The sequence below is a fragment of the Cyprinodon tularosa genome, unplaced genomic scaffold, assembly GCF_016077235.1.
Source record: "Cyprinodon tularosa strain WSP-4 unplaced genomic scaffold, ASM1607723v1 ctg325, whole genome shotgun sequence".
In the NCBI taxonomy this organism is placed as follows: Eukaryota; Metazoa; Chordata; class Actinopteri; order Cyprinodontiformes; family Cyprinodontidae; genus Cyprinodon; species Cyprinodon tularosa.
Window position 1 is genome coordinate 677,474 of NW_024039036.1, and position 288,358 is coordinate 965,831.

The 288,358-nt window shown below is 38.8% G+C and overlaps 4 protein-coding genes and 1 long non-coding RNA gene across 6 annotated transcripts; 3 read left to right on the top strand and 2 right to left on the bottom strand.

Moving 5' to 3' along the window:
- Positions 1 to 8,406: 8,406 nt before the first annotated feature.
- On the top strand, positions 8,407 to 9,279 carry LOC119788766. Its single transcript, XR_005281508.1, has 2 exons — positions 8,407 to 8,498; positions 9,122 to 9,279. It is a non-coding gene; the product is annotated as an uncharacterized LOC119788766 (long non-coding RNA).
- A 56,828-nt stretch (positions 9,280 to 66,107) lies between these two features.
- Positions 66,108 to 91,926, bottom strand: tmem229b (transmembrane protein 229B). Of its 2 annotated transcripts, none has more exons than XM_038293392.1 (2): positions 91,620 to 91,926; positions 66,108 to 70,873 (listed from the first exon to the last, which is right to left on the bottom strand). In XM_038293392.1, the coding sequence occupies exon 2, from the start codon at positions 70,843 to 70,845 to the stop codon at positions 70,228 to 70,230; it is 618 nt and encodes a 205-aa protein (XP_038149320.1). In that variant the 5' UTR covers positions 70,846 to 70,873; positions 91,620 to 91,926; the 3' UTR covers positions 66,108 to 70,227. The 2 variants fall into 2 exon arrangements, with proteins under 2 accessions (XP_038149320.1, XP_038149321.1); XM_038293393.1 differs by lacking the exon at positions 91,620 to 91,926 and adding an exon at positions 83,402 to 83,620.
- Positions 91,927 to 104,019: 12,093 nt separating this feature from the next.
- mta1 (metastasis associated 1) lies at positions 104,020 to 170,467 on the bottom strand. The gene is given in 19 exon segments (XM_038293387.1): positions 104,020 to 104,912; positions 107,748 to 107,897; positions 112,038 to 112,193; positions 112,625 to 112,714; positions 112,790 to 112,979; positions 115,233 to 115,384; positions 115,580 to 115,716; positions 119,163 to 119,221; positions 119,355 to 119,429; positions 120,026 to 120,214; positions 120,301 to 120,400; positions 122,407 to 122,459; positions 122,461 to 122,510; positions 123,452 to 123,569; positions 126,550 to 126,613; positions 131,007 to 131,133; positions 144,088 to 144,181; positions 146,594 to 146,661; positions 170,314 to 170,467. Coding segments are annotated over 18 exon segments (1,860 nt in total). The 5' UTR covers positions 170,342 to 170,467; the 3' UTR covers positions 104,020 to 104,912; positions 107,748 to 107,787.
- Positions 170,468 to 190,929: 20,462 nt separating this feature from the next.
- On the top strand, positions 190,930 to 225,828 carry crip2 (cysteine-rich protein 2). The gene is made up of 8 exons (XM_038293389.1): positions 190,930 to 191,084; positions 212,912 to 213,006; positions 220,651 to 220,708; positions 220,936 to 221,067; positions 222,808 to 222,876; positions 222,973 to 223,067; positions 224,880 to 224,937; positions 225,149 to 225,828. Exons 1-8 carry the CDS (start codon positions 191,042 to 191,044, stop codon positions 225,214 to 225,216), a joined length of 618 nt encoding a protein of 205 aa, XP_038149317.1. The 5' UTR covers positions 190,930 to 191,041; the 3' UTR covers positions 225,217 to 225,828.
- Positions 225,829 to 269,170: 43,342 nt separating this feature from the next.
- crip1 (cysteine-rich protein 1) lies at positions 269,171 to 279,635 on the top strand. The gene is made up of 5 exons (XM_038293361.1): positions 269,171 to 269,329; positions 277,840 to 277,934; positions 278,484 to 278,541; positions 278,760 to 278,804; positions 278,910 to 279,635. Exons 1-4 carry the CDS (start codon positions 269,290 to 269,292, stop codon positions 278,798 to 278,800), a joined length of 234 nt encoding a protein of 77 aa, XP_038149289.1. The 5' UTR covers positions 269,171 to 269,289; the 3' UTR covers positions 278,801 to 278,804; positions 278,910 to 279,635.
- The last annotated feature ends 8,723 nt before the right edge of the window (positions 279,636 to 288,358 follow it).

The window sequence follows — 288,358 nt, forward strand, 5'->3', positions numbered from 1 at the left end:
CATCCATGGTTTTTGTAACAAAACCACTTGAAGGGTTTGGTTTTGCTAACATCTTCAATGTTAGCTGGAGTGTAGCTGGTTTCTAAAAATGTTAACTCGTTTTTACTTATGACTACCAGGGGGTGCCGATAAAAGATTAACTCATACAGAAAAAGCTAGTAAACATATGTTATTTAGAAGATGAAATATTGTTGTGAAATACTGGGAGAAATGGGACCTAGATAATGAGATATACATTTTTTTTCAAACCCTTTTGGTTTTAAGTTTCTACATTTGCTTTTAATAAAAATGTCGAAGCAAATCATTTGAACAATGCACTGAAACTACTCCCACATGCTTTCACCTTATTGAAGTTTTGTCCCTGTTCTATTTCTCAGTTTCATACAGAGATATTTTCAGAGGCTGATAAAAATATAACACTACAGCTACATGAACTGTATAAAATACAACATGACCAACAGAGTTTACTAAAAATCTTTTATAAGATCATTAAACAGATATGAGGTTAGTATTTTTTAGGTTATTTAGGGCTTACCATAGACATGCAAAACCACACAGCTAATTTTGAAAAGTGAAAGTGAATTACAAACAAATAAAGGGAAAAAACCCATCAAACTAAAGCAACATGAGTTTCACCCTCCAGCAAACTATAATCAGTTCTTCACTACTGGAAGCAGTCTGTGAGCTCTGATCAATCATGAAAAAAGGTTTACACTTTGTGATTTAAATTAGGATTAAATTAGTTGAAAGATAAGTACGCCGCCATGCCTGGCTTTGCACCATCATAGCTTAACAAGCCCCTATTACCACCAGTACCATCATCATCCTCCCTTCTTTTTCCTTCCCCCGTCTCTGCTTACCCCTCGACCCCTCCCTTGCATCACTCACGGGTCATCAGTAAGAAGAAAGAAGGATTTAACGGCTAACTTGGCTCAGGGAAGACCCATGGAGGTGGGGGCCTTGCACGTCTCAGAGAATTCAAATCTTCGGCTGACTCTCTCCCCCCCCTGCTTCCCTCCCACTGCGCTTTTCTTTTCCCACAAAAGAACGGAGAGAAAACATCGGTCCTCACTTTTTTGGGTTGATTATTAGGGCTGGAGAGCACGTCTGTCAGGAATTCAATGATGAGGAACAGAGACACCCGCTCCCACAACGCACCATCTTGTAGAGGCATGGTGAATGATCTATGGAGGAAAAATAGCTTTGAGGCATTTCCATGCTTATTCACTTTCCTGCTGAGCAATAAAAAAAGAGATTATACCATGCATGAACCTGTAAGGTTAGTGGGTACAGAAACTGGAGGGAACAGCTTGTTAGCTTAGCATTATTCTCAGAAATAGAAATGGCAAAACAAGTCGTAACTTTTTCACTTTGCAACAGGAACCTTGTTATCCATCCATCCACCCATCCATCCATCCATCCATCCATCCATCCATCCTACTACTGGTGGTACCATTAAAAAACCCTTGAGGAGTGTTTCTACATCTTTCACCCTTGTATTCTGCTCATGTATTCCTAACTATGCATATTAAAAAAAGACTCTCTCCCTCCAAGACAGCAGGTGACTTAACAAGCCTCGTGGGTAAAATGAGAGTTTGGGAAGTAAAATTATGTTTTGTTATCTAAGAAAGGGACTTAAAGATTAAAGGATCAGGCAGGAAATCACAAAAGCAATCCCATCTTTTTTTCCAAAAGAGCCTCATATGTGCCTTCCTGGAGTCCTCAACTCACTGATTCACTTCTGAAGCAGTGCAAGCCAAGTTGGAAAGGAGGTGGTGTGATTTTGCCTCTGGGAGGGGAGTAACCAAGTGAGGGACACGTTGAATTCCTCTAGTTTGATCAATAACCCTATTAAAGACTAATGAATTTGGTGGAGGCAGACTCAATTTGATTGTGAAGCTTTATTTGAACATGGCAGGAAGCAGGAGCAGCAGAAAAACATCAAAGAAAGGCTTTGTAAGGAGAGGACCAGATTAGGGACTCTGACGCAAAGATGGACCGGGCCAAGAGAAGGCAATGAATACACGCACACACACACATAACCATGCTCACATCAAGAGAAAGGGCTTCAGCACACAAGACAACACACTGCAAAGGCATTCAATCTAATTCCACATTTTCCATTCACTTTCATTGGCTGTCTACACGCACTGCTACCCAGAGCCATATGCGTACAAATCCAGTCACATAAAAGCACATAATGCTCAACACGATATATCTTAGCTGTGAGAGAATAGAATAGAGAATTCCATGATAGACACGGAAGCCCAGGATAGACTAAATCAGTTATAAATCTCCATTAACAGAAGGAATGGATAAACAACCTAATTCATTAGCAAATATCCATAATTTTCTTTCAAAGGCCATAGCCCACATATCAAGTAGGTCATCCCATGTCCAACTTGAACATATTCAAATATTGTGTTGTGTAAAAGCATCTAGGACTAATACATAATTTAACTAATGTAATCAAAATGTGAAGAGTTACTCTGTGAAAAGGAGAAGGTTGCTACATTCAGCTTATTCTTCTCAGCTAATCTTTATTTCAAAGTTCAAACAATCTAAATGGAAAATGAAATTTTTTTTGCTGTTATTTGAAGTGATTAGAGGATATGATGAGACCTATTGGTCTTGCTCTTTTCAACGGAAGGTTGTTGTGGGCCCCTCCTCTGTTCGTGTAACAGTCCCCCTGCAGCTGCAGTCAGAAGGTACATTTCCATCAGCTTTTTTTAATGCTCATTTTGAAGTATTACAAATAAACTCCCTGACATTCTCAAAAAAGATTTTTTGGCTCGCTGGTTTTTGGCTTTTCTGAAACAGGATTAATGCACATTTCGGTACGGAGAAATTATTTTTTGCATTAGCTCTGACGTAGCAAACTTTTACCTCAAATTATTGATCAGCTTTTTCCGCTGTCTGTGTCTTATCGTATTATGCATGTTAACATACGTTGCTTGAAGCAACATCGTCATTACGAACTGACATTTTAACATAAGAACAACTTGCATAATAGGAACACATTGATTAAAAATTTCCTCCATCACTGATCTGTGGTCGGTGCTAGATTGCTGCCTTTACTTCCTCTTCATTACAGGATGACGACATATGAGGACATAAAGCCTTACGGTGCTTTGGTAATCTCTTTAAACAAAAAGGAAACCCGACAGACTTGCATTTTAACCCTATAATGTCAAATGTATCATATTTGATACCTTTTGCATAATTTAATGGTAAAAACTTTGCTCAAAATCCTATCGTACACAATCAGATAAACCTGATAACAGAGGGCAGAAGACTACACAAAAAATAATCTTGACTTATCGCATAGTGATACATTATTAATATCAAAAATGTATTTCTGTTTTTTCTTTTTACATATTTTGTTAAAAGGGCAAATAAGGAATTCGAACCAAAAAAAAGTAATTTTCTATTTTGTTTTTTTCTTGAATCGGGCTTTAAAGGGTTAAAAGCTTGCCCAAAATTCGCATTTCAGTTGGATGGAAACATGGTTATCGATGCTCCCTCCAAATTAGCAGTGTTAATGAATCTTCTAAATGTAACATAAAATCCCAATATTGCCTCTATGTAAGCGAGTCTGGGATAAATTACTGCAATATGATTGTCTCTTTTGTATCTTTCTAGATTTTCAGTGTGTTTTGTTTTTAAAAAAGTGAAAAGGAATGTTATATTTATTTTAGCTGTTTTTTTAAGCTGGTGGTTTACTTACTTTGCGTTTCTTCTCAAACATGATTTGTTTTTCCTTCTATATTCGTCACAACTCCATGCAAAAAGTCTGCTATGCAAATTGGGTGATTGTGTTATTTAGCGATTTTATGACTTACCACAAATGGTTTCCATACTCAGACAGCTTTGGGTTCTGGAAATGATATGTTCTGCTGACAGAGTGAATGGGTTTAATGACCAGGACTGCTTGGTTGGATTGCTAGGAACACTTGTTTTAAAGAAATTTTAAAATGCTTTATTCTTTAAAGCTTTTCTCTTTAAGTATGTGGAGTTCTCAGCTGCTGAAAAGGCCTTCTATTAATAATGATATGTATGGTTTTATTTTACTTTACTTTTAACCAGTCTTTTGAAATAAATCCTCGCTGGTTCAAAATGCTAAATATGTGGGATGTTAAAAGCAATTATAAACACGCAATTCTACATAACTCTTTTAGATTTGTAGGGTATGGAAACACATAACGTTTCAAATTAGAATAAAACAAAGCAAAGTTTGGACTAATACTGTGTTCACACTTATTGCTCTCTTGTCGGTAAAACCTTCAACACTAGAGACTTGATATATTATGGTACGAATGTTTAAACATAAAGCATTTTTTAGTCTAGTGACCATGAGAAATTTCAAGTTCACTGCTTTTTCATCCACTAGACATTCGGACACTCATCTAAAATGGTGTAACCACTATATAGTGCCCCAGATAGTGGTTAGGGCGGACATTCGGACACAGCCTGGGAAATTGGCTAGCCAATGTGGGGGATATACTCACTGAAACGGATAGAGATAATGGCAAAAATACTTTGAATATTCATCAAGTGAGTATATTTCAACGGATCATAAAAAGAATCCAGTCGATGAACAGATCCTTTAACTGTTAAAGCCTGACGTCCCGTCAGACGAGGAACATTTTTAGTCTTTTTAAGGCCATTCAAAGACCTCACTACCTTCTCGGGAGTAATGCATTACACATTTCTACGGTGGCCCTGAAGTGCAAACTGCAACTACAAATCTAAAAGCGCAACTACATTAAGAAAAACAAAACTACATAAAGCAAAGAGCAACTACATTAAGAAAAACAAAACAGCGCAACTACATTAAGAAAAACAAAAATACATAAAGCAAAGCGCAACTACATTAAGAAAAACAGAACAGTGCAACTACATTAAGAAAAACACAATTACATTAACCTATTGGAAAAGGTAGGTACCAGTGGGAAACATGAGACATCGCTGATTGGACGACGGGGCCGTTTGACCCTTGAACAGGAAGTCATTCTGCCTGCTGCGGCTTGTGAAAACATGGATATTGTCGGCGCCCCAAACATAGCTGCCGTTATCCAGGAATATTTTGAATCAGGACATACGTACGAGGTGATACTGGATATGCTCAAGACTAACCACGAAATTTCAGTTAGTTTGCGCACACAGAAGACACACTTAAAAGAAGCTGGACTGTTCAGACGACGCAACTTCTGGTTCAAGGGTCAAACGGCGCCGTCGTCCAATCAACGATGTCTCATGTTTCCCACTGGTACCTACCTTTTCCGGTAGGTTAATGTAATTGTGTTTTTCTTAATGTAGTTGCGCTTTGCTTTATGTAGTTTTGTTTTTCTTAATGTAGTTGCACTTTGCTTTATGTAGTTGCAATTTCATTAATGTAGTTGCGCTTTTAGATTTGTAGTTGCAGTTTGCACTTCAGGGCCACCGTACATTTCCCATTATTGCAAATAACAGCAAAAAGTTCTCGATCTGAATGAAAACAAAATCTCTTTAGCTCCTGTCAATTCAAAAGCCAATCACCAGATGTGACGTAACAAACTTAGTTAGTTTTGTGACTGAAAATAATAACCATCCATTCCTCACTGTGAACAAATTAAAGCTCCATTCCTTTGATAACTAACATTTTATCCAATTTTTAGATCAATGTATATTCTTAGATCAGCCCAGCACAGTGTGGGTGTGGTTACTGAGGCTGCGTGGATCAACAAATGATTTTGACAGTGCAGCGGTCTCTGCATCAAGCTATTGTTCACAAGCCAAACAGTCAGGGTGAATTTCAAAATAAAATCACCCCAACCACTTACACTTACTTGACTAGCAAAAAACAACAACAACAAAAAAAACAGGAACTTCTTTGAGGCGCTGTGGTAGTATAAAACCTAGCTTAACAAATCACCAGCCAAGTCCAAGTCCTAGGGCTTACATTTAAAGTCATTAACATTATAATGAGCTAACTCTTAAATGAGGAGTAAAAACTTGATCCTCAAGTCAAAATCAAGTCATCAGTCCTAGACAACAACCAAATCAAGTCCTGATCAAATCTCTGACTCTGCTCCAGTCAAAGTCCACAGTCCTGAATTTTTAGTCCTGTAATCTCACAGGCTCACTGTGTATAGCACGATTAATGCAATTTGAAAGGCAGCTGACACTTGAATATTTTAAAATGTAACCTTTGTTACAAGTTTTTCCATATGAATACCAGTGTGTTCAACACCCCCCAACCCCCCAAATCCCCCCTCCTGCTACACCCCTCCTAAACAACCCCCTCCCTGCTCCTACTTTAACGATGCCCTGCTTCCTAATAAACTTTTGTGGTGTTTGGAATCCATTAGGAGCAATATCCCAGTTTTCAAAACGTCCCGGCGCATTTTGGGGTGTGTGTGTGTGTCTGTGGGCGGGGGGGCTTATATTTCCATTTCAATTGAAGGCAGGTTAAGGACATTTGAGTATGGAGAGCAGGAATGGAGAGTCTCATATGATGAAGAGATAGAATACCATAAGAAATGATCTCATGGTGTCAGAGGAGAAACACCGCAGGGGAGATGCTATCTTTTACAGTTTTTGAGTAAACTCATGACACTACTTTCTGACCAGCTTGTTGCAAAGATAGAAACTTGGTTTACATCATCACCTCTGTGTGAAAAGTTGCTCGCAGTTAAGAACCCAAGATCACACCATCAGGAGCCAAATGGAACAATGGAACGTTCCTTAAATAAAACAAATGAACCGTGTAGGTGCTGAATTACTCCTTCAGATGTTCATCATAAATCTGTTTGGGGGTAGAAAGCTGAAACTTTGATTGTGTTTCTTGGTAAGTATATAAATTCCTTCCTCTGAACAAACACGGACCACTACTGTGACTCATTGGCTGCTTTTTAAAATACTAACATGCATGGCTAAACAAAGTTTTACTTCCCTTTTTTCCTCTACAATCCAATATTCCTTGAAACATGCAGGTACTGTGAGGTCCTTAAAGAAGCCTCTCTTATACCCAGAATCCTTCCCACCATACCAGTTCTACTGGGTGTTTTTTAGCTCCAAACAAACCTTTAATCCAATACAGATATCAGGCACTCAAGTGTCGCAACAATTGTTCCCTCTGTGTGAAAGTAAGCCGCTATCTTAAAACACAAGAGCTGCAAGACAAATGTGTGACAGAGTGCCAGCAGTGGGAGGCACAGGAGTGACTGGCCTGAGATTACAGGCAAAACAAGAGTAAACAGTGCTTTCAGAGAAAAAAAAAGAAAAGAAAACATGCTGGTGTACTTTTAACAATAGTTGTTTCCTGGCAGGGAGCAACAACAAAGCGCCTTCCTGTATGCTGACATGTTTCTTAGGCCCCGTTTTTTGTTTTTGCTTTTCCCTTTTAGGAAGAGTTGAGCAAAAAAATATTGTAAAGTGAAATCGATTTACCTTTTACAAAAATGAAAACAAGATGAGGCCTACCTAAGAAACACACCCCAAGCAAACCCACTGCACCCAACACAACTAACATAACCAAACTACAAAACCAGATGCAGTGTTTAGCTGTTATCTTCATCCAATATGCAGGTAACAGCTCATTGTAACATTGCTGTTCAATACAACATAGAAAAATTAAAACAGTATATGTATTTATAGTGTATTTGTTTAAACTATAGTGAAACATGGTAGTGGCAGGGTGATTTTATGGGAATTCTCTCTTTCGGCAGGAACAAGGAAGCCGGGCAGAGTTGAGTGGAAGATTGATTTAGTAATTCATTAAAAAAAAAGTTTAAGGCTGCAAAATAATCAAATTTGAACACCTCATTAAACCCTAATGAAACTGATTTCTGGGTGTCTTTAGAAAAATAAATAAATATTCCATCAGTAACCTAAACTGTAACTGTTGGATCAGTACAGCTGTCTTTCAGACATAAATATAAATAGGGCTAGAAACTATTCACAATAAAAGGTATTAAGAATATACTTAAGTAAACTCCATTTCCGTCAATTGATATTGCAACAGCCATAGAAACTAAATTGACACAAGTTGTGCTCATTCCTGCTCTGGTTTATTGAATCCTGCTTGACTCAGCTCCCTTCAAAGCAACACAAACATCCCAAGAGGCATACAGCTATCTCAAGAAGGAGTAACAGATCAGAATGGATAAGAGCTTCATCATGTTTGTCTTGTTTTCAACAGTTCTGGCAACACACTTTCAGCTAAACAAAAAAAGAAAAAAACACATTTGTGCATGGCATGTCTCTGCAGACCCTCGAAAGCCTTTTTTCCTTCTAAATCATGACCATAAATGACTCCTGTGTTCTGGCTGCTTTTATGATTCGTACTGAGATGGAGAGGGGGTGGGTGGGTCTGGGGATCATAAAAAGAAAAGAGAAAAGGAGAACACAGGACTTGTGGGTAATTGTGGCTCAGAGTGGTGGGAGAGGGAGCGTATGGGAAAGACTCTGAGGCCAGATGTGTGAGGAATGTTCTGGCTGCTGCAGCACAGAGAGAGGTGGGTGGATGGATTGGTGGATGGATGGATAGATGGGATAGGGGGGTAGTTTGGAGGGGGCTTTTTTGTGTGGGTGTGTGTGTGTTGGGTTTCACAGCCTGCAGATTGTTAAAGAGCTGTCAGGCCTCCAGAGTTCTACTGTGTGTTTCACATCATCTCCAGAGCAGCTTAAGCTTCTCCTTTCAGTGGAAAGAGGTTTGTTTGGTGCTGCTCTGAAATACAGTTTTAATCCACTATTAGTTCTTATGCAGTAAACAGTAAAAGTAAGGAGACCGCTAGTTTTTCTAAAACAAGATTAAAAACATTTTATTTCAGAGTTGCCTTTGACTGTTCTATTTAAAATGTTTATCTAGATCTTCTTTACCATGCCACTGTAATTTACTGTTCTTTCAATATACTTGTTTTGTCCATGTACAAAACTTTAAAATGTCTATTTATATAAATACGCTTGCCTTTGCTTTCATTGTTCTATTTACTTATCACAAATCTGGTCAAAAAGGGATACAAACACTGACATTTGACATTTGGAAAGATTTGGACTTTTCACGTGAGTAATGAGTAGGAACCTTGCAATATGTATGAAACCGCAGGACCAAACTTTTAATGTTAATCCACAACCACAGAAACCTGGGCATATACTCAAAGAGGCTTCCCACAATGCACCTGGAGAGCTCAACCTGCGTCACAGGCAGATAGCAAAGCAAAGAAGAAGCAAAAAAAAAAAAAAAAAAGGAAAAAAAAGAAAGAAAACACCCTCCATCTGCTTCCCATCATCTTCATCCATCTCCCCCACCCCTGTCAACCAGACTCTTTCTCCCTCTCTGTTTCAAGCTCTGCCTCGCCAACTCATCCAGCCCGCCACCACCACAACCACTGGAGGTGTAGCATGGATAAATAGTCCCCAACAGCTGGGTCTGACTCCTGACCAGGACCACCCTTCCAGACTGGACCAACAACAGTGCCTTTTCTTTCCCACCACAACCACTACCACCACCACCTTCTCTCTGAGTGTGTGTCCTGTGCTTCAAAGCCCAAGCCTAGACAAGTCAAAGTCTTTGTTTATGTTATGATTTATTTGAGCTTGTACATTATGGTTCTGTTCATTCAGATTCATTTCTCTAGCATTTCATAAATGGCCTGCTCAGTCTGACCTTGGAGAAGGTTTGTTTGCAGTTCCATACTTGTAAAAAAGAAGGAAAAATACTTTTTTGTGGTTTGAACGTTCCACAAAAAACAATTTTCCATGTTTCTCTTCAAGTGTTTCAAGGGCATACACAAATATACCCGAACAGTACATGGTTCCAATAAATTCTTGATTGCGCCTTTAAGTTGAGAGCCTGTTGTTTGTTCAGCTGCTAGAGGGCCTCGGAGAGAAACCCGGGGAGGCCGTAGAGAATTCATACCTTCTATTCATCACAGAGGAAGGGGAGGAGGGAGGAGCTTTAGGATGAAGAAAGAGCGAGGAAATGAAAAGACAAGAGCCTATTCCCCCCCCCCCCCCCCCCCTTCTCTGCTGAGTAAGGAAAGAGGTAGGCTCAGCTTTCTGACAGCTGGGCTGAGAAACGTCTGCTCAAATGATCAACAACTCATGCCTCATTTGTGTAACCATTAAGTTGCTTCACATTTGCACCAATCAATAATGCCGGTTCCACATTAAAAAGACACAAGCAGTGTTTTTATACAAAAAATTAGGTCATAGTTGTGCACTTGTTACAAAAAGTTAAGCATTCTGTAACTTCAGATGTAAAGTGGAATGTACTGCATGTTGAACAGAGCGGGAAAAAAACACTGTTACAACACAGAAGAATCATTCAATTTTATCTTATTGCACTACCTTCTAGGACCTTAAAGAAACAGATTTTTCTCATGGGTTGTAAATCTTCTTATTTAAAGGTACAAAACTAAATTATAGATAAGGTTAAAATACACAATTGAGCAAATCCCACTTTACTTCTAATAAACAAATTCATATTAACCTTGTTAAAAAAATGTTTATACTCCAATAAAAGAACAATAGGTTGTTCTAGACAGGGAGCAGCAGCTAAATTAGACTTCATCAGCCATTTATAAGGAAGTATTTTACTCAACACATTGCTAAACTTATAGAAGAGACATTATGTAATTACATTATTATGTTTTACTGACACAATCTTTAAAGCAGCCTTTTTATTTGACCCTATATGATTAAAACATTGTTTAAGAAGCAGACTGACACCTCGGCAGCTCAGTGCTGATTCATCTAAAAGCCTTTAGCATCCATCCATCCATCCATCCATCCATCCATCCATCCATTTTCTGACACGCTTAATCCCAATTGGCGTGGCGAGAGGCGGAGTACACCCTAAACAGCTCGCCAGTCCATCGCAGGGCAAGCCTTTAGCATATTTTACTGAATTTACTTTGCTTTGGATGTTCCTGCAATTACATTATTGTGAACATGAGCTACAAGAAAGAGCAGACGAGTGCTGCAGTTCCCTGTTTTGGCCAAAGGTGGCAGGATCATTAGAAAATTCTGCAATGCCTCTTTAATTTGAACATGCATCCCTCTACTGAGGATCTTTAATGAGGGTTAACTAAGTTGCAGGGCTAAGGGTTTTACCAAGTAGTGAAAATCGGTAAGGTTAGTTAAGCACAAGCGGAAGTGTGTCAGCAGTAACGATGATTAGGATTATTTTTATTGAGAATAAATAATTTATATTTAAAAATTTTACCACTTATTAGTCATAAGATAACAACAGACGCTTCACAAAAGCACAAAACAAGAAGAGTCAGAGGCTATTAAATGTAAGGCATTTTTATTAAACAAGGTTTTTATTTAATAAATTAAAGTTTGTCAGAAAGGGATATTTTTACCCACATTTTTTTAACACATTTTTAAAATTTGGTATAAGGTTTTAAGTCATTAATCCAGTGGGTCACGCTCAGTTTATATTGGAAGAAATGGCATTTGTGTAAATAAAGTTTGGCATAAAATGCTGTCAGTCAGGAAGGAACTAGGAAAAGGAAGCAGGATGCTTCCTATGGCCTACTCAGTTAGGATAGGGACCTCTTGTCCTTCCTGTCAGCTGCAAGGGAGCTATATGGTTTCCCACAATCTTTTGTGTGATAGCACATATAGCCCCAGCCCAAATAGTAGCTTAAAAAAATACAACAGTTCTTTTTGTGTACTCTTTATGACACACGATAATGTCCACACTTTTAAATGTTTTGGGTTTATAAAAGAGAGCTTCAGCCATTTTGCTATATATTTTTTTCCTTTTCTGAAAGGCTGTAGTTCAAATTCACCATCATGGTGTTGCATAATGAGATCCATAAGGCTGAAAACTGTCTGGATTCAACACAGCAGTCGAGAGCTCCTTTTCTACCGGGCTTATGTTCTTATTTTTGACCCCATTAAAGACAAAGGGACAGGAGCTAGGATCTAAATCTGAGTCCAACACATATAACATATGATTATACATGTATAACTCTTCCCTGTGTGACGCTGAATTTTGGGGGCCAGCAGTCTGCACAGGTGGCACATGCTGCTCTCAGAAAAACAGTAACACTCATGCAGGTAAACAGTTTAAAGTTTGGTATGCCAATGTAAAGGAAGCTGCTTTTATAATCATATCCCTCAATATGGCAATAGTCTATTAGAGGCCAACACCCATCTTTATAAACACAAACAAACAGTAAGAATGTCCACATAGAAAGTAATACAGTTAATAATGGTATATATATACATATATATATATATGTATGTATATATATATATAATCTTAAAATAATTAGAGTGCATGACTGTATAACAATATACATTCACGGTTTTTAATGCAGGCTGAAAAAAAATACCAAAACAAAAAGAAAAGAAAAAGGAATCAATCACAAAATCCAATGGTTTTTGGTCAGTGTGACGCTGCACTGCAAAAATGATCTCAAAATGAGTAAAAATGTGTTAAATTAAGGGTATTTACCCTTAATTTGAGCAGGTAAATAAGATGATTTGCCAATGGAAGTAGTGTTTTTACTCTTGAAATAAGGTATCTAGATAAAATGCACTTGAAATAAGACAATGCAATTGTTTTTTCTTATTTTAAGTGTAAATTGTCTTGTTCCATTGGCAAAGTGTCTCACTTAAATCCTTAATTCAAGAAAAAATGCATTTAATTTAAGAAGAAATTACTTATTTAGATTTCATTTTTTGCAGTGTGACTGAATTGATTAATAAGCCTGACCATTAGCCTGGTCAGTCTGCATTGCCTGGTTAAAGCAGCACTAATATGTTTTGAAAATTTGTTTACCTTATCCAGCATAAGAAACCTAACTGAATCACAAAAAAGGTTTTGTATGTTTTATTTTAATAATAGCGCTCCAGACAACGACACGCAGTAAATGTTTACATCAGAACAATTGTGCTTTTTTGTACACAAGCTTGCTCTATATCTGGTAAACCTACTGTTATATTTGGAGGTCTAGCTAATATGCAGTAGGAGTTAATATGGTCAATGGGGTACTGGTTTTGAAAGTTTTTTGTAAATGTTGTTTTAAAAAGTTCTTCTTTTGCGCATATTTCGTATTTTTAACAACATTATATGTTTGCTTTTATTATTTTATCATAGTCCTTAAAATATCCGAATTTGAACATAACTTTACATTTTTGTATGTCTTAGTACTTCAGGAGCCATTTTACCAAATATGTTTTTACTCTTACTATAGTAATATACTGGATGGATAATTTTGACTCTATTTTTGAGGAATCTACCCACATCTGGTCTTAAATTATGATTAACTGGATTTGAAGTTGAGTCACTATGGAGATGAAAAGTTCCCTTTACCAAAATTACTGGTGTAAGGAATATGTAAGGTTGACTAACAGTATTTGCTCCAGCTGCAGTTAGGAATTTACTAAAGAAATGAGAAATAAGGCCTAAAATTACAAAAACAGAAGTGGGCAGGAGGAGCAGTTAAAAATTATCACTGAACAAATAAAAATCTGGAAATGTAAGAAAAACAAAATATAAAACAAATCAAACCAAGTGGGGCTCATATCCCCACTTGGTTTGAAAGTAACTAGACCCTGCTTTGTAAGACGGACCTTAAATTGACCAACTGTTTTAAGGACTAACTGGCCCCTGTCCATGGTGTAGACAGTGGATTTAAATCTTGGTGAGTTGATTTAGATCCTGGATAGCTCAGTAGCTACAGCATCAGACTTTTAATTTGAGGTTCCAGAGTTCAAGTCCCTGTTCAGTTTATTGTTTCTTTATTAGCTCGGGTGTTCCGTAAAAGTTTAAAAAAACAACCCACTGGCATTGGTTTCCAAGGTTTGAAGACGTTTCGTTTCCCATCTAGGAAGCTTTCTCAATTCAGCACAAGTGGTAAGTCACTCGTCCTGCAAACAGGAGGCCTGTGTTTGTATCACAGCTGGGGAATGAGCTGCCAGTATGGGTCCTTACGCAAGACCCTTTATGCTAATGCATGCTTTGGGTTAGGGCATTGCGCTAGGAATCCTGAGGTTTTGAGTCCAAACCTCACTCCCACGGACTACCTCTCCGCAGGAGTGAGCTTGACGCAGAGACTTTTGACTTATGCTCAAGTTTGAGCGTGGCTTGCGCTATACGCTGTGGGTCTACATACGGCCGAGGCGGTGAGGAAGTGGGGGCAAGTTTGTGGACAACGGAGGGACATGAGGGCCAAAAAAGAGCGGGAATCCAGGTTGAAAAACGGTCCTAGCGTTCTCACGCACCTCGCTCTTCTGGCTTGTCAATCTTCACGAGTTGTTTTCCGCAATTGCGGTCATAAAAACAAAACAAGCCGGCCTCCTGTCCGCGGCACTGTCTGCGGACGGAGGCGGGGACGTCTTTTTGTTCACTGCGACACCTACGCAGACAACCTAGTTTCAAAGTATAAATCAGCCTTGAGTCCCTAAGTAAACACCATTTTAACCCCAACCCGGGCACCGCACAATGGCAGCCCACTGCTCTCCAAGGGGATGGGTTAAATGCAGAGAGCTAATCATCAAGTCAACAGTTGGTTAAATCTACTGCTACAAGATTAAGCTAATGTTAACATGTTAACTTGAAATAGTTGTTTTTTTTCTGTAAACGTGATTCAACATGAGCTTCTATTTTATCTCTACTTCCTCTGTAATGCCTCGCTTCATCTCGTCGTTACTCATTTTAATTGCAACAGGGTTGCTTCACAATACTCCTATCAGCACTTCTCACTTCCTTAAAACTCTTTAGTGATTAAAAAAACACTGCAACGTGATTTTAGTCAAGATTAGGAAGAAACCATCCAATGTGGTCACCTAATAATCCCAACCATGTGAACCATTCTTTGTCTGGAGCAGCTTTTAGCTCTGCTGATTCAGCCAATTACAAACTAGTTTTTCACCAGATCATTTGACTATATTTGGAATGAAAGATCTTTTCAAAATCAGACTCTGCTGACACAAGGTTTAGAAATTGGGACAGGAAAAATAAGAAAAGGGCGGGAAAGAAAAACACTAGGAGAGGCTGTTTTGCGAGCTCCAATGGTTTATTACCCTCGATTTTGAGAGGCTGAAATTTCAGCCTCACTTTGAGGAGAAACTCAAACCGGTGGTCCAGCTGTCCACAGCTTGCCAGAGTTGAGAAAACCTCCACCGCGAACATTCTCCCAAACCTAGTCTATTTTTCTCCTCCCTCTCTGCACCAGGTAATCAATAGGAAACTCACACCCAAACACAGCATGGCTGCCAGAGGAATTGGGATGAGCTGTTGTGACATGAAGGTCCCACAAACAAATCTGTCACCATGTTCTCAGTTGTATGTTTTACATCCGCTACCCTATTCTAACTGTGCGGGGAAAAATAACATAATCAGGAAGAAAAACATGTAAACTTTATTCTTCACAAGAGAAAAAAATTACATTTAAAATGCAACTATTAGCAATATGTAAAAGGGAAAAAATGTATTGCTGCTTTGAAGGGTTGGAACAAATATTTATTGCATCAGTTTATGCAGTAAATAAATGCATATTTCTTGTCCAAGACAGGTTTATCTTGAGAAGTGTTTTACCATAGCTGTCAGAATGTCTTTATTGGCTAAAGTAAAGGAAGATCTCTCAGAATGGGCCCTCGATATGAAGCTGTGTGAATTAAACTCTTATTTTGAAAGAAGAAAGCAAACAGTTCTTGAGTTAAACTTTTACTTTAAGATAGTCAACCAATAAAAGACTAAATAGATTTTGAAGCAGCAACATAGAAACGACAGACAATGAGTGATACATAAACACAAAAATATTAGGACTGATTAGCAGTTGCCCCTAATTTGCATGTTTGGTAATGCTTTGATTTAGTCTGTAGGAAAGAGGAATATAAAAAAAAATGTATTAATATAACTTCTATAAAATAACAACACTACAGTATTTCCCCTGTACCAAAACTGCATAAATCAGGGTTGTTTTTATCAAATTCATCTACAAGGTATTTAGCAGAGCCATAAACAGTGGATGAGGCTGTTTATGAATAAAGAAAGATAAATAACAATTTTAGTGCAACTTTAAAAAAAAATATCTCATTAAATATTATGCTTACATCCCACTTTTTAATCTGGGACATTCACATGTGTCTACATGTATTTCTAATTGGGAAACAGGTGAACCGCTTTTCTCTCTGACTGTAAGGCAACAGCACTCGTTGCTTGCTGAAGAAGTGAACTCGTAATGACCTGTGCTTTCACGTTTTCACCAGTCTTCAACAACACAAAAACATGCCGCTAGATTTGCTGCTGGAGTGCTCGGAAAAGTCGCTAAATATAACAATAACTCAGATGTTTGCAGAAAGGGTCTACTGTGGAAGGGTCTGCTTTGCAGAAATTAAAGTCTTCACATCAGATGCTTTTATTTGTGAGACTGAGCAATATTTGTGATATAGTTCATGTTTTCAGGCAAAAGCTGACAGCAAAGAACTTCTGGGAGAAACCCATCACATGGTACCTGGTGTCACTGCCACTCCCTGAGCCACGTTCATAGGTGTATGCAACATACTGTTTTCTTTTCCTAATTGTTATGCGGTAAAATTATATTTCCTTCTCATCCTATGACACCATGGCAGAAGGGATTTTTCATGAGAAATATAGGAAAGAGGTGTGCTCTCAAATGTCTTTCTATAGACAAGGCATTGAGGCCATGTGCCTCACAGGCGGCATACAGTATACCCAACTGTCTGGGACTCTCAAAGTTAGCGTTTTTGTTCTTTTAATACAGGTTTTTTTTTAATGTATTTTGAGAATATGGAAACAGATTCCCATCCACTCCTCTAACTGTAAAAATCAGATCTAGCAAAATCTTGCATTGTCTCTTTCTGTTGCATCAGATACTGATGCAACAGAAAGAGACCTAATCATCTAATCAGTTGCATGCATCTTTAGATCTCTACTGTTTATGGGATTATCAATGGCAAGGTGATCATTTGGAATTTGTTATAGGCTGAAAAAAATAACAATATGAAGTTTTAAAGTGAGTAGTTTGGATGAAACCTGTTTCTCTTTTATGGGTAATTATATCTTTCAAATAAGAATTCATGTTTGCTTATTTCTGTGTCTACCACAGAGCAGTGAACGGTGACTCCTGTCACATAGTGACTCATTACCAGGCCTGGGTCACAGGCAGGGAATTAGTGACCTTGGCTTCTTGACAATGGGGAGTTGTCTAAACTGCTTGTCTTATTACTATCTGGAAAAAGTATCAACAGGACTTTTCTGGCTTGACTCTCCTACAGTCTCCGCCTTTCTTCGGCTCAGACTCAAGGAGAGATATTATCACAAAAACATTAGGGAGTTTAACTTTCATCATTTTAAACTTGTTGTAATCAAACCAGCTAACATATACACTTTTCTAACAAAATATAGTTTTCCACTCAGTGTCTTTTTTATTCTAAAAGTTATTTTTGGGTGAAAAAACTGGAATGAAATTCAAAATAAATACGGTTAAAAAACATATGTTCAACAACATGATTGGGGGAGTGTTGGCCTAGAGTTTAGAGCGGTGCAATTATGTTCCTATGAGAAGGTGTTCAATCCCCACAGCCTGTACTCTGGGTCCTTAAGCAAGACCCTTCGCCCCACACTGCTCCTCGGGCGCCGCACAATGGAAGCCCACTGCTCCCCAAGGACATGGTTTAAATGCAGAGGTAAATTTCTCCAGTATGAGATCAATAAAGTTCAATTCAATTATTTATTATGATTATCCTAACAATGATCCTAACAGTTACATTTTTTATCTGTAGGAGGAGAAACCCATTGTACCTGGAGAGGACCCACACATCCCACAAAACCAGGACCTTCTTGCTACAATGCAACAGTCCTACAAACCGCACAATGGTATTTTAATCACTGCCAGAATTTTCTTATACAAACATTGTAACATTTTCTGTTCTTACGATGTTTCACCCAGGAAGACAATTGGTGGTGCACTGCCTCCAACCGGATTTACCAGTTTGAATAGTCCCTGACTTTTTTGTCAATTATTGCTGTGTTTCAATCCGGCGGCGGCGTCCTCCGAAGGCCAAATTTGTTGCCGATGCAAGTTTAAGCAAGCAATTATATGAATAAATTTGCCTTAAATTAATTCAATTGGTTATTGAGTCAGATACTTTGAGGGTAATGTTTGGTTTATTGAAAGGTTTCATCTGACCAATTATCCATGCAAATGGGTTTGGCCGACATTTAAGGTCCAATTTCAATATATCTGCATAGTGGGAATAACAAATGTGATATCTGCAATGGTACTGCTGCTAAATCTCCTCAGAAATTAAATTAGCACATAGAACAGTAGTGAGAAGTTTGGCATCCACTCTTTGCCTGCACTGTGAGTCAACTGTCAAGGTCGCTGGGCAACAGAGCTAGCGACGAGCAAGGGGTGGTGACAGCTGGGGAAGGCTAGATCTGGCCCCCTAATTTTCACGGCCTTCGAAGGACCAAGCCAACCTGGACCGGGTCCTCCGGGGGACGCAGCTGCCGCAATCGAAAGCAACCCATGTCTAATGCAAACTCAATCCCCTCTAACATTCAAGTTCAAAATTTTTGAAAGTGCATTCGGATTAGGCGTGTTTTTCCAGATTAAAAGTACATTTTAGAATGAATTACCTTTTAGCTGGTAGTAAAGATATAGTAGTTCTAATGAAGCCCACATGTCTGCATGGAAAAATGTTTCCTGTTCATCTGATGTAATATTGTACTACTAAATAGGGTGTTTACCTAATCTGTAGTCATAGAAATATAAGAAGTAGTACAAAATAAAAGCTTGAAAGCAGACTTTTTACAATTGACATAAATAATTTATTCCAGTTAATGAAGTGAGTGACTGATGAAAATAAGATTTTCTCTGATATTTAAATGTAGTTAAAGGCCTCACTACAAGTTTCAAAATTGCTTTGAATAGATTATTTAGTTGAATAGTTATTTTATTGAAAATAAGTGTTTAACTGAGCCTTTTTTGGCATAGCCTTGAGCATCAAGCCTCCTTGTTTTTTATTTTATTTTTTTTACTAAACAAAGAAGAATTATAATGCAAGAGAGTTATCTACTTTTGGAGAAATGTTGACAGCTCTTAGGGTTTCAGCAAAACCAGTTTCTGAGTTTAACAACTGTAAAGGCCACTAGAAAAACCTCTGTTGGTTAACATTGACCAAAACAGCTTTAATCTAGATGTATAACCAGAGAATATATTACAAGCTGCGATCGAGTTTCTTATATATAAAACATCAGCTTTATCAGTTACTGACTAAAATGTGACTGCTATACAAATGTATTTTTATTATGTAACACTAAATGCGGAAAAAATGAACTAAAAAAGAATGAAATATAAAATAAAATTGAAAATCTAAACAATACTTAATTTTACTCTTTAATATCTAAGGAGACAGCCAAATGTATGCACTAATTTTTGTTGGAAATTGCTTTGCAGTCTTGCCACATCAAGTAAAACAAAATTTACAAGGCATCTGTCAGGTTGTGCAACAGTGTAGTCATCAAAGCTGTAGAGGAAACGGTTGCTGCCAAATGTTTACGTTCCCTAGTTATTGCAAAAGACATGTCCATCATTTGTTTTAGAGGATGTGGGAAATATATGACTGGAAGACAACTTCTGCTGCTGCCTGCTCTTACACAACTCAACAAGTTTTCCAGAAAGAAAAAAACATGAAAAAAAAAATGAATAAGACTGCTGGCTCATGTAGATGATATAAATCTTACAATATTACACAAAGAAAAGAGAAAAGGCTGTAAAGTCAATGAAGCATAAAAAATTCTGTAAGCTACTCAGCACACATTTTACAGGCATGCAACGTTAACAAGCCTGCAACTCAGTTCCTCCATACAGTGATGGGATTCAATGTCTAATTCATTTCTTTACAGGGCACCGTAATGCTGGGTAGTGAATAAGTTTGAGGTGAAATGAATTATTTTGGTTTTCAGTTTTTTATGGCCATAAACTTTTTTTAAGAATCATGGCTGGGATATATTTTCAACACCCACTTGTAGATTGTAATTTTACTATAGCTGTACATCTAGGCTAAAAGTATTTCTGTTTTTTAGTAAAACAATTGAAACTCATTCTGATTGTCAGCAACATGAGTTTTGCAGCAACTTTGTATTTAATAGGTCTGGACTAGTACATTGTTACTCATTTTAGTTATAAACTGTTTAATTGCAGCTTAAGGGTTGTTTCAGAAATTGTTTACACTGACATTATATATCACTATTTTGGTGACTTTTTGGGGATTTTATGTAGTGGTTCCAGGGTGCAGGGATGAATGCAAATGCAAGCTGTACATTTCTATTTATGAAATGAAAAAAAAAGCTTCTTTTTTTTTTTACTTCCTCCTATCCACTTGTGTAGGTTTGTGAAATAAAAACATACATTGATGCTGGTCTTAATTTTTGACAACTCTATAAAGCTTCTATAAGAATGATCCACAATGAGAAAATGCTTTGTTGGGCTGTTTTGTCTGTGTATTCAGGGTGTCATTTAGAACAAGTTTCTAGAGTCAAAACAATCAACAAATGAGTGAAATGGAAGGGAGAATAGTAGTAATACTGAGGAAGAAGAGGGTTCATTGGCCAGCAGATGTTTTAGTTTTTTTGGTTTTGGCTAGAAAAGAGCAATTAAGGACTCCCCCTTAATGAGGCTGGCAGCCACCCTATAAAGTGTCTGGTTGAGTGAAAGAGTTGCTCATTAAGTAAAACTGTCCCCCACCCTCCTGTATGTCTACCTTTACTGGTACAGGAAGTGATGGATCAGACTTTTGAAAAATTGTATGTCATCTTCAGACAAAGTTACTCTGTGTTACGGCTGGCTTTGCTCAAACTAGCATGTGCCGAAATGTTTGTTCGGCATACACGCCTGGCCCTCTGTGGGGAAGTGATGCACATTTTCCATGAGGCAGCTAACTATGCACCTCAAGCAATAAAGGCCACAACAGAACATTACAGATGAGAATGCTGAGAGAGATTAAAATACCAAACAACCCAAATAGGGGCCAGATCCTGTTTTCCCACCCTCCGTTCCTGTTCACCATAAACTTCTAATTTAGCTAATAAAGACCAAGCACCAGAATAAGAACCATGGAAAGCTGGTTTGCAGCTGCTTGTAAGAGAGCCGTACACAGACAACCTCTTATTTCCAAATCAGGACCCCACTGATTAAAATAATGCTCAAGAACCACAGCCTGATACTTGAGTACTTTATACAGCGGTTGGCAGAATATGTTATAGATACAGGTTTCTAAAGTTTGTGATCATATATTATGGATTCTTTCAGCTCAAGCTACACAATATGGCTCAAATTATGTTTCTCTACAACTGGGATTTGTTGGGTTCATTATAAATATATCCAGGAATTTCCATTGGAATGGTATTTATATGTCATATGTTTAGATTTTATTGGGTGAAAACCACAAACTTTAATGTATCTGACATTGGTTTTATTTTACATTAACACAAAGCAATGCAAACGTGTGCATTGAAAATAAAATATCCTAGTTTTACAAATATCTGCAAAAGAAAATTAGGAAAGTGAGAAAAGCATTAGCTCTTCTTTGTCAGGCTCAAAACAAGATGACCCAGTATTTTAGGCAGAGAAACAGTTAGGTTTAACAAAATGTTTATTTAAGAAAAAACTTCAGGGAACAGCGAGGGTGTCTAAGGCAGGGGGAGAATACAGGTTAGTGACTGCATCTATCTGGTGGAGGATTATAATGAACATGTGAGTCACTAACCTGGTCTCAAAGTTCAGTCCGTGCCCAGAGGACGAGGTTGCCGAGAGGATCAGGCAATCATAAACGCTCAGGAAAGCTAGAGAACTCTCACCAAAGGATCGAGGAATCTGGCACTGACCAGTAGAAGCCATGTTAAATAGAGGCTGAAGCAGGTGGATCAGATGAACGGTAATGAGAAATGCAGGAGATAGGCATGTGAATGAAATGAATAATCAGACCAGTCATCAGCGCCAAGAACACTCGTATGCTGACGAACCTAAAAATATACAAATTTACTCTCAAGTCTTAAGTTTTATTCATTCTTTGATAATTTTCTTTCCAGGTATTCAGCTCCATTCATCTTTCTACCTACTTTAAGTAGCTTGTCTGTGTTTGCTGACGGAAATTATCCCCACAGCATGATCCTCCAACCAATAGCGAATGATACTTATCACCTCTGAACCAATGCCAGTGCCCGGTACCGAAGAATCATGCTTCTACATAACATTGCCTATTTTTAGCACCATGCCAATTTCAACTTTAACATCTGGCTTATTTACCTGGAGCAGATAAAGATGATGATGCAGCTGCTTCAATTGCATTGTCATTGTTCCTCTTGTATCAAACCAGTTGCTTCTTTAGATTAGAAGCATTCCTTTCCCTGGCCTTGCCATTTATGTCACACTCTCGTCAAATGCATTGCATTTGTAAAAGTGAAAACTCAATCTGAAGTGTCTTTTCTTACTTTGTTTAGCGTAGCAGCAGTTTCTGATGTCATCAAGCTCTTTCATTCCTGGCATTTAAATAGTGCCCACTCTCGTACCAGCAGAACTATGTTGACGTTAATGAGTATATGTAAAAACAAAACTATTGACATAAATATACCTAATTCAGTATGCATACCTACCCACCACTTCCTGTCAAAATGGTTGATTCAGCCTGATGTGATACATTAGACTACCTCCACAGATCTAGTGTGAAGCACGTCACCCAAAAAGTCCAGTTTTCGTCTAATTTGATTGGAGTATGTTCTTTCATACATTAGCATACATTTACTTGTAGTAAACCAAATTCGGGGAATTCTTATGGAATTATAGGGAGATGAGAATTCTTGGGGAAAATGTATTTCTCAGTCACAAGATACTCCCACCTGAGCTATGGATCTCTGCAGCTCCTCCAAAGTTGTTTTGGGCCTCTTTGAACCTTCTTTGAAACGAATGGTTGTCAGTTTAGGTGGACGACAGCGTTTTTGCAGTTTGATTATATTTTTAGACGATAAGTGGGTCGGTTCTTTTTGAAATGTTGTTGCCTGAGTTGTTTTGAAGTTTAGTCCAACTTCAGAAATCTTACCCTTGACTAGTAGGATTGTCCTCAGGCCTCTTTTTTCTTTAATATTTTCTTAGGCCTCCACAGAAAGGCTATATTTACACTGAAATTAAATAACACTCAGACTATGTTTGCGGATAGCCTTTTGGTTGAAATTGGATTTTACTTTTGAGATTCAAAGTAAAGAGACCCAATGCATGCAACACTAGTCAGCTGTTTTATTTTTGGAAAAAAAAAAAGTTCACCTGACAATTATTCTCTACTTTATCCTGGTTTATTGCATAAAATCCCAATTTATGAAATTCTACAAAACATAATTTGACAAAATATAAAAATGAGGTTTAAATTCATTTTTAGGGGGCTGGTTAAAAATTAAAAACCTTCTGGGTTTTCTATCTGGTACTGACACAAACCAAACCAAAGGATTAACTGATTACCAGAAAAAATAAACACCCAATCAATCTCCCTATAATAACAAGGGACAGCCCACTCTCTCACAGTATCTGGCAGGGCCTTTTCCCTGGACCTGTCTGGCATCAGGAGGACTTGGCACAAGGTGTCCCATTGAGTCGGGACAAAAACTAGGTCATCTGGAAACCTCCTGCAGGACACGCGCAGAAAAAAGAAAATAAACCTGCAGAAGAAGAGCACTGGACAGAAGGTGGCTGAGCTTCCTGTGAGGGTCACAGAGGGATGCTGAGAGCAAGGTTAAGATAATGCAAAGCTGTGATAATGCATTGCAGTTTTTGTTACTCGCTGCAGTTATGGGGCTTGCCTTCAATCTCATCTCTGAGTCTTCCTTTCATTGTTCCAGGCATGCCGTGTGATGTGGCTGTCCAAGTTTCCTCCTGCTGAGTTCAACGATATTTATCCCATCTTCTAAATCATGCAGGAATTCCAAATCGCTTTCATAATACACCCTTTTACCATCACACTCATTGCTAACAGGCCCCGGCTAGCACCCGATAGCAATTATAACTCAGAGAAATTGATGAACTAAGTTATGTCCCATGACATAACCTATTGTTCACATCCCTCTGAAGTCTGCTGCAACTGTGCGGCACACATGATGTTGTCATCACCACTAGGATATGCCTGCTCAAAATATCTGGTGAAAACCAGTCGCACGGGAAGCACTCTCTTAGATGAGAGACGGGAAATCAGGTGACTGGAGTAGTAATTGTTTTTCCCCTTCTAGTGTTACAGCAGAAACACACTCGTTAGAGCTAAACACAACTGCACAAAATGTGCAAATTTACATCTGAAAAGAGCCATTTCCCCCCTCCCTCTGTGAAAATCCTGAAGTTCTCCATCAACAGTCCGTGGAGTTATGGAATTGATCCCTACCCCCACATCCTCCCTTCACCATACAGCTTAAAGCGTATGTCTGCCAGATGTCCGAAGCAAAGAAAAGGCAGTATGAAAGAGCAGAAGACTGCCAGAGGTGTATTTTATGGAAGGAGCTAGTGTCTTGATGATATAACATAACACATGCCATCAGTAACCTGAGGACCAACAACTCACTCTTCAACCTAGAATGTCTTTTTTTCTTCTTTTTACATCTATAGACTTTTTTTTTTTTGCATTTGGCAAAGTGAAAGGTAAAAAAGAAAAGTAAGAAAAAACTTTAAGTTAAAACAGTCCATTCTCAAGTAAAACTAGTTTAACTCCTTTGTTGAGCTTTTGTATGTTTTTGTAAACTATATACATGTGGGGGGGGAAACTCGAGCCCGTGATTTGACTTGAGTTATACCGTGTAGCACGCATTGTATACAGACCCTGCTAGATGGATATCTACCCCTAAGCCCCTGGAGTATTTCAGTGAATAGAAGAGGAGGAGGGTAGACAGTACCTGACATTTACTCAGTACTGCAGGATAGACAGGCCATTGTCTTTGTTGAAATGAGAAACTCAGCCACAGAAGGGCAACTGGGGGAGAAACAGGGCAATGTAAGACAACCTGATTTCAATCTAATGAAATAATAGCAAGTGGTCCAATGTGGATATCTTGACTTTTTACCCAAATGACAAACCTGGTCTTAACCTGGGGAACGAGCTAGACATAAGATGGAGGAACTCAAAAACACAAACTGTCTTTCGCTGTACCAAAAGAAGATACATTAAAAAATAAGTCAGAAAGTTACGTAAACTCATCAGGGGAAGAGTAGCCATTTCAGTATGTGGCTTGTAATGGGACATTTAAGTTGCTAAGACATACACAACCAGCTTAAATTTATTTAAGCTGAACTTTAAGACCAAGTTAGTGACTCACATGTTCAAAACTCACTCTCTGCATTTAACCCATCCCCTTGTTGAGCAGTGGGCTGCCATTGTGCGGTGCCCGGGGATTAGTGTGGGGATAAGGGTCTTGCTCAGGGAGCCAGTTTGGCAGTGTGTGGGAGTAGGGCTTGAACTCAGAACAGACATGGGCAATGTGGAGTCAACAAGTCATCTCCATGTCATGTATTTGTTCTACCCAGCCACTGAAGCAGGTGAGTCCAATCTTCACCGTGAATTAACCTGTGCAGATTGGACTCACCTGGTTAATTGGCTGGGTAGATTAAATACATGACATGGAGATGACTTGTTGACTCCACATTGCCCATGTCTGACTCAGAACCTCTGGGACCAAGCACAATGCTCTAACCACTAGGCCCCACTCCCTTTAGCATGTTGCATAAAAATAACATGCTTCTGTAGACACCAAAAAAACACCTTGCAAAGACAAACTGGCTGATTGACAAAAAGAGGTTGTAGAGTTGGTTTAAAACAGTTGCTTAAGTTCTATAGACGGCACTTAAAGCAGGCTACATTTTAGGGTTGGGATTTGTTTGGGATAACTTCACTGTCATCATATTGCATTCAAGTTTTCAAGGAAAGTTAAAGAATTTGGAGGTAAAGTTCCTGCCTCATTGTTTCCTCCACATGATGATGGTAGTTCCCAGGGTAGTCATACAGACCCTTTGCATGATTCTTCCACCACTATGCTTGCCAAGCGATGACATCTCTTTCACTTTCAAGCAGTCTGTTGTTGTGGCCAAATTCCCCATTCTTTGTGTCATCTAACATAAATATTTTCTTCAAAGGGTATTAAGGGTCTCCGCTATTGGAGCTTCAAAATTTATTTCCGCTGTGCAATAAAACTTGCTTTTTTTTTAACAATGACACTGGTGTTTTTTTGTTTTTTTTTATTAACAATCACGCATGGCAGCAGTAGCATCACTCTTCAATGAGAGAGAATATTGATTATTCTATCAAACAAATTATTGTCTAATTGTGTCATGTGATGTAGGCTATACAAGACTATAAATGCTAGCCAACTGGTGCTATTTACCTCATTATCTTCCCTAGCGTTAAAGTTGCATGGAAAATGAAATTAATTTAAAAAAGGATTTCTTTGGTCCAATGCCAGTAAAAGGTAAGGAAACTGCAGCTGCTGTCACTTTACAAAACATTGTACCAAAACCTTGGGAAGCTTCAGAGGTAAAGTTTGCTTCCTTACTTAACTAGCATGCCGCTGGAACAGGCACCAACAGCCTTGCAGGTATTGCGGCTGCCAATGTACACTAAACACTCCCTAGACACTTAAGGTTGAATTTTTTGTCAAACAGTTTTTATTTTAACAATCACAAGTGGGAATAGATCAGGTGTATGTGCTTAAACAACAACAAAAAATGTAAAATCAGAAGCTGACTTTTATTGTAAAGCCTATAGGAGCTGCATTTGTGCTCAGGAACAACAGACTATGGTGAAGCAATAGATTCTAGGGTTTTAAAACCGTTTAGTATGCATCCTGAGATGCATACAGCTGTGTGATCAAAGAAATGCAGCTGTTTAATTTGTAACAGTTAATTGTATTGCGAGTATTGATCCAACCAACTTCAAATATGTCCCACAATCAATGTCTCAAAGCACCAATAGAGGTTATATCATTTCAGAAAGGTCACAATACTATGATTCCAGAAACACATCAGAACTGGATAAAAAAGGTTAACATTAGGAGGTTAGAATAATTTCTAATTCAGTAGATTGGAAATTTCTGGAGTATGCTAAAAGGCTGAGTCTGTACCTACAAACCGTCCAATTTAAATGAAAGCTAACAATTCAGCCAAGAGGAGTGTTCAAAATATGCAAAGAGAAATATGCCAGTACCTTGGAACTGGCTGTAACGAGGATGTGGTTTAGTAACCTGCTTAGAGATATTTATCTAAAATATTAGTTTGGCTGTATACACCTAGGATTTTGGAAAATGAACAACAAATGCACACTTGAAACCCATTGGAGTTTCTTGCTGTATACAGAATAGTTCAAGTACAGCCTTACAGGCTCATATGACATTGTGCTGAATACAAGTAATTCTGAACCCCTGACTGACAGTGTAAACAAAATTTCTACGGAGCCTGCTGCAAAGATTAGTGACCAAGACACTTTCTTGGCTGGAAAATGACTCTTCCATGTGTTCTGCTGTTATGGTCGTCTCTTGACTATTAGAGAAATAAACACTCATGAAGTGACAAACAGCGCATATGGCAGGCAGGGACAAACAATTAAGTTAAAGTCCGAGCCAGCAACCAGAGACGAGGTCTTATCTGTGTCCGTGAACCAACAAGCTTCCACAGCCACAGCACGCACCACTCAGCATCCAGAGAAAAAGAGGAAGAGAAAGAAGAAGTCAAGAACTGGTGAAAGGAAGTGAGACTGAGGCCAGAGAAACATCTGCTCCAGATCCTTTTTAGTGCACAGTGTTCTCTTCTTGCAGACTGATTTGTTTGTCCATAAGTGAGGAACACAGGCCAAACAGAGAGAGAGAGACATTCAGAGATATGTGTAAACAGAGGGAGAAGTTAGTAAGTCAATAGGACACGGCTCAATATCTTATTGGGCCTTGTTTTAGTGGCTAGTCCAGGAGAATAATAAACAGGACAGACACAAATCAGTGTTATCTTTTCACTCAGCGGGGTCAAAGGAGTGGGTAACAGAGCCAAAAAGAACAAAAAAGAATAGAGGAACAAAAAGAAAGAGAAAAAAAGGAGTGGTTGGCAGGGGTGGGGAGTAAAGGAGAATGAAAAGCCCCCTTCTGACTCGCTCTGACCCACATACATTCGCCCAGCTTTTCTGAGGCTCGCTCTGTCTTGGCAACCAGAAGCCTCTGTGAAAGAATCCCAGCGTTCAGCCAAAGGCAAAGCCCATGTGAGAGGAGGGGAGGGGAGAATGGCAGAGGGAGAGCGACAGAAAAGGAGAACTGGATGAGTGGACCTTAGACTCCTCCTTTTCCCTCTTCCACCTCCTCACTAGCCTTGTTGCCACTGACGACCAGCTCTCAATGGATTCCTGCATATTCAGGAGGATGAGTGTGCATGGACTTAAGTAAAAAACCATGTGGGGATCCTCCATTATGAATAATCTTTTTCAAAGCCCTGAGCTACCCCAATAACCAAAAACATACAGTGAAGTTAAAGCTGCACCTTAATTCAACTAAACTGACATAGATTTATATATATGACAACTCTGTTTAAAACTATTTTTACCTCTAAAAACTTTTCTGGGTTTTTTTCACCATGAAAGTAAGTGTTTTGTGGCAACTTCAACAATCCAATAGACCAGAGGACTTCAACAGGGGGTCCACAACCCCTAGGGGGTCCATGGAAGCACTGCAAGGGGGTCACATAAGTTTTGGTTGATTAGACTTTTTTAAATAATCCTCCCTGCAATTTTCCACTAATTGAAATGTCTTTAAATACACATTAGCATGAATTCAACACACTGAAATATATAAATGGAGGCAGAAGATGTCTTTCAGTCATCAATGCTCACATTCAGCCACACACAGGACCTCTTTCAAGCTGGGCACCGTTTCATTCACAACACCTGTCCCATCAACCAGGAATCAGAAATACTTTAATAATCCCAGGGAGAAATTACTTTCGTTACATGACTCCGTATGTAGTAGAGTGACTATAGGAACAGTTTGATATAACACAATTTCATACAATATATTTAGTTTATATAATTCCATCTCGCCATCAGTTTGGAGGTCCTTGGCCTGGAAAACCTTGAATATCTATCTTGCAGCAAGAAGGTTCTGGGTTTGATTCCTGGCCAGGGTCTTTCTGCATGTAGTTTAGATGTTCTCCCTGAGCATGCGCGTGGGTTCTCTCCGGGTACTCCGGCTTCCTCCCTCAGTCCAAAAACATGGCTGTTAGGTTGATTGGCTTCTCTAAAGTCCCCTTAGGCGTGAGCGTGTGTGTGAATGGTTGTTTGTCCTGTTTGTCTCTGTGTTGCCCTGTGATGGACTGGCAACCTGTCCAGGGTGTACCCTGCCTCTCGCCCATTGACATCTGGAGATAGGCACCAGCACGCCTCGCGACCCCACTTGGGACTAGGGCCCCCGTCCACACGAAGTCAAAACGCTAATATTTTCCAGAACGTTTGTCGTAAAGACGGAGACGTAAAATAAATGTGATCGTCCACACGAATGCATGAAAACGCTGCAAAATGTATGCCAGGCCTATAAGTGGCGCTGTGGTGCCAAAGCAAAAATAGGCGACGAAATGTTGGGCATGCGCACTAATATTTATACATGGTTGCCCTGCGGGTCCATTTTCGTGGTTCAGTCAAATTCAGGGGCTGAACTATGTGGTCGATATTGCTCTGTTCTTCCTGGAGATATTCCAGAAGAATATCTACTCACCCTGCTGTAAGCCCGACAGCAGGGTGAGTAGCATGAGCAGCAACCATTCAACACAGTACGGCGCCATTGTTGTTGTGATACTGTGTCGCGCATGCGTGTTTAGAGGCGACGCTATGACGCATGCGTGTAAAAAAAAAAATGCGGTTAGAGCTTAAAGATGGAAACGCGAAAACGGCGTTTCAAAATCTTCCCACTCTGAAGGTTGAACAAAAAAAAAGATCTTTTACAGACCCCCGAAACGCCGGCTTCGTATGGATGAGAGGCTGGTTTGGTGAAAAATTTGTGCGTTTAGGCCAGGGTTTGACTTCATGTGGACGGGGCCTAAATGTGTTAGAAAATGGATGGATGGATGGACCATAACAATGTGGGAAACTCTTACAAATTGAAAGAAAGAAAAGGAAACGTTTTTTTTTGTTTGTTTGTTTTTTTCTTAAATGTCCCTTTGCATATAACACAGCTAAATAAAATCTGTGCAAATATTTCTATTTAGATTTTGAGTTAACTAGTAAAGTGAGTTATGCTAAGCCTTTCCTGGATGTGAATGTGATTGAATCTAAACCTCTCTTCTGTAGCTCGGCCTAAATGTTTAGGCTCTTGGTCCTCCACGTAGCTAAAGCCCAGTCTTATATACTTTGGGGCCTCTAGTCGGTTGTTTTTTTTTTTTAGGATTGTTCTGTATTTAGAAAGATTCATTTTCCATTGGCTCTGAACGGCTTCCAGGTCCCTGCTGGAGGAAAGCAGTCCCTCAGCATCATGCTGCCAACTCTATTTTGCTCCATCAGTAGTGGCGTTAAATGTGATGTTGGTTTTCTGCAACAAGGTGTTTTTCATGTTGTGCTATAACAAACATTTGAGTTCATAAACATGTTATTTATACAACAGCTGCATTTGAACTGGAATTAAATGGCACTGAGGGCATCAAATTCGTTTAAAGCATAATTTTTCTCCATTTCACAATTATAGTTAAAATTATCGATAAAATTCTCTGACATTTTTGTTTAATGACTTAATTTATATCTGGAATAAAAGCACATCCAAACGTCTGAGCTCTTGTAGAGTTTTAACTGTAGTGATGTCGTTTACTTCACCAACGTTGAAACTTTTTGTTTACTTACCTTGATTTGATCAAAAGAGCTGGACAAGACAAAAAAGAATTATTTTGGCAAACCGTATTTTTCGGCGCAGACCAGCAGCTGCGATCAGTTAGCAAAAAGAACAGAGACTCGTCGAAGCTTTTAATGTGGGGGTTTGATTGAGGTGACCAGACTTGTAGCCTAATGATGGATGAATGCAGAGCCTTCTAAGCATTAGTGACATAATCAGAGAGCTGTAGGTCAGCGAGTGACAGTTGGGTGCCTGTAGCCGAATGGGAGAAAGAGGCCTTTCAGCCCCAACGTTCACAGACACCGGTCCAAGTTCATTAGCAGTCAGATTGGCTACATGGCCTGCTGCAGGCTTCTCCCAGCGACACATGGCACACTCATACAAATGTATCAGCAAGTGCTGAAATGCTGAATGTCCCATAACAGGCAGCTTTGTCTTCTTAGAGCGAATCTGTTTCTGTCAGAAACCAATCCAACACTGTGATTTCACACACCCATGCTTGCCTTTTAATGGCTCTGGCACTGGGTTTTATCTATAAACAATAAAAGCTTAAAGATTTTTTCTCTGGTTTTGGCGTTTTTTCACCAGTAATCATCTATAGACTCTCCCTCCTTTTCCTGCCATTAAGCGATGATGAAGCCAAAGCCGCAGCTCAGCCAAAGAACCTGATAGTCGTGGAACCGATGCAGCCTAACCCCCCACCACCACCACACACACAGCCCCCACCTTGGAATGCATTTCTGCTGCGCTGCACTTTTCACCATACAGCAGGGAATGGACGCAACCCCACCAGCCCACTAAGAAAAAAAAAAAAAATCCCCACCTGCATCCTCCCACACAGGCACGAACACAACCCCACTTACTTTTTGAGCTATTGCCCCGAAAACCTCATGAGGCCTCTGCAAACGCTGAGACAGACGTAGAGAGAGGCTGAAAATGTATTGTTCAACTTTAAAACAGGTGTTAAGTGTTGGCCTCATAAAACAAGGAGGTATGTCAACTTTAAAGTGTAATTATTTAAATTTACATATAGACATACCCTGATACTTAAATTGCATCGACGGTTAAACTTCTTTCCAGACAAACAACTTGAGAGGGTTTGGTAAGAAAATAAGGATGAATAGTTGGAAAGTTTGGTGGGGGATCTGTCATGCTGGGGGCCAGTCAGACTTCTGGAGGCAAAGAGAACCTTTCTAGAGCATCATGAACTCTAAAAAAATGACTTTTTAAAGCAATCCAGGCTTGACATGATAGTTACAATATTCTTTTATCATCTGGAATATTATCAAACAAGCTTAACTGATGTAACTGAATCTGCTCTCTCAGTTCCCCTTTTTAAATATTGATTATGTAAAGTGATTTAGTCTCTTTTTCTTCATTGTGTAAAATCTTATTATAACAGATGTAGGTTGGTACCATTGAAAATGAGGATTCTCTTATCATATACTTTCCAAGGATTTCTTAAATGAATGAAAGCTGACACAACAGATAAAGTTGAAATGAGTCAATATTGGGTCTTTAAGCTAGATATTTCTTTAAAATGTTTAATTCTCACTCTATTGATAACCTCTCCTATCATCCTTTTTTATGATAAACATAATAAAATCCCTAAAATGTTACCAAAAGAGGAAAAGTACCCCTATATTTTTAACCTATATGTGTGTAAACTAGACTGCTTATTTCCCTTTCTGTCCGTCTCATATTTTCACATAAGCGGAGGATTTGTGTTCTTCTCCAAAATGTGTTTATTCCAAATATCAGAGGCTTAATGGCTCCATGTTTCACTTTAACTAGCTCACACAAAAACCCCACAAAGAGCCACAATCACACTCACACACCCTCATTCTCATAAATGACCACAACCAGACAGAGACAAATTCCACCACACATGCATTTCTCGGCCTCCCTAACCACGGCAGCAATCCTGGAGAAAACAACAGCCAGACGTTCCCGTTGATCTTTAAACTTCAGGATGTGAGCTTGTGTCCCTTTAAAATCCCCGGACAGATAAAGACTCTGGCTCCCACTAAATACTGCACATCCTCTTTGCACCTTACTGCCCCCCCCCCCCCCACTCTCTCTAGTTGAGTCATCCCTCCTACATGATGATCTCTTTATTTTTCCATTACAGCCCCCAAAATATGGCTTCATTTGAGTGGGCTCACAGACCTGTACAGTGGAAAGGTCTGCAGTGTAGGTGTTCAGGCTGTGCAGTCTATCTTTGGGTCAGGTCTGAAGATGTGGAAACAATATAAGTGACATTCATCCTAACAGTAGAGACCCCAAGGTCCTGTGGGAATCATTGCACTGCCCCCTAGTGGCAAAGAAGTCCATCTTTCTGTATATTTTACTTCCCTTTGTCATTACTGAACATAAACGTAATTAAATTAATTTTGTTATTAATTATACGGTAGTAAACATCTTCACAAAGAGGTTTAAATTAGAGGATCTACTGCATGCTCACTGGATAAATATTTTCCACACCCTGCTGTGTTATGTTATGCACATCCCTAAAGTGAAGCTAATTGTAACAAAACGTACTGTATAAGCATTGGGGACAAAGAAACAAAGACACCTGAGAAGTTTTCCACACCCTGTCATTTTGCATTGTGCCGTCGGTGTGTGACCTTCACAGATTAGTTTCTACAATATTGTATTTAGTTACTACGATTGTACTGATTGATGCACTTAATTTAAATATATGTTTCCTTAAACCGTCTGTAATGTTTAGTTGTAAATAACTTTAAAAGAATCTGCTTAATTTCTGAAACCAAATTGTTTACTTTATTATGAACCTTATGAGTTTGCCTTCTTATACCAAAGAGTAGATAGAACCGTGAATATAAAGTATATAACCTAACTGCATTAAGGATTTTTAAAGATCTTATAAAACAACACACCATACCCAGATCTAAATGGAAGAACAGATTAAAACTCTTTTTGCTACAGTTTATCCATTTACTGAGAAATTTTGCACTATAGTCTAATCTTGTTGTACAAATATATGAATTAGAAACCAGGCTTTGACTAGAGGAGCTGATTTTCTCCTGTCATTGTGTTTGGTTAGTTGTCTTTGGATGCCATCCCTTTGAAATCAGCTTAAAAGTTACAATTTGACAACGGTTCCTGCATGGAAATCATAAGATTCACCAGTTGATGCACTGATGCAATATGGAAAAATTGACCCTGTGGAACAAGTCTTAGGTCAGGGTTAGACATGTGAAAAATCCACCTTAGAGTAAGACGGCTGCTTTATATTTCTCGATTATCCATCTGGTTTAATATTGCAGAAAATGTTTTATTAGCCTTTTCAACCTTTTTTTTCACATTTAGTCAAATTAAAGTAACCAAAGTCAATGTATTTCATTTGGACCAATTAAAAAAATAACTTTTGATTTAATGAATTGAAAGACAACATTTCTTTTTATTATCATCATTTTGTAATCAAATCTAAAAAGCTGCAATGTGCAATTTCTAAGAACCCACTGAGTTAATACTGCAAAACCTCATAACATTTCTCTGTCCCTGTTGTAGAAAAGAATCCCCACAGCATGACACAGCCACTACCATGTAAAATCGTGGGTTGACTGCGATGTAAAGTGTTAGTTTTCAGCCTCAAATCTTTCTGAATGTGTGCCAGAATGCTGTACTGTATTTTCATCCCTCTTCTCAATTTGCTTTGACACCTAGAAGGAGTGGGGTTGCCCTTTAAAACGTCTGGGTTTGAGGAATGTGCAGATGACCGATTCTCATCTGAGCTTTAGGTCTCTGCAGCTCCTCCAAAGATCCCAAGGGATTGATTTAGATTAAGGTTGTAAAAAAATAACAAGATTAATGTTTGTAAGTGGGCTTGAGGCTTTTTTAAGCCTTTTTGGGGTCTCTCCAGGTCTGCAGTTCACTGCGTTATGAGCTCAGTCTGCCAAAGTCGAACTTTCCAAAAATTTAACACAACCTCTAACCTGCCTGTTTGCCAGCCAGCTTTGTAGGCAAAGTGCAGCATTAGCATTATTGTAAAAAGCCTTTTAAAACTGTTATTTAGCCATATTGTGTGCATGCGGTATGGTATGTAATGATGGGTACGGAATGAAGGCTGCTTTCACACATTACAACAATGCTTCCTTAAAATGCAACATAAAAGACCATTTGCTGACAGAGGTCATGAATCACATCTTTTCACAATTCTTCTTTTCCTGTTTTCTACTTCAGTTGGAGGCTTTCTGCTGATGTGCCTCAAAAAAAGATGGAGAAATCTCAGAAAGGCGCATATTTTTATTTTACATCCTGTGGCATGCTGACCGCAGCTTCATGTTTACCACCAAGTTGGTTAAGACCCGTTTTGCATCACTGGCAGCTGATATTTGTTCATCATAATAAAACTGATGTGTCCTTTGCAATTAAAAAGCTGCAGACTTTGTTCCTTTATGTTTTATTGTGTTTCACAACTCACTGACCTGCAAGTTACTTGCAAGTGACCACACTAAGAAAAGAAATGGCAAAACTGGTAAAATTGTTCATTTTCTATTTCATGTTTTTTGTCATTATTGTAAGCAGATCAAATATTGAAAATATCGGTGATAACCTAAAACTCATTTCAAGAGTCGAGCGTTTGATGTGATTAAGACCACATTAGAAAACATTCTTTGAAAACATAAACAGGGTTATTAATGTTTTCCAAGAATTGCTGTTCCTAGATTCACAAGGCTTACAGAATTAGTTTGTAAAGATCGCAAGAGTTTGGAAAAAGGGCAAAACAGACATTTTTAGGGTTTTTTCTTTTCAAAACTTCTACTAAATAAAGGAGGAACATCCTTTGACCTTGCATCCAATTAGTAGTATGAAAAAGGGCTGTTTTTTTTGGCCCTCTGAAGAATTTTGTGTGTTTCTTGACCATAGTTCAAGAATTGCTTAAAGTGGTTTGGCATCTTACACATTAAATGCGGATTTAAAAACATCAACAGAAAAGAAAAACATTATGGTGCAAAGTTTACTGATTGGAGGCTTTTTTGTAAATGTGCAGGCAAATTAAATCTTACTAAATTAAAAAAAATGTTTAACTATAACTATGTTTAACATTAAAAAGTACTAAAATTGTCCAGTGATTAAAGCAGACTTGAGTCCACCCACTCATTAAATCTTTTTTTTTTTTTCTTGTTTCCTGCTTTGCTAATATAGCTCTTGGAATCACTGTCCCAGAACTAGATGAGAGCCCAGCAGATTTGCCATGAGGTTATGCTTGGTACTTGTATAGGAAACTTTATTGAAAATGATTCAGGGAGTAAAATCACATACAAAGGACACAGAGACAGAAGAAGAGGTGAGAAAGAAAGAGTGAATGAGAAGGAGAGAGCGAGAGAAAGAGATAGAGACAGAAAAGACTGCATGAAAAGAGAGAAAATAAAACAAAACAGCAAAAATAGACAACCCAAAAGATCCACACCTGTTTGAGAAGAGATGGTAAGAAAACAGGAAACATAACAACAGCAAAAAGGAGACAACGGACATTTTTTAGGATTAGTGTGTATCCATGAACACCTGCAACCAAACTCCTGAGGTATGTATGCATGGGCATGCTCAGGTATAAAGGGTTTAGAGAGCTTCTTCCGAAGGAAAAATATGCTTAATAGCAGGTGTGTGCGGCCCTAGACTCACCCTACAGGGCCCAGGACCTCAATAGAGGTGATCCCAGCCCCAGATATCAAGAGGCAAGGAGGGCAGACTCAATGATGGCCGCATCAACCAGAGAAGGGCAGATGAAAGCATGTAAGCTCCACCCGAGACCTCCCATTGAATCTGTCGATATAAAGTAAGAGTGAGTCGTATTGTCATCTTGTTGATAAAGATTTATATCAACTAAGAATTTAAACATGTTTGTTTCATTTGGAAATTGTGTTTAATTTATTGCTTATCCAGTAGAAATAAAAAGAAAAAAAATGTAAGTTTATTTTTTCAAAAAACATTTAGACAATTTATAGTCTGTAATGAGCTGCAAGCCTTCAAAGTTGAAAGCTCCCCTTCCCATCACGCTATCATTGATCCTATCAGATTTAAGTCTGGATTCTGGCAGAGCTACTCCATAACAATAATGTTACTTCTTAGAAAAAAAAATACATGTTTGTATAGCCTTTCAGCCTAAATGTGTCAGGGCTTGGGACACTATTAAGTTTAAGTGCAAGACTCAAGTGTCATGTTTGACTGTTTTTTTATATTCATTGGAATAGACTTTCAATTCTCTCAAAAATTGTGCACCAAGACACCAAAATCTGAACTCATGCAATCATAACTTTTATCAGGCTAACAAAATGCAGAGGAATACCTGCAAGCCAAAATATCAGCTCTGGGAACAGACTGGTTCTCAAGCTATTGAGGCTATGTCAACACCTCCCAACAACATCCCATGTGCACTTAGAGCACCGACAGGTGTTGCATCATTTTCAAGATCCATTCAGGTTGTTGTGTCCTCTAAGCCTTCCTTCCTTCCTTTTCCCTTATCTGCTCAAACAAGCGCTTTACCTTTTATCTGCACCTTTAACAGCCCTTGACATTTCACATCTGCTCCAACAAACTCAATAAACATTATCCAATGCTTTCCATATCAAAGGCTGCCGTTAGTCTGAATAAACAGCCTGTAAAGACTTTGGCCTGAATGAGTAACGGTGAACTAAAGGTAATGTACTCCTAGTTTTCAAAGTACATTTAACTTTCTTGTTTCCTTTTGTTTGATTGTATCTTTGGATGCCTTGTATGAAACAAACACCTCACCTGAAATAAGGATGTGTGAGAAGGCTTGAGTTGCTGAATTCCAATGTAAAATTATACCGAAAGCATTTATTGATGTCATACCAGACAGCACATGTGTGCTCATGTGAATTTCTTTAGCTGATATTGAGACTTTGGAATTGACTTACAGAGGCTCTCAACTGTCCCCAATGACAAGGCCACACACTCAGAGCACACCACACACTAAACATGGAGACCGCAGCAGGCACGGTGGTTCCCAGGTTAAGAGCGGTCCAGATGGGCTTGGGGGGGGGATGCTCAGATGGACCACATTCTTGAGAAAATGTAAACCTATTTTATTTTCAGAATTGGGTGGTCTGCTTGAGTAACGTGAAGCAGGCGAGGAGCCATAAAGGCACCAACTGTCGGCGTGCCGCAACCAAGCGGGACATCAAAGGACGTGGGGCGTCCTGTGGAAAGTGACCCACATGGTCCGGTATGGCTCAGTCTGTCGCCCACAGTACGTCCCTGCTGCTAAGATCACAGCCACACTGTTAGAGATCTGCTTCACATGGTCCCAGAGGAGCTGCAGATGCACGTTCCAAGCATGCCGCTTTCTCTGTTAAGGTCATCGAAACACCTGCTATCCTAAAGGGACAAACATCGTTCAGTGACCATGAGAATATTGACATCTATATGTAAGTTGTTAGCATTGAGCAGACTCTATGTAGTTATGTTTGCTTTGTGTAAGTATTCAGCAAGTACCACAGAAACTAAATGATTGCTTCACCTTGCAAATGTTCAACTCTTGCTACAGATTCTCTTTGCCATTCTGACACATAAAGGTGCTTTGAAATAGGGAGGTCCTACCTCAAGAACCCTATGTTCTGCACGTGTTTGTCTTTCATTACGCCTGAAACAAATATTGGATCATTAGCAGGACCGGATTGCATGCCTTAAAGATAATTAACTCCTTTGTTTAGGTGTCAATGTAACATAAATCATGTTATAAATAACTTTTGCTTGGAACTTAGATGAAGCAATTTCTGCCACACATGCACATAACAATCCTGGGTTTGGTGGTGTGGAAATAGATTGGAAAAATGGGAGACCAGTTACCCCCAGACCATGACAGCCTCAAGTTCATTCATGAGACAGAGGGGACTTTCCCATAATCCCTCACATCATTTAGTTAATGAATGACTGCAAACATTGTTGTAACAGCTTTTAATTTAAGTTCAGAATCACAGAGATTAGTCATCAGTTTAACTGATACTTTAGTTGACCTGCAAAACAATCACAATGACACATCTAAACAGGCAAAAACAAAGGTGGTTATCCAAAGCCACAAACTTCACTGGAGGTTTGTTTTTCGCATAAACCCCCATGGATTGTCTTTGTCTTTGGATCCAAAACTGCTAAAGACAGAAAAGCAGATTTTCTGAGAGTCGGCGCTGCCATTTCGTTCAGCTGGTTTCAACAGTCATTGTCTAGACCTGATGATCCTGGCTCCGTGGAAACCTGGCGAAGTTTTTTTCCACTCAAAATGAAAGAATGAGGTCAGCGACAAATTCACGGAATGAGACTAACCTGTTTACTCATCCAGCCTTCGGACAGCCATTCACAGAACTCGACATTGTTGCATGTGAAAAAAAAGCACCAAACCTGCAATTCCAGTTTACACAACTTATTTTCCATCTCCACAAGCTGAGAAATCAGCGTGTTTGTATGTGTGTGTACGTGCCTGGATGTGTGTGTGATTGACAAGTCAGAACAGCCAAAGCAAACATTTAAGGATCCTTCTGAGTGCAAATGAAAGGTTGGAGGGTGTGCATATGAATGTTTACAGATGAAATCAATCACTAACTTAAAGCACTATGAGTCACAGAGGCCAAATGCAGCCCAGGAGAAACAAGAGCAAAGCCCTCAGGTAGAGTTCCCACTGTTACACTACAATAGATGCGGGTTTGCGGCACTGCCTGGCCACAGGCTCACTGCCAATTAGTGAGCTGTTTGGTGGGAGGGGCCTGTCAAAATGATGGATGACGATTAAAGACTATTAGGAACTGGCATTCGTTTAGGAAAAACAAAACATCAAAAAGGTCAGATCACGCCTCAGCTTAGAGATTTAGAGGCAATTTAGAATTCTCCACAGCAGTATCAAATTTAATGTCTGTATTATGAAAAATAAACTATAGGTAATGCTCTACACTCCTAGAAGAAAGGCTCTTTTAGTGGTTTACCTTCCAAGTCTTAAATGATTTACTAGTCAAGAGGAAAAGAGAGAGGCCTCCTTGTCTTTTATTGGGTCTTTGCTCTCACACAAGTGGTCCATTTAAAAAAGAAAACAGCCTGTCTGGTTATTTTTTAACTCAGCACAGGTTAAGGTATGGACTGGCTTACCCTGGGTTGATTTAGTCAGACAAACTTTTTTTTCATTGTTATCTAAAGTTCATTCTCTTTAGTTTTACCCTATAGGAGAAATTGAACACCAATGCTATATGAAAAGCCACTTTGGCATTGAAAGCACTGGGATTTGTATTGTCCAGATAATTGTAAACCTAGGGGATTAATCAGCATGCTAACATCATTACTTTGAAAACTCCAGGACATTCAGCCTGACAAAACCTGCAGCACCCCATCTGTCCAGCAGGTGGCAGTAATAAAAACATACAACAGGTTATACCTTTACTTAAAGGAATAGTACACCCAAAACATGATTAGCCTTCATTTTCTACTCACCCCCATGCTGAGCAACACTCTGGAGTACTTTTTTGATATCTCAAATGCATCTGGAGATCTGGGAGGCTTCTTGCTGTCTGCTGACATTCAAATAATGGAGGTCTATGGTGCCTGAGACAGAAAGGTCCATAAAAGTCCACCAAAAACGTGTCAATATTCCTCCATACTGCTCGTCCAATGCATTCCAAGTTTCCTGAGTGGGTAGCATCCAGAATTTACTCGAAACGAAGTCATTTAGAATGTTTTTAGAGCATAAACAGTAGTGTATAGGACTTCCTGAAAGCGCGCACATGCGCGTTCACGACACTACGGAAGCCGGCAGACCAAACCAGCGCATTCAGCTCGGCAAAGAACTCATGCTCTTCCTCAACACTGAAGTCCTCAGACATTTTTCTTTCGTTGTTTCTTTCTTTGCACAGGTAAACAGCACATTTCGTCTTCTACGCTTGCATTATTGGAAGAGCAGACGCTGAATGCGCACTTTCATCTGGTTTGGTCTGCCGGCTTCCGTAGCGTCGTGAACGCGCATGTGCACGCTTTCAGGAAATCCTATACACTACTGTTTATGCTCTAAAAACATTCTAAATGACTTCGTTTCGAGTAAATTCTGGATGCTACCCACTCAGGACACGTGGAATACATTGGAAGAGCAGTTTGAAGGAATATTGACACGTTTTTTGTGGAATTTTATGGACCTTTCTGTCTCGGGCATCATAGACCTCCATTATTTGAATGTCAGCAGACAGCAAGAAGCCTCCCAGATCTCCAGATGCATTTGAGATATCAAAAAAGTACTCCAGAGTGTTGTTCAGCATGGGGGTGAGTAGAAAATGAAGGCTAATCATGTTTTGGGTGTACTATTCCTTTAAGCTACCATGATTAATCATAACAGTGTTACTCCCTACAAAATAGGCTGTTTTGTTTGTGCTTTTGTTCCAACAGACAATTAATGAAACTTGACCAACTTTAAATTATTCAGTTGATTGATAATTTCCAATGTTCAAATAAAAAATATATCTCAGCATTAAAATGTTAATAATGATTTGACTTTTTTATCTTTATTTTTTTTATTTTTTATTTTTATCTTTCTGCAGTGGTCGTGGTGAGGATTCCAGAAAATGGGTGGAAATGGACGTTCTTCCTCATCTGAGCAAATTTTATCCAAACTGTTGTTTGTACATCTGCAACACCATCAGGATAAAACCACAAAAAATGCAAAAATACCTACGGTAGTTACATGAGAATGGATGAAGATGTTTAACTCCACTGAGTTATGTTCATGTGAAAAGACTGTATAACCCCTTGCTCACACTGGCTCCGGTGCGGTTACTGAGCCGACGGAGACCGCAACTCCCGCACACCCCCTCTCACACCGCCCTTTTGACTACGGTGCGGTGCGGCTCCGGCAACAGGTCCGGAGATTTAACTCGCGAGAACAGAAGTTCACTTGAGTTCACGTAACTTCACGCGATACCACGGCCCAAATAAGGATATTTGCGAGAGCTTGTTGCAGAGGGCTCCGGCACGCCGCAAGGATAGCTTTCTTGCTGAATTTTCTGCAGCGCCGGAGTGTCTCGGTAACCGCAGCCGGACAGCTCAGCAGCCGGTGAGAGAGGTTTACGTCTTTTTAATGACTTGGAATCACTGCGGCGCCGCACCCACCGCACCGCAACGGTAAGACCGGAGTCGGTGTGAGCCGGGGGTAAAGATCATGTATATGTGCAAGGCAAAAGAGTGCTTTGCTTGTTCATTATTCCATTAAAACCTTTTTCTTACCTTACTTCTGCAAAAAAGTAAAAACAATTATTACCTACATTCAATCCAATTTATTTATATATCCCCAGTTCCAAACACATGTCACCTCAAGGTACTTTACAGAGACGTTTCAACCAGATCATAGAGTCAAACTGATTCCATCTAAATCTAAAACGAGCCGATTGCACCGACTCATTGACTTGAAAGCAAACCCTCACACCAAGCATGCATGTAACGACAGTGGAAAGGAAAACATGAGAACTAGGCTCAGTGTGAACGGCCTTCTGCTGAGACCTAATGAGGTTCAAGCAGATATACAGATAAAAAAGGCACCATCCAGGAAACAGACAGCCAGCATGACGAGCGCTGAGCCAGCTCCCGTGTTAGAGGATGAAAGTGAAAAAGAGCACATACAGTTAGTCACAGTAAGAAAAATAGGGCTACACTAAAAAATATTAGATGTTATAATATGGTACTAGCAATCTTAACCCAATACCTAAAGCTTTATTTTCAGGTTCAGCCACTGCAAAAATGTTATTTTTTGTGTTATGAAGATTCTAATCAGGATTCCCACCGCCGATGTTGGCTTAGGTGGCCTCGCAGCAGCTTAGCCTGCTGCTCCTTAAAAAGCCTCATCAAAGGTAGGGTAATAATCCTGATCTATTGGCTGCACAAATTAAGTTTCGAGGTGTATTTTCTTGCCTAATAAGCATCTTTAAACTACTTTTTGTGACAAAAAAATTAATAGGAAATAACTGGCTGGCAATATGGCTGTGGTTAGAGGGGAAATCCAACTTATCATCCTGGCTGAGCAAGCAGCCAGAGAGGCCTGAGAGCATTGAGCTCTGCTGACTTAAAAGTGGGGTCATTTAAAAAAAAAAAAAACACACTACAAAGATCTTAAAGCTGACTTTTGTGACAAATTATAGGTATAAATATGACATTGTACCTTCTTGAGTTACAGCCTCCACAGTTGTATCAAAGCACTGTAGGGTATCTTGCTGAACACCCCGCCTGCCCCTTCAGCAAGCCCCAGCAATCTTCATTTGTCTCCATCTACAGTACTTCTCTTAAGAGACCAAAAATGACCCGAGTCAAAGTGTATGGAAAAATGTAATGGACATGGGGCTAACATTTGGTGAAAGCTACCGAACATCTGTCCAAAGACCTTAAACCTTGCCTGTTGTTTTTTAGCAACTTTATCGAGTTTATATCATAAAAACATTTAGAGGGTGGTGCTTAGGGGTACTGCTTTAAAAACCTTCCCAGGGCCTTCCTGGAGTTTCCACATTGTCTCTTCCCATGAGATTGTTTTCTCAGATTACTGCGTTTGTTGCTCTAGATAGGTACCTGCATCTTTAGGAGTGTGCAGTAGTCTTTCAGCTGAATGGTGCCCCGTTGAGAGCTTTTACAAGGACACCCAGGCTATGACCCAGGCCATTTGTCATAATTACACTCGCCATTGGAAACTTCACCTGTCACGCTGGAAAGAGCTCCAGTTCAGGAACTTTTTCAGCAGTCACCTGCGAGCAATCACTCATCCACCTTCTCCTGTTCCTTGAAAACCACACTCTAACACACGCTTTTAAGCATGCAGTGCCCACATCCTCGTGCACAGAGGGACCATTCTATCGCCAGATGCTGGCGTGCAAAGCTGCAGGCTGGGTCTATTTTCATAATGACAAGTCAGATTTGTAGAAAGAGAAGGGGCAGGGGGAGATGTTGTGGAGTGTAGACATGATGTAAAATAACTTAACTGCTTCATAAAATGCAGCAAGGGAGGTGGGAGTTAAGCTGGAGGGGAGAAAGAGGAAGGAGAATCTCCCACGAGGGAAACGGGCTGAGTAGAGGACCACAGTCGGACAACGCAAACCACACTCAGCCCTTTGCCAAAATCAACAAAAAGAGGCCCAGCAGATGCTGTTTTCTCTTTTTCTGCTGCCAAATTATGCTTTTTTTTAAATATTTGACCCTTTTTTATGGACAGATAAACATGTCTCTGAGTAAATCCCCCCGTCCTTTTTGAGCCTTTATTTTATACTTACTGGCAGAGATGTTCTGCTATTTTCTTCATGCTACTAATACATAAATCTAATCATTTTACTTGAGATTCAGAAAAAATCAGAGAAACATGTTTTATTTTAAACCCTACAGCGCCTTACAAATGGTTTTTTGACTTTGATATTTACACTCATTACAGCCAAAGACAAAAACATGTGTTTCATCAGGATTTCATCTAATAAGCAAACACAAAGTATTATTGTTGATGAAAATAAAACTTTTGTTTAACGGTATACTATGCAACCGGTGTTGATTTTCCAGCGAGGCTCCCCCCAGAGGGCGAAAGTAAAAGTGCACTGTCGTAAATATGCTCAGCTGTTCTCCTGGTTTCTCCGTCAAGCCAGGCGCGGTTGTTTTAAGCTTAGCAGACAGGCGAACGCAACGAATCACCATGTCTACTGCGGTAAGTGACAATTTTGTTCCAGTTTTCAAGTTTGAAAATTTAGCATGTTTTCATACATTATTTGTTATGCATGTGTCTAAATAACAAAGATTGTAGTTAGCCAAGTTCTCGCCGTAAAGCAAGACCGACTCTCGCGATGCACAAGACTTGTGAGCCTGTGGGTGCGGGCCGAGGGCTCCTGCAATTGCAAGTAAGGTATTTCCCCTACAGACCACCAGGGCGGCCATGAAAACCTTTGTTCGACCTGAAATGACTCATTGTTATGGAAAACATTAACTGAAAAATGTTGCATAGTATGCCTTCAAAAACTTTTTTTCCATTATTTTTTTTATTTTTTAGTCAGCTTTTTGATTGTAATACCAGCTTTCAACCACTAGTCTTTCTGGGGTAAATGTTCAATTTAACCTTTCAGGTTTTAGATTTCTCTATTCCTACCTGTATTTATAATAAACTATTTCCCTGTTCCTGAAAAAGTATCTCTGCAGCTGGTTGCATTCCCTGTTACATTTTACAGCGAGGATGGGATGTTTAAGGTGATGTGAAGAGTCAGTTTTCAGAAACACAATGTTTTGTATGTAAGCCAGAAAGCTCAGATATTTTATTTTATTTAACCAGAGCACATTTCTTGTGTTTATTATGTGGTTTATTATGAGGTTTGTTGCTTTACACCTGGTTCTTAGAGCTATTATTTGAAAATCACTTTCTAATTACCACTGATTGTAAAAAAACAAGACTAAAAGTTTGTTTATTGAAAGATTATTCCACCTGCAGTTCCTCCAGAGTTACCATAAATAGGAATACTTCTTTTAAGGAACTTTATGTCAATAAAATTACAAGATCCAAAGGTGAAAACCATACATTACAATATCACTTGTCTTAGGTGTGTAATTACATAAGTTCCTTGCAAAGTTCAAGTTGTCTATAACTAAGGAACATTAAAGCTGACAACTGTGTTCGGGCTTTGGGTCCAAAACAGTATTAGTTTCCTCAACATGTCTTCATTAGTACAAGAGGAGATGTATTGCCCACAGGTGGCATTCGGCAGATTTAAGAGGGTCAGCCCAAGAGCCCAGCGCACCTTGGAAACATCAGTTACCAGTCCCAGAATCAAAGCAGCTCTAAAAATAATCGCTGACTGTGTCCTTCTGCTGTCCAGCAGACTGCAGTGTGGGACACGGGAGGTAGAGGCAAGGTGGAGGCCCCCATTGCATACTTCTAAACCAGGCAGGAAATCACACCGTTTGCCTTTGCTCTGAATGGGCACGAGTCTGAAAAGCAACAGTGGTCAAAAACGTAGCTGCATATTTCATAATCAGACGTCATACAGCATCACACCTGTACAAACAACAGTTATACTTTAAACTCCTGCAGGGCTGCTCCCATGTTCATGATGGGGGGAAATAGCCCTCTGACATGAATGTAATTTACAGTGTATGCAATGGTTAATTTAGCTTATGAGTGTGCTGAATGAAAACAGAACAAACTGCTGATCTGGGGCTACAGTGGTCTTACACACAAGAGTGAGTTGTTAATATAAGTCTCCTAAATAGAACATGTTTGAGTCCCTTTTTTGATTTACAAGAGAAATCGACACGCTCATGAGAAATCTCTTAAAAAACACATAGTTCTGTTACAAAAACTTGATTTTACTCTTTGGCATGTTTTTTTGTTTGGAGATGAGAAAAAATATGTTTAGTGAATTAACCTTGTTAATGATAATCACTCTTCAGGATTAGGGATGGGGATCGAAACCCGGTTCTATCAAGGACCCGGTTCCAGTTTTTTCAAAACCCGAAAATCAATAACGTTTGGGCTTATCGATACCACTATCGAGTCTGGTCTTTTTTTTTTTTTTCCCGGAGGTCCTGTAACATAATTGTGTGTCCCTCGAGTCGCGTCACAGCATTTAAATCTAATCAATCCAATCACTGCAGCATGTCCACCAATGTTTTGGAATGAAATTGTAAGCAAACAGATATTAAAAGTAAAACAAGTGAAGTCTGGCAGTTAACTTTGCTCGCAACTCGAGAATGGCTGAACGGAAAAGACTCCTCCTCCTCCTGCTGCTGCCCCGCCGCACCACAGTCGGGCCCGTCTTCATCATCCACTCAGAGAACCACTGGTTAGCGCGCACACAGACTTTGTAGCTTGTCTGGTCACTTAAAAATGGTAATTGTGAAATCCGTGTTGTAATCGGCAGCATACAAGCTAGTTAGCTTAAAAAGTAAATAAAGTTTCAGACGTGCTGCGTGATGATGTGTTCAGGTTGGCTCAGTAAAACGACAATTAGGTTATCATGATGCGTTCAAGTGTAACGTAAAGAAAAGGGAAATTGAGTTTTTGGCGAGAAACATGAGTAATACAGTTGTATATTGCTGTAATTATTTTACAATATATAATTAAACTACTGATGCCAACATTTATTAAAAATTACATTTAATTTAAAATAAAATTATTTATTTGATAAATATTTTCCTAATCTCTAAAAACCTGATGAAAAGTGACAGACATGTTAATTTTTCTGCAAAAAAATACCTGTTAATTTATGGGCTGATATTTTATTTCCTTTTTTTCTGACACAGCATATTATTCATTTAATTTATATACATTATGACATTTTATTTTTCATTTGGTGCTGCTGATATATTCTAGTTAGTTTTATGTCATTTAGAAGTGGCCTATTACATTAGCCATGTTTACTGAAGGCTAGAAACTTTTTTGTTATGCTCACTTGTTAAGCAATAAAAGCAATACCAGTTCTGTTAAAAACATATTGTCGCATCGTCTTTCCACCAAATAACAGAAAAGTATCGATAGTGGTATCGATAAAGACTCGGATCGATAAGGAGTATCGATAAAGGTATCGATATCAATAAATATTAACGATCCCCATCCCTATTCAGGATGGGAGAAATGTGATTTCTAGGTTTTTATGATCAAATAAACTTGAGCCTTGAACTTTGTTCATGTTAAATGTCAAACACACTACGCTCAGTAAAAAGTTAAACATTTCCTTTTAAAATGTCTGCAAATAAATAGTAACATGACTCTATAATATTTATTGGGTGAATAAACACCGTAAACATAAGCTTAAAGTACACAGCAACCTTAAACATGTGCAGACTTTCTGATGTGTGTTTAAAGCTGTAGAGGCACAACAGTAACACCGTTTAGGATTTTACCAAACTTGCCAACTCTCCCAATTAAAAAAAAGAGACTCATAATTTTTAATGTTATCAGCCTACGACCTACAGATCAGTAATTTCTCCTGGTAATTTCAAGATTTTTCATTGAAGGAAAAAAGTAAACTTGTAGGGGATGAATGTGTCACAGAATCTGTTAACTCGATGACATATATCCCCTACAATCTTACTTTTCTGCACTGTCATGGTTGTATCTCTGCTGTTATCAAATTAAACAATTTGGAAAATTGAAATAAGTTTTCTTTTTTTTTTTTTCCATGAATCTGAAGTTAAAGTTCAGAGATTGAGGCCACTTTTCTTCATGGCAACAGCAAATTAATCCTTTCGATGGTGGCAGAAGGTTGTACACACTTTTTCATTTGATATTGATATATATGGGTTTTAGATATAATGTTCTTTGACAATCATACAAGTTTTGTATCACAAATGAAGCACTCTTATTACCTAGGCACTCTCATTATCTAAGTTTCTGTTTCCTTGAGAACATGATATCATTTGTTTTTGTACTCACAAGCTCTCGGTGCCATGCTCTGACCATGATGTAGTAATGTTTTTGGTTTCGGCTGTCCACGAGCCCTGGGTGGGTTCCGGGGGATGCCCGTTCCATATTTTGGTTTCTGTAATCATGCGCTCCATGTGTGAGAGGCAGCGAACACTTTTCCTGGTTGGGTGAAAGATTTTCCTTTGAAGTTTGACATAAATGACGGATGGCGGTTGGCACTGGCGGGGTCTGCTAGGGTTGCGTACGGACGCCTAGCTGCGCGGGTTGCTGCCCTGCCGGGATCGACCGGCCCTCCGATCCTTGTGTCACGGTAGGGGGACAATATAAATTGTATTTAGACAATATAATTTGTATTCAGCACCACGCCTTGATTGATGTGCTTGCTTTGCTGTTTTCTGTGGCGGAATAAAACGACACATTTTAATTCTAGCAGAAACAGTTTGTGTGTTTATCTTTATTGCCGATTCATCCCGATCCTGCCTAAATTTCATAATACAGATATGCAATACTGCATTGCTAAATGCATTGCAGTGTAACTTATTCTCATTTCAAGGATTAGAACAGTTGATTTTTTCATAGTCCTTAAAATTCATTAATTGTATCAGACCTTGATACTGCCGCAACGTGTTTGTGTCCAGGCCTGTTGACCTTTGTTACATATCTTCCCTCCTCTCAGTCAACCCAATTTCCCATCAGTTGATTTTTGAATAAAGGCCATTAGTGTCAAAAAATCTTTAATATATTGTTTTGTTAGTTTACTGATTTGTGTTTTAAAGATGAGCTGTCAGCTGTGTTACTTGGTCTTCATGATGCGGTGAACCTCTGAGACATAAGATACATTTGTACTGAGAGTTAATTTCACACCGGAGTACTTTTTTTTTTTTTACTGGTTAAGTGTTTTGTTTTTTTGAAGCAAAAATAATATAATCACCAAATTGTCTTACTGAAATGCCAATGAGTACATTTATAGGTCGGTAAAGCTGGTAAGAAATGTGTAGGAACGCAGGAATGTTAAAAGCAGTGTTTAAAGCAGAAATATACAGGTTCAAAGGCAACAAAAAAAAGGAAACACAGTGCTACACAGAGCCAAACTGAATGGACATCCTGGAGTTCCTCAAGTAAGCCAAAGCCACCACAGTGAGAGTATGGGAACATCCTCAGAGAATAAACACAAACGCTTCCCTTAAAGGGACGGTTCTTCTCCCACAATTGGAAAACATGACAGTGGTTCAAGACTCGTGCAAGCACTATGGGTCAGAAGCTGAGCTATGGGGGATGAAGGAAACTGTTAGATTCTTATCTTTACTTGTTTGAATGATAGGACATTGTCTGTTTGCAGAGGGCCACGTGGCTTCAACACTTCAGTTGTAATTAGAAACACCAGACAGGTGCTATGTGAGCGATGCAGGTAAATACAGTTAAGCCATAATTTTGGCATTACAGTTTGTTTACCCCTCAGGCTGACATGCTTTCATTGCCCCAAAAGAATGTTTTTAATCCAAAAAAAAAGAGAAGCCGTAATAGACTGTTTTAATGGCATGTTTCCATGTTGGTGAAATGAGTTTTAAAGAATAAATAATTTCATGAAAAAACAATCAAATGTAGTTTAAATCGAACGTAGTAATCCTTTCCAGTTGGGTCCCACCAAAACCACAACCAAACTAAGATGACGACAGAACGTGCCTAAGTGAAAGGATTTCCACTTCAAACGATGTCGGACTTGGACTCCAGTACAGCGTGGGGTCTGTTTGAAGTATAGCAAACCGTGTTGAGACACAACCCAGATCAGTGCTGTTAGGTCTGTTGGATTTGGTGAAGCTGGAATTGGTTATGCTAAAAAAATAAGACACTCAGATCAATGCCCAAAAGCCAAACTTTGAAATGGCTAAACGGGAAAAGAGCTGCATATAAGATTATAAAGGGTACACTGTAAGCAATTGCTGTAAATTTACAGCAAATTTTCAACACTAAAATACTGTTTTCTTGTTTAACAGTTCAGTACTGTAAAAGGCAATGCATTGTGGGCTTCTTAACTTGGAGCAACAGGACAGAGGCCGTAAACGGTATGCGGCTGTTTTAAATAACGGGATACTACAGTATTTTCTTAAAAAATTTCCAGAAGACGACTAGAGAACACACAACGTGCTACCATCTGTCTTCATCACAACGATTCCAGCCTTGCATCTAAAAAATGTAACGGTACGTAAATCAAAATCTTTTTTTCTTTGCCTCTGTGTTTCCTATTTTATTTATATTGCCAAGAATGTTTGATATAGGCTAACGCTCAGGAGTTTGTCTAGCTAGGCTATATGTAAGCTATCAGTGATGCTTAGATTTGAATAGGGTAGTCAATATTCTACTATATTCTACTCTACTTCTCTACTATTTTGTTTTTGTTAAATCTTGGTTAACTATAATATACAGTAGCCGGACGACAGCTTACACACAGGCATGCACACCCCCCCACACACACACGCACACACACAGGGTATTGGACCTCATTAGAATCCCATTTGCTGTCACTTTACTCCACTCTGATCTTAGACTATTTTTACGATTTTAGGCGCTTCATTGGTATAAATCCAGAGAGAAGGACAAAGGCCAAAAGGGGGAAGGTTGTCTCCAAGAAGAAAAGTGTGATCCTCCAGAAGAAGTTTTCCACAGTCAACACACAGGTCTCCTCCACACATGCTCCTGAAGAAACTCCTTGACTTCGAATAGGACTTCACATAGATCAGTGAGTTTTCCTTAATCTTGCTGTCTGTCCATGTGTTGTTTTGACAATCTGGCATTGCCACATTAAGCCACAACAATTTATTAGTTTTATAAGCATTAGCTTGGAGAGTATATTGCACATTCCTGATTGTATAATATTTGTTTGTTATTGTTTGACAGTGGCTCCACTAGAATAATACTGCAGAAGAACAGTGGCTAACAAACGGAAAATCTTTCCTGGATCCACAAGATTTGAATCAGGGTGGTTCACACCCACCCAGATTCCCGGGAATACTACTACCTCACAGGACTACTTTAAGAAGTAAAGTACAGTTTCTTCCCTAAATGTTCTCTTTTATCCATATTACTGTAATGATTTATAAATCCACATGTTCTAACTGTACTGTAATAGATTTGAAATGGCCTTGATGCACTTTTTCAAAATGTTCTTACGTTTGTTTTCCACATGTTGTCAATTCTGCATACAGTATTCTGCATTTTCACAGACATCAGAAAATACATTGCAGATTACATAATATACATCTTTTAAGTGGAGTTTAGAGGAAAATTGTAATCTATCTCACAGGGCTATTTTAAGAGGAAAAACACATGCTGGTTTGCTGAATGTTTTTACTCATGATAAAAAAGGTCTTAATGTTCCTACTTTGAAGTAGTCTTAATAATGTTTAAACTCTTATTTCCTCTGTATTTGTTGTGTTGGTGTGTAAAAGACAATGTTAAATAATATTGACATTGGCTCAAAGTCAGCTAGTCAGCTGTCTCTGTTTGCTACTCGAAATATCTTCTCAGCTTCACCCACCACGGTTTATTTTCTGGGGAGGTTTTTCTCAATTTTTTGAAAGTAGCAATATTCAGTATTATATTGCCTTTTGAAATAAATTATTTTGATTCTTTTTGATTTGATTGCTTATTTTGCACAATATTCATAATAATGCTTGAGCAACTGTCTGTTGAATAATGAAGCTCTTATATTGATTGCATGTATTCAAGGTTGATATTTTAGGAAACTGCTAAACTGAATTGTTGTATTGTGTATCTACTGTGCCTCTACAGTAAACTTAAACAGAATATTATTGTAATTTCCAAATAATATAAATATGATGCATTTATTTTTTTATGTATTAGACAGTGAAATCATTAAACAGTGAGAAAACAGACTACTACTGTAAAGTCAATTTACGGTATGAAAACCCTAAAATTACAGTATATCGCTGGTGTCCTAGCTGCCAGCTCTTTACCGTAACTCATAGAAATACAGAAATATACCGTATTTCTGGTTTACGGTCTACTACTGTAAAATCAATTTACGGATGAATACCTTAAAAATAACGGTATATTGCTGGCGTCTCTGCTGCCAGCTCTTTACTGTTATTTTACAGGACAATTACTTACAGTGTAGACATAAGCAAACAAAGTAAAAAGAAAACACCAAAGAACTTTGAGCGAAATAAGGGATGTATGTTAAATGTGCCTCCATATGTATCTGATACAGCTGCAGCTAAATCTTTAGACCACATGAGAAGCAGCGACTGCCTTCATTTCTCTAACTGCTCCTACTTTCCTCATTGCTGGCGGCCTTGAAAATAATTCAGGCTGTGAGGAGTGTTACAAGTATTCAGATTTTGAGTGGTTGGATCATAACCAGGGTGTAAGTCGAGCTCAGTAGCGCAAAAAAAAAAAAAGAAACAGAAGCCAGAGACAAGACAAAAACTGTTAAAGACATCTAAACTCCCACAGAGTGTTTATTATCTGATCAAAGCCTAAAGGCCACAGCCATAAAAAAACACGACACACCATAATGAACTGCTGCTATACCATTTGAAGACCCAGTGATAACCTCACAAACAAGGGCCCTCAGCTAACAGGGATACCTGTTGCATCATCTCCATATTTCCTTTACAACGAGAAGCTCCAATGCTTCTGATCATAAAGCATCCTCATCAGGAAGGCTATAAATTCAATGAATCAATCATACCGCTCAAATGTCTCCCTTAGATGGAAAGCATTTTGGCCTTTGCCACCAGGAGCCACATCTGGGCCTCATCTAGAACTTGCAGACTTTCTCCATTCTTGCTTAACCTCCCCAGAAAGACTGCCCATGGATCAGAAATGAACAACTTCTTTCAAATAAACTGAACCCTCCAGAACATCTATCACTTTGTCTACAAATCATTTGTGTGCAATTTTGCTGTACGTTTTGGTGGTAAATAAATCTGCCCCCAATATATAATTTTTTTGCAGACTGAGGTGGATAACTTTTTAACTTCTCTCTGTTTCTGCAGTTGTAGTTATTTTTTTCTTTACTTTTCTCTAATAGAGTTTCCACTGGAGAGGATCCCTGAAAATGGCTGTTTTTTTGTACGTTTGTCCTAATCTGAGCCACTAAAGATTTAGCTCTTTCAAAGTGGTACTGTGCCTTTAGCAAAGCCATACAACCTAGAAAAGCCATTCATGATAGATGTAACTAACCTTCCCAAAAGTTTGAAATCTTAATGCATTTATCTTGTGACTTATACTCTTTACGGGTTTTTCATTGAGATTCTTCTTTTGGTTTTTCTCAAAATCTAAATTGTATGCGCAAACAGTATTCCAATGACCTTCTTTACTGCAGTTGTGATACAGTTTGCATCAACCAGCTGGATCTCTCCTAAATTGGGTTAGTGTCTTTAAAGAGAGAGACTATTTATTCCAACACACATTTATGTAGGATTTTTTTTACAAAATGCAATTCCTCGCCTTGCAGCAGAAAGCCCTGTGTTCGAACACCATCCAGTGGTCTTTCTGTATGAAGTTTGCATGGTTTTCTTGAGCAATCATGGTTTCTTTCTGTGTACCCTGACTTCCTCACACAGATTAAAAACATTCTTGATCATCTTGCTGAAGTTCTTTGAGTCATCTACCCTAATCTTGTTACGTCAGCAGAGGGTTGACATATTGAGGATATGCAGCCAAGGCTGTGCAAGTAGCGTGCAAGGCCATGTGCCAACTTGAAATGAGTGAAGCTCTTTGATAACTAACTAACCTTCCCAAGAGTTTGAAATCTTAATGCATTTATCTTGTGACTTATACTCTTTACGGGTTTTTCATTGAGATTCTTCTTTTGGTTTTTCTCAAAATCTAAATTGTATGCACAAACAGTATTCCAATGACCTTCTTTACTGCAGTTGTGATACAGTTTGCATCAACCAGCTGGATCTCTCCTAAATTGGGTTAGTGTCTTTAAAGAGAGAGACTATTTATTCCAACACACATTTATGTAGGATTTTTTTTACAAAATGCAATTCCTCGCCTTGCAGCAGAAAGCCCTGTGTTCGAACACCATCCAGTGGTCTTTCTGTATGAAGTTTGCATGGTTTTCTTGAGCAATCATGGTTTCTTTCTGTGTACCCTGACTTCCTCAAACAGATTAAAAACATTCTTGATCATCTTGCTGAAGTTCTTTGAGTCATCTACCCTAATCTTGTTACCTCTGCAGAGGGATGACATATTGAGGATATGCAGCCAGGGCTGTGCAAGTAGCGTGCAAGGCCTTGTGCCAACTTGAAATGAGTGAAGCTCTTTGATAACTAACTAACCTTCCCAAAAGTTTGAAATCTTAATGCATTTATCTTGTGACTTATACTCTTTAGGGGTTTTAAATTGAGATTCTTCTTTTGGTTTTTCTCAAAATCTAAATTGTATGCACAAACAGTATTCCAATGACCTTCTTTTCTGCAGTTGTGACACAGTTTGCTTCAACCAGCTGGATCTCTCCTAAATTGGGTTAGTGTCTTTAAAGAGAGAGACTATTTATTCCAACACTCATTTATGTAGGATTTTTTACAAAATGCAATTCCTCGCCTTGCGGCAGAAAGCCCTGTGTTCGAACACCATCCAGTGGTCTTTCTGTATGAAGTTTGCATGGTTTTCTTGAGCAATCATGGTTTCTTTCTGTGTACCCTGACTTCCTCACACAGATTAAAAACATTCTTGATCATCTTGCTGAAGTTCTTTGAGTCATCTACCCTAATCTTGTTACGTCAGCAGAGGGTTGACATATTGAGGATATGCAGCCAAGGCTGTGCAAGTAGCGTGCAAGGCCATGTGCCAACTTGAAATGAGTGAAGCTCTTTGATAACTAACTAACCTTCCCAAGAGTTTGAAATCTTAATGCATTTATCTTGTGACTTATACTCTTTACGGGTTTTTCATTGAGATTCTTCTTTTGGTTTTTCTCAAAATCTAAATTGTATGCACAAACAGTATTCCAATGACCTTCTTTTCTGCAGTTGTGACACAGTTTGCTTCAACCAGCTGGATCTCTCCTAAATTGGGTTAGTGTCTTTAAAGAGAGAGACTATTTATTCCAACACTCATTTATGTAGGATTTTTTACAAAATGCAATTCCTCGCCTTGCGGCAGAAAGCCCTGTGTTCGAACACCATCCAGTGGTCTTTCTGTATGAAGTTTGCATGGTTTTCTTGAGCAATCATGGTTTCTTTCTGTGTACCCTGACTTCCTCACACAGATTAAAAACATTCTTGATCATCTTGCTGAAGTTCTTTGAGTCATCTACCCTAATCTTGTTACGTCAGCAGAGGGTTGACATATTGAGGATATGCAGCCAAGGCTGTGCAAGTAGCGTGCAAGGCCATGTGCCAACTTGAAATGAGTGAAGCTCTTTGATAACTAACTAACCTTCCCAAGAGTTTGAAATCTTAATGCATTTATCTTGTGACTTATACTCTTTACGGGTTTTTCATTGAGATTCTTCTTTTGGTTTTTCTCAAAATCTAAATTGTATGCACAAACAGTATTCCAATGACCTTCTTTTCTGCAGTTGTGACACAGTTTGCTTCAACCAGCTGGATCTCTCCTAAATTGGGTTAGTGTCTTTAAAGAGAGAGACTATTTATTCCAACACTCATTTATGTAGGATTTTTTACAAAATGCAATTCCTCGCCTTGCGGCAGAAAGCCCTGTGTTCGAACACCATCCAGTGGTCTTTCTGTATGAAGTTTGCATGGTTTTCTTGAGCAATCATGGTTTCTTTCTGTGTACCCTGACTTCCTCACACAGATTAAAAACATTCTTGATCATCTTGCTGAAGTTCTTTGAGTCATCTACCCTAATCTTGTTACGTCAGCAGAGGGTTGACATATTGAGGATATGCAGCCAGGGCTGTGCAAGTAGCGTGCAAGGCCATGTGCCAACTTGAAATGAGTGAAGCTCTTTGATATACAGGTTTATTTATGTTCTAGCCGTTTTAGCTTCCACACTTTTTCATGCGACTGCTGTGCAAGCCTGAAATTCCTGCACCTAGGAAAACTTGCAGCTAAGTGGAAGTGTGATCCATAAATATCACCAGGATAAACACTTGGGAGGATATTCCTAACACTTTTTGGTGACACACAGATTTGACACACAATCTGTATGGAAGATGAAATGCTGTGTCGCCAATGTTCTGCAGATGCATCCAACATTAACCAGCTTAACAGTCACAAGGTCACAGCTCTTATAGTAATAGTTAAAGCATCACCAGGTAAAATGCATTTATAACAAGTTTAATAATATAGCAGTTGACACACCTGTGACACGTGGTTACTAGCAACTGACATCAAGTCAGCTCAGTCACTTTATTATTTCTTACACAATGAGCTTGGAACATTTTTCGTTTTCATTATAGCTACACAAAGCATTTAAGGGCTGGTTATACTCCCCGCAGCAGTGTGTCGCAGCGAGCTTGTTGCAGATATTTTTGATTTATGCCCAATATTGAAGCATGGTCTACGCTATGTTGTTCCACGCCACAACGCAAGAGCGACAATCAGGAACTAGCTGTGGGTCTGGATACGGCCGAGGCGGTGAGGAAGTGGGGGCAAGTTTGTTCAACAACGGAGGCCGAAAAAGAGAGGGGATCCAGGTGGAAAAAGGGTCCCAGCGTTCTCGTGCACCTCGCTCTTTTGACTTGTCCATCTTCACGAGTTGTTTTCTACAATAGCGGTCATACAGACAAAAAAAGGCGGTAAGGAACCAAACAGGAAATACGCATAGAGTAGAGAGGATGTAGATTTGACCAATCAGACTCCTCCTGTCTGCGGTCATGTACAATACAGGGGAGAGGTGCAGTAGAGTGTCTGTGAAAGGGGTGGGGGCACATTTGCGCTCACTGTGACACACACGCAGACGACCTGGTTTCTGAGTATAAATCAGCCTTTATACTGCACAGTAACTCTAAAGTGATAAAATCCGGGGGGATTTAAGGATAGATGAGGGTGGACGTTACCTCTTCTACATCATTTAGGATGGGATGGTGTTTTCCTGCACAACAAGGAGAACTATAGGAGAATTACACTTCTCTGTCTCCCCAGAAGGCCTATGCCAGAGTGCTGGAGAGTAGATTCCAGTTTATTGTCAAACCTCAGTTTTAGAAGGACCAGTGTAGTTTTTGTCCTGGCTATGTAACACTGGACCAGCTGGTGCTTGAGGGTTTGTGAGATTTTACCCAACCGGTCCACATGTGCTTTGTTACCTAGATAAAGCATTCAATGGTGTCCTTAATAGTTGCATTTCGAGGAGTACTTAGTCAGACGCCCTTTAATAGGGCCCATCCAGAGCAGACGTTTGGTCCAAATTGACAGCATTAAAAGCTTAGTTGAGTATTTTTCGCAAATTTTTGAAAAAAAAAACGCCCTTTCCACTTAAAAAAATGCACATGAACGGCCCTATACCCACTCCTAGAGCAAACGCCTACTAAATGTCTGCAAGAACATGCACAAGCCGATTTTTCCTGGTGCACTGTCTGTTTAGAAGTTGCTGTTTGCATCGGTCATACAAGCTTACTTTCCAAAAGAAGATTTGCAATTTTTCCACTATGTCAGAATCACCACCATTAAGAGAAAATGGGGACGAGAAATTAGGACGGCCTTACGTAAACATATAATACGAATGACAATAGGAGGAGCGCTTATTTTCATGAACCACTCAGAAAAAGAATATCCCCCACAATGCCCGTAAGTTGGATCTGTTCTCAGTGAAAATTGGACTCCGACAGGGATGTCACCGGATCTGCTCACAACCTTTTTAGGCAAGATTTCTAGGAGCAGCCAAGGGCCAGGGAGGTCTGGTTTTAGGACCGGTAGATCTCATCCCTGCTTTTTGGTGATGATGTGGTTCTGATGGCTCCTCCCTCCTGCCAAAAACTATAGCATGCACTGGTGTGATACGCAGCCTCGTGTGAAGCGGCCGGGATGAGAATCAGCTCCTCCAGGTCCGATGCCAGGGTTCTCACCCAGAAAAAGGTGGCCTATCTCCTGCAGGTTTGAGGAGAGTTCCTGCCTCAAGTGGAGGACTTCAAGTATCGTGGGGTGCTGCTCATGAGTGATGGGAGGATGGAGCACAAGATTGATGGATGGATCAATGCAGCACCGGCTTTAATGCGGACACTCTATCGGTTTGTTGTGGTGAAGAGAGAGCAGATCAGAAAGGAATAGCTCTCAATTTACTGAGATTGCTGCCCCCTGTGACCTGGTGCTGGATAAAGGGGAAGACTATGAGTATGAGTCAGAATCGCTCTAAAGTATGAAGCTGACTCACCAGATTTAGCATAAGCTGCAGAAACTAGTCATGACAACCAGTTCAGCCACCAGGTCTTTGATAGGGCTGATACAATAATCCAGCAATCCCTGCAGCTATTTCTACCCTGCAGTTACAATTCCTCCTTCTTGTAATCTTTCTTCTTCTTTTTACTTTCTCAGGACCTGTTTGGTGTTTGTAAAATTGGTTGGGTTTTGCTATGTTTGCTTTTCTCCTCTATCTTCTTAAGGGAGGCTTGATCACATAGTAGTAATGAAGAAAACCGATGCATTTGTTTGTTTTTTTTCTCATCATCTTGTTTCAATCATATATAACAAATGTATAAATTACAAAAACTGCAGGAGTGAGACCCCTAACCTATGTGACAGCTGGCATGTTCTCCCATTGCATGTGAGGATTATCTCAAGCTAAATTTGCATGTTAACTTATCTACTTAATTTCTCTCTCTCTATCTCTGTGCACATTGTTTACCCTATCCAGGGTGTACCTTGCAGCAAGAAGAGGGTGAATACTTGAGTTAAGTATCATAAAAGAAAAATATAGTGACGATTAAAGGTTGTTTGTGAAGATTTTTTGTTATATGTCATTTGCAGACGAAACATTATCTCCTGGTAGACCATGTTAAGTAATAGTTGTGAGATTGGATATACAGAAGGCCGCATTTCCCTATTTCCTGATATACTGAAATACAGGATGTTATGAACAGGTTATGTATAAGTGTAAACATTTACTTTGCATCTTTAAAACAGTTTGCACAAAACCGGGCAGGGCAGTGAAAATATTTCCTCTTCTTGGTTCTTGCTTTGACCTCAGGCCTAGATCCAGCTTAAATGCCGTTTGGTTACGAAAGCATCTTCACCCCCGAGCCTGAAGCTGACGTGTTGCGCAAAGCAGTATGTTTCTTAGTAACTCACCAAAAAGATTTTTTTGCTGCTAGATGTTTCATATTCCTTCTGGCTTATCTGAAACGGAGCCTGACAGCTTTGTAAATACGACAAAATCCAAAGTGCAGAGATCACAGTGATGTTTAAAAAAAACCTCTCTTTGGGACCTTGCAGATTTGTGCTTCAGTACAGGCGACAGTGATAGCTGTTTCTTGTCAGTTTCAATTTAAGCAACGCCTCGAGAAATAAAATACATGTAAAGCGGTGCGAGAAAGCGCCGTTCCCTGTTGTTATGCAAAAAACTTGTGAGGAGATAAACCGTGACCGTTGACTAAACGGCAGGTTTGTACAGATGGCCACATGTTCAAACTGTCAAAATCAAATGTGCACAAACCGCTGCCTGTTGTGGCTTTACTTAGGAGCTCTGCCAGAGATGAGTGTTCATTTTACTAACTGGCTGGCAGAGAGATGAGCGGGAGGAGTGAGACAAATATGGGATAGTTGTTTTTCAGGATCTGTCTCCTTAAGTGCATCTCCAACATTCATAAAGCCCCAACACAGAACACAGATTAGTTGCTTTTTTAAGGCCTCAAGGAGTGGATCTTGAAGAACACACTGGTTCTATGCTGACAACACACAAAAAATACAACTGAACAAGCACGGTCTACACGTCAGTACTTATTTCTCATCCATGTGTCAGAAGGGGTTTAGGATCAAGAACAGACAGAAAGTGAGCAAAATCCAGTGAACATTTTAGTTTAATGTGATTTAAGTGGATCCGTTTTCTTTAATTACTTTTAGACAATTCAATTCAGTTCAGTTCAGACAAGGCAGCCATGTTGGATTGTGAGCTCCTGATTTTTTCCAATTTAATTTCCAAGTTGCTACATGAAGTAGACTACAGCTTTTTGTTCCACAACTTCAAATGTTGCCCAGCAGGGCCTCTAAAAGTTGATTAAAATACATAAAAAACTATTAAAAGGTCACCTAAAAAATGAAATAATGGAAGAAATTAAAAACAATGAATACATATCTAAGTCTAAAGGTTGTTTACAAGCGGCTGTGTTAATCATGGGAAATAAATCAGGAATTTCTGCTTTTTATTGTGACTAGATTTGAGTGGGATCTATGCTCTAAATAAAGACAGTGACTGAGGAACTTCAAATACTGGCATGTACCTGAATCTCTGACAAGATATCACATTGCAAAGAAAATCTATATTGAGGTTGTACTTGCTTTGAAAGTTAAGGACAAACTGCTCTAGAATGAGTGAGGTTAAGCCGGGCTTACACTGCGCAATTTTTTTGCCCTTTTCGGGGCAACTTCCAACTTTCCAGTCATGAGAGAATATTCTGTTCGCCTCAACTTTCAGCTTGATCATGCATCGTGCATCGCATGGTGTACAGGAGGCAACGAGGGGTGATCAGCCTCTCACGATCACCTCCCAATCAGGAATAATGGAGAAACAGAAGAAAATCAAACATGTTTGATTTTCAGTCGGCCGTCGTGGGCAAATCGCTCAGTGGACAAACAAGGATTCTTCTTTTTCTTCTTCCTCTCAGATGAAAACACAGAAGCATGGCGGGGGTGCAAGTGAAATGTAGTTCTTTCTTTAAAACTGACAGACCGTAGTAGCCACGTTTGCTCAGCCATATCTTTGAATACGTCACTGCCTTTTCTTTTTAGGGCTTTCAGCACAATATTGCACAATTTGCAAAGGCAGCATGTTTGACTCTAGTGATCTTCATATTCCTCTTCTACTGGTTTGGCTTCCAGATAGACGAGTCCAAGTAGCGCCATCTCACTGCGGAGCTGAGTCCGACGGGGTTTTTAGACGTACGGTGTGAGCAGGTAGATCGCATCAGGGCGTCGGGCTGCACAGTGTGAGAACATACATCATGAGCTGTGAACTCACACTCTGTATACACAGTATTAACTGTGCGATTGTTGTTTGAAAAAATCGCACAGTGTCTGCCCAACTTAAAGGGGGCGCTCACATTTTCAAGATTCCTCTCACCTCCAAGACTTAAGCTAGTTTTTGCAAATCAATTAAACTGGAGAAATCAAAACCGTAAAAAAGAATATAAAAAAATAGCAATGATTTAGTCATACTTTTCCAAAATGTTTTTTTTACTTGCTGGTGGAGCAACTAAAACATTACAACCATCTTAACTTACCCTCTGGACCAAGGCTGTTTCATTTATGAGCTAGGAGACCAACAGAGTATCCAAAATAGTTTTTGCTATTTTGCTGATTATTTTGTTTATGACCAAAGGTCTTGGTCTCATCTCGGTACTTCTTTGTCTTGGTTCGTTTGGTCATAAAACATTACCATTCTGAGCATATTCGGAGTATATATATGTGTTCATTTTCCATTAAAAGCAATATGCATCTGTCCTTATATTGTCTACTTATTCCTTTTTTAGACTTAAAGAATTTTTTGCACCAGGCCCAATCAGAAGACCTGGACATTGTTTTGCACCATCTGCTGGCCATCAATGGCACATGTACAATATCACACCTCTGATCATATTTTGTTTTTTGTGGTAAATATACAAAACTGCATTTTGCTTACCAGCAAATAGATCAGGGGCAACAAAGAGGAAGATTTTTGTATGCAACCAGAGTGAGCTACCGGATTAGTAATGCATTTAGGGGTTTTATTGTCTGCACCATGACTGTGTCGGTCATAACTACTCTGTTTTATAAATACTTTTTTATTGTATTTAAATGACTTTCAGATTTTAGGCAATAAACTTTTAAATGGGCTAATTAGCTGGTAAACATATATATCTGTATATGAAAATAAATAAATTAATCCATCAATGTTTGTATGAAATAAATGAAAAAGGCTTTTCTGATATTTTAATTCGTTCCAAGACTTTTATTGTAACACAAACTGCTAGAAACACTGAATTCAATTGAATAGCCAATCACCGTAGTTAGTGTATTCTTTTTATTTTTGTTTAGATTTATAAAGCAAAAAAAGCTGGCATATTCAACAAACTGTTTTATTCATTTTAGTTGCTTCTTTGCATTTATTCTGCATTTCCAGAACTATGTGAAAACATTAAAGTCAAGCAGTGGAAGAGGGAGTTATTCCTGAGCCAAGCTAATTCTCCATCACTAGCCTGTCCAGCATTCGTTGCAGTATGCCCCGGATGCCAGGAGGCCTAAATGAGAGGAAAAAGTGACTAGAAGAGCTTGTGATTTCCAGTAGGATCTAATTAAAGCACTCCAACTTGGTCCAAAGCTGCAAAGACATGAATGTGCTTCGGTGAAAGCTTGACGCGCTCTCACTCACACGTCAAACAAGTTTCCCCTCATCGTAGAACTTTTCTTCTTGGATAGCATTCGGTGGAAATGCAAATCCTAAGGCCATGCCTTGATTTGATGGAACAGTTAATTTTCTTGGCTCAACCTCCTCAACCCCATCCTCCCAGCTGACCCAGCATCCTTCCTTACATTCAGTACCATGAGAATACTATTCACTCTGCTGCTTCTCATTGCCATGCTGGCATTCAGATGGTAAACTGTTGGTTATTTTCTTTTCTTTTAATGTCCTCTTTCAAATATATCCTTAGCTACCCCTTCTCATTGGCACAGCTTAAATCTGCTTAATAGAAACTTAATTTAAATGTGATTTTTTTATATATTTTTCCCCTGGATAACACGGCGGATTACTTACAGCTGCAAGGCCAGTACCAGCATGTACAAGTACTGGTGTCTTTAATCAACTCTATGCACATGTTTAAATTTAGCTGCATGTAACAGTGGGCTAATAGTTCATTATTTTTTACATTTGCATACCAAAGAAGGGGCTCTGCTGCATTATCTCCCATCTGATGTTAGCGTGAACATCTGGGATGAAACTTCAAAGTTTAAATAAAGTTAGGCCCCCGTCCACACGAACCCAAACCCTGGCCTAAACGCACAAATTTTTCACCAATCCAGCCTCTCATCCACACGAAGCCGGCGTTTCGGGGGTCTGTAAACGATCTTTTTTTTATTAAGCCTTCAGAGTGGGAAGATTTTGAAACACCGTTTTCGCGTTTCCATCTTTAAGCTCTAGCCGCATTTTTTTTTTACACGCATGCGTCATAGCGTCGCCTCTAAACACGCATGCGCGACACAATATCACAACAACAATGGCGCCGTACTGTGTTAAATGGTTGCTGCTCATGCTACTCACCCTGCTGTCGGGCTTACAACAGAATCTTCTTCTTCTGGAATATCTCCAGGAAGAACAGAGCAATATCGACGACATAGTTCAGCACCTGAATTTGACTGAACAACGAAAATGGACCCGCAGGGCAACCATGTATAAATATTAGTGCGCATGCCCAACATTTTGTCGCCTCTTTTTGCTTTGGCACCACAGCGCCACTTACAGGCCTGGCATACATTTTGCAGCGTTTTCATGCATTCGTGTAGACGCTCACATTTATTTTACATCTCCGTCTTTACGACAAACGTTCTTGAAAATATTAGCGTTTCGTGTTCGTTTTGACTTCGTGTGGACGGGGCCTAAATGGAGACTGCCACTCTTCATCAGTCACAGCAACTGTTGGTAAACATGCAGACTAAACACACTAGTCGGTTATTTTGCTAAACGGCCAAACTGCTTCATATTTACTGTGTAAACTTACCCTAAACTTACTACAACCTAAAACTAGGTTAAAGCTATTTTCCATAATCTCTTAACCTTAATCCACTCAGAAAACAATGAAGACAACCTGAAAAAGGTTTCAGGGCGTGCACATAAACAGCGACAAAACAGGCCTTAAGATGTGCCTGAGGGAGGACACTTGCCATCAACGGTGCACAGATTACAGGAGTTTCTTTTCCATATTTGGTATGAGAGGTACTGATTGGAGGGAAGTTGTTGAAGCCATACGCCGAAGGTGAGAAACGAGGCCGGGCCTCCACGGCTATTATCCTTTAGTGCAGCAAAGCTTGTAATGTGACAAAATGTGAAAACACCCTCACATGGAAGTCTTTGTTTTGATGGATGGCCCTGGAGCAGCCAGCAGTTATAAAACTCTTTGACAATCTATTGTAACAGGTACAGGTGTGACTCCAAAACGCTAAAAACCTTCTGAGAGGAATTAGATTTTATATATATATATATATATATATATATATATATATATATATATATATATATATATATATATATATATATATATATATATATATATATATATATATATATATATATATATATATATATATATATATATATATATAATGAAAACAAATTGTGTATTTCTATTCAGCTATCAGACAGAATACCTTGTAAAATCAAAAGGGCTTCTCTGGTTGACTGCAACGAATGGCATGTTGGGTCCCATAAACCACTTTAAGCAGACTGCAAAATGGCAGTTTAAGCAAATTTGTGTTAAGTTACTTTGGCCGCTCAGTCATGAGTTAAGCCTGCTTAACAGACTAATTGCTTAGAGCAGAGCGATGACTATAGACGCTGGCTTGACTTCTTTATTGGTGAAAAAGAGCCATCAACAGGTTTGAATACGTACTGCACCAGAAGAGCAGCAGCTGGGCCTTTTTATGGTCAGAAATAGAAAAGTTAATATGCCTTATGTTTTCTTTTTTTTTTTTTACTCAAAACTCTTCAGACTTCTCTGATTCTTAGAGAAAGTTCTGGATGTTCTCCTGAGCATTGCAACTGATAAATACCCACCATACTCCTCTGTTTTATTTTTTTTTATTATTTTTTTTACAGTGTCCTGTCTGGCAATGTGGCAATAAGAATAATTGTCTTGATGCCAAAAAGAGCCCAACAGATTTTACTTTCACAAGTGGAGCAGTATGGCAATTGCCATATTGCTTCACTTGTTTCATGCATATAAATTGCTTTATTATAATTATGTTTATATGGACACTGCAATGTAAATAGAGCAGGAAAACAGAAGAAGAAAAGGAAAAAAGAAAAAAAAGAGAAAAGATGAAAGAAAGAAGAGATAGAACGGAGATAATGACAAAACATTTTCAGTCTGCTTCATCACCTGTAACAAGATGAAAAAAGAACAGCACAACCAAAAGACACGGTACGAGACATACAATAAAGCAACACCTTGAAACTATCGCTAAAGTAATATTAAGTCTGACATGTACTCTGTGTTACCTGAAGATATTTATTTATGATGAAAATAAAGTAAGCCACTTGGGCAGTGGTGTTTTGATGTCAAATATGGCTCCCTGCTCTGACCAAAAGAGAGATGTTTATTGGTGATTGACAAAGCTCTGAGCTAAAAAGCAAAAAAAAAAAAGGCTATTTAAAAGTTATTTGAAATAATCTGCAGTTGGAGTTTGTCTACAGAAAACATGCATTTTAGGTTAACCTGTCCCTCTAAATTTTGTGTGGGTACATTTTGGCTTTATCTATTTTTAACCTCAAAAGTTAGACTTTTTTTAACTGCAACATGATTTAAGTAATGTGTGGTTAATATTATATTTAAAAAAAAAATACAATTTTCATCATAAAAAGAGATTCTATATAAAACAAAAAAACCAACAATAACAATACAAAACTATTATGAATACTGGACACGGTTTGAAAATGATGATCAGCAGGAATTTGTTGTAATCATTTGATCAAACTTCATAAATATGACATTGTCCACATTTTCATGAATGTTACCCCAAAAAAAAACACGCAGACAAAAACGCATGGAGGACATTTTTAATCTATTAGGGTTCAACAGCGATGATTTATCAAGAAATAATATAAAAAGTGTTACACATTTCACAGTTCTCACACCCACACACATTAAAAAAAACAATACATTTTTCACTTTTATCCTCAAAGACCTATTATACAGTACAGAGATTTCTAAAATCAATGTGAGGGTCAGTCAGGTCAATCTAGAGTTTGGTGGAGCTGTTTTAGACATGCACATTAAAAGAAATGATAATAACATAGATCCAGATTGCTGTCAACAATTACTTCATGCAAATGCTCACATGGTGTCTCTGTATGACTCACATATACTGCTTCACAGACATATATTGCAGTGAGTGCATTTAGGTTAGAAAGTTGTTAAGACATTTACTGCAAATGAATTAAACAGAGATGTTCACTAAAAGGTAATAATAGCATCGATAGTATTGCTTTTAGCCTAATGAAAAATGTATACAAGGGTGAAAAGTGCAACACATTAACCAGCCACTGGGTGGCAGCAATGCACCTCAAATGTATAGTTGCTTTGTACTCTTCTCAGCTACTATAAGGGCAGACATTACCATTAATATTTAAACATCCATACCAGAGATGATTCTATGACTAAGAACTTTTGAACCATTACTAAGTTTTTTTTAGTTATCTAGATTCTGCTCTAATGTTTTTAGTCTCTAACAGGTTTCAGTATTATATGTTGGTTCCCAGTCCTTTTTTTACAGGAACAGATGTAGTGAGGAGTCATTTATCTAACATGCTTTGTACTTGAGTAGTTCCAAACCTACTTTAATAGGATTTTAAGTGATGGAAACACGTGGTTTTTACAGGTGAATATCTAAAAAAGAGGGAAGTTGAGGTAAAATGAAACAATGATCTTAAGCCTTCAGAGAACACCTGGATTTCTACTAATATATGGTTTCACACGGACAACCTCCAATGTTTTTGTGTCGGTGTAAAATGGGTTAAACACACACAGCTACCACACATTTAAAGGTGTATTTTTCTTAAAGAAGCTTCAAAAAATTAGTGCAATCATTGATTTCTTTGCAGTTGGCACAAATGTAGCTACCTTCTGTTTGGTTTTACTTTATAAACACTAAATAAAATGCAAAAAAAAGCAGAATTAGCAGAAAATGTGAATTCTTTAGCAAGGCACTGGCCATTCCTTTTTGTGAGTTTTTTTTCTCGTTTTTTTAGAATAGCCTTTGCTATTATCTAATGAAAAAAATTGAATTTGTAATTTAGCCACATAAACAGAGAATGCAGAGATAAAAAAACATGATTTTAAATAAATATGAAAAAACAAATTATAATGAGGCTTTTTTTATTATTGTGACTTAGTTTTTAGAACATGGTTAGTAGAAGAAATTGGTATGCTTCCACTTTATTAACTAGAAAACACAAACACACATATATGTTCATAATACACAGAAAAGACAGTGGAAAAGCAGCCATGCAAAGCCATGACCTGCTTACATATAGTTATTGGTTCAACATGTGGCCCAAGGACACTTCAACATGCTTTAGGGAGAAAACTGCAGATCCATACTGATAACTGACAACCTGCCCGTCATTCTATTCCCACATGCAGCAGTAAGGTTTACGTTATGACTATTGATTAAACTCTTAGTAAAGGGACTTAAAGTCTTTCCATGCATTTTTTTTTATTTACTTCAAATAACCATGTGTAGTATTTTCCATGGTGAAAGTCTGCTTCTTGCAGATGGATACATTCTTAAAGGTCTTTGCAGAATTTAATGGCAGCCTGAGGATAAAAATGCAGCCAAATAAACATTCACCAAAGTGTGTTTGTGTGCATCCTTGGATGTCTGCTTTATTGCTTCCTTGCTATGGAGCAACCACCCTGTTTCACAGGGACATTTTTTTCTGTTGCACAACATACTAATGTTTACATTAAGTGTGCTAGTTTGGTGCAATGTAAAACAAAAGACAAACATACATTGTTAACAGTAAACTGGAGGCTACATGTCAATTTTCCACTTTAAAATCCACTTTATAATGCAAGAAAACCATTTCATACGCATCACCTTAGAACTAATGCCAGAACCGCATACTTTTATCTTTTTTCACAATTGCTTTTGTGTATTAATATAGACAAGGAGTGATTAGAAATATTTTAATCTTTTGTAGGATTTAATCATATTTTGAAAAGTTTTCCAAAAAATTCCTTTTACCTGTGATTTCATACGTTTTTGGTTCTGATCCCCATTTAGGTTACTAAGACATGAGTCAGCAGTTTCTTACACGTCAACATTATTTATAGTATTTCTTATTCAACGAGATATTCAGCTTTTACTTTTTAACCAACGGGATGTTTTTTAATGTGGTAACAGACGACCTCAGAAAAAATCAACATATGACCTGTAAGACAGGAATGGAACAATTTGGTGACTCATGAGCTTTACTTTTTTATTGGTCAACTGACCCAAATAGGGATAAATAAATCAGGAAATTCAGAAATTTTCCTTATAAATAGAGTAAGATCCTAATCCTCTATTTCCTTGCAGCATTTAGGTACATTCCTGAATCACAGCTGAATCTAATGATTGGTTATTTCCTCTGCATGCCATCCAGTCTGGAAAAGTCCTGCTAATGAGCCAATTGTTTTATTCAGAGTTGTTGGAGCACGGATGCATCCATAAACTTTTGGACAGTATATTTCAAGGATTGGACGTATGGAGACCCCTGCAATAACTTTATAAAATTATACCAATACAAAACTGAAGCTCTGAACCAAATGCAACCCGATGTGATACCAGAACTGCTTGTATCACTTCTGGTACCAGACAATCTCTTACCATCTGATGTTAAGTCAGACTAAACATTCTTGCTTCAACTTTTTTGAAATTGTTCTCATTGGATAAATACAGAACAACTTAATAGAAACATCGTCTCTAGTCAAATACATTATTTTAAGGAAAAAGGAGAGATGGAAAGTTTGAGAACAAAATCACAACTAAAGTCAAGAAGTAATCCAGGAAGTTTAACGATGGGGACAAACAGATTTGTTTGGTTACTGAACATCAGATTAGCTATAAAGAAGGTTAACAATGTTTATGTTTTGGATTGACCATTTAAAAATATCTATAAAAAAAAGCCTTAATCTAAATTTAATACCAGACAATTAAAAGAAAAACTGTATCTATTTATAAAGCATATCTAAATATCTGGATTTATCTGTATCTATTGGAATCATTAGCACTACAAGGGGGCAAATGAGAGGTTCTAAAATGCTACGGATATCCTGATAGTCTGTAGACCAATGGATTTAAGGAGTTAAAATTTTTTTTTTTTTTTTAAAGAAACACGTGTTTTGCTAAGAATTGTAAATAAATAATTAGTAAATCAGTAACTTAGTAACCCTACTGAGTAGAATATGCATCTGCATGTATGTGAAGACTGCTCAGTTGGAGGCATGTAGAGGCCCTGCTCTTTGGTGTACTAAAAAGAAAGAATACATTTTCTAATTGTGCATACCTATAATAAACTACTTATTATAGTACGATAGTGACAAAATAGAACAAACATCCTTCAGTATTGATGACTACATCTATGGATATCATATTGCATATTTACTCCAAAGATTGTCTTTAATATTACACATTTGAATGTTCCTTTAAATTTTAAGAAATGCCAGCACTACATTATGAGATAATACTCCATGAGTGCATTACTTAAATTTAAAATGTCTATGGAGCAAAGCAGTTGCTGCTTCATAGATTGATGCATACTTGAAAAGCAGAAATACTGTTTTGGTTTTTTATTATTCTTTTCTTGGAATAATAAGACTGATCTCTGCATAAGTGCTTTTTTAAATACAAAATCCAAACTATAACAAGGAGATTTAATGTGTCATCCAGATCATTCAAGAACCTAGCCTTGGTAGGGAGCCCCGGTGAAATGGGTGGATGTAATGAGAACAGAACTGATGGTCTGGAATTAGAAGCCCTACTTAGATCTTTATTTTCTAGCTTCCTATAAGCTCACTAACCCATTCTTTAGAGCTGTCTCTCTGTGTCCCATGTAATAAAGGGTGAGAATTGCATATGAAAAAGTATCAGTGACAGGTCTAGGTCCCCTGCACCATGGCTCAATCAACTTTAAGGTAGCCATTTGTACTAAAGCCACTTCCCCTCCTTTGTTCTCTTTGCCTGTTGCCCTCCAAGGATTCTCCGACATCTCGTCCACCTCCGGAGTCATGCCGAGGGGTCGACCAGCCGTCCTCAGGCCCTTCATGAAAGCGTAGCCGCAGGGTTTTGCAGATGACAAAACGCTCCACCATGAAGGAGGCGCAGAGCCACGGCACGGCATACTCTGCCGTAATCAACCCCATGAAGTTGTAGTGGAAATCGGAGTAGTCCCAGGGGCAGGCGTTAAACTGCCGCAGAAGCAGCCCAGTCCCAAACTCCCACAGGTAGGTCCATAATGTGTAAATGAAGCAGCGCAGCAGTACAGGGCAGCGGTTGCGCAACTTCAAGTACATCCACTCTACAATGAGGATACAGGTGCCGTAGATGAAGAAGGCCCAAACGCTGGTCACGCCGGGGAACTTCCAGTTGCAGTTTACTACAAACTCCCAGGCAGCCGTGAACATCACTTCACAGAAATAGCCATGGATGGCGTAGAGGTACCAGCGTGAGAGGGCCGTGAGAGGGGCTGGCTCCCTCGGCGTTTCTAAGGCTACCATCGTTTCTCTTGTGGGTTTCATTCAGATTTCTTAATTCTATGCACTGGACCTGAAATCACAGAGTTCAGAAATTATCATTTGAAAATCTTGCTTCACTTTATTCAACTCCTGCAAACCTAAGAACAGACACAGAAAGGACATTTGTATTTGTTTTTTGCTGTAACTTTGCTTCATGGCAATGCTTCTAATATTGTTACAGTAGGTCTGGTTACAGAATTTATCTATCACTTTATTGCTTTCTTAGTCTCAAAGACGGCTGGTTTTTATACGAATTTCAGCAAATAATGTGTGAATTATTCCTGAGAGATTTTACAAAAACTTTAAAGCTCAATGTTAGTAAACCTTAAACACATATGGCATTTAAATAACAACAGAACCATTTTACGCTATTACATGCTATCAGATTTTGCTAAAGGTATTTGCTCACTAATTTAGATAATTAATTATTTAATCAAGCATGCAGGCCGTTTCTCTGGACATTTGTGAAAGATACAAATGGAAAGATCCCTTTGCAGTCCCACAGCAGGCACACCTGTGGTGTTAAGTGGAGCAGGGATTATGGTTTGTTTGTTTTTCAGGAGTTGGGCTTGGTCCCATATTTCAAGTGAAAGGGACAATAAAGGCTTCCGCTTCCCAAGAGATTTTGGAAAAATCCATGTTTACAATCTGGTGGAAATGGATTAAAGATGGCGCCCCTTCCTTTTTCGACATGACTGTGGACCAGTCTACAAAGAAAGGTCCATAAAACACGATTGAGAGAGTTTCTGTGGATGAGATTGAAATGCCCACACAGAGCCCTAAACCGATATATTTATAACAATAATACAAATAAACTGAATATAAGTTTTGTATTTTGTTTTCTCACAGCTTAACCATTGAAACACAGACAAAACTACAAGCAACACCTAAATGGTTCACCAGAAATGAAGGAAACCTTCCTACACAACTATAGCTGCACCAATATTTATCAGCAAAAAAGCAAAACAAAAAAAAAACCTGTTGGGTGACCTGAAGGGCATTAAATATAATTACCAAATGTCTCTGACGTTATATTCTGGTTTGTTTGTTTTACTCACTGCTGGATCATTGTAGTACTCCTGTTCATTTTGTGATAAAGTAGTTGTTGCGGAGAGTCTAGTTTGTTGCCTTTCGATTTTACTCTCAGACAGCTTCTCATATTAAATACTGTTTATTTAGCAAAAAGAATTTTGGATTACCATGATCTGTCCATGTCAGGAATCCAGTTTTTGTGGGTTGTTTCTGTGTTTCCTTTTTTCCTCCACCAGGTGGTGCCCTGTCCTCATTGGGCCTCCCTGCACACCTGCAGCTTGTTGCCTCATTACCTGTGGGGTGTTCTTAAGCTGCTGACTGTCACTACCTCAACGCCAGAGTGTTTGCCAGTTTCGGGTACTCTCGCCAAGCCGAGTTTTGCTGAATCAAAATGAGTTTTTGTCTACCTGAGTTTTAACATTGTTTTGTCTTTGCCTCTAGGCAGGAAGTCATCCTGCAAACTGGATTTTTCAGACCTTCTCTCTAGTGATGGTGAGATGAAGCCTCATGAGGGATTGAACCGTTTGGCCAAATTGCTTCAACGATCCCCACAGTTCATGAGGCTTCATGTGAACATGTCACCACCTACTGGTGGACAGCAGAAATACAGTTAGTAATAAAATCAGTGATTTTTTTTGCAATTGTTTTTCTTTTTTCCCCTTTTAAGTTCCCTTGAAATTGTTAATGGTTGGTGTGTATAATAAAATCTTTTGTAAGTTTTTTTTTAAGTGTAAAATTTCCTAGAACACTCATTTAAGGTGCACTGTTTTTCTGCCATTTTAGTGAAATAAACTTTTTTTTTTATCAGGTTGGAAGTTGTGTTCAACCAATCTTTTGACTAAACCGACCTAATTTACCCAATCTATATTTTTACTCGGGCAAAACAATGCAAATTAGTCTCATCAGCCAAAATAATTAAGTTTAATCGCAACTTTCAAAAGAGAAAGACCATCAACCTCTAGAGTGAGAGACTGTCTCTTACAGACAACGCCACTCCTGTAGATAGTCTATCCTAGGAGAAAATCCTACTTAATACTAATGTGTTAACACTGACGTGGTTCGGTGGTTTGCTCAAATTTTGATCATTACATTGTTTATTCAAACCAAATTAGCTTTAAGCAGCTACATTGGTTGGAAAAACAACCAATTTATTCTTAGAATCTATCCTAACTTTATCCAGCTGACAGAATCTCTCCTCCAAACTCCCACATCTTGACTGAACATTGAGGCTGTTTAGATGTCTGTCAAAATTCTTGCGCATCCCGAACCACATACCGAAGCGGTCACGTGGTATCACGGTAGCGAGGCCTTGGACGTCATCAATTTTGGCCCCTCCTCTAAATGAATCACGCCTCAACACGCGCTTCGGGGAAACGCCCCCTCCATTACTCGACACACGCCTCGAAGCCTCGGCTCATCTCATAACATCACTACTTCTCTCCCTGGAAGGATCAACCGAGCTACAAACTGAGCTGGGGTTCAAACAGGACGTTTGGATCCACTTTCCCTAAGAGATTGTTTGAGCTTCACACTGAGAAAGGGATTCATCTCCACTACGACCCGTTCAAGTACCGCAGGAAATCTGAGTGGCAGTCAGTTTCTCCGTTCACCTACAAACAACCGCATTCTGGGTAAACCATGTTCCGCCCTCCACCGAAATCAGACAAACACTGGGACTACAGCACACAGACTGGAGTCAAGGATTCAACAACTTCTCTGGGAACGTGAGTCAGCAACCAAATCCTCTTTTCCAAGTTCATGAGTCCAATTACCCACTGAGCCTGAACTAACCGTTGTGTCTTCCCCTCACTTTTCAGTTCCGGTTGAGCAGTGTTCAGAGCAACACTTCTCTCTGAAGGATCTCTTTAATAAAACCTGTTAAACCTTTTCCCTGGTCTCCCTGTTTGGTCTTCTGCATTTGGGTCTGAACCTTAGTAAAACCATGACAGTCCAGCAATAATTCTTCAACTCCATTTCATGATGGGGCAAAAATTTTAATATTCTCCAGGCAATATGGGAATTTTTAGAAAATCTTAATAAAGCATTTATATTGCCTTGCAAAACTATTTGCATGCATTCAGATTTTAATTTAATTTAAACTCTCCAGGCAAAAAGGCTCATTGTTGCCTAGAGAACTAAAATTGAACATTAAAATCTGAATGTGTGCAAATAGTTTTGCAAGGCAATATAAATGCTTTATTAAGATTTTCTAAAAATGCCCATATTTACTTTACAGTATCAAAACACTGCCATGCATTACATCCCATTTTAAGCTAAGTTAACTGTCCAAAAAAGCGCTGCTTCCAAAATTCAGCAAGATTTGGTGTCATCTCCAGTAACAGCCATCTGGCCAAATCACCAGTGAAATCTTGAGGATTAGCAATTTAATTGTAGAGGGTGCTAAGCCATTTTTAAATTAAGCCAAGGCAATGAAGCACTGCAGGCATCAGCAGATTTAATTAAAGACTGGAGGGTTAGGATGCACTGAAATTGCTCGACCTTCCTTCAGCTTGAGCTATTTACACAGCGAGGGGGGTTCTTATGTAACCTATAACTTTGTCATCTGACCGCCGACATTACTATGCTGGGGCTCCAACTCCTGCAGCTTGACAAACATTTTGTGCTACCATATCAGGTATCAGAAGTCTCATGCAGGATCTGGCCTCTTTGTGGCTCTACTTAATACACCCTGTCTTAAATTAGGACAAAGGTGAATATAAATGGCGCAATGTTGAATTTGAAGAACATTTACTTAATAAGGCCACTCAGTTTGTAAAATTCACCTCACACTGGCTCCAGAGGAAACTGATAAGGTAACAACAATTATGCATAACTGTATAGTGCATTTGTACCTTAGTAAGAGGTTACAAGTACAAAAGCTTGTTTGAAGAAAAATAGCTCTTTTTTGGTCTCTTTTTGTCTTCAAAGCCTGGCTGTGGCCCAGAGAAAGTCCAGAGGGATTAGCACATTTACTCCAAACAAGGAACAAGGGTTTCATGTGATTAACTGGGCCACAGCAATAGACCAACTGACCTCCTTAAACCCATTATTCCATCTTTTCTCCGGCTGCCTGGGAAAAACACTACCGGCCCATGAAAGTCAGACTGGGGTCAAGCAATACCTTTTAAGTGCTGCGGGCATTCATTCATAGTTCAGCCTGCTATAAATGGGAGTATTTGTTAGATAGAAGAATACTGAATTTATGTCTCTTTCACTTCTATATGCAAGTCAAGTTACTTTGGAAATTTCCACCATCATGGCCCTGTTTCTCTTTATTATTTGATTTTTCACAGATGTTTGATGCTGAATTAGTTCTACACACTTTCTACTGTTTAAATTGTCTGTGGTTTTACAATATTCATGTGTCAACCATGACTATGGAAGCACAAATTAATAGTACTTTTACAAAATATAGAAAGTTCAGCTGGTAAAATGTATATTAGCTGACGTTAGAATAGTATGCCCATTAGATTCAGACAGGGTTGTCAGAGGGGGTCTGGTCCGGGGATCTTTTCCCTGGTTTTTGCAGATGACATGGTTCTGCTGGCTCCCTCCTGCCAAGAACTACAGCATGCACTAGGGTGGTTCACAGCCAAACCCGAGGCCATAGTTCTGGTGGCTTGTCCCCTTCATGTTGGTTGAGTTCCTGCCTCAAATGAAGGAATTCAAATGTAAGAGGAGATTGCAACTGCTGCTAACGCAGATGTTTCACCAGTCTATTGTGGTGAAAAAAGAGCTGTGTGAAAAGGCAAAGCTCTCAACTTACCGTTCGGTAGGGCTGCAACTAACGATTATTTTAAAAATCGATGAATCGGCCGATTATTTTTTCGATGAATCGATGAATCGGACAGAAAATATTTTTAATATTAACCTCTTTATTCCAAAATAAACATTTTAGACAGAACAAACAAGCACACAAGTAGAGGTTGCTCATTAACTGTACTCGTGCAATATGAAAAATAAATGTTTGTGTTAAAACTACGCAAACTTACATGAGAAATGTAGCTGTACATCCACAATATATAGGGTACTTTGTTTCATAAAGTGCAAAAAAAGACATTTTTGTTTTTAAAAGCCCCTAAGGGGTTCAAACAATAGGCCCCCCCATTTCAACAAATGAGTTTTTTTAGACTAGAAGAGTTCTGCCTTTTAAGACAGGAAAGTATAGCAGTTAAAGTTGCTACTTGAGAAAATACTGAACCATAGAGATAAAAATAGCCCTGTGATTCAAATTATAAACTGTATTTGGAATAAAAATGAGAGAACTAGGGGTGCTAAAAAACACATCCTCCAAAGACAGATATTTACATGGGAATGTGGCAGATAATTAATTGACATATTACTGATCTTGCTGGATTTTATTCTGCTTTACTTCCATAAATTGCAGGATCTTCTTTACTTTATCTTTGCCAGAAGATTTAAACTTTAAAAGCCTTGCCCTCATAATTTGCAAGTTAATTTATTTATAAAGTAAATATAAACGCTGCTTAAGCTAATTCAAATGAAATTAAAAGTAAACTAAGTAGCCAACCTTATCACTGTCTGTAACCTACTAACACGGTAAGGAAAGCATCAGATGAGCTACCTGAGAAACTAACGTTACGTTTCCCCACTTTAAAACCAAACAAACATGGTGCTTCCGTGCCATGTTAATTTGTTTTGACAAAAGTTGCATGTTACGACTTTTGTCACTTTACAAAGCGCAGGCTATTTTTATTATTGTGATCAATTTGCGCCGTCAATCCCGGCGCATGCGCGCTTCATTTGCAGTCTGGACGCTGAGGGTAAACATCCTGCGGCTCTGCCTGCAGCGCTGAGAGGGACTCCTGTGGGAGAACGGGGTTGGGATGGGGGAGGCGCCCCACGGCAGAGTAGGAACGATACATGCTTTCACGTAAGAGTCTCCAAAAGCCGCCAGTGACACCGTAAAAAGTCGCCAGATTTGTCACTAGATAGTCGCTGGAGGGGTCTGAAAAGTCGCTGAGTTGGCAACACTGCACCTGCGCCGCTGACTCGCTCTGCCGTATTTTTTTTTCTTCCCCTGTTTCAGTCAAGTGGATGTGATGACGGCGGCGGCGGATGACACATTAATCGCGCGACACAACTAATCGATGATGAAATTCGTTGCCAAAGCTTTTAAAAATCGATTTTTATCGATTTTATCGATTTGTTGTTGCAGCCCTACCGTTCGGTCTACCTTTCAACCTGTACCTATGGTTATTAAGGGGCTGAAATGATCTTTCTGTGCAGGGTGGCTGGGCAACCCCTTAGAGAGGAGGAGCTTGGATCAGAGCCGCTTCTCCTCCACTTCGAGAGGGGTGCTCCCTGAACGTCTCCCTCAGCGGGTGTTCCATGTACATCCCACCGGGAGGCATCCCAGGACACGCTGGAGGACTATGTCTCCCAGCTGGCCTTGGAGCACCTTGAGCTCCCTGATGAGACTTCTGGCCAGTAACCCGGTCCCAGGTGAAGCAGGAGACAATGAGTACTAGAATAGAATGCACAACAGGGACGGTACTAGCCTGCTAACATTAGCTGTCATAATGGTGTAGGTGGATAGCAGAGTCTTGTCCAGGGGAGGTAGCTCGCCTGTGTTGAGCAATGCATCTATAGAGACGTTGTTTGGTTTCTCAAATATAAGGATCTGAGCATTACTCACTGCACTGAACTGCGTACAACAAAAATCATACAACACAGAGATAAGAGTTGATTTCTACCCACTATCATCCCAATCCTCAACGCCATGCAGGGGACCAAAACATCTCGCCTGGTTAGCCAGGCCAACAATGGCCCTAACCATTCCGTTTACAGAGGCATGGGCCAACTCTGTAAGGAACAATAGCGGAAAATAAAATTAGCACTAGATTAAGCAATAAAATAAGAATGGAAATAAGGAGTTTAGGAATCCTTAAAGAGTGGGCATCTATTTGATATGCATAGTTATCTGGAGGTGGGAATGTTATGAACAGTAACACTTCCTCCTTTTTTCTACAGTTTGAATCCATATTTAATTCAGCACCCATACATATGAAGAATTGCTTTTAACTGCAATGTGAAAACTGTGTAATGCTAAACCTCCTGGCAAGCCCACTGTTTGCACAGAGACACAAAAAGACGAGGCGTGAACTCGCATAGAAGAAGACATTTTTTAAGGTTTTTTTTTTTTTTGGTTTGTTCTGTAACCTTCGTTTTTTTACATTGATTTAAAGCAAATCAAATATTGGAAATAACATATAATAATGTTATTAGCCATAGTTCTATACTTTCCAGGTTTATTATAGATGATAATATCTCTTTATTACTTGCGTGTGGCAGTTTTCTTATGTATGTCAAGGGAAAGGCAAGGCAAGGTGGGTTAATTTGCGTTGCGCAATTCAAACAAAAAGCCAAACACGGTGTTGGCAGTCCCTTCCTACGTTAAAGTCCAGGCCCTCTTTAAAATCATCCCTCCAAAATCACTTTGGTGGTATTAACATCATAGAAATCAATCTGATGCAGGTATTATTGTAGTACTGTGCGATGTTTGTTTGGCAAAAGATTGCAATAATAGACCAGCATAGGAAGGCTGTAATGTTATGTGTCACGTTTTGTTTCTCCTATTGGAGATTTTCACTTTCACTCAAAACTATTGCACAACCACCTCAGCATATCATTATATTATCACATACTTTTACACCCAATATCAACAAACCCTGTCTGCAAATTAAATCTATTGACCAAAGCTCTTAACTAGCCGCTGTTTCAATTTAAAAAATCAAACAAAAACAATTGACAGAATGCAGCCCAAGTAATAATACAATTAGCTTCTCCAAGTTAAACAAGAAAAAACCTTTTTTGATAACTCCAGTCTGAAAAATATTACCTCACTTCAAGATTATCATCTTTTAAAACATGCTGGGACTTTTATAACGTACTCTGACAGTGGAGCCTGATGTATAAAGCTGCTGCTTTATTTGCTTAAGACATTTGAATATTATGATTAGGGCAGAAACATTTAATCGGATTAATGGTGATTAATCGATTATTGAAATTATTGTCAACTAATTAAGTAATCGATTAATTGTTTACTGAAGTATTGAGTCTCTAAAACATGCCTTTAGCTGACAGAGCTACGGTATTTATACAAAAATTGTAAAAAAAAAAAAAAAATACTTTACCTTTAAGATAATAAAAATTCCCGTCTGTCAAAATGCTCTATCCAGAACTCCTCAAGTGGAAAGTTTTAGTTTCACCTGGTTTAATTTTTAAAAAAGTCTTCTTAAAGGAAGCTTTTGCTATTCGATTATTAATCAATTAATCAGAAAAATTATCCACAGATTAATCAAGTTACAAAATAATCATTACTGGTAGTTGCAGCCCTAATTACGACATCTGAATGAACAACAACATGAAAGCAAAGTCACATCATTACTGTACATCAAAAGAATATAATTCTTATATGTCTATTTACTGATCCCATCATAAAAATTTATTTTTCTATCATTTTGACCCATTAAGTCAAATAATATTTTTGATAAAAATCTGAGCAAATATGATTAATTACAAGGAATTAGATACATTCCTTAAATGTGTCCCAAATACTTCATCTAAAGACCAAAAGTAAGATGTTTTTGGAAGATTTATGGGAATTTCTCCCCAGAAGTACAAAGTCATGTTCTAATATATTAACATCTCATTTAAAATTGATAAAAATCCTTTGAGTATTTCCTGTTTTTGGCCTTTTTTTAGCAACTGCGACCTCTTCTCTCCACACTACAAAATCTAAAACTGATTCCTAATTACATACCATGCTAATGACAAACTGCTTCCTGTTATTCCAGACAGGGATTATTGAAATATTGATGGTGACATATTTAAAGGCACCCAACTCGATAAACCTTTGATAATCCCAGGAACATAATATCATTCGCACCCAAACAGTCTTAGCTGACAGAATAGCTTAGCTGTAACCTTATTGACCTGTTACCTTATCATCAAACAGCTAACTTACCACATAGTATTTTATGCTGTATTCTGTTGTTTGGTACCCAGCTCTAAGCTATTGATCAACATGGTCCCCTGCCTACTCCCACTGCAATGACCCCGTTTGGTATCGCACTTTATTGAAATCTGCAACAGAATAGCAAAGTTTGACGTTTAGAATCAAAGCACATTTTATAGAAATGCCTGAAAACTAAAGCACTAGGGTCTTATAAAGTTTACTGATTGTGTGCTTTCAACTAAAAAAAGGCAATAAAGAAAAGTCCTTACTTGTGATAGGAAAGGATAAGATCTCAATATGACAATTAGAAAGCAAGAAGACAAAAAGTTGATACAGAGGGTAAGCTAAGGTTGAAATTAAAGTTCTCTGTATGCTGACAGCCACATGCTCTGACACCTAAAACACTGAGGAATCCATGAAGCAGCATATATCAGATCATCTCCCGCACCAGTGTGCTTCTGAGTGTGTCTGTGGCACCAGTCCCAGGTCACTTTGGGAGGCTGCTTCACAGAGAAATCTGCAGCATCCAATGCAGGTAAAAGCCAGTCAACCAAGGTGACCTTAGCAACAAGTCATCTCTGATGACAGACAGCATCAGCAAGAAATTTGCTTTTTGCTTTAAAGGGAATGTTTGGGATTTTTTAAGGGAGGTTCTCCTAAACTTTAAGAAGCTCTGAGTTTCTGAGCTTCAGTAGATACCTATCTATGTTTCCTCATTTGGTAGAAACATCTAGTAAAACGTCCGACTTCCACAGTCTTTAGGAACTTCAAGCACTTCAAGAATGTTTAAGCTCCTACTACATCTGTATTACAATTACTGATCCTTCTATGTGAAACACAAACTGAGAGTGAAAAATGTAAAGTATCTTTGAGCTAATATAAATAAAAATTAAGACGAATAAAAAAACAAGTATTCTATCTATACTGTCCAGGTTTGTAGGAAGGCTAATTACTTTTACTGCGCATTATCTTCCATAGGGTAATAATTATGATGGGAAACACTTAACATGCTCTGTGAGCAGAATGTGTGTCAACAGGTGATCCTGGGTGGTGCAGCCTCTCCTTCTTCTAGTTCTTGTGTAAATACTCAACATCTTCAGTGTAAATAAAGCCCATGCAAGCATGGTGAGAGCATAATGGTTCAAAAAACAGCTGGAACATTTGCTATAATTTGTTTTAAGTTACAGGATTTCCTCTGACATAGAAGTTTGCTTTTTTCTTGGTCTGGTCTGCTCACTTTTAGGCTTCATCCCCTGGAACCAAACAATCTCTTTATATGATTTAAAGAATATTTTATATACTTTAAAGCTACAGTGTGTAATAATTACAGGGATATACAGTCAGAAATGTAATATATTATACATAACTATGTTATTTATCATCATCTACGAGCTCAGACTCTTAACCTTAATATTTGCGTTGCCTTAGAATTCGTTATTTATAATTACATAGGAGCGGGTCTCGCAGCCATGGAGGCAGACATCTTTGCGCTACGGCAGCGCAGAGCCAACAAACTAGCGATTGCGAGATCGCCAAAACGTCACAACGATGTAGAAAAAATAACGGGTATATTTATTATCTTAAGTCTACATGAAATCTATACCCTACTCAGACTAATGAAATACTATCTGTAAAATTATCTATGTAAACAAACCTCATCACTTGAGAAGGTAGGTGATGCGGACGTACTGGAAGACATTTTGTCCCGTAACGCTCGCCGTACTGTTGGGGAGGAGAAGCGGTGGGGGGGAGATGTTCATGTTGCTGCAGTCTGACCGCTAGATGTCGCTAAAAGTTACACACTGTAGCTTTAACTAACTGAACAAATCTTAACATAACCTCACTTTAAACATCCTGAACTACCTGTTTAATTCCAAGAAAATTGACAACTCAGCAGATTAAAGACACCGTCCATATTTTAGTTCATGGTTTTACCAGAAAAGACTAAGATAGAAGAAAAAAGTTCAAATATGAGATGTTGATATGTTGTTTACATTGATTTGGTTTCCACTTTAATGTTTTTCATTTATTTTATATTGAAAAACTTTTTCACAATAAGGTGAAATTTGAAGAGCAGAGTGTGAAAATATGCCTTTTTGTGTTAAATGTGATCAAGTAAACAGAAATTATATACATAAACATCAAAATGATTCAGTGAAGGAATTAGAATCTATTTCTAACATGAGGATAAATGAAAAGGTAGAAGATATTCAGTTTAAATATTTAAAATGAGTTAGTTTTACTTACTTTAAATGGGGTAAAAACAATCTTGCACTAAAATTTTAACATTATCACAAAAAAAAACAGGAAAATAGATTATGATTCAGCCTAAACGTAAATCTATTCTCATATCATCTCCTTTACGGCCACGATGAGCAACGGGTCGAGTCAGGAGGACGAATCAAGAGAAGAGAGATGGACAGGAGAGGGGATGGAGGAGAGGAGGAACTCATGAGGCGGCACAAAATAAATCGGCCCCGATCGATTGCAAAGACAGGTCGATTAGCCCTGAAACAGCAAGCTGGCCTCCACCCCGAGGGCAGCGTCTCCCCTTTCATCTGGACTCGTGCAAAGAACTAAAACTCTGCTGCTGAGACCAACATACCCAGCTTCTGTTATCAGCTAAGAGAGACTGATGGTTTATAGTTATTTTAACTTTATTCTTTATCTTTTCAGACCGCTCTCATGCAAAGAAGACAAGAAAAGAAAATCAATAGCACATTTGTTCAGTTCCAAACTGTTGGTGATCTCAGTAAAAAGCTGAGTTTTCTCCAAACATCATAAAGGCACAAACAGAGAACGGCCGCTTTAATAAGGAGAAAAATATCAGTTTTATGTAAAGATTACACTGATAACAAGACAGATGTATCGCTATTTTAAGAAAACAACTATTATAATATTAGGATGGTATTACTTCATCTTTAAGTTTTTTATTTTTTCCAAAAATCTATGAATTTGTTCTAATAAATAAAGATTTGAACTTAATATGTTATTAAAGCAGTTTACCACATACAGTAACTAGATCTGTTATCTAAGAGCCTTTATATCTACAGAAGGAGCTGTGCTGGATTTGCAGTTATGTCAGTTTTATTTTATTTCACATGTTTTAACAGAGGCCCAAAATAGGCTAATAAAAGCTGCTTTACTTCTCACACATCATGCATTGAGGTGCTTATCTAAAGGAAGGAAAACAGTAATGGCATGACAGAGAGGAAAGATAGAAAACCACGACAGAAAGACAACAAGAACTCATGGAAGTGTAAGAAGGACACAAGGAAAAAAGGATAGAGAAAAGAAAGGATGTTAAGAAGGAAGGATGGAAAAAAGAAAAACCAGAGTAGCCTGTAAGGAAGGGAAGGGGTAAATCCAAAACTGGGAGGGACATAAGGAAGGAAGGATGGATGTAATTAGGAAAGGACATAAAGACAGGAAGGACAGAACATGTAAACAATTGACTATTGCATGAGTTCTACAAATACCAATATTTTTCAATGGTTTATCTGTCTTTTTACTTATCCAGAACTGGAATACAAAGAAATTCCATACCTTTGCAGAATTTTCCAGACTAAATATTACAAACAGTCCTTTAAGAGCAGTCTTCCAGCTAAGCTTAAGGAAACATTTCGTTCCATTTCCCCTCTTCTGGTTTCCAGTTTCAGTAAGCAGCTCAGTTTAACAACAACATTGGACCTCAGGTCATATACAGCACACTGTTTTTTTCCATTGGTCCATTATAGCATGCTGAGGCAGCTCCGTGGCGTGTTGGGTGAGGTAGAGTGATCGAGTAAATCTGAGCCACACAGCAGGTGGCGGCTATGATGTTCGATATGGGAGAGCCTTACATCGCCACTAAGCAGCTCCATGCAAAAGCTTCTGTACCACTTAGCCTTCACCTTTGCCACATTTCTTCAGAATTTCATGTTATATACAAGCAGTGCAAACTAGAGAGGGGGAAGAAAAATAACACAAAGGGTTTTATTTTTTTCAGACACCAAATCGAAATTGATCAACCTTTTGCTGCCATTGGGACACATTTCTAGCAGCTTTATGCTACGTTCACCGCGGACGCAGCAAGAGCAGCAAAATCGCTTCTGCTGCTTCATTTTTGCTGCTTGTACCAGTTAGTTCTGACGCGCGGCTGAAGCAGCTTTGCTGCTCTGGCTGCGTGGTGCAAAAGTGTGTCTGACGCGCGTTGGGCGGAGCTACTCTATCCTTTCTCTGCCTTGCAGCTATATTTGCTGTGATCAGTGGGAATAAAGTAGTTTTAATATGTTTTTAAGTGGGAAAATCCACCTGAAAACTTAATCAGTGCAGTCAGTTCATCCAGATTACCATCCTGCCTTCCAATATTATTTCTGTCGGAGCCACTCAGACCCCCACATACCAGCGGTGCGCTGTCAGTAGGAATCCCATTCAACAGCAGCCTCTGGCCGGGTCGCCTCCTCGCGGTTCACCCCCGCAGCTGGTAGGTGTTTTTCATCTAAATAATCCAAACTGCAGGCACCAGGATAAAAAAAGCGAACATATTCTGCCCGCAGATTTCTGCATTTTAAGTTAATTTATGCGTCAATAAACTGTTTCAGAGGAGTGATCATAGTGCTCTGTGTCATCAGCGATGTGTCTCTCTCTCTCTACCAGCTCCCAGATCAGCTTCTCTGATTGGTTGACGCGGCGCGTCGAGCAGCAAAGGTAAAATTTTTCCATCTCCAGCAGCAGCGCGTTTGCGGCGCGTCACGCGCGTCAGCATTATGCTGCGTTCACACCGGACGCAGCAGACACATGCAGCTTGGCATGATAAAAAAACAAACCTTCAAGCTCAGTCAGATTACATAGAGACCATCTGTAACCATCGATTTTTCAAGCTTTGCCAAAGATCATCAATTAGACTTAGCTCTGGACATTTCAGGACATAGTTATTTGATATAAACCCTTCCATGTAGCTTCCTATTATCCTGCTGGAGAGTAAACCTCCATTTTACACCGGCCACAAAATTAGTTTCATCCATGCAATAATGTCATCTAGCTCCCCTATTGGTGGTGAAGACACTCCTCTACCACAGCCTTATGCTGTCACCACCACACCTCTTTGGGTTTGTTCATAATCTTTGTTGTCCTAATGCGTAGCACCTTCTACCTCACGTTTGCTGTGTCCCCTAGATGTTTTATGGTAAACATTTATTTTAAGAGCTTTATTTGTTCCCATAAAGGGAACATTTTTAAGACTAAACAAGCAAATACCCACTCTGTCTTCAGCTCCTCAAAAATGACCAGCATCATCTTCACTGATTCACTCTCTCCTCTCATTTTAGGTCTTCATCATGCCTTGGTAAAGTTAACCCGCTGTTGATTTCCATTATCTCCAAATTAAAATCAAATGTTGTTACTGAAATACTGTACAATTGATAAAATGACAATAGTTCAAGCATTTTGCAAACATCCAGTCCTTAAATTGCATCTAAGCCGTACAAACATTACTGGTGCAAAGGTTTCCATCAATGTTCAAAAGATAATGCCTTAGCTGCAAGTTTAGCTTGTCTAATTTCTAAGGAAGCTCGTTAATGGTTAGATAAGACAGTAACAGCTTAGATGCAGCACAGCCAACAGAGGCTCATATACGTTTACCAAAGGCAAGCTTTCTGTAGCTGCAAGGTGAAAGCCTGAAGTGACGCATAGCGGCGGAGGAAGGATTTATGGAAACAAGGAGGCGGGTGCTTTACTCTGATCCAAGAGGTTTTTATTGATTGGCAAGATCTAAAACCTGAAGCCATACTTGTCGGCTAAAAGTTAATAAGGAGGTTTTTTGTTTTTAACGTTTGCATTGCCTTTCAACCAGACTGAAATAAGCCTTCATCATCATGTCAGCAGCTCTAGATTAAATCTGCATAAGCCTGTATAGAAAACACTTTAGCATCTAAGGGTGATCTGAACGACTGAACCTTTAATAAACTGTAAGAGGTGTCTCTGTCCTGTGCTTCTACAAAAACAAGAGAAATGATTAGACATTTAAAAGGTTCTAAAGGGAACCTGTATTCAGATTGCTGTGGAAAACAAACGTTTTTGCACATTATTCACTTCATCAACATTCATCCAGGGAAGATAATAAACATTTGAGAAATGCATCAGATAAACTATATAAAAAGCTTTAAAAAATGCCTTATTCCCATTTGTATAACTTTAGCACGTTGAACATTCAGATATAAAAAGCCTATGTATGGGCGGGGCCATGGAGGAAATTCTGATTTCAGAAGTGAGGGGGACGCAAGTATTTTTTTTATATTTCTAACTTCAGGATGTTTGACGATCCAATCACAGACCTGATTCAGTGGCGCATCAAATGATGGAAAAAACGGTGGGCCAATCAGGAGCTTGTGGGAAGTCTAATCTCAAGGAAGCAGCATTCAGCGTGAACTGTGGTTTTCCACTTGGTCCTAGTGCTTGACCCATGTCTTTGTACTCTGGTCTAACATTGTTTTTGGACAGTAAGAAGTTCAGGTGACCAAAACAGACATTTGGAAAAGTGCAGGGGACATGTCCCCCACAAAATTACATCCATGGACGGGCAAATAAATATGTAAAACACATTTTAAAAAAATGAACAGAAAATAACTAATTTTTGTTTAATTGAAGTTGATTCAGTAAAGGAAATACCCAATATCAAATATCAATCTCGAAAAAAATAAATAAATAAATAAAATATATATAGATATATATATATATATATATATATATATATATATATATATATATATATATATATATATATATATATATATATAGATAGATAGATAGATAGATAGATATATACACATGTATACATATATACCTTCATATACCGTATATATATATATATATATATATATATATATATATATATATTTTGCCATTAATAAGTTCACCTAGAAAACATTCTGAGCCTTTTTATTTTTAGGCTGATTTTTAGGCAGATCAAGGTTTTTTGAAACTTTTCAAGGTAGTGAGCCTTTTGTTTTTCCAGATGTACAGATATGAAGCAATACAATGCATATAATCCTCCATGACAGATGAAGTTCACCTGATTTACTGAAAATACGTGTCTTACTGGAACACAGTCTGTATTCCTCATGCCATTAATAGTCCATGATTGCTTGTCTTCTCTGACTCTTTCTAAGTTAAAATGGAAATGTAAGAGAAATTATTTGAAAATGACAACAAATTTCTCAACTTCGGTATTTATCAAAAAAAATATTGCTCTTTTTTTAATAACTTTACAAAAGTAGCGCTGTAAATGTAAAGATTGCAGATCCATGCCCTAAGCTGGGGAACATCTGCTGACAGGTAATCAGTAGCTGTGCTTATTGGCGTACTGTCACCTTTGAGCAGTTTAGTAACCTTAAACATAAGGCCAAAACTATATTTGCATTGTTTAGGTCCAAGCGGGTCCTTCTTTCAGAATGACCAAATCCAGGCCAAATGCAGGAGAGACTATTTGTTAAGACATCAAAATTTATATTACAAACACCTCCAATGTAATCTGGCGAATGTTTATCTGTTTGGGAAACTAGGAAATGCCAAAAATTGTAGATTCTGGATGGGTATAGTTGGTAAGAGAGGTCCAAAGAAAAATATTTCCTGTGGTAGTTACAACAAAATCGTTCCTATAGTACTGACTGCAGCTATGCATTGCTTTCTGCTAGCCAGCATAAAATCTCATCAACATGCACAAACGTAGTCACAATAATGTAAACATTTTTTGAAAAGAGTTGGCACTAATAGTTTGGGGGTTTACTGCAGCTCCAATGACACAGAGGCTCAGACATCTGCATGTTAAACTGTTCATCAAAAGTCTTGATTGATCTAAAGAGAAATCTGGAGATTTAAAGACATGGTCACCATAAAACCAGGGACCTTCAGAGGAAGGCCTCTAATGGAAGGATGCATGCAAGTCTGAGCTTCAGAGGTTTTATAACCATTCATTGGTCATAAATATTGAATGCAGTTTTTATGGTAAAAGATCTGTGGAGAACAACAGAGGAAAAGCTGTGACTTTCAAGTGCCTGTTGGAATAACATGTTGAGTATTTGACTTATAAAGAAAAGGAACTTAGAAGTTAAAAATTGAGCAACAGCCCAAACTATCTGAAATATGTCAGATCGCTCTGATTACTTCCATACGTGGATTTTCCGATTATGATCAACTTGAGTCATGATAGGGCACTGCCGCTTTATTTGTAGCATTCCAACAATTCCAAACGCATAAGTTCAGCGTGTGAAAACCAGCAGCAATGGCATGACTGACAGCCCAGGTTTTAATGGTTCAGTGGTTTTACGTCACCCAGCCTGGCAGCATGGGGGAAAGTTTTAGTTTCGGTCCATCCCATCGCACAGGATACAGTATGAGTTTGCTAAATAACTCAGCGATGAGGAAAAAAAAAATAAAAAAATCTAATTTCACTCTTTATTTCTTGGGGGAGGGGGGAGTTAGAGCTGAATCATTTATTTAATTTTCTTTTTACATCATTGGATCACACATTATAAGGGAATGCTGCTTGCTACGAACCTAAAACACAAATATATATATTTTGCCTTAATTAACTTTAGCTTTATTTATCAGCAGTGATATTGTTAGTGCATTGAGCATCTTCAGTGTGGCCGTACATCACTAGTTAATGCTCTCTGGAATTTATAATCCTAATTGATTAAGTCCAAAAATGACACATACTCTTTACATATATCATGCTTTTTCATTCTTGGTTTGATCTCAGATGTCCTGAACGGCTAAAATGTATGAAAGTTTGGGTTGGATATTTCAAAATTTTAATAAATGAGGTTCAAATCGAGTCCCGGTATATTAAGAGTGAAATACATCTTAATTAGCACCAAATGGAATGCTTCAAGTCAGTATAGGCAGCCATTTTTTTTATTTATTTTAGTACTTACAATCATGCTGACCCTCATTGTCGCCGTCCTGGGCAGGAACCACAATGCCAATTTTATAAACCACCACTGATGATAACAAGCAGGTGTTTATACATGTGTGAAGGTACTGGGTGCATTGCATCAATGCAGAAGGGTCACTCTTTATTAGCAGTGCTAAAATAAGGGGTCATTTCTGGATACCTCCGTGAGGCAGTTAATGCAAGGGTTATAAAATAGGCTGAGTGGGGAGAAAAATATATCAGTTATTAAAAATAAAAGTAATTTAAACATAATAGATTTTTTGGTGACAAAAAGTATGTTTTAAATATATTTGGCTCATTAAAAAAAGAAATAAAAGGGTTAGAAAAAGTATAAGGTGTGTAAATAAAGAATACAAATAAAAGTGCAGAGTTAAATTACAACAGTTAAAAATAAAGGAGAAATATATGTTCATGTCAAGTAATTAATTGATTTTAAATAAATCTCTTATTTTTATGTCTTTTGCATTTGATGACTGACTAATTAAAATGTCAAGATATTAATTAGCAATGGTGCAATTTTTAAGAGTTAATTCATTTTTTGGCTTTTTTTTTTATTATGGCAGGTTTGGTTCTCCATACAAACGACAGCAGGGATTATTTCCCCCCAAATGATAATGAAATGTAGGCTTTATGTCCCATGAATGGATTAAGAATTTGTATTTTATTATTTAAAGCTGCTGCAGGGAAGATGCATCCAAAATGTAAAATGCAGATAGATGGAAATCAGCTCTGAGGAGAAACATGATCGGGTTTTATTTGTCCGCTGATCCGGTTCTGTCCCGGGCAGCTGCAGGAGGCTGCAGGCCCAGATGCGGGGAACCTCTGCAGCTGCAGCAGGATGCACAGTGATGAGCAGTGCGGCAGCCAGCCTCTCAGCAAACTATTATTAAAAATATATGTCCCCTATCTAGCTCATGCATCACTTTCTACTTTGGGGTACTTAAAAAAAAACTTCATTATATGACATAAAAGGTGAACAGCTTTTATACGCATTTGACAACGCAGTGTTTAGTAAACTAAGTTATACGAATTTTAACTGGTGCAGCGGCGCAACTGCGCCGAACATGCATAAAATAAAATACAAAATAAAAAAAGACACTTTAGCAATAATAAATACCCCCTGAATTAGATTAGGGTTAATCAGGGGCGTTGCTAGGCACAAAGCTTTACTGGGGCACTGGCCCCCTACCGCATATGCCCATCCTTCCATACACAAATACAGACAAGCACACTGCCCCACCCTGATATATTCCTACCAAAAATACTAGTTGAGATATTAATGAGTGTAAGAGTATATTTGTTTTAACAAATATACTCTTTGTTAAAACAATGTTATAGCTGCAATGTTGAACATTTTCAACATTGCAGCTATAAAAAATAAGACATCACCAACTTTAAAAATCAAAAATTTCCTTATACACATTCTGAAGTAATCATTAATTTCTAGGTTTCAGAGTTTTATTTCAGGGGAAAGTTTAACTCAACATGAACTAAGTTTTTATTTTATTTTATAAGCATTAAAGTGTACCTCCTATTTTTCATTTTTGCAAAGCGGTCAATCACTAGACTGTGACTCAGCTTAGAAAGTTCTTCCTTTTCAACTGATAAAATAGCAAGATGATGGAGCCTGTCTTGTCCCATTGTGCACCTCAGCCAAGTGTGGAGCTTTCTCAACACACTGAATGACCTTTCACAACTCCAGCTGTAGACTGGGATTGTGAGGGAGATCTGGATGACCTGCGTTAGTGTGGGGAACATGGTGTTATCAAGCAAGTTGAAAACACACTGCATATCCTTGATGACAAGGCTGTCTTTTTCAACCATAAAAAGCTTTCAAACCATTTTGAATTAAATGAAAGTTTTTTTTACTCCAAATTTGTCCTGGGGATAGTGGGACAACTTCACTTGTTTAGGACCATCATGCTTTCCCCCTAATTCACTAATGTCCCCTTCTTGTTTGTGGAAGCTGGTTGTTGCTCCCTCATCACCTTCATGGTCCTGTCTCTCCTGTCTCTCACCTGTCTCTTGCCTGTCAGTCTCGCCTCCTCCTCCCTTTCCTACTCCAGCACCTTCATTCTCATTCTCTACAGCAAACATTAAAAAACGTAAATTTATAATTATGTAAATATCTATCATATTGCTTATAACATTCCTAATGTAACTAGTCAGCTTAAATCACTGATTCATCACGGGACCTTACCTCCCTCTCTCTCATCTTGTTTTACTGCTTCCCTGTCTCTGCTTCATGTGAGGAATTTCCTGATATTCATCTACAAACCAATGCAGTAATTTTCAGTTAGTAGCCTATAAATCATGTGGTTTCACTGGGAAAATAATAAAATTGACAGGTAAGAAACGTTACCAGAACAACGTTTCTTACCTGTCAATTTAAAAGAAAAATGCGTCGCGGCCGCACAGTGTCCCATCCAACTCAGTTGAGAGCAGCGCGTTAGTTTACCTGCAGTTCATGCAGTGACATGCGCTGACGTGGGGGCGCTAATACATCCTCAATTTGGAGTTAACAACACACTTGCTACGCATTTGAGTAGAAATATACTTCTTCTCCTGTTGGAATTATCTAAATTGATGCATTAAAGAAATGTATCACTATTGCAAATATTCATGAGATTTATACTGGGGCACAGCTCATTTATACTGGGGCACGTGCCCCAGTAAATGGGGTCTGGCGACGCCGATGGGGTTAATCTAATGAAATGCATATTTAAACAGAAATATTCCCCTAACATGCACATGTCTCGTTGCTCTGAATGTCAAAGTATAAACGTGTTGACATCCTTTTTTCTCCGCGGTCACAGCGAAGCATTTTACCTTCTGATGGATCTCTGTCCAGGCGGATCCCGCTCATCCCTCGGTCAGGTCGCTCAGTCAGGATGTGTCGGTCTGCGCGTCTCTCGGCTGTCACCCTCCTCTCCCACCACCACCCCGGCTTCCCCTGTGCGGTGTCTCCGGTCGCTTCTATTGAAATCCACACATTTCCTTCACTGCAGCGGCAGCAGCAGCGGCACACGCTCAGATGGACTCACGCTGCTCTAAGCTTTGCTTAACCGTTTCTTCACCGCAGCTCTTCGGGACTGACCGCCAAACTGCTGATTGGTGCATGATGGTCTGGAAGTGGAGCGCCTGAGCTTCACTTGGTTCTTCACCGCCGGTTCTATACAGGGGCCCACCGGGCAGTGGCACCGCCAGAAATGTTTTATGAGGGGGGCCAGATGGGGCCACTAAAAATCTTGGGTGGCACATAGAAACTAAAAGCCATAATTTCAGGGTTTGAATCTAATATTGTGGTAAATCTGCTTGTAGAAATCATAAAGTAGGGATGCACGATATTGGGATTTTGGCCGATATCCGATATGCCGATATTTTAAAACTCATGTAGCCGATATCGATACCGATGTTAAAGCTGGACAAAAATAAGTAGTCATTGAAAATAGCAGTTTTGTTATCCATTTCTGACACTTTGAAAAATAATATACTCAAATATATTTTCATATGCTGATATCAAACTGATTTTTAAAAACGCGGTATCGATCTATTTTACTTTCAAAATCTCGAGAAATTACATTGTTCTGTTACAAACTCTCGTGATATTTTGCAAATTCTTGTGAGATTTTGTTAGTAAAATAGATCGATACCGCGTCAATATATCAACATATAAAAATTTGGCAAAATTTTGTGAATTTTCGGGGGATTTCGTAGCATAACGATGACATATAGCAATATTTCATTAGTAAAAGAGATTGATATGGTGTTTTTAAATGGCAATATATCAGCATATGAAGATATTGGGATATTTTAATGTATCAATTTTTTCCCCCCGCGACTTTAGAAGTTTTGAAGTCTGTAAAAAAGAAGTTTTTGAGGAAGAAGAAGAAGTAGTATTTTTTTTTAGACTTTAGAAACTCAGAAGCTGATCAAATATCGGGTTAAATATCGGTGGGGTGGCCGATGTCCGATATTCAGTTTTAAGGCCGATACAGGCCGATACCGATAGGGGGCCGATTATATCGTGCATCCCTATCATAAAGACTTAAGTAAACACCTCCTTATATCTTGGTTTATTATGAGATTTTTAATGTTACGTCGCTGGATGTGCATAATGGGTTGAAATGATAAACTGATGCTATTACAATTTACACTGGTGAGTGGGGTGGCCAGGGCATTGCCCAGGGTGGCTGTGGCCACCCCTGGCCATCGCTTGGTGGCGCCACTGCCACCGGGTCCTGGCCCCTGTTATGGCCCCTGCACTAAAAGCACCAGTGGTTTCAAAAGTACAAACATTGGTTACTTAAGTAGAAGTATAGATACTGCAGTTTAAAACACTCTGGTAAAAGTTGAAGTATCAACTTGACCTCTTTACTCAAGTAAAAGTGAAAAAGTATGTGCTCCAAAAACTACTTAAAGTATAAAAGTATAAAGTGACCTTTAAAAAAAACCAAAAAAAAAAAACAACCAGATGCCACTTTATGAATTGAAAGCTTAATTTTTTGATTATTTCAAAAAAATCTTATAGATAGGGCCAAGGATGAAGGAGGTCTTGTTGGTCTCCATCTCCTGATACGCTCTCGCCTGTGTCCGACCTTTCAGACATTTCAACATCTTTTTCTGAATCCCACATCGTAGCATGGCATAGACAATTCACGTTAGCAGTTTGAAGAACACCTGCTTGCCTCTGATGATTTCCTTTTGCTAACCAATGAGTGTTTGCGTTATATGACTCATCCAATGACACTAGTTTTCACTAGATGTGGATGGAGCCAATTTATAAACATTAAACCGAAGCCCAGAGTAACGAGTAACGTTTGTTTAAAAAATATAAGGAATAGAAAGTACAGATACTTGTGTGAAAATGTACTGAGTAGAAGTCAGAAGTAGGAGGAAAAATAAGTAATGGAGTAAAATATGGATACCTTAAAAGTGTACTTAAGTACAGTGATGAAGTATTTGTACTTCGTTACTTGACACCTCTGAAAAGCACACACTACAAAAATTGAAGAACAAGTAATTTCCTCTTGAAAAATTTGTATTTTCCCTTGATTTGAGCAGGTAGTTAAGATAAATTTCTAATGGAATAAGATGAATTACATTTAGAATAAGAAAAAAACTCCCCTTATCCTGTTTGAAGTGGATAATATGCATTTATCCTATGTTAAGGGCACACATGCTCGTTCCTTTGGCAGATTATCTAAAGTCCACAAACAGTATGTAGTTAAAAGTCTTCAGCTGATCCAAAATGCTGTAGCCAGAGTTCTGATGAAAATTAAAGAGAGAGATCATATCTCTCCCCATGGGCGTAGGTTTGCATAAGGACCATAGGGACATGTCCCTAACAAAGTTTTGGACAGACCTACTTGTCCCTACCAACCAATTAGATGTGAATATCATGTTTATAATTTACAATACAGCTTTGTTGCAGCTGTAGACGGGTTCTGGATGGAGAATATTGACAGATAAAAACATTTTACAATGGTATTGTAATGGAATTGGTATAATTCCTGCTCTAAGTGGGTCGCTCTGTGAGCTAAAGTCATGTTTTAGAGTCTCTATATACCAGTTAACGATTAATCGATTACTAAATTTGTTGACATTTCAATAATCGCTTATTCCAGTGAATTGTTTCAGCCCAAGATAAAGTACATGAAATGGGTTAAATAGAGTAAGTACACAATAATTTTATTTGGTGTCTCTTGAATCTATTATTTTGCTTGATACAGAGAATATTTAAAAGATAAGAGTGGGTTTTACCAATGCACAATTGTATATCATCAAAAGAGAAAAACAGGATAAATCCACATATAACAGATATAATTAGACTATATTTAGTTAAATTGGCACATATTTATGTTATTTATCATCATCTACGAGCTCAGCCTCTTAACCTTAACATTTGCGTTGCCTTAAAATTCGTTATTTATAATTACATAGGAGCGGGTCTCGCAGCCATGGAGGCAGACATCTTTGCGCTACGGCAGCGCAGAGCCAACAAACTAGCGATTGCGAGATCGCCAAAACGTCACAACGATGTAGAAAAAATAACGGGTATATTTATTATCTTAAGTCTACATGAAATCTATACCCTACACAGACTAATGAAATACTATCTGTAAAATTATCTATGTAAACAAACCTCATCACTTGAGAAGGTAGGTGATGTGGACGTGGAAGACATTTTGTCCCGTAACGCTCGCCGTACTGTTGGGGGGAGAAGCGGTGGGGGGGGGAGATGTTCGTGTTGCTGCGGTCTGCAGTCTGAACGTTAGATGTCGCTGAAAATTACACACTGTAGCTTTAAGGTAAGTTTAAATGCAAACCTTTTCAAAGTGGAAAAAAAGTCATAATTCCTCATTCATCAGAGCCGATGATGCTTTAAACATTGATAAACAGCATTTAGTGTGTGTAGCGCTTATAACATTTTTACAAATGTAGCAAGAAATGCTGCCGCTCTCTTTAAACAAAATACACCCTGATTTTCACGTCAAGCATAAAAAACAAAGCATGCATAATTTTGCATGACATCAGACTTACAGTATAGTGTCCCTACCAAAGTTAAAATCAAACCTACGCCCTTGTCTCTCCCATCCTAGCTTCCCTTCATTGATTTCCTTTTAAATTCTCCTTCTCACATATAAAGACTTAAATGGCCAAGCTCCATCTTATATCAGGATTGTTCCTTATTTTCCCAGCAGAGCACTTCTCTCTCAATCTGCAGGTTTACTAATGTGAGGCAGATCTTTTAGTTATCAGGCTCCTCTCCTGTGGAACCAACTACCAGTTTTAGTCCGTGAGGCAGACACCCTGTCTACTTTTAAGGCTAGGCTTAGAATTGTTTTTGATAAAGCTTATAGTTAGAGTGGCTCAGGTTATCATGATCTATCTTTATAGTTATGCTGCTATAGCCTTTTTCATTGTTCTGCTTCATTCTATCTCCATTCCCCCACTCTGCAGAATCTATTAGTTCAATCTCTAACGTTCTGCTCTCTCTGCTTTTTTTTCGTAGTAGCTTCATCTGGTCTGTTCCTGTTTGGCTGTGACGCCATCCTGGAAGGGGTGGTCAGCTGTGCTGCTGTCATCAACACCTATGTTTTGTGGATGTTTGAGATCGGCCTGTTTTTCCAGTGTAGTCCTGTTTCTCTAATTGTGACTTTAGGTTGTTTGAGGGACCATTTTATTGTGTGCAAATAACCTAGAAATCTAAAACCAGCTATAGCTAAAATATGCAAAAAACACTTGTATCTAGTATCAATACCTAAAGCCTAATCAGTATTGTATCCGGATACAGTGACACTTTTGACAACCCCATTGAGAAGGTTACTCAGTCCTATGACTCAGCAGTAGGACTGGCCAATTAACTGCATTTTCAATATAATACAATTTAACAAAATGCAGTTTTCAAATCGCAGAGGTCCTCAGTTTTAGCCTCAATGCATTTAGCAAAATACACTGAATTTCTCCCTCCATCCCTGTCGGTGACAGTGATACACATAGACTGGGTGTCCTGTGTGGAGCTAGCATGAAACCATGTGGATGAAAGCAGAAGTAAACACGTCTCCTGTGACACAACTCTGTGCAATAAGCTCTCAATGACATAGGGCCAGATTTATCAAGATCCAATTTTGCGTGCAGTCATTTGCGCTAGCAAACTGGAATTTTGCGCGAGGGGCTGAACCATGGTTTGCGGGTGATTTAACAAGAGCGATTGCGTAACTGGTTGCAGGTGCAAAACTGTTGGAGACGCCCTATTTAAATGATGGTTTTGCGCGTTTTGTGGTTTGCGGCAAAGTAGTTTGTAGTTTGTGCAAACTAGTGCATTAAGAAATGTAAATCTTACAGTTACACCCCCAGCCCCTCCAAAAAAAAATGTATATATATATATATATATATATATATATATATATATATATATATATGAATTTTGGCAACCTTTATTCCCTAAGGTGGTATGTGGCTTAATTTCTACTTCACTGCAGTAAAAAAAAAACAAAAAAAACAAGTGTTTTGTATTGGCCTGTAGAAAAATGCACATACCAAATGGCTCACAAGAAGTGACTGTGGATGAGATTACTGCGCGTACGCATCCCCGCAGCATTGGCACGTTGCTCCACAGGCGCAAGGGGGAGGTCGGGGTTCTCCGTTAGGGCGTCAGGGCGACATGGCATTTAGAACGTCGGACAGCACTTCTGAAAAACGAGATCCCAGCTCTTGCTTCATTTCGATGTCTACTTGCGACAATAACCGCTGCCATGTGTGCGCAATTACGCATACAGACCATTTGCACCTTTTTTTGAAACGTGTTAAATATAGAGTCAGATACCGTTAGCAAAATTGCTTTCAGGTTTAATAAATCACTTTGCGAGTGCTAAATTAATACATTTACATGTTCTCCTCCCACAAGACGCCCTTTTGCGTGTAAACTCCCCATATTGCATATTCATTGCAGAAAAAGTAGGCCTACTAAATGGACAAGAGGTGCTATTTAGCACGTTTTAAAGACCAAATCCTTTTAGCACGCTGTTGATAGATCAGTTTGGACATTTTTTAGCGTGCGCAGTGAAATAGCTCACGTTTTTATACACGCAAACCTTTGATAGATCCGGCCCATAGTCTGTAGTGAAACATTAACCTGTTTTTAACCATTACCAGTTGGTGGTTAGCGTAGAGCAAAATCATAATCAAATCACAGCATTGTTTAAACAAATAAATAGTCCAGCTCTAATCCGTAGCATTTAACTTTGGACATAAAAAGTTACAAGATGACATCACAACAGGACTAGAGTTTAACTCCTCTGGCTTCCACCTTTCAGATGGAAGTTTGGGAAGTTGGTAAAGAAGCTGCCAATCCTGAACCTGAGACTAAATTTAACAAATCCTAACTGATGAAAAAAATAAGATCAGACGTTTGCTTGAAGGTTCAAGTTTTTTCTTCTTTTGCATAGTGAAGGTGGAAGAGCACAGAATGTGTTTCAGATTGAATTGCTTTGCATATTCACTCTCCACCTGTACAGCCCTCTCTTCATCTTTCTTGAGCTTGTTTGCTTCGTTCCTTTTAGCCTTATATCATTCTTAATTATGACTCGATGACTGGATGGAGTCAACTGGTTCTCATAGCCTTAGATAGAAACTTGTCTCTGTAAAATGCCTTGATAGGACATGTGTTGTGAATAGGTACTATCTAAATAAACAGAAGTGAATTAACAAAATGTATGAATGATATTCCATATAAATTTCCTCAGAGACGATATATGCTCTTTCATCATTTTTGTGGTTTGATTAATTCTAGATAGACTTGTGGATTCCAACATTTGAAAACAAGTTCTATTAAAAACGGACTTCAAACACGTTTTCTTCATCCGTCTCCTATAATAGCTGGCCATTCAGCACTGCAAGAAGGAAACCTCTCATTTATCAAGTCAGGCATTTTTATTAGTGGAATACTTTTTTTCCCAAGCAATATCCTTTATTACCCAACAAAAAATTACCACAACTATTTCCTTCACTTGCTCTCTTTGAGCAGACCTGTTTATTGGACCATGTCCCAACTGATGCTCCATCATTTCCTTGCTCGGATGATTCATTGCTCTGATCTATTCACCACTGCCCCTCTTTAGTAGATTTGCTTTATTCTGTTTGGCTCTAAAATAAAATGTTATGTTTGTATTCTCTGGATTTAAAAAAAAACGTAATTGGTGTATGAAAAAAATATATTAATTAATGCTTAATTACCCATCTTTCATCACCTTCCTAGTTGTTTTATTTTTACTGCCCAGAGAGTCCAGATTTAGAGCAGATATCCAATTTAAATGTGTCCCTTTCTCTACACATTTTGCTATTTAAGCCATTGCTCTGAATCTGCTATATCATTAATGAATTAATCCTCATTAAAAGCTGTATAAGTCTGTGATTTTTTTTCTTCCAGATAAAAAATCACAAATCGGAATATTGTAACTGTCCAGTCTTTGTAATTGTCTCTCTTTCCAACAAAAAAATAGCCAAAAACTGTTTTTTTCTTTCTCTAGATCAGAAATAGTTAGCATTTTTTAAATAGATTGGTTAGTCAAAGTTAACTAAAGTTTAGGTTGAAGGCTTTTATTTCTGTTAAGAACCTGTAACACCAGATTAAAAAGTAAACTTAAATACTACTTATTACTTAAAGAGTATATAAGTTTACTTATAACTTTCACTTATTATAGTAGGAACATAAATCCACTTATTTTACGAAAAAGGAGAAAGTCATCCACAATATAGGATATAGAGATTACACTCCTTCTCTCTTATCCGTCAAAATTGCCTAAACTAAAAGATCAATTTAAATTTAAGACAACACTGCTGCTTTATTAAAAAACTGTCTTTTACGAGCCAGAAACCTTTCCTGCAGCAGGAGGGGTGATATTCACTGAGGATGGCTTCAAAATTTGCAACAATATTTTTCAAACCACCAAAAAAAAAAGTCTTTGTCCATCTGTGGTGAAAAAATATGGAATAACTTAAAAGAGTCACTGAAAAAATTTTCAACTGTTTAAAATAATAATAATAAAAATAATAACTGTGTATATATATATATATATACACACACACACACACACACAGGTGATGGCTAACCAACCAGACATCGTGTTGATCGACAAACAGCAGAAGAAGGCAGTAGTGATAGATGTGGCAATCCCAAGCGACAGCAACATCAAGAAGAAAGAACACGAGAAGCTTGAGAAATACCAAGGACTGAAGGAGGAGCTAGAAAAGATGTGGAAAGTGAGAGCAGCAGTGGTGCCAGTGGTAATTGGAGCACTGGGGGCTGTGACCCCCAAACTGTTAGAGTGGCTACAGCAGATTCCAGGTAAAACATCAGAGGTCTCTGTCCAGAAGAGCGCAGTCCTAGGAACAGCTAAGATACTGCGCAGAACCCTCAAACTCCCAGGCCTCTGAGCTTGAGGATGACACATACCACCTCACGAGGGGTGAGAAAATAGTTGTTGTTTTTTATACACTACCGTTCAAAAGTTTGGGGTCACATTGAAATGTCCTAATTTTTGAAGCAAAAGCACTGTACTTTTCAATTAAGATAACTTTAAACTAGTCTTAACTTTAAATAAACACACTCTATACATTGCTAATGTGGTAAATGACTATTCTAGCTGCAAATGTCTGGTTTTTGGTGCAACATCTACATAGGTGTCTAGAGGCCCATTTCCAACAACTATCACTCCAGTGTTCTACTGGTACAATGTGTTTGCTCATTGGCTCAGAAGGCTAATTGATGATTAGAAAACCCTTGTGCACTCATGTTCACACATCTGAAAACAGTTTAGCTCGTTACAGAAGCTACAAAACTGACCTTCCTTTGATCAGATTGAGTTTCTGGAGAATCCCATTTGTGGGGTCTAAGTACATTAGAGTCTCTAGAGTCTCTAATTTGAGAAACAGACGCCTCACAGGTCCCCAACTGGCATCTTCATCAAATAGTACCCGCAAAACACCAGTGTCAACATCTACAGTGAAGAGGCGGCTGCGGGATTCTGGGCTTCAGGGCAGACTGGCAAAGAAAAGGAGATATCTGATACTGGCCAATAAAAGAAAAAGATTAAGATGGGCAAAAGAACACAGACATTGGACAGAGGAAGACTGGAAAAACATGTTGTGGACGGATGAATCCAGGTTTGAGGTGTTTGGATCACAAAGAAGAACGTTTGTGAGACGCAGAACAAATGAAAAGATGCAGGAAGAATACCTGACGCCATCTGTTAAGCATGGTGGAGGTAATGTGATGGTCTGGGGTTGCTTCGGTGCTGGTAAGGTGGGAGATTTGTACAGGGTAAAAGGGATTCTGAATAAGGGAGGCTATCACTCCATTTTGCAACGCCATGCCATACCCAGTGGACAGCGCTTGATTGGAGCCAATTTCATCCTACAACAGGACAATGACCCTAAACACACCTCCAAATTGTGCAAGAACTATTTAGAGCAGAAGCAGGCAGCTGGTATTCTATGGGTAATGGAGTGGCCAGCGCAGTCACCAGATCTGAACCCCATTGAGCTGTTGTGGGAGCAGCTTGACCGTACGGTACGCAGGAAGTGCCCATCCATCCAATCCAACTTGTGGGAGCTGCTTCTGGAAGCGTGGGGTGCAATTTCTCCAGATTACCTCCTCAACAAATTAACAGCTAGAATGCCAAAGGTCTGCAATGCTGCAATTGGTGCAAATGGAGGATTCTTTGACGAAAGCAAAGTTTGATGTAAAAAAAAAAAAATATTTCAAATACAAATCATTATTTCTAACCTTGTCAATGTCTTGACCCTATTTTTTATTCATTTCACAACATATGGTGGTGAATAAGTGACTTTTCAGGAAAACACAAAATTGTTTTCTGTGACCCCAAACTTTTGAACGGTAGTATATATATATATATATATATATATATATATATATATATATATATATATACCTTATAGGTTTAAGAAAATTTTTCATATATCGGTTACTAATTAATGCATTTATATACCAAGTGTTGCACATACCGTAATATAAATATTGAAAGTGCTTTAAAGAACAGGAAAGGTCACACTTCTAACCACTCCTTTTCTAATTATGTATCTGCCTTATTGGAAACTTTTCTTCCTCTTTCTGCCTTTTATGAGTATGTTCAAAATAAACTAAACTTGGCAATCTTACCATTTAAAAATTTAGTGTTGATTTATAAACAATAAAACAGAACTTAACAGTATCCCAAACAAACAAGTGTAAACATTTCAGATCAATAGTCTGTATTAAAACTAATGCATCTATAGAGCGGAGAAGTACACAGTATTATTTTCAGCATCTTTCATTTGATGAAAACAACAAAGTCTGTTATAACAGAGCTGAATATGGAGTCTATGGTTTTTCTCACCATATTCAATATCAAAGTTTACGTCTTTCAACTAAGCTCCCTCTATGCCCGTTGACCAAGTATTATATTGGTGATAAAGCATTGATTTCTGCAGAGCACAGTCTAATGCTCCCAGTTTGATAAAATATGCATAGTGTTCAATTACTGCATTAATGTAATATATGATGCAACTGTTACACTGACATCTATTTTGAGCAGCCTTCCAAAACAGAAAAATAGTTTATGGTGATATAATCTAGGTGCCTGGGTATATAAAGGCTGGATGACAAATAAAGAGCTCTCTGAAAGTCATTAAGTCGGCTTTTAGAATCGATTTTATCGTAGACGGGAGCAGACTGGAGCGGATCATGTCTCCATGGTTAAGTACCAGTCATCTCCAGCAGGTACTATAAATATTAAGTTTCTCGCAAACAGAAACATCAGACCAGGGATTTGATAGAGATCAAAACAAGCCCAAAATAGAAGTTCCTGAGCCAAGAACCAAAAAAAGTCACCAAAAGATGAGGGCCTGGACAAGTTCTGAACTTTTTGAAGGCTGCAAACACACAGGAAACCTGCTAGATAGATGCGTCTGAAATGACTTAAGAGTGTGAGAAATATTCAAAAGGTTTAATGATGAAAAGACAGCAAAAAAAATTTAAAAAACGAAGTTAGCCTAAAGTATGAGCTGCCCAACAAAAGCATGAAGGAGAAAATATAAGATTAATGCAAACTCTTTGAGTAGGAACCTAAATGTCACTGATCAGCCAGCAGCTAATCCAATAGGGATTCTAATCAATTTAGAAATAAAAAGTTAATAAAAGTGCATTTTAAAAAATTCAGATAAGAGGTAAAAATTTAATTCAGTCCCTTTGCTGCATCTGTTCCCCTTCCGTCCATGGTTGAAAAATGAAGGCCACTAGGGCATAAAAAAAACAAAATGGTAACAGTGCTGCAATTCTCCAGTAGGGGGAGCTAAGAGGCTATTCTTAAGATTCAGACCAAACATACTTCTGTTAGATTTAACCATGCAATTCCATTTAAATATGTTAAAAAATTTCACTCAAGAGTGAATATGCTTTGAAAAGTGTTTTCTGTATTCTTTGTTCTATTCATGTATTTGTTGAGATTGAATCTCTGTCTTAGAGGCTGTTTGTTGGCTTTTTAAAAGCCTTTTCATTTTGGCTTCAGCTTAAGAGACTTTTTGTTTTATGCTTGTTTGAGCAATTAAATAAAAAATAATAAAAATACTTATAGGTGGAAATACTATCTCACTAGCTTAATTTGCCTTTGGGAATAATTATAAGAATTTAATTATTAATCCATTTGGAGCAAAAAGTAGCTTAGTGTGGCCCCAGGTTTAGCTCTTCCAAAGTTACAGCAGTGGTCTTAATGCTCGTTTTGCCTGACATGTCATTGTAGGTGGAGTGCAGAGGTGGGAAGTTTGACTTGCAAACAATTGAGTGACTTTTGTTGTTTTTTTACACCAGAAGCGCATCACAATGAGACACATAAAGGATCTGACTCTAAGCAAGAAGCCTTCAAAATGCTGGCAAGGAGCCATCTTTTTTAAGAGGAAAAAGACTACAGATATCCAAGGTTTGATTCTGAGGGAAACTGGACACACCCATTTAATTAGCCTGGTTAAATAAACTCTGTGACCATATCTCTATTAGTTTGTAGAATACAAACAACATACATTCTCCTCTTTAGAAATATAAAACGACTGACGCTTTAAGACATTGTATGTCGGTTTTTTTTTTTTTAAAAGCACAGATGAATACATTAAATACTATATCTAGAGCTTTTCTACGTGTATTTATTTAATTAATAGACACATCTTCCCATTCAAATTCAATGGCTGGAATGGAACCCACAACCTTTACATTGCAGAACTATTCAGCCCATTGATCCATTGATCATTTTTAGAGACTGAGAATGATTTAGGAACGACTTCTCTAAAGTAAAATATAAAATTGAACACTGATTTTTTTTTTTTTATTGTACTGTTAAATAGGTGAAGATTATGGATTTAAAACATTTTTTTAACAAAATGTTTTTAATAGGTTGAGGTCAATTTGTTGTTGGTTTTTTGGACAATTTTAGGACAATGTGTCAAAGTTTGGATGGCTCCATTTTAAACAGCTCTCAGGAAACTTCTAAAGAATAAAGAAAATACCCATATTCTAAGGACAAGGTTGTTTCCACAATGATTTATATTTTTGATAGCCCTAAAAATTGTGTGTTAACCTGCAAACATGTTTCATGAGTGGTTTTAAAACATCTTTAAAAAAGCTAATTGCTGGTGATGTTTTCTATGAACATTAAAAAATAAACACACTGACAAAGGGTTTGACATAAAAGCAGGTTGCATTCCTGCTTTTTAGTTCATTTCAGGTGTTTGCTTACAAAACAAAGAACGGCTCGAGCTTTAAATCTGCTCCAATACTGACAAACATAGAAAGCCATTAGGAATGAAGAGTCGCTGTTAATTTGCATATACCCTGCTTGCATACCGGTGTGGAGTAGGAAAAAATAAACATGCTGGCCACATCCTGGAACAGCAGTGTTTGGTGCAAAGTTTAACGCATCACCTCCATGGACGGAAAAGACAAAGACAGATTAAAAAAAATCCATTATTTTTAATAACATTAATGAAGCAAAGAGATGTATTACTCGCTGAAAAAGGTAGAAAAAACCCATCAAGTCTTTCTCCATAAGTTAAACCTCTTCTGGCGGAAGTGCCGCCCCGTCTCCAACAGAAGAAAATCCAGGTGAAGCACTCACACTACGTGAAACGAAAGCCACGTCGCTAAAACCAAAGTGCGTCTCTTTTCTGACTTGAATTTGTTCAAAAACATGAAAAAAAAAACCATAAGATGCAAGTGGCTCATGTTTACGTTCCTTTCACCCTTCTCCACAGGGGTCCTAAAGCACTTTTCAAGATACTCTACAAGTCTCCATCGCTTGTTTCGACAAACAAACTGAGTTATAGTTGGTAAAAAACAAACAAAAAAAAACAATAACAATAATTACAAAGACAGTAATAACGAGTAATGTAAGTAATAAACACAGTCCTGTACAGTCGGGCTCTTCTTCAGATAGAGACTACTGCTAAAGCGGTCCACTGGTCTCCAGCAGCAAGAGACACAATTTGACTGATGAAAAGTGACCAATGCCGTCGTCTCCTCTCAGCTCACACTTCTGGTTTAAGGAAAGCCTTTCCATTTCATTTCTCCCCCTGCTGGGAGAAGACGAGAAGAAAAAAGTCATTAAGGTGCTATCAAACTGTTTAAAATGAGACTTTTGGCCACAAGAGGGCAGCAGAGCCAACCTGCATCCACTGCATGAGCTTTTACATGAAATAAAATATCATTAAACTAAGATTTTTTTGTACGATATAAAAAAATAAATAAATAAATAAAAACTAACCAAGATATTACAGCAAAAGGCAATCAGTCATACATATTTAGGAATATCTATATAATTTAATGATAATTTAATGCAATTAAATGCTAAATCTCAGGTTACATAGTAAAATAGAAATTTACAATTGTATTCATTTTATACACTTAAGAAAAATCTAATCAACACAACAGCAGTTTGTTGCTGCCGCCTCCTCCTGGCCACCAGAGAGTGCTGTTCCTGAGCTCTTCTCTGATAACTGGAAAAGCCTGTTACCTAAACATAAAATCCCATTTTCTACCACAAACAAATTACAGGAAAAGATAACCAGCAGAGACAACCTGGATAAAAAGTAACATCAGTGCAGAATTGTACCCAATACCAAAACCGGTCATGGTTTAAAACATGCAGTTCATATTTTATTATTGAATAGTTTTGGATGGCATTACTCCTCCCTGACTGAATAATTTCCTTAAGAGTGGTGAGAACAGCAGAGAGGATCATTGGAGCTCTTCTTTCCTCCATTAAAGACATTTCATCCAGTGATCTCTCACCCCCCCACCACCACAGACTGTTCTCCCTGCCACCCTAAGGAAAGAGGCTTTGCAGCATCCGCTACAGGTCCACCAGGTCCTGCAACAGCTTTTCCCCCGCTGCCATAAGACTGTTAAACTGTTGAAAACTCTAATCTAATTTTCAAATCTTTTTAAATAGAACTAAACTCTGTGTTCTACTGCATTTTGCACCACACTTATTTATTTATTTTTTACACTGCTCTGAACCTTCCACATCAATGCCTTTTGCACCGTCTCTCCTACACTCTTTACATTTTGATCACTGCTGCAATTTATAAAGGAAATGTTCAGCTGATAAAAAAAATCAGCTTTGTGATCATTTGGAGGTTAGAGGCTGAACATTAGTTCTTATTCACAGCTTTTGTTTTGAAGTCTCACTATGGGATACGCCTCTAGCCCAATTCCTAAGGCAAGGGGCGTCTTCCATAGTGAGACATCTCACTTATGCTACTCTGAGAACCAGAGTTATGCAAGTAACATACAGTTTTAAAACGGCTATGTTTAAGCGTGCACCCCTTTGTGGCTGCTAGCTCTACAGCTGGTATCCACAAAGTTGGTCCTTGAGAGCCGCTGTCCTGCAGGTTTTAGAGGTTTCCTTGCTCCAGTACAGCTGATTTTAATTGAAAGCTGATTAACAGGCTATTGCTAAGCTGCAATCATCATAATCAGCTGTGCTAAAGCAGGGAAACCTCTCAAACAACAACAATGGCTGCCGCTGGAGAGTTGGGGTGAGTAGATTCTGCTATTAGGTCTGTTCTAGAAGATATCGACAGCAAATTAATTTTAAAAGAGGAACAGAGAAACGCGATCAAGGCTCATCTTCTTATTCTAGGCGTGCAACTGCACGCTTTGATTTTTGTTGACAACAACTATGCGTCGCTTAACATACGTCACGCACTCCGTTGCTCTTATTGGTTGTAGGTCTATCCAATTGAGTGCAGAGGCATTTTTTTTCCTGGTTCATTCGAAACACGCCCCATAATCACAGCTCTATGGAGCAGCATCAGACTCATATTCTGACTAGAATTGAGTAGGACTACGTCAGGCTCCTAAGGCGGTGTTCTAAATGCAAAAACAATTTATACAATCTTCTCTGCTGCACCCATATATATTCTTTTTGTCTATTAGTGAAATGAGCACAATAGTATTCCTTTATATCTTTTCTCCATATTTTGAGGCAACGTTCATATGTCCCCCTAATCAAACTGACCCAGTGACAGGTCACTCTGATCCACCAGTAGTCAGGATGGATCCAACCAGCTGTTCAGTCATCTGTCCAAATCAGGAATTCTGCTCTGTCTGCTTTCTGAGTCTATGACAGAGTCTGAAGGGTGCAGGGTGGGCAGACAGTCAATGTTTTCATAGCACTAACTCAAGGTGTTCAAACAGACAGGTTTCTCATGTTTATGTGAAGATAAGGATGTAAATGTGTTTAAAACCACAGGTTCTGAAGTTAGACAGATTTTATTTTGGCATTTTGTACACACAAGTGTATACAAAAAGAAATTTTAGTTCCTATGTCCTATGTTTGGTTTAAGTTCTTATGCTCATTAAAAAACAGCTTATTGGCTTCATTTCAGCATAACTTTGACCAGCCACTGCACGAAATGAGGCTCAAAAGGTCTAATTTCAGCATAGCAGTGTACTGTTCTTTTATCTTTAGCCCCAGGAAGATGGTTTGGAAACGGTCTGTGGTTCAGGACTTGCTCAACAGAGGAAATTTGCTGCCAAAATCTTCTCTGTCATTTTGTCGGTTGCATTTTATTTTTTAACCACTATTTTTCCATCCACTCAACTTTTTATTAACATCTTTATACACAGCACTCTGAAAACTAGGCTTCTGTAACGGGGAGCATTTGTAGCTTCTGAAGGGTTTTGCCTGCTCTTAAATCATTTATTTAAAATAAAACATTGAAATATTCACATTCTCTGAACAAACAGCTCAAGGTTTTTATTAGCACTAAATCCTAAGCACAGAAAATAGTGAAAAAACATACCCTTGAAACTATTTTTAGTAACCCCACTAACAACAAGATAAACTAAGAAATGAATCAAAGCTCTTGTTCAAAGCGATGCAGCAGCGGAACAGAAAGTCTCACCTCAGCGGTGTTTACAGAAGAGGTTGTTCTCCCAGAAGGTTCAGTCCAGTTCGTGTATCTCGTCCTGCAGTGGCGCCGACGGCCGCCCCGCGTCGCTAACACGCTTGGCCATAATATCCCACTGTGGAGTAAGGGCTTTGGATTTGCTACCTGCAAATGAAGCAAGAAGAGCAGGATTCTCAGTTTTTTCCACAGCTTTTCATGTCACCATTTCCCACTTTTCCACAATTTGAATAGATCCCAGCCTAAAAACCATAGTTGCGATGAGCAGACAGATGAAATATCTGGGCTCCTGTTTGTTATCGAACCTTCAGATTAACAGTATGCAGCCAAGAATTGCTAAAGAAATCCTCTAAAAAGAAACGCAAATTAACTTTTTAACATCATGGGAGAAACAGGGCTTAGAAAATCCCAAACTTGTAGTTTTACAGACTTTGAGGAATTAAAAATGTTTCATAACTACTAATTCCTACAACAAACAGATCAGGAAACAAAATCCTTGGACAATTAAAGATCGGTGCGATTTAATTAATATGGGTGAGTGTGAAACAAGGACAGAGCAACCAGGAGTGGCCAAGCTGCCTGAATCGGTTTCTTATAGTCCTCATAATGCAAAGCAGCATTAAAATGAGTTTATCTAAAGAGTATCTCAATAACCTGATGGGGATTATATTGATTGAGCAGTAAGAAGGCTTTGTGGTTCTTTGAAGCGTGAAGGATGCAGGCGGCAGAACTGAACCACAAACAAAGGAATCAAAGATATTGAAGCTGAAACCTGAGAGGATCCACTGGATCATGTTTCTTCTACCAATTGGTTTTCACCCTTTACTGACTCAACAGTAAAGTAAGGCTCTGATTGCTGCATCACAAGTGATTTCACACAATGATGCAATAATACCTGCAGCTATATTTAACTACACGTTAAATGAATTTAGAGTTTAAATAACTATGAGCCTGATCAAGAGGCAGCAGAAAAATATGCTAAATGAATAACCTGGTGAGTCTGCAGCCTAATTAATCACTGATTTAGATAAAGTCATTACAGCTGGATGTCGACACGTGGACCTGGTTGCCTCCCAGAAGCTAATCTCCTCAGAACGCTCTGATCCAGCATTGGTCTGAGGAAGACAAGCAGAAACGTCTCCCTACGACTCCCTTACCATGTAACTAGGGCTGCAACTAACGATTATTTTAAAAATCGATGAATCGGACGATTATTTTTTCGATTAATCGATGAATCGGACAAAAAATATTTTTTATATTAACCTCTTTATTCCAAAATAAACATTTTAGACAGAACAAACAAGCACACAAGTACAGGTTGCTCATTACCTGTCCTGGTGCAATATGAAAAATAAATGTTTGTGTTAAAACTACGCAAACTTACATGAGAAATGTAGCTGTACATCCACAAAATATAGGGTACTTCATTTCATAAAGCGCAAAAAAAGACATTTTTGTTTTTAAAAGCCCCTAAGGGGTTCAAACAATAGGCCCCCCCATTTCAACAAATGAGTTTTTTTTAGACTAGAAGAGTTCTGCCTTTTAAGACAGGAAAGTATAGCAGTTAAAGTTGCTACTTGAGAAAATACTGAACCATAGAGATAAAAATAGCCCTGTGATTCAAATTATAAATTGTATTTGGAATAAAAATGAGAGAACTAGGGGTGGTAAAAAACACATCCTCCAAAGACAGATATTTACATGGAAATGTGGCAGATAATTAATTGACATATTACTGAACTTGCTGGATTTTATTCTGCTTTACTTCCATAAATTGCAGGATCTTTACTTTATCTTTGCCAGAAGATTTAAACTTTAAAAGCCTTGCCCTCATAATTTTCAAGTTAATTTATTTATAAAGTAAATATAAACGCTTCTTAAGCTAATTCAAATGAAATTAAAAGTAAAATAAGTAGCCAACCTTATCACTGTCTGTAACCTACTAACACGGTAAGGAAAGCATCAGATGAGCTACCTGAGAAACTAACGTTACGTTTCCCCACTTTAAAACAAAACAAACATGGTCGCTCATCCTGCTGATCAGCTCTCTTCACTGCCATCAAAGGCTCCAACGTGTTTCCTTTTCAGGTGCTGCGTCATAACAGTGGTGCTTCCGCGCCATGTTAATTTCTTTTGACAAAAGTTGCATGTTACGACTTTTTTCACTTTACAAAGCGCAGGCTATTTTAATTATTGTGATCAATTTGCGCCGTCAATCCCGGCGCATGCGCGCTTCATTTGCAGTCTGGACGGGGTTGGGATGGGGGAGGCACCCCACGGCAGAGTAGGAATGATACATGCTTTCACGTAAGAGTCTCCAAAAGCCGCCAGTGACACCGTGAAAAGTCGCCATATTTGTTGCTAGTCGCTTTTTTGAAAAATAGTTGCTGGAGGGGTCTGAAAAGTCGCTAAATATAGCGACAAAGTCGCTGAGTTGGCAACACTGCACCTGCAGCGCTGCCGTATTTTTTCTTTCTTTCCCCGTTTCAGTCAAGTGGCAGTGATGACGACGGCGGGCGGATGACGCATTAATTGTGCGACAACTAATCGATGATGAAATTCGTTGCCAACGCTTTTAAAAGTCGATTTTTATCGATTCGCTGTTGCAGCCCTACATGTTACCATGACAACACAGATCATGGCCTCCATTCTGTTTGGATTTTAAGTAATGCATCAAAACAAAGAAGTTAATGAGAAGTGATAGAGGTTTAAAAATAACTTCAATAAATATTGCAAAGGAGCTAAGGACAAAATACCAAAATTTCCTCAATGGTCTCCTTTAATTTAACCTCAGTGTAAATCCTGCTGTTCTGTAAAAGAACAAACAGCTTTATGAGGATTAAATAACTGAGCAGGTTAGAAAGGAAGATTGAGAGAAGTTTAAAAGCAGGACAAGAGGAACCTGATATCTGTTATAAATATCTCCTGCTGACCCCACACATCACCCTGAACACACCACCTGAACAGTGGAACTGAATGGCAGTGGCAGCATCATGATATGGGGTCGCTTTTCTTTAGGCAGGTCTAAGGGGATGGAGGTGAGCGGAGGTAAAACTGTAGCCTGACGTAGTCCGACTCAATTCTAGTCAGAATATGAGTCTGATACTGCTCCATAGAGCTGTGATTATGGGGCGTGTTTCGAACGAACCAGGAAAAAAAATGCCTCTGCACTCAATTGGATAGACCTACAACCAATAAGAGCAACGGAGTGCGTGACGTATGTTAAGCGACGCATAGTTGTTGTCCACAAAAATCAAAGCGTGCAGTTGCACACCTATAATAAGAATATGAGACTTGATCGCGTTTCTCTTTTCCTCTTTTAAAATTAATTTGCTGTCGGCATCTTCTAGAACAGACCTAATAGCAGAATCTACTCACATAAACTCTCCAGCGGCAGCCATTGTTGTTGTCACCCAAGCGCACATTGGTCACGTGGTTGATTACGTTACTGTTGGTCATCTGTCCATCATCGTATAAAGCCCGCCCTGACAATTTGATTGGATCGCCTTACAGTGGGCGATAATACTCGCGCTACTATGGAGCAATGCCAGACCGAACTTCCCGACCTCAAACCTTGTGGGCGGGACTAAGTTCGGAATGGCACCCAGGCTAGTAAAACTGGGCTCCAGGACAGAAACATTCAATATTCATCGCAGCGTTCTGCTCTGCCAATATTGTTCATCCTGCACATAAAATCCAGCTAAAACTGGAAAAAAAAAAATCCTTTCTCCTGATCCTACACATCTAGATGATCCTGACAAGCCTTAGGAACTCGTATTTTATTTAATATAATCTTAAGGAAGATAAAAATGTGTCATATGTTTTAAATGATCTATAGTAGATGAGAAAACATATTTGAATGATTCTAAATAAGGTTCCTTTAATCTTTACACAAACCTGTTGGTTTCTGCATAACAAAAAAAGTACATTTTCCTTATTAATTATGACAACTCAAGATTTTTATTGGTTTTTAACTGCCTCAGAACATCAGGTGAGATGAAGCAGAGAGTCTTTAATACCAGCCTGCAGGTCAGTGCAAGGGTTACTTTGATCAATCCAGTGACCCAACTACATCCTTTATTCCACTTTATCCTTAAACATACACTCCCAATGGTATTGACATCAAATATAGGAGTCAGGATATGAACAGCATGAGTAAATTTCTGCACTAAACTGAAACTTCCATTTTTAATGGAGATAAAACGAAGACCATTGCCAACAAAGGGTCTCATTATGGGCATACAAAGAGAGGGAGCTTAGTTAACGGTTGGAGGCGTAGAAACTCACCATCCAGGCCGTTGTGCTGCTCATAGCTGCGTTTGCCCAGGATGGTCGGCGAGCCGTTGTTAAGGATGGGAGAGGACTTGATGGGCGTTAAGCTTCCTGTTGAGATCGATCCTCCACGAGGTGGCGGGTTGGGCTTGGATGGACGGGGATGTGCTTCTGCAGACATTCAAAACAAAAGAGGGTCAGGCAGTAACCGGATTCCTAGAGCTTAGAGGGTGAGAAGTCCACACTCCTCAGGGTTTACATTCTTACAGCTTTTAGTTTAATCCCCATTTAAATAGAAAACGTTAATCAAAGAATTTATGACATAAATTTCAAGTCAACTAACAAGGTGGGAGGAAGGACACAAGGAAAATAGGAAGTAGAAAGAAGAAACAGAGGAGTGATGAGTGAAAAGGAGAGAAAAAAGGACACAAGAAACAAAGAGGAGAAAAGAAAGGAAAGAATGGAGAGTTGGAAGAATAAAAAAAAGAGGCTTGGAATAAGAAAAGGGGTAAAGAAGGAAGATCGTTGTAAAAGTTCTCAAACCGTTTTTTAGGAGAAAAAAAAAATCAAATAAAAGAAAACAAAATTCAAATAAATCTTACCCAGGTACCGAACCACAGACTCCAGGGGTTTACGGTCGACTGGCTTCAGTGGTGGAGGCTTTTTTGGCCTATCTGGTAACCTCAGAGCACCTGCAGAGTAACAGCCATCAATAAATGTTTGAACCACACAATGCTGCTCAGTCTGTAACATGAGGGCGTCCTTACACTCTGCTTTGATGGCTGCTGTGTTGACTGGGAGGTAGGGGTGCCGGGCCAGATACCGCGGTCGGATTATGTCCTCACAGAGGCGGCGTGCCAGTCGCGTGGGAGCGGTGGTCTGCAGAAAAAACGCCTGTCTGGTCTTGACTGCAAACTTGGGGCTGCCGCTGTGCCGCAGGGGAAGGCCGTGTGGGCTCTGAAACAACAGGTGAAAGGCTGGTTAGCGGATTCTACCATAATCGACAGCTAGCTTACTCGTAACTACCCATTCCTGCGTCCTGCTTAGATGCTCCAAGCAGCTGGACTTGGATTTTATTCATTCTTTTTTGCAACACTCATACTAGCATTCTGTTGATACTGATTCAGGCCAGTGATTAAGAGCTAAGAACAGAAAATGTAGATAAAAGTGCTAAAATAGCTTCAGTTCAGACAGAATTTCCATTACCATCATCCCTGTAGCTGAAAGAGAAACAGCCTTACTAATGACTGGGGCTCCTTTCACACCATAAATATGCAGGTTTAAAAACTCAGGGTTTCTACAGCATAAGGCAAGTAAAATTCAAGACTTTTTAAGACTATTTAATGCCACTTGAAATAAAAATGTAAGACCAAATTCACAAGCAAAACCTGCTTGCGACAACTTAACCCAAAGGTTTATTTTAACATAAACCACTGCACTAATGTTTCAAATGTTGAAAAGCTTCCCATACAGGAAGAAAGCTAAAAATACACAAATGCCAGATATATTATAACAATTATTTAACTGAATTCACAAACTTTGTTTTAGCAGGGAACAAAACAAATCAGTTTTAAAGCCCCAACATAACCAGTGCTAAGTCTTTTTTGCAGCTATTTTTCTTTGTATCGTTTTCTTAGTATGTTTGATTTGGTGATAAGTGGAGGCGCTGCAGAGACAAGGGTGGAACTAAACTGAGAAATACCGGCTGTTTCTCGGTAACTCCATTTTGACGCTCTGTTTCTTGCTTCGCATGTGCGACTCCACTGCCCTAATTTCTAGGGATGCACGATATTGAGATTTTGGCCGATATCCGATATGCCGATATTTTAAAACTCTTGTAGCCGATAACCGATATCGATACCGATGTTAAAGTTGGACAAAAATAAGTAGTCATTGAAAATAGCAGTTTTGTTTTCCATTTCTGACACTTTGAAAAATAATATACTCAAATATATTTTCATATGCTGATATCAAATAGATTTTTAAAAACGCGGTATCGATCTACAATCCTTACAAACTCTCGTGATATTTTGCAAATTCTTGTGAGATTTTGTTAGTAAAATAGATCGATACCGCATCAATATATCAACATATAAAAATTTGGCAAAATTTCGTGAATTTTCGGGGGATTTCGTCGCATAACGATGACATATAGCAATATTTCATTAGTAAAACAGATATGGTGTTTTTAAATGGCAATATATCAGCATATGAAGATATTTTGATGTATCAACATTTTTTCCCTCGTCTTTAGAAGTTTTTAAGTCTGTAAAAAAGAAGTTTTTGAGGAAGAAGAAGAAGAAGTAGTATTTTTTTTTTTTTTTTTAGACTTTAGAAACTCAGAAGCTGATCAAATATCGGGTTAAATATCGGTGGGGTGGCCGATGTCCGATATTCAGTTTTAAGGCCGATACAGATAGGGGGCCGATTATATCGTGCATCCCCAATTGAAAAGCTTCCCATACAGGAAGAAAGCTAAAAACAAACAAATGACATATATTTTAACAATTATTTAACAGAATTCACAAACTTTGTTTTAGCAGGGAACAAAACTAATCGGTTTTAAAGCCCCAACATAACCAGTGCTACATCTTTTTTGCAGCTATTTTTCTTTGTATGGTTTTCTTAGTGTGTTTGATTTGGTGATAAGTGGAGGCGTTGCAGAGACAAGGGTGGAACTAAACTGAGAAATACCGGCTGTTTCTCAGTAACTCCATTTTGACGCTTTGTGTTTCGCGCTTCGTATGTGTGACTCCACTGCCTTAATTCCCATCGTTCCGAGCTAAAATCGCTTCTTGTTCCCTGGTTTTAGCCATGGAAAATGGTGCATCTCCCAAATGTCTCGGCCGCAACAACGCTTTTATTGGTTCCGCTATCGGGACGGAACCAATAATGGCGGGCCGTTATTTTCTTTAAATAAAAAAACAAAAAAATTGTACATTTTAACGTTTTATTTAGATTACAAAAATACATCGTAATAAAAATAATCCTATTTACGATGTTTTAAAAATTAATACCTACGAAAGACTGATTTAAGGCATTTTAATACCAATTAAGGCCTTAGTTTTAATTTGAACAATTCAATACCTTTTAAGACTTTTTAAGGACCCGTGGAAACCCTGAAACTAAACGCATTTGGCCAGACTACCAATAATGTCTACAGACAAGACAAAAGTAATCTGATCAGGAATATTTGAAGTAGGCTCTGACCATGGTACTGCGGTTGGGCCCCGGCCTCTCGCCGTCCAGTCTTGTGGGCATCTTCAGTCCTCCATACTTCTTCCAGTAGGTCCAGCATGAAGCGCACAGACGACACTGCATGTTGGGGGGTCCCCACGAATACCACTGGTAGGAGCTGCTGGCTGCACACACCAATGCAAGCAAGAAGCATTCCCTTGGTCAGAGGTTTAAAAGGGGCTCTATTCATAGCAGAAATCTTTTTCTCCTCCATCATCTGCATCTAATGTGATTCACAAAGACGATGGAGAAAATCTGCGCTTTCTCAAATGATCCAGATTAGAATTATAATTACAGATATCACATAAAATATAGCTTACTGTAGCAACTTTCACAGGCTCTGCCCAGACCGGGGGTCTGCCCGGAGCCCGGCGGTCCTGGGACGGTGGAGCCGGCCGCTCCATTAAGCAGAGCTGGTTTCACGCTGTTGCTCAGCTGGTTGGGGTTTGGCTTGTTGCTGGAGGTTCAGGCAGAGAAACATGCAGTCAGACGAGTTATGTTCGCTAAAGAATAAAACCACAAAGCGATAACCAGGGCTCTGCTTCAGAAAGTCGATAATTTAGAAATGGGAATAAGTTTGAGAGTTAATCCCTGCATACAGAGGATTTTCAGTTCTAGAAAGCTGGATAACCATTAACCAAGGCCAATTAAATACTCTGAAACATATGTGGACAGTAGCAGAATTTCTTCATGTTACCCTCAGTTTGTCACACATTTGAGCTGAGATAAGACAAGAAAAACATCAGGGAAAACATGGCCCTTTACTGCAGGAGCCTGTAGATTTTGGAGACCAAATGCTCATCATGCTGCAATATGAACAGGTGCATTTTTAATAAGGAAAGAGTTTTGATGATAGTTTATTTTTGCCAGTCAATATTTACTCTGAAAAAAATATTGGCCACACATTGCTCCTACAACAATGACAGGTTATTTAGCTGCAATTCTTTTTGTTTTTGTTTTTTTGTTTTTTTTTTGCTGAAAGCAAACTGATCGTGATAAATTAAACTGTTAGCATACCGCTCAGATAAGCCAAGATAAGACCAATGATAATGTCTTAATTGATTCCTCCATTGGTAGAGAGGAGGGTTTCCCCTCATAGGGGAAATATAAAATATAACAGCTGATAACTGAACTATACCTGATTTACCTGCATTTTTAAGTTTTATCCTAATTTACTGCTAAATCCATTTTGCGCTTGCTGGTTTACAACAGCACACAAAGAGTTGCGTTTGTCTGTTAGTTAACAGAATTACTTTAAAAGCCATGAACATATTTTAATGACATTTTTAATCAGAGGCTTATCTAATGCAGAGGAACAACTCATTACAGTTCAGAGAGGATCCAGTTCATGATCTGGACACAGGAATCTTTTAAAGGAGTCTTTATCATTATTATCCCCTAAATCAGAGGGTGGCAGCAGTGAGCATTGACAGCTTCAGCATCGCACTCAAAAACGTCTGAATGTCTTATACGGAAGATAAAAATATGAAATAACAACAAAAGGGAGGAATGCTTCGCTAGAAGTCCTGATCTGTCTCGATCAGAGAAGAACAAGGAGAGCAGAACAGACACTAGAGGCTGCATCATGCCTCTGTCAGGGAAACTTGTGCCTCGTGCCAAGGAAAGATTCATTAAAATTTGGTGATGATGTGACAATATGGAGCAAAATTTGCTGCATGGCGAGGTCTTTGCTCTTCAAGTGCTTTTCTAGTTTTGTAATGAAATAAATGTAAAGGTCTACTTGGGACCTGTCCAGGGTGAACCCCGGCTCTCGCCCATAGACAGCTGGAGATAGAAACCAGCACCCCTCAGGACCCCACTTGGGATTAAGCGCGTAAAAAAATGGATGGATGGATGTAAAGGTCTAAATATTTTTTTATTTTCTGGTCTCTGCTGAGTTTAACCTGTTTTTGTAATCTCTAAATTGAGTCATTTGTATTTTAAGTCGTATTAGTGAGAAATTAGCAACCAGGTGTGCCCCCCCGCCCCCCTCACATGGTGGATCAGGTTGTTTGCGTTCCATCGATGAGGGCTTCTTATGTACTCACGCTCACCCTTAAATCTAGTCTGACTTAACTCGAGTTAGCAGATTTCTATCACCTGTTCTGGAACCAAAAATCTTAAATATTAGTATATTAGTTGGGAATCGAATCAATGATCAGAATAGATTTTTTTCCACTTTTTGAAACAGGGCCCAGAAAGTGACACGGCTTGGGCCAGAAAGGCACTCTTATAGACATAGTGGGAACATATATTGGAGCTTTTTCTTGCACACATTTGATCTGTTGCAAGCTTCCTTTGATTATTATTTAAATCCATAGCTTTTTTTTGTCTCCAAAGATCTTGTTAGATGACATCCCAAAGGTTTGGACTCGATAGATCTGTAAAATCAGGACATGATGTAAAAAATTATTTAGAAAAAATTATTAAACAAACTAGAGACTTCTCAGACGTCAAAATGTGGCTTTGCAAACTAGTCTGCCTAATCTTTTGTGTTTTATGTGCTGTTCAGGGGATTTTCCCACTATTTTACTGTTTAAAGAGTTCAAATGCTGATTTAATTTGCCTAATCCAAATTAACAAATTTAGATACATTTAAAAAAAAAAATAGACTCCTCCTGAGAGTTTATATTTTATAAAGATTTGGTTCTATAATGTAGAGCTTAGGCTTCTAAATGGGCAATGAGTCGATCTTCAAATGTAGATCGATCCTAAAGATCTCCCTGTGGTGTGAGCCTCTTAAACACTGTGAAAACTCATCAGACAGAGGGTCCATCTAACCTGTTATGATCACCCAGAATCTATGCGAGGGTTGTTTCAAGAAGTAAATCTGCTCTCCCCAAAACTATTAACACTTTATTTAACACTCATTTAAACTAAATCCAGTGGAAAAAAATGCATTTTATTGCACTTTTATGTAACATACTGACTCAACAATGGACGATGACATGGAAGGTTAATGAATGCGATTTTCAAAATGTTGACCACACAGGGTTGTGATGATAGTTCAAGCGCCACTAATGGTCTCTAAACTATTTCTCTTTCTGAAAGAAAGCATTCCTACAGCTTGCGCTGCAACCACAGTGGCATTTTTTTCTTCAATGCACTGTATTACTCCCCCCAGCTTTTATTGTCATTACTGGAGCATACCAGAGCTGGGGACACCTGCAGCTCCTTCAGAGGGGAATCTGATTACACCTCTCCTTTGGTTCTTTCAATTTAGATCAACATCTTCATGTCTACAATGTCTCAAGTACCTGCTGGATGCAACGGTTGGTATGCTGTAGTTGTTTCCCTTTATGTAGTACAGGCATCCCCAAAGTTAGTCCAGGGCCGCTGTCCTGCAGGTTTTAAAGGTTTCACTGCTCCAGCACAGCTGATTAAAGTTGGTCCTCGCAGACCAACTTTGGGGATGCCCGATGTAGTACATTGATGATCTGTATCCTGATGATATAGTTATACTATACTTGGAAAAAACTGTTTGATCAATGTAGTTTACAGGCAAACGTAATTTCACCTCTTCCCACGTTTCGTCAAGTGTCTTAAAACGTTGTGAATTGTACAATGCTAAGCTAAGTGTTAAATGGAGCAATTGCTGTGTTCTCTGGTCTAAATGATGCTGCTGGTTGGTCCCTTTTTCCACAGAACAGCCGGACAAAAGCTGAGATTTAATGACACACAAACGTCCATTTAGAAATTAAGGTACCTCTCAGGATCTAATGGCTATCACATAAAATCCCAATAACCAATATAAGTTTGTTACAACTTTAATAACTTAAAAGGTGATAAGTTCCTTACTTTAGTTTTATAAGTTTAATGTGCTTTGAGCAACGCTTCGTTACCAAAGTGAACGTCCAGCGTAACATGAAAACAGAGCGATCAAATGCAGGCAAAGGCACTCACTAGTTGGGGATGTAGACCTGTTTGAGTTTGCTCTCTGCCTCGGCTGCTTTTAATCGTTTCTGGAGCGGGAACAGGGTGAGGAGGAGAGAAAGAACAACGGGATTAGATTCATTTAGCTCCTCGCCTTTATGCAAACAAGCACCAACTTTAAAGTGAGGAAAAAACATTAGAAGAAAAAAGGGGCAATCGAACCTGCTGGACGTATCTGTCTGTAGTCTTCCACATGTAGTAGTACTCAATTATACTTGTCAGTGACTTCCAGGGCAGCTGAGACAGGGAGGGAATAGAAGTAATGTGTATTAATAGGGTGATCATAAATGTTAGGGGCAAGGAGTAAGGAGCGGATGTGCTTCCAAAATGCAGCCTTCGGAAAGGGAAAACTGCATTTATATTATCTCGTACAGCTGAGGCTGTTTAAATTATCTCTGGAGGAAGTTTAAAACAAAGATATAACAACGTTGTAGCAAGTAGCAGCCCCACCCGTGCTGCTGCAAAACAAAAAGAGTGGGAAATAAGAGTGAGTAGCGCTGGGAGAAACTGGCCACCAGGTGGCGGAGTAACGCTCACGGTGAAAGCTCATAACGGAGGGGATTATGAAGACTATTTCAGACCCCTCCATGATTTCTAAGTGGGAGAACTTTCAAAATAGCAAGGTGTTCAAATAATAATAAATGTAAGCCTTTATGTATGATTTTAGCTTGGATTGATTGAATAGTTTAATTATACGAAATTTCTACCAAATTTTCGAAGATACACTTTATATTGATATCAAATATGCAGCCTGTCCCACTTTTGCGCTTAATAATCGACTTAAGTCTTATCAAGAAGAGAAAATGTGAGCAGTTCTGTAGAGGGTCACTTACAAAGTCCTGTTGGATATCTGTGAAGTCTTTGCCGTATTTCTCGAGTGCTTCCTCGAACAGGTTGGCCTCTGAGGCGCTCCACTCCTCCATCTCATCCCTGCAGAGGACGGGCCCGCCTTGGGGAACCAGTGCCGCAATAGCTCGAGTCATGTCATAGCCGTTAGCGTGGAGCGTGTCCATGGCGTGAAACTGGAGGAAATCCATGGTTCGGATTTACTAATATCTGCCTCCATCAGCAGCATGATCTAACCCGAACACACTTTCATGCATCTCACCAAAGTGATGTCCCTGGAGGCAGCGGCGGCGCTCATGTGGAGGCTCGGCTGCCGGACAGAACTGCTGCAGTCCAAAGCTCTGGCAAACGTACCAACTGACCTGTGGGACAAATACTGGTTTAAAAATGTGCAAAAACAAGTGATATTTATAGACTATTAAAGGTCTCCTGTATTTTTTCTACTCTAAATTCCAACTTGAACTTTTGGGATTTTTCCGATTGTCTGTATAGAACATTTGAAGAACTCAAAGTTGGATTTAATGGTTTCAGACAGGAATTGTTCCAGCAAACACAAATTACATGACGGGTCCTCTCTGGCAGCGACTGTCGGATTACACAACCAAAGACAGCTAGAGACAGAGTATCAATGCTGTATCACAAGCACAGCAAATATCAGAGTGGATTCACAATTTAGTTCAGATCTATAATATAAATCAATGCATCATATGTCAGTTATTATTCTGATCATTTGTACAAACTACTTGATATATTGATAGAAAGTCTTAAAGGAATAGTACACCCAAAACATGATTAGCCTTCATTTTCTACTCACCCCCATGCTGAACAACACTCTGGAGTACTTTTTTGATACCTCAAATGCATCTGGAGATCTGGGAGGCTTCTTGCTGTCTGCTGACATTCAAATAATGGAGGTCTATGGCGCCCGAGGCAGAAAGGTCCATAAAAGTCCACAAAAAACATGTCAATATTCCTCCATACTGCTCGTCCAATGTATTCCAAGTGTCCTGAGTGGGTAGCGTCCATAATTTACTCGAAACGAAGTCATTTAGAATGTTTTAGAGCATAAACAGTAGTGTATAGGATTTCCTAGAAGCACGTTCACAACGCTACGGAAACCGCGGCAGACCAAACCAGACGAAAGTGCGCATTCAGCGTCTGCTCTGCCGATAATGCAAGCGTAGAAGAAGAAATGTGCTGTTTACCTGTGCAGAGAAAGAAACCACGAAAGAAAAATGTCTGAGGACTTCAGTGTTAAGGAAGAGCATGAGTTCTTTGCCGAGCTGAATGCGCACTTTCGTCTGGTTTGGTCTGCCGCGGTTTCCGTAGACTCGTGAACGCGCTTTTAGGAAATCCTATACACTACTGTTTATGCTCTAAAAACATTCTAAATGACTTCGTTTCGAGTAAATTATGGACACTACCCACTCAGGACACTTGGAATACATTGGACGAGCAGTATGGAGGAATATTGACACGTTTTTTGTGGACTTTTATGGACCTTTCTTCTTTGGGCGCCATAGACCTCCATTATTTGAATGTCAGCAGACAGCAAGAAGCCTCCCAGATCTCCAGATGCATTTGAGATATCAAAAAAGTACTCCAGAGTGTTGTTCAGCATGGGGGTGAGTAGAAAATGAAGGCTAATCATGTTTTGGGTGTACTATTCCTTTAAACACACTTAAATCATTGTGTTTTTCTATTCAAGTGTAATATTTCATTATTTATATATTTCTTTTATCCAACTTTCTGTATCAACAATCCCAGTTTCTCACACATACAAATAAGGCCTAGAGAAGTTCTAGATTTGCACCAACAGAAGCCCCAAGGATATAATGTGTAGATTATTTACAAATAAACATTTTTTTTTAACCACTTAAAAAAGAGGGGGGAAAACAATTGTATCATCATCTTTTTAAAATTATTACCCTTGCAATGAATTTTTAATTGTGCGAAAACATTTTTTATATCATATTCATTTTTCAGGTTTTAGATTTTGTGATTTTTTTTTTTTTGTATAATTGTTAGTTTACTTTCAGTGTTCCTTTTTTAAGTGCTGGACTCTTTCAAGTCATTTTAACTGAATTTCTACTTATGGTTTTCATGCTTTGATTTTAACCTCTGTGAATTAATGCATTTTTCTTGTTTGTATCAGTATTAAAATCCAGGTTTACTGAATAATTTTTCTAGTACATGATAAACTAAAGCAAACATTGGGGTTGGATTATATGAATGTTTTTTTGTTTGTTTTTTTAATTACCTCCTCTGACAAACCAGGCTGATTAAAAAAAAAAAAAAAAACGTCCTATTTCTGTTACATTTTAATTTGTTTCAAATGATAAATTTCACAGCATCTCTGGTGACTTACCGGGCCACGACTAAGAACTGGTCGATCTGTTTCTCTGTCAGGGAGCTGCTGGGGGTCCCAGATCTTCTCCTCTAGTTTCGCCAGGTCTCTGCCATCCTCTTCATCTGAACCAACATAAACACACAGAAAACCACACTGTATGATCAGATAAGATACAATCTGATCACTCTTGCATACATACAACACAGATCTTTAAAAATAAACTTTTTATATGAGAACTAGCTGAGCTTTCTGGGTATTATTTCTGCTAGCCAAGATAAAAGGTTCTAGAAAACACAAAGACCAAAACCAGTTACAAATCTATAATATGGTCAGATATTATTAAAATGTTCTTAGGTCGATTTCTTTTTTGTAGTATTTTATCACATCTCACTAAATATACATTACATTTCTTTAATTATTAAATAGGGAGGTAGTTATGGGGTGTTTTGCATGAAGGTCCCTGGTGGAGCCTTTCTTGATTTATACAGATTTCTTGTGTTCTTTGCAGATTCTCATTTTAGACACTTTCTCTAGCATCTATAAGAGTAAATTAACTACAGGTTCTTATATAGAGGTAATTCTCCTCAGTATGTTAGAGAAATATAATAATTCTAAAATAATCCCAATGTAATTTCAAAGGATAAGTCTCTAACTTCACTATGATCTTTTATTAAACTGAAAAAGGGGAATCTAAGAAGATGTTGTTTGGTGAGTTAATAGGCAGACTTTTCAGTTACACAAAAAAAAAGTGTGGTGCACATTTGTATTTGGTCTCCTTAATGATAAAACTAAATACATTAATCTAATATTTTAATGGATTACTTTATGAAATCCAGTGGAAACAGATTGGGGTTCATAGCTGTATTGTGACAAAATGTTCAAAAGGTTAAAAGGGAATAAAAACGTTTGCTAGTCACTGCAACACTTTGAGTGGAAAGAGTTGTTTAGGGACAGGTTCTCTTGTTAAGCTATTGCTATTGTGCTCTGTAGAAATATAGCAGAAATATTTAGGGGTAAAAAAAGAAGAAAGAAAAAACTTCTCTTAGAGGTCAATGTAAGCTACCTTCATTCAGGAGGTCGGTGATGTCGGCCTGATATTTGTTCCCGATGCGGATCTCCCCTTTATCCGCCAGCAGGGTCTTCTGCTGAGGATCATACACCAGCGAGTAGAAGAAGGCATCCTGGGAAAAACAGATGGGAGGAAGGTTCAGGGAAGAAGATGGTGCAACCAGACCTAAGAGCGAGCGAAATCTGACTGTGTGCACGGCTTCCTCTCTACTAGTCTCTCCTCATTACTGTGTGTGAACAGAAAGTTCTGGGTCAACATGCTGAATAATTCATCTAGAAACAGGAATCTTTAAACTCCTTAGACTTAGACCAACACAGCCTTATACAAGGCCACAAATATAACAGCTAATCATACTTTTTAAAATCCCAAAAGGCCACTGGGCATCTACGTCTCACACTGGATGGATAACTTGGTTTTATTGCCTTAAACATGGATCTTTCAGGTAATTTCAGTCCCACTTTAATTGTTCTTCTGCAAAAGCTTGATATCCACTCAGATTAGGTTCAGTGTGATTTGAATATGGAAAAGAATTCTACAAATCTAAGCTAATGAATTCATTCTCTATGTGTCAGCCACCGATTGATGTTCAGAAATGAGGACAATGTTTTCAGTGGTTCTGGTAAAGTCCAAAAACTGCTGGTGTGCAACGCCGTTTCCCACCACCTACAGCTGTGGTTCCATTAAAATGAAAAGAGAATTTTACTAAATGCAAATCTGCGGTGTTTCTATTTGGTTTGAAGGGAATTAACCAAGCACCGCAACGCGTAATGTGATATGTTGTCATCTATATAACGGTTGACAGTTTTAATGAGCGCGTTGCAATCGGGCAAGTGTTTATTACATTAACATGTCGGGTAGTAATGGCGATGTTGCTTCCAGCCATGTTTATAAGAACATCCGAGAAGACGCCGACAGCAGAAACAGCTCATCAGTCATGTTAGGAAAAGTTTTGCTACTTCAAGAGTTTCGATCTCCCTACTGATTAAAACTTAGTTGGGAATTTGAGGTTTTTTTTTCTAATTTTGCAGTTTCCATCAAGGTTCTCTGATGCAATTAGGGGTGGGCGATATGGCAAAAAATATTGCCATATCACATAAGTTCTTGTTTGAGGTATATCACCAGATCATCCTCCTTGCCTGGAGAGAGGAAGAGGCGTGCTGACAAGACTGAGGCTCAACAGCGAGATGTCAAGTTTTTATACTGGGTGGAAGTCCCTCCTCCAGAAGCAGACATGACTTCGGCTTGCCAGCCAGGACTGCTGTAATGTATTAGAGCAGTGTTTTTTCAACCCTGGTCCCCAAGGCACACTGCCCTGCATGTTTTAGAAGTTTCCCAGCTTTCACACACCTGTTATAAATTGATAGCAGATTATCAGGCTTTGTTGAACTGCAATAATTTGAATCAGGTGTGCTGAACCTCAGAAACATCCAAAACATGCAGAGCAGGGTGCCTCTAATACAGTGTTGAAAAACACTGTATTAGAGCTCCTGGAGACAGCGCTGGGGGCGTGTCCCATAGTGAGATACCTCACTCATGTTTCAGATAACCGGGGTTGATTCTAGGGCGGCAACTAACAATTATTTTGCAAATCGATTAATTTGTGGATAATTTTTCCATTTATCAAAAGACAATCGGATAGCCAAAGGTTCCTATTGACAGATGAATGTTTATTTTATCTTAAATGCAAAATGTTAATCGATTTTCTTTACAATTTTGGTAAAATTACTGCTGTAATTGGGTCGCTCTGTCAGCTAGAGGCATGTTTTAGATTCGCTATGCTCCATTCAACGATTAATCAATTACTAAATTAGTTGACGATTATGTCAATAATCACAATTAATTGTTTCAGCCCTAGATGATTCTTCAACCTAAAGTTTTCGGCAGGAAAACATATAGTACTTGAATAACTAATTCCAACTTAGAGAGGCATGGGAGGGATACGAAGAGGTTAAACTGACCAGAAATCTTGATGTGATTTTCTTAAATCACCTAAAGAAAACCAAATGCTTTTTTTTTTGTTTTTTTTTTTCCAACTTACGATTATAGGGATATTTCAGTAATTCTATAAAGTAAAGCCCCACTTAATGAGTCTGTGCAGCATCTCAAACCAGAACAGATATAGCATGTTCACATATTAAAAATAATGAGATCTATGTCTAAAGAAAACAAAATCACAGCAATGTACACTGTGGGATGGTTTATATCCTAACAGACGCAGTGAGAGCTGATTCTCAGACAGATCTGTAAAGTTTATCCAAGTTTTTCTTTTTTCATAAACAGGTGAAAGAGATTCGGCGTGCTTACCTGTTCTGTTTGCCCCTAGTTATTTTGTTTTTCGTGAGGCTCAAAGAGGATCACTACTTTATCCGTTTTACTTTGTAACCACGTCTCTCTACCTGTCAGACCTATGAAATCGCCGCTGAATTAATGCTCACTTTTAATTTGCACGATTTGTTTAATGCACCCCCTGACAAAAGAAATGGCATTTTTTTCAACTCTAAATAATATTATCCAACTATTTCATATTTCCTGGACCAAAGCATGTCAGGTGCGACAGTACAGTCATTGTTCTTTTTGTGCAGGCAGGTTAGTTTGGAGCTGAAAACCATTCATATTGGAAACATTGTTTAAATTTATGGGAAATGGCAATAACTAATGTTTGTCCAGGATGTCACAGTCATAAAACATTAAAGCAGCAGTTCATTCTGAGTTTATCAACAACCACAAAGTGTTGATCTTCTTTGATCTTGTGTTCTTTAAGTAAACAACACATTTGTTTTGTTGTTTTTTTATCTGGATGTTTAAATTAAAGAAACAGCTTAAGAAATTCAGAAGACTCTACATAATTATCTTCACCTTATACTCGTATACACTGTTTAATTTAAATGTAAAACCGCTGTCCTTAAAATTAACATGTAAGGCAGCAAAATCAGCCACAATCGTAAAAGAAAAATTCTAGTTTGCATCAGGTTTAAATATCTTAAAAATCCTTTCACACAGTGGAGGTATTCTCACACATTCTTCTTTTGACATTAAAGTTTGATTACAGGAAGTGGTTTGTGTAAGGTCTCTGTGCGCGGGTCTATCAATACCTCTCTCTCCAGGTAGGACTTCAAGGCTTCCGTTTCATTCAGCAGCGTCACACAGCACTTCCCCCTGGAGTTTTGAGAGCATGGAAATAAGAGAAAATTAGAAGAAGAAAAAAAAAACACAGGATGAAAGAATTACAAAAATATTCAGGAACTGAGAAGAAAGGCATGAAGGAACATTTTTAATGGGTTAAAAATTGTGTTCAAATGGAACCATTGGTCTCATTAAACCATAAATAATTTCATTGGGGTTTGATGGAACAGAGTTAAACAAAGTTACATATCACTGTGATGGAAGGAAGAAAATACACAGTTTTCATTTGAAACTGGATATGTGAAATAAAAAACTCACAGTAATTAAAACAGAAGCTGCTTATGCAGCAGAAATTGGCCAATTAGTACACATTTTTTCTTGAAATAAGAGAACTTGAGCAGGTAAGTCAGACAATCTGCCAATGTAATAGGATGGTTTACAATCCGTGTATCATTCGTTCTTTCTATTTTCAATTGTCAATCAAAAAACAAAAAATCAAAAATTGACTGGTTATTTTGTTTTTTGTTTTTTATCGTTAAACCAAAAACGAAAAAAGGATTGGTTTTTCATATTTCAATTCTAAGCTCAGATCAAGAATACGAAATGGAAAAACGGACAGCAACGCAGAATTTGATTTTAATATTTAATCGGTACAGTTTACATGACCCGGAAGTTTGGTGGAGCGTTAGCTAAAAAAACAATTGGCTTACTCCCACCACGTTCGATCAAACTGCACCAGATAAGGCAGTCGGACCTATCAGCCATGGACAGTTACGTTTTATTTCGAGGATCCAAGCGTGTGACTCTTGAGGAGGACATGACAACGGAGAAAATTTGCAGGATTTTCCAGGTATAACTTTTTTCTTGAAACTTTTCTGTGCACTGTACTTTTAACTAGCAACAACAAACAGCTTCTCGATCAACATAGTGTGTGGTTCTAGCGTCGCCATGGTAGCCACTTCATTACCCCAACTGCTGCGCAAAGAGCTATTTCCGGGTCACGTAAACTGTACCGATTAAATATTAAAAACAAATTCTGCGTTGCTGTCCGTTTTTCCATTTCGTATTCTTGATCTGAGCTTAGAATTGATATATGAAAAACAAATCCTTTTTTCGTTTTTGGTTTAACCATAAAAAACAAATAACAAAATAACCAGTCAATTTTTTATTTTTTGTTTTTTGATTGGCAATTGAAAATAGAAAGAACGAATGATACACGGATTGTTTACATTTAAAATGTTTCCATTATCTAATTTTAAGTGCATAATATTCCATTTTTTTCCAAGAGAAAAATAATAAATCGAGGGGAGTAGAAACACATTTTAGGAAATTTCTACTTATTTTTGGGTCATTTTTTGCAGTATATGGTTGATGAGACCTGACTTAAAGGCACACTATGCAACATTTTTCAGTTAATTAATGTGTTCCATAACGTTTTGGATGATTAAATGAGTCATTTCAGGTTGAACAAAGGTATTCTCGGCCGCCCTGGTGGTCTGTGGGGGAAATACTGCACTTGCAATTGCAGGAGCACCGACCCGCACCCACAGGCTCAGAAGTCTCGTGAGAGTCAGTCTTGCTTTACGGCGGAGAACTGCTACACGCCCCCAGTTAAAAGCATGCTCGTTGCTAGCACAGTGGCGATCTTTGTGCAGTTATGCTACGTTCACACAGCAAAAGCAGCAAAATCGTGTCTGCTGCTTCATTTTTGCTGCTTGAACCAGTTAGTTCTGACGCTCTGGCTGTGCGGTGCAAAAGTGTGTCTGACGCGCGTTGGGCGGAGCTTCACTATCCTTTCTCTGCCTTGCAGCTATATTTGCTGTGATCATTTGGAATAAAGTAGTTTTAATATGTGTTTAAATGAGAAAATACACCTGAAAACTTAATCAGTGCCGTCAGTTCATTCAGATTATTATCCTGCCTTCAATATTTTTTCTGTCGGAGCCGCTCAGACCCCCACATACCAGCGGTGCGCCGACAGAAGGAACCCCTTCATCAGCAGCCTCTGGCCAGGACACGTCCTCGCGGTTCACCGCGGCAGCTGGTAGGTGTTTTTGATCTAAATAATCCAAACTGCATATTCTGCCGGCAGATTTCTGCATTTTAAGTTATTTAGGCGTCAATAAACTGTTTAAGAGGAGAGATCATAGCCTCTGATCATCAGCGCTGTGTCTCTCTCCCTGCTTCAGCTGCTCAGATGTGCTGCGCCTGCTGCCTCAAAACGCGCCGCAGGACCTTTTGCTGCGCCTTGACGCGCGTCAACCATTGACTTTGCATGTAAACTCGCTGCTTCTGTCGCGCCAGCTGCGGTGTGAACGCAGCATTAGTCATTCGTTGCGTTCGCCTGTCTGCTAAGCTCAAAACAACCGCGCCTGGCTTGACGGAGAAACCAGGAGAACAGCTGTGCATATTTACGACAGTGCACTTTTACTTTCGCCCTCTGGGGGGAGTCTCGCTGGAAAATCAACACCGGTTGCATAGTGTACCTTTAAAGGTATAATGGAGGATTTTCTTTTTCCAGGTGGATCATCAAAATAAGTGGTCCTCCTAACTGTCAATCATTCTGGAGATATGTTTACATAAGGCCGTCCTACGCGCTCGTCCCGATTTTCCCTTACTGGTTGTGAGTCTGATATAGTGGAAAAATTGCACATCTTCTTCTGGATAGTAAGCTTGTATGAGCAATGCAGACCGCAACTTTTAAACAGAGCGTGCACGAGGAGAAATGGGCTCGTGCACGCTCTCAGACGCATTTAATAGGCATTCCTTCTCTGGAACAGGGTTGTGCATGGGCATTTTTTCAAAAACGTGGAGAAGGCAGGTCTTTTCCAAAATTTGCAAAAATCCTCCACTATACCTTTAAAGGGGAACGCCGTTTTTTTTTGCATTTGGCACTTGATTTTACGTTATTACATCATGTTCTACTCACCCATATTAGTCTTGTGTCATTTGGAGCCATTCTGAAGATATTCCGTTAGGTTATATCCAAGTAACATCTTCCTGTGGGCAACGACTTGAAGGCGTAAACTAAACTGTTCATAATTTATTCTTTATGGTACGCCAGCCTGCCAACATGTAGGCGAATCACTGTCCCCCAGACATCCACAGTTATATTTTTCGTATTTTTTGTTTTTTTAAAACAAAGTGGCGTGTGTATGACGTCATGATGTACATGATGTAATAACGTAAAGTCAAGGGTCCAAGTAAAAAAAAAACGGCATTGCCCTTTAAGGGTAGACCCTGCCATTCCCACCTGACAACGGCACAGAGACATACCCTCTTTAGCTGGACAACAATACAATACAATACTTCTGCTTCCGTAAAATATAACTTCAGCGGAAGCAAGGAAAACATGTATGTTAAGTCAGATTTGCACTAAAAAGCTATGCATTATTTCCACCCACTTGATCAATCAAATTAAGAAAAATCCCAAACAAACCAATGTTATGGATTTTTTGTACCATTGAAAAAAACCCCAACTAAGAGCCCTTTAAAACCTCAGGATCAGATGGGTCCCAGCCCAGAGGTCAGTCACTAATAGCACTCGTTTGCCTTCTCTAATTGCAACTTTCTAAGTTTGGATGATTTGACAGGAAGTTATTAACACCCCTGCATGTAATTTCGAGGGTGACAAACTCAGACACATTGTAAAAAAAGCTGCGCAGCAGAGTTGAATCACTCTTAATTAGGTTTGAATTTTCACTGAAACTAGAGGATCTTATTAAACCTTTAACATTCTAGGTTCTCCTCAGAAACGTGGAGCTATAAGGTCAGAGCGATACAGAGAGGATTGCTTCTAGATTCACATTGGTTGGTGTTTACTGCTCATATTTTTCCTGCCAAGTTCAGATGTTTACTCAACCAATAAACGTTGATGTTGCCAGAGTGGAACATGCAATTCAGAAAAACATTACCCACAGTATTTAGAACAGGGTTTATACAGGAATGAGTAACTCTTATTTAATGTTTATATATAAATAATGTGCAGCGAAGATTTATAGTCATGGTGATATGAGTAACTTAAAGAAAACTGCTTTAGCAGAGATTGACTGCCTCTTATGTTTTGTTTTTTTAACCCGCTTTAAGGCGACCCCCCCGCCATCAGATAATCAGGGTTTAAAATATGCTTTTAAATGTCAATTTTAAACAAAATGATTGTATCCTTTATAAGAAAGAAACAAAACAAGCTTTTCTCTAAATGTTGAGGCTATTTTTAACCAGTAATAGATTTCTTTTTATAAAAAGTTGATCACCCCATAAGAAAACTGAGAATAAATAAATTCTACTGACTTCCAATTAAAACACAATTTACACATTAAAATATTCTGGGTTCATGTTTTTTTTCCACAATAGAGGAAAACTTTTCAATGTAAAAACTTTCAAAAAGGAGACGGAGTGAAGCTGATGAGACCAGCCAGCAGACTACCTGATGTGTGTCGCTGGTAGGGACTCCAGCTGGCGGGACAGGAACAGCTCTCTGTGTCTGAGCTGGTGCTTCTGTTTCTCAGGGAGATCAGCCATCTCTGAATTCTCCATCTCCTCCTCCAGCTCCCCTATAGTAGAGTGAAAAGAAAAAAAAAAAAAAAAAAAAAATGAGGCTTAGGGGTCAAACACGTGCACATCAGATGAGGCGGAACAATAGCGTACCGTGGGGAAAACTGTGGGAATAAAAAAAAATTAAAAAAAATCAGTCTGCTGCTGCAGATAGACCGTCTCAGGTGCAGAGTGAAAGGACCTAAAACGTAGAGATACGCAGCTGATGAGCCAGAACAGCGAACCCTCAAGAGAGACCAGCTGTGGTTAAACATCTAGCGCATATTTGATGAGAATCTCACCGACAAGAAAAAAAAAAGGCACAAGTTAAGGTGTCATTCTGTCATCTCTCACTATTTATATTCTATTCTAAAACCTTAGAACCCAATAAATTGGTTTAGATATCCAACTGCTGTTTAACATGTTCATCCCAGATGTAAATAATAAGCTCAAAGTGACTGCAGGAGAAAAACCTTTGATTATCTTAAGCAAAACCTTACGCATACAATTAGTAAACGTTCCCTGCGTGGCTCTGGATCCAGTTTGCACTGCACTGAGAACTAAAGACGATTGTCATGAAGGAGTTAAAACTACAGCAGTCATTTACAACAGCCATTTGTATTCAATTTGGTGAAACCACGTTTCATTCTGGCAATTAAGTCTTTCATCTTATTGCAGACAGGAGCCAATTTGTATAATTTTTAAACAAAATCTAATTTGTTGTAGGATTTGTGTTATTTTAGGTACAGTGAGGCTGTTCATGTATTTATATTAACGAGGTCCTGGGTTTGAATCAAGTCCAGGATTCTACTACCTGGAGTTTGCATGTTATTCCCGTCTATCCATGGGTTACTTCAGGGTACTCCAACTTCCTGTTAGATGACGTCGTCGCTTACACTCTTACATGTTAGTAAAGAAAGCATCTGAGTGCTTCTGAATATCAAGGAGAGTAATGAAGAGCGCAGAAGAAATGAAGATAGATAAGGATATAACAGCTAATAAACAGAATAATCAATCCATTTTAATATCAAGAGAAGGCATGACCAGAATGAGTATCAAAGACAAAAGAGGAAAAACAACTAAGAAATAAAGAGAGGAAGATCATCTGAGCGAGAGATCGTGGTAATGAGGAAGAGGAAGGAGGCTTGAGAGAGAGGAGAAGTGAAAACGAGAGCAGTCAGTAGGTGCTTCAATTCATTTAGAGTTTCATTAGAGGAAGCGAGGCTGGGAGAGAGAGAGGGAGCAGAACAAAAGCAATCAAGGGATTTTTCAGGAGAAGAGATGTGTGGCCAAAATCAATAAGTGCTTCTTCACTCCCTCACTCAGCCCAGCACTCAGCAACCAGCAGACACCCCATCGATGGCAGGAAGAGCACAGAGACCCTCCATGGGCCTCGCTGCTTCATCTTCCTCGGAGGCAAATCATGGACGACATGGCGAGAAGTCGTCCAGCAAATTTGCCATTTCAAATTACCAGCATTTTATACATTCTTTAACAATCTGTGAACCAAACTTCAACTAGGTGGTGGTTTGTGTATATCAGCCACAATCTAAGAGAACCCTAAAAAAAGACTTTAAAGCAGTTTGTCATTTATTTCATTGTTGACAAATGAAGGGATCTCATATGATTTATTTAGAGTCTAAACTAGGGTCTGAACTGTAGCACCTTAGTTTAGATTAATTAATTAGAAACATTTCAAAGCCTTAAATAATTCTTTTATTTTATAAAAACTGAAATCCCAAGCGGGAACATTTGCACTCATCGTTTCCTGCATACCTGTAAATGTGACGCACAAGCAGCATCACAGGTTTGTGTCCACTGGGGGCATAAAAGCTTAAAAACCATCATGCCTGGATAAGAGTTCTTCAAATATCAAATCTGTTTGGACATCTAAGCCAGTGTTTTCCAACCGCAGGCACCCGTACCTCTAGTCGTCTGCGAGTGCATTGCAAGGGGTACATGAAAATATTTTATTTCTCATGCAATAAAATAAAATAGGACTGGGATTTGTTCTGCTTTGTGAGGACCCAACTAAGAAATAAAACAAGGTTTCTTTAACAAAAAGGTCAGTTATTCTAATATGTTTGACACACATCAAAGCCAAGCTGAGGAACAGACTGGATGTAGAAAACAGCCTGGTATCAACAGTTTTCACACGCCTGATAAAATCAGGTGTCATTAATGATGAAAACAAACTAACACAATTTTTGTTCAGTATTTTTTTCTCAATTCATCCAGTTTAAATGTGATTACAGGGCTCGATGTTAACCATCGCCCGATATCCCGGGGCAGGTAGTTTTTATTGTTGGGAGAGTACAAATTTGCAACAAAAAATAATTTATCGCTCAAAATTACTTTAAAATCACCGACATTCGATGAAAACGATCCAGAAGCGTTAGCGGCGCCATTTTTGTTGTTTTGTACACATTCTCGCGTGATTTGAAAAAGTCGGGTGATTTTCTGCCAGATGGCGTGATTTTTGTCCACCTAGCGGTAATTTTGATGTAGTTACCAAAACGACAAACGGCTGCATTTATTTTGTCAGGGAAAACTAATCCTGAGTCAGTTAAAAGTCAGGGAATTCTGAAATGATGTCAGACTGTGCAAACCCTGAATAAAATAACTATGTATAATGATTCTCTAGAAAAGTCACATTATATTAAAAGTATTATCTTGTAAAAACATACAGTGACTCTAAAATAAAAGTTATTCATTTGTGACATTGACTTCTGTCTTGTGATTTAGTAGTAGTGGTGTAAGTTTTTAACCTGTCAAGTTTTTTTTTTATTTTTAACATTACAATTTATATTTTCCCAAGCACACAACAGTTTAAAAGAAAGTTTAGTTTGAAAAGAATGTGCAGGAAGGATTGAAAAGCATGTTAACACGGTAATGTAGGCTTGAGTTCATTATCTGACGCATGCATATACACACCAGGAACCTGGAAACTTAAAAAATACTGAATTACAAAAAACATTTAAAAAACAAACATGTTTCATTGATATAAATATATATATAAATGAATATTAGGAACTATATTTATCAAACATTATACTGGGCAGGTAAAAATTGTTTCTGGGCAAATGAAATGTGAAAGTCACTTGCCCAAAGGGCAAGTGGTAAAAATCCTCCGAGAAGCTCCAGTTTTATAAAGGCTAATTTATGGTATGATTTTATTTGTATTTATTTTGATTCCTTACTAGTTAGTGTACGTTCCACTTTTGGAGAATCATCAATACTTTTGACTGAGGAAGGATACTCGTGTTAAGATAAAATGCCTAAAGGCGTATACAAGTAGAAAAAACGATGGGAACCAGTTATTTAAGCTACGGCAGGCATGCATTCACATTGCAAGCAAACCATCAAGGTCCAGATAAACCGTGCCAAAACTGACAGCTGTAGCCGTGCCAGGGTACGGTTCTCTGGTCCAGTACCGGGTCGTGGATTGGGTTCACACCACCCTGATCAACTTCAAAAGCTGGATTCTGGTGCAGTAATAAGCCTTCTAAGGTTTGATTTTCCTTATTCTTTATCTTCTTTTTTTAATAGTTCAACTAATAAGGGCTAAAAGTCTTTTTCTGTCCTTCAGCTTTAAAACTGCTCAAAGATATTTATACCACAGCTTATACTATCAATCACTGAACAATTAACGCTTACAACTCAAATCTAAGTCATTTTCTTGAGCAGATGGGAAACAAAACAAAAGCTCACCTTAAGGCAGTAGTTCACACCGATGAAGCTAGCACAACCTGTGGTGAAAGCAACGCTCCCACGGTTCGTAGAAACATATTACAGTTTCAAAATGTGTGTGCGGTGGTGGGTGAGGCTCTCAAAGTTTACTGATGTTGCCTAAATGCTACAAAGCCTTTAGGGAAGTTGTGAAAGTCCAAATAAGCAAAAAAAATGCATCTATTTCCATTCCATCCTGCACTCCTGCAGAAACACACACCAACTGTTAGGAATGATAAATACAGCTACACTGATATAATAAGCCGATTGTATCAATACAAAGAGATGCAGTTGCTATAGTGGAGTAAAGGCTGTTTTTACACCTTAAATTTGGAATTGTTTACAACAAAACCTTCCCATCTGTAGTTATATTTCTAATGCATTTTGCACCATATCTATTTATTTGTTTTTGCACTGCTCTGAACCTCCCATATCAATGCCTTTTGCATACTGTTTCTCCTCCACTGTTTACATTTTCATCACTGCTGAACTTTATAAAATGGAAATGTTCATTTTCTCTGCTAAGCTGCTGCTCATTTTCTGTCGGAAAGCTGTATGTAACCAAATTTAGTTTTGTATACACTCTGTGTAAACAAAACAATAAAGTTTGTCTAAGTAATTTCTTGAAGCAGCAGAAAGTTATAAAATGATACTAGAAATATCAAATATCATATAACGTTACTTATATACAGAGCTGTTCTAAAGCGCAAACAGAAACGACACATTCTACTCTGGTATTCTGCTAACAAAGAATGATGTAGAATATTGTGATCAGATAGCCCATATGGATAGAATAAATTAACAACTGTCATTAAAGGGGAACGCCAGTTTTTTTTACTTTGGGCCCTTGATTTTACGTTATTACATCATGTTCAACTCACCAATGAGTTTTTTGTCATTTGGAGCCGTTCCGGAGATTAAGGCACAAACTAAACTGTTCATCATTTATTCTTTATGGTGCGCCAGCATACATAACATGTAGGCCAATCACTGTCCCCCAGACATCCGCTGTTATATTTTTTACATATATATTTTTTTAAAACAAAGCGGGCCGTGTATGATGTCATCCGCGCGCGCCGGCTACCGTTCATTGATCCAGTCCGCTGAACTGCTGCTAGTTTTCCTCACATGCCTGGAAGATGTCTAGTGCTGCTACCACAGATGATCTCACTCTCCAAATGGAATTGAACGATTCAGATTAGCTAGAATGAATAGAAGGGGTAGAGCGTAGCCGCCTGTGGCCCGGGCTGCCTGTCACAAATCCAGTCCGGCGCGCGGATGACGTCATACACACTCCGCTTTGTTTAAAAAATATATATAAATATAAAAATTATAACCGTGGATGTCTGGGGGACAGTGATTGGCCTACATGTTATGAATGCTGGCGTACCATAAAGAATAAATTATGACCAGTTTAGTTTGTGTCTTCAAGTCGTTGGCCATAGGAAGACGTTACTTGGATATAACCTAATGGAATATCTTCAGAACGGCTCCAAATGGCACAAAACTCATATGGTTGATGTACATAAAACAGGAACATGATGTAAAATCAAGAGGCCAAAGTAAAAAAACCATTCCCCTTTAAAGTCCTCTGGTTCTCCATCATCAAACTGTTCATCTGAGGTAGAACCTATTGCCCTTTTGTCTCCTCAGTTAATAGCAAAGGGAATGTAAACCAAGCTACCATAGTCGCTGCCAAAATGAATCAAACAACCTGAAGGAAATCCAGTGAATAAACAAAGCTGGGATTCTACTCTGCTAGCGGTATCATCTTCTGCACACCGCAGACCGAATTCAAACAAAACAACAGGCGATGCCCACCGTGTAACAATCACTCCCTGTAACAGTCAGAGGTTGAATCATTGCTCACATCTTCAGATTTTTGCTTTGATTTAACAATACGTGTAAATTTGTTGGAGAGGGGGAGCCGTAAGAAGGCTTTTTGTCTCGACTAATTGTTTAGCCATTAAGAAAGAGCAGTTTGTGTTATGCAGCTCTGTAGTTATTCTATTAAACAAATAATCATAAAAATGTTATTAGGGTGACATTTAAAAAAATTGTGTGTAGTCAGTTAAATGGTGTGCTTAATCTAATAAACTGTATTTAGTCTGTATTCCCTGTGGAGTGTCAGTATTTTTCTTATTGAAGATCTTCAAAGATGGATAAAATCATCCAAAGAAAACAAACCAGCTTCGCTTCTTATTAAATTAGCATGCTGTTAGCTAGCTAAACATGTCTTACAGTTTTTGGCCTTCCTGTGACTTCCTCTTTAGACTCAGATTATATAAAGAACTAGCAGAGTCTCCTTCCCTTCATAAAATCTGGTCATGACCAGGAAAAAAGGCTGATTCCAGCCACTAGTCAATTTCTCAGATTAAAGTTAACTTTATTTTTTAAGTGTAAAAGGACCAATACATCTTATTATAGTCGAAGCTTTAAAGCCTCTAATCTCTGATTTTATTTCACTTTACTGGCCTTAAGTAGACAAAGACACAGCTGGTCGAGCACTTTAATATGATGCGTTTCTCTTATGTCTGCATCATTGACCTCATAAACAGACCAAAACACAAACATGGAGTATCTAGTGTCCATCGGTGACTTGGACCTTCCAGCTGCGAGTCCTTGAGTGGCAACTCAACTTCTCAGAGAACCCACACCATACTCTCTACAAATTGCCTCTCCATCTCAGCTGTCTCAGGCAATTATCAATTATTGGTGAATGGGTCGCCTTACGGGCCGGAGAGACTGAGGCAGGAGAGGGAAGGAGAGAAACGATCGGGCCTTAGGGTGACATGCTGTGGTGAGAAGAGCGCAGTGGACCTTCACTGCCATAATAAACTGGCTATACTCAATATGCAGTGTGCTACTCTGGCTGCAGGACCGCAGACATTAATTCTGAACTTTTGCTTCTAAAATATTAATAACACGTTGTTCTTATTCAGAAGAAGAGGGATAGAAATGAAAGTCTGGATACATTTCATTCAATAAATGTACCAGATGCAAGTTATCAGGTCACCATGACCAAAAAAACTCTTCGGCTTGGAAGTCGTCACATCATTTAAAAAAAAGTTATTTCCAGAATCATTCAAACGTTTACAAAAAAAAAGAAAACGGCAAAAGTATAAAAGCTGCACGAAGATGAAGCGATGATCTATGGAGGCTTGTGTGCTGATCATTAAGGCTGGTTTAACAGTCTTTTCTTCCTTTTGCCATCCATGTCATTTCGTAGCAAACTCTTTAAAGCAGGACCATTAAGCCTGGTTTATAGTTGAAGCACTGAACTGTGCAAACAGCAGGAGATGCAGAAGACTTCATACACACATGAATCACTGCTTTAAGAACGGATGGAGGAGCAACAGAAACGAAAAACAACAAAAAGTGAAAGGTAAGGTCCAAAATTTTACAGTTTTAACAGCCTTTACAAAAAGATCAAAAGAAGGTTCCCCCGTAGATTTACTATGGGTCTAGACTGCAGAAAACAAAATAAAGTTGATAAGAAATAATGTTTTCAACAGAGAACGCAGCCTTATGTTGAGTGAAGGCTGTTTCTCTCTCTCAGCTGCTCATTTTCAGGTGTATGGCTCCTTTAACAGCCGTAATAACTGCACAACCCAGGGAGCATTTCATAATCTAAAAACCCATTTAGAAATATTAGGATTAATAATGAACCATCCTTATAATTAGGGATGCTTGATATAATCGGCCCCCTATCGGTATCGGCCTGTATCGGCCTTAAAACTGAATATCGGACATCGGCCACCCCACCGATATTTAACCCGATATTTGATCAGCTTCTGAGTTTCTAGAGTCTAAAAAAAAAAAAAAAAATACTACTTCTTCTTCTTCCTCAAAAACTTATTTTTTACACGCTTAAAAACTTCTAAAGACGAGGGAAAAAATATTGATACATTAAAATATCACAATATCTTCATATGCTGATATATTGCCATTTAAAAACACCATATCAATCTCTTTTACAAATGAAATATTGCTATATGTCATCGTTATGCTACAAAATCCCCCAAAAATTCATGAAATTTTGCCATATTTTTATATGTTGATATATTGACGCGGTATCGATCTATTTTACTAACAAAATCTCACAAGAATTTGCTAAATATCATGAGATTTTGAAAGTAAAATAGATCGATACCGCGTTTTTAAAAATCTATTTGATATCAGCATATGTAAATATATCTGAGTATATTATATTTCAAAGTGTCAGAAATGGAAAACAAAACTGCTATTTTCAATGACTACTTATTTTTGTCCAGCTTTAACATCGGTATCGATATCGGTTATCGGCTACATGAGTTTTAAAATATCGGCATATCGGATATCGGCCAAAATCCCAATATCGTGCATCCCTACTTATAATTACTGTTATTCTCTGTCATTTAATAGGGGTGTAAATAATAATCGTTTTGTATCGATGCGTCGATCCAACAGCCGACGATCCGATGCATAGATATGTGTTTTCCTCCGGTCTATTTTTATCCATTTGCTCCTGGGCGTAATTCTCCCTCCCGTGCTACGGTGGCGCTAAACCTATTTTGCCCTCCTACCTCGCTTCCTGGTTATACTCTTACAGCAGTGTGTTGCAGTAAGCTTGACACAGACATTTTTGATTTATGCTCAATATTGAAGCGTGGTCTGTGCTACACGCTGTGGGTCTAGATACGGCCGAGGCGGCGAGGAAGTGGGGGCGAGTTTAGTCCGACGACGGAGGGACATGAGGGCCAAAAAGAGCGGAGATCCAGGTGGAAAAAAGGTCCCAGCGTTCTCGCGCACCTCGCTCTTCTAGCGGGCCAAACTTCACGAGTTGTTTTCCGCAACTTCGGTCATAAAAACAAAACAAGCCGGCCTCCTGTCTGCGGCACTGTCTGCGGTCAGCTACAATTTGGGAGAGGTGCAGCGGAGCGTCTGCGGAGGGGGCAGGATGTCTGGAGCAGAGGTATTGCATTGCACTCATTGCACAGGTTTTGTGCAGTATTTTTGCAGTTTTTATTGATGCAACGTTTCTACTTCTGTTATTTGCTGTTGTTTCTCAAAAAAATGCATAAAGATATTACAGCTTTCATTGATTTATTTCAAATTTGAAACATTGTCTAACCTGTAAGATGTAAAAAAAAAAAAAAAAAAAAAAATGAACCAATTAATCGAATCGTGGTGTATTCTTGAGTATCAAAAATAATCGAATCGTTGGGTCAAGAAATCGATACTGAATCGAATCGCCATGATGGATGTGATTTACACCCCTATCATTTAACATGCTGGGTGTGGAAATGTTGGAAGCCTTTTGGAGTTTAGCTAAGGAAACTGGAACCTGATCAGTTTATTACAAATTCCTGAAAAGTGTGGAATGGACACAGCTTCACTGCTGCTCGCAGCAGAGTACCTCAAGGAAATTAGAAAATACCTCTAGGCTCCATCTCAGAACTTAACCAAGGTAAAAGTTTGAATTCTACTTAAAAAAAAAAGAAAGAAAAGAAAAACCTTCTGTTTTAGTTCTTAAAGTGCAGTTGTGTTTAAGTTTAGCTTAATTACTATTATTAAAATGACTATGCAGAACAAAGGGAAGCTAAGGACACCAAGGATATCTGCAAAAAATGGTTCCCGTTTGTCCAGTAAAAACAAAAACTTCCAGAGAGGCTTTTGGGTGCTGGATGACCTTTCCCTCAGTTGAGTGAATTGCTAAAACATTTTTTCAATCCACAGCAGATTCCAACCAAGAATAGGAACAAAACCAACACAGTCAGAAAACAAGCCATTCCGAGGCAGCGTTAGGACAGGACACTTTTCTTTAACGTCACCAACATTAGCTCTAACATGACACCTTAACTCCTATTATCACTCCTTAGAGGTGTGTTTGCAGGCTTGCTCGACAAGTAGAGATCAAAGTGGTCATCTGCCATTATTTTCACCCTCAAAGCTCAAAGTAAAGGGTTTGGTCCCCATTTAAACACAAATAAATCCTAAACTGAGTGGCTTTAAACTCTCCAACCATTGTTACTTATCTGAAAAGTTTCTCAAATAGCAATAAGACCACAGTCTTCAGACAGAAGGCAATACCTTAAAAATAAAGACAAAAAGAAGGTTGAGAGATGCAAATTTATTTTGAAAAGGGGGGGATTGTGAGTGAAAATAGGTTCTCCAGAGGCTGTCCACTCAGGAGCCCCACTATAGTCATAGGGAGGGATGCATGTGAAGCTCTGAAAGCAAATATCTGATCAATGACTCACAGCAGACACCCAAGCTTAGATATACAAACAGGCCACAGAGAACCGTTCTCCCAAGATCAATTAGAAAACTAAAACTAAAGCAGGTCTAGGCCCTCTGGTAGCTCCTGGAGGCAGCAGCTCCAGTCAATTCTGCATGCATTATGCATTTATCTGCAGAGGTTACATGTTTGCAGCTACTGAAATGCAGATGGGCCGTTAACCATGACCACGTGGTGGAGCTCAAGCCTCCTTACCATTCATTTTTTATTAGAAATGCTGAAAACCCACCAACAAACATCAGCCACGCAAGCAGCTGATCGAACCAATTTATTACAAACCACATCTGCAGAGGTTATACTTGCTTCAACACATTTATTCTTAAACACTCTCAACCTGAGCAAACATCTCTGCTTACTGGGTTACATTGTAAGCCAATGCTGGGTGGTCTAACAAAACAATCTTGTCGTGTAGAAGATATGCCCATGCCTCCTCTGCAGACACTGTGGTTTGGACTTTTATTTATAAGAAAGCGCGTTCAAAAATGCCGGATGATCCCTTTCAGACTAACATAAGGGTTTTCACACCACATCAGCCAACACAGCCCGCCACACCCAGACACAGTCTAGAAGCTGGCCTGCAATCCTCCCCTAGATGACAGCTCCATTGGAGTCAAATCAAATTATGAATTAATCCTTTTATTATCATATATTTCAGAAGTCTTATCTAATTGTTTTTTTTATGTTATTCTTTTGGGTTTTACATAATGACAAAACCTCGTCCTTCATGAATTCAAAGGGACCTGAAATGAGCACAAAATGTGAAAGTCTGAATATATTCTAATAAAAATAGAGGGAAAACTGATCAAAACAGACTCGTGTTTGAATTAATAAGGCAAGTAGCCTGTAATTACTACAAGTTAAATGCACTAAGTTAACTTTACTTTGCTTTATTCTACCTTTAAAAATCATTTAATAGTGTAAATAGTTTATCTGCTTGCAGATTCTGATAAACACTTAAAGGTTTTGGTGATCAGGTGGCATTTCTATTCATTACTTAAAAACCTATAAACGCTAAAGGCAGTTTAGGAGTTGCCATATATTCAGCTGAATGCTTGAAACAATGCCAGGAAGTAAAGTAATCAGCAAGCAGCAGCTGCCCCTAAATGTAAAATAAGCCCCAACCCATCAGTGTCTCACTCCACAGGAATAAACATGTTTAAACTTAGTAATCAAATAGGTTCCCGGTTTGCTATAAAGTATAAATATGTCTAATTTTAATAATGTTTGAGAAAAACCACCTTTTTAGGCCATTAAGTTAGCATTTAATACAGCATAAACAATTGTTTAAATAGAAAACACTTTTTACTTAGCATATTGTAAAAATATATATATATATTGCCCTTTGAGTGATGGAAAGAAAAAAAAGCTAAATTGATTTTAAAGAGATTGGCAGCATATCAATTTATTGTAAACTGGTTGATAAGACCATTAACTTATACACCATTTGCACTACCCTTGAAAAACCGATCCATGTCGAGTCGAGACCGGTCCGAGCTCAGATCTGACGACCGTTTACACATCACGCTATCTCGGTTCCTCGAATCCTAGCCTCCTAGTGACGATCTGCGGTATTACTGCCAGTATTGAAGGAGGAAATCAAGCAGTTGGTGGCGGTAATGCACCAAAAGTTGTTTGCCAACCACCATAAAACACAAGAAGAAGAAGACGAAGAAGGAGGGAATCAAGCAAATCAAAATGGCGGCGCCCGTCACATTCAAAGGTTATGCTTGATTATTATTGCTGTACTTCGGTGTTATTATTTAAAATGTTGCGTGGAGAAGATTTCGATTGTTGTTTATAGTTGTTCTTCTTCTTCTGTTTTGTGTTGGTTGGCAAGCAACTTCCAGAGGGGCATTACCGCCAACTACTGGAATGGAGTGTAAATCTGGATGTGCAGCCAGACGGAGATGACGCGTTCTGCTCATGCGCTCTTGTTATCAGAGAACCGAGGCAGGGAAAAACCGAGCCGAGCCCACCTCTGGAACTGGTCTGCAGTTAGCGCGGTCCGATTGTGTCTAGCTCGGTTCAGTTCAGTTTGCTTTCCATTTACACATGATAAGTTATCTCAGTTACTGAGCTCGGACCGGTCTTGGCACGGTTTTTCAAGGGTAGTGTAAATGGGGTATTTATCTATAACTTGCATCAATAATAAAAGCAAATATTTGCAATAACTCTTCAATTCTCTAAATGCAGATATTTCTGTTTCACTACAGTAAATACAAGATAGCAGCGATGGATTCTAGCCAGTAGTGAAGATCAGAGAATTTAAAGCATCGCAGTGACAATAGAATGGATTTATCTCTCCACAACAATACTACTGCAAATGCTCAAACTCTATCAACGCCTACCGGCTACCTGACCAAACTAATTAAAATATTCAGTGCAGATCAGGGAACTATAAAAGTAACAGTAGAGGACAGACAGAGCTCAACATGAAGTGTCTCTAAACTCAGGGTGAGCTGTGTTTTTCTCTTTGCTTTTTTACATTCACTGTTCTTGTCAAGCATCGTCCTGTAGGCAACGGCTCATTTCAGTTGCACTGAGATGCAGAAAAGTAGTTTCTCACAGATGATTTATTTTTTTTGTGCATCCTGCTGCTTGATTGTCCATAAACCTAAACAGCATTCCCTTTTAGTTTTACTTGCATCCCCAATTTCCATCCCTTCCCTTGGAATGATATCGAACCATTGCGACGAATCATGAGGTGAGGCTACTCTGGGGATAACTGAATATGCATTTGGTAACAACTTCTGCAGATAAAGAGCTGCACATTAACCGTTTCCTCCACAAACAGATCTGCAGTCTGTATCAAATGAAAAAACCCTTTAGATTTGAAGCCTGCACAGCCTAGTGCTGGGGTATTATGCCTCACCAGTGAAGAAAATAACAGAAAAAGGTGTTAAGCAAAGAAAGGCATTTTTAGAAACGTTGATGCCTGCTGGTTGGGTTACGGTCGGTCACTCACTTGCGTGTTTGTCTGCCAGAGCGATGAGTGTGCTGGAGATGTCCCTGCGCCGGTAAAAACACACCACTTTGGCCTCCACGTTCCCATTGGCTGTCTGCAAACCAGAGACAATTGGCGTTACCAAGGCAACAAGTGGTGCCGCACAAAAAAAAACCAACACATGAGCGCGTGAACACACACACACACGCTCACAGAGTAAAATTTTAAAAAGAAAACGAGGACCAAGACTTGTTTTTTTAATTCGGTTATTCCCCTGGTCAAGCAGAAAGATTAAAAGATGGTTTTATGTTATGAGGAGTTGAGGCTGAATTAGGTTGTATTGAAAACTCAAAAAGAACAGATTAAGAATTAAAATTATTTTAAACCTCAACTGAAATAGGAAGCTGTGATAATTCTGCAGAAATGAGTACAGCACACTCCTTTATTAGACATTAAATAATTTATATCCAATGGAAAAACAACCTCAGTGAGAACAGATGGGGAAGCCTACCAAATGGGCCCTGTGCAGCTGTAAAAATGTTAAAACTAAATTATTATTTGTCGGCAACTTCAAGAGAAGCTTCACGTTAGATGGTAAAGATGCACTGAAAAACCTGCAGCTGAACAAAAATTTATAATTTCACAAATTATTTACTAAATTCGCAAATTTAATCAGCTCTAAACATCATCCAGTGGGTCAGTAATCGCCTAATCTAATGAATGTACAATACCAAAGCTAAACCAGATCACTTTAACAACAACAATCTTCAGCGTAGATGCCGTTCCTGAGCAGAGGATAACTCTAATTAGCCATTTTCAGAGGCTTTAATAAGGCTGGAAGAAAGGAAGAGAGAGGGTGACTTCCAGAAGATAACAGGAAGGTGTAAAGTTGTTTTCTTTTATTTATATCAAATATTTAACCTCCGTTTATCATTGAACATGCTGGGTCCTGAAATGTTATAAGCAATTAAGAAGGAATACATTAATACTATTGTAGCATTGCTAGTCATGCTAACCATTGATGAAGGACACATAAAACCTGTTAAAAAGGTCAACTCCATATGAATTAATAGCTAGGTAACCTTTTATTCAGAAGACCATGTCTGAATATATAAAATATTCATATCACAAACTAATTATAAAAATATAATATTTATATTAAAAACTATTCATTACATGCAGTTTTATTTGTCAGAAGTTCTCCCTTTTTAATAGTATTTTTCCATGTGCATCTCAGTCATGCTTAAACCTGAATCTAAATCCCTAACTGGAGGAGACCGACGGTGACAGGCAGAGGAGAAAGATGAAACTGTGATCTGTGTCAATCCAACAAAAGTGCTCCCAGATTTTCCATCAGAGGCTCTGCTGACTGGGGACTGACACCAGGCCCGTGTCAAAAACGTTCAACTCAGATTCATCCGCCTCTTTTTACACCCACCTTTAATATTGTATAACTGTTTTTGGTCATTGGTAGGATTTTTCTTTTTTTTTTTATTATACTTTTAAGTCTTCAAGGAGTAACAAAACGGTAATTAGTTTTTAATTTTAAAGTTCTAGCTTGGAAAGTTCCTACTTTACAAGAACTAAAATGGTAGAATCCCTGGGAAGTCTCACCAGCCCTTATACATACAGTTTTTGACAAAGCAGTAACACCACCTACTTAAACTACAAACAAAGTAAAGAACCGATCAATGAGAAAAAAGGTTGGTTCCAGAGTAACTGCAAGAGCAATCTGCAGGAACATCAAACCAAGTATTATTTGCAATACTGGATGAGAGAACAAACATCTCTTTTCTGTATTGGCCTGTTTAACTTTAACAAAGAACCTCCCAATCCAACCATGGTCCAAATAAACTCAGGTATTGAACCCTGTTGTTGACTTCTTATTACAAATCATGTCAATATTTTCATTGTTATTTTGCATTTAAACTGAGTTTCTCCAATTAGCCAAGTAATTTTTTACCAAAGTTAAAGTGATTTGTATTGGTTTTTGCAGTTTACGCCTCTGCACTAAGAAGTCACCGTCCAAAGTTTAGAAAAATATAAGAATTAGAAACTGGAAACTGCACTGACATAATGATAAGGGATGATTTGTGGGATACGAAAAATGCGAATGGAATTGCAAAATTTTGACAGAACAGGATTCCTGACACCTTTACAACACCTGATTGGCTGAAAGCATAAGGATAGATATGATTATCACTTAAAACACTCACACAGGGAACAAGCAGAAAAAGCAAGCTTACATTATCCAGTTAAAGCTTCAAACTCCTGAACATTTCACTAAAGCAGTGGAGGCATGGCTAAAGTTTATTGTTGTCATGTGCCAAGTCAATTTTTTCATTGGGAAAAAATAAGGTTTTATCAAATGTCAAAATACGAGAGAAAAACTTTTTTTTTGAGGAATTGGTGGCTAATTAATAAAGCATTAGTTGATAAGAACAGTCAACTTTAGCTGAATTAACATCAATAATATGATTCCCAGTTGTGGGATTAGAGACGCATTCAACCTCTGACAAGCACTCACCTTGTTCAGCTCCTCTATCCTCCTGATCAGCAGTGGGTTGCTGGACGAGTTCTCAAAATAAACATAATCTGCAGCATGAGAGAAAGGAAAAGGAGACAAAAAGAAAAATTTTTTTTTTTTTAAATATTATGTCAACCATCAATTTAGAGACACTCAGCAAAGCAGGGTGTCTGTATTTGGACAGTTTCATTAATGAGTCTCCATCCGATATATCTAGAAAATGTCAGTTCAACTTAATTGGGCTAATTTCAAACAAAGAAGGCCTAATTGTAGTCAGGAAGGCTGAGTGAATGAGATGTTGATGCACATTTAAACACAAAACAAATCTGTTGCTGCAAACCTTCAATTCAGCCTGCAAACCTTGAATTTCCTCACCCTCATGCTCTCTTTGTCTTTTGCTCCATTCATTCTCCTTCTGTTTGGTGTTGTTTGCATGCAGCGTAGGTCTAGGCTTGTGTGGGTGTGATGAGAGCCTGTATAAGCTTAAACATGTGTGTGTGTGTGTGTGGCTCCTGGCACAGCTCCAGGCCCATTGGAGGCTTAGCTCTCACCAGGATGTCCCCACAGGCCCCTGTCTTGGTAGGGTGCCTGGTCTTAGCCCTGCATGCGTCTTGGCTGAGTGTTTTCAGATTATACCCAGAACTTGGTAAGTTGCCTGGTGCTGAAGCTCTGTCCAATGCAATATTCAACCCCCCTTACGCTTTACTCTTGACCGCAGACTGCTTGGATCGTAAGATTTTTAACCAGTTAGTTTCCCACTATGAAAAGGTCCAGAACAAACCGGTTTAGGCACAGACCCAACACGTATTCACGATGTGAGCAACAGCTAAAACCTCTGGATTAAGGTGAAATATATTTTAGTATCATAACACAATATGATCGTAAAACATATTTAATAACAATTTTTAAAAAAGGACTGCACAATTCTAAATAAAAATAAACAAACAAAAGAATTCAAAACAATCCAAATAAAAAAGCTAATAGTAAGTTTTGGAAAATTAGCAGACTTAAATATTTTTTTGTGATGTTCAACCTTGAACTTAAAGATAGTGAAAGGAGGAGGGAATAAGCCGCATCTTCTGTTGTCTATAATTATTCGTACAGCTTGCAGATTTTGGTTCAAGTACTAATGCTTTCACTTAAAAATCATGTTTCTAACGACTGGAGGCAACACTAACATACTGGAGCAGCCCAGTATAAATCTTCAGAACCAGAAGCGTCAGAAAGATGAAGGCAAGGACGTCATCAAATTGGAAACCATTTCACTTAAAGATAAAAGGGTAAAACATTAGAGATGTACTCCAATTTTTCCCGATCCAACCGATACTGATACCTGGGCTGAATGTGTATTTGATACCAATCTGATTCAACTGCTGAATGAATGAACCATATATCTCGCCATGTTAGGGAATTAACTAGGGGTGTAAATCACACCGATGGTGATTCGATTTACTATCAATTTCCTGACCCACCGATTTGATTATTTTCAATACTTAAGAATACACGACGATATGGATTCAATTCGATTAATTGGTTTTTGTTTTGTTTTTTTACCTTACAGGCTAGACAATGTTTCAAATCTGAAATATATCTATGAAAGCCGTAATATTATTATGCATTTTATTTGATAAACAACAGCAAATAACAGAAGTACCAAAGCTGTTCCAGGAGCAAATGCACAAAAAGAGTCGATCCTCTTGCGGACGTGTCGATGCATCGGATCGTGGGCTGTTGGATCGATGCATCGATATAAAACGATTATCATTTACACTCCTAGAACTAAGAATTAAACACAGATATGAATGTACTTTATATTATTAATCAATAAATTAGCAGTAAAAAGTAAGGAATAACAGTTCCATGTAAAGAGCATTGGATTGGTTTAGGGCTGAATGATTAATTGCATTTTCAATAATTTTGCAATTGAGTAAAACGAGATTTTCTAACCGCAAAGGCTGCAATTTGATGGGTCACCTGACTAGAGGTGACTTGCTTGAAAAGTAGAACGGAGAGAAATTAAATTCTCGTATGCAAGTAACCTGCTGAAGAATGGCCTCAGACTCGTCAATAACCAGCAAAACTGAAGGTCTGGTACCAAAGAGGAGCAGTACGTCACGTGGCAGGAGTGGTACGTCACGTGGCAGGAGCGGTATGGAGAGATATTTGTGCCATCGGTTTGAGCGCGCAGGAACCAATCCGAGCGCGCAGTGAGACAACACGCGCGCGCGCAAAACCGGTCTGGCGCGCGCTCAACTCTGAAAAACCCTCTCAACACACTGTTCTCGCGCTCAGTTTCATCTCTGCGCGTGCTCGAATCCGTCTCTGCTCGCGCTCGCTCGACCTGCTCTCTCTCCGCGCTCAACACCAGCTGTGCGCTCGGCTGTTTCTCCGCTCGCTCGACTCTCTGCGCTCGCAACTTCAGCAATGTATGTAAATGAACCATACCATCAGCCAATCACACTCAGCTTCTTTTCATCCAATGAAAGCATTCCTTCCTTCTTCTTCTTCTTTTCTATCATGGCGGATCGCAAGCAACTTTAAGGTGCATACCGCCACCTACTGTTCATGAGTGTGTAGCAACATTGTTTTACATCTATTAAATTCTATTTTTTAATTTTGCATTCTGAAGATAACTAAATAATGCTTTCCTTAATCTATAAACATCCTTTATATTTCCTTTATTTCCCAATAATCCTTTAAGACTCCATTCTTGGCCTGTCATTTCAACTACTCTTCTCAATTTTTCCCTTTCAGGTTCATATGTTTTACAGTTCATTAATATGTAAGCATTCGTTCCAAATACTACATCCGGTTAGATGAAAAAAAATACATAAATAAATAAAAACACAATCAGGAAAATCAAACAACTCTTACAGTTATTTTGTCAACATTCCTAAGATAGTACTATAAAATATCTTGAATTATCTCAAATAAACTTCAGTAAAACAGTTATTAGATCATTGCCTCATCCATCTCTTTTACCTGCTATTGACATGGATTTAAATTTGATGTTTTAAAAGAAAAATAAGGAGGATATTTCAGGTTCCAGTATGGTTCAACAATATATAGATAAAAAATATTATGGATATGTTAAATTTTTTATGGATGCTTCAAAATATTCCAATATTAGGAATGGTGTTTTGTTTTAGTTTCATAATTTATTTTTAAATCGGGTAAAAGAATCAGTGATGGAATTCAGCCTACAAAGGAGAAATGTTTTGGATCATATTGGCCTTACAATGGATTGAAGAAATCGTTCCATTAAGAAGTTTAGTTTGCTCTGATTTTAGATCAGCGACCGTTATATTAATTTAAACGCAATTATTCAGACAGCAGACCTGATCTGAAATTTAACAATTATTATTTAGAAGACCTTTTACAGATGGACTCTAAATAAGAGGGTTATTCTTTATTATATATATTAAAAAGAATAATTTGATAAACAGGATTTTTCAGTTGGTGGCGGTAATTGTTGTTTGCCAACCTCCATAAAAAACAACAAAAAGAAGAAACACCCGCCACAAAAGCTAAGAGTAAGGCCAATATGATCCAAAACATTATCTATATACTGTTGAACCATACTGGAACCTGAAATATCCTCCTTATTTTTCTTTTAAAACAGCAAATTTAAATCCATGTCAATAGCAGGTAAAAGAGATGGATGAGGCAATGATCTAATAACTGTTTTACTGAAGTTTATTTGAGATAATTCAAGATATTTTATAGTACTATCTTAGGAATGTTGACAAAATAACTGTAAGAGTAGTTTGATTTTCCTGATTGTGTTTTTATTTATATATTTATTTTTTTTTCATCTAACCGGATGTAGTATTTGGAACGAATGCTTACATATTAATGAACTGTAAAACATATGAACCTGAAAGGGAAAAATTGAGAAGAGTAGTTGAAATGACAGGCCAAGAATGGAGTCTTAAAGGATTATTGGGAAATAAAGGAAATATAAAGGATGTTTATAGATTAAGGAAAGCATTATTTAGTTATCTTCAGAATGCAAAATTAAAAAATAGAATTTAATAGATGTAAAACAATGTTGCTACACACTCATGAACAGTAGGTGGCGGTATGCACCTTGAAGTTGCTTGCGAACCGCCATGATAGAAAAGAAGAAGAAGGAAGGAATGCTTTCATTGGATGAAAAGAAGCTGGGTGTGATTGGCTGATGGTATGGTTCATTTACATACATTGCTGAAGTTGCGAGCGCAGAGAGTCGAGCGAGCGGAGAAACAGCCGAGCGCACAGCTGGTGTTGAGCGCAGAGAGAGAGCAGGAGAGCAAGCGCGAGCAGAGACGGATTCGAGCACGCGCAGAGATGAAACTGAGCGCGAGAACAGTGTGTTGAGAGGGTTTTTCAGAGTTGAGCGCGCGCCAGACCGGTTTTGCGCGCGCGCGTGTTGTCTCACTGCGCGCTCGGATTGGTTCCTGCGCGCTCAAACCGATGGCACAAATATCTCTCCATAGAGCGGTACATCACTTGGCAGGAGCGGTACGTCACTTGGCAGGAGCGGTACGTCACTTAGCAGGAGCGGTGCGTCACTTAGCAGGAGCGGTGCGTCACTTAGCAGGAGCGGTGCGTCACTTAGCAGGAGCGGTGCGTCACTTAGCAGGAGCGGTGCGTCACTTAGCAGCAGCGGTGCGTCACTTAGCAGCAGCGGTGCGTCACTTAGCAGCAGCGGTGCGTCACTTAGCAGCAGCGGTGCGTCACTTAGCAGGAGCGGTACGTCACTTAGAAGCAGCGGTACGTCACTTAGAAGCAGCGGTACGTCACTTAGAAGCAGCGGTACGTCACTTAGAAGCAGCGGTACGTCACTTAGAAGCAGCGGTACGTCACTTAGAAGCAGCGGTGCGTCACTTAGCAGGAGCGGTGCGTCACTTAGCAGGAGCGGTGCGTCACTTAGCAGGAGCGGTTTGTCACTTAGCAGGAGCGGTACGTCACGTAAGCAGGAGCGGTACGTCACGTAAGCAGGAGCGGTACGTCACGTAAGCAGGAGCGGTACGTCACGTAAGCAGGAGCGGTACGTCACGTAAGCAGGAGCGGCACGTCACGTAGCAGGTAGCAGGAGCGGCACGTCACGTAGCAGGAGTGGCACGTCACGTAGCAGGAGCGGCACGTCACGTAGCAGGAGCGGCACGTCACGTAGCAGGAGCGGCACGTCACGTAGCAGGAGCGGCACGTCACGTAGCAGGAGCGGCACGTCACGTAGCAGGAGCGGCACGTCAGTTGTGTGGAATTAATATGGGTTTTTAAAAAAAAAGACGCTGTGCAACATCAGGTGTTGTGAGGGTAAGAAGACATTTGTTCACTAAACTTTTCCTGCACTTTAGAATGTGTGATGCAATTCACTGGAGATCAGTTAATATCATTTTCATGGATTGTTTGATTTATTTATTTATAGACTGTCCTGTTAAATTCTGGCAGTGTTTAAGGAGCGGAGTCCATATGTTTATGTATCATGTTTCAAGAAACATAAAAAGATGTTAATAAGGTAAAGCCACACATTTGTTTCCTTTATTTGTAATCTGTGCTTTAAATAAATCAGAATATTATGAAACAGATTTGTTTGTATATGTTTAAGAAAACATGAGAATTTAAATTGGGAAAAATAAGTGCATGTATTCACATTATTAACATAAAAAAACGCAATTAGATTTTGGAAAATCATTCAGCCCTAGATTGGATCGCTAATATCAATCACCAATATCCAATTCAGCAAATTAGTCAATATCAGAGCCGATCGGTGCATCTAAATATAAAACACCAGTAGGAGCCTTCAAAAGCTGATCAGCTACATATAATAAGAAGGATTTGATCGCTATTGTGTTTAAAAACTTTTTCAATCATTTGTTATCAGGGTTGAAATAGTCTAATGTGTCCAACATAAATAAAAGCGAAGTAAAAATATCACATTTTCTATCAAAAATATGTTTAAATTAAATAACCAAAAAAATAAATAAATCTGCCAGGGGTGCGGATTACGTAAAATATATTTCCCAAGATATAGAAAGCTTTCGATCCAAGAAAGTGCTAGAAGCATTGACAGATGCATTTTTTGACAGATGACAAAATACATCACATACTACTACATCTCGTCCAAATGGACAAATCTGCTGAGATCCTGTCTGGGAAATTCAGCCCTCATTTTCTCACGGTGGAAATCAGGGGGCCCTACAGAAAGCAAGTCTGTGGGGAGTCATGCCAAATCAGAGTACAGGACACAACTATGAAAACAGACCGCTTTAACAATTCTTATTTTCATTTCTACCATTTAACCACAAACTTTAAAACCCAAAGGGGAAATTTTGGAGGGAAAAAAATATCTTCAGTCAATGTCCTAGAAATGAATCAGAAGATGGGAGCGACAACTGAACTGCACAATGCTCCATCCAATTACCCATACCTTTCCTCTGTGAGCTAACCAACACAGCGCTATTGATCCAAAGGAAATGTGGAGTTGGCTTTCCTCTCAGGCACTTCTTTCACTGTTTAACATCCCTGTAAGACATCAGGGGATGCACACAAGACCCGTCAGCCCTCACACTGCAACAGCTTGTTATCAGACTCCCCTGTCACTATAAGACACCTTCGTCACACTGCTGAATACCAAATAGGGCGAGATGAAATCGAGCGCTAAGAGCGTTAGAAATTGATCACAAGACATTTGAGTAACTTGCTTCTAGGCACCCCAAACCCAAGGTCTGAAGGCTGAACTATTAAATTAAACAGAAAAATTATGATTATGTCTTGACAGAAGGCAATATAATCTGATAATATAATATAGGAAAATTAACTGTCAGTAAAATCCAGTTGTGAGAAGTGAATTTATCTGATTGGTGAATCAGTCCAATGTTTTAAAATTAACTTTAAGAGGTATAACAAAAATAATTAGGAGCACAATCTTCTTATCTAAGCCTTAGATAAAAGTTTGTTATTCTACCTATGAAGACACAAAGCAGATTCAAATCCAGGGTTTAATTTGAAGTCGAGAATCAAGGTTTGAACCACGTCTGCCTCCACAATGGAGTCCAGATTTACCATCACAGCTTCAGCACCGTCTCAAGACTTAAAAAACTGGAACAATGTTACACCTAGATAAATAAAATGGATTAATATGTATTATGATCCTGTGACCTAGATCAAGAAGTTGATGTCATGAATGGATGTTGAGACAAACTTTGTGCCATTTCTGCTGTTCATTAACCAGGAGCCAGAATGTGTCGGAGCAGGGCCACATTTCAAAGCTGTTATTTGCCTCCATGCATCCTAAGACAATGACAACATGTCTCCACCTACATCTAAGGAAGGGGGGACTTTGGGTACGGCTTGACGTCTTCTTTTTTCCTCGCTAAGGAAAAAGTTACCAAGAATGTAATCAATCTTACGGGTTAACTGGATCCCCACCCTACAGCAGGGAAATGGTTAACTGTCAAAGAGCAGGCTGCTTGAGAGTTTCCACCATGAGAGGAGATGAAGCCCAGTAAAGAACAGCCTGGAGAGGAACTGGAAATGAGAGCAACTGAGAGGGAGAGGGCCTGTAGGCACTGAGCAGCGTCGCTCAGTCTCTCCGTTTCCCATGAGCCCTCCCGCCGCCTCACCCTGCGTGTAACCGCCCGACTATCCATCCCCCACTCAGAGCGGCAGCCAAACAGCAAGCTCCGACGGCTGTGATGTCACAGTGCAGGCGAATTTTGTGAGAGCCAATCAAGGCCTTTTTCCTGAGCCCCAAAAGAGCGAGCCTGTGGGGCTGATCGAAACCAGGCCAGAGAGAGACTCACAGAATCTGAGATGCATTTCAGGAAGAGGGGAAAACATGGGAGAATTGGGAAGCATTAAGATGCAAAATTAGAAGAGCGGTGGAAAATGAAGGAAATATATATATAAATACACAGAACTAGAGAGCCACTACATGAAAGCTACACCAGGGGACTATGTATAGAAAAATATTATCATCTTCCAACACAAAATAAAACATTAGCAGATACCTTCCAACACCGTCCCAATAATCACTCTCTAGAGATCTGCATTATTTTTATATCATTGTCTCAACATGAGTGCAGACAACTAGTGGTAGTTCTTGCATAAATGGTGCCGTTAGGTTGGCTTCAGTAATTCACGGATCAGGCATTCATGCTTTTTCACCCGCACTATCCCTCATATGCTGCCAACACTTTATATAGATCTTAGAGATTTAGATGCTGAAGCTCAGGAACAGCTTCCGCCTTCATCAGGAAGGAGAAGAGTAAAGAAAAAGCAGGTTAACTATAACTAATGTCAGTCATTTATTTTATGATGACTTAGCATCCTGCTGGTCTACTTTAGATCAACTGCGATTTTAGTATTTGACAATCAGTAGAGCCATTTCTACTTCTGCAGAGGTGGCTGGAAAACTTTTCGTACAGGTTCAAATATTAAGTCCTCAGAAGATAACATAAGAAGGTAGTTAATACCCTGGGATGGACTGGCAACACCTTTCTTTGTTGCCTATTGGCTGCTAAAGATAGGTCTGTCTCACTCCTGTGACCCTGAACAGGATTAAAGAGGTACAGAAAATTAATGGATGCTACTACACAAAGTGATCTATAGCTTAAATAAGTCCTGGTCTAAAAAGTCTTCACACCTTCTGAAATCTGTCCCCCTTTTTCCAGCCTTAAACCATAAACATCAAAGTAGTTTGTTGCAATTTTAAATGATAGCCTAATATGAAACGGTGGAAATATGTGGTCTTCCCTAACGTTTAGCTTCCCTTAGTCGAGAATATCCTAGCTTTGTACATCTAGGGAACAGAATTTGAACTACAGCTGCAGGATGTTAGAAAATCTTGTAAAGACGATATCAGGCAAGATGCATGTTCCTTTTCCTCCCTCGTCTCACACTCGTCCTTTAATCAATCTCTGACTTATAGTATTTTGAGTAAGTTCATAACATTTAGAACAGATGAAAGGCATCTTTCATCAGAAGCTTTTTCTGACAAACTGAACTGCATTTAGTCCGGGCTTTGTCCCACTCTAACCCATGAAAGGATCTAAACCATTTTCACCTCCAGTTGTAGGTTTAGATTCGTGTTCATGTAGGTGTGAAGCCTTTTCGCCCGATATTTAATGTTTTGCTCTGGGGTGGGATCACCGTAAAGGAAGAGGAACTAAGTGGATTGCAGTGACCACAAACATGACATCTTGCATCTTTCTTATAACAATCTTTTTCCTTGCTCCGTTTCATATTCTGAAGCGCACAGAGAATCACAGGTTCTCCCACCTGAGCCGTGTGCCTCTGCAGCTCCTCCAGACTCCTTTTTCTTCTGCTGACTTTGTGCATACACATATTTGGACTCTCAGAGGGTGGTTAGAGGGAAACTGATTTTATCTAAGGTAAATGAAATAACAGGGACCAAATACGATAAAACAACCTTCGTTATCATAACAGATGAAACAGTTCGAGGGGTGTGAATATCTTTGCAATGGAGTGTAATAGCAGGGCTGTTTTTCTTTAGATTCGTTTTAGGTATCCTACTGCAACATCTGCCAACATATGTTGATCACCTGACAGAGACACAGCGCCTCCTGCCAATGTTCCTCCAATTAAAAGCTACAACACAGCAGGTGAGGCATCGCCTCTGTTAAAGAGCGATACCAGCTCAAGGACATGAACACACAATCAGTTACCAGTCGGCAACAACAAGCATAGCTTAATCATTTCTAAGCTGGAAAACAAATAAGGTCCATTCAGAATTACGAGTTTTGAGGCAATTAGTATGTCGGGCCGTCCTGGGGAAGGAGGATGAGGAGGAACACAACTACCGCTGCACAACCCACGGCCTGTAATCTAAATCCACCACTCCCACAACGAGATGCATCTGTTCCCATAAGCAACCGTCACAGATGAGACTAGAGCTCAGTCATATAAAGACGAAGGGTTTCTATGGTAATTACTAAAAATGTAAAACCCTCAAGATAACTCACCTTTATTTGTCTACATTCTTCATCTTCTCTCCCTGATGGCCTAATCCAGAAAGAAACATCCGAGATCATCTTCATAGATATTTGAAGACGCCAACAAGCGAAGGACCAAATGGCTATTTTCAGACATCATGTCTGCTTTATTGGAGGATCAGATCTGTACGTTAAAACATTTCAGCTCTTGGCTTACTCACATTTAATGTTACAGACATGGATAAGGTCCGGCCTGTGAATTGCAGTTATAGTGACACATTGTGCAGGGAATGGAATTGCTGTCACGCATCTGTTCAATTGGTTGTCCTAAACTTGGCAGGAAGGCTGCAAAGAAGCCTCAGACTCGGACTGTGTGAGTGCACCCACCGGACCTGCAATTCAGACAACTGCCAGCATGGGAAATTAACACTAGCCATCAGCCAGGTAAAACAGGAGCTCTGCAAAAGTTTTTTTTTTTTTTTTTTTACTTCATCAGTTTGTGTATCAGAGCAAAGCCCCAGGTGAACCACAGCTAGTGAATATGTAGAAATCTTGAGCAAATGTAAAACAAGCTCATTAACAGTATTTGACTCAATGCAAATTGAAAAACACAAAGTGTTTCCACTCAGCAAATATAGAATTTTCCCAAAAATCATATTCTGGTGTCTGTATGATTCCTTCACAACAAAACAAGTTCACAAAGTACAAATATCATCAACCTGTATGTAAAAGTAATGCATGTCATGTATTCTTTTATAACGACCTCTTTTTTTCTTCAGCGCACTCGTTCTGTTCATATCCCTGCTGGGGCAACACAAATTATTTCAACCAATTACAGGTGCTGGTCATAAAATTAGAATATCATGAAAAAGTAGATTGATTTCAGTAATTCCATTTAAAAAGTGAAACTTGTATATTATATTCATACATTACATACAAACTCATATATTTCAGATGTTTATTTTGTTTAATTTTGATGATTACAAATGACAACAAATGAAAATCTCAAATTCATCATATCAGAAAATTAGAATATTGTGAAAAGGTTCAAAATTGATGGCCCCTGGTGCCACACTCTAATCAGCTAATTAACTCAAACCACCTGCAAAAGCCTTTAAATGGTCTTTCAGTCTAGTTCTATAGGCTACACAATCATGGGGAAGACTGCTGACTTGACAGTTGTCCAAAAGACGACCATCGACACCTTGCACAAGGAGGGCAAGACACAAAAGGTCATCGCTAAAGAGGCTGGCTGTTCACAGAGCTCAGTGTCCAAGCACATTAATAGAGAGGCGAAGGGAAGGAAAAGATGTGGTCGAAAAAAGTGTACAAGCAAGAGAGATAACCGCACCCTGGAGAGGATTGTGAAACAAAACCCCTTCAAAAATGTGGGGGAGATTCACAAAGAGTGGACTGCAGCTGGAGTGAGTGCTTCAAGAACCACCACACACAGACGTATGAAAGACATGGGTTTCTGCTGTCGCATTCCTTGTGTCAAGCCACTCTTGAACCACAGACAGCGTCAGAAGCGTCTTGCCTGGGCTAAAGAGAAACAGGACTGGACTGCTGGTGAGTGGTCCAAAGTCATGTTCTCTGATGAAAGTAAATTTTGCATTTCCTTTGGAAATCAAGGTCCCAGAGTCTGGAGGAAAAGAAGAGAGGCACTTCATCCACGTTGCTTGAAGTCCAGTGTAAAGTTTCCACAGTCAGTGATGGTTTGGGGTGCCATGTCATCTGCTGGTGTTGGTCCATTGTGTTTTCTGAGGTCCAGGGTCAACGCAGCCACATACCAGGAAGTTTTAGAGCACTTCATGCTTCCTGCAGCTGACCAACTTTTTGGAGATGCAGATTTCATTTTCCAACAGGACTTGGCACCTGCACACAGTGCCAAAGCTACCAGTACCTGGTTGAAGGACCATGGTATCCCTGTTCTTAATTGGCCAGCAAACTCTCCTGACCTTAACCCCATAGAAAATCTATGGGGTATTGTGAAGAAGAAGATGCAATACACCAGACCCAACAATTCAGAAGAGCTAAAAGCCACTATTAGAGCAACCTGGGCTATCATAACACCTGAGCAGTGCCACAGACTGATCGACTCCATGCCACGCCGCATTGCTGCAGTAATACAGGCCAAAGGAGGCCCAACTAAATACTGAGTGCTGTACATGCTCATACTTTTCATGTTCATACTTTTCAGTTGGCCAACATTTCTATAAATCCTTTGTTTTTATTGGTCTTCAGTAATATTCTAATTTTCTGATATGATGAATTTGAGATTTTCATTTGTTGTCATTTGTAATCATCAAAATTAAACAAAATAAACATCTGAAATATATGAGTTTGTATGTAATGTATGAATATAATATACAAGTTTCACTTTTTAAATGGAATTACTGAAATCAATCTACTTTTTCATGATATTCTAATTTTATGACCAGCACCTGTACTCCCTTGATTGGCAGGACAAACAGTGAAAAATCTATTCCCCCCCCGGTTTATTAAATACATTAAAAACCTAAGCCTTTATCCAGCTAATATACACGTGTCCTTAAATAAGCAATAACTGATGCACTATGTCTGCAGAAGAAAAGCTTTGGGATGTACGGTTTACTGCAGAGGTTTTCAACGTGGGAGTCGGGAGATTTAGAGAGATGGATAAACAAAAAGCTTGATGGACGGATGGACGGATGGATGGATGGATGGACAGACGGATAAAAGGCCTGATGGACCAAACGTTAGATGACTGGATGGAAAGAATGAAGATGAATGGAAAAACAGATGGACAGAGTGCTACGATATATGAACAAGACACACTGTAGATGGATGGGCAGATGGATAGATAAAAGGCCTGATGGACCAAACATCAGATGTACACACGGAAAAGAATGTAGAGGAAAAACTGAACCAGTATCCTTCCTCTTTGCATGTCTAGAAAAAAATGTTTTCCCCTCGGGCAAACTAAAATCTGTAGGCTAGATGTCTTTACTTAACACAAACTCCTTAGTTTTTTGGGGATTTTTCTTCCTGCCTACTCTTGGTAAAGTTCTAATAGGACCACTGTGACAAATCCAAAAACTGCTGCTTCAGGTAATCATATTTGCAATATAATCGTATTTCAGCAAAATGCAATTTTTAAGTTTCAGAGGCAGTCAATTTCAGTCATGTTACATTTAACAATCTAAGGCCTGAAGAGACCCAAATCCGATTTTTTTTTTTTTTGCCCACATGTGACCTGGATCTGATCTTTTCATGGCAGTCTGAACAACACAGATTTTTTCCAATCCGACCCAGGCCACTTGGCTATGTGGTCCGGAATCCGATACGAATCTGATCTTTTCCAATGCGACCTCTGTCTGAACGGCCAGGTCGCATTCATCCAACCTGAACGCCATTAATACATGACAAAGGTTGTTAATCTGCATCTTGCTACACAGAAGCGGCAAGAAAAACAAACACGATGGCGGACGATGATGTGGAGAGTAGTATATTTTTTTAACCATCTTGAAAAGATTGAGGTTTTAAGATTTGGAAAGATCGCTAGATGCGCTCCAGCACTACCATTCAGGTTTACTTCCGAAAATATAGAGAACGCTGGCCTGGTACGTCATTGTGTCCTCTACTGTGCATGCGGGACACCTAAACTGAATGAATGCAGTTCACACAGGAGATCACATACAATTCACATATATGTGAACAGCAATGCAAAAAAAAACCGGATTTCACAAAAACAAAATCAGAATTTAGCATCAAGGTTGATTTATACTTCGAAACTAGGTCGTCTGCATAGGTGTCGCGGTGAACGCAGAGACGTCCCCGCCCCCTCCGCAGACACTCTGCTGAACCTCTCCTAAATTGTAGGTGCCTCAGACAGGAGGCCACCGATTGGTCAAATATATATCCGCTTGCCGGCTTGTTTTGCTTGTATGACCGCAATTGCAGAACAAAACTCGTAAAGTTGGAACAGCTAGAAGAGTGAGGTGTGCGAGAACGCTGGGACACTCTTTCCACCTGGATCCCCGCTCTTTTTCGCCCTCATGTCCCTCCGTTGTCGGACAAACTTGCCCCCACTTCCTCACCACCTCAGCCCTATCTAGACCCACAGCTATTTCCCTCTTGCGTTGTGGCGTGGAATATAACGCTTCAAAATTGAGCCTAAATCAAAAATGTCTGCGTCAAGCTCACTGCAACACACTGCTGCGGGGAGTATAACCAGCCCTTAAGAAATCAAAATTTGCACCTCCCACCCTTAAGGTGGCAGTGATAAACTTAAAGTGAGTTTGCGGCCACATGGAGGGAAAGAAAGATTTAAAGCCCACATTCAGATCTAAGAATTTCTCACGCAAAAATTGGCAAAAAATAACTACAATTGACATTTTTTGCTAAATTGTTCAGCTCTACTTTTAATACCTATTTTGTTTTGTAGACGGTTACAGAAAGTATTCATGAAGTGATATTACTGAAAGAGAACAAACAATTTCTTATTAACCAATGGGTTACATAAACTTGAAATAGAAGACGAGTCTTTCTACCAGCTTGCCAAATTCTGAGATACTGAATGAAGGCCAATATATCCAGGCTTTAATTTGTTTTATTTTTTTGGGGGGCAACATCAGAGCGAGTTCTGATAATAATATCAGATCAGGACATCCCTCCCCAACGGCACAATAAACACACGATAGAGAACAAAATAGGGCTAAACTAAAATTGATTAATACTGTGAATCAGTTTTTCTCTTTCCTCCTTCTGTGATTCTTTCCCTTTGTAATATTTTAGCATTTTGGAAAATGCCATTCATGTCCGATGTCACCGTCTGCTACCATGACACTCTGTCCAATGGGCCAAATATTACAATAGCATTAAAAATGTCACTGCTAATACTTAAACTAAATCAGACAACTACTGTGCTCAATACCAATGTTGCACACACTCCGCTTCACACTCCAGAATCAAATGATCCTCTGTTTCACATGAAACTTTCAGAACACTGTCTCAGCTGTTTGTCACATGAGACGCGGATCTATACGTGGAAACTCTGGAGGTCCATCTAACGTTACCGTTTTCTCATCAGATTCTGTCACAAAGCTAATAAATATGGTGCATCAAGTTAAAGAGCGTGGAAAAGAACGGGCATGTATTGATGCGGAGTAAGACAGGAGAAGCTCATCCTTAGGTGCAGCTCTGAATCAGAAAGGTTAGAGTCGTCAACTGAACATTTATTTTATCTTTTTGGACATAGATATGTTAAAAGTGTTGAAGCCACTAGGTGGGGAAAAGAAAGGCTGAACATTTTGACAATATACCAAACATTAATACTGATCACATCCCGTTTATGGTGGCAGCATCATGGCATTGAGCTGGTGAGAGTCAATGGATGTAGCTAAATGTAGAGAGAGCATGGGGAAAAAAACAACAGAAAAACACCGGAGCTACGGTGATCTAAGAGGTTTTCCTTTCAACAAGTGAACTCTTCTTCACAAACAGCCAGAGATGCATAAAATGGTTTAGATCAAAGCGTGTTCAGGGGATAAAGTTGCACAAACCAGCCCAATATAGCTTCAGAGGTGCACACCAAAGGTGGGAGATTGTAAATAAATGCTCCAACATGAAAAAATGTGACGCTGTGTTTATTTTTGGCAAGATTTTTCAACGTGACTGATCATACGAGGAATTAAGCCACATTGGATTTTTAAATCTGTTTGTCAGTTTTTGTTTTGGTTCAAATGGAACCCCACGTTAGTAACCAAAACTTAATGAAGAGAAATACCAGAGACGGGTATTGCAGCTGGAAAGGTGAAGCTGGTTTCTTTGGAAACCCATCAGCGCTGAGCCTTCTGCTTTGTTGGCCAGTCGCATTCATACCAGTTCCTTTGAATCCTTCTATGCACCGTTCAGGCTCTGCATCTACAGTTTACAGCAAGGTCATAGTTCAATCTTCTCTTTCCTTGAGTCCTTGGCTGCTTTCTGTCTGTTTGCAGCAAATATGGAATGATTTTCACCCAGTGAAAACTAACATGGCTACCTTTAATACCCCTGAGATGACGAGTCATTGGAAGCATGAGCTCACCGTTAGTCATCCACACTTTAAGCACCAACAGTGTGCTGCATGAGCCAGATGAGAGGAGCGTGGCCAGGACAGGGACAAAACGAAGACATCAAGGCCTGAGAAGGCAGCTTTTGTCCTCCACTCTTTCAAAGGGGAAGCCGACGCCTTCCCTCGAGGGCCCCTATTGTCTTGGAAAGTTAACGGTTGTCTTTTAAACTCAGCTTAGTAGAGATGCTGTGATAAAAAGATCGCAAGACACAGCAGTATGATGTTTGAATGCTTGTCATTGCATCTTTTTAGAAATTTTCTACCTCTGGACTTTTCCCCGTTCATGAGGCAAAAAAGATCAACTTTTAACATCTGGTTTTAAAAGCTCTCCTCTTTGATCAATTGATATTTCAAAGTTGAACAAATATATAGTCCTATACAACTACAATAAAAATCTTCCCCCAGGAAGTGACTCTAACAAAAAGAGTAAAACACAAATTATTCAGAAAGATAATATAAATTAAATTCCAAAGACCTGGGAGATTTTTGCCTTTTAACAATAATTTGTTTTCATACAGCATCCAGCTAGCAACTTTAAGTGATCACCAAGCCCTCTCAGCTGACTCCTCTCGATGTGGAGGAGCAGGGGCTCTACTCCATGCCCCTCCTAAATGGCCAAGCTCCTTACTGTATCCCTAAAGCCTCTTTTCCCACCGGGGTTTCAAACATGGGTCGACCCGCTTACAATCGGCATTTTGCTCCTTTTTCATTGCTAAAAAAAGCAATGGAAAAAAAGGGGTTACTATCTGGCACGCTGCATGGCTGCATCCCCCTGCCGCTGCGTCTGGTGACATCATCACGCAGGGTTAGCATTGATGATGTCAACAGTGCGACAGAAATCATGAAAGTAAACAATATAGAGCAACATGTAAGGCCAGGTTGTAGTAAATGTGCTTTATATTTTTGCGCTATTAACTATCCGCAACCCTCTCACCAGTTGCGCCACTTTGTTTCGGCTTTTTAGATCAGACACGACTGTTGTTGTCCATACGCTGCGCTCAATGGTATTGAGCATTGCGTTCCCACACCGTGCCGATCAGAGCTGAGGCGATTTTAACGCGGAGCGCTTGCCAAGTTCCCACACCACTAAAAAGCAGATTGTTCCCAGTTTTAAAAGGATTTTTCAGCCAATGGGAAAGGGGGTATAAGGAATCGCTGCAAAGGGACCTAATTTCAGCCACTCGATCTATAGTTTACCTTTTGGTTCAGCTCTGTCTACGCTAAAACCGACCAGTGCAGCAACTGCATTACAGCAGCAGCCACACCGTTCCATCAATCTAAATTTAGTAGATCTTTATCAGATAGTGCAGTTATAAATTTTAAAGAATCTGCTTCACTTTCTCTCTCCTCTGTGTCACTGAGCAGTGCTGCAGAGTGCATAAGCATAGCTTATTCCCCTTCACAGGTTGATGATTTTGTTGATGGGGTTGCTAGTTCTCTGCGTACTGCCTTAGACAACGCAGCTCTTTTGAAAATGAAAACCGTTAAAAATAGAAAGCTTGCTCCTTGGTTTAATGCAGAGCTGCGTACTTTGAAGCAAAATGCTAGGAAACTGGAGAGAAAATATCGCTCCACAGGCCTGCGGGAGTCCTTCCAAGTCTGGAAAAATGGTTTACTGCTGTATAAGAGGACCCTTTGTAAAGCAAGAGCAGCATACTTCTCCTCATTAATAGAGGAGAATAAGAATAATCCTAGATTTCTTTTTAATACAGTTGCCAAACTCACCCAGAGCCATAGCTCTGTTGAACCGTCCATTACACCTGCTCTTAACAGCAATGATTTTATGGGATTCTTTATAAATAAGATTGATCTTATTAAAAATAAGATCATAAGCACTCCTCTATCCGCGATTGTACCTGAGGTAGTCATGGAATCTGAACCGGGTTTAGACTGCTTTGATCCAGTTGAACTTTCTGAATTAGCAAAATTATTGTCTTCATCTAAGCCTTCAACTTGTATGTTAGATCCAGTTCCAACCAGGTTATTTAAGGAGGTATTCCCTTTGATCTCCTCCTCCATTTTAGATGTGATTAATCTATCTCTGTTACAGGGATATGTACCTAAAGCTTTTAAGGTTGCTGTAATTAAACCTCTGCTTAAGAAACCGTCTCTTGACCCAGATGACTTGGTTAATTATAGACCTATATCCAAACTTCCTTTCTTATCCAAAATTCTTGAGAAAGTAGTTGCCAAACAAGTTTGCGATCACTTCCACCATAATGAACTTTTTGAAGAGTTTCAGTCTGGCTTTAGAGCTCATCATAGCACTGAAACAGCTCTGGTGAAAGTCACTAATGATATTCTCATGGCCTCAGATAATGGACTTGTATCTGTGCTCGTCCTGTTAGATCTTAGTGCTGCATTTGATACAGTTGACCATAATATTCTTTTAGAAAGACTTGAATATTTTGTTGGAATTAAAGGAACAGCACTAGACTGGTTTAAATCTTATCTATCTGATCGAATTCAGTTTGTTCATGTTAATGACAAATCTTCCACATGCTCACAGGTTACCTGTGGAGTACCACAGGGATCAGTGCTAGGACCAATTCTCTTTACTTTATACATGCTCCCAATTGGTAGAGTTATTAGACAGCATGGGATTAATTTCCACTGTTATGCTGATGATACCCAGCTATATCTGTCTATAAATCCAGATGAAGCTAACCCATTACATAGATTACAGGCATGTCTTGAAGACATAAAAACCTGGATGACTCTTAACTTTCTGCTTCTGAATGCAGACAAAACAGAAGTTATAGTCTTTGGACCAGAGTCTCTGAAAAAGAAGCTGATTAGCCAGTCACTTCATTTGGATGGGATTAAACTGATTTCAGATAATAAAGTAAAAAATCTTGGTGTTATTTTTGATCAGGACCTGTCATTTAAATCCCATATCAAAGAGGTTTCTAGAATATCCTTCTTTCATCTGAGGAACATTGCAAAAATTAGAAATCTCCTGTCCAGGGTTGATGCTGAGAAACTAGTCCATGCATTTGTTACTTCAAGGCTGGACTATTGTAATTCTTTACTATCAGGAAGTCCACAAACTGTAGTTAAAAGCCTTCAGCTGATCCAAAATGCTGCAGCCAGAGTTCTGATGAAAATTAAAAAGAGAGATCATATCTCTCCTATCCTGGCTTCTCTTCATTGGCTTCCTGTTAAATCAAGAATAGAATTTAAAATCCTCCTTCTCACATATAAAGCCTTAAATGGCCAAGCTCCATCTTATATCAGAGATCTGATTGTTCCTTATGTTCCTAACAGAGCACTTCGCTCTCAATCTGCAGGTTTACTAGTGGTTCCTAGAATTTCTAAAAGTAGAATGGGAGGCAGATCTTTTAGTCATCAGGCTCCTCTCCTGTGGAACCAACTACCAGTTTTAGTCCGTGAGGCAGACACCCTGTCTACTTTTAAGGCTAGGCTTAAAACTTTCCTTTTTGATAAAGCTTATAGTTAGGGTGGCTCAGGTTATCCTGAGCTATCTCTATAGTTATGCTGCTATAGGCTTAGACTTTTGGAGGGCATAGGGACCCCCATTTCATCATTCTGCTTCATTCTCTCTCTGTTCTCCTATTCTGCAGAATCTGTTAGTTCAATCTCTAACCTTCTGCTCTCTCTGCTTTTCCTCAGAGTAGCTTTGCCTCGTCTGTTCCTGTTTGGCTGTGACGTCATCCTGGAAAGAAACATCAGCTGTGCTGCTTCCATCAACACCCTTGTTTATAGATGTTGGAGATCGGCCTGTTTTCCAGTGTGGTCCTGTTTCTCTGACCGTGACTGAGTGGATGTGCTCTCTTCGTCCTCTGGAATGGGAGCTGGCTCGGAGCTCGTCTGCCTGGCTGTGTGTTTCCTGGACGGGGCCGCCTTTTACAGCTGCTTTTTGTGTCTCTGCTTCCATCTCCTTGAACCCCAGTCGGCCTCGGCAGATGGCCGCTCACACTGAGCCTGGTTCTGCTGGAGGTTTCTTCCTGTTAAAAGGGAGTTTTTCCTCTCCACTGTCGCTACAAGCATGCTTAGTGTGAGGGATTGTATTTGAGTCAATGAGTCAATGCAATCAACTGGTTTTCCTTAGACAGAAAACTTTGTATCAATTTGACTGTATGATCTGGTTGAACTGTAAAGTGCCTTGAGATGACATGTGTTGTGAATTTGGCGCTATATAAATAAACTGAATTGAATTGAATTGAATTAAATATCCATTCTCACTCACCCTTCATAAGAAAAAATAAAGTACAATGAGATACCTGAACTCCTTTAACTGAGACAGGAACTCCCCTCTGACCTGGAGAAGGCACACATACTTCTTCCGTCAGTAACCAGAGACTCTGACTTAAGGAGCTGATCTTCATGCCCACTGCTTCAAAACTTAATTCTTGGAAGGAGCAAGCAGAGCCGTGTCATCCACTAAAATCAGAGAAGAAATCCACTGGGTCCTCAAACCAGCCCCCCTGGCCCTTGGCTGAACCAAGAAATCCTATCTATGAAGTTATGATCAGAGTTGGGTTTATAATCAACATGTATAATAATTGACCCCTTAATATCCACATTTTAGGAAATTCTCTCCTATTTTGCAAAAATAACTTAGGAACCGCAAACCCATGTTACATGTGTGATGCATTATTTGAAAGCTAACACCTTCTAGTTTCTGAATATATACCGGTACATGAAAATTGGGTGAGTAAAACACTCAAGCTGCATCAGTTCAACCATGACAAAGATGTTTTTTTTTGTTCTTGAAAATAATAGGTCTTTTTTAATCAGCAGTAATAAAGACATGCTTGCTTCTTGTGGCTGCTTTGTCATGGTACATTTTGACATGCTGCTATATCTATGTTAATTGTGCTATGGTGCTTGCCATTTCCATAAAATGAACTAGGTGGTTGAATTGTGGAGAATCTAAGCTTTCCAACGATGTCTAACATGTCTATATTGGTAAACACGTTAACAGTGTAATTTTCATGCATTTTGAGTTATTATTTGTAAACGCTTTAAAGCGACCCGTTGGGTTTTGAGAGGTTAAAGAAACTTTTTTACAAATTACAACTTTAACAACCTTCAACATGGTTACTAAAAAAGAGCTTTAGCCAACTATTCAAGAAATGTTCAAGCCATATGTTAACTATACATTTAATAATTTCAGTGTCTAAATAAAAAAGCTTTAGTTACCTTAACATACAACGAGTAAAATTTTCAGAAATATAAACCTACTTACTGAAAAACAATATATGAAACTGGTTCTGTTTTTCTGCAGAGGTGCACTTGCTACTTTTACCAAAAATGATCGACAGACAGAAGTGAGCTAAAATTATTAATACAGGATCAGATTGGGCATGGTAGCACTGCAGTGGAAAAAAAAAAAGAAATCATACAACGTTTTAAGTGGGGCGGGGGTTTTGAACCACTTAAAAGTTTAGAGCGTAGTCACGGTCATCACCAGCTTTTCATCCCTGCATCCATCATGGGTTGATGATCATCAGTCCAATCTTGACTGTACTTGTTGCTTAATGCCTGCAAATCAGCTTGCTTCCTGTACGGCTGTGATATCATCGCCCCATACATACACAAATAACTATCAGCTGTCCTTTGCGTTCTTTTCAAAACATTTGCATTTTCTGAAATCTGATCATAAATGACCCCTCACACCCCCCACCATGGACTGTTCTCCCTGCTGCCCTCTGGGAAGAGGCTTCGCAGCATTTGATGCAGGCCAGTGGATTCTGCAACAGTTTCTTCCCCACCGCCATCAGACTGTTGAGAATGTTGAGAAAACTCTAAATCATGTCACAGACTCTGCATCACGCTGATAACACCAAACCCAAGGTTCCTACAGCATAAGGCAAGTTAAATTCAAGACTTTTTAATGCCGCTTAAAATAAAAAAATTAACACCAACTTGACAATAAACACAAGAAAAACCTGGTAGTGACAAATTTACCTCAAATGTTTATTTTAACATAAACCATTACTTTCAGGCCGAGTAGATGCGTTTCAAATTTTGAAAAACTTTCCATATAGGAAGAAAGCTAAAAATAAACAAATAGATATATTTTTAACAACTACTGAACTGAATTCACCAACTTTGTTTTGTTCCCTACTCAATCCCTCTACTTTCATAGTTTGCGTACCACCATACATTATCCTGAGACATGCCTCTACCGGCGCTGTTGCTGATGTGAGAGATGCTGTGGAGGCGTTGCAGAGACAAGGGTGGAACAGAACGGAGAAATACCTGCTGCTTCTCCATAACTTGATTTTGACGCATCGAGTGCAAGTTGTGCCTCCGCTGCCTTGATTCCCATGGTACTTCATCTACATTCCCTGACAGTGGTTTTAGCCATGCAGAAAACTCTTGGATTGCCTATTTTTCATTGAATTTAAAACTTCCCCATGTTGCCCAGATAAAAAGTTAGTGACACATCACACCAAGGTCCGGTCGCAACATCTTTCTTATTGGGTCCTCTATCGGGACGGAAGAATAATGGTTACAGCGAGCAGCTCGGTGAATGTAAGAAATATATTGTCAATTATTTTATTGTTTGATATGGATTACAAAAATAAAATCCCATTTATGATGTAACAATTTTAAGACCTATGAAAGACTGGTTTAAGACATTTTAATTCCAATTATATTAAAGAATTCAATGCCTTTTAAGACTTTTTAAGGATCTGCAGGAACCCTGAAACCAAAAATACTGCATATTTGCAAATCAATGTGTTTTTGCACCATGTTTTTTCTCCCACACTGTTTACATTTGATCACTGCTGCACTTTATGTTCATTTACCGTCTGGAAAGCTGTACTAAACGAAGTTTCCTTTTGTAAACACTTTGTGAGTGTAAAATGACAATTAAAGTTGTCTAAGTCATACAAATCACTACTCCATCAGAGGACTATGATTTATAATGTGCTTTATAAGGTTTATTTTTGTATTTTAATTAAAATACCAATTGAAATATAATAATGTCATATTTAAACAGTGGAACAGCTATGAGAGCTTAGTTTACTGAGCACCATTAGGATGTAGGAGGAAATTAGTGGGAGGATTAATCAGGAATCTTAATTAGGTATTAGAAGTGATTGCCTGTATAAAATAAATAAATAATTGCTTGTATTAAATAAATAAATAAATAAACACATAAATAAATGAATTGTAGACCAGTAAAATATCCAGAAGGATTCTGTGATTTTTTTTTCCTGTTCATTTTTTTTTTTTTTTATTGTGCAGCCTTTAACTTTTTTTGTCCCTGTCGCCTTTTCCTCCTCGGGATGCTTCAGATATAAAGCGGGTCCTTCAGGTCAAAATACAACTTATAGGAACGAGTAAATGAAACAGTTAAACCAAGGCGAAACTTTTAGCATTTCTAAAACAAAAGGATAATGAATAGTTTAGTAGTAGTGTTATATTTAAGCCCCCTGTGTCTATGCTCCCTTTAAATAAAGAAAACGTACACATAAGACAAAAAAAATATGGACATAAGGGAGCAGTTTTTAGTCTTCATCACCATCCTCCTCTTCATAGACTCACCATCATCTCAGTGAGCTATTTAGCTTTGGGGAAATAACAGAAGAAGAAAAAAACGAAGGGAAGCAGCGACGAACAACGCTGTTTAACGTAAAACGAGCCTGCGTGGATAATGGCGAAAGCGACGTTATAAAGAATAGTGTCCTGAAATTCGCCAGCCTTACCTCCAACCCGGTACATATTGGCTGCCATGTCTGCCCCCGGTCCCTGGCTTCCTCTCCAGGTAGAGGGGTGGCTCGCTTCTCTCTCCCGCTGCCGCCGCTCTGTGTTGGAAAATGGAGGATTGATCAATACGAAACAGACTGGCAGAGGGTTCTTAAAGAGACAGTACACCCTAACCGGCGGGGATGGAACAAAAGGCGCGTTTCTCACTGCAGGAACCTTTTCTGAGAACCAGGGAGCCCGCCCCCCTAAACCACAGCTTCCACAAGGGGGGAAAACAATCAAAAGTTTTTGAAGGATTGGTTTATTTATTTATGTTTATAACTTTGTTTAAATCATCTTAGTAGAAATATGTTCATATAGATAATCTAGAGTCAAATGTGGATGTAGCTATGATATGTGCTCAGAGCTGATCCGCTTAATTGTGTTTCTCAAGTAGATGAAGCCATGTTATGGGTTCATACTTCATTAAATCTTCACTATTTAACATAGAAAGTGCATTCTCAGATCATTCACTATGAATTTCAGTAGTGTTCTACATGCTCAGAAGATTTAAAAGCTGCATGTCAGTGTCAGTCTGTATTCCACTGATTTTCCATTTTACTTATTTATTTCTTAATTATAAACTGAACTTTTCTGCATTGTTCAATAACAATTGAACAATGTTATTGGAAAGACCTGCCCTCTGCACATGCACAACCCTGTACCCGCTCCTGTGAGGAATTGCCTATTAAATGCATGCGAGAGCGTGCACGAGCCCATTTATCCTCGTGCACAATCTGTTTAAAAGTTGCTTTTTTGTATCCCTCACACAAGGTTATTTTCCAAAAGAAGATATGCAATGTTTTATTTCAGTCTCACCACTGTGTTATGCAGAGAACCACCTGCCTGCTGAGAATTACCTCCCCACTCACACACTGATGAGAAAACAGATTGAGATGTGAATGAAAAGGGAACTTTTGCACATATTGTTAATATTTTCATATTTCCTAAGCGTAGATACACAAAATTGAGAGATAAATGCAGAGAAATTCCTGCCTGCAGAGAATCACCTCCCCTGTCGCAGGAGCGCACTTCGCCCTAAACTCTTGAACATTGATGAGAAAACAGATTGAAATATGAACGAAAAAGGAACTTTTAAACATATTCCTAATATTTTCATATTTCTTATGCATGGATGCCCTAAAATTGAGAGTTGGAGGTAACCCTCAGCAGCCAGCTATATCTCTGCATGGGTTTAGGTGAAAATGAGGACGAGGACATAGCACGGCCTTACATGAAAATATCACCAGAATGATCGACAATTAGGAGTACAACTTATTTTGATGATTCACTCGCAAAACGAACATCCTCCACTATACCTTTAAAATGTATGTAATAGACTTTGGACCTTTCTGCATGATTTGATATATTGACACTGGTTGTGAATTGGTGCTAAAAGATATAAACTGAATTGATACGCTACACACATTTTCAGTAGCATTGTTTTGACACATTTCTTCCATCAAATTTAATAAAAAGTCATATTTATCTCCATTATAAGCTACATAAGTCCTTTGCAAATATCTTGTATAGATAATTCAATACTTGGAATGATAGGTGCCTTGAACTGATTTCATTGATTTTTGAGCAGCAAATGGCTCTTTGGTTCACTTAATAGATCAAACAATGAACTTTTGCCCTGTTTTTGTTTCATTCTTTTGCTCGGTGTCCTGATAAATGAAATTTGGTCAAGAAACACTGTCAGACTGTAGACAAACTTTTAACAGCTCATTATTTCAACAGACAACTGGAAGCAGAAATGAAGGATTCCGAATATTTTCCTGTTCAAATATCTGATATATCTGGATCTACTTTCCAGGAGGTTCCTGTCAGTTTTCAGGGACTTTATTATTGTTTTGGAGTATAACTACAATCTAACAAACAAGATCATTTCATTATATTACTCCATCTGTGCAACTAGCTCAATTTAAACATTTTGTGACAGAATCATCAGTTTATTTAATAAAAACAAGGTAGCCCTTTCCTCTCACACACGGTAATTGTGTTTATTACATGGAGCTTGTGATAAGTAATTTTTTATGTAACACTAACAGGGTTTTTTACATAGATGAAGAAAGCTCTGTGGTTTGACTTCACAAGTTTACAAAAAAAGTTAACAAAAAGGATAACAAAGTTAGTTGTGAAAATTTTGCACTGATGTGTTTAATTGTTTTTCTCATTTTAGATATATAACATACGGATGTAACCTTCGACACCTAATGAAAATGTGCATATCATAAGCAACAATGAACAATAGAGTGTACAGGTGCAAAAAATACTAATTCTAAAATAAATAGAAATTGGTAAATAAGCACATAAAATGGCCAGTGCAGTCAAGACACTCAGTTAAAATAATGCATTAATGGTGAGACTGGAAAATACACAACAGTATGTTTCATGGCAGCGAATTGTCCAGGCGTGATTTCAGACAGTGTGGCAAAGCTGAAGATTCATGGTTGGAGGTTCTCCTTTGTTCCTATGTGTTTGCTGTCACACTGTGGAACCATTTTACTGAGTTCTGCAGCCTAAATAAAGGGTGAGTTGGCTGAAAAGTATCTGATTATTTTAACGACCGTTCAGCAGTTCCTGCTGTCGATACCCTGCAGTGATTGGAGATCTGAACCGATGTTGTGCACGGCTGCTTTGATCAATTTCTGCAGGTCTCATGCTCAGGGACAAAATACTGTCAGCATCAATTCATCTAGAGCAGGGGTCATCAACCTTTATAAGGCTGAGGGCTACTTCATGGAGTCATAGGAAGGGCTACCAATGCTGACCTATGAACTGGAGGGATCAGTGTTCACCTACAGTAAATCTCATCCATAAAAACTCATTTTTATTCTTATTTTATTCTTTTATTCATTTCTAATTTTCTTTTTAATATTGTCATTTTGAAACCACTGAAATATGATGAAATAGTTAACATGATGAAATAATACATAAATGATTAAAAAGAAGAGCAACAGAATAAAAAATAATTAAACTTAACCCACTGAGTGAGTTCTTCTGTTTTCAGAAGACGAAGAGGGCCCCCCATGTGGTCCTTGAGGGCCCCTTGGTGCCCGCGGGCAACGCGTTGGTGACCCCTGATCTAGAGGGATATGATATTGAAGGGGAACCATCTACAGAGGGGAAAGGTCCTGTCCTGCATTTGTAACCTGAGCATGTATGTGTTTTGGCACGGTGAGACCAACTTTAAGCAGAATCCCAAGAGGATTGATGTTGTTCACCTTTTGAACAGTTCATATCTCTGATGGAGAGGAGAATAATGGTCCACCTTTATCCCCGTGTTCCTCAATCTGTGTCGCCTGAACACATTTTACCGTTTATAGATGTCTTACATTATGGACTTTGCTTTAGTTTTCCAATGTTTTAGTGCTGTAGGCAAACACTGTAAATGTAGTCTCCTTTAAACCACGCTGTCTTTTCTTTGTCATTCATTTGTAGTTGACCACGCTGATGTGCAACTTCATTATGGTCACATCAACCAGTCATTTCATGTAGATCTAAAAATACCAATGCATACTGTGGCTGCATAGCAACTCATGCACAAACTTATTTCAGGGCTATTTGGTAGAAGCTGAAATGCACAGTAACCTATGGAACAACCATTTAGAATATGCACGATTCATTCAATACACTTGGGATTTAGGTCTTTTAAGGCTTGTGCTATGAAAATGCAAACTTTTGTGTTTGCATTTAAAATTAGAGGTTAGTTGTAGGGCATTTAACCAAAAAGGCTAATTTTAAGAGACACTCTCCTTCTTTCCTCTTGTATGATGTAATATTACTGTATACATATAATTGTGTTATTATAGAAAGAATAAGATCCCTTATAAAAATAACCCAAAGCGTAAGCAGATTACATACCTATTGATAGTTAGTGAGAGGTGGTTAACATGTATACCAGCGCACAATGGGAGAATATAGAGTAGTAATCCACACACAGTTGCATTAGGTCAGTGTTCATTGTGGGTACAAGTGCTGAGCCTCTGTGCTGCAGGAATGCTGCGGTTAAAAGCTCCATCTGATCTGTACCATATGGAAGCTTCAGTTACTGTGGCCTAACACAGGGGACTACAAGCTGCAGTCACATGACAGATACCGACCAATCCAGTTGCGTCTCAGTGCAGTAAGTGTGCTGCATGGGAACCATCCTGTGTTATATCCTGGGGCTCTTTCATGACAAAGAACAAGATAGAAGCCGTGTGTTTTCCGTATGTAACTGTGGACATAATAATGTTACGACCACACAATGAATTTCTGACCGAAGGAACAGGAGTTTTAAATGTTTTTTGTTTTGTTTTGTTTTTCAGAGTGGTATTCAGCTGCTCAATTGCTTAGGAAGACCAGGGAAAAGCTCCCACAGGAATCCACCACTTTTGTGGTTTCAGCATTACCCATATGTGCCTTTTAGAGATGTTTTTCCAGGTTCTTTTAAAACCATTAATATGTAAGTTTTAACCCTCTATATTTATTGTATAAACCATCCAGATCTCTAAGTCGTCCTTTTAATAATAATTAATGTTTCAACAAAAATCACCTGTAAGCCATTCTCTTGTTGTCACGGCCCTCGCCTGTTTAAGAACCTGGTTGAAAACCTGAGAGCAAGAGAATCCATTTATGTTTTTAAAAGCAAATTTTATTTAATTTTTTGCTGAACTGAGGGAATATATTCTTGATTTCACCAAATGTATTCTAATTGCAGTTTCAATCTGCCTTAATCAGTAGTCTAGTCTAAAAAAAGAAGCGGGAATATGGATTTTTTTTTCTTTTTTCGAAGCATACATAGCCTAATTAATCTAGTCCAGAGGTCTTCAACAGGGGGTCCGCGACCCCTAGGGGGTCCGCAGAGGTACTGCATGGGGGTCGCGAAAGTCTTGGTTGATTACTTTTTTTTTATATTCCCTCCTGCAATTTTTTGCACTAATTAAAATGTTTTTAAATACACATTAACATGAATTCAACACACTGTAGTAAACATATAAATGGAAGCAGAAGATGTCTTTCAGTCATCAATGCACACATTCAGCGACACACAGGGGCTCTTTCAAACCTAGGCACCGTTTCATTCACAACTAGGGTTGTCACGATACTAAACTTTTCAACTCGATACCGATACTAAGTAAAATATTCGATACTCAATGTTATTTTCGATACCAAAAGAATAAAAACAAAGACTCCAAAATTCAACAGAATTTTTTTAGTTATTAAACAAAATAAAATAAATAGATAAATAAATACAATAAACAATATTTTGAGGTTGTATGCTGTGCACAATATTAAGCAAGCTTGATAAAAACTTACAAAATTAAAATTAAGTGTTCCTTCCTTGGCTATGCTTTGCACACAGAACAATGACGCTAGCCAAACCGGTTAAGAAACAAAAATAATTCTCAGCAGCTGCACCTGTTACAGAAAAAAGTCTGAAACCGAAAAGTGCACAGAATTATTCAATCACACAGTGTTCAGAAAGTGCATTTTCCTCTCATCTGCGCATAAAATGAATGACTGTTTAGGTGCCACTGATGGTGGCACTGTATCGATACTTTTTAAAATGAGTATTGTATCCGGATACAACTTTTCAGTATCGATACTTTTTTGAGTATCGATACTTTTGACAACCCTATTCACAACACCTGTCCCATCAACCAGGAATCAGAAATACTTTAATGATCCCAGGGAGAAATTACTTTCGTTACATGACTCCATATGTAATAGAGTGACTATAGGACCAGTTTGATATAACACAATTTCATACAATATATATAATTAGGGGTCCCCGCTCCATCTCAAATCAGTTTGGGGGTCCTTGGCCTCGAAAATGTTGAAGACCCCTGATCTAGTCTATTAACCTAAAGCAATATGCATGGTATGGTTGTTACATGTCATTGACCTGGCTATGGCTATCATTGCTCCTACATACTTAGGGAGAAATGCAGATAACTAATTTCCCACTGAGATCATCTTCATAATCAGGGTTTGCCACTTCTTTGTTTTTATTTATTTTGCTCAGGCTAATCGTAAGCCCACAGCCCGCCAAATGTTAAAAAGGCAATATTATTGCTATTACTGGTAATATATAGGGGAAATTTTACACATTCAGTAATAAAATGTCTAAATGTAATAAAATGTAAGATTTTTGTAAGAAGGGGGATGTCATCCCCCCTCAACTCGAGTACTTGCCATAATACTAATGGTAAACACAAACATTTGCATAATTTACCTTGTTCTGTGAACTGTTTAGCCGCAGTTAAAAGTCCTGTTGTTCAAATGCATTGAAGATTTATTTTTATCATTATTATTAATTGGTGATAATGATGCGTTTTCATCGATTTTTTTTTTACCTTGTCTGTTTTATGTCTAACCTTTATTTCATTTCAGTTCATTTTCCAGAATCACCTATTTAAGTATTTATTTTTGATTCATGATCTCTTTTTTTTAATCATTTATTTTAACTTTTACTTTTAACAATCTTATTAAGATTTATGATTTGCTGCCTCTTGTAATTTTTAAATCTACCTCTAGTCTATCCTGTTTCCTCTCCTCTTCCTCCTCATCTTCATTTTAATAACACAGTTATTTAATAACGCAGTTGTATTTCCTAAGCTGTTCAAACCTAAATTTAAACATTTATTTATAAAATAAATATACTTACCTTGTTAATCTTGTTATTTCTTTTTTGTCATTTTGTTGTTTTGTTTCATTAATTTATCTTAAAATGGTCACACTGTGTTGCCTTTATCGTGTATTGTCTGACTGATTGATTAATTAATTCAATCTGAAAAACTCACACAGAAAAAAAGACAATTAGAAAAATTTTATTGATACAATTACTTTAGTCTTTGGGGCTCAGACTTCAGCAGGAAATATTAGCACTGAATTTGTTTTGATATGCATAAACAGGTGAAAACAACAGGGATGTTTCCCCTCAGGCCTGAAACTGGTGGTGGTAGATGAAGTTGGTCGGTCCGTAGGCTGCTGGTTAGTGAGACGTGTGCTTAAGCTGTATGGGGAGATCCAGTGGACTGCGTGAGTTGATACCAGAGCTTCACTCAGGGACCTGGAAGATGGAAGTTCAGCTTGGATAACACAGGTTGCTTGAGGCTGTCCATGATGAGCAAGCATGGAGCGACAGTGGAGAGGAAAAACTCCCCTTCTGAAACAAACCTTTGGCAGAACAAGGCTCAACATGGCGGTCTTCTGCCGGACCGTTTGAGATGCAACAGGGAACGCAGTAAGAGTCCAGGAGGAAAGAAACTCAGATGAAACTTTAGCTACGATGGTGGAGGAGGGGCTGGAGGTGGGTTGAATCAGGATCATCTGAATCGAAGTCCGACATAGAGCAACCACTACCTGCCTGTAGCAGACTGAGATGTGGATTTGGAGACCTTTTAAGATGAAATATGGAGTTTCGTGGAGATATGGTTGAAAACGGATTGGCCTTTGACGGAAGCAAGGGTAAGTAATCGTTTCTTTAGCTGAACTTCAGCCTAGGCTCCATTTGTCAGATTCTCTACAGATATGAACTCACCTATAATTTTCCCTCTTAACACCATACTCAGTGAAAGGTAGTATAAAGCACCACAGACAGAAAGCACTGCCAATCCTTATTAAAGTCCCAATTAAAGGAAAATGAATAGTTAAGTGCGGTGTTGCATCTTGGATGCTGTGTCTGCTTTTATTGAGGTCTGTTTACTTGGCTGCATTCTGCTCTGCAGATGTTCAATTTGAATCCATCTGCCAGATGTTCTGCAGTCAGGTTGATGAGCAGATGAGCATCAAAGCAGGGTGCTGTTTGGAGCAGTGCTCTGCAGGTGTTCTCCCTGCCTACATCTGTGCACAGAGTTTAGCTCTATCTTCAGAAAGTCCTGCTCCTGTTTTTGTCTCCTCATCTCTCTATTTGCATCTCGTTTTCTCACCTTCCTCCTCTCCTGCAGGAGGGACAGAGACACAAAGGAAATCAATTAGGCCTGTTACCCCCACAGGAGCCACACCGTAGCTTGAGATTGTGCTTTTATATTGGTCTCAGGAGGAGACGGGGGATGTATACAGACACAATAAAGGGACCATTGTTGGAACACTTTCTCCGACACACCTTAGTGCAATAAGGTGTGTTTCTTAATTAACTGGAGAAGAAATGTAATTACTTTTATTAAAGTGCAATATGTGACACAGCTCTTGAGAGATTGCTTCATAAAGGGGCTGATCCCTGCAGCAGATAGTCCCTCTGCTGCAAGGTAAGTGAACCTCTTTTAGATGGCACATATCAATGAGGACAATGAAATCATCATTGCTATTAAAGCAACTAACAGTGGGATTTTGCATTTTTCAATTCCTGAATCTCTATCTTTATCTTAATTTAATGTGTTGAAATAAAATGGGGATAATTACTACAAAAACAAATTATTTTTGAATTCTTGGTTCACTAATTCAAGTGTCCCTTTTCTCACTCCTATATGCTTTGTTTGATGAAGCGGATTTTGTTTTTAAAGCGGATTACTTTTTGTGAATAAGAATTTGAAAGGTGTAATTTTATTAATCTGCCAGCAGAGGGAGGCGTTGTCTCTGCTTTAGCAACTGAATCATTAAAGACAAAAATGAATCTGATTCTACGAATTTCCTGCTAAAGTATGGCTAATGATAGTATTCAGGTTGTACTTTTTGCCAATTCAGGTTTAGAAATACAAGTTTTTATTTTTTACTCCCAATGGCCTTAAAAACTAACGCAGCTGGGTTGCAGTGACTTCACTCGTCCAGCAGGGGTCCTCATTCACAGAGATATTCCCATTGTCCTCATTTGCCCTCTACTCTGTTCTCTAAGGGAGAAAATGCATTTCTATAATTAGAAATGTGTTTTTGCCTGTTATAATAAAATACGGATAAAGTTGGCTAGAAATACCAACAATAGAAATGATTAAATCATTTCACACAACCTCACCTTTTTTTATTGGAAATCTGGCATATTTGCTCCAATAGCTTATCAGCTTTCCATCTGCCACATGCTTTGAGAGAAGCACACCCACATAACGCTTGGCTGTAATTCAAAGGGATTAACCACATTGTATTTTGGGTTATTGATACTCTGACCTCTACTTAATGAAATAGAAATCACAAGAGATGAAAGGAAAGAAAGGCCAGTAATGGATGTAGACTCTGGAATATGTGGCACCCAGAAAGATTCCCCCTGTTCCTTCCAGGCCCCACCTTGCTGGGGAATCAAAAATGTGTGCCAAAAATATCCAAAGAGAGCCTCACATTTTCTTTTTTACTTTTGAGGAACAGCTGGTGAATGGCTAAGTGGGTCTGCATCTTTAAAGAAGCACTTGCAGTTGGTGAGATGAACATACCATGTGCAGGGGTGGGGGTCGGGGTAGGAGAAGGAGCATCCCCAAAGATGTTGGAAGGAATGAAAAATGGATGAAGTTGAAGGCTTCAGAGCATCTAACTAAGTTAAGCAACTTATTGAGCGCACCTAATATGGTGTAGCATCAAAGGTGAGCAAAGTTATTTTAGAGAAAACAATAAAGAAGAATTTCTGCCTTTAGATGAGTTGGGTTGGCAGGGAAGTATCTCAAAAACTTGCTGCTTCATTTGTTAATAATCAGCTGCTTTTATTGGTCAGGATTTTGATCCACAGTACTGAGACTGCCCTGATTAAGGTGGTTAATGATATCCGTATGAATTCAGACTGTGGAAGAACCACAATGCTGGTATTATTGGACCTGAGAGCAGCATTTAAAATCTGATTCTGATTTTATCACAAATAAACTTATTCATGTATTTATCTTTAGTAGAATCGATTACTTCAACAGTTTCTTAACAAGTTTTCCCAAAAAATCTATCAGACGGCTGCAGCCGATGGAAAACTCAGCTGCCCGTGTTCTCACTAGAACTAAGAAGGTAGAGCACATCAGCCTGGCTCAGAGAACAGACTTTAAAATCCTTCTTTTAGTCTATAAATCACTGAACGGATCAGCACCTCCATACAAAACAGATTTGTTGTCAGTGTATCAGCCTCCCAGACCACTCAGGTCCTCCAGTTAAACTCTACTCTGTGCATCCAGAACTAGAACCAAACTTTAATTTCCTATTCTCCATTTATCTGAAGCAAACCCCCAGACGACTGTAAAAGTGCTGAAAGCCTGAGTTCTTTTAAGTCAAAATTAAAAACCAATTTGCTTAGAACTGCATTTGACTGTTGAGCTGATGTATCATTAGTTTACGTCTGTGGTCCAACTTTTTCATTAGTTTACTAACAGCTTTTTTAAATGGTTTAATTTTTATTGATTGGTTGACTTTACTGATCTCACAGTGTAGAAATGTACTCGTTTCATCAGCTCACATAGTCAAAGAAAAAGAAAGTGCCAAAGAAAGAAAGAGGCGCATGGGATATATACAATGATGAAATTGTTTTTTTTTGCTTGTATTTTCTTTCTGTTTTAACGTTTAATTCATGCAAAGCACTTTAAATTATCTTCGTACTGAATAGTGCAATCAAGTAAACTTGCCTTGCTTTAATTTATTAGTTTAACTTTTAAAATTATTTTAATTTTATTTTCACTAACAGTTTTAACTAAGACATACGTTTTGATGGATTATGAGATTTATATACTTTATGGTCCTATATTTTTCATTATTATGCCTATTCTACTCAGACAACTTCAGTGCAAAAAAAATTAGCAAACAAACAAATTACGATTTGTATACTGCAAACACATAAGGTTCCCTGAACGCTAAACAGTGTCTGTGACTGTCGTCAGAAAACGAATTACCTAATGTAGTAGGATATGTTTGTTTATTTTTGCATAGTACAAAAAACTGATACTGTTAGGAATCCAGTTTGTGAGGGTTGTGGTTTTGTGTCTTTCTTTTCCTCCACCACCAGGTGGTGCCCTGTTCTCGTTGGTCCTCTCACACACCTGCGGCTGGTTGGCTCATCACTGAGGATTACTTAAGCAGCGGACTGCCACTACCTCGACGCCAGAGTGTTTGCCAGCTTTGGGTACTCTAGCCAAGCTGAGATTAGCTGAGTCTAACTGAGTCTTTGTTTCTCTGAGTCTAACTGTGTTTTTGTCTTTGCCTTTCGGGAAAAAGTCATCCTGCAAGCTGGATGTTTTTGGCCTTCTTCCCCTGGAAGGATTTTTTGAGTCTCACACTGAGCAGGGGATTAACATCCACAAGTTCCATTCAAGACCTCCTGGATTCCAAGTGACAGTCCGCTCCATAGTGCCTCAGGAACCAACCAAATCAAAACCTGTCCGCCCTCCAACGAGGTCCTCCCTCTGGTTAACCCACACAAGACTGGATTCTGGGAAGAAAGTTTCCTCAACTAACATGAGTCCTGTTTTCTCTGTCTCTCCAAAGTCATCGTTCAAAGTTCCCACGGACCCTGAACTAACCTCCGATACTTCCCTTCCCACTTCTAGTTCCGGTTTCCCCTGTACCCTGGGTTTCCTGAATCCAATCCCGTTCATCTCCTCAATAAACCTGTTGAACTTTTACCCTGGTTTCTCTGAGTGGTTTACTCCATGTGGGTCAGACTCAGATCCCTTAAAAAAAATCATGACATATACAATGCTTGTTGTTTTTCTGGAGTTTATATGTAGCCTCCAAACCTCCAGTCTTTTTTCTCAAAATTAAAATATAATCAATCAAATTTGGTAATGATGAGAAAAGACATGGAAGCTAAACGACGAGACGATGTTTAAAGTAAACCAGATGTGTGTATGGGAGTAGAGACTCAATAAATCCTCTTATGTAGAAGATGTAGACATATGTGGGGAAGAGGGAAGATGCTGACATTTCTATGATGGTCTAAAAAAAACAGCAGCCAAGATGTTGTCACTGTGACTGAAAATGTCCATGTGCTGATGTCATCATCATCATGGGAGTTCCTGTCAGGAGTTGACATGTGAAAAGAATACACAAAGGGAATTACCAGCAAACTTCCTATTAAATAACTAGGACTTTAAATTCACATTTTCGTTGAAGTATATATATTTAAATACTTGAAGAAGCAACTAAATCTGTAACAGATTTCCCATATTTTCTGCTTTTACCCTGTCCAATGCCTAGCCCTTAGACTCGGTTACACAATCAACCCTAAAAACAACATGCCAAAAATGCACAAGACATGTAGTTTAAGGTAGTAATTTTTCCCAAATGGATGATCAGTCTGCTGACTGATGCCTGATTGAGAAAGCTTAAACAACACAACTGACACTGCTACATCTGCTGACTAGTGAGGGGTTTAGCCCAAAGCATCATGGGATTTATTGATCAGTTGCACTTCGACAGTTTGCTGCCATGCAAACAGAAAAACCTTGATTACTCAGATAATAGAGGGACCAGATCTAACAATCATTTATACATAATAGTATTTTGGATTTGTAAAGTAAAATTCATTATCTACTACCTATCCAGCTCAATATACCACTATGCAATGTGGATTTTCTGTGTCTAGTCTTTCATTTGATCCCCTTTAAAATGAAAGAGGCGACCATAAGAGGGAGGATCAAAACCTCTGAAACCTTCTGCCAGCTGCCTCCAACACTCCCGCTCTCCATAGGAACGCTGGCTGGGCTTCTCAGGATCTGTGCCCCACCTCACTGTGCCACATGTCCCTCCACAACCTTATAACCACAAACCCATGAGAAACACGGGGAGTAAAATGACATTTTTGAATGTAGGCGTTGTGCTAAAAATAAACACATGGAATACACTGGGATGTAGTGAAAGTGTATAAAAATGAAGCCTCCTCCAACTTTTAGAGCTGTTTGCCAAGTGAAATAACATGCCTGTGTTATTTAAAAAGGCCTTTCTGTGGAACTAAACCCACCCCACACCCACACTGTGTGGGCATGTGGGAATGTAACGCTTCCAATCTGTGTGTCCAAGGCTGAGAACATGGGAGCACTCGAGTTCTTCTGTACCTTAAAAAAAGCTTTAATAACAAATATGTTTTGTCTGATCTTGATCCTAGAGCTAGAGTCAGTACCTTGTGTAATTGCATAGTACTGTGTTTCGATCTTTGTTATTGACATCAATGTGTTTTTATCTATTTTTTTGTACAGTCTCCTTGACTATCCAGAAAGGCACATTTTAGATAAAATGTATTATTATCATAATTAAGGGTTAAGGTTAGAAGCTCACTGATGATATTGCACAAGTTTGGGGTGGAGGTGATGTGAAAATCCTTCATCATCTCCACAAGCTCTTGTCTAAATGTTTAACCACCATCCTTGGCAAAATAGCTGAAGTGAACATTTTGATGAAACGTTAAAAAACAAAAACATTTCTGTCCCATTTCTCATCACATTGTGTCTTGGTTTAAATAACGAACCAAGAGGTGTTTTTTTTTTGTCACCATGTTGTGGAAAAAGCATAATGTTGCTTAAAAGGTTGGCCACCTAATTTATTATGACCTAATGCCTTAAAAATTTCACAATGGTCTCTTCCTCCCAATCTATATAGATTAGAATAGAATAGAATAAAAATATCCCTCTATTGTCTGGTATTTACAGCAGCAAAAAGATTATAGAAAAAATGGTCACACAAATATGGACCTTAGAAAAATGTATAAGAATAACAAAATAGTGAAGTTTTCAAAGATAAACAATAAAAGACTGTACTGCAAAGTGTTTTAACAGTATAATTACTGTGCCCTTCTAGAATAAATAACCAATATGCAGCTATGGACATGTTTGCAGTAATGGATATTTAAAAATAGCAGCAACATTTAACTGACTACGGTAGAAACTTTGCAAAATCAGCATGAATATAACAACTTATTGAGTTTGTTGGAAACAGTGATGATTATAAAGTCTTACAGCTGCTGGGAGGAAGGATCTGTGATAACGCTCCCTGGTGCATTTAGGGTGCAGCAGTCTGTCACTGAAGAAGCTCTTCAGTTCTGCAACAGCTTCATGCATGGGGTGGGAGACATTATCCAACAGAGATGTTATTTTAATTATGATCCTTTTGTTTCCCACCTCCTGCACTGAGCTTAGACGGCATCCAGCCACTTTCTATATATTAGACACGCCAGTTTTAAATAATTAAACACAAAACTAGACAAAGTGAAAACTACTAATGTTAGTTACCATCACTTTTTGCACGTGGAACAGACAAAAGTGAACACAATTGATATGCATATGTGTTTTAATTTTTTGGTGCACAGTTTCTTCCACTAACTTAAATGTAATCGATTGGAATTATATTGGACAGAGCAACACAAGAGGAAATAATGTCAGATTAGAGGACAGGAAATTCATTTGTGGTTTTAGAAATTAAGATTAAAAAGCACATGTCTTGCATTATACGAACACGGTAAAACTATTTAATATTCTAAAAATTTTCAATATAATTTTGTTACGATTATTAAAGGTGAATCTGTTTTAATTTATAGATTTATTACACTGAGTGCCATATTTCTAGTCTTTATGTTTTGTGTTGTATTTTATTGGTTTTCATGAAGGCAAAGAAAACCCAAAATAAATAATTCAATGAGAGCAATTAAAAATAATGGATAATTTTCCTTTTCTTTTAAATTCCAAATAATCGCCTTTATTAACAAAAAAGTAATCAAAACCCTCCAAAAGAGGGATATCTCACAAATATTGGTAAACAATATGTATCTTAACAGTGCTCTATTGAAGCCCTGTCAATGGAAAGTTTAGTGGAAAGAAAAAGTGGGGTAGAAAGAGTTGCCCTTACAAAATGGATAATTAAAAAGAATTGTCAATCAAAATTAATTCACAAAGTTGGGGTATATTCATGAGTATTAAACTGTGGCTGGAGTCAGCATATCAAGAAGAGTCTTTATTGTCATAATGAATCTTTAATGAAAGTAATATTTAAGCGTATCTAAACATAGACAAATCCAACACATAGGCTACATCCCTCATCATAATGCATCAACACATACTGGAGAAGAAGAAACCTTTTACCTTGGCTAAGGAGAAAGTAAAGCAGAGCATCCCAGTGGTCCAGGTCTTCTTTTCAGATTAAACAGAGTTTGGATTTCCTTTGTAACTAAATGTTTCAGTCGGTAAAAAGTGTGAAGAGGCCGAGAATCTGTGTTGCTTGAAGTCTAGTATGACTAGTTTCCTCATTCAACGATGCACAGGCTCATATTCTCAGTTTTCTGTTTTATATTTTTCATCCTTGTGTTTAATTGTTTGCTTCCATTTATATTTACCTCCCGCTTGAAAAAATACAATTCTGCACTGAGGAATAAAGAAGTCCAGTGTGGATGTGGTTCCTCTGTATTTTCCATAGTCAATGCAGCCGTTGACCAGGAAATCTGATGGCAAAGTGCCAATGATTTATTCCTTATTAACCACTTTCTATTGTGGCTTAAAATAAGACTACAAACTATTTTAAGATGCAGCAAAAGAATAGAAATACTTTTTAGGGTCACTTTGACCACTATGTCCACACCAGGTTTACATTTGATCAACTACTGAGGATATTCTTTTCTACCCTGTCTAACAGTTGTACCCAATAAACAACAACTTCTGTTTCTAAAAAATAACCCATCTAAGTGGTATTATGTGGGAAAATTTCAATGATTATTTAATACTCCTTTTTCCTTTTTTTTGTTCTTTGTGGTAGGCTCTTATAGGTTTGGTGAATTACAGACGTTTGCATTCAGTCTCTCTGGGTGTTCTGGCTTTTTGTGAGGGTATGAAGGAGACGTAAAGGAAAAGACTTAATTGAGGAGAGGTCAGATTGTCAGCGATGTTGGCACCTGTTTGACCTTAGGGCTTGGCTTGTCGGCATGTTTGGAATTAAGTTGTGGTTAAACCAGGTGTCCTGGTGGAATTTAAAAACGTCCCCTGCTTCCTGGTGTTCTTAAGTCTGATCTAGATCCAGAACATAATGTTGGTAATTTCAGACATGCTTTATTTTTAGAAATGCTCAGCTGTGGGGGAGTGAACCAAACTCAGTGTAGCATAATGCTATAACATAATGCTATGATAAAAGGATAAAAGAGAATTAAAATTTTTACATTGATTGTTCCTGAGGGAATAGCCTAGTTAAGGTAAGGACCACCTAGCGTATTTTGGTAGGTCTGGTGAAACTAAACTCAAAGAGAATTTTACAGACAGTTTGTTTTGCAGCAGTTGGGATTTGAATATAGCTTAAGGACTACTTCTCTTAAGAGGGAATGCCTATTAAAACATGCAAGAGCGTGCACAAGCCCATTTCTCCTTGTGCATGCTCTGTTTAAAAGTTGCTTTTTAAAAGTTTGCATCACTCATACAAGTGTACTGTCGAAAAGATTTGCAATTTTCCCAATATGTCAGACTCACCACGGCTCACCATAATGATTGACATTTAGGAGGACCACTTATTTTTATGGTCCACCTGGAAAAAGTACATCCTTTTTGTCCCCAAGCACGGTTGAGGCAGGATCACAAGAAGAGGGAGTTCTACAGAAGTTTGGAGAGGATAGCAAGAATTTTGTTTCACCAATGTTAAAAAATAATATCATGGCTTATGGCAGAACATCCTTATTGGCAGAGATGGCAAAAGTACTCACTTTCCGTGCTTGAGTAAAAGTACAGATACTTGTGTTAAAAAATACTCTGGTAAAAGTGGAAGTACTGATTAAACTTCTTTACTCAAGTAAAAGTAACAAAGTACAGGCTTGTAAATTTACTTAAAGTATAAAAGTAAAAGTAGAAACCACTTTTTTCATGCCGTTGCCTACATTTCAAATGGATGTCTGCCAATAGGACTAGATCTCCGTTGTGTTCATTTTCAATCATCTCGTCGTCCATGCTACTATGCTAATGCCACCGCCACCAAGCTGCAATGATTTGCCGCGAATGAATACCGCCGAATCTGTCGATTCATCTTGTAGTGGTGCGTCAAATGCAACGTAGATTCCCATCCAATTAGATTGAATTTGGTATTGATGACGTGAAAAATAATAACGGTAACTCCATTGAAATGATTCAAAACTAAAGTAACGAGCCAATTTTTTAAAATGTAAGGAGTAGAAAGTACAGATATTTGTGTAAAAATGTAAGGAGTAGAAGTAAATAGTCGCCATAAAAATAAGTAGTAAAGTAAAGTAAAAATATCAGAAAAATCTACTTGAGTACAGTAACGAAGTATTTGTACTTCGTTACTTCCCATCTCTGCTTATTGGGACCATTCAAACAAAAATACCACGGAAACCTGTTTGCTAAACAGAATGACTCTTTCTAAAAGGTGTGTTAAGACTGAACCAGTTTTAAGTTGATAATCAGCAAATCATGGCAAAGCAGAGAGGAAAGGAGCAAACATTAGCCTAACCCAATCATAATTATTGTAGACAGCCAACAATGATGTCGTGCAGTTGGATTAAAAAAAATATATATATGTTTAAAGATAAAACATTATAAAGCTTAAAGTTTGTAAAATCACTAAATACTGAAAATTAAACTAAATAGTTTTTTTAACACTTAGTTGATGTTTATATCTAAATTTTAACGATTCACAGTGTCTTTAGGTTTAATTATTTTGTTTATTCTTGTAAGAAGAAAGAGACTACTGGTTTAGGCAAGACAAGGTAATGAAATGAGTTCAAGTTTACTGAATTAGAGCATTTAACACATTTACATTATTTGACATAAAGGAATTTTGATTTACTTTTAATTTTAAAGCAAATTTAATAGAAGGGATTGTTGTTTTTATCTCTTACATCCTGCCCTTTAAACGTCACCCTGGATGTTACAGTACTTTCTGAACTGGATTTTTTTCCCTAACCCAACTAATGATAAATCTGGACAAAATTTCTACAAATCCAAACTTTAGAGCTCTACATTTTAGGTAGGATTTTCTACATGTATTGGACATAAGAACTGTTTGGGAAGCAGTTTAAGTTTAAACAGATAAGGTTCAACAGCATCAAAATGTGTCTGATTATTTCAGTTATAACAAGTTACTCCCACTAAGCTGTTTATCTGCCTCCTGGGCTGGATGGTGAATCTGCAGACAGGCAGAGCTCCAGAAACACTGTCAAACAAAGACTACTGGCCTGAATATGTCTAATAGATATCACTTGCATCATCTGCTCCTCAAAAGTATCAAATCATGCTGCTGACCCCTTTAGGTTTGATGTATTAAGATCGTGTGTCTAAATGCATTTTTCTGCAGCTAATGTTTTTTTTTGTTAACAAAGATATGCTCTTAGATTTATGCTGTGAAAGATGAAAACTAATTTTGTCTTTATTATAGGTGACCAGCAAAAGAAAGATTCATTCAGTAGTGCATCTCACATATCCTTTCAGAAGGTCTGATTGAGGTCTGGAGCTGATCTGGCAACAAAGCTGCAACCGCAGCACACAGCTGAAGGCAAACGGTAATGAACTCTGGGAAACCTCAAGATTATTCTCTTTAACTGTCCAATGTACTGTTTGGCTGCCCTCAATAACCCTGACAGTTTTCAATTCACCGTTAGTCTGAGGCCTTAAAAAAAAGTGCACTTTGAGATAAAGAGGAAGTGGTTGATGCTGACGGGTCTTAATCAGCCGCTCTACAGATGTGGGAATTATCAGCCTGGCTGATCCTGGACCTGCTCTATAATCAGTTTCACACATTAGTGCTGTCTGGTATGTCCACCCCGTGGTGGACATACCAGACAGCACTAATGTGTGAAACTGATTATTTCAGTCACTCTCAAGAGGCTCGGTGGAATTGGCAGACTGTACGACAGAGGAAGGGGGTTTTTTTTTTCTTGACAACTCTTTAATTAGACGTAAGTGAATGAAGCAACAACGTGCAGTGCTGCATTCTGGGAAATTCAGAACCTGATTGCCATCTCCACCTATTTCTCAGAAGGCCCAATTTATGAAGAAGGCATCTTGGAAGGAGGAAAGTTTATCCTCCAGAGCCACGTTTCCCCATCTTGTTTTACCTTACACATTTCTAACAGTCACTCTCTCTGAAAGAGAGCATTGTGATTCAAGCAAAGGCCTCCTCCTCCTCTTGTGGAAAAAGGGGAAAAAGGAAGTGGGAGTGAATTTGCTCCAATGGACTTGCCTAAAGATTTCCCGCCTGGCTTTGCCATAGAGAGATATGATGCATTCAAGTACCGTTGCCCCATGCTTCAAACTTACTGTAAAACTTTTGGGGGGAAAAACAAACAAACAAAAAAAAAAAAACTACCCAAAATCATTCTTGTGGCTGTTGTTTTTATTTTAGATGTATTTCATTTGGATTAAGTGAATCTTTTAGCAGCAACAAAAACAGCACAGCTTTTAAAATAAGAGTTAAATCATGTTTGCACACAGATAATCTTGGGCCCCTGCAAGTCTTTTCTGACAGGCATTCCTGTCATATGTTGTGGACCCACACATGGACGGATGACATGCAGAATCCTAATGAAATGAAAGTTATAAAACTGGAATAACCTGAGAGCACATGCAGTTCATATACAGAGAGCAGATACTGGGAAAGGTGAAATAATGTCGCTAAAGGTGAAGTACTTATTGTGGAGCACAGACACTGGGACTCAAACAGGAAGACACAATTCGTTTGAAACCATGTAGGATTACATAAAACAGAAGAGAAAAACAATACAGAATTACATTGAAGATGAAAATTTTTCAATCTCTAACATTCTGCTCTCTCTGCTTTTTCTCATATTAGCTTTGCCTCGTCTGTTTGGCTGTGACTCCATCCTGGAGAGAAATATCTGCTGTGCTGCTGCCATCAACACCCTTGTTTATAGATGCTGGAGATCGGCCTGTTTCCAGTGTGGTCCTGTTTCTCTGACCCTGACTGGGTGGATGTGCTCTCTTCGTCCTCTGGCATGGGAGCTGGCTCGGAGCTCGTCTGCCTGGCTGTGTCTTTCCTGGACGGGGCCGCCTTTTACAGCTGCTTTTTGTATCTCTGCTTCTGTCTCCTTGAACCCCAGTCGGCCTCGGCAGATGGCCGCTCACACTGAGCCTGGTTCTGCTGGAGGTTTCTTCCTGTTACAAGGGAGTTTTTCCTCTCCACTGTCGCTATAAGAATGCTTAGTGTGAGGGATTGCATTTCAGTCAATGAGTCGATGCAATCAACTGGTTTTCCTTAGATAGAAAACTTTGAATCAATTTGACTGGATGATCTGGTTGAACTGTAAAGTGCCATGAGATGACTTGTGTTGTGAATTTGGTGCTATATAAATAAACTGAATTGAATTGAAATAAGGCCTGACAACAGTGTATTCCAAAACAGAAAACCAAAGTAATTACCAAAAGTGTAACTTAATCTAAACCAATTTAGCTGTATTTGAACAGATCTTTACAAAACTGTAGAGACCTATAAGCAGAATTTGAATGGAGAGACGTTTATTTTAGGACTGTTATCTAATTTATTAAATTATTTATTTTCTGTGTTTGTTAATGTACCCATTATATCAATCTAGATTATAATCTGGTGGGTTGATTGAATCCCCATTAGTTCATCTGACTCCTACGTAGTGTTGTTGCCAAGTAGTCATATTTCCCACCGTCCTTGAAGTAGTCAGGGCGGGACTTTCTAGTGGGCGTGGCTTATGTAAATGAGGACCCGACAGCTTGAATAGATGCTCTGGCTGATGTGAAAAGCGGGACACTTGCTGTTTTAGAGACAACCAGCGCGCGAGGAGACGAAAATCCCCGAGTGGACAAACAAAACCCGGAGATCCACAGTTCCCACAGCTCCAGCATGGCGTCCAAATGCCCCAAATGCGACAAGACTGTGTATTTCGGTGAGTAAAGCACGTTTAAAACGACTTTTGACTGATATTTATGTCTGATAAACGTAAATAGTAAATAAAATAATAGTCAGGTCGTTCAATTTTTTGGTCTTAAACATTTAGGCTGTCTGGTTACATACAACCTATGAATCACACTGTTTTGTTTTTTAAAATAAAGTTTAGATAAGAGCAAAAATTCATTTTCTGTATTTTTAAATAGCATTTCCATTCTATGCAGCATCATGTTTTCTGTTTTAAAACTCATTTGCTTGAAGTTGTAATTAAAAAAATAAAAGAAAAACATTATAGAGGCGGGAAATGTTTAAATGTTTCCTTGTTTTCTCAAAGGATTCCACAGAGAAGTCCACAGCATTCCTTTCACTGAGCCAAATTTAGGGGTCAGAGTCACTGGAAGAGTAAATGATTCACATGAATAAACTTTGGGGAAACCAAAAGCTGCAGATCTGAAGGAGTTAATGAACAAACAAAAAGTAAACAAACACTTTATCCAATAAATGCTCCCTCTTTGTGTCATAAAGTGTTGGTAATAGTGGATATTTGGGATTTCTGTTCCGTCTGCTGTAGATCAGATGAAGGATTTATCCTGCCCTGAGTCTGATCTGGGCCATTTTTAATTTGTTGTGTTTGGTAAAGCTCCAGGCTCCACGGTTGGCTCTGAAGAATAGCTGTCACAGACCTATTGCCAAGAGAGCCATATGCTGAGAGTGTCCACATGCAGAGGAGTGGAGCAACATCATGCTGCGTCAGTGGGATGGAAACCAGCAAATGTGCATCTTTTTCATCTTTGTAAACGAAGCTGAGAAATCAAAACAACCACATGAGGAGAGACTCCTACCTCCATACAGCGAGGATGATTACTGCTTATATGCTCGATTACATAAAAAAGATGCTTACAGTTCAGTATGTGCTCAAATTAAAGGAGCCTAGATCCTCAACGTAAACGATAATTAACATCCTCTACTCTTCAGGTGCATCCTTCTTTGCTGATTTTTAAAAAATCTCATTCTGTTTATGCTGTTTTTTTTTGTAATCCAGTGTTTGTGTTGGTAAAACAGAAAAGAACAGCTTTTCAGCATTCACAGCGCGGCTCAGAAGCAATTATGCGAGTGGATGGAAGGACCTTTATGTAACAGAAGCGGGCCGCGCCACACATCACAGCTGCTCCTCATCCTCTGGGTCACAGGAGTCACTGGCACGGAATAACATCCCAACAAATAAGATTTATTCACAGCTTTTGAACATATGAGGATTCAGTGTTGTGTCAGTTTGCTTTACGTAACACACATTGGTCCAGGGCCAGTTATTTTTGGGTGAGGTGTGTCTTTCTGGGAGGAGTAAGTGACGAGGATGATGGAGGGATCATGGAGGGGCGTTTGGGAGGTGTTAGTGACAATATTAGCGTTTCGATCATTTTACAGGGAGGCTGTGAAATGCCTGAGGAAGGATGGTGGGAGTAGCATGTGTCCTGCAGCATCAACACCATGCCTGATGACTGGTAGATACTGAAAAGTTCAGCGGCGCTTCCTACACGCGCATTAGCACATACTCCTTGCAGTCATTTGTCTCTTTAAAGATGTGAGGAATTCAGATTATGGTTGAATGAACAGGTCTGCAGGAGTTTAGAAGTCACAAAGCAGACATGAGTGGGAGTGATGATCTATCCATTGGTGTGAAAGCATCTGTCTCCCCAGTGATGCTCTACAGCTGTTTTAAAAAAAACATGAGGTTGTACTTTGTCCCCTCTAAGGCAGCTGGAAATCTATTCTGAATAGATGCTTGAACCATTGTGGCAGACTGTTTGTCTCAGCTTGAATGCAGCCACCCTACTGAGGAAGATCATTTTGCTAACTTGGTCAGGAACCAAATCACAATAACAGGCCAGGTTATAGACGGACCAGCAGAGGGACCTTGCCTCACTTAACTCTTTAGGATGTGGTGGAGCAGTGGCTCTACTGTAAACTCTACCCAGATCATTCAGCCCCACCACCTAAAGGCTGATTAATACTCAGAAACCAGGTCGTTTGCGTGTGTCGCAATGAATGCAAATGTGACTCCGCCCCTTCCGGAGACGCTCTGCTGCACCTCTCAAAAACTGTAGGTGACCACAGTGCTGCAGACAGGAGGCCTCTGATTGGTCAATTCTACATTCACTCTACTCTATCTGTATTTCCTGTTTGGTTCCGTACCAGCTTGTTTTGTTTTTATGACCGCCATTGTGGAAAACGACTCGTGAAGTTGGATCAGCTAGAAGAGCGAAGTGCACAAGAACGCTGGGACCCTTTTTCCACCTGGATCCCCGTTCTTTTTGGCCCTCATGTCCGTCCGTTGTCAGACAAAGTTGCCCCCATTTCATCATAGGGGTGTAAATCACATCAATCATGGCGATTCAATTCAGTATCGATTTCCTGTACCAACGATTCAATTATTTTCGATACTTTAGAATACACCACAATAGGATTCGATAAATGTATTTTTTTTTTACACCTTACAGGCTAGACAATGTTTCAAATTTGAAATAAATCAATGAAAGCTGTAATATTGTTATGCATTTTATTTGAGAAACAACAGCAAATAACAGAAGTAGAAAAGTTGCACTCCACCTATTCCTATTAAAACCTCATTCACTGAATAATAATAATACCCCTGCGTTATAGATTCTGAAAGGCCTTGCATCAAAAAATACTGCACACAATCAGTGCAATGAGTGCAATGCAATACCTCGGCTCCAGACGTCCCGCCCCCTCCACAGACGCTCCGCTGCACCTCTCCCAAATTGTAGCTGACCGCAAACAGTGCCGCAGACAGGAGGCCGGCTTGTTTTGTTTTTATGACCGAAATTGTGGAAAACAACTCGTGAAGTTTGACCCGAGGTGCGCGAGAACGCTGGAACCCTTTTTCCACCTGGATCGCCGCTCTTTTTGGCCCTCATGTCCTAGCCTGACGTAGTCTTACTCAATTCTAGTCAGAATATGAGTCTGATACTGCTCCATAGAGCTGTGATTGTGGGGCGTGTTTTGAACGAACCAGGAAAAAAAATGCCTCTGCACTCAATTGGATAGACCTACAACCAATAAGAGCAACGGAGTGTGTGACGTATGTTAAGCGAGGCATAGTTGTTGTCAACAAAAATCAAAGCGTGCAGTTGCACGCTAGAATAACAAGATGAGCCTTGACCGCGTTTCTCCGTTCCTCTTTTAAAATTAATTTGCTGTCGGCATCTTCTAGAACAGACCTAATAGCAGAATCTACTCACATAAACTCTCCGGCGGCAGCCATTTTTGTTGTCACCCAAGCCCGCCCTGACAATTTGATTGGATCGCCAGAGGGTGGGCGATCATACTCGCGCTACTATGGAGCAATGCCAGACCGAACTTCCTGACCTCAAACCTTGTGGGCGGGACTAAGTTCGGAATGGCACCCAGGCTACTCATGTCCCTCAGTCGTCGGACTAAACTCGCCCCCACTTCCTCTCCGCCTCGGTGAATTCTAGACCCATAGCGTGTAGCGCAGACCACGCTTCAATATTGAGCATAAATCAAAAATGTCTGCATCAAGCTCACTGCAACACACTGCTGTAAGAGTATAACCAGGAAGCGAGGTAGGAGGACAAAATAGGATTAGCGCCACCGCAGCACGGGAGGAGAATTACACCCAGGAGCAAATGGATAAAAATAGACCAGAGAAAAAAAAAAAACATGAATCGACTCTCTTGCGGACGTATCAATGCATCGGATCGTCGGCTGTTGGATCGATGCATCGATACAAAACGATTATTATTTATACCCCCACTTATATACCCATATAACGCTTCAATAATGGGCATAAATCAAAAATATCTGCGACAAGTTCACTGCGACACGCTGCTGCGGGAGGATAACCAGCCCTTTATGAAGCGGCTCGTCCTCCATCATCCTAACTTTAATACAATAGTTGAGGGTTTGAACATGGACACATTTACCTGTTTCCCTTGGGACTGACTTCCCATGGTTAATGGAGCTAGCTGACCGTCTTAAGGTCATGATCTGTATCTAATCCACCGATGCTTCTCTCAGTCACCACAAGGAATCTCCTTTCAACACTTGTTTATGATCTTATCTCTGGGGTTGAAGAACAGATAAATGGGATTGGGGATGGGAACAGTTTTATCGCGGCAGATGAGTCACATGTTCATCAAAAAAAGGACAAGGCATGTTTTTTTTAATCAAATATCACAAATAATTTTATTAGTATTCTGTAATCAATTGACCAGATTTGCACATTTTTTATTTTTTTTTGGCATAAGCACAATATTGACATAGTTTCCTAATGGACTGCTTCTTGATGACCAGAGAACCACATTACCTGCTAAAAACAGAAGAGAAGATCCCAAACTCACATTCTCTCCTCTACATGACTGTGCCTTAAGTGAAAAGAACAAAAAAGTTCTCCTTTTCCAAATGCTCTCTAAAGCTGTGTTATTAGTGGAGAAAATGGTCCATTTCCCGTCTCGCGTTTCTATCTTTTTTTTCTTCTTGCGTTGGTGGTTTGGGGTGTGTTCTAAGGAGCAGCGACTCGCCCTCCCTGCAGGAACCCGCCTGGCCCTGCAGCTGGTTCCCTTGGTATAGGAATTAACCAACAGTAGATTCATTATTTAACTCTAAACCGTTTATTTGTCTCTTAAAAAACAAATGCTCATTCAACAGGCAGTGGTGAGCCATGGCTGGGGTGGAAATTCCTCTGGTTTTCCATTGCAACTTTATTGGACACTGACGTTTGAGCTTAATTGCAACTTTAAGGGGAAATGCAAACCTCTGCTTGTGCTGTGTCTGCAACTGAAAATGCATATTTGCCTTCAGTGACCTAAAAGAACATCCGGAAGAAAAAAAAAAAAAAGGAAATCCCTCTCCGGATTTGCTATTGAAAGAATGCAAACGTCTTAGGGGGATTGCTACGAGGGTATGGTTGGTTGATTTTTAAATTCCACATGTCCACGTTGTGGCCCTGCATGTGTTTGGGGACAGAACAGCTTGGAATAATACACAGGGGACTCTAGGCAGACATGTAACTAGGATGAGTGGAAATTCACTGCGTGTGATAAGCTCCATCTCCTAACTCCAAGCCTGAATTCAGCTGATCTGTATCGTTTGCACGGCACACAGGAGCAATGCATCTTTGTGCCACTGACTGAATAAACGAGGACTTAATGGGGACTAATGGAGCTCCTCTGTGAGTTTCTCCTTTCTCTCTTTTATCCACCGACTCCTCTCGGTCTCTGGGTTGGCGGAACAGGAGCTGTAATTCCTCCTCTACTTTCCTTTCTGCTCTAACTGCATGGAGCGGGGGTTACAGGGTGAGGTGGTTTTGCCTTTCTTTAAATGGAGACTCCCTGAGCCCTTGGTGCATTCTAATGAGAAGCGACATCTCTATTCACGCTGAGCTCTTTTTGTCTCTGCACACGTTTGTGTTTCCAGAGAGCCCAAGTACCTTGGTCGCCTCTGTCTGGCTGTACAGGTCAGCGGTCCGTTTCCCACATGCCTCTCTTCTTTTATTCCCATAACAGCCCCATAATACGCTTTTTTTTCCCACTGTCATTGCTAGAGCACCCTGTCTTCCACTTGGCTGCCCAGCAGGCTGGGTGAATGTGCCTTCTTGGTTATGTAACTTTTTTTTTTTCTTGAGGTTTTTTTTTTCTCCTCCCTTGCATCTAGAACTTGCGTAACCCACCAGATCCTGTGTGCCAGTCAGCGAGGATCCCTTTTCTCTGCCTTTTTGAAGCACAAATATGATCCTCTAATTGAGATCACATTAAGTCCGGTGCTGACAGCTCCTCCTTTTCCCGCTGCTCCACACACAGGTGCAACCTTTGCTGTGGTCTGACCTGTTACCAAACAGAACAGAGGAACACAGTCATTCCTTCATCCCAAGGCAAACTATACTCTCCCTGTTTTTGAACGAAAGGATGATGTTTGCAGAAGTACTGGTCCCCTACTACTAATAGTTGTACCCACAGGGCAACAGTTTATCTTTTCCAGTCAAATTTCTTAAGGAGGTGGATATTTCACATGGGAATATCTAACTTCAAAGAAAACAACAGGTTTTGTAAAATATTTTAGGGATGCACGATATAATCGGCCCCCTATCGGTATCGGCCTTAAAACTGAATATCGGACATCGGCCACCCCACCGATATTTAACCCAATATTTGATCAGCTTCTGAGTTTCTAAAATCTAAAAAAAAAAAAATACTACTTCTTCTTCCTCAAAAACTTCTTTTATACAGACATAAAAACTTCTAAAGACGAGGGAAAAAATATTGATACATTAAAATATCCCAATATCTTCATATGCTGATATATTGCCATTTCAAAACACCATATCAATCTCTTTTACTAATGAAATATTGCTATATGTCATCGTTATGCTACGAAATCCCCCGAAAATTCACGAAACTTTGCCATATTTCTATGTTGATATATTGACGCGGTATCGATCTATTTTACTAACAAAATCTCACAAGAATTTGCAAAATATCAAGAGAGTTTGTAACAGAACGATTAAATTTCACAAGATTTTGAAATTAAAATAGATCAATTTGATATTAGCATATAAATATGTTTGAGTATATTATTTTTCAAAGTGTCAGAAATGGATAACAAAACTGCTATTTTCAATGACTACTTATTTTTGTCCAGCTTTAACATCGGTATCGATATCGGTTATCGGCTACATGAGTTTTAAAATATCGGCATATCGGATATCGGCCAAAATCCCGATATCGTGCATCCCTAAAATATTTATTTCTGGGAACTGTGCTGACCACTGGGCTGTAGTTTTTAATCTTTCATGCATCATCCATCCATTTTCTGTCACGCTTATCCCTGCTGGTGTCGCAAATTTGGCCTTATGCTAAGTTAAATTGACAATACATTATTGGTTAACAGTTCCTACATATTACACTTAAAATGTCCTTTTTAAGCTTAATATGTAATAAATGTCAAAAAGGATCTCAGGGCTTTAACATAAGAAAGACGTGCACAGCATCCCATGACCTCCGCCGTACTTGTTGGTTTAAGGTGCTTTTTGCATATTCAGCTGAGATGTTGGCTACCGAAAAGCCCAGGCTTGTTTTCAAAGCACACAGTTCGGGTTTAACTCCTAGTAGACTTAAGCAGACAGAACATGTTTAACTTTGTGTTGGTTGGACTAAAAAAGTGGGTATGGAGCAAGGATGGATACATCCTTACACCGTACTCGCCTTTAATCGTTCAGGAGTTTCCTATCAGAAATTACATAAGAAAGTCTCCTGACGTCGGTTATAGCAGAGAAACTTCGAGTTAACTAAGGGGGCCCAATCAATCAGCCCAGATTTTCTTAAAGTTTAGGAAACAAACCAAATATAAATGTTATGACTCATTTATTTAACAACTGCGCACAAAATCTTACACCAAAAGTTCTCTGAATTGGTCAACATGTAAATAAAAAAAAGTGTCATTATCAATTATCATCTCTGTGATTTTTTTTTTTTAGTGGCCCGTATTACATGGAAAAATGTCACTTTTTTCCTTTGCTTCCATCAAAGTTAGCTGCTTCCCACTGCTTCTTTTTTGTTTGCTGATTCCGATAATCTCAGCATCTTCTTTGTTATGAAACTTCTAGAGGTGTTTCATTAAGTTGTTGGTGTTATAGTTTGAAGATTTAACACCGCCTCTTGGAACATTTCTCCCACAAATATTGCACGTAGCCATTGGGCTAGTAGGCTTAGAGAGCGTGAAAAAATTCCATGCCGCAGATTCTTTCGCTCGCTCCATCATAAACAATATGGCCGTGTTGTGTTGTTGCGCTGCTGCATGACAGCACAGCATAGCATAGAGTTAGAATGAACAGTTCAGTCCTATATCGAGTCAATTGATACCGATACCGATCTAGTTTTTTTTCTTTATATCTGGACAGATACCGATAAAAATATCGGATCGGTGCATCCCTACTTTTGATGGATTAAACTTTTCATTCACATTTGAGAGTTTTACTTTGTACAATTAAAACAGATTTGTATTGTTTCATATTAAGCTTTAATAAAATTGGAACATTTAGGGCGTATTGTGATCTATAAGAAACCTAATAAAAGTATTTATTTGAAAAATTGGTATCGGTCCAAATTTTGGGGAGAAATTTACTCAGTATCTATTAATTATGACAGTTTCCAAACTCGCTGTTTAAAAGTCTACCCATTAGCATGTTTCTAATTTCCCACTCTTAGATAATAAGCCTCAGGTAGCTTTTACCTCTCACCATCATGCTTACTGTGTTTAATGACAGGATGAATTTAGAACCAGCTTTATTCGGTCATTACTGCACAATCAATGGATACGAATTCCGTCACATGGGTCCTAGTAACTGAAAGAAAAGACTGCAGTACGTCACATTATTACCCCAGGGAAGCAGGAAGTCATGGATTAGCAATTAGTTCTGAGAAGATCAACTTCAAAAAGAAAACTGTACTTTTTTTAGCTTGTTTGGGACTACTTTTAACTTAAAAAAAACAAAACAAAAAAGAGTTTTTTTCCTCACCAAATAAAGAATTCAACCTTATGTAACGGTATAACCTTCACTGCAATACAAGATACAAATTTCCTTTGTCTTTCTAAAGATTTCCTTTTATTCTCAGTGCAAAAAAATGGCAATAATAGTACCGTATTTTCTGGACTATAGAGCGCACCTCACTGTAAGCCATACCCACTAAATACGTTGAAAAAACTGGAAACGTACATGCATAAGCAGCACCGGACTACTGAATTGTCCCACCAAACCTGTAGGGGGAGCTCTACATATTAGCCCCTAGAAGAGGGACGAAGAAGAATGCTAGCGCATGTTAGCTTGTTGGTTTGCAGCAGTAAGAGCTTCTGCTGAAAGAAGTGGCTCAATTGGCTCTTTAAAACAGCTCTGCAGGAGTTGAGCCAAGTCTCTTCATTGGTTCGGCAGCTTTAATGAGGCAAATAAATGGCAAAATATGTGAATTCGGGACATCTGTTCTGTTGTGCCGGCTGCTAGCATGTTCCTTTGCTAAATGAAATGGAAAAAAAAATGTCCCCCTCTGGTTGTCAGGAAAAATCCACTGAAAAGCTGCACTTTCTTATAAGTCGCATGGTTCAAAGCGTGGGAAAAAAGTAGCAGCTAATGGTCCCCAAGTAATGCATATAGTAATGCATATAGTTATACATACATCTCAGGCATCTTGCTTCATCTCTCTGTATAAAATTCCTCAAAGATGAGAAATGGGGAATGGCTTTGTGATGAGAAACTGTTTAGCAGAGTAAAATCTGCTCTGCAAATCACTTGGAAATAATATTAGCTAACGTCTGTGTTTCAAATCATCTAGAATGAGCTGGAAATGAGGTGATATCTGATATTGAGGATAGAGTTTCATTCTTGTGTCGTATGCGTTGAGGTGCTCGATAAGCCAGGCTGACTGGTTTCTCCGTTTCTTCTGGATATTGATGACGGTAAAGAGAAATGGCTGGAGCCCATTTTACAGACCTGACCACAAAATAAACAATTGATCTGATGAAAAGATCGATTTGGAAACATACCACGCTTCACTTGATGCTTTTTTGAGTTCGTCCACATTTTAATTTTGTAAAAGGTGCATGCATATTTTAATTGGACCTGATTGATACAATAAACTGCATGCATGTCTCACTTAAATTAGAGTGCTTTTCTTTTTATTGCTAGAAGCTTCTTCACCAAACCATCCTGTAATTCAGACATGGTCCATGCAATCGCACCACCTTAAAAGACTCTAATGATTAAAGTTGGTGCTTCTATTTGTGTCTCTCCGTTAGCTGCTTTATTATCAGATTAAAGCAATCAGGTGCACAATAGAACTTATAGCAAACGTCTTCCTTTCTGAGAACCATTTGATCTCTGAAAGCCATGAAGCTTGGACACGGCGTCCCTTTTTTCCCGGAGAAAAAAAGATTTGGTGCAAGGAAAGCAGGCTGAGGGATTCGGAAATGTGATCAAGTCAAAAAGAGATGGAGCGCTGAGTGGCTGCTTCGCCCGCGGGTCTGAGTTTACTGCGCCCCATTTACGTCAGCAGGCGGGATTCACAAGGTCGGAGACTCTCTTTTACATAAAGGAGGGGGTGAGCCTGGAGAGGAAACCTCGCCTCGTCTGAGGTAATGGAAGACCTCCAGAGATGGATTTCCTTTCCGATGAGGTTACATCAGCCACAGGGAGAGAGAGGGAGCTGGATCTGAAATAATTTTTGGTAGGTGTGAAGCAAAAGAACAACCAGCTCAGTGAGGCACTCTGCGAGCTACGCACATTCACTGACTGACCATGACCAGATCAATGCTGCTGGTCAGAGTCAGCTCACTCAGTTCACAGACTTCAGCAGCATCCTCATCCTCCTCCTGTTATATAAAAACCTAATTTATACGACACTACACCTCTTTGTTGGTTGTTTAGGTCTTTGAAGAGGTCAACAGACGTCCTTTCATCTAAATTATAAAAGTAATTCTTTCATTTCCATCTCAATCTTTTTTAATACACAGAAAACATTTTTTTTCACATTTTCCTGTGAGTTATAGACTCGCAGCTACCCTCCTAAAATAACCATTAGCTATTTATTATGATATTAACTGTGTATCAAACAAAATTAGTGCAAATAAAAATTGACTAAGCTAACTAAACTAGATAACAGAATATGAAAGTTTCTGTGATAGAGCTCTCATCGAAACTTTACTGTGGTTAGGGGACACTGTCAGCCAGGTTTTAATATCTACTCACATCATATAACATCCAGAATATATTACTGGATAAATTATGTATTTAGCAGGTTTTGATAAGAATTTTGAATTTAATGGCCAAAAAGGTCCTTAGTGATATATTGGGCAGCTCTAGTTCCAAGCTTCAGCTGATCTGTTATATTCAATGCTGCCCTCTGCGGATGATCCCTGTGCACCCCCCCCCCCAGAGCAAAGCTATACTTTGCTTTGCTTTTGCCCGGCGGCGGCCGGGGTCAAAATCCGCTATTGGAATCGCACCAAACTGGAAAAAGAACGTAGAGAAGAATCAGTTTGTCAGATTAAAATTAGTAACGACTAGGGTTGTCAAAAGTATCGATATTAAAAAAAGTATCGATACTGAAATGTTATATCGGGATACAATACTCATTTTCAAAAGTATCGATACAGTGCTACCACCAGTAGCACCTAAGCAGTCATTCATCTAAAGTGCAGAATAGAGGAAAATGCACTTTCTGAACACTGTGTGAGTGAATAATTCTGTGCACTTTTCAGTTTGAGACTTTTTTTGTAACAGGTGCAGCTGCTGAGAATTATTTTTGTTTCTTAACCGGTTTGGCTAGTGTCATTGTTATGTGTGCAAAGCATAGCCAAGGAAGGAAAACTTAATTTTAATTTTGTAAGTTTTTTATCAAGCTTGCTTAATACTGTGCACAGCAAACAACCTCAAAATATTGTGATTATTGTTTATTGTATTTATTTATTTATTTATTTATTTATTGTATTTTATTTATTAATCAAAATATTTCTGTTGAAATTTGGAGTTTTTACCTTTGTGGTATCGAAAATGGTATCGAGTATCGAATATTTTCCTTAGTATCGGTATCGAGTTGAAAAGTTTAGTATTGTGACAACCCTAGTAACGACAGATCGGTAACTACAAATTATATCATAATTCACATATATTCCGAAAAACTAACACAGTTTATTTAATAGATTGGATGCAAACTATTGGTTCTTCAACATACCAGAAAGCAGATTTCTCATCTCCATCAAAATATTTATTTTATACACAGGGGCTTAAAAGTATAATCAAATCCAGTCAAAATAAACTTTTTTTTTGCAGGAATAGATGAAGAGATGTTGAGTTTGGAAGGAGAGAACAAACATAGTTCATAAAAAAATCAGTTTTCTATGATCCTAGTTATCCCTGTTACAAAAATCCACAACAAAAAGAAAATATTTGGGAAGAAACTGAACATATGCTGGATGCTGATGGGGATTTCTTTAATATGTCATATTAAATTAAGCAATAATTTCCGCATATTTTGCTCTAATGAATTTAATAATAATATCGCGCCTGCTTTCTTCGAGCTCAGAGGTAGTCGAAAGCGCAGCAGGACGGGAGGAACAGTGGAGGCTGTAGCCTTTGCTTTGCGCAGGCGGGGCGGAGCGATGACGGAGGATGGGGGATTTCGGGGTCAATCAGCATTATGCTCAGATTTTCCTTTTTTAATTCCTAGACGATGATTGTTTCCTCATATACGTTCTCGCTCATGTGAATCCTTTGTCCATCATCTGAACCTTCCTTCTTTGTGTTCTACTTTGCATTTCTATCACTCTTTCTTTTTCTGTCTTTCCCTCTCTTTCTCTCTCTTTTTCTTTCTTATAACTTTCCATGTTATTTCCTTTCTATCTCTTCTTTTGTCCTCGTATTCTTTCCTTGCACTCATGCAAAAGCTGGGAAAGTATTAAATTAAATGTAAAGAGATCCCAGAGGAAAATAAACACTTTGTTTTCTTATACCGGTTCTGGTTGATGTATTCTTCAGTCTTATTGTTGTTGTAGTTTTTAACGTAAAAATCTGCACAGATGAGAGAATGCTCTTGTGAAGTTTGCTTCCTGAATGTTCTGAAATGTGCAGACAAGAAAAGAAAAAGTGGTAAATTCACTGCATATTTATCTGTTGAGAACTTCCTTTGGAGCATGAATGCCCATTGTCTTTATGTCAAGGAAAAGGTCAGAGGTCCATGAGGGTGTTTTTCCTCCAGAGAACGGAAAAAAGAAGGATGCAGGCAACAAAGCACAGGGTGCTTAGTTGTTTCTTTGTCATTTCTCCCAGCTCATTGGCCTGCAGTCTGCTGTTCAGGTGTGCGGACACACCGTTATCACACTGCTGCTACAAACGGCAGATCCCAAACACCAGCCTGGACACCGCTGCCTCTTTGTGGATGAAGGGAGGTCTGCGTGTTTGTGCTTAACTGTGTTCTAAGTGGGTTTGTTGCAGAAAAAGTATAATAGGTGGGTCCAGGTTTGCAGAAGCCTCAGCAGAACAGCACATAAAGCAGCCATGATCTCAGTGATCGGGAGGGATATTAAGTTATGTTTCAACAGAAACATCATTGGGGAACCAAAGCTTCTAATTACATTTCTGATTAATCCAAATGCTAAACAGATTTTTCTCTTATAGAAACAAGCTCCCAATCAGAAGTCCTGTTGTCCTCTTCCTTGTCAAGCAAATTACATTTCCGCCTGTTGCACCGTGATCGAATTATTGACTGATAGGCAAACACCCATATGAGATTTCCAAGCCCAGACATCCAGCCGGAGCTTCCTGTCATTTTTAAATGCTGCGAACTCGCCTGCCTAAATGTTGTTCAGCGCTCTGGGGTTGTTTATCCTGAGTAAAATGGGGAACTAATTTCCCCCCAAACTCGAATCGGAGTCCGACAGCTTTGGTGCAGCTGCTCTGTCACTGCTGACAATCAGGAAACGCTAATTAAGTCATTCGGAGAAACGGGGCTTAATGTTTCCCCTCAGAATGCTGCTCATTAGCATTCTGTTCCTTAATGTTCTGTCCAATTTGCTGTGTTTGTGGACAGTTTGTTGCAGGTCTGTTCCCAAGCTACTGCCTTTATGGAAACCCAGTCTAGACTACGCATGACTCCTGTAGCCGAAACAAACGGAGAGAATTAAATTAGAACCCTTTAGGAATCTCTGTCTGATGCAAACAGGACGGAGACTCGTAGGATCTAAAACCCCGTCACGAGCACTTCATGTTCACTGATACCAAATCTGTTTAATGTTGAATGGGCCTTTTTATTCTCCTCAGTTAGACTGGAGCAGAAATAAACCTGAAGTGAGATTATATTATGTAGGATATATCTTTAGAACTGTGAGAGTTTTTGGTTGTTGTTCTCAAAGAAAATGACGCCTGCTTTTGTTTTATAGTGTGCATTTCTTTGCAAATCATGCTTGCCATGTGTCAATGTGTTATAATAAACCGGCATGATGTAGTGGAGAATTGGGATAGATTTTCAACTCATGTTGCAAATATAAATAATAAAATCAAATAAAATCAATCATTGTTCTACTGGTACAATCTGTTTGCTCATTGGCTCAGAAGGCTAATTGATGATTAGAAAACCCTTGTGCAATCATGCTCACACATCTGAAAACAGTTTAGCTCGTTACAGAAGCTACAAAACTGACCTTCCTTTGAGCAGATTGAGTTTCTGGAGCGTCACATTTGTGGGGTCAATTAAACGCTCAAAATGGCCAGAAAAACTCTACAGTCTATTCTTGTTCTTAGAAATGAAGTATTCCATCCGAGAAATTGCTAAGAAATTGAAGATTTCCTACAACAATGTGTACTACTCCCTTCAGAGGACAGCACAAACAGGCTCTAACCGGAGTAGAAAAAGAAGTGGGAGGCCATTAGTACATTAGAGTCTCTAGTTTGAGAAACAGACGCCTCACAGGTCCTCGACTGGCATCTTCATTAAATAGTACCTGCAGTAGCCTGTTTGTGCTAGTCATTTACCACATTAGCAATGTATAGAGTGTATTTCTTTAAAGTTAAGACTAGTTTAAAGCTATCTTCATTGAAAAGTACATTGCTTTTCCTTCAGAAATAAGGACATTTCAATGTGACCCCAAACTTTTGAACGGTAGTGTACATAGATCTTGTAGCTCTGGCTCTATGCTTTGGGTTAGTCAACTTGTTCCATGAATTTACCTCCATCTGTATTCCCATTAACCCTTTAGCAGCTTTCCTGGAAAAGAACAGCTAACAGCATCATTCTGCGTCATCCTGAACTTCACTGTAAGTTTTTTTTCCTTGCTCTAGATGATACCTTTTTTTCTATAATGTTCTCTTGTGAACATTCGATGACAGATGTTTTAATTTTATTTGATGGATTTTTTTTAAGGGAGGCTTAATGCTAATTTATAGATGACTGTTTATAGTAAAAGGCTAAGTCAGAGGCAGCATGTTTCTGAGTTTAAACCACACCAACAGAGACACCGACTGCCTCCTGAGGAGCTTGGATTAAAGCTTTTCTCTCCATTCTCACATGGAGCTCAGCGTTACTGCTGGGAACAAGCTCTGTTATTCAGGATTTAAAATCAGCGCTGAGGTTCCCGTCTCTGAAGACATCAGAATCTCACATAGGCAACATGAACTGGAACATTTTCTCAAATTCAAATTGCCATTGAGCGCCTCTGCACCAATCAAACCGTTTTTAACAATTTGAAGCCTTTACATGCGTGCTCCCCAAATTAAGGAATATTTTAAAATCCATCAATAGGTTTATGTTCTGTGTGAAAACAGTTTAATCCCCTAATAGGATGGAATATTGTCATTATTATAAGAAAAGGGGCAACAAAGACATGCTGATTGCTTATCTCTGACAGGGAAGCCCAGGTTAAATTTATAAAACCTTCAGGCAAGGATTTTTCTTTTTTCCCAGGAAGAGGTTTTCTATTTACATCAAATTGCACAGGAACCCCCTTTTTATTCAGCTTTAGGTTGTGAGCAGACAGGATCTGGCAGATCCTCTTCAATGTTGACAAAGCAAACGCAAGTGAGCCGGAGCTTGTTTTGTTTGAACCAGTGGGGGCTTTTACCCTCTTGTTGATGCCATTTAGAGGTAAGCGGGAGGATGTGCTGCAGCACATTCATTTGCATCATTTGCTCCCACGTGTTTTACTATTTTAGGATACTGTGACTGTTAATTGTTATGCAACACATTTTCCTTCTTATTGCGTTTAGTCTGGACTAAATAAGGATGATGAGGATAGAAAGTGACTTGATTTATCTGGGGCAGATAAAGATCTGTCCCCATCCCCTTGTCCTGCGCTTAATGCAGTCAGACAACCTCACTCTTCTTATTAAACTAATGTCCTTTTGGGATCTGGGAAGCAGCCGTCCCTATGAAGAGTTTTCCGTTCATAAGCTAACTTAAAAATTTTATGAAAGTGTATCAGTTTTAGGAAAAGGTCATTGAAATCTGCACCAGAGGACAAAGGCAGTTATCATTTGCGCCTTTTCTGCAGCATTCTCAACATTTGAAAGAATCCCAAAGATCATAAGGTAACTTCAGACACAGGAGGACACAAGTCAAATAAAAACAAAATCTTAAAACTTCCTATTTTCTTCTTTTAACATAAAGTTGTAGACATGAAATTCAATTCAGTTTATTTATATAGTGTCAATTCACATCATGTTATCTCAAGGCACTTTACAGTTAACCAGATCCTACAGTCAAAGTTTTCCATCTAAGGAAAACCAGTTGATTGCATCGACTCATTGATTTGAAGGCAACCCCTCACACTAAGAATGCTTGTAGCGACAGTGGAGAAAAAAAACTCCCTTTTAACTGGAAGAAACCTCCAGCAGAACCCGGCTCAGTGTGAGCGGCCATCTGCTGAGGCCCACTGGGGTTCAAGGAGACAGAAGCAGAGATTCGAAAGCAGCTGTAAAAGGCGGCCCGTCCAGGAAACACACAGCCAGGCAGATGAGCTCTGAGCCAGCGTCCATGTCAGAGGATGAAGAGAGCACATCCAGCCCGTCAGAAAAACAGGACTACACTGGAAAAACAGGCCGATCTCCAACATCTATGAATAAAGGTGTGGATGGCAGCAGCATGGCTGATATTTCAGGAACAGACGAGGCGAAGCTACTATGAGAAAAAGCAGAGAGAGCAGAACGTTAGAGATTGAACTAACAGATTCTGCAGAGTGGAAGAATAGAGATGGAATGAAGCACAATGATGAAATAGGGTTCCCTATGCCTAAGCCTATAGCAGCATAACTACAGGTGCTGGTCATAAAATTAGAATATCATGAAAAAGTAGATTGATTTCAGTAATTCCATTTAAAACGTGAAACTTGTATATTATATTCATACATTACATACAAACTCATATATTTCAGATGTTTATTTTGTTTAATTTTGATGATTACAAATGACAACAAATGAAAATCTCAAATTCATCATATCAGAAAATTAGAATATTACTGAAGACCAATAAAAACAAAGGATTTATAGAAATGTTGGCCAACTGAAAAGTATGAACATGAAAAGTATGAGCATGTACAGCACTCAGTATTTAGTTGGGCCTCCTTTGGCCTGTATTACTGCAGCAATGCGGCGTGGCATGGAGTCGATCAGTCTGTGGCACTGCTCAGGTGTTATGATAGCCCAGGTTGCTCTAATAGTGGCTTTTAGCTCTTCTGAATTGTTGGGTCTGGTGTATTGCATCTTCTTCTTCACAATACCCCATAGATTTTCTATGGGGTTAAGGTCAGGAGAGTTTGCTGGCCAATTAAGAACAGGGATACCATGGTCCTTCAACCAGGTACTGGTAGCTTTGGCACTGTGTGCAGGTGCCAAGTCCTGTTGGAAAATGAAATCTGCATCTCCAAAAAGTTGGTCAGCTGCAGGAAGCATGAAGTGCTCTAAAACTTCCTGGTATGTGGCTGCGTTGACCCTGGACCTCAGAAAACACAATGGACCAACACCAGCAGATGACATGGCACCCCAAACCATCACTGACTGTGGAAACTTTACACTGGACTTCAAGCAACGTGGATGAAGTGCCTCTCTTCTTTTCCTCCAGACTCTGGGACCTTGATTTCCAAAGGAAATGCAAAATTTACTTTCATCAGAGAACATGACTTTGGACCACTCACCAGCAGTCCAGTCCTGTTTCTCTTTAGCCCAGGCAAGACGCTTCTGACGCTGTCTGTGGTTCAAGAGTGGCTTGACACAAGGAATGCGACAGCAGAAACCCATGTCTTTCATACGTCTGTGTGTGGTGGTTCTTGAAGCACTCACTCCAGCTGCAGTCCACTCTTTGTGAATCTCCCCCACATTTTTGAATGGGTTTTGTTTCACAATCCTCTCCAGGGTGCGGTTATCTCTCTTGCTTGTACACTTTTTTCGACCACATCTTTTCCTTCCCTTCGCCTCTCTATTAATGTGCTTGGACACTGAGCTCTGTGAACAGCCAGCCTCTTTAGCGATGACCTTTTGTGTCTTGCCCTCCTTGTGCAAGGTGTCGATGGTCGTCTTTTGGACAACTGTCAAGTCAGCAGTCTTCCCCATGATTGTGTAGCCTATAGAACTAGACTGAAAGACCATTTAAAGGCTTTTGCAGGTGGTTTGAGTTAATTAGCTGATTAGAGTGTGGCACCAGGGGCCATCAATTTTGAACCTTTTCACAATATTCTAATTTTCTGATATGATTTTGAGATTTTCATTTGTTGTCATTTGTAATCATCAAAATTAAACAAAATAAACATCTGAAATATATGAGTTTGTATGTAATGTATGAATATAATATACAAGTTTCACTTTTTAAATGGAATTACTGAAATCAATCTACTTTTTCATGATATTCTAATTTTATGACCAGCACCTGTATAGAGATAGCTCAGGATAACCTGAGCCACTCTAACTATAAGCTTTATCAAAAAGGAAAGTTTTAAGCCTACCTTTAAAAGTAGTACTCCTTTCCTTATAATATGCTGTATGGAAAAAAATGCATAAAAAAAAAAGTTTTTCAAAAAATGTTTTTAAGCTTTGATGAGGTGACTTTTCAGCCACATCAAGATTTTTATACTCCGCAAAACAGCAATGCATCACACAATCACATGATCTGCAGCTGGACCCTTCTGCTTTTTAATAAGACTAAGAGGAAGACTGGAAGTAGTTGGAGGATTATGGCGCCCTCTAAAGCCGTGGCTGAAATATGGATAAAGCTCATGCGTTAACATCTGATGCTGGTATGTTGTATTCCGATTTACCACATGAAAAAAAGTATTCACGTATAATTTTAATAAGGTTTTTTATTTAAGTGATGTGCTGTATAGTGAAGCAGTGGGTAACACTGCTGCCTTGCGGCAAGAAGGTTCCGGGTTCGAATCCCGGCCCGAGTCTTTCTGCATGCAGTTTGCATGTTCTCCCTGTGCATGCGTGGGTTCTCTCCGGGTACTCTTGCTTCCTTCCACAGTCCAAAAACATGACTGTTAGGTCAATTGGGTTCTCTAAATATTCCTGAAGTAGGAGTTTGTGTGTGAATGTTTGTTTGTCCTGTCTGTCTCTGTGTTGCCCTGGACTGGTGACCTGTCCAGGGTGTACCCCGCCTTTTACCCGTAGACAGCTGGAGGTAGGCACCAGCACCCCTCGTGTCCCTAATAGGGATAAGCTTGAAAGAAAATTAGGCAGCATATCAACACATTTCTGTGCACATTTGTCATGGAAATGAAGCTGCATGTAGTGGTTGGAAGGAAAGTTACTGTACAGATGTAGAACCGGTCTTTTTACTTTCTTTTCAGAACCTTAAACAGATGGTTTAACCTGCAGCTTATAAATTATTGTGGGATTAACCATTCAGATAGGCATTATTTATATGTTTATTAGACATTAAAGCTATCAAAAAAGTCATTAAATTGAAAACTAGTTGAAATTCCTCCCTGAGAAACTTAATGCCGACACGCGACACAATCACCTCATGGCATTGCAAGAACTTTGGTTTGGCTCTTTTTTCTGCCCGGTTGCTTCCCTGAAAATCCAAGAATCCAGTTTTTTTCCTTATACTGAGGAAAACAGAGACAGGTTTTAGTAGGAGAGAAGAAATCCTTCCTCGTTCCACATTAGAGTCACAAATTTCACCTATGTTTTCCATAAATAGGTTTTTTTAAGGAAGTTACTCCCTCAGTTTTTTTTTTTTTTTTTTTTTTTAAGGATTAAAATAGGGGTCGTCGCATATTAAACAGGTTCTTTTCTAAAAGTTCTTTCTTGTTTTCGAGGATAATCAGCTTCAGCTAAAGATGATGTTCAACATCAGAAGAGTATAACTGATATGTTATTTATTTAAAAAAGCAGATTTTCCAGTTGCTTCTTGTCTTTAAAATATGCATGCTCTCTGAATCGCATCAGGGATATTTTTTTATATAGTGTGCCTTACTGTGTTTAAGTCTGTTCTGTTTTGAAGACCTCAAATCAAGTCAGTTATTTTTTTTCCTCAGCGTTTTGTCGTAATTGACATAGTTAGCAGAGAGTGCGACTCCCACAGGGTGTAATCACATCTCAAAGAAAGCTGGAGGGAGTTTTTCCACTTCATAATTTAATGTGCTCTTTGTGATATTCAATCAAATCTAATGAAATTTAACTTGATGGAATTTGATTTAACCTGCTTTGCAAAGAAGGAAAGAAAGAAACTCTTGACAGAGAGGTTGTCCAGCTATACGCCTGCTAATTTTATAAAATCAAGAGGTGTGATGTGAGCCTATTCAGGGGTTTTATGCATTTTTGATTGAATAACTGCCTTAGCTGCCCTTTTTGTGGTTTTATTTGTATTAGTATTTTTAGGATTCATTTTCAAAGAAAAGGGAGATCAATTTTCCTCTAAAATGTCTGAATGGAATTCATATTTTCAGCTCGATTTACTCTGAGTGATGAAGGGATATTTGGGAACTTGAAATTCCAATATTCCTTTAAAGCAGTGAATGCAGCGTGCGTAAATGCTATCAGATTGCATAAACCACAACAGTCTGCAGTGTGGAAGTTATTAAATGTGGTTGTATTTGGGGAGAGCAAATGTTAGAAGCTATTTAGAATAAATACTATCGGCTGTTCGTTTACTTCAGTTAGCTTTTGGCCCATGCTCAGTTCTTTCTTTTTTTTTTTTTAAGCTGAGTTAGTTTGCTGTTTTCTACCTGAATTAAAAAGAAGGTAACTGTATCTGTACTGAAATGCATCTGCCTCAAGCCCAAATGAGCAAAGCTGGACCTTCTAAAACAAAGTTTATCTCTGTTCTTTTCAATGTCTAGCCTCTGTCTGCTGTGGAAACACTGACAGCCTTAAAATGCTGAAGGAATTTTAATGTCAAATCTATAATCGTCGCTTGCAGTTTACAGAGTTTGCAGCTCAAACCAGGAAATCATGAAAAATGTATTATTATTATTAAAATTGCAATTGGGAAGATTATAATTTTCAACATGCATTTGACCACAGCATCTTTTGCACAAAGATTTTTTTTTGTTTTAAACTTTCAGGTTTTAGAAATTGTGACTGGGAGCTACGTAAAGGAATGGAAGAAGAAGAGGAACGCCTTCATCTCTGCACATATGCGCGCATGTTTGTGTGTTTTTGGGAGTTGGGGCATGTAGGAAACGGGCTCAAGTATCCGTCTGTTTTTTTGTCAAGCCTTGATAAGGGAAGGTGTTTCCTCTGCTGCCAGCACGGCTCCTTGGGGCCCATTGTGTGGGAGCAGGGAATTGTTATTTAAAGTGTATATTTAGGGTCCCCTGCCTGTCTGGGTGGAAGAAAAAAAAAAAAAGCAGACGGAAATGAGGTTTAGGGGTCGTCTGGATCAGGGTGGGGGGATGGGAGCGTGTCTTTGGTGTTTTTGATGGAAAATATATGGGTTAGATATGGATCCCCCCTGCTGTTTCAATTGGACTGGGGCTAAAGCTGCTGTCAGTTAAACCCGGCTATGACATCACCGCAGTATCCTGTGTTGCAAACAGGCATCCCCTCTGTTCCCCATTCCAAGAAAACAATCCCTCTGCTGGCATAATGACAGCATCTCCATCAATGCAGTACAAACTAATCATTATTGTAGATAGTGAAGCAATGGGGGGACGTCATCGTCAGTGGCTGATGGAAGGGCAGCGCTGTGATGCAAACATGCGCAGTGGATGGAGGGGGGAAAAAAGGATTATTCAAAGCAATGGATGCTGCTTGATGTGAATGTTTGCATTGATTCCAGTTTTCTTTTGTTTTTCTTTGTCTTTGATTTGCAGCTGAGAAGGTGTCATCGCTGGGGAAGGACTGGCACAAACTGTGCCTCAAATGTGACCGCTGCAACAAGCTTCTGACTGCAGGAGGCCATGCAGAGGTCAGTGACTTCTAAGAGGAGTGAAGAGAAACCCTCTCTCTGTGTGGAAATCCCCTTTTTCCTTTAAATTAGCTTCAGCTGAATGGTCAGAATGGAGAAAATGAATTAGCTTCACGTACAATATGATCTAAAGAGAAACAAGCATATCTCCCCACTGTGGGGATTTCTCCATCATCTCTTTTAAACTCATGCAAATGTAGCAAGTGTGCAAAGGACATTTTTTTTTTAACCCTATCTTTTTAAAAATGTTGCTGCACCTCTATGCTGTGCTTTACAGTATAGAGGTGCAGCATGTCTGCTGGACATAAAGGAAGATAGATCAGAGGTTTTTCTTTTACACGGTTACATGTCAACAAGCCTGATCTCTCACTTTTGGCCTTTTCAACTTGAAATATTGTGGAAAATGAATCTGCAGTTTCTTCAAAAGTCCTGTGACAAAGCTGAAGCATGTTTCCTTCTCTGGGTCATGATATGTTAAAGTCCTTGTGCTTCTTTTTCAGGATATCCCTGCGTCTGTTTTCCTTTTTCCGGTCTGATGTTGTGTTCCGTCTGGTAGAGACGGTGGCAAATGTTGCTTCCGTGCAGCAGGTCTGACTCCCTTAGCGCCTGCAGGATGAGCTGCTTTCAGATCCTGTCCTGCATAATCAGGCTGCAGTATCACATCTCAGGATGGTTTCCCCTGACTGAGTCTCTCATCTCGTCCTGATTTAGCCCTCAGTTTTACTTTTCTTTTATTTACACAGATGCATGAATATCAAACACGATCCTCTTGATCTTCAGGCTTTTTTTTTCAGTCAAAGAGGATATGATCTCAACCTCTTTAGACACTAAAGCCATTTCCCCTGCTGACCCCAAAGGACAGCGGCCTGCTGTTTAATCTCTGCACACTTACAGTCATGTAGTCGCACACGGTGGCCGTGCTCACTCTTCCCGCCATCCTCTGCTCCTCCTCCTCCGTATTTCCCTCTGTACTGCCACAAACCGTATGTTAATATGAAACGAACCTCTCCTTGATCATCGTCATGGAAACACAAGGCTGGGTGACGTTTCTCATGAAAACACCCTAAAACGGATTGTCTGGGAGGCTGTTTGTTGTTCTCTCTTGACTTCTTCTTAAAAAGGAGACAGGATGCAGCCCCGTGTGGCCTGATGTCTGCTGGCTGAACAAGGTCGGCCGTGTGGCTGGTTTTTTTCCTTTCCTTTTTGCTTCGTCTTTTTTGTCCCCAAATATCAGAGGCTCACTGCTGAAACATCAGGACTTTTTGGTGTCAGTGGACATCTATAAATCCTAATAATCATGTATAAGAACATGTGCTGGTTTAAATGCTCCTCTAATCCTTAACAGCTTGAAATCTGGTCAATTTCAAACACTCATGTTCAGATGTATTCACTTCCTTCCTACTGGTGGGTTGTATGGTTCATTCCCTCCAACGTTTTGCACGGTTTGGTATTTTGCTGATGAGCTCTTGCCGCTTTAGCGGCTCCAGGGTCAGCTGCACCACTTAGGGGTGCTCAGCGCTCACATCAGCCTAATGGGCCTTGATGATGCTCTTAAACTGCCTTGATGGCGGCGTTACAGACATGGACAGCTGGTGTTAGCGGCAGGATGGTCCGGAACAGAGAAACAAAATCAGAATCTGACAGAAATTTAAAAACTACTTGTGCAAGCTATAAACTAGATCACTATCTATTTCCTGGTTTCACGGTTTCCCCACGAACTTTAGAAAAAATTTAGTTTAATTGGATTAAAGCTTGCAGACAGTAAACTGCTTACAGGGCTCGATGTTTAGCATCGCCCGATTGCCCAGGGCAAGTAGTTTTTATTGTTGGGAGAGTACAAATTTCACTGCATTTGCCTGCCGGGCAAGTTCAATGATCGCCAAAAAAAATTATTTATCAATCAAAATTACTTTAAAATCACCGACATTCGATGAAAACGACCCAGAAGCTTTGCCGGCGCCATTTTTGTTGTTTTGTACACATTCTCGCGTGATTTAAAAAAGGTGCGTGATTTGAAAAAGCTGGGTGATTTTCCGCCAATTTTTGTCCACCTAGTGGTAATTTTGATGTAGTTACCAAAACGACAAACAAGCTAGAAAGCGCTATCGTATATCGTATTTCTGTATCATTTTATTCATATAATCACTCAAAAATCACCGACATTCGAAGAAAACGACTCAAAAGCGTTGTCAGCACCATTTTTGTTGTTTTGTACACATTCTCGCGTGATTTGAAAAAGCTGCGTTATTTTCCGCCAGATTGAGCAATTTTTGTCCGGGAATTGGCGCGAATCATTTTTTTCGACTTGGTAGGGTAAAAAACAACAACAAGGCAAAAAAATGTAAGTACAGTAACACACCCACCACCTATTTTACCCTCCACCCATTTCACCCACCACCCACGCATGCATATACACACCAGGAACCTGTAAACTTAAAAAATACTGAATTACAAAAAAATTGAGATATATATACAAAAATGAATATTAGGAACTATATTTATCAAACATTATACTGGGCAACTAAAAATAGTTTCTGGGCAAATGAAATGTGAAAGGTAAAAATCCTTAATGTCAACCCCTGGCTTATAAACACTGTTTCCTTGGTAACAAATGACTGATAATGTCCTCCTTTACTGTCCACATGAAGAATGTTTGTATTTTATAATAGGAAATATTTCAAGCAGCTGACTAAAGGCTGATTTATAATCAGAGACCAGGTCGTCTGCGTGTCTGTCGCTGTGAACGCAAATGTGCCGCCGCCCCTACCGCAGACACTCTGCTGCACCTCTCCAAACTTGTAGGTGACCACAGACAGAAGGCCTCTGATTGGTCAATTGTTCATCCGCTCTACTCTATGCTTATTTCCTGTTTGGTACCTTACCAGCTTGTTTTGTTTGTATGACCGCCATTGTGGAAACGACTCCTGAAGATGGACCAGCTAGAAGAGCGAGGTGCGCGAGAACGCTGGGACCCTTTTTCCACCTGGATCCCCGCTCTTTTTTGGCCCTCATGTCTCTCCTTTGTTGCACAAACTTGCCCCCACTTCCTCACCTCCTCGGCCTTATCCAGACCCACAGATAGTTCCTGATTGTCGCTCTTGCGTTGCGGCGTGGAATAACATAGCGCAGACCCTGCTTCAATATTGGGCATAAATCAAAAATATCTGCGATAAGCTCACTACAACACACTGCTGCGGGAAGATAACCAGCCCTTAAGTGTGCAGCAACAGGCGGGGGAGGGGGGGAGTGCTACCTACTCTCTGGCACTACCTCTGGTGTCGCATTTAAATGACTGGTGATGATACAGGTGCTGGTCATAAAATTAGAATATCATGAAAAAGTAGATTGATTTCAGTAATTCCATTTAAAAAGTGAAACTTGTATATTATATTCATACATTACATACAAACTCATATATTTCAGATGTTTATTTTGTTTAATTCTGATGATTACAAATGACAACAAATGAAAATCTCAAATTCATCATATCAGAAAATTAGAATATTGTGAAAAGGTTCAAAATTGATGGCCCCTGGTGCCACACTCTAATCAGCTAATTAACTCAAACCACCTGCAAAAGCCTTTAAATGGTCTTTCAGTCTAGTTCTATAGGCTACACAATCATGGGGAAGACTGCTGACTTGACAGTTGTCCAAAAGACGACCATCGACACCTTGCACAAGGAGGGCAAGACACAAAAGGTCATCGCTAAAGAGGCTGGCTGTTCACAGAGCTCAGTGTCCAAGCACATTAATAGAGAGGCGAAGGGAAGGAAAAGATGTGGTCGAAAAAAGTGTACAAGCAAGAGAGATAACCGCACCCTGGAGAGGATTGTGAAACAAAACCCCTTCAAAAATGTGGGGGAGATTCACAAAGAGTGGACTGCAGCTGGAGTGAGTGCTTCAAGAACCACCACACACAGACGTATGAAAGACATGGGTTTCTGCTGTCGCATTCCTTGTGTCAAGCCACTCTTGAACCACAGACAGCGTCAGAAGCGTCTTGCCTGGGCTAAAGAGAAACAGGACTGGACTGCTGGTGAGTGGTCCAAAGTCATGTTCTCTGATGAAAGTAAATTTTGCATTTCCTTTGGAAATCAAGGTCCCAGAGTCTGGAGGAAAAGAAGAGAGGCACTTCATCCACGTTGCTTGAAGTCCAGTGTAAAGTTTCCACAGTCAGTGATGGTTTGGGGTGCCATGTCATCTGCTGGTGTTGGTCCATTGTGTTTTCTGAGGTCCAGGGTCAACGCAGCCACATACCAGGAAGTTTTAGAGCACTTCATGCTTCCTGCAGCTGACCAACTTTTTGGAGATGCAGATTTCATTTTCCAACAGGACTTGGCACCTGCACACAGTGCCAAAGCTACCAGTACCTGGTTGAAGGACCATGGTATCCCTGTTCTTAATTGGCCAGCAAACTCTCCTGACCTTAACCCCATAGAAAATCTATGGGGTATTGTGAAGAAGAAGATGCAATACACCAGACCCAACAATTCAGAAGAGCTAAAAGCCACTATTAGAGCAACCTGGGCTATCATAACACCTGAGCAGTGCCACAGACTGATCGACTCCATGCCACGCCGCATTGCTGCAGTAATACAGGCCAAAGGAGGCCCAACTAAATACTGAGTGCTGTACATGCTCATACTTTTCATGTTCATACTTTTCAGTTGGCCAACATTTCTATAAATCCTTTGTTTTTATTGGTCTTCAGTAATATTCTAATTTTCTGATATGATGAATTTGAGATTTTTCATTTGTTGTCATTTGTAATCATCAAAATTAAACAAAATAAACATCTGAAATATATGAGTTTGTATGTAATGTATGAATATAATATACAAGTTTCACTTTTTAAATGGAATTACTGAAATCAATCTACTTTTTCATGATATTCTAATTTTATGACCAGCACCTGTATATTTAGACAGTTTTAAAGATAAAACTCTTTAAAAACAGATCAAACCCTTAAGGGGGTCTGGGGAGTGTCGGCCTAGTGGTTAGGGCATAGAGCTTAGAATGCTGAGGTGCCGAGTTCGAGTCCCAATCCCACAGACTGCCACTCTGGGTCTCTGAACAAGACCCTTAACCCCACACTGCTCCCCGGGCGCCGCACAACTGCAGCCCACTGCTGCCAAAGGGGAAGGGTTAAATGCAGAGGTAAATTACGCCAATGTGAGATCATAAAGTTTTTTTTTATTATTAATATTAATGATTAAATCATCTTTAACTTCCTGTCTGGTTTATAGATGAGTGTAAACAATAAAGACAACGGGCATAAAGGTAGGTTGGTATCATCAACTCGATTTCTGGTTGGATTTTATTGCTCATGATCCATGGTCTGCTGATAAGATCCATGTCTAGAGATAAAATCTATTAGCATTTATATCTATTTATCTATTTATAATAATATTACTTGTTTTCCTTCAAGTAATTTGAGGCTAGACTTTGGTTAGCCCTTAGGAAGCAGGTCTGAAGTGCAGTATTTGTGTTATTGTTGCCCCTCTTTCTGGCTATAAAGTGTAACAAGGAGAAATGATGAAAATATCGTAACACAGATTTCCTGTTTTCTGAAACTGAACGACTAAATATTTTCTACAACCAAGAAATGAATCGTGTTTAAACTGTCTGAAGTAAACATGGAGGTTTAAGTTTATATCCTAACAGGAATTGTGTCCTTGTCATCTCAGAGGGACCAGTTAACCTTTTCCATTAAACCAGCATCCTGAGGATTTCCTTTTGCTTCTAATCTCATTCCACATTCATCAGTTTTGTGTTCAGCGCCGCCTTTTCAGTGGGTGTTTTATAGTGGTACGTGTTATTTTGTTCAGTTGGTCACAGAGCTCTTAAAGAGATGGACGACCAAGTTTCCAGCGTTTAAGAAAACGTGCATTCATGGCCGGAAGCTTTCATCCTCACGTATCGAGCAGTTACCTCCCGATTCTCTTCAATGCTTTGCTTTTTCCTAATAATTTGCTTTCAAATAATCTGGATAAAGAGCCAAGAGGGATTAATGCAAGACATACTTCTTTTTCTTTTCATCATTTTACCAAGACTTTATGCAAATTATTAACATTCTACATCATTTGCAAATGAAAATGTAAAAATAATTTAGATTCTTTTGACATCCAGCCTCTTTTACTCTGATAACCCATTATTTGGATGCACATAGTTTACTAACTAGGCCTCTAATTGGCAAATTAGGTCTGTAATTTACTAACTGGGGGCCTCAGAAGTCCACCTTTGTGTGGGGATGCTTTAATTTAGCAGAGAAATAAGGAAGTTGGTCAGAATTTATAGGATGTTTAATGTGTTATTACACATTGATAAAACACATTGATTGTTGTCATAACAAATTAGTTTTTAAAAAAGCAGCTACCTTCCTTCAGGTGTAAACTTTTTCTATCATGCTGCTCTCTCTTTTTTTTTTCTTTGACTGTCATCTAAAATGATTAAACTCCGACAACACTGGAAGGAAATGTGGTTTAGATTGTTTACATAACCTGCAGCAACGGGTCATTACTGGACTGCTGTGGATTCCTGGGTTTGGACTCATCATAAAGGACATCCTTAAAGAAACATGAACTTTAACTTTATAAATAGGAGTATGGTTGAATACAACCTCATCCTGAAATGGAAGAAAATGAGCTTGGAGATGAATATAGTATGTAATGAGAGTGGGAAGAACTGGTAGGCCATCAGAGCTGGTTTCTTTTGGATACTCAACAGGGAGGAATCAGCAACGAGCTGAAGCAAATTTCAAATTTGTTGATAATGGAGGAAAGAGTGGACTTTTCTTCAGTGATGAAAATCTTTTGAAGATCAGTTTGCATCAAATTCTAGAGCTGCATGTCGGCTTCTAAGAAAGACATTGCTGCAGAGTCAGAGTCTGGAACCCAGCAGAGATCCTCAGAGATTCTAGTGTAAATGAAACCCACTGGTGGATGGAGTGTGTGGCGACTTTAACAGCTGATCCTGTCCTGGTTAATGCATTATTAAAGTCTGAGAATGGGCTTTTCTTCCTTCTATGCTTTCCTCCAAGAAAAAAAGAGCTCCGGTGACTAAAACTAAGTGAGCATTAGGTGCAGAGTGGCTGGATTTCCACTCATCACACAGATCCTCACCCACCTGCTGATATTCCTCAACTATGGCCGTCCAAACTCCAATGCTGCTCGGCCCCGGTCCCTCCACCGATCAAATTTTTCAGAGGTTGCTGCTACATTCCCAGAGTGCACTGGCTTCAGACCTTTTAAGTCACGCGTTTTTTGTTTTTTTTTCTTCTCCCCGTCCTGTAAGTGGAAACAGCATCTGTCACACATGCAGACACAAGGCTCCCATTGAAGCGTGGTGTGAGTTCATCAACAGAGAACTGCTCCCTGGAAACGCTGGCACTCGTTATTTTGGGTTAAGGCGCCCTGTGACAATGACTTCATCATGAGGTGGCAGTGAGATGGAAGGGGGAAAAAAATCTGCTCCATTTTTGGACACGTTTCTCCATCACAAATTTTTAGCACCAGTAAAATAAACATGACTTTACATCATGTCTAACTTCCTGTATGCGTCAGTGTTTTTTTTTTTTTTTTTCACAGTTAAGTGAAACATTAAAGGTTTGTTTTTTTTAATTCTCATATTTTCTCTCCCTCAGCATGATGGAAGACCCTACTGCCACAAACCATGCTATTCTGCCCTCTTTGGACCAAAAGGTGAACTGCATGCCTTCGCAGATCCTTACATTATTAAAAACCAATTTATTTATTTATGCTTCCTTTCTGTGTGGATTAGATTAGCGTAAAGCTCTACATTTAGCTCCTTTAAGTTGTGTTTGTCTAATTAAAACATTAAAAGCAGCATTTAATTACATTTTTTAACTGATTTTGAAGATTGTTCATCTTTTTGGTATTTTTTCCCACATCTGCTTGCTCTATTAAAGGTGTCAACATTGGTGGAGCAGGCTCGTATGTTTATGAGGCTCCAGCTAATAACAACACATCCCCCACTAGTGTGGATTCAGCCTCTAAAGTTGAAGAAAAGCGTGTTTATGCTCCAAAGGCGCCATCCAAAGGTATTTCATATATTCTCTGCTGTTTGGTCTGTGACATTTATTTTCAATTTTTATTTTGTCTTAAACCAACACAAAGCACATAACTTTAAAATTATCACTATTTTTGAACAGATCTTAATTGGAAAAAAGTGTGATGCTTCAATGTTCAATAAGCAGTACACTGCAAAAACGATCTAGAAATAAGTAAACATTTCTTCAATGTATCCTTATTTACCCTAAATGTGAGTAGCTAAATAACATGGTTTGCCAATGGAATGAGTATTTTTACTCTTCAAATAAGATAATCAGATAATATGCACTTGAAATAAGACAATGTAATTGTTTTTTTCTTGTTTTAAATGTAAATTGTCTTGTTCCATTGGCACAGTGTCTCCATTGCTTACTTAATTTAAGAAAAAATGCACTTATTTTAAGAAAAAAATTACTTATTTAGATTTCAGTTTTTTGCAGCGTAACCTCCTCCCCCATCTCAGGTATTTTCTAACTTCTAACTGGTTCTCTTCCAGAATCACTTCCATCCACTTCCTCATTGTTTAAACATCCCCACAGCATTATGCTGTTTTTCAAAAAAATCCTTAGTTTCAGTTTAGTTTTTATTGGTTTCAGTTGTACTTTTGGTCTTTTATGTGATACGACTTGGATACAGGAAGCAAAACTACAATAAATAATTCTAGAAATGAAATGTTAGATAAGAACCAATCACCGCAGCAGCGAAAATGACCTGACTGCCATCTGCTGGCGTGATGCTGTACAGCGAACCGGAAGCAAGACCTCATATTGATGCATAACCTTAAAGACACAAACAAAAACTAAGCAAATTATCTCTTAAAATGCAGTTAATTTAATTAGTTTTCTTAACTGTTATTAAAGTATCTTTTTTTTTATTTTTTTTTTACAAAGTTGACATAGATGTTTTTTTATTCTATGTTTTGTTATTTCATCAGCTTTAGTTAATGATAATAACCTTGTTCTGACCTGAGCCTGCAGCTCCTCCAGAGTAACTCTCGGCCTCTCGGCTGCTTCTCAGATTTAGGCTCAGCCTGTCAGATTTAGGCTCAGCCTGTCAGATTTAGGCTCAGCCTGTCAGATTTAGGCTCAGCCTGTCAGTTGTTGTTTTTGTTTTTTATCTGGGATAATTAACTTCTCATTATTCTGTTCAACAAATGGGGGCCTTCTGAGACTCCTAATTGAATAATTAGGCGCCATCTTTCCCTTCTGAGGGTAGCTGGATTCACTAAACGTAGGAAGGAATTAGAGTAATAGGGGCTTAACAAAGGTATGTCACACTTTTCAGATTATTAGATGTAAAGAACGTGGAAAAATATGAATCACTGTTACATATATTCCCAGTGAAACATGACAAGAGGGGGAATTAGTGTCAATACTTTATGATTTATTAGTCTTTTGGGCCTTATAGGAAAACATTTAAGCTGCAGCTGAATCGGAGCATGTTGCCTCTCATTTAAGGCAGTTTAAGGCTAATGTGTAGCAATGAGATAAGTGTTTAACCTTGGCAGGGTTTGGGAAGTTTCCCTTTAAACACCAGAACACCTTGAAGTAGAATTCCCGGCTTTGTTTTCTTTATAGATTTTACGTCCTTTTATTATTACCCCAGTGGAGTTCACACCTAGCAGCACCAGAAAAAACACTTATTCATCACTTTTCAATCGATTTAATTAATTTTCTTAGCATTTTGTCCTTTCAAGGCTTACCTCCATCCTTTTATTTTTTTCTCTACAGCTGGTGGCATCACCACTTTCTCCGGCGAGGCCAACCTTTGTCCACGATGCAACAAGAAGGTATACTTTGGTAAGACGTCAGGAGAAATCACAGTCACAGACGTGCAAATTGCTTTACAAGGCGTCTCACTGATGTTTGGTAAATGTGCATTTTCCATTCTATTAGCTGAGAAGGTGACATCCCTGGGCAAGGATTGGCACCGACCCTGTCTGCGCTGCGAGAGGTGCAGCAAGACTCTGGCCCCGGGCAGCCATGCAGAGGTGATGGCAGATCACATATAGCGATGATGAGCTAAAAACAGCACTGAATAAGAATATTAAACAAATAGACATGTTTAGTGGTAGGAAATAATTATATCAGATCATTATTAAAGAATGATTCCTTTTATTAAAGGGCAAAAACCTTCCAATTCAACCAACAGGTGTTGTTTAAACCAGAGTATTAAAATAAAGTTTGACCCAAACTGTAGTTTTATTTAAAAGAATCTGAGATAACTGTGCTCCATTGTGCTCAGGGTGATGTTATATTCCCTCATAAACACCATTATTTCAACACCACTGTAAGCATCTTCAACTGTTTTAAACATGAAGATGGTCTGATGGGAACAAAATAAGAGTTTATTTGTTCATGTTTTTCAGAAAATAAAGAAAAAGCAAACAGAAAAAGGGAAATGTGGTGCAGACAACTAAATATTTGATGTAAATCTGGTTTTAGTTTTATATTATGCTTTATGCTCACATTTTAATTTATTTCCCCTTCTGAAAATGTCAGGTTATATAATCTGCCTTTGTTTTTAATATACTATATTCAATAAAACCTCCATTAAAGAAACACCTCTAGCAGATTTAGGACTTTACTGTAATTATTATAATCTCTACATTTACAGTAGCAGCCATTGAAAATGGCGCTTCCCATTCAAACGCCAGCTGAATGGCAGCCTACTCCCCTGCAGCGCCCAGCAAAATCCCCTCCAACTTCCAGCCACTGGCCTTCTCCTGGATGTGCTTTTTTTTAAACTCGGACTCCACCCTTTAACTGAATTACAGCGTCTGACCAGGAGAGGGCGCTTTTCTTTAGATCTTAATGTCCACAAATTATGTCAGAAAGAATATTTTAGTACAAAGATTGATGTTTAAAAAGGAATTGTAGAGGACCAGCCAAAGGCCATCAAGTGGGGACATTTTGAACGGCTACTACTGTAAATCAGAAGTTTATTTCTGATGGAAAACCAGACGTGCATCTCCTAGAGTAATTAATAATATTTAATTAGAAAAAATGCTAATCATTTATTCCCTCCTCAATAATCAATTGAAAAATCTTTACTTAGCATATCTCCACCAGCCCTCCTTGCCATCACCCTAATCTTTAGCGTCCTATGCAGCTTCTGTCATATTAAAGTTACTTCTTGAAATGTGAATATTTATTTCAGACATGGAAAAAAAGACAAATCTAAAGCTAAACCCTTTTATTTATTTTTTAATACATGTTTCGCCATTAAAGCATTCGAGCTGTGTGAGAAAGCTCCGCATGGATTCAGGAAAACTTTTCAACAATAAAACACATGGAAGCATTTAGTGAAGAGATGAGGGGCGATCAGTTAGATTTCATCACCCGAGAGCTTCAGTGATCATTTGCAGCCAAGTTAGGATAAAAACTACGAGATTCAGCTCATGAGTCACATGTTGATAACTTGCTTTATGGCAAAAAATTCTGAAAATTGCTAATTCGCCATACAGTTTGCTAATGTCTGCTAATCAGGTTGATTTTTATGCCTTTTGTGATGGCGTAAAAAAGTTTTATTTTAGCTTTGCTTTGTTAAAACTCTATTTTTATGTACATTTACATAAAATATCACGTCTTTTATAAAACATAAAACCAGCTATTGTCTCACCGATCATTAAACTTAGAAACTCTTATACAAATAGGTTTTTTAAGAGAATAATTGGCTCTTTTTAAAGACTAATATCAGTTTTAGGCAGTTTTTTCTAAAGAGGGTTTCATTTAATCTATTTCAGCTCATCTAAGAGTTAAATTCTCAGTCTGACAGTTTTTGTTTTCTCCCCCGTTTGCAGCATGACGGCCAACCCTACTGCCACAAACCCTGCTACGCTGTCCTCTTCGGACCCAAAGGTAACCGCTAGGGGGTGCTGTCGACCCACCAGTCTCCAAATAACACTTGAAAGAAAATGTCATACAAGTTTGGTATTGATTTTGAACGCAGCTCCCCCTGCTCAGAGAGTCAGCTGTAGAGGAGATGTTTTGGACCCGTCCCTCCTATGTTTCCTCCTCCTCTGCTCCCATCCTGACTCTTCTCCTGCTGTTCTCCCTGTGGTCTCTCCAGGCGTCAACACTGGCGGCGTGGGCAGCTACATCTATGACAAGGAGCCCAGTGCAGTGACCCAGCCTTGAACCTTTGTCTCCCTCAGCCTCACCCTCCTCCTCTCTACACAACACTGACCATCACCCACAGTATTAAGTGCTGAATTTTCTCCTCCCTACTCGTGCGGCTGCGGATCCCCCCCCAGCTCTCCTCCTGTTCCCAGGATCAGATTAAGAAGCATGAATTAATATTAACTGAACTCAGATGTTTGCTAATATGCAGAAAGGAGCAGAAACCGATCAAATGTTTTCACACAATAAATAAAAAAGCTTTGCCACATTGACACTATAAATATGTGAACACTTGCAGTTCCACAACAGACACAGCAGTTCCACCCAACAAATCTTAATCAAACCTGTTTTTAAGGTTGTTTAAGGATGTGTGTGAGGACATGAGGGATTCTCAGGTGATTCTTTACTGCCGCCTGATGACAGACTGAGAAGTTTCACCTCGGAGGCTGTTGCATGCACAGATGGTCTTCAGGAATGGAGCACTATGCCAATAAATCTCTATTTTACAAATGCCATATTTGTCGTTTGGCTGCCTGACAACATTCCTGCTGTGAGGGGAAAGAAATTTTAACATACTGTAAAAAAAAAACAAAGCGAAACGATAAGGTGGAGGGGAAAGAATTTCACAGATCACTAGAACATATGTTCCAAAACATCAGAGTTTAACCTTAATTTCACTTGTGAGAAAAACAAACATCAGATTATATCAGATTACAGGGCCTTGCAAAGGTTTTCCTTATGCACATTGTTACAAGTAGTGCATAACGGTAAAGTGGAATGAAAACATTTGTCACTATAAATATTTACATTTTTTTATGGGATATAGTTTAAAATGTGCAACATGTCGAGCTTGAAAGATTTCCATTTAAATTTCCGTTTGAATCCTCATCAAATCTCAGCACACTGCAAAAAATCTAAATCTTGATAAGTCTTTTTTTTCTTAAAATAAGTGAATTTGTTCTTGAATTGAGGGGATAAAAAAGACATTCTGCCAATGGAAGAAGACAATTTAGATTTAAAATAAGAAAACACAATTGCATTGTTTATTTTTAAGTGACTATTATCTAATTATCTTATTTTAAGAGTAAAAATACTGATTCCATTGCCAAACTAATTAATTTACCTACTCGAATCAAGGGTAAATACACTTACTTTAAGAAATTTTTAATTATTTCTAGATCGTTTTTCCAGTGCATCCTTACTGTTTCTACCGAAAAAAAGCATTCTCACAGCATAATGCTTCCACCACCATGTTTCACAGTGTTATTTTACAGCAATGTGCTAAAAAAAACCTTTTTCTGCTTCTACAATGAACTCTATCCCTGCCTACCCTGTTAGTTTAAGCTTAAAAGTCTTTAGACTTAAAACACTAATGCCATACGCTACATTTTATTGAATAAACAGCTTATTGTTTTGTTTTATAACTTAACCGTCATATTTACCTTTGCACAACTTTCTCCCTGACCTGCCTAGTCTGGTTCTCAGTCTTTGTTTGTTCATTAAATATTACTAACCTCTTGGGGCTTCAGGGAAAATCTTTTGTGAATGGATTACATTATAGATGGATGCTATTAATCCTGAATATTAATTTGGTGATGCTGGATTTTATTTATGGGTATCATCAAAGGAGCTAACTGCAGATAAAACGGCAAATATTTCAGGTTAACTGTTTAAAAAAAACAACTAAATCCCACTTTATAATTATGCACTACTTTGGGTTGGTCTGTCACATAAAATCCTGATATACACATTGAGGTTTGTGGCTGTAACCAAGGTTACAAGTTCAATACTTTTGCAAGGCACTGCAAACTTATGGAGGTCTTTTCTTAAAGACACAAAGTTGCTTAAGTTGTGAGAAGTTGAAGCTGTGGGTAAACATATTTATTGCTTTAACAGGGTCTTTTAAATTTCAGCCATTGTATAACTCGTTTTCATACGGAAGAACAGATCATGAAGGTTAGGGTAAACGAAGTAATGTCTGCTGTAAAGAAATGAATAAAAGCCTTTCATGATCCAGATTTGTATTCTTTTAAAAGCAAAGTCACCCTGCTGTTATTTTCCAGGAAAGGATATGATATTTTTGAGTCTATTTTATTTTGTTTTATTGCTGTACCTAACAGTAGATTAGCTTTTAGAATAACGGACAAATCATTCTTTAAGAATGTGCATTATAGTATTAATATACGACTGTCACTGTTTGTTTTTGTGCATCATAGGGCTTCATAGGCTAAGGGCACTCCCTTTGATTTCATTTTTATTTTTTTTATTTGAGTAAATCTGCATCTTTGTTACAAAAGTTCTTTGACAGAGTCAGAATTTCCTTTCATAAACTGCAATAAATGAACATGAAACTTCTTGCACCGTTCTTTTTTTTTGCACTCGGTTTGAGTCTCCTAATTATGTTTTTAGCAGACGTCTCAGGACAAAACATGACTGGATTCTTCTCATTTTTAAGTGAGACGTTTGTTTTAGGCATTAAGTCAGAAACATCCTGTTTGGGAGAACAGATTTCTATACCTTGTGTGTTCAGTGGATACCTAAAGAAAGCACGGATGGTTAGAAATGACTTGAAGTCATTGTCACTGTCATAAGTTTCCAAATATGGTAACTGATGTATAGAAGAATGACTTTGCCCCAGTTTCAGTGTAACATCACCACATAAAAACATTGTCGTACAGGTAAGGTGACATTGCTGCTGCAACTTTGACATGCACTTGGCTAAACTTTTGAAGTTTGTCAGTTACGAAAGCAAAATGTGAAATGTCTTTCTTCATATGCAGTCACTTCCAATTCATGTTGTGCTGAGCCGCACCCTGAACAATCTGCAGAGCTGTTGCCTGGATACATAACAGGCAACAACATACAATAAACCGAGTCCCAGAGCCGCCTACAGTGAACACTTTTGATGTGAACTCCAACTCTGTTGAATATCCTGAGCTGACCTTTGCTCTGTGGTGCAGAGAGTTAGCTCTGACAGCTGCTTCTTGCAACATTAGACACACTGGACTCAAAGAAGGACGATTATTGGCCCCTTTATTAGGGGCACCTTACTAGTACCTAGTTGGATCCCCTTTTACCCTCAGAAATGCACAAATTCTTTGATGGGAACCTCCTGTTTCAACTAATTTAAAAGTTGCTCTGGACTGAGGTGTGCTGGCTGTGGATGCCACTGGAGTACAGTAAACACATTGTCCTTTTTAAAGAAACGGATTGAGATGATTTTAAAACACAGTTTTATCCTGCAGAAGTAGCCATCTGCAGTAGGATGGACATGGTCAACAACAGTGGTCTGCATTAAACAAAGCTCAGACCACCTGTAGCAACCTACTCTTACCCTAACCTCTAAATGTTGCTGCTGAAATCAAGATGCCGCAGACCAAGCAAAACATTTTTCCAATCTGTCATTGTCCAATTTTGGTTAATCTGCGTAAAGTGTAGCCTCCGTTTTCTGTTTATATTGCCGAGAGGAGTGACCCACTGCTGATGTAGCCCATCTGTTGTGTGTTCAGAGATGTTTTTCTAAATACTTTGCTGTTAACAGTCGGTTTTCTAGGCTTCTGGTGCATTTGTCTCAATTGAGATCGGCCTGCTAATTCTCTTCTGACTGCAACAAGGCCTTGTTGTTTAAATAAGTTGCTGCTCACTGAGTATTTTTTACTCTTTATTGGCCATTTTCTGTAAACTCAGGAGATGGTTGACCCAAATCTCGGGTCCAACAACCATGCAGTGTTCAAAGTCCTTTAAATCCCATTTGTTCCCTATTCTGAGGCCCAGTGGAGGATGTCTTCAATATGTCTAAATGCATAACGGCAGTCCCAGACAAATTTAAAAAAATCCTTCTAAGGTAAAAACTGATAAGAGACATGGATACATGTGGAGATGTGAGATAAGGAAAACTAAATCACTAAATAATCTAAGTAACTAAAATAAACGTTATGTTGTGTAATCTTTAATAAAATGCTCACCTAAGATCCACAATAGGTCATTGCACACTATGTTAATTCAAAGTCCTGACTCATCATGGTGGTGTGTAAATTGGTCTTATGGTGCCTTCTATATGTACTTTGAGGTCGTATAATCCCATAAAACTGGGATTTTTTTATTGTTATTGTTTAGCAGAGGCTGCAGTGGTAAAACAAGAACAATGGAGAAAACAAACAACCACAGCGTTAAACTAGAACAATATCACCTCAGAGATTATGTCATTAAATTCCAAATACACCATTATACCCGATGGCACTCAATAGACTTAGTTACCTGGTTTCAACCCATAGAGGGCAGCACTAAAATAATTTTATAAATGTCATTGCAGAGTTAAACAAGTTTACACGAAAATGTCTACATTTGCACAGTTACATTAGAATAGCACCCTTATGGATTGATTTATGCAATTTATCTACACGAAATGTTGATTGAGGGTTTATTTACTCTTTAATGCACTTAGTTGCTGCCATGTGATTGGCTGAATCCCTTTACTGAAATGCTGTATCTATTAAAGTGCCTCGGTGCTGCGTAGCTCCGACTGCTTTAATAGCTTAACAGTAGGGAGGCATAAGGGAAGGTCAGCTAGTAGAACATTGCTCTGCTTTAGCATTCCGACACATGGAGTGGAACTTTAGCGATGCTTTTTAACAACTACTAAAACCATGATTATTTATCTGTTTATTTTTGTTTTGTTATCAACAAAATGTCCAAAAAGATGTTTAAAAACCTGGTCCAAAAATGATTTTTACTTTGTTGTTTTTCATGCTTTAATATAGCTTAATCTAACTTTGGACCTGTTGCATTTGGATATACGTGCAGCACCATCACCATGAACTACCTGGTACTGGCTTTTTGAGGAAGTAACAAATCTGTCAGAGTTGGCATAAAACAAATAAAGCCTCTCAAGTGAACACAGTATGAATATTTAGCACATTTTTCCGTAGGCCTGAATCTGAAACCTGTTTTTGTCTCTGCTGCTTAGAATAATCTCATCCAGATTTAGTATATTAAATCAAAACAAAATTTCTATGTGTCAATTGGTCCAAAATTGAAGTTATTACCCTGAATGTGAAACTATGTACGTAAGGAAAGCTAACAGATAAAGACATCCCACGTCTGCATGGTAAAACATGGTAGTGGCTCTATCATCCTGCGCTTTTCTTTATGAGGGACAGTTAATGGGAAGATAGTAGGAACTATAAGTAGGACAATCTAGGAAGAAAAACCCTGTTTGGGACTGAAATTAACAACGCCGAGACTGAAAGGCAAAGCCAAGGCCAGAACCAGGCCAGAACTATGGACATAAATGAAAAGTTTTGTTCCCTTTCCTTTTAACCTCATGTTAGCAGCATTACAGAGTTTTGTAATAATACTGCCACCTGTGGCCAAAGCACAGAGCTGCAGCACTCTTCTGCTCTTTCTATAGCTCACGCTTGTAATTAACAATTTCTTTTAACTTTTTTTCACCTTACCCGGAGTTTTAATTGGTCTATAAGTTGAGCTAAATGTCTGTTACTTCTAAGTATCGACAAAATGCATCTTAAAATAAACACTTTGATTATAACTCAATTTCAGACCATATAGGGAAATGGTCCCTTTTTGCGGTTGTATGTTTGATAACTTTCCAAAAACAAACACCTGCTATTGAATCAGAACCTAATCTGAGATTCCTTAATCTTTATTCTAGTTCCCCAACCATCATTTAACCAAACCAAATTTTTTATTTCAATCACTTCTATTATTTCTCTATTTGAATTATTGTGAATTACCTTTCCCCCAACAAACTTCAGCAGTTCCTCTAAAAAAATTGATCGATTATTATTATTTTTTTTGCATGAATTGTAAAAATTTACAAAATATTGTTTTTACCTTGTTTTCTCCAAATGTAATCAACAAAATATATACAGTACTCCAATTGTCTTCCTTTTTTTTTTTTGATTGAATTCCCTGTCTAATAAATTCTAAGCACTGTCCTCCTGAGTCACCTTCTCTGTCATTTCTTATGCTCTCCTTTGGTTTAAAAAATGTCTCCTAAGTAAATATAATATTTATATTTTCTCTAAATGAATTGATAAACTCTTGATCAACAAACCTCTACCCTTCCATTGTAAGATGAACAGTTTGTCCTCTCTCTCTGTCCCCTTACCTTCACTTCAGATCCTATAGTCTTTTATTTATTTGCTCTCAAGATCCTTTATGTCAAAAAATATTCCTGCTCCTTTCACGATAATCTTATTTTTTTCTTTTTTGGTTTTCACTTGTTCTTTACAATGTATGAAGTATGCCATAAGAATTACAACTTTTCAACAATAAATATTGAATCAGTTTCTGTCTTTCTTTGGTCGTGTATTGGGATCTGCTCAACTTTTTAATGTAATTTACCATTTGAACTCTCTTTGCAGTTTTTGCCTATTTTAGGTTATTTAATACTTTAACTTTAATGGGATTTCTACTGCGCATTTCCTGACCTTACATCCCCCTTATGTCACCCAATGCTGTCTTCCGCAATTACAAGTATTCGGTCTATTTTTACATTCTTCAAATCTATGTTCTCCTCCAAACGTTGGACACCTCCGTTTTGCAACGACATGCTCATTCCTTATAGCACCTTTAAGGAGGAGGGATGTAAGGCCTTATGGGGAAACACATATACGCTACATTAATATTTTCAGGAAGAACATCACCCTTAAACTCCAACAAAACTGAAAGACTTCTTATTCTCTCTCCTTTAACTGTTCCCATAAGTCTTTTCATTTTGCTGACCTCTCCTCCCAAAATCCTACATCTTTTCCAGATCCTCCCCTAAAGGAATACATGAAATCACTCCTTGTGACATTTTAACCCCACCCAACAATTTAATTTCCATCACTTTTTTATAAATATCCAGTGTGTTTAACACTTCATTTTTCTGTACGCCTTTTAAATAAATTGCCATGTCTGAGAATCTTTTCAAGTCTCACTTCTACAAACATCTTTTTTTTAACTGTCTCGGCTAAAGGAATTAAGGATATCTCCTCATCTTCCTTCCTAAATTTCATAATAAGTTTGTACTCCTATCTCACAACTTTTTTAATGTTTGTATTACCTTTGTCTGAACTGCATGATTCCAGGCTTCATTTACTAACTTGTGATCCTATCTCACTATTTTCCATTTTTCTCTCTTCCAACTGCCAATTTCCATCTCATCACCCCCATGTTCCTCTAGCTGGGGTCCATTACTGCTCAGTTATGATCCGGTTTATGCCACCCACCAACCAATTCACCAGTCTTCGTTCAAATGTTTGTATCAGCTCCCCAACTCCCTCGAGAAACTAAAAGCCCATTGGTGGGAGAAATTAATCTGCTTCTTTGAAATACTCTGGCCTCTAGTGCAGACATTTTCCATTAATAAACATCTGTCATCCTTTACCTGCAGGCCTGACTGCTACTGGTTTTTGATCCATGTTAACACAGAAAAACCTAATTCTTGTAGGTATGTGGATCTGACAAAATTATTATTTGTTGCCCTTGAGACTTATAAAATGTCTTTTTAAAATTCTGCTTGTTTTTGGAAGAAGTTAAAGGAAAGAAAGTTTAACGGAATTAATTTTTCTTTGAAAAACTGTGTCTTAAAGCAGGTAGCTAATTTCTGGGGGTCATATAGTTTCGACCCTAAAATAGAAAAACTATCTCAACAAATCATGGAGATTCTTAACAGGTCTTTTTTCAATCTGTATAACTGTTGTTCAGATAAAATGACATCATTTCCTGCCCATCTTTGTTCCTCTGTACCAGACCTCTGAGGGGATTATAGCTTCAATTCACATCATAAAATAATATCTCCACCATCTTATTCCCTAAATAGATCCTGCATACTTTCAAAGGCAAAACCTATCCAGCAGATGTCTGAATGCTTCAGCAAAGTGACCAAAGCAGGGATCTCCAGGGATCTCTTAGTCACTTTCTTTAGCAGGGCGGTCCTTTAAGTCTTAATCCCGTTGTAGTGACCATGATTATGTCTTGCTGTTTAAGTTCACCAAAAAAAGAAAAAGAAATTGTGGTTAAACTGGAACTGCACCAAACAGCTTTCTACCATAAGTGTTGAAACAGATTGGACCTTAAGCAGCAGTTTCAAAGGCTTTAGGAGCCAAACACACCAAACATGATTGACTGTAAGACGTTTATCTAGAACTATAAGAGTTTTCTGAAGCTGGTATATTCAAACCACTTTACTTAGCTTGAAACCTGTCTTATTAAATTTGTTTTGGCTTTCTTTTGTAAATTTCCTTTTAGAAGGAGCTCTTAACACATTTACTACCAATACAAATTAGCTTAGTGTCTTTTTGTTTATTTTTTTTCTTTTCTTTTACCCTTGTCTTTCTTTTTTCAGTTTTCCTGTCCTTTTTTAGGCATCCTGTCTTTCACTTCTCTCCATGTACATTAATGCAATAAAGGTGAAGAAAAGTATTTTTACTTTTATGATCTCCAGATTTTTAGGTTTTGATCAGTAAGTCTTCAACAGTTCCATGTTGTTTATTTTATCTCAGCCCATCATACTGGTTTTGTTCTGTTCTCTCTGCACTTGTTCATTCACTCCGGTCTGTTCTCCCATGTTTGGGGGTGTTGGTACATCTCCTCTGTGTTAATTGGCCTTCTCCCTCAGCTTCCCCTGCTCACCTTATGGCTCAGCTGCTCCATATTGCCTCCTAACTCGCATCCTACTGTAACGACTAGGAAGGTAGGACCCAGAATTCAAGCAAGATGGACAGTGGATAACTTAAAAAGCATTTATTTAAACAACAGGCTGAGATTCTGCAGTGGGAGCGGCTGCAGCGGTAAGAGCATCAGAAGCAGGATCGTCTATTGGAGAGAAACACAGGTTAGTGACTGCGAAAATCTGGCAGAGAATATTTAGGAACGTGCGAGTCACTAACCTGGCTTGACAGTTCAGTCCGTGCCCAGAGAACGAGAATGATTCCAGCCGGTCGACTGAACAGATGCCATGGACGCTGCCAGAGAGTACCAGATGCAGAAGCCTAGAAGGATGCAGAGCTGACAGTAGACCAGATCTGAACTGACAAAGGAAGACAGGATAATCCACAGTCCAGAGGCAGATCCAGGTTTAGTCCACAGAAGTATTTGACAGGAGTCCGAAGACAGGCAGGCAAACAGATCAGACAGGGGCAGGCGTGCTCGAAGGTCCAAATACAGAAACAGATCAAGATCAGGCAATCAGAACACTATAGTTATGCTAAAAAACTCTAAACACCAAATGTTCAAGAATAATCAGGCACTGATGGCAAGGAAACAGGCAGCTTAAATAGGAAACAGGAACAGTTGGATCAGATGAGTGATGCGGAACAGGGCAGAGCTAGACAGGTGAATGAAATGAGCAATCAAGCCAACCAACAGGGTCAAAATCATGACACTACAGGGTTTTATTCTCCACATTTCTCCACATATTAGGATTCTGGTGCTCATTGTTCCTTGATGGATTTTCTTGCTTTCATACCCATTTCTATATCAATTTCCAAATAAAAGCTGAACTCTGTGGCATCTTTTTTATTTTTAGTTCCACTTTAGCTTAGTTCCCCTAAAAAAGGAAGGGCAGCATATTGCCTTCAGTATTTACCTTAAAAGTAGAGAGTTTTCCTGTTATTTAATCTCAAATGGAAACAGGTGGACTATCATTTAGATTGCTTTAGTAGACCCATTACATATGCACCCTTCCAGGTCTTTCAGTGATAAAAACTCTGCCAAATCCCAGTGTAATTTGAGATGACCTTCACCATGCATTATTTTCTGCTTTGTGTTGGTCTTTCACATAAAATTGCAATAAAATTATTTTTTTTGTTTTTTGGGTGTTTTTTTTTTTTGTCTGACAAGTTCTAGGGGTATTCATTCTTTTAAAATGAGCTGTGTATCAACTAATGGGACAGTAATATGCTTAATCCTTTATAGTCAACTAAAAAAATAGTTGAAGCTCTTTGGCAGGGACTGAAAATTGTCATGACTCCATGGAGGACAAAGATGTGACTCCATTCAAATCTCAGAGCCTTATGCAAATTAGAGGCTATATACAAGTCCAAAAGTGGAACCAGTAAAGATAAGTAGTAAAATTAAATGCAAGCAAGGTTCATAGAGTTGCTATGTAGTGTCATACATCCCTTCTTTAGAGTCCTGCAGGATTACTCAACAATCGAGAGGCTTTCTTACTGTTGACATGTTTTGTTCTGCTTTTTATTTTTTCCGTAACCCTTAAAGTTAGAGGGAAATCCACAAGAAAGCACAGCAGCCATGAGGCCCGTGGATCACCATCAAAGAGTAACACTAAACAAGAGGTCAGGGACATTTTTCCATAATTACCTTGATTAGTTAAATGTGCGGGCTTACAGAGGGAGGTTACTGGCACTGCTGCTGAGACTTACAAACAATGCTGTGCTCATTTCCAGGAATTCATTCTTTAAATGTAATCTAGAAGCAATCTTTTTGCCTAATAATTAAAGTAAAATCTGGTTTATAAATACACCTCACCTGAGGAGAGGAAGATGTAGACAATTTTTTTATTATTATTTTAGATGTTATTGTCTCTCTTTATTCTGCACATCAGACCAGAATGGTCCTCTTACAAACCTCCATATGGACACAGCAGCATCATTTCAATGGAAAGCATAAAACCTGAACCCCAGAACCGCCTTGCCATCCTAACGGCCTGACCTGAGATGCAGTATCTCTGGCTTCCAGCAGCCCAACATCCCCAACCAGCAGACTCAGGTGGGCCGTCTGCTGTTTCAAGCAGAGGAGAGCAGCAGCGAAGAGACTTTAAGCTATGGCAAGCTGCCACTTTCAGGGCCCGAAGCCAACCCTTCCCTCCCTCCCCCTCTGCTCTGTTTCCCTCGCTCCCACTGCTCCCTCAGGGACCAACCAGCCCACGATGAAGGGATTTTGATCATGCTTTTGTTGAAGGGAACTTTACTTTTAACTGATATCTGTTGCTTAGAGAGACCAGATGCCCTTATCTGGTACAAGGCTATCTCGCTCTTTCTTTGGCTCTGATAACTTACTGGAGCACAGACAACAGGGTTGGGCTTTATTTTGAATGAGCTTCTTGTACGTGTTGCTAAAAACAGAGCAAAGGTTAACAAGGCTTTAAGTGACAACATAATTCGCTGCTAATCTGTTCAGTTATCGGGTTTGGAAGAAATGTTGACAAGAAACAGGGAAAACTAGGTTAGCAAAGCAGTGTGACTGCCTGTGCTCTCACTGAATAAAGTCTGGGCAAATATGCTTTGCTTTTTTTGCAGTCTCTTTCAGAACTCTCCTCTTTTTTTTCTTTTTCTTTTTTACAATATGTAAAGCAAATGTGCCTCTGTGAGCTCAGCTCACTAATGTTAGATCAGTTATACAGCATCCATCCACACGCATCAGACGGACAGGAAGCAGCTGTGAGAACAATCACATGGAACAGTGGGCCACTGATCATCCTGTCTGCTCCGACTCTTTTCTCTCTTTTGTCAGCTTTTCCTGCTTTTTCCGTTTTTACATTACTTCCACTGCTTATACTCCATCTTGTATGGATGCCAATCTGGTACAACTTTGGTGTTCAGAATTAAGTTAAAATTTGCAAACTATTGTAGCTTTAAACCAGGACTCCCAGAATTCCAAATATGGAAAACAGTAACGTAGGCTTCTTCTTGGGTCAAACATGAACTTATCCAATCATAGATTGATTTTACACAATAGGATTGGTCTTCTTATTTTTCCTAGAAGCTGTCTGTTCTTTAGCTCCAAAGATCTGAAAGAAAGAGGTTGTTTTTAATTCTTCTCTCCGAATCACAAACTAAAACCACTGGGTTTTAGTTCCAACAAAATCAAGTCTCGACATGATAAATGTCGGAGCTCAGGTTGCAGGTAGAAACTGAAGGAGGTGATGAGATGGGAATGAAACCAGAAAGTTCTGATGGGATTAAGGATTTTAGTTACAGATAAACAAATAGTGTATCTGTTTGTAGAGTTAGAAAGGACTGTTGATTTTCTTTCCTATGTAATAAAAAATGACCTGATCAGATTTCCATGAACCTCCTCCTCAGGATGCAGCAAGGACATATATAAAGTATAAAGGCAGTGATTGTGAAGTATATTTACTAAATATACATTTTGGTGTTAAAAATCAACTGATAGTCAATAAAATGTATTACCTATTTTTAACTAAGTTGTTTGATATTCTTTTTAATCTGCACTTTGGTGGCTATAATATAAGAATAAATCATTCCTACCTGTGGCTATATAACGCCTCCCTCAAGTGATTCAGCCCCCCCCCCCCCCCCCCCCCCGTAACTGACACTTATGCACTATTTTTGCACGCCATGTATCACTTTACTTGGATTTATCTCTTTACTTGGACTTTTTTACTTTATTTGGATTTAGTTTTTACATATGCATAGATATACGTACAGATATATATACAGAAGAGCTATATGTGTATATATTTTATCTCTTTTTATTCTTTTTATTTTTATTCTTATTTTTTATCTTTATTATATTGTATAGTTGGATGTGTGTATATATCCTGTAACACTGTTACTGGAGCGTGTAACAAAAGTAATTTCCCTCTGGGATTATTAAAGTATTTCTGATTCTGATAAGTTTCTTTATTTCTGTTAAACCTAACCTGTTAGGCTAGCTCTAACCCTATAATCCAGGACTTCTGTGATAAATTAATCTCCAGCTGATTTAGTTCATACCATACTGGGTTAGATCCAAATTCTTTTGTTTTCTCAAATTCACTAATCCACTGATTACAACGTTAAATTGACTGAAATTATTCCCATTAGGTAGACGATATGTTTAGTATTTATTTATGTTTGTTTTCTGAAAGGCAATCTAAGGTAACATTTCTGTCACATTTGTAAATTCAGTATCTGTTTGTAACATGTTTTAACGTATGCAAACAAGAAGCATAAAATTGAACATAGAGCCACTCAAAGCAGTCTCTGGATGAAATAAACTCAGATCATATTACCTAAAATGTGGAACAGCATCACAAATACTTGATAGAAAACACAAACATCAGGATGTCACTGACTTTGCATTTTGATTTTGATCCCAAAATTATTCCTTGAAATAATTTTAATGAGAAATAAAAAGAACCAACTGTAAACACATGGAAACAATCACAAACTGTGAGCGGCACTGATGTCCTATTTCATTTCGCTGATCTCGCTTTCTGCATAGCTAAAATCCTACTTTCTTGTTCAGCATCCGTAAACTGTTGACTGGAAATACAAAAATCCTTCCCTGGAACAGATATCATGTGCTGAGTTCAAATGTTTTTTTTTCAGTGTTGCATTTTCAACATAATTTTTACCACCAATGCTGACATCCATTGATTGGACTGTCAAAGTCTCCTGCAAAATCACCCTGACAGGGTTTATAATTAGGTAAGTATCCCCAGATCATATAAAATTCCGATATAAATATAGTATGTTTTATGACTACAACATGACAAAATGACATTGATTTGCAACATAAGAGGTGTTAAAGGAAAGCTCTTTGTTACACCTTAAAGCATCGGAGGAGCTTTAACTTAAATATTTAAACTGCTTTTTCCTAATTTAGTAAGAATTAAGTTTAAAAAAGTTTAAGTCAGAGGTCTTCAACGTTTTCCAGGCCAAGGATCCAAAAACTGATGGTGAGATGGAATTTTATAAATTATATACATTGTATGAAATTGTATTCTATCAAACTGGTCCTATAGTCACTCTATTACAGATGGAGTAATATAACGAAAGTAATTCCTCCCTGGGAATATTAAAGTATTCCTGATTCTGATTCATCATTGATGGGACAGGTGTTGTGAACGAAACGGTGCCCAGCTTGAAAGAGCTCCTGTGTGTTGCTGAATGTGTGCATTGATGACTGAATCTGTTTATCTGTTTACTACAGTGTGTTGAGATTCATGTTAATGTGTATTTAAAAACATTACAATTAGTGGAAAAAATTGCTAATCAACCAAAACTTTCGTGACCCCCATGCAGTACCTCTGTGGACCCCCTGTTGAAGACCTCTGGTTTAAGTAATTTAAAGCTTTTGAATGTGGCAGTTGTCAGCTTTAACACCACCGTCTTTCCTTTTTGTAAACTTAGAACAAAAAACTCTGTCAGGCAGGGTTGGTGAATGTTGTTGTGGACCCAAATGCAGAGTGGAGGAGATAGAGATGGTTCTTGCAAATTTAATGCTGAAGAAGATGGTACAAAAACATACATTCGGAAATAACAGGCTAGGAACTCAGGAACCAAAAACTAGAGAAGCTCAAAAGAAACACACAAGAAGAAATGAAGATAACCCAGCACTGAGGAACTGAGGAGTATATATGGGAGACAGAACAAAGAATGGAGGAATCCTTTAATTGGGAGCAGGTGTGGACAGAAGCAGCTAGAAAGGAGCTGAGGGGAAAGGAAAGAGGAACTAGGTGGCAACAAAGAGTAACCAGGGAAAACAGGGTTTAACTGTAACTAGAAAATAACTTAAATAAGGCTAAAGGAGAATAAAAATGTATACAAAATAAGGAATAACCAAGGGGAAAACTAAGGATAAGAGAAGGGACTGGAGATAAGGATACCATAACCTAAGGATAACAGAAAGAATCACTAAGTAAAAACTAGACCAAGAAATAAATAACAGCAAAAATACTGAAAAGAGATAACAAGGAAGGGTAAAACTTACAATTAAAAACTGATATAAATCTTGAAAATACAGAATAACATAAAGTAATGCATACCTGAGAACCCAAATTGAAAACCGAAAAGCAAAGAATGGCATACCATGACACTGTCCTAATGCAGGATACTATTATACAACTGGATTTTTCAAGTTATTTCTGAAAAGCTGCAACAGACACTTTTTAATGGTCCATAATTTAATCTGTGATGTGAGTCCAGAATGTCTGTGATTTTTGAATGTTGTAACTTAAATGGTATATTATAGACACAGTAGAGTTTGTGTTTCAGTGTGAAGGTGTCCATCAGCAGCAGACAAGAGGCGCACCCTATTACGTCACAGAAGCTTTTCCCATTGTTGACTGTTAGGTAAATTGTGCTAAAAGCCTCTGTGTTTACAATGGTCCTAGTGTGAGGCTGTCAGGCTGGGATGGAAAACAAGCAAGGAGGAGTGCTGCTAGACTAAAATACCACAGGCTGTTTGGAGGATGAGAGATGAGCTGAAATGGCTGATAGAAAGATAACATTAACACAGCTGCAGAGATGTTCAATAACTGTAGCAGCTGACAGCTACAGCTCAGATTTGCTATTGCTTTTCAACACCTACGTCATAGGCTAAGGTCCGCTTCCTAAAAAGTTGTTCTGTATTTTTCATGTGGTCACTAAACCAGCTAAAGCTGGACACAAATTGAAATTCTTGCTCCAACTCATGACGCTTCTTCATCACATTCCTATTAGTAGCTCCTGCATGAATGGCACCATGTGCTAACCTCTCGTTATGTCCCCTGTAAAAATGTTCATTCTTTAAATATCCTAGTTGGGTGTGGCAAAAGGAGCTGCTCAGACAACCCCATACTGTAAGTGGAATGTTGGAGCACACATTTTGTCATCTGTTCTTAATTCTCCTTTGTTTGAAGCATGTTAGCCTGTTTTTATTTCAAAAAGAAAAATTTTAAATTGAAAGAATAAAAATTTTAGCATGTCTAATTTATTTTATCTTTGATAAATACATTTGGAATCAGCAAATATATAAAACAGAGATGGAGAAATATTCTTTTGTTCATGTTGTTTTGGTGTAAATCATTAGTCCGACAGATAAACAAAAAACAGCCATAGATGGGACTTTATCCTGCACACTCAGCCTTCAAATACCCCAGCTGTTGCTCTGATATAATTTCACAGACTTCTTCAGTGGTCACAAAGCTTTCCCACATAATGAAAACCCACCCCAGGGACTCGCCAGATTCCATCAGTTGGGAAAACATTTTCTCCGCTTGTGCCTGAACGGGTAGCTAATCGGGGTCCTGTTTGTGTTATCGGGAGGCGGTTCCTATGGAAACGTGGGTTTCTCAGACAAAAAAGCATTCCAAGTTATTTTGAACGCCTTTGATATTTGTATAATTTGGGGCAGACTCTTTCCTGTTACAGTAAAACAAATTAGCAATCAGAAAGAGGCTCTGTGTCCTGTGAGCGGTGAAGGATAATAAGGGAAAAAGAGACTAAAATACTGGATACTCCTAAAGCCTTTATGTAAAAAGATTCAAATAAATAAAGCAGAAATGCTTGATTCGTCACTGGTCTGTGGCTCACCGTGATTGTTGGAGCTGCCCAAAAAGTGGTGCAAAGAAAACCCCAACCACTAAAACCGTTATTTTATTTGGACTGAGTAGAAAATAATCAAGGAATGCCACAAGATTTCTGGGGCTCCTTCCAACTGGAAGGACATTTGCCTAGTTAAAACACATCAAAGCAGCATTCAGAAAACAGTATGAAATAATTAATGCTCATCAGTTTTACCATAATGGTCAGGACATAGATGAGTGCTCAATAATCTGTTTTTACCTTACTAAGGGAACAAGTGCTTTACTATGGTCAGTGATAGGATCTGCAGGATTATGTGAACAATAGTAACTATTTACTGTGGGACACTCAACAAACATGGTTTAACAAAATGACCAAGATTGGCAGATATTATCTTTGTGAATGATCTTTCCCCATTAGTGCAAGTGCTTTTCATGTTCTATATAATACTTTCATAAATCTGTATGGGTGAGTAGTTTCACATTGAGAGACCCATCCTATGTTCCAGGAAAATCTGAAATCAGTTACAGAAGGATGAAATTATCAGCAGGCATCCAGCAAGAAAATCGTCCGAAGAGACTGCAGAAACTCTAACCCTGAACCAGGCTGAAGAAGTGTCCAACGCAATTGAAAAAGCTGGAATAACTATGGGGAACTATCATATGCATTGACGGTATTTTGAAAGGAAAATAACATGAATGACTGTGATCAAGTGATCACTTGAAAATTAGGGGAAATAAGATTAAATTAGCACAACTATATTCAACAGTAAAATTTAGGGATGCACGATATAATCAGCCCCCTATCAGCATCGGCCTTAAAACTGAATATCGGACATCGGCCACCCCACCGATATTTAACCCGATATTTGATCAGCTTCTGAGATTCTAAAGTCTAACAAAAAAAATACTACTTCTTCTTCTTCCTTAAAAACTTCTTTTTTACAGACTTAAAAACTTCTAAAGACGAGGGAAAAAATATTTATACATTAAAATATCCCAATATCTTCATATGCTGATATATTGCCATTTAAAAACACCATATCAATCTCTTTTACTAATGAAATATTGCTATATGTCATCGTTATGCTACGAAATCCCCCCAAAATTCACGAATTTTGCCATATTTTTATATGTTGATATATTGACGCAGTATCGATCTATTTTACTGACAAAATCTCACAAGAAATTGCAAAATATCACAAGAGTTTGTAACAGAATGATTAAATTTCACGAGATTTTGAAAGTAAAATAGATCGATACCGTGTTTTTAAAAATCAATTTGATATCAGCATATGAAAATATATTTGAGTATATTATTTTTCAAAGAAATGGATAACAAAACTGCTATTTTCAATGACTACTTACTTTTGTCCAGGTTTAACATCATATCGGTTATCAGCTACATGAGTTTTAAAATATCGGCATATCGGATATCGGCCAAAATCCCAATATCGTGCATCCCTAGTGAAATTAGTTTCATATGGAAAGGGAGCTCAATCCAATTGGGATTAATTGTCATGTATTGTATCCAAATTGTCAATGCTCAGACCGTTTATTGAAAACAGAATTCGGGGTGGGCGACATCAATGTCTTAGGCAGGAACCTCTGTGGGTGGAGACAAAAGGTTAGTGACTTCCTCTTTCTGGAAGTGGATGATCACAGACGAGTGAGTTACTAATCAGGTCTTATAGTTCAGTCTGAGTCAAAAGGTAGAGGATGGATCCAGCCAGCTGGCTGCCAACGCGGCGCTGCGGTTGACTCACAATGAATCCCAGACCTTGATTTATTAGAAGTCGTAGGACAGGCAGGATATCAGAACCGAGCAGACGTATGTTGGCTTGATAATCCAGAGGGCGAAGCCAAAGCCGATGTCGATGACATGAGAGGTTTTCTGAGATCCGGTGGGGCCCCGAAGGAGAATCTAAGATGGAGTCAGGTCTCAGTTCCAGGTACGGCACACAGAGGTTGGAGAGCAGACAGACTCAGTGGTCGGGAAACAGTTCGGGTCAGTACACAAGCAGGTAGAGATCAGGCAGGTGTCAGAAGACAGGTCAGGCAAACATATCAGACAGGCTCAGGTTGAGAGGCAGAACAGGTCAGAATCAGGTAGTAAGAACACAGGTTCACTAGAATAAGCCTCACAAAAGGCTCAAAATAATCTGACACTGATGACTGGTGTGAAGGCTGGTTAAATAGAGACTAATGCAGGTGAATAAAATTAGTGGATAACAAAAACAAGAACTGGGCGGAGCTAAGCAGGTGTGTGAAATAAGTCATCAGCAGGGATGGGTAATGGCGGCCTAGTGGTTAGGGCATAGAGCTTGGAATTCTGAGGTTCTGAGTTCGAGCCCCACTCCCACAGACTGCCTCTCTGAGCAAGACCCCACACTGCTCCCCAGGCGCCCCACGATGGCAGCCCAAAACTCCCCAAGGGGATGGGTTAAATGCAGAGGTAAATTTCTTAGTTTCTAATTGTTTTCAACACACAACTAAAGCAAAGCCATTAACCGAGGAACCATGTTCAGTGTCACCATCCTGCCAATGGCTTACGATTACTAAGTCATCATGACATGTCCGTGTATGTCTGCTTTTACATTTATCTGTGTAGAAAACGATAAGGGGGGGACAGAACACACCCCTGTAGAGATACAAATAAATAAGAGAGGCAGTGACACGCAACCATTTATTTGGACCTGCAGAGAAAGTCAAGTGTTTAAGCATGTAAATCACGAACAATGTTAAACTGGTTACACTGTGTTTATGTCACACGTCACTATTAGCTCGGAAATTATTATATGCATACCACAAGGAAAAAATTGGATTAATATACAATTAAAATTTTATCAAACAGTTTTTCATTACACAAAGAATACAAGATCAAAAGAACACTCTAAATTACTGCTCAAATTGATATGAAATTGCGTGGCGGTACCATGCTCTTACTTTGAGCTACAGGCAGGGTGCCCTGCTAACAGGTGTCCAAATGTTGAGGTGCGCTCTGAGGTCTAAGAGATAAAGTCTCTCGTAAGCGGACAAATCCGTAATGCGTTTCTGTGCCATATTTCCTCCTCGTTTCTGTCATTAGACTATGTAAATTTACTAGTCTGCTGCCCGAGCGGGATACCGCACTCTTGCTTGGTTGACGTTGCCATGACAACGTAACTTCCATTAACATGTTTTGATTAGGCCTTAAAATTATAAAATTAAAATCCAACTACACGTAATAGTAAAATATAAAAGGCAAAATCATTTCCCAAAATATTCCTAAGAAATTGATAAATTGTGCAAAGTATTTTTAATAATTTTTCTTTTTGAGGCATTTTCCAAGATGGTAGATTCAAAGATTAATTGACAAAGTTTTAATGGATCCTGACCCATTAAGAACCTTTTGCAAAATATTGCTGTGTGATCCTATCTGTGAATCTGCTATGTTTAGTCTATAATATCACTCCCTGCTTCCTCTGTTGCTATGACAATCAGGTCTGTGTGGTTACATCTCTGGCAGTACCAGTTACCATACGTTTCTGCACTAAGGAGGAGCACCATATTTTTTCTGGCTTTCAAGTAGATAGCTGCCAGATTCTTGAAAGCCATTCATGTCAGTAGACTTTCCAGCAATACATTTTTTGTCCTCCTGATTTGAACCCCTCTTGTTCCTGTTTTCTCCTGCAAGCCTTGCCTTGCCCCAGCTGGATACTCTTGTTGGCTTCTGATTTCTTGACATCAACCTCCTGCCTCATGACCTTGTCTGGATGTGTTCTGTCAAATCATGTATGACCCAAGCCTGGACTTCAGATCTGCCTCTTGCCCCTGGAAACCTCTGCCTGGTTAGCGTGCCTCCTCTTACAGGTTATTGCACCTTATTCTGGTTTCCTTTCTCGTTTAGCCCTTCTGAAAACCTTTGCTGTCTGGAGTGCATATCTATCCATCACCGCCGGACTGACAACAACTGCCCGGCAACATTTAGCTCTGTCTTGCACTGTCAAAATTTGTATCAGCTCATCTGTGATCAGAATCGCCCTAACGAAGCCACTGGGATCAGTTATTAAAGAGCACATTGGTGGCTTTTATTCAGCGCTCCTTGTTGTTGCCAGCTACTAATCCTGTTCTCCTCCCCACAGTGATTAGTGTTCCTGTTCCCCACTCCTGTTCCTGCACGTCAAATACTTTTAAATTAACCTTTTAATTGCTTAGTAATTGTGTTGGCTGGATTCAAGAACCTAGATTCTGTCCAGACATTATACCTTTGGGATAAGGGAGTGCAGCAGTAGCACATGGGTACAGAGGACCCAGTCCTGGATGCATTCATCTGCCATTTGACTCCTTTCCTGCATCTCCTGCAACTCTTTTAATCACATTTTCTGTCAAACCACTTTCATGGGGGGGAAAAAACTACAGCTAACGGCCACTAAAATCAGAATAAGGATTGTAATTTTTAGGGTTTGCTGGAGTATAATTTGTAAAGAGGCCCCCATCTCTACAAGATCAGTTGATTGAAAACCTATGGTCATAGAACCAATGCTCTGGCTGGAAATATTTTGTATGTTGTATCACAGAACCTGCCTAACACGGGAAAGCTATTTACTCTTTCAAAAATAGTAATCGTATTGAAAGTTTATAAAACATTTGCATTTCAGTTTTACTTTGAGAGGTTTAATGTAACATTTGTATTGGCCACTCAAACACAAGTTGATAGCATCAACACTAACTAATCTAGATATACACTAACTGAAGAATATAGATGACGTTCAGTTCTCAGTTGCAGAACATTAGTAGATTTAACAAAAGTCAAACTGGCAGTTTCCATAATGCATTATATGAAACTGAATGCACCTTTTCAAAAAACTCCAGCAAGCTAGTGTAACTCCCACTGGTCACAGTTGTCAAGCCAAGTGGACTTTGGTACCAAGCAGCAAGTGTTAAAGTCCGATTCACCATGACAACGTTATATTTATATCAAAAACAGACCCTTAAAATCCTGGAAAAATAAAATCTGGACTTCCTTTTTTCCCCCGTAACTGTCAGGAGTGAATATAGAGCCTCAGAAGACTTTCCATTCTGTGTTGTAGGTGTGAATAGTTATGAAACTTAGCACACATCTACAGTATGAGTTTCCTGGAAGACTACAAGGCTGAGCACATTTGCACATATGTTCTCCTTAGCAACACAACACCCAGATCCCTCCCTGAGATATAGCCCACACTGGAGTGTTTCTGAGTAGCTTGAACTAAACCAGATCACACTGGACAATAATAAAATCAGACTTACATTTTGAAATCATCGCTTTACAGCCATGGCTTTCCCTACAGAGCTGAGTAAATGGCTTCAAGGTGCTACACATCCCTGGTCTGGTCACTGTCAGACTAAAATCTTTAAATCGGAGCAGGGATCAAAATGCAAGAAACACTGCAGGTCCTTTTTGTTTCAGGATTTTTAATGCGACAAGGCTGTTCATAATGTACAACACAATGTTTTTGTGTAAACCGAAAGAGCTCACAGATTGTCCTTGTTTTCCCAATCCAGCAGACAAACAGCAGATCTAAACAGAAGACCACATTGCTACTTTGCAAAAGTAAAGAAAATAAAGAAAGTTAGATTTCCAGTTTCTATAAATGCCTGTGGAATTTCACTATAATACAATGGAAGTTTTGATAATGGGTGGGTTGTAGACTTAAACTGAGGCAATACTCCATCAGAGTAAATAGTCTGCTCTATGAAAACTACTTGCTTTTTACTGTAAAATCTTCACCTTGGTTGCTGTTCGAGCAGATTTATAAGAGCTTATGAAAATACAGACAGGAACACTGTATGATTAACAACTACCTTCACTGCAGCATGATGTTCCCTGGCATGAGCAAATTCTGTATAACGAAGATGCTGATTAGTTTTCCAGCAGGGCTGAGGCATAAATATAACACTTCCGCACTGCTGAGAAATCTCAAAGTTCTGGAAACAGAAATGTATGGATAAATCATTACGACTAATTTATGAAACATGCTAGAAATGTTGTATTTATGGAAAAAAAGCAGAAAAGAAACTGGTTAGAAAGCTTGTTAAAACCAGGAAGATCTGAATAAAAACTTAGTGGGGGTTTCAGAGGTTTAACTAATACTATTTATTTGTTTGTTTCAGAAGCATCACATATGTTTTAAGGTATATATTTATAGTAAATGCATAGAGTTTCCCAGTTTTTACTTTTGTTTTGGTTGTGTATTCATTAGAAATGTTTAATCCCCCTTTACAACCTGAGTTTTTGGTTGGATTTATATTTATTTATTTATATGACAGGTCAACACAAATTAGTCCATATCTGAAGTGGAGGCAAAACAAATCAAGTTTGTTAAAACTTGTATCATTTAAAATCCTAAAAATGTGGCACAAATTTCTATTCAACCCCATTTACTCTGACTTTTTCTAGATAAATTCCAGTCCATCCACTGTCATGAAAAATCTACTCTCAGAAACTAGAGTCTACTTGTGTCTAAAAACCTAACAGCATTTAGATCCATTTTGAAAACATTTGTGAACAAATAGCACCATGAAGACCAAGACTGCTACTAAGACGTTTGAAGAAGGGTTAGGTTATAAAGCAATATCCTGAGTTTCTAAGATCTTTTTTTGTCTCAGTGTCCTGTCTGACGATGTGGCAATAAGAATAATTGTCTTGAAGCCAAAAAGAGCCCAACAGATTTTACCTTCACAAGTGGAGCAGTACGGCTATCACCATAGTTTTCCGCTTGATTTATGCATGTAAATAGCTTTATTATAATTCCTGCTGGGAAAATTACAGATTATATGGACACTGCAATGGGAAAGTAGAACAGGAAAGGAAAAACAAGAGAAAGGAGAAAAGATAAAAGAAAGAGATAAAAGGGAGACAATGATAAAATGTCTTCTGTTTGCTTCATCACCTGCAAAGAGATGTAAAAAGAGCAAGAACCAATGGATATAGTATAACAGATACAATAAAGTAACTCCTTGATACCATCGCTGAAGTATACGTAGTATTATTTAATCTGACATGTATAATGTGGCAGCTGAAGATAAAAATATGGGCTTTCTGTATGAAAGTGAATCTCTAAGTACCTGGAACCAAGCACCTTTATATGTTTGTGAGAGTACATTTGTGCATGTAAAGTTTATCCGAAAGGAAAATGCTCGATAGTGGTTGTGAAGAGCCAAAGACATGCCCCCCCAGAGCACAGAGGCAAGTGCTGAGGGACCCAAAACCTCAGATGCCCAAAGGGACCCCCAGAACAAAGGCGTCTAAAAGGGTCCAACACAGGAAATCTGTCACGGCACTCCCACACCCCACCACCCCCACAACAAGGGAAGAGGAGAGACAGCCCTTTGCCGTCTCCTAATGCATTAAGGACGTCAGCATCAAAAAGAACATCAGCCGGGCCAACTAACCACCCTGGATAAATGGAGAGGTTTATCAAATTAGCAAATTCAGACTTTCAAGTCTGGTGATAAAGAGGCACTAAGAGCAGCGCGTGCCAACTTAAATCGTGCCATCAGATCAACAAAGCAGAACCACAGTCAGAAGATCCAGGATGTTTTCCAGGACGACAGCAACACCAGGAGGATATGGAAAGGCATTCGGATGATCACAGACTACACCAACTCTTCCAGTTTGCCTACCCACGAAACCGTTCCACTGAGGATGCCATATCTGCTGCTCTCCACCTGAGCCTGGCAAACCTGGAGGAGAAGAACACCCACGTGCAGATGCTGTTCCTGGACTTCAGTTCAGCTTTCAACACCATCATCCCACAGCATCTTATGGGCAAACTGGAACAGCTGGAATTCAATACACCCCTCCTCAATTGGCCTCTTGACTTTCTCACCAACAGACCTCAGTCAATCCGGGTTGGACAGAATCCCTCTGATGTCATCAGTCTGAGCACAGGCTCCCCTCAGGGCTGCATCCTGAGCCCCCAGTTGTTCACCCTGATGACACATGACTGCGTCCCCAGGTTCACCACCAATCACATGGTGAAGTTTGCAGACAACACCACGGTGGTGGGCCTCATCAGAGACGACAACGACCAGGACTACAGAGAGGAGGTGGAGCAGCTGGTGGTGCAGAGATAACAGCCTGATCCTGAAGGTGGAGAAGATGAAGGAGAGCCCACCTGCCCCCACCCATCCTCACCACCTTCTACAGAAGCACTATAGAGAGCATTCTGACCAGCTGTCTCACTGTGTGCTGTGGAGGCTGCAGCGCCTCAGACTGGAAGAAAGTGAGGAGAGTGATGAGAACAGCAGAGAAGATCATCAGGGCTCCTCTTCCCTCCATAAAACACATTTTATCGCAGCGCTGCGTGTCCCGAGCCCGTAACATCATAAATGACCCCTCACCCCCCTACCATGGACTGTTCTCCCTGCTGCCCTCTGGGAAGAGGCTTTGAAGCATCCAATGCAGGTCCAGCATGTAATAAGTTCAAAACCTTGGACCATATTCAAAAACAGACAGATCTGGATAGTTCAAAACTAGCCTTTATTGAACACTCAGGGTGGCTGCTCGTCAGCTGGGGCGGATAAACCGGATCCTGTTTCTGACTAGAGTTGAAGCCAGCCGTGGCCGAGGGGCAACAGAGTCCCGAAGGGAATGTCCAAAGCCCAAGTCGAAGCAGAACCAAGTTCACAGACCAGAAGATCAGAAAGTCGATGAGGTACAGAAGGGGAATCCAAGCTGATGTCAGAAAAACAGTCCAAGTTTGGTGAGCCAGCCGAATCCAGGAATCAGTCCAGAACAGAGCAGATTAAAGAGCAGACTAGGGCAAAGCAAAACTCTGGATCCACAGGACAGAAACAGGTCACAATCAGGTAAGCAGAAAAACAAACAGAAAGCTAGAGTTACTCACACAAAACAGCTTGAATATTCTGGCACTGGTAGCTGGAAAACACACCGCATATATAGGAGCTGAAAACAGGCGGATCAGATAAGCAGTAATGAGAAACCAGGCAGAGTTAAACAGGTGAGCGGAATGAGCAATCAGGCCAGCCACCAGTGCCAGGATCATGACACAGCAGATTCCACAAAAGTTTCTTCCCCACTGCCATTAGACTGCTGAATGTTTTGTTAAATGGGTTATTGTATTGTATTTTATTATATTTATTATATTTTATTATTATATAAAAAAAATGTTAGTAATGTTAGTTACAGTCCTTTTTACTGTTTTTCAAGGCTGCACTTTAAAAACAAAACATGAAATTGTCCAGAGAGCTGGTCCAAGCGAAATTTCTTTTTGATTTACACTTGTGTAAAACAAAATGACAAATAAAATCGGTCTAAGCCTAAGTTTAATGTAGCTAGATTCTTAAAATAGATCTTCACAGATGCTCTTTTCATGCTGTGTGTTTGAGCTTGAGTTTCTGCAAACAAGAATTGTTCAAATATTTGTGTGCAAACATCGTGGAAACATTTGCAGTGGTAATTGCAACAAAAGGTTATTCATAAAATACTGGAAAAACAACAGTATTACAGCTTATTGTTCTTACAAAAACAGCCATTAAAATATCAAGAACTTTGGTTGTAAGGTGACAAAATTAACCTATACATTTTTTTGCAAGACTCTAGTGACACAGGAAGATCATGAGCGTTTAGTGTTAAAACTTAGGATTATGACATAAAGCAGCAAGAATAAAGGTCAATGTTTAGTTTATTGTCCTATTAAATCATGCTGAACAGTAAAATAAAGCCCTTCTCCTGCTTCGCCCTGAAAGGCCTCGACAAAAGGAAAGCAAAGAACCAACATGTGATTCTTTTCTCTTTTTTTGTTGTTTTTTTTTTTCAATTTGTGAATCATTAGACCAGTGATTGACCTGAAGTGGGATTCCTGTGACATTTACAGGATGAAAAACATGACCTTTGAAAGCAGTTATGGCTGTGATCTTTAACTGTGCTCAGGGTTTTAAGTTCAGCCTCGAATGAGATTGCAACCAACCGTGAAACCTTTAAAGGACTCAAAGGGGAAACCAATGTGTCGTTCTGCTACTTGAGAGGAAAGAACTTCCTGGACCTGAAGACTTTGTTAAGGTTTCTCTCCATTCAGCTAAATTATTGAAAGAGTTAATTCAAAAACCTTTACTCTATCAAGCAGTGGCTTGTCTTACGTAACTCAGTTGATTTATTGACATTTAGTTGGACTCTTATGGTTAGATAAAAAAAGAACAAGTTCAAGCTGGGACAAAGATTTAGAGCAGGAGGAATAACCTTGGAATGCAGAACTAGAAAAGACACAAAATAGATGCAATAAAACAAAGGAACATCTAACATAATTCAGATTATTTCAGATTAATCTTCAGCAAATGTCTCAGATTTGGGGTCTGTCTGTGATGATGAATCAGTTGTTTGGCTTCTGAATGTGAATGCTCACAGAAAAATTCCTGGATAGTTCCTCTGCACCATCATCCAAAGACAAAAAATGTAAAAAAGCCTGGACTGGGAATCTAACCTGGGACTTTTTTGCTGCAAGGCAAAGGAGCTAAAAACTGCACCACCATGCAGCCCTAAAACAGAAACCACGATGGATAAAGAATTATAAGATGTAATCCATAAAAATGTATGAGAAAAGTAGGTTATTTTCATCATAGGTTTTGATGGTTAAACATGGGTCTGTCTTGTAATCCTCAGTGCCAAATTAAATAGGAAAATATCTACTTTGTCTGTTCCCTAATGCTTTTGATTATGATGCAGGAGTCTTGAAATTACCCGACAAAAATATAAAAGGTGTTTTTTCTTTAATAAATCCAAAAAAGGCCTTGCAAACTTTATACAAAACCAAAATGAAAGCCAACATTTATGCTCCTTTACGAACCCTAACAAAGGAAACAGCATTGTGTTTAATGTTTATATGTTCAATTTGTTGTTCATAAAAAAGGCTGTTAGGCTCTTTCATTCTAAAAATTAAATGTGTGTTCAGTTCAAAAATACTTTATCAAACCAAAAGGGACACTTATCGTTAATAACAAGTAATCTAACACTTCTCAGGTAAAGACTGATGAGGAACGGAGGCTAATCGACTCCTAAAGAGAGGAACAACATGTAGAGAGAAGCAAACAAAGCAGGAATAGTTTATTACTGATTTGGATCAATGAAGAAATCCAATATAAATAAAAACGCTGTAAATGTTTAACCAGCACAGCTGCACACCTTCATGCTGATTAACTTTTTGTTTGAAGCTTCTTGTGGTAAATAGGGAGCAGATGATGTTAAAACAGCAGCTTTGATCATGTGGATGTCTTTTAGTCCTCATAAGTGAGTGTTTTTCTATATGGTTCTTCTTTTTGAGATGGTGGTGTAGCTTTTTGCACATCTAGTGTTTTCAACTCACAGCTTTCTAAAACAGACAGAAACCTTTTTCAAACAAACTATGATTTCATGTTTTTTCTTGCATCTGTCCATTGCCCAGGGTCATGGTTACAAGGCCAACAGTCGCTGACTTTGTCACATATTATGTGATTTCCAAATGCATTTACAAGGAATGGCCTAATTAAAAACCCAGACCTAAATCCAACCAAGATTTTGTGAAAATGCTCGAAAGGATTAGTTGCAATAGCTTCCCTTTTCTTCTTGTTAAAATCATTCATCTAAAAGTTTCCTTGATCTTATTTTCAATAAAATAACACAAGGAACTTTCACCAAGCATGCAACTTGGATCTCAGCTGCGGTTTTCTTTAAGACATAGTCCTACCTCAGCCTTTTTTTTCTTTTTAACATATTAAGTGTCAGGAATCCAGTTTGTGTGGTCTGTTATTATGTTTCCTTTCCTCCTCCACCAGGTGGTGCCCCATCCTCATTGGGTCTCCCTGCACACCTGCAGCTCATTGCCTCATTACCTGTTGAGTGCTTTTAAGCTGCTGACTGCCAATACCTTGAGGCCTGAGTGTTTGCCAATACTGGTTACTCTAGCCATGCTTAGTTTAGCAGAGTCTAGTGCTAAACCTGAGTTTTTGTTTGCCAGTTTTGGGTACTCCAGCCAAGCTGAGTTTTGCTGAGTCAGACTGAGTTTTTGTCAACCTGAGTCTTAACTTTGTTGTTGTCTTTGCCTCTCGGCAGGAAGTCATCCTGCAAAGTGGATTTTTTTTTCGGACCTTCTCTCTCTGGAAGGATCAACTAAGCTTCTAACTGAGCTGGGGTTCCAAACAGGAGGTTTGGATCCACTTTCCCCAAGAAGTCGTTTGAGCTTCACACTGAGCAAAGGTTTCATCTGCACCACAGCCCGTTCAAGAACCTCAGGAAATCTGAGTGGCAGTCAGCTTCTCTGTTCACCAAGGAACAACCGCAGTCTAAGTAAACCCTGTCCGCCCAACACCAAACAAGACAATCTCTGGAACATTCCACACAGACTGGATCCCATAAAGGACACCTTTTTCTGGAGAAGTGAGTCTGCAACCCATTCCTCCAATTCAAGCCAAAGAATCTAATTTCCCACTGAGCCTGAATCAACCACAGTGTCTTCCCCTCACCTTTCAGTTCCAGCTGAGCAGTGTTCTGAGCAGCATTGGACTCATTTCATTCTACTCTGAGCAGCACCGGACTCATTTCATTAAACTAATAAACCTGTTAAACTTTTCCCTGGTCTCTCTGTTTGGTCTTCTGCATTTTGGGTCAGACCTTTAGATAAAATCATGACATTAAAAGGCAATCAGGGTAAATTAGTCTTTTTTTTAGGTTAAAATACTCCCTAATTTACTCAGCATGCAGGTGCTATTAAGCAAATGAGTTGCAACGAAACAGCTTTACGTTACCAATTTGAGGAAAAACTCCAGTTAAATAATGGGAGCAAAGAAATAGATCTGGAGCTGTTAGAAGGAGCTGCAGTCAGCACAGGGGCATCACAGAAACTGGCAGAAAGAGGATGCTGATATAGAATAAAAAAGCTACTTTTAACCAAACTCTGTAAACAGAGTCCAAATCCCATGTATGTGATAATCAAGACTGAAATATGATCCCCAGCAGCATCTGTTCCGCTGAACAATGACAAAGCAAGTGTGCAGGAAATCTGAACCCTTAAGTTAAACTGAGACTGCGGTCTATAAAACCAGATGTTCATAATATGTAAACACGTAGTGTTCTATATTCTATGGCAGCCTGCATGCTTTTCCTCTTTTGTTGCAATTATTTATAATCAATTATTGTCATGTTTTAATGTTGTTCCTTTAAAAATGTTTCAAGCTTTATTTTGGGCCAAAAATGTACTTTTATTAAAAGCAAGGGGCTGATCTAGTTAAGATGTCAGAGGCTTTACTCTCAAACCTGTTAAATAGTGGTTTATTTTGTTATGTTTGATGTTAAACAGCACCCAAAGACAAGAGAGACGCGTAACACTCTCCTTTTTCATCCTACATTTATTCCAGGATTAAACATCAGAGCTGAGATTCCACACACCTCCTTTAATAATAGGCTCAGCTCCCCATCCCAGGTTTGTTGGTTGACGATTAGACGTGCATTAGCAGGTCCTTCCTGAAAGGCTCCTGTGGTCTGCAGAGTGGCAACGCTAAAACAAACTTGGTCATTCAAGGTTTACAGATTCTCTATTCTCTACCTCAAATGACTTTTGCATGATAAGGAACTGAAACTGAAAACGTTTCACGTTGCACAGTGGGTTATGGTTCATCCGCTTTCCTTTGAAATCTGCTCCATGAAGGTGACCCTTTTTATTGTCCTTTATGACATCAACCTAGAGATGGGCAGGTGGTTTTCCTCTGGGAAACCTGACTCACATCCTAACTCCTGCTTCCAAGTCATCTCCCGTACTGCTCTGTCCCTGCTCCACCATGAGAGTTAATTCATTTCACTTTCACAGTGGAGCAGGACACAGCTATCTGCTCCCCATCAGTGGTATTTCACCTCATAACAGGATGTGTTTTAGATTATCTCTGTTCTACACATTGAACATATGGCTCCCTGCAGAAGTGAGTTCAAATTAGACTGTGTTCAATTCAATTTCAGTATAAATCCATCATTCTGTGAAAGCCTTAGAAGTCTGTTAGAGAACACGAGAGAACAAACAGCATCGTTAAGAACAGAGGGAACCACCAGAAAGAGTTAGAGAGGAAGTGTTGAGTCTTAAAAGCAAAGTCCAACCTTTTACAATTGCATAGAGCTCAGTTCAAGGCATCTACCAAAAATGGATGACGTAACTGTGTTCTACCTGACCATCCAGCTAAACTGACAGACCATAGAGGAAGCACATTCATCAGAAAATAAGCTAAGAGTTAGAAGAATATCTGCCAATAGGTAAATAATATATAGCAGGATTATTATACAGAGTTATTGCACAGGGTATTTACATGGGTATTTATATAGATGGGTACTTTTCTATATAACTATTGCACTAGTTATCAAATATAAAGAAACATTTTATTGGTATCAAATAGTAATTGCACATTACACTATAGTCTGGTGGCAGCAGGAATGAATGACCTCGCTCTTTTTTACAAACAGGATGTAAAAGTGTTTCACAAAAAGAGCTGCTCAGCTCCTCTACAGGCCGGGGCAGAGGGTGAAAGGTGTTGTTCATGATGGATGTAAGTTTGGACAGCCCCCTCCTCTCAGAAAAAAAGAGAAGAAGCTCAGACATGGTGGTGGCAACATTATGCTATGGGGATGCTTCTCTTCAGGAAGGCCTGGAAAGCTGGTGAGAGCTGATGAGATGACGAATAAAATTAGTTTACAACAGATTTAAGATTAAGGCGGAGGTTAACCTTTAGCAGGGAAATGACCCTAAACATACAACCAGGACTACAACTGAATGGCTCAGCTAGCTCAAGTGTTAAAGTGGTCCAGTAAAAGTCGAAAACTTAAAGCAGTCAGGATTTTATTGCAACAATAATCTGGTGTTCACACATGGTCCCATGTGGAGGGGAATGTAAAAGATACTGTCTTAACTGCTGTAAACGGTTGTTCTGAAAGTGTTTGCATGAATGGTGTTCTTGTAATTCAATTTAGTTTATTTTTATAGCACCAATTTACAACACATGTCATCTCAAGGCACTTTACAGAGACAATTCAACCAGATCATAGAGTCAAACTGATTCAAAGTTTTCTATCTAAGGAAAACCAGTTGATTGCATCGACTCATTGGGTCGAATGCAATCTCTCACATTAAGCATTCTTGCAGTGACAGTGGAGAGGAAAACTCCCTTTTAACAGGAAGAAACCTCCAGCAGAACCAGACTCAGTGTGAGCGGCCATCTGCCGAGGCCGACTGGGGTTCAAGGAGACAGAAGCAGAGATACAAAACGTAACTGGTAACCAGCTCCATAGGCGGCCCAGTCCAGGAAACACACAGCCAGGCAGAAAAGCTCCAAGCCAGCTCCCATGTCAGAGGATGAAGAGAGCACTTAGTTATTCACAGCCAGAAAACCAGGACTACACTACTACTTATGACTTTTATGTGTAAAAACAGTGAAAGCATTGGATTATTTTCTTTTTACTTTAGCTTTATAATCATGTGCTTCTTTCTATTGCTCATAAAAATACTAATGAAACATATAAATTTCACAATTAATTGACTTATATTCAGTATGTATGCAAAATATTGTATATGATGTACTTTTGGCTTTATGTCTTTTTCTGCCTCAAGTATCTAAAAATAAGTTTGACCTACGTACAAATTTGCTCCTTTGTCTTTAAGAGGAAATTTTCTCTGAATCATTCAACCTCTCAATTTCCTGTTATTGAGGAGTATTCTGTTGCCATGGCAGTGGACACAACCATTCTGATAAACAATTATAAGTTGCTAAGGAAATAGCAGCTCACCACAATGTTTATTTGCCTGACATTTTCTCTCTAGTTAAAGAGTTGGACACCCTGCCAGCCACAGCAGTAAATGAGCTTTAATGAAAACAGCTTAATGTAGTTCAGTGGGTTAAAATAATGTTTTGAATTTTCACAACATGCCTGCATTTTTTTTTTATTTAACCCTTGGTATCAGCTTTGTCTGTAGTCTTGTACTGGTCTTGACAATCCCCAGCTGTTTCCTGCCCTCCTCTGCAGTGCCCATGCACATTTCAAATGCCCCTTCTCAGCCAGCAGTGTTTGCTGCACACTCATTTATAAGTGTGAGCACATGCATGAGCATGTTTGCTTTGAATGGGCTCCAATAGCTACTACAGACCCAAGACAAACATGAGTCCCATTAGAGATTTTGGACAATAGTCCAACAAGAGTGATGCAGTCATGGGAAGCAACTTTACACATTACAAAGACAAAATGCTTACCGTTGGCTAAGTATGTTGAAACAAGCTGAGAATAATTTGACAAGATGAAGGAGAATAAAGCTCCCTGAAATGATGTGATGCAAGACAAATGACTACATGTGCTTTTAAGTTGCTGAATGCTTGTCATCTTTTGGGATTTAAGGTGATACAGGTACATGCATAGTTTTTTGTATTCCACTTGTAATTTTCTTTTATTATATCTAATAATATGTTATATCTAATTATCTCAAATATACAGCACTGCATGACTTTATTTTGTATTGTGAGATTTCTTCCTTTAATTATCCACGTAGCATAATTTTTAACACACACTGTAAGGAAAGGTACTTCAGAAATTAAATGGGGCTAAACCTTTCTTATTTGAGGTCAGTTTGGCCCCTTTGTTCCCATAAAATCCCTCAGTCAGGTTTGGAAGCTGTCTTGCTCTGTCCAGAAAATCAGGGCTTTTGATATAAAACTATTTTATTTTGCCAGTATGCTTAAAGTTAGCAAGATTTAAATCTGTGACTGGTTTTTAAGAATTTCCACATTGTACTCTAGCAGCATAACACCCACACAACACGATGCTGCCACTGCCGTACTCCAAAAGTTTGGATGGAATTTGAAACGTCCCTTCATTGTCTTTTTTAAGTTTCATCAGTTCATAGAAAATGTAAGAAAATTGATAATTGAGCCATTTCCAACCATTTTTATGCTTTTCCTTTTGTTGTTTTGGATTCTTCCTTTCTGTGTGGCCTTAAAGCTCATATTGTCACTATGGTGACTATTATCAGCCAGCTTCTTCACAATGTCTTTTGCTTTTGTTCTGGGATTGATACACAGTCTGGACCAGAATGTGTTTATCTCTGGGACACAGAACCAGTCTCTTTCCTGATCTGAATGATGACTGGACTTTCCCATGCTGTTTATGCTTGCATGCAACAGTGTGAAAGGTTGAACATGGCACCTTCCACCATCTGGAAGTTGTTCCCAAGGATAAGTCAGACATGAAGGTCCCCAATGCTACTACTGATATCCTGGTAGGTTTCCGCTGATTTTCCCAAAATCAAAGAGTAGGATATTATGTGTCGAAGGTGTTAACACTACTGAGTCACTTCTGTTTGATGTAAAAGTGTACAGCCTATCAACTCTTACATCAACTTTTTAATAAAAATTCTGTTTTGTTTCTTTCTATCTTTTTTTAAGCTGTATATGAACATCGGGATCCTTCCATTTGCCATTTTGCTTCTATTCTATTTTAACAGAAGCCAACATTACATTATTATTATCCTGGATTTCCCCATGTAGTTTAAAACAGTAAAATTCTAGATGTTGAAAAAGTACAAATATTAATAATCTATCACATATTACTCTGAAATTTAGCAATAATTATAGTTTTTATAGTTTTTATATATATATATATATATATATATATATATATATATATATATATATATATATATATATATATATATATATATATATATATATATATATATATATATATATATATTAAAGAGACACGGTTGAGGAAAAAGAAATATGTTTGCATTACACAACCCAGTCACAGTATGGATATCTGGTTTCCGCTGCATGTTTCCTTTTAGTGCCTAAAAGTGAAGAAATGTACCGTACGTTATTGATGGAATGAATGCAGAGATCCCAATAGCATTTACTGCAAAGCACAGACGTACCAGTGTTTTTCCACTCAGCTCATACAGTGTCACAAGCTGAGGGTGAGACAATGAGGCTGTCAGTCGAGAGAGGGTTGCATCCTTTGTTATGATCGTTGGGTGCTAGGTTATGGTTTTCATTTGTGGTTGTGTTATCTCCATTTCCATGTTGCTTATTTATGTTCTTGCCATATCCAGTGGTCATTAATATTTTATAGATATTGCTGTATTGGCTCATTCCTTTGTGCTTAAAGTCTGGTCCACTCATGTTGATTAGTCCTCTCCCTTTGAAAAAGGTCTTGATTACCTGCAGCCTATTCTGTTGTAAAGAACATTTACAACCATACGTTTGGTTTTGCTTATTTTATGTGTAGCCAGGTGATAGTCAAGCTATTATTAAGCAAGAAGCTTAGAAATAATAATTGAACTTTATTGACCTCACATTGGAGAAATGTACCTCTGCATTTAACCCATCCTCTTGGGGAGCAGCGCGATGCCATTGTGTGGCACCCCGGGAGCAGTGTGGGGTTAAGGGTTTTGCTCAGGAACCCAGAATAGAAGCAGTGGGGATCGAATCGGCTAATAGAGCACGGGCGCACTGACCTAACCTACTAGGCCAACACTCCCAACTATCCTGATGGATTTAAAAAAAACTTTGATTTCTCTGCAGCTTGCTAAGGGACATTTATTGAAACAAAGTTTTGTTTTATCATTTTAATCTGTGCATATTTTTTTAGCAGCTTTTCCTCTCATTGCCATAGAAACCAGCTCTCCCATTGTTGTTCCTGAGCTGTTTTACTCTCCTTTTAGCATTCCATAATTCAACTGAACCAAACAATCCTTGCTATACGTAGCTGAGGTTAGCTTAGCTCATTCACACATAGTCAGATCATCAGTCACTGTTGCCAGTCCACCTCTGTCACCTGAGGTTTGCTAAAACCTTTAAAGTAGTGTGCTGTGTTGGTGCCTTTTTTACCAGTAGTTAAGGTTTCTTGTCAAGGCTCAGAACAAAGGAGCCCAGAATTCAAGACAGACAGACAGACCGTTATTTATTATATTATATATTTTATCATAAAACAAAGGATCTACAGTAACTGCAGTGACATCTTAAGGCAGGAACCTCTGCAGAGGGAAAACTCAGGTTAGTGACCATGTAAATCTGACGGAGGATGATTACGAACCCATGAGTCACTAACCTGGTCTCAGTCTGTGCCCAGAGAAACAGGTGGATTACAGCCGAACCCAGAAACTGAAACCTTGAACACTGCAGAACTGGCAGGAGATCAGATCCAAGCAGAAAAAGGAAGGCAGGATAATCCAGACGATGAAGCGAAAGCCGGTGTCAAAGAGGTTCACAGGAGTCTGAGCCAGAAAATCAGAGATCCGAGGAGGTACCGAAGGGAAATCCAGGGCGTTATCAGAAAGCAGATCTAGGTTCGGTTAACAGGAAGAATCCAGCACGAGTCTGAAGAGGGTCGGGCAAACAGATCAGAACAGGAACAGGCAGGCTTGGAGGTCCAAAGGCAGAACAAGTCAGGATCAGTTAATCAGAACACAATCAGGTGCGCTAGAGAACTCTCACCAAAGGCTCAAATAATCTGGCACTGATGACTGGGAGCAGGCAGATTAAATATAGACTCGAGCAGGTGGCACAGATGAATGGTCATTAGAAAATAGGCAGAGCTAGACAGGTGAATGGATTGAACAATTAAGCTAGTCATCAGTCCCAAGTAACATTTCTGTGTGTTTCTTTTAGAAACAACATGTAGAAGAAAGAAATTGGTATGTTTGATAACAGATGATCAAGTTCACCAAAGAACCGCCAAGAACCGTCAGTTTTATCCCATTTCATCAGGGACTGTGGTCCATCTGTGCATCTATTTATAGTGGTGCTCACATCAACTCCACAAATACTCAGAATACATGCAGACAAGCAGGGATGAGGTTATTCTGAGAGCCCAAGCAGGAACTTAACTCGGCTCATTTTTCTGCTCTGCAAGGACTTTTTGAAAGTTTCCACAGACCAATGTTATCCTTTTATTATCGTGTAGGTATTATTGATACTCAGAGGTAACATTTCGTTTATGACATGAAATAATAACATTGAGACGTGTTTCATTTCCTCTAAAGCTGCCTTATCGTCCATAGGGATCATGTAAATTCACACATTTCAGATCACAGTTTGCATGTGTTTGAAAGATGTGACTAGAACATGAAAACACAGCACAGAGAACTAAACAGCCATGAAAGAGAAGAGGTATAAAGCCTGCATAAAGTGGAAACTATTGTGCAAGTCGTGCATTTTTGTACGCCAATCTTGACCCAACCATCTGCTGGCTATTTTTCCTCTTCCTTCTTGGCTTGGTCTGTAATAAAATCTTCATATAATTGTCCAACAGCAAGTCATATGGAGGCATTTAAGGTCATATCCTGACGTGTTGTTTATAAACCAAAGCAATGAAAGAAGAATGAATAAGTTCAAAGTACTAAATTAGAGAGTTTGTTGTAAAAAGGATCTTAGGTAGAACACTAAACTTTATACAGATCCTGAGACATTAAATTTTTTTCTCCGTTCTGCTGCTTAGGGCAAGTCAAAATATACAAGTCAGTTTTCTAAAAATGCGAATATAAACTGAATTTTACATGTTTGTGTGTTTATGTGCATATTTTTGGCTCCATCTGATACAATAAAGGGTATTTTGGACTTTTGATATAGATAGGGGTTAATCTTCATGACAAATGTAAGACAGTAGATATATTCTTCTTGAGAGCTGAATGAATTAGTAGGCAGTGTTTGCAGAGACTGAGTCAGATCAGCAGAGACAGCAGCTGGCCTCGACTAAAAGAGGAGAGCTAAATCCATGCTTTGTCCATCCCATGGGAAACAGGGTGGATTATTGATTTCTAAAGGAGGTTTGATTTAATTATGTAAAGATGTATCCAAAGCAATCTCACCCTATGTTAACTTTAGTAGTGATGATTGCTATCTAGTATTTGTGATAACTAGTACCTAATTGGTTTTGTACATCTCTGTCCATCAATAGCTCCTGGACAGTAAAAATTCTGGTTCATCTTGTTGTACAGTTTGGATGTAAAATTACCATGAGCATATCTGCCAGATAAATGTACTCAGAGGTAAAATGCAGAACACTTATATTAACCCAATCAAGCAAACCTCATTGCTGCTAAAAATCTAAAACCTAGAAGATTGCATATGTTAAATAGTAGCTATCTCAAATCCACATATCTTATTTTTATATTTCAATGAAAGTAATCAAAACAACTGCATATTTATAAAAACTAGCATTCAGGAGTCTGTCTTACTCAGGTTGATTGTAATAAGCTTTCTGTTAGGGTCTCTGGGATTTTGATTTGTTCTAGTGTGAGTGAGTTTCTTGTTACAGAGAAGATCTTTGCTGGTGGCTGGGCTCACATTGACTTGATATCAAAAACGAGGCAAAGGATAAAATCTCTTCACAGAATGATTACCCCTGATTATATACCAGCCAAAGACCTAAACCAGGAATATCCTTCTGGTTGAAATTAATCTTGTTGTGAATCTCTTTTAATGTGACCTCTGTTTTTGTTCCAGCAAACCAGTGAACCTTAGTCTCTCTCCAACCTTCCTACCTGTGTGCAGCAGTTCTCAGTTTTCATCACTCACTCACATTCTCCTGGACCTCTGGGTTACAGTCTGCAAACCCGGCTAATCAAACCCCCACAGATCCCTGCTGTCTTCCCTTCATTGCTCAAGAAATCAAATCAATCACTCATCAATTGTCATCAACCATCTCCTTCCTGATCAGTCTGCATTCTCTCCTCAGACCAACCAGAAACTTCAACTGACTTCCTGCAGTTCTTTGCATTCAGACTTCCTCCCAGGTTCTTTTTATAAATAAAACGTTAAAACTCACTGGTTCTCTGTTTGATTCTGCATGTGGTGCAAAAGCTACAAACCAACATGACACTGATTCTGACCACCACATCAAGGACGTAATGTTTAGAGTCTCTGAAAAGCAGCTTTAAAAGCAAATGACCTTTAAAGAGAATGGTTTCCAGTTCTGTTTAAGTCTGTGTACACTGATGCCTTCATGTGGCAGAGGTTTGGGAGGACAAACACAGTACTTGATTGCTGATGTAAAACATGCAACGGCCATGTTAAGCTTCCCTAATTTTAAGGGAGGGCCGCAAAGATCCCTCTAAGATGTTATTATAAGACAGCAATGCATCAGATTCACTGGTTGGATTGAAACCTTGGCACGGGCTACTTCCAACTCCTAAAACCAAGCCTTACTCCACCCGTCCACCTGGGTGGCTGAAAGAGGCCTCTTTAATGAGGAGTCCAGAGTTTCTTCCTGTCGTCCAAGGAAATCCTCCAATAAAAAAACTATATGGTTATCCTCTTAATCCAAGGATTTTGAATACTGTAATAAATCTCAATCAAGTTAATCTGTCAGCACAAATGATAGCTAAGGTGGATGACCGCATCTCTAAGGAGTGGTTGTCATCATGCATTTTTTATAACAGGCCGAATTTCATTTTTTGACGACAATGCCTGTGCTTCTCTTTGCAAAAAAATAAAAAAGCAACATTTGTTGGTTTGTTGTTGCTCTTTGCAGTCATTCAGATAATCCTTCCTTAAAAAGGGGCATTTTTTTTTAATTCATATTGACATGTTTCATAATATGACCTCAGCACTTTCTTTAGGAGAAGACTAAAAAAACAACATACAAGGTGTGTCATTTCTATTTTACTCAACAGGTGGGAAAACCAAACCTACTGCTGTTTGGTTACCATGGTAGATTCATTGCTTTGCTATCTTTTAAAAGTCATTCAGGTGGAGCAGAGGGCAGCTCAGTTCTGAAGGTGTGTGTCTGTGTGTGTGGGTGTGTGTGTGTGTGTGTAAGGCAAAGGCTATGTAAAAAAGTAACCATAGCAAACCTATCCCACACTATATGAAATAAAACTTGTTGAGTAACAGCAGTTTTCCTGTCCCACAGATAAAGTAACAAGCCCAATCTGGTGTCGGAAGTTATGGATATTTGCTGTTATGATTACATACAAAGATCAGATTCAGAACTGATTTCAACCCACAGGCTGATGACATAGTCACCATTACATAATCAGTCAATTTTCTGCATTGTTTCACTACAAAGAAACAAGGCAGCAGCTGTGCAGCAGGCTGCTGGCTCCAGTCCAGCTCTCCTTTGCTTACATCATAGGAAACAAGGACAGTGCCGGCAGCATCATGCTGCGGGATGCTGTTCTGCAGCAAGGCTGTTAAAACTGGTCAGGGATGATGGAAATACAGGTAAAGCTAAATGCCCAGAAATCCAGGCTGAATCTAAGTCTGATTAATGTTGAGCTGTGGAAATATGCCATGAAAGACTTGCATAAATTTAAAGCAACATGCATGGTTCAATTTTTAGATTATTATATTAAAAAATTAGAAAGATTAAAAGAAAAAAATCAAATTTAGAGTTTTGACGTGACAAAATGTTCATAAGAAAATTTTATGACATGACTTTTTGTTCTTCAGGTGGCACTGTTATATTGAGTTAAGCTCCTTAATTTTGTTAATTTTGTTTTCTTTTCTCAAACTTTCATTATTTCACTTTGGAGCTATCCTCTCAACAACAGTCAGAGTCACTACCTTAGAAAGAGTAAAAACTTGTCATTAAAATAAGTTCCCTGGAAAAGTTACATGTTGGACTAAAAAGTAGACTTAAAATATCAATTTTGTCTTTAAAGGTGTGATTGTATTTAACGTAAAAAGCTGCACCTTCAGTAGAGATGCTGCATCATCGTGATCAGGATGTGCTAAGCTTTCGGATCAGGAAGTGTTTGTAGTCATAAAACATTATATTTTAAATCATGTGAGAGCGTGTCCACAAGATGAAGGTTTGCAGAAGTTTACCATTAAATGGCAAACATAGTGAAATCAAACCTATATTTCTGATATAGAAATGTTTAAAGTTATTGAGCCTCCTGCACTTTCCTTTCACCCAGACTGGTGATGGATAAACAGGAATGTTCAATGAAGACGTGATTGATTACATGTTTTGTTTATCTAACAAAGACGTAGATCCATCCCATTCAGAGCGTAGTGAAAGCCGTCCTTATCATTAGTCACTCTGCAAACTAATATGAATAAAAGAAAAGGACTTTGTTTAATCACTGCCAGATTTTCTTCTATTTATTCCAACGTTGTGTATGCTGAAGGTCAGTCATCTTACCTTTCCATGGAGTTAGGAGTAATAGAGCCAAACGTCAACGCATCAGGGTGTGCAAAACCTTTGGATATTATAATAACCTTTGACCTGCTGGTAGTTATACCACACTAGTGTTAGCAACAAATAGGCAAAAGAATAGACCATAAAAGCTATAAAGACAGATATTATTTTATATAGTCTAACACATTAATAATGGATTTTGGTTAGGGTTAATGTTAAAATATCAGTTAGTGTTGCACTGTGGAGTAAACATTTACAATGTTACCTTTCCTTTTATAGAGGGTCCTTGTTTTTGTTTTTTATGGGTCCTACCAGTTCTCCGCATCCTAGTGTGGGTTTAATTTGTGCTCCAACTTTCTCCCAACTAGAAAACATGCATATTAGTAGGGCGGAAACATTTAATTGTATTAATCGTGATTAATCGATTACTGAAACAATCGTCAAATCATTTAGTAATCGATTAATGGTTAACTGGAGTATAGAGACTCTGAAAAATGCCTGACAGACCGACCCATTTAGGGCAGCAATTATACCAAAATTGCAACAACAAAAAAAACGTAAATATTTTGTAATTAAGATTTTTCTTTTTATTGTCTCTTAAAGGTATAGCTCAAGAGAGCTTGCCCAAGCCCATTTCTCCTCCTCTGTTTAAAAGCCGCTCTTTGCATCGCTCATACAAGCAATGGCATAATTATCGGTAATCAAAGACTGCAGTTGCTTAGGGGCCCCCCTACTTCTTAGGGGCCCGTCACTGACACCAAGTTGGCCCCCTACTCAATTGAGGACTAGGACGTCTCTTTGCAGATATAATGGTGCAAAAAATTCCTCTTCAACCAACCTGATACTAATATAAATGGCCGAACCTTATTTATACCCCAACCCAGATTTCAATGTAATGGTGAGCCGTTTAAACACGACGCCAATAGCAAAGCAGACAGTGGTATTTTTAATTACTATGTTAAAGACTGTGTATAGTTCATTACACGGTTGGTAAAAAATAAACTCATATAGTATGTTTTAAAACGCAATAAAGATCCTAAAAGAACTATGTATTGGAGTATTTAATTTTTACAATACGACTTGGAATTATGGGTATTCCAGAGCGTAGATTAAAACCATAACTGTTATGTACAATGTGTTAGCGACGACGGATACCAAAAAGAGGTACTTGAGCAGATTCCAGAAAAGCAAAAGCAAAGAAGAGCTGCTGGAAGAATGGAAAAAACTTCCCAAAATAAACACATTCTTTCCAAGAACCAAAGATGGAGAGGAGGACATTGGTGCTACAGTGAGTGAAGGAGATGAATGGAGAGAGGTGGGTGAGGAGGGGGGCTGTGAAGCTAAAGGTAGCCTGATAAGACTCATTTCACAGCAGAATATACTAAACTATATCCATGTCTAGTGAAGGTAAAGAATGATGGGGCACATTTCGGGTCGGTTGGGGGTAAACGGGGTGTTGTACTTCATATGGGGCCCACCCAGATTATATTGCTTATGGGCCTATTGTTGTGTCGTTACGCTAGCGTTGTCACGATACTAAACTTTTCAACTCGATATCGATACTAAGGAAAATATTCGATACTCGATACCATTTTCAATACCACAAGAAAAAAAACAAAGACTCCAAAATTCAACAGAAATATTTTCATTGATAAATAAAATACAATAAATAAATACAATAAACAATAAGAACAATATTTTGAGGTTGATTGCTGTGAACAATATAAAGCAAGCTTGATAAAAACTTACAAAACTAAAATTAAGTGTTCCTTCCTTGGCTTTGCACACATAACAATGACACTAGCCAAACCAGTTAAGAAACAAAAAATATTCTCAGCAGCTGCACCGCTTACAAAAAAAGTCTAAAACTGAAAAGTGCTCAGAATTATTCACTCACACAGTGTTCAGAAAGTGCATTGTCCTCTATTCTGCACTTTAGATGAATGACTGCTTAGGTGCCACTGGTGGTGGCACTGTATCGATACTTTTAAAAACGAGTATTGTATCCGGATACAACATTTCAGTATCGATACTTTTTTGAGTGTCGATACTTTTGACAACCCTACGTTACGCCATTGCATACAAGCTTACTCTCCAAAAGAAGATTTGCAATTGTTCCACTATGTCAGACTCACCACCGGTAAGTGAAAATGGAGACGAGCGCGTAGGACGGACTTACGTCAACATATCACCAGAATGATTGACAATTAGGAGGACCAATTATTTTGATGATCCACCCTAAAAAAGAGCATCCCCCACTATACCTTTAATGTGCTCTATCCAGAAATCCTCAAGTGGAAAAGTTTTACTTTCAAATAGTTTGATTTTATAAAATATTTCCTTTCAGGATCCTATCTGATTATTAATCAATTAATCAACAGATTAACCAATTTGCAAAATAATCATTAGTTGCAGCGCTACACATTAGATTAATAAATAGAATCAAACATATAATATTATTTAGATTTTTTTTAGTTTGCGCCATTTTGCACTACAAGTCATTCAGTGTAAACAAAGATAGATAAAACAGTGATTAAAGGAATAGTACACCCAAAACATGATTAGCCTTCATTTTCTACTCACCCCCATGCTGAACAAAACTCTGGAGTACTTTTTTGATATCTCAAATGCATCTGGAGATCTGGGAGGCTTCTTGCTGTCTGCTGACATTCAAATAATGGAGGTCTATGGCGCCCGAGACAGAAAGGTCCACAAAAGTCCACAAAAACTTGTCAATATTCCTCCATACTGCTCGTCCAATGTAATCCAAGTGTCCTGAGTGGGTAGCATCCAGATTTTACTCGAAACGAAGTCATTTAGAACGTTTTAGAGCCTAAACAGTAGTGTATAGGATTTCCTAATAGCGCCCCCATGCGCGCTCGCGATTCTACGGAAGCCCGCAGACCAAACCAGCGCATTCAGCTCGGCAAAGAACTCATGCTCTTCCTCAACACTGAAGTCCTCAGACATTTTTCTTTCGTTGTTTCTTTCTTTGCACAGGTAAACAGCACATTTCTTCTTCTACGCTTGCATTATCGGCAGACCAGACGCTGAATGCGCACTTTCTTCCGGTTTGGTCTGCCGGCTTCCGTAGAATCGTGAGCGCGCATGGGGGCGCTATTAGGAAATCCTATACACTACTGTTTATGCTCTAAAAACATTCTAAATGACTTCGTTTCGAGTAAATTCTGGATGCTACCCACTCAGGACACTTGGATTACATTGGACGAGCAGTATGGAGGAATATTGACACGTTTTTGTGGACTTTTATGGACCTTTCTGTCTCGGGCGCCATGGACCTCCATTATTTGAATGTCAGCAGACAGCAAGAAGCCTCCCAGATCTCCAGATGCATTTGAGATATCAAAAAAGTACTCCAGAGTGTTGTTCAGCATGGAGGTGAGTAGAAAATGAAGGCTAATCATGTTTTGGGTGTACTATTCCTTTAAGTATTGCATAGAAGCTGTGTGTCATATTAACGTAAGTGCTCTGTTTTCTGCACTAATGAGAATCAGCGTGGCTGAGGCCTCTCCCACTGTGAGGAAGAGAGAGAGAGAGCAAGCATTGAGTAGAAGCGTTTCCTCTCCTCTATAAATGCAGCAGGGAGCGCACATCTGGCTGCAGTGAGGCGTGGTTGCTCAGATCTGACAGGTGGCCAAGGATCAGGACCTGCTTTTCTCCTACACACAAACACAACAGCAGCAAGATGCCAAAGTGCCCCAAGTGCCAGAAGGAGGTTTACTTCGGTAAGATTTATGCCTTTTTCTCTGCATTTTTTCCTCTACTTTTAGATCTATCTTATTTCCTGGTTGCTTAAAATGTGCGTCCTTCTTGCTCAAATGAGGAAACAGGAAATCTGAATGAAACGAAAAATGCAACACATGTTTTAAAAACCAATTTAAAAAACCTCCACATATATTTAATTTTACCAAAATAAAAATCTATGTACATTTTTTATGCATTTGACATCTAAGCAATGAACGAGACAAGTATTTCACGCTCAGCACATTCAATTCAAAGCATAAATTTTATGTTGAACATTAGTTATAGTAAGAGATAACAGATTAGATTAACCTAATAGTAGCCATTTAATTAAAAATGTTTTATTTACTTCTGAGTTGCATGTGTTTTATGTATAAAACATAATGGAAATATTCATATGTGGAGGGGTTGATGTAAATGTTGCAAATGAAAAGTTATTTTCCTTCATTTTAAATGGTAATTCATTAAAATCGCCCAACAGCTGCAGGTTTGATTTGATTTTAAATTAAGAAAAAATTGCATTTAGTCACAAGATATCTGACAGAGTCTCTGAGTTCACTTTCTTATGCTCCTCTGATGTAGATAGATGTTAAATGGATAGTTCACAATCTTTCTGTTTGCCTCTTTTAAAAGTAAATGACATCAGACCTGCGCAACATAATCCAGTTGATTTCTTTATTTTGTATAAAACAAGAGTTGTTGGACCAAGAAGTTATTTAGAAAGGGGCCTAAAGAGGGGACTCCCTTTCCAGTCTCATAAATGTGCATAAGATCTATTCACCGTAGCGTTGGGTGGTTATTTACTAATTAACTCACACATGTCTTAGAAACTGAAATCATGGGCTGGGCACTACTGTTTATGTTTTTATATGAACTGTGAATGGAAGATAAGAAGTGCATCCATTTGGAGAAAATGTCTGTTGCAAAAGAAAAGCAAAGTGGAATAACAACAAAATAGTTCTTTCCTTAAATTGCTGTCAAATATTTGCTTTTTCTATTGCTTCATTTTTATATCTGACCGTTACTCTGACCGGAAAACCTTTTCTTGTTCCCTGCTCTGCACAAGTTTCACACAGGAAGATAAGCGGTGGTACGCCCTCTACCTCACGTACCTTTCCACATGATGTAGATGTGATGAGGATTTAACTAAACTATAGATATTAACTCCTTATAAAGCTTTAATAAAACATAATTCCAAATTTTTTGGAATTCTCTCTTTAAGGATTCATCTCCATAACGACCATGTATTTTTCTGAGGTTGGAATCTTTTGGGCTAAAATAAGTCAGAAAATGCAGCATAGTTGTGAAAAAGGTATAATAGTGATTATATATAGTATAATATAGTATATATAGTATAATAATAACTCTATAGATTTGTGCTGCAGCAGTCTCTGGGTTCTCTGCCCTCTGAGCTTTTTCATTATGAGGTTAATTTGGATTGGAAGATCTTTGCCTGATTAGGGACCCAATCCTTCACCGTATCTAAGCTCCATGAGTAATGAGCAGAGCAGAGGAAGTAGGTTTCTGATTTTGTAAACTACTCCCTTATTCTGTGTCCCACGAGATGCCCCGGGCAAAGCTGAATTTAATCACCCGCCGACTCCATGTTTTTCTTCTGTCTCTGTCCACCAGCAGCTTCATTCTTGGTCAAAGTGGCGTGGAAGCCAAAGAAAAGCGCAAAGCCAAGTGTTTGGACTGTGTGATCGTTGAGCCAGTCGTTCTGTTCTCCTTCATGGTTAATCTTTTCCCTTCCTTCCAATATAATCAAACCAGTCAGCTTCTGCCAGAACAGAACAAGCATTAAGTCTGCCTCCATGATGGAAGTTCTCTTTCATAGCTGAGGGGATTAAAGCATGAAACAATACTTTTTCATTCTTTTTGAAAACAGACATATTTATCTTTAAGTGTCCAAATTAATTTCCTATCTCCTATATAAACGGCCTCTCTATCACATCTTCCCATTGCTGATGCTCAGATGGAAACAATCAAGCTACCGCTGCCTGAATGATGGAGATCCAACAACAGGAGAATGTTTTTCTCTTGTTGGAAGCTCTTCAAAATGTCGGCGTTTTAGCAGCAATACCTCAGCCGAGCCAAATGGGGAGTGTTTTCGTCTACCCTAAGGCATTGAGTGAAGGAGAATTTTTTAGAACCACAAAAATGAGCTCCGCTTGGTTTCCCACATGAGTTATTTATCTTGACGGTTATGGGTCTGTTCTTAATTGCCCTTGGATAACTATAACAGCCCTAAACAGGAAGAAGCCTTAAAAAGACTTATAAACAACTTATATCTTATCTGCAGTAGAAAACAATCTTGGTTATCTATTTATTTCATTGAGAAATCCAGATTAGTTTGCTAGAAAAGGTTGAAAAAGAAGGGCTAGTCCATGAGGGACTAAACTGGTGCTGCAACTAACGATTATTTTGCAAATCGTGTAATCTATCATTTGTTTTTTCAATTATTCATGTAATGATCAGATAGCGAAAGGTTTCCCAAAGAAGATTTTTTGCCAATTTAAACCAGATAAAACACAAACTTTTTTTCCGCTTGAGGAGTTCTGGATACAGCATATAAACCGACAGAAAAATGTTTTTATCTTAAATGCTAAAGGTTTATGTATTTTTATTACAATCTTTGTATAATTGCTGCTCTAATAGGTCGCTCTGGTGCTAAAGGCATATTTTATAGTCTGTACTCCAATTAATTATTAATCGATTACTAAATTAGTTGACGATTATTTCAATAATCGATTATTACAATTAATGAAATTAATTGTTTCAAACCTCGACTAAACCAAAGCACTCTTGTAGTTCTTAAAACAGTCCCATTCGCAAAGAAACTTCACAGTGAGAAGCATATGTTTCTGCACAGGGGAGGCTGAAAACGGGCTGTAAAAATAAATCGTGAGAAAGCGTCTTCGGTCAAAGGTCTGATGGAAATGAAAATCAACATTTTGATTGCAGTTTATAATTCTTATCGCCCCTTGGTTTAATGTTTTTGTTACTTGAGTTACCGAAAAATGTATTACATGTTCTGTTGTTGTGTTCCTAACAGGAGGATCACTGGTGCAACAGCTCCTACTTCCTATTTCCTGTGTATACAATCATTTCCTTATATGTAAATTACCGCCAAATGCAAATATGATGAAAGTTTAAACGTTTTTCTTATCAAAACTGTCTCCTGACTTCTTTCTAGACAGTAAATGTTCACTTTGCTGTTGGTCCCTCTCAAATTACCAACTACCTAATCTGGATTAACACCAAATTAGGACACATAAAAGGATGAAGAATGATGTTAACTTATAAGTATCCCTTTTTAAACCAGATTAGACTTTTTGCACAACCGATTCTGACAACGTCTCTTCATTAATCTTTGCTGGGATGGAATGAACCAAAGGGTTAACCAGCTGATGACGTTTTTCTTGTGAGTTTCGTGTGTCTGTGTATACTGGACTGCTTCCACATTGCTCCAGGCAATGAGGGTTGATACAGAAATCCAAAGGGATCATTTGTCCTCAGTCTTTCATACCTCATTTAATCCTCATTTTATCAGGTAGAAACATAACAGTTGGCCTTATCAGACAGATAAAATGAGCATAATTACAGCAGATTAGAGTCGACCCTGTTTATCTTGTTGGGCTAGCCCTCTTGTTTACCCTACCTAGTGGTTTGTTATCGGAGGTTAAATAATGATTTGCACAGGCTGGGCGTTTTTGTCCAAAACCCCACCGCCTTAAGTTGAGATGTTTTCCTAGACTTGGCTCAAGAGTCTGACCCACCTCAGGAGACTCTTACACATACTTCTCATGGCTTACATGTAATCCTTTGCTACAGTCGGTTATTTTTAGGGCCAAAATTATTCATTTCCTGACATGATGTGTATGTTTGGAGGCTAGTGGCTTTGCCTGATGTTGTGGTTGATTCCCCTTCTTTTCAGTATCCACAGGCATTACTGAGCATTAGGAAAGAGATTGGAGTTTTCTTTGGACTATTTGCAAATATCAAAATAAAAAGAACATATAAACCATGTTAAAAATCTTTTTTCAGCCTCCAAGATTATTTTTTCAATATATACTCATATATAAATGACATTTGTAGATGCAGAAGAGCTGTTCCTTTAACGTCACCTCTGATCTCTAAGAGGTATTAAATAATCCAAGATGTTTTCTATCTATTATCTATGTCATGCCATGGATGAGTGTCGGTTGGGTGCAAAGAAAACACGATTAAAATTATGCTATGTACTAAAAACATTCCAAAACAAACATGTATAGCAACAGATAATTGCTATTGTATTGATTTTTTTTCTATTTTGTAACACTAGTGATAAAAATCACCCAGCCCCTGTTGCTTTGATCTAAAATAGAAAAGCAACGATTGCTTTGCAGCTCAGCCTTGATGCGCTCTCTTTCACGTCCCTGAATGTTTTTTTTTTAAACAGACTTATTTGTGTCTTGGTGAACTTGGAAAGTGCAGCAACCTTTTCCCAGCTGACCAGCAGTGCACAGCAACAGGTTGGGGAGGGGAACCTCTGCCTTAATGCTATATACAGGAAGATTGAGGGAGATTTAAGTCATTTAGAATATTTTACCAATTAAAATGAGAAAATCTGCCCTGAAGCTACTTTACCCACCAGGACAGAACTCCAATAAAATTTCTTATCCTTCCATTTCCTTCCAGCAGCGTTTCTCTCTTTCTTCACCTCAACTGGCGACTCCTGGTTTTAATCTAATCTTGGTGTTTAAACATAAATAGTTAAGTTCCAAATCATAATGTAAATCTACATCTACATCTAGATGGAACCATTAGCTCCTCGTTTTCAAAAAGCCGCAGCTCTGCTTTCCTCATTTCCTTTCCGATAAAGGCGTTCTCACTAAAACATGTTTTCTTTATTAGTGGATGCAAATCCTCTGTCTCACTTCTCCTCCCGTCATGAGTGCAGAAAATGCATTTGAAGCTCTGTCAGTTCTAAGGCAGATCCATAATGCAGGGCGGTTCTGCTATATTTCTTCCCTCTTTTACAGTTCTCCTGGGTGGATGTTTTTCACAGATCATCCACAACTGATAAAGTTTTATCAGACTTTATGAGGCAAAAGGAGAACAGATTCCCTCAGGGACAGTCTGTCTTTTTTCCGCCCCTCGACCACACCTAACAGTAATTCAATTCAATTCAGTTTATTTATATAGCGCCAAATTCACAACACATGTCATCTCAAGGCACTTTACAGTTCAACCAGATCATACAGTCAAATTGATACAAAGTTTTCTATCTAAGGAAAACCAGTTGATTGCATTGACTCATTGACTCAAATACAATCCCCCACACTAAGCATGCTTGTAGCGACAGTGGAGAGGAAAAACTCCCTTTTAACAGGAAGAAACCTCCAGCAGAACCAGGCTCAGTGTGAGCGGCCATCTGCCGAGGCCGACTGGGGTTCAAGGAGACAGAAGCAGAGATACAAAAAGCAGCTGTAAAAGGCGGCCCCGTCCAGGAAACACACAGCCAGGCAGACGAGCTCCAAGGCAGCTCCCATGCCAGAGGACGAAGAGAGCACATCCACTCAGTCACGGTCAGAGAAACAGGACCACACTGGAAAACAGGCCGATCTCCAACATCTATTAACAAGGGTGTTGATAGAAGCAGCACAGCTAATGTTTTTTTCCAGGATGACGTCACAGCCAAACAGGAACAGACGAGGCAAAGCTACTCTGAGGAAAAGCAGAGAGAGCAGAAGGTTAGAGATTGAACTAACAGATTCTGCAGAATAGGAGAACAGAGAGAGAATGAAGCAGAATGATGAAATGGGGGTCCCTATGTCCTCCAGCAGTCTAAGCCTATAGCAGCATAACTATAGAGATAGCTCAGGAAAACCTGAGCCACCCTAACTATAAGCTTTATCAAAAATGAAAGTTTTAAGCCTAGCCTTAAAAGTAGACAGGGTGTCTGCCTCACGGACTAAAACTGGTAGTTGGTTCCACAGGAGAGGAGCCTGATGACTAAAAGATCTGCCTCCCATTCTACTTTTAGAAATTCTAGGAACCACTAGTAAACCTGCAGATTGAGAGCGAAGTGCTCTGTTAGGAACATAAGGAACAATCAGATCTCTGATATAAGATGGAGCTTGGCCATTTAAGGCTTTATATGTGAGAAGGAGGATTTTAAATTCTATTCTTGATTTAACAGGAAGCCAATGAAGAGAAGCCAGGATAGGAGAGATATGATCTCTCTTTTTCATTTTCATTAGAACTCTGGCTGCAGCATTTTGGATCAGCTGAAGGCTTTTAACTACAGTTTGTGGACTTCCTGATAGTAAAGAATTACAATAGTCCAGCCTTGAAGTAACAAATGCATGGACTAGTTTCTCAGCATCACCCCTGGACAGGATATTTCTAATTTTTGCAATGTTCCTCAGATGAAAGAAGGAAATTCTAGAAACCTCTTTGATATGGGATTTAAATGACAGGTCCTGATCAAAAATAACACCAAGATTTTTTACTTTATTATCTGAAATCAGTTTAATCCCATCCAAATGAAGTGACTGGCTAATCAGTTTCTTTTTCAGAGACTCTGGTCCAAAGACTATAACTTCTGTTTTGTCTGCATTCAGAAGCAGAAAATTAAGAGTCATCCAGGTTTTTATGTCTTCAAGACATGCCTGTAATCTATGTAATGGGTTAGCTTCATCTGGATTTATAGACAGATATAGCTGGGTATCATCAGCATAACAGTGGAAATTAATCCCATGCTGTCTAATAATTCTACCAATTGGGAGCATGTATAAAGTAAAGAGAATTGGTCCTAGCACTGATCCCTGTGGTACTCCACAGGTAACCTTTGAGCGTGTTGAAGATCTATCATTAACATGAACAAACTGAATTCGATCAGATAGATAAGATTTAAACCAGTCTAGTGCTGTTCCTTTAATTCCAACAAAATATTCAAGTCTTTCTAAAAGAATATTATGGTCAACTGTATCAAATGCAGCACTAAGATCCAACAGGACGAGCACAGATACAAGTCCATTATCTGAGGCCATGAGAATATCATTAGTGACTTTCACCAGAGCTGTTTCAGTGCTATGATGAGCTCTAAAGCCAGACTGAAACTCTTCAAAAAGTTCATTATGGTGGAAGTGATCGCAAACTTGTTTGGCAACTACTTTCTCAAGAATTTTGGATAAGAAAGGAAGATTGGATATAGGTCTATAATTGACCAAGTCATCTGGGTCAAGAGACGGTTTCTTAAGCAGAGGTTTAATTACAGCAATCTTAAAAGCTTTAGGTACATATCCCTGTAACAGAGATAGATTAATCACATCTAAAATGGAGGAGGAGATCAAAGGGAATACCTCCTTAAATAACCTGGTTGGAACTGGATCTAACATACAAGTTGAAGGCTTAGATGAAGACAATAATTTTGCTAATTCAGAGAGTTCAACTGGATCAAAGCAGTCTAAACCCGGTTCAGATTCCATGACTACCTCAGGTACAATCGCGGATAGAGGAGTGCTTATGATCTTATTTTTAATAAGATCAATCTTATTTATAAAGAATCCCATAAAATCATTGCTGCTAAGAGCAGGTGGAATGGACGGTTCAACAGAGCTATGGCTCTGGGTGAGTTTGGCAACTGTATTAAAAAGAAATCTAGGATTATTCTTATTCTCCTCTATTAATGAGGAGAAGTATGCTGCTCTTGCTTTACAAAGGGTCCTCTTATACAGCAGTAAACCATTTTTCCAGACTAGGAAGGACTCTCGCAGGCCTGTGGAGCGATATTTTCTCTCCAGTTTCCTAGCATTTTGCTTCAAAGTACGCAGCTCTGCATTAAACCAAGGAGCAAGCTTTCTATTTTTAACGGTTTTCATTTTCAAAGGAGCTGCGTTGTCTAAGGCAATACGCAGAGAACTAGCAACCCCCTCAACAAAATCATCAACCTGTGAAGGGGAATAAGCTAAGCTTTTGCACTCTGCAGCACTGCTCAGTGACACAGAGGAGAGAGAAAGTGAAGCAGATTCTTTAAAATTTATAACTGCACTATCTGATAAAGATCTACTAAAATTGAACCTTCTTTTGGGGGAGGAGAACTCTGTTAAAGTAATCCTGAAGGTTATTAGAAAGTGGTCAGAGAGGACAGGGTTGTGAGGAAATACTGTTATTTCTTCACATTCTATGCCGTATGTCAGCACAAGATCCAAAGTATGAAGATGAGAATGCGTGGGACTATTCACATTTTGAACAAAGCCAATAGTGTCTAAGATAGCATTAAAGGCTGCTCTTAAGCTATCGCCTTCAATGAGGCAAATCTGCACTGAGTTCATCTTTGTGGTTTAAAGTAGACACGAGACTAAAACTTCCCAGCTCCATGAGCTCATGTGCCCTGCAGCCGGACTCTGCGGCTCCCATCTCCTCACCAGACGACAGTGCAGGTCTTTGTTGCAGAGGTCATTCTGCGATTGTTATTAATTTCTCTCCTTTTTGTGTGTTATTGCAGCTGAGAGGGTGACGTCACTGGGGAAGGACTGGCACAGGCCATGTCTGAAGTGTGAGAAGTGCAACAAGACGCTGTCTGCTGGCTCACATGCGGAGGTGAGCTAATTAAAATTAAATTTCAATAAAAGCTGTGACTCTTACAAATAATTTGATTACTATTAAAAAAAGATGCCCCCGATGTTTTTACTAGTTTTAATTGCTGATTGGAATATCAAGAACTAGGAAATTATATTTTTTCCCCCATCTTGTTTTCAGTCAATTATGTAAAACCATAACAAGTAAAACTATGAGTTAGTTTAAAAGTTTTAGCAATATTAGACATTATTTATATGCATATCTTCAATACAAGAGAAGGGCACTTGGAATCTCTCAATTTCTTTGTTGGATTCAAAACAATTTCATCTGTTAAAATAAGAAATAAATAAAAAAGTAGTGTAGTAGTGCTTTTTTTTTTTTTTTTTTGCAGTTGGTCAGCCTTTAAAAAATTTCCAGAAACAGGAATCACCCAAATAAGTTCTGAGAGGTGCATTGTGCATTCCTACAATAAAAAATAATCAACAGCTTGAATTAAATCAACATCTAATTTGACTTAGCCTCATTATACCATTACAATAACTTGTTTTATGTGTTTTTTTCCTCCTACAGCATGAAGGCAAGCCGTACTGTAACAAACCCTGCTATGCTGCAATGTTTGGACCTAAAGGTAATCCATCATTTCTTTAAATCATGTTTTATCTAGTCACCCCCTGAACTCTTAAAAACAGTCCCAAACTGTAAATATAATTATATAAATGCAGGTAATATTTGTCAGATACCACAGGACTGTTAAAGTTTTAACATTCCTGTTACTATGGTGTCCCGTTTTACATCTGAAAATTGCCCTTTTAAAACCTAATGTCTGGATTTCTTCCTGTCATTTAGGGTTTGGACGTGGTGGTGCCGAGAGCCACACCTACAAATAGACAGGTACTGTCCCCATATTTTCATGCCATTTGCATAGACTTCCTTGGAACAAGACTTGTCTTTGCACTTGGACCTGTGTAACTTGAGATTGCTTTGCTTCATCTGCAGGGCGAAGCATCGCGGCGTGAACGCTTTGTGGGAACAAGATTGAAGAAACCAAACCTCTCAGACAATGGAACACCTCTAAACAAATCGCTCGCTTCCATGCGGGGAACCAATTTGAATGCATTTGCTTTTGTTTGACCTGTTTTAGGCCATTTTGGGTTTTGTTTTTATTTTGTAATTTTATGTTAAGTCATGGTGACATTGTCCTTTGGCTTCCACTTTTCCAATGAAACATTATGAAATTTGTGTCTTTGATTTTTTTTTATTTTGTGGGATTTTTTTGTTGTTTGTTTTGTAAAGAAAAGTTCTGACAGTTTTTCCACTTAAGCAAAGTTTCGCATCAAATGACAATTATAGTAGAGCACTGTCATAAAATATATATGACTTTTTTAATGTTGAAGCCTAGTTTATTAAAAATAAAACTCTGGACATGGCACCGCCAGAGGCTGTTCTTTCATTAATGGTAATTAAACGAGATTTTCCTTTTATGAGTTCCATCGGCATCTTTAATAAGGACAGAATAATTACAGTTTACACTCGACCCAATTATACATTCCACTTTTCGAGCTTGTTTGGTTTCCAGATGGCGAACGTCCAGAAAATGTTTGACAATCCTCTCATTCAATTGTTTATTGTGATTGATGCTCATTTTCTTTATCAGTCGCTGTTTGAAGTTAGAGAAAGAGCAGATTTAGGAGGCCATTTGAAATAAAATAATCTTTTCTTTGACTTTTTTATGCATGTTATTAAGGCTTCAAGATAAAGGCTACTTTTGAGCTTACAGCTGTTTCAAATGAATTGCTAGACTTGGTTATGTTAAGAATTAGAAGATTCTAAAGGAAAAACAAAAGGAGTTTATCATTTGATAAGTTCTATGACTAACCACTTATGTTAAAAGTAAAAATTTCCTTTAAAATCACAGCTCTCAAAGGAAATATTAAAAGTGGCTGATACAGATTGGACTTAAAGGGTACTTCAAAACAAAATTCAGATGGGTCCATCTGATTTAAATAAGATAAATATCAATTTTATTGTAGCTCAAGTGGATGTTTGACTATTCTTAGCAGTTTTCAACAAACCACCTTATTCCGTTAGTCTATGGGTGTAAGGCGGGGTCCACCATGGGCAGGTTGCTAGTCTGTCGCAGGGCAACCACGCACACACTCACACCTAAGGACAATTTAGAGAAGCCAATTAATCTTAACATCATGTTTTTGGACTGTGGGAGGAAGCCAGAATACCCAGAGAGAATCCACTTATTCCCAAGGAGAACATGCAAACTCCATGCAGAAAGACTCCGGGATGGGAATCGAACCCAGACCCAGCAAAAACTGTTCCACTATTCAGTTTTCAACTTGAGAGGATCAGTTGGTTTAGTTTATGAAAAAGAAAGTAAAGTTCGTAATTGAGCTCAGAATCTGACGCTCCTTATCAGATGCATAGTAGATGCCCCTGACTGAAGCCACTCTGGGTGGGAATTCATCTGACTACAACATGAATGACCTTATTTGAGCTTTATCTGCAGGCAGAATTGATGGATAAATAAATATTTTTCACATTGGTTATTAGGTTTCCTGTTTCAAATGATTTGGTCATTTAAAAATAAAGCTCCATTGCAGAAACAGGAAACACCTCAAGTATTCTGGGGACACAACTCGATACAAAGGTCTATCTTTGAATGATAGAAGCAGCTATAATGAGGGGGATTTTCCAAATGTGAAAAAAGATAAAAAGAATGCAAAATACAAATGTGAACAAGAACAATATCATGCAATGCAGCTGAATATTTTCCAAAGTCAGGATTTGAAATGCTTTCATCTCAGTAGCAGTTGTGTTTGCATTCAAGGCTCCACCCATCCTGATAACTTTTAGATTAAATAACATTCTTAGAGGATCTACAGCTCCATCAGATCATTCTTCTTTGCATGTCTTTCTGCAGCTATTTGCTTTCTGCACAGCTGCTCTCAGTCATGTAGCACTATGCTCCCGCCTGTATTGTCCAACAGCTGCTATGGCAACCGACACAAACAAGCCCCAACAAACAGCCCATTTGTCTGTCTGTCTGTCTGACTGCCTTCATGCCACCCTCGCTCGACTAACAAAGACGCTCCCTGTGACAGAAGAACCTCCACCAAGGTCACTGGGACATGGAGCCAGTGATGGAAACATGCAGAGGATGTTTGGCATTTTAAATTCAAATGTTTGCATCATTTGGTTACATCTGCAAAGCAAAGAAGTCAATTGTAATTTTCAGAAATTGTATCCTTAATTCAAAGGAAAAAAAAAGTTGTGTTTGTGAAGTCTAAAAATAGGATGAATTATCTTCATGTTTGGATCGCTCCTGCAATAATATTTATCCTGTTCAAAGATGTCTGTCATCTCATTTTGCACAGGAAATCCCACACCTCTGTAGTCGCGGCTGATGCGTCCAGATGTTTGTGTGAGCCTTGGCATGGATACACCTCCCAGCTTGATCCTGAACCTGATATGCAATTCTGGAAGCTCAAAGTATAAACACAAGGCAGATGAAATCCAAGAAATGTACAGAGGAAGGCGCCAGCTGCATGTTTGGCCACAGCTTGATTCATGATCTGGAAGCCTTGAGTATTAAAGAGAGGATCATTTCCAGGCACAATTTTAATGAAAGCATGATGCGAGCAGAAAGCACCGTCATAAAGTCTTAACAGTGACTTCCACTGCTCTTAAAATTAATTGTTTTCTATTCACTCAAGGAGAAAGAGAACGAAGCTGTGGGAAATTTACCAATGAAGACCTGCTGTGTCAACATAAATTAGGAACCCAAACATTCATGAAGTTTTTAAATTAGACCCATTAACACAGTAATGGCTGGAAAATAAGGGTTTCACAGGTACCATGATGCACACAGACATGGGTGGCCAGAGCAGCTTAAAGGCTGAGGCAGTTGGACTACAAATGAAGAATGAATTGCAATACTTTACAAAAGTATTCACACCTCTTGAACCTTATCCCTAACTTATAATCAAATAATTCACTATGTTGAATTAGGATCTTTTGTGTTATGAAAACCTGGATGGTGGAGCCAGCTTTATTCTAACTCAGGAGTAGGGCTGGGGGAAAAAAATTTGATTTTGAATCGATTCCTTTACATTTTTGCAAAATCGATGTCTAGGGAATGAGATCGATTAGTTTTATAGTGACGTGCGCGACGTTCACATTCAAATGAGCAGGAAAGATGCTCTCAAGATTACTTCAAGCCTGTCATGATTTTACCCAAATGCAGAAGACCAAGCAGGTAGACCAGGGGAAAAGGTTTAACAGGTTTTATTGAAGAGATAATGCAGAGAGAAGTGTTGCTCTGAACACTGCTCAACCGGAACTGAAAAGTGAGGGGAAGACACAGCGGTTAGTTCAGGCTCAGTGAGAAAATAAATTCGCGAACTTGGATTTACCCAGGATGCGGTTGTTTGTAGTTGAACGGAGAAACGGACTGCCACTCAGATTTCCTGCGGTACTTGAACAGGTCTTAATGAAAATGAATCCCTTTCTCAGTGTGAAGCTCAAACGATCTCTTGGGGAAAGTGGATCCAAACCTACTGTTTGAACCCCAGCTCAGTTTGAAGCTCTGTTGATCCTTCCAGGGAGAGAAGGTCTGAAAAAACCCATTTTACAGCATGACTTCCTGCCGAGAGGCAAAAGACAAACAATGTTAAAACTCAGGTTGACAAGAACTCAGTTTGACTAAGCAAAACTCAGCTTGGCTAGAGTACCCAAAACTGGCAAACACTCTGGCGTTGAGGTAGTGGCAGTCAGCAGCTTAAGAACACTCCGTTAATGAGGAAACCATCAGCAGGTGTGTGAGGAGTTGGACCAGAACCAGGCGCCTCCTGGTGGATGAAGGGAGACAAACACAGAAACACAAACACACAGACGGGAGTCCTGACAAAGCCAGACAGCTGCAAATATAGCCAATAGGTTGACTGAAGACATTAACAAATGGGGGCTGAAAAGCAAGCACCCTGTAGTTGTTGCAGACAACCCTGAAAATATAGTTTGTGCAGTGAAGATAATACAGCTCATGCATGTCTGCTGTGTCCCCCGTTGTGTCACGTCTGCTTGCTTGAGTAAAGCTTCACTTTTTCGCTTTTCACAAACAAGTTTGAAATTTTGAGACAGTTTTGTTCACATCTCAAGTTTAAACTGTCCGATTTACAATTTTGTACTTTGTGTTTAATATGACAGGAAAAAATAAAATACATGAGTATTTTGAAACACAGTTGAACCACTTTCATTATTGTAAAAACAGATCGAACCAAAATAATCGATTTAGAACTGTATGAATCAAAATTGAATCGATTCAGGACTTTGGGGAAAATACCCAGCCCTCAGAGATGGCAAAAGTACTCACTTTCCGTACTTGAATAAAAGTACAGATACTTGTGTTAAAAAATACTCTGGTAAAAGTGGAAGTACTGATTAAACTTCTTTACTCAAGTAAAAGTAACAAAGTAAAGGCTTATAAATTTACTTAAAGTATAAAAGTAAAAGTAGAAACCACTTTTTTCATGCCTACATTTTAAATGGATGTCTGCCAATAGGACTAGATCTCCGTTGTGTTCATTTTCAATCATCTCGTCATCCATGCTACTATGCTAACGCCACCGCCACCAAGCTGCAATGATTTGCCGCCAATGAATACCGCCGAATCTGTCGATTCATCTTGTAGTGGTGCGTCAAATGCAACGTAGATTCCCATCCAATTAGATTGAATTTGGTATTGATGACGCGAAAAATAATAACGGTAACTCCATTGAAATGATTCAAAACTAAAGTAACGAGCCAATTTTTTAAAATGTAAGGAGTAGAAAGTACAGATATTTGTGTAAAAATGTAAGGAGTAGAAGTAAAAAGTCGCCATAAAAATAAGTAGTAAAGTAAAGTAAAAATATCAGAAAAATCTACTTGAGTACATTAACGAAGTATTTGTACTTCGTTACTTCCCATCTCTGCCAGCCCTACTCAGGAGAGGAGAGGGAAAAAATGACCCTTTCAGCCAAAATGCTTTGTGTGACAGAAAACCACACCCTGAAAAAAATAAACATGGTAGTGGCAGCATCATGCTGCTAGAATATTTTTTTTGGTGAGGAGAGGGGAACTTTACAGCGGGAAGATGGATGCTTCCTCCAGCAGTAAAATACAAGCTGATCTTAGAAGATAACTTGTTAGCAGAGAACCTGCAACTGAGTCAGAACTTCACTTTCCTCCACGACAAGACTCTGAACATGGTAACATGGTTACCATAATGGTAACAATGTTTAAGTCCAAACGAAAAGCACTTACACTTTTTAAGAATAAAAACTTCCTGAAACTTCTTAGTGCAAAACCTGCACCTCAGTCAGAATAAGTGGAAAGAAATTCTTAGTTGGATGTTAATTAAAATTTCCCTAAAAATGGATTGATCTAGACCACTGCTGCTCGAGTTGTAAAACCAGGGTTGGTCTAGGAAGGCAACCCATCTCTTCTATCTCCGGTCGTTAATAGTCCCTAACAGATTTTTTTTTCAGGGTAAGGCCTATTTTCAGACTCTGGTCCTCTTCCCATCAAACCTGATCAGCTTCTTGGTCCTCCACATCATGATGCTACCACCACAAGCTCCCTTTTTGGCAATGATTTGTTCAGGTGACGCACAATGTTAGCTTTCTGCCGCACAAGAAATGTTTTTAATTCATACCTAATATACCCATGTTTGAAAGACGCTTAAATCACCCTCCAAGCCCATTACTGAGCCAGAAGGTGACTTCTCAAGGAAATTAGTTTCACCAGATTATATTAAGAGCTATCACTCAAAAGCAGGCTGCATAAAAATGCAACTTTTGTAGTTTTTTAATTGTTAGAAATAAAAAAAAATAAAAAAAAACAGTATAATTTCACATCCCCTTTGCATGTATGCCCTTTTTTGTTTTGGTCTCTCATGAAATTCTCTAAAAAAGGTTGTGAAATAACTATTAACGGACATTAGGCCATTGCTTCCTGGGTGGTTAAAATAGAAGAAACAGAAAGATAATGGTGATAAAAAATAATTCTGCCATTTGCCTGTTAAAGTAGAGGAATCAGAATTATAAACTGCAAGTGTTTATGTTTCACAAAGCCTGTCTTGGCCTATACCCTCTATGACAAAATATTTCTTTAGTATATCTTTGTAGGAGCGTACGAGCCCGCTGGCTAAAGGTAAAACCAGCCAGGGATATCCCGTATACTAGCGTATAACACCAAATTATTTCAGATGTGCGCAGTCATTAACTCCAAGCTGTCAGTTTTGATATTACCCAGTGAACGAACACACACACCTCTCATCCAATAACATCATAATGGACATCTGTTTTTCCTGGGGAGAGCACTTAAATCTTATGAAGCAAATTAGTAGATGTAATATTAGAGGGATGCTCTTAAGTCTTCCAGGCTGCCGTGGAACCTGAGCATAAAGGAAAAGACCTGGAGAAGAAATGAAACAGACACATCTGACTCTCTGACAGACTGAATATTAAAACTGAAGATTTTTATTCTTTATTCCTTTGCTCCTTTACAGAAGTACCTAGAAAAGGTTTTAATATTTGAATTTTATTCATGCATGGTTGAAGGATAATCATAAATAGTTTTCAGTGCATTTGCTATATATGCAGTTCCATTTTGTCCCTCCAATAGATTCACATTCAAATGCCTTCACATGATATATTTAACCCAGCTGTTCTGCAGAGGCTACAGAGGTTTCCTAGAGAGCATCAGTGGACAAACTAAGTCATGAAAGACGTGTTGGAAAGGTTCAATGCTCTGTTAGGTTACAAAACAATATAGAAGCATAGCGTAACAAAATTGTGTTAAAAACAAAATTACCTTTCTTTTATTTTTTCCATCCACCTTTGGATTAACACCTGTTGTGAATAAATGCTTTTAGTGTGAAGCATTGGGGTGTTTTTAGACTAATCAAAATTAGCAGATTTAGATTCAGAACTAAATGGAAAACAAATATAAAGGAAAACATCTCAGTGTCAGGATCTCTCAGTATTTGAGTTTTTAGTTTCTTTTATTTCTCTTTTTTCCCTTAGCTGTCTTTGCTCTCCAGTTGTGGTCATTTCATCTAACTTGTTTGCAGATTGGGATCTTATTCTTGTTCCTTTCTACATTTTGTACCATCACACAAACAAATCCCCTTGTTAGAAGTTATATTGTACAAAATGTATATTTTGGGTTCCTGTCCATTTCATATCAGCTGTTTCTCATAGTTCCTTGTTCATCTCTGCTTTCCTCCATTGTACTAACTAATTGTCTGTATCTCTTCCCATTTTTCAGTTGAGGTTTCTTGTCCAATGTGCTTTAATTTTTCGTTTTGTTCAATTAATTAATCCTTTTGTTCATTATCCCTGTAATGCCAAATGTATCATATTTGATACATACGGTTTCTGAAATGTTTTGCGTCTGACACCTTTTGCATAATTTTATGGTAAAAACTTTGCTCAAAATCCTATTGTACACAATCAGATATACCTGTTAACAGAGGGCAGAAGACTACACAAAAAATAATCTTGACTTATCGCATAGTAATAAATTATTAATATCAAAAATGTATTTCTGTTTTTTCTTTTTACATATTTTGTTAAAAGGCCAAATAAGGACTTCAAACCAAAAAAAAAGTAATTTTCTGTTTTGTTTTATTCTTGGATCGGCCTTTAAAGGGTTAAGCAGTGTTAAGAGTATGCAAAGAAAAGCAGTATTTCACCACTAAATTGTTTTTAATACAAATGCATGCCACATTTATTTTAAAGATAAGTTGAAAGTATTCTCCATGTTACCATAATGAAAAATATTTGTTGATCTCAGATAAAATCTCAAAGACTGAAAAGGCTCAAGAAGTTAAATAAAAATACAAAGATAGGCCGGCCTTTTTCCAATTACAATAACTCACATTTCATATCCACTGCTAGAGTCTTTAAGCCAACTATCAATGCCAACGTAAAAGATTAAGCGTCATGATAAATGAGTTTGAAAAATGCTCTCATGCATACTCTGACAGGTATTTTTGAAAAAATCATCGAAAAGAAAAACAAATCTTTAGGGAGGTACAAAAAAGAAGTGTGATATCATCAAACTGTATGAGTGTTTTTTATCCTTCTGACTATTATCTAAAACGCATCTTTTAGACTTCCAGTGTAGCAATAACCGCAGGAAAAGTGATTCTAAAGCTGTCCTGGTTTGATTCTCTTGATGCCAATCTATCTATCTATTAGTGTTGCTAAAGCTGTTCATTTCTTTGGGATTACAACAATTTAAATTGATTTATTTGCACAAAAGTATCAGTCAGGAGAAAAGTCCACAGTAATAAGCTATAACTTTAATAAAGGAATAAAGGAGAACAACTTCATTGCAAGATCAAATAATTGCATAATATATATTCCAAATAAAAGTCAAAAATTGTTCAGGAGAATCGACATGCAGGATTATCCAACTTGTAACGTACTGGTTCAGTTTTACATAAAATACAGCAATCATATTTATTCGTCATATTTCTGCACTAAGGCGCCTTTAATTCCAAAGAAAGCATCCAAATATTGCTAAATCACCAAGAACCTTGTGACAGAACCGTTTTTGGTGTTAAGAAGGGTTTCATCAGAGAGTTCAAGTCTGTAAAGGCCTGTTCAGCTCCTACAACTGAATGTCAGAAAACTGAACTCTGTTAGCTTACCAGAGGACAGCTGTGCTCTTTGTTTAAAAGCTGAACATGGACATCCTCTTCAGATTCATTCTCTGCTTACGTATATTTCCCCTTTACTCCTGTACTTCCATCAGCCCCCGCCTAACATCTGAAACATCACTTTATCACTTTTTTTCCCACATTCATTCTTCCATCCCATTTACCAGGACTGGGGTTAATAATTGCTGCAGGATGCACAAGGTTTCATTTAGCACATGCATATAAATACGACCTCTGGTGTTGTAATTGTCAATAAGGATCTAGAACATGTGTCCAGGTGTTAGCCATCTTCCTGTAAACAGTTGTGGAGAAGAACAATCCAAAAGCCAGCAAGTGGTCTTTGCGGCTGGGATGATGATGAGGATACTGGATCTGTTCTTGGAGAATAAAAGGCTGTTTTTATGATTACATGAAAATTCTGTTGTGCTTATCAAGGTCCCACCTCGTGTTTGCCATGAAGGGGATGGGTTTGGCACGCAGGTTTTTCCTGTATTAAGCAACTCAAAGATTAAGGGGCATCTAACTAAGCTGCAATTACACAGCAGACACAAAATGCACTATTGCACTAATGCACAATGAGAGATGATAGGAGCCCCATTAAAGGAAATACAAGCATTTTAATACCAAGCCAATTGAAAGTCTCTAATTTCACAAAAGCAGTAAAAGTGATATATACAAAAAAATTGAATTAATGCATTTTGCATACCCGTGACCAAGAATTAAAAGG

Excerpts from the sequence above, each read along its gene's own strand:
- crip2 (XM_038293389.1), top strand. The coding sequence starts at position 191,042 with ATGGCGTCCAAATGCCCCAAATGCGACAAGACTGTGTATTTCG. Across the intron at positions 213,007-220,650 it reads CTGCAGGAGGCCATGCAGAG|CATGATGGAAGACCCTACTG; the intron begins GTCAGTGACTTC and ends TCTCTCCCTCAG. Across the intron at positions 223,068-224,879 it reads CCCCGGGCAGCCATGCAGAG|CATGACGGCCAACCCTACTG; the intron begins GTGATGGCAGAT and ends CCCCGTTTGCAG.
- tmem229b (XM_038293392.1), bottom strand. The coding sequence starts at position 70,845 with ATGAAACCCACAAGAGAAACGATGGTAGCCTTAGAAACGCCGAGGGAG.
- crip1 (XM_038293361.1), top strand. The coding sequence starts at position 269,290 with ATGCCAAAGTGCCCCAAGTGCCAGAAGGAGGTTTACTTCG. Across the intron at positions 277,935-278,483 it reads CTGCTGGCTCACATGCGGAG|CATGAAGGCAAGCCGTACTG; the intron begins GTGAGCTAATTA and ends TTCCTCCTACAG. Across the intron at positions 278,542-278,759 it reads TGCAATGTTTGGACCTAAAG|GGTTTGGACGTGGTGGTGCC; the intron begins GTAATCCATCAT and ends CCTGTCATTTAG.